At 37.5% G+C, this 288,358-nt stretch overlaps 11 protein-coding genes, 1 long non-coding RNA gene and 1 pseudogene across 15 annotated transcripts; 6 read left to right on the top strand and 7 right to left on the bottom strand.

The window, feature by feature from the left end:
• Positions 1 to 13,407: 13,407 nt before the first annotated feature.
• On the bottom strand, positions 13,408 to 14,380 carry LOC114351813 (uncharacterized; annotated as a pseudogene).
• A 2,816-nt stretch (positions 14,381 to 17,196) lies between these two features.
• On the top strand, positions 17,197 to 98,371 carry LOC114351805 (atrial natriuretic peptide-converting enzyme). Its single transcript, XM_028303136.1, has 11 exons — positions 17,197 to 17,342; positions 84,259 to 84,391; positions 84,726 to 84,810; positions 87,520 to 87,578; positions 88,109 to 88,277; positions 89,214 to 89,389; positions 89,840 to 89,968; positions 90,289 to 90,450; positions 91,048 to 91,167; positions 92,164 to 92,277; positions 98,220 to 98,371. The coding sequence occupies exons 1-11, from the start codon at positions 17,280 to 17,282 to the stop codon at positions 98,369 to 98,371; spliced, it is 1,362 nt and encodes a 453-aa protein (XP_028158937.1). The 5' UTR covers positions 17,197 to 17,279.
• Positions 98,372 to 106,814: 8,443 nt separating this feature from the next.
• LOC114351821 (anoctamin-1) lies at positions 106,815 to 137,113 on the bottom strand. The gene is made up of 19 exons (XM_028303157.1): positions 136,599 to 137,113; positions 132,645 to 132,742; positions 129,719 to 129,817; positions 127,363 to 127,579; positions 126,010 to 126,075; positions 124,476 to 124,544; positions 122,607 to 122,767; positions 121,794 to 121,962; positions 121,308 to 121,428; positions 119,719 to 119,830; positions 118,785 to 118,945; positions 118,199 to 118,335; positions 115,457 to 115,720; positions 112,224 to 112,427; positions 111,010 to 111,158; positions 109,515 to 109,600; positions 108,797 to 109,002; positions 108,274 to 108,437; positions 106,815 to 106,944 (listed from the first exon to the last, which is right to left on the bottom strand). Exons 1-19 carry the CDS (start codon positions 136,827 to 136,829, stop codon positions 106,830 to 106,832), a joined length of 2,829 nt encoding a protein of 942 aa, XP_028158958.1. The 5' UTR covers positions 136,830 to 137,113; the 3' UTR covers positions 106,815 to 106,829.
• Positions 137,114 to 137,284: 171 nt separating this feature from the next.
• Positions 137,285 to 150,393, top strand: Stt3A (catalytic subunit 3A of the oligosaccharyltransferase complex). Of its 2 annotated transcripts, XM_028303154.1 has the most exons (14): positions 137,318 to 137,516; positions 137,699 to 137,866; positions 138,245 to 138,405; positions 138,769 to 138,966; positions 139,791 to 139,982; positions 140,628 to 140,781; positions 141,260 to 141,337; positions 141,861 to 142,021; positions 142,797 to 142,961; positions 143,620 to 143,685; positions 144,345 to 144,467; positions 145,576 to 145,795; positions 147,216 to 147,404; positions 149,047 to 150,393. In XM_028303154.1, exons 1-14 carry the CDS (start codon positions 137,414 to 137,416, stop codon positions 149,190 to 149,192), a joined length of 2,124 nt encoding a protein of 707 aa, XP_028158955.1. In that variant the 5' UTR covers positions 137,318 to 137,413; the 3' UTR covers positions 149,193 to 150,393. The 2 variants fall into 2 exon arrangements, with proteins under 2 accessions (XP_028158954.1, XP_028158955.1); XM_028303153.1 differs by lacking the exon at positions 144,345 to 144,467 and having other exon boundaries at positions 137,285 to 137,516; positions 143,620 to 143,808; positions 149,047 to 149,192.
• A 284-nt stretch (positions 150,394 to 150,677) lies between these two features.
• LOC114351820 (uncharacterized) lies at positions 150,678 to 161,119 on the bottom strand. The gene is made up of 7 exons (XM_028303156.1): positions 160,967 to 161,119; positions 160,700 to 160,878; positions 160,388 to 160,565; positions 158,944 to 159,101; positions 158,016 to 158,190; positions 151,863 to 151,987; positions 150,678 to 151,442 (listed from the first exon to the last, which is right to left on the bottom strand). The coding sequence occupies exons 1-7, from the start codon at positions 161,013 to 161,015 to the stop codon at positions 151,314 to 151,316; spliced, it is 993 nt and encodes a 330-aa protein (XP_028158957.1). The 5' UTR covers positions 161,016 to 161,119; the 3' UTR covers positions 150,678 to 151,313.
• Positions 161,120 to 163,690: 2,571 nt separating this feature from the next.
• On the bottom strand, positions 163,691 to 170,562 carry Exd2 (Exonuclease 3'-5' domain-containing 2). The gene is made up of 10 exons (XM_028303117.1): positions 170,284 to 170,562; positions 169,913 to 170,069; positions 169,525 to 169,725; positions 168,341 to 168,579; positions 167,292 to 167,450; positions 166,304 to 166,506; positions 165,615 to 165,780; positions 165,050 to 165,211; positions 164,436 to 164,600; positions 163,691 to 164,138 (listed from the first exon to the last, which is right to left on the bottom strand). Exons 1-10 carry the CDS (start codon positions 170,466 to 170,468, stop codon positions 164,060 to 164,062), a joined length of 1,716 nt encoding a protein of 571 aa, XP_028158918.1. The 5' UTR covers positions 170,469 to 170,562; the 3' UTR covers positions 163,691 to 164,059.
• Positions 170,563 to 171,012: 450 nt separating this feature from the next.
• Positions 171,013 to 173,839, top strand: LOC114351793 (probable ATP-dependent RNA helicase DDX23). The gene has a single exon (XM_028303116.1). It carries the CDS (start codon positions 171,153 to 171,155, stop codon positions 173,631 to 173,633), a length of 2,481 nt encoding a protein of 826 aa, XP_028158917.1. The 5' UTR covers positions 171,013 to 171,152; the 3' UTR covers positions 173,634 to 173,839.
• On the bottom strand, positions 173,702 to 177,609 carry LOC114351795 (MICOS complex subunit MIC27). 2 transcript variants are annotated; one of them, XM_028303120.1, is made up of 8 exons: positions 177,501 to 177,609; positions 177,248 to 177,408; positions 176,813 to 176,979; positions 176,345 to 176,454; positions 175,200 to 175,335; positions 174,708 to 174,877; positions 173,933 to 173,974; positions 173,790 to 173,813 (listed from the first exon to the last, which is right to left on the bottom strand). In XM_028303120.1, exons 2-6 carry the CDS (start codon positions 177,406 to 177,408, stop codon positions 174,708 to 174,710), a joined length of 744 nt encoding a protein of 247 aa, XP_028158921.1. In that variant the 5' UTR covers positions 177,501 to 177,609; the 3' UTR covers positions 173,790 to 173,813; positions 173,933 to 173,974. The 2 variants fall into 2 exon arrangements, with proteins under 2 accessions (XP_028158919.1, XP_028158921.1); XM_028303118.1 differs by having other exon boundaries at positions 173,702 to 173,974.
• A 1,017-nt stretch (positions 177,610 to 178,626) lies between these two features.
• On the top strand, positions 178,627 to 188,401 carry LOC114351823 (uncharacterized). Its single transcript, XM_028303159.1, has 3 exons — positions 178,627 to 178,980; positions 183,417 to 183,590; positions 188,005 to 188,401. Exons 1-3 carry the CDS (start codon positions 178,914 to 178,916, stop codon positions 188,091 to 188,093), a joined length of 330 nt encoding a protein of 109 aa, XP_028158960.1. The 5' UTR covers positions 178,627 to 178,913; the 3' UTR covers positions 188,094 to 188,401.
• Positions 188,402 to 195,329: 6,928 nt separating this feature from the next.
• Positions 195,330 to 260,323, top strand: LOC114351799 (wiskott-Aldrich syndrome protein). Its single transcript, XM_028303125.1, has 15 exons — positions 195,330 to 195,657; positions 226,187 to 226,414; positions 226,636 to 226,735; positions 232,317 to 232,469; positions 232,522 to 232,650; positions 232,695 to 232,737; positions 232,780 to 232,891; positions 232,954 to 233,122; positions 235,467 to 235,589; positions 237,002 to 237,181; positions 251,883 to 251,972; positions 253,048 to 253,152; positions 256,844 to 256,959; positions 257,829 to 257,918; positions 258,771 to 260,323. Exons 1-15 carry the CDS (start codon positions 195,571 to 195,573, stop codon positions 258,930 to 258,932), a joined length of 1,887 nt encoding a protein of 628 aa, XP_028158926.1. The 5' UTR covers positions 195,330 to 195,570; the 3' UTR covers positions 258,933 to 260,323.
• A 7,462-nt stretch (positions 260,324 to 267,785) lies between these two features.
• Positions 267,786 to 281,604, bottom strand: LOC114351796 (zinc finger protein 729). The gene is made up of 10 exons (XM_028303121.1): positions 281,449 to 281,604; positions 281,171 to 281,329; positions 277,099 to 277,231; positions 275,905 to 277,006; positions 275,235 to 275,436; positions 274,617 to 274,849; positions 273,654 to 273,785; positions 272,799 to 273,081; positions 271,261 to 271,473; positions 267,786 to 270,709 (listed from the first exon to the last, which is right to left on the bottom strand). The coding sequence occupies exons 2-10, from the start codon at positions 281,288 to 281,290 to the stop codon at positions 268,175 to 268,177; spliced, it is 4,953 nt and encodes a 1,650-aa protein (XP_028158922.1). The 5' UTR covers positions 281,291 to 281,329; positions 281,449 to 281,604; the 3' UTR covers positions 267,786 to 268,174.
• A 106-nt stretch (positions 281,605 to 281,710) lies between these two features.
• On the top strand, positions 281,711 to 286,050 carry LOC114351797 (protein arginine N-methyltransferase 9). 2 transcript variants are annotated; one of them, XM_028303122.1, is made up of 2 exons: positions 281,711 to 282,414; positions 282,504 to 286,050. In XM_028303122.1, the coding sequence occupies exon 2, from the start codon at positions 283,637 to 283,639 to the stop codon at positions 285,845 to 285,847; it is 2,211 nt and encodes a 736-aa protein (XP_028158923.1). In that variant the 5' UTR covers positions 281,711 to 282,414; positions 282,504 to 283,636; the 3' UTR covers positions 285,848 to 286,050. The 2 variants fall into 2 exon arrangements, with proteins under 2 accessions (XP_028158923.1, XP_028158924.1); XM_028303123.1 differs by having other exon boundaries at positions 282,504 to 283,106.
• A 304-nt stretch (positions 286,051 to 286,354) lies between these two features.
• On the bottom strand, positions 286,355 to 287,655 carry LOC114351798 (uncharacterized). The gene is made up of 2 exons (XR_003655807.1): positions 287,568 to 287,655; positions 286,355 to 286,840 (listed from the first exon to the last, which is right to left on the bottom strand). It is a non-coding gene; the product is annotated as an uncharacterized LOC114351798 (long non-coding RNA).
• Positions 287,656 to 288,358: the final 703 nt, after the last annotated feature.

Raw genomic sequence — 288,358 nt, 5'->3', positions numbered from 1 at the left:
AAAAGCTTAACTTGAGATTGTCGACCAAGCTTTCCTAGGAGCTTTCGCCGCCATCTTGGAAAACGCTTAAAATTTGTTTTTCGGCAATAACTCGGCTATCCGATGAGATTCGAAAATTTTTGTAGGACACTTTTTGTAGCTTTCTTTGTGCTCTACAATAACGCCCGAACCATTTTTAGCGTATCATGCATCGTTATCGAGATATCGATCGATAAAGTCAAAAATTTTGGACACAATTTTTGTTTTTTTCTTTTTTTTTCTTTGGGTCTTAATAAATATGAAAAATTCCGAAATAATTAAATAATTAATTAAAAAGTAAAAAGTAAAATTTAATTACTTTTAATTACTTTTTAATTACTTTTTTTTAAGTAACGGCAAAGCATTTGTATTAGTTGGTTCTTGTTTTGATCCCTTGTGAGAAACTTCTCCTGGCTAACTTTTGGAGTAGTTGTCTCATCGAATGTGAACTCCGGCGATTGGTTTTTTCTCGAACGTCGTACTCTTTCCGAAGTTTTCGTTCCAGCGAGTGTCATATCAGTCGGATAACCGTCGAATATGATTGCAACCTTTCCTTCGAAGTTATGTTGTACGTATCTGACGTTAATTATTTAATTATTCCGAAATAATTTGTGTCCAAAATTTTTGACTTTATCGATCGATATCTCGATAACGATGCATGATACGCTAAAAATGGTTCGGGCGTTATTGTAGAGCACAAAGAAAGCTATTTTAATTACTTTTTTTTAAGTAACGGCAAAGCATTTGTATTAGTTGGTTCTTGTTTTGATCCCTTGTGAGAAACTTCTCCTGGCTAACTTTTGGAGTAGTTGTCTCATCGAATGTGAACTCCGGCGATTGGTTTTTTCTCGAACGTCGTACTCTTTCCGAAGTTTTCGTTCCAGCGAGTGTCATATCAGTCGGATAACCGTCGAATATGATTGCAACCTTTCCTTCGAAGTTATGTTGTACGTATCTGACGTTAATTATTTAATTATTCCGAAATAATTTGTGTCCAAAATTTTTGACTTTATCGATCGATATCTCGATAACGATGCATGATACGCTAAAAATGGTTCGGGCGTTATTGTAGAGCACAAAGAAAGCTACAAAAAGTGTTCTACAAAAATTTTCGAGTCTCATCGGATAGCCGAGTTATTGCCGAAAAACAAATTTTACCCCTTTTTTCAACATGGCGGCGAAAGCTCCTAGGAAAGCTTGGTCGACAATCTCAAGTTAAGCTTTTCTAGGTATCCCCTACAACATATTAAAAAATTAGAAGCGCAAATTCATTTTCTTTTTTGAATGTACGTAATGACTGGACTATAGCACATCGCGGCATCGGGAGAACACCATGATCAGTTTCGGAAGTAGGGAACGTCTAGATTGGAACAAGACAGTGGCGCAGCATAGATAGCCTAAGTTTAAGAAGTCATCAAACGTTACAGTTACAGTTAGGGCTAACTGGAAATACAAACATTTTCTTGGGAAAGGAGTAGTCAAGTTTTTATCGTAAATAAAAAATACTTCATAAGTTATGACTAATAGGCAATATTCATCCGTTTCTCTTATAAACTTTTTTTTAAAATTGCACGTTTCCAAATAACAATAGGTATATTGACGTGTTAAAAGAGTCAACAGCAAAAGGCTGGATTTCATGAATATTTATTTTAAATTTTGATTACGAAATTAACTAAATTACTTACTAGCGAAAAAACTTAGAGAGTAAAACTTCGTGAAAGTAAATGAAAGAAAATTCAGAGACGTTACGATATGGAGCCAAAGGAATGCAAACAAAAACTTCTGCGGAGTCTTGAACTTTTGAGTCTTAAAGAAATTGAAGTCAAAAAGAAATTCAGCATTGAGATGCCCTTGATATTGAAAGACCAATTTTCGCAAGCAATCCATTATACAAGATGTTCGGAAGAGGGATAGCCTAACACGTTGGGTGTACTCGTATAACTACACTCGCGAGCAAAAGTATGGAATCACTTACATGAAGTTATTTCCACGCGATCTTGTGTACTAACTAATTTGTTAGTAACAAAAAAAGTGACACCATTTTAAAGATTAAACTTTTAACTTTAAATTGATACCAAATTCATTTCAATTGTGATTGAAATGAATTTGGTATCAATTTAAAGTATTTTTAAAGATATTTAAAAAGATATCCTGTCTGATGTGAAGAAGTAAGGAAAAAGACATGTTTTGATTGTTTGATACGTCGCGAGTTGCGGCCTATTTACCCCCTATAAAAGAGTTTTGCTTTCACACGTTGATCTATACACATCTCCGCTTCTTTTGACACTAAACTTTACCTGGGATTCTACACCTACAGAAGCAGCACAAATCGTTGCACTATTGCAAGAAGGGCTCAGCCAGCGGTTGTCGCCCGTCAGCGCCACATATGCCAGTCCTGGGTTTTGAAAATTTTAAGACGCTTTCGGGAGACTGGTGGCTTTATCCCGAGACCAAGATCTGAACAGCGCCGGTGCACATCGCAGAGGGATTACCGTTTTTTCATGTCAACCTCTCTATGAATTCGTCATTTGGCTGGTATCGACGTCCAGCAAGAGCTCAGAAATGTTCTCGGGATAGCTGTTAGCGAGTGGACAGTTCGTCTAAGCTATAAGCAATCGAATTTGACTCCAAAAAGGCCTGCTACAGGTTCAAGACGGCAGGTCACCGACAAGCACGCTTTCAATTTGCTCGTACCCATCTCGATGGGAAGGCGAGCAAGCCACCCCCATAAGCCACTGTTTCAGCGAACCAGCACTGTACAAATCGCTCCTCAGGCCGCCTATAGACCCGACCTCTTCGACTGCTGCACCGCAAACACAGTCTGTATTCATCGGAGAACAGAACTCGCCTCCATTACTCGCCTTCCCATCGAGATATGTACGAGCAAATTGAAAGCGTGCTTGTCGGCGACCTGCCGTCAGTTTCGAGCCTGTGGCAGGCCTTTTTGAAGTCAAATTCGATTGCTTATATCATAGACGAACTGTCCACTCGCTAACAGCTATCCCAAGAACATTTCTGAGCTCTTGCTGGACGTCGATACCAGTCAAATGACGATTTCGTAGAGAAGTTGACATGAAAAAACGGTCATCCCTCTGCGATGTGCACCGGCGCTGTTGAGATCTCGGTCTCGGGATAAAGCCACCAGTCTCCCGAAAGCGTCTTAAAACTTTCGAAACCCAGGACTGGTTTATGTGGCGCTGACGTGCGACAACCGCTGGCTGAGCCCTTCTTGCAATAGTGCAACGCTTTGCGCTGCTTCTGTAGGTGTAGAATCCCAGGTAAAGTGTCAAAAGAAGCGGGGATTTGTATAGATTAACGTGTGAAAGCAAAAATCCGAAAACACGTGCTTTTACATGGGGTAAATTGACCGCAACTCGCGACGTATCAAACAGTCAATACATGTCTTTTTCCTTACTTCTTCACATTAGACGGGATATCTTTTTAAATACCGGTGTGATTGAAATGAATTTGGTTGATACCAAATTTAAAGTTAATTAATTAATTTAAAGTTAAAAGTTTAATCTTTAAAATGGTGTCACTTATTTTGTTACTAACAAAATAGTACACAAGATCGCATGGAAACAACTTCATGTAAGTGATTCCATAGTTTTGCTCGCGAGTGTATTATAAGAATTCAACCAATCAGCACTTACGTGCAAGCTAACCAGTTGTGGATTTAAAATTGGGATCTAGTGTTCATAGTATTTTATTATGATAAGAAATTATCTGAAATGTAAAAAAAAATTACTACTGGTAGTACGGTACGAACCACGGGTAAAAAATATCTCCCGCAAATCATTAGCAACGCGCCGCTTGATGAAGCTCATGTTTGTACAAAATGACTAATTGTCCGGCACTCTATCGGCGCACAGTGAGGGAATATTTATTATGATGTGTTCCCCAACGCATGGATTAGCCAACTTGGTTCAATTTTATGACCAGCACGATCCCCAGATTTCACGCCACCTTGACTTGTATGGAGACAAGGAATTGGTGTAATTGAAAGTCAGAACCAGCTTGCCCAAGGAATTAATATAGATATTGCAAAAATGAAAGAATTGATTGCAGTAGAATTTCAACGCAGTAGAAATGTACTACTGGTAGTAAGACTGGTAGGCAATAAAATCCCCCGGAACCCTTGAGTCACGTGCCGCTTGATGAAGACCAGCTCATTATTTTACAAAATGATCCTATTATCCGGCACACTATTGGCGCACAGTGAGGGAGTGATTATCATGTGTTCCCCAACGCATGGATTAACCAACTTGGTTCAATTTTATGGTCAGCACGATCCACAGATTTAACACCACTTTTTGGTATGAGGTACCAATCAAAAGTCGGAACCAACTTGTCCAAAAAATTAATGTGGCATTTGCAAAAATGAAAAAGATATGCTATTGAACACTGCAAGCAGTGTTGTGACAGTAAATCTATGTGTCAGATCAAGATCTGACACATAGATTTACTGTCATGCTACAACCATCGCAACACCACAACTAATGTCGATGAAGGGAGGCATAGTAATATAAACAAAATTATAAGAAACTATCTAAAAACTCAGAGAAAAGTTACTACTGGAAGTGAGATTGGTAGTACCTACTTCGGGTAATAAACAATCTCCCGGAACTCTAAGCGATGCGCCGTTTGTTGATAACCAGCTCATGATTTTACAAATTGATTATAATTATCGGGCACATTATCGGTACACAGTGAGGCAATATTTATTTTATAATGATGTGTGGATTGGCGAGCTTGGTGCAATCTTATGATCAGCACCCCCAGATATTTTGACGCCACTTTACTTTATTAATAATTCAACTAAAAATTAATTGGTTTATAAAAGTGATTGACCTATTACACAATTAGATGAAGAGGCGAAAGAGAGTTGGATAGATAAAGGGAACAATATATTGATTCCCTTTGCTGAATTTAACAGTGTAAAGCATTGTCTTTATACCGCGCGGAATGAAAATGCTGGAGTTACTAAAATGACTTTTAAAACATTCCAGGAAGTACAAGTTCCATTGCAACACCGGAATTTAGTTTTGGCAGAATATTATTATGAAACGTATACCAGCTCATTTCGGTAAATTAAAATCACAGTTTCCAAAATGGAAACCACTAAAATACCACTGTGATTTTGAACTTGCAGTTACTTTATAAATTCCTTAATTAAAGTTTTTCCCGATACTAAAATAAAGGGATGTTATTATCACTGGAAACAAGCCATGTTACCATGGAATGATGGGTAAAAAGATATTTGGAATTAAAAAAGTAAACCTCAAGCCAGGGTTGTTTGTATCACTATGTGGCGTCATTGCCGTTATTACCAAGTGAAGGACTTTTGCAAGGGTGGGAATATATGAAATCCCGGTTGCGGCACTAAGAATCTTAAAATAAACAAAATTTTAAAATTAGCTAATAATAATAATAATACATGCTACGTTTTCCGCTGAAAAATGATATTGTAAAAATTCTCATTGTCTTTAGACAAAGGCACCGAACCAATAACGTATCGGAATCTTGGCTCAGCAAAATTAAATAAATAAAAAATGCACCAACATGCGTCTCCTGAACGTTTTGGTAAAATTATCAAAAGAATAATCAAGTTAGACACAGAACAAAAGTAGCAATTGTGTATAAGTTCCAAAAAGCCCACAGGTAGTAACTTGAATAAAATCAAGATTATTTACCCGATTATTCATATAAAAAACGATGAAGAAATTTCATCGTTAAAGTTAAGAGCGTGGCATCAGAGCCATTTTTCAGAGAAAAATCCAAACGATGAAAGGAGAAGAGATATTTAAATAATTGTTTAAGAAAATGTTTTCATTCTTTGAGTGATTAAAAACTTTTGGTTCCCATTAATAAATCCATTGTCAATACAGATTTTTATTACACATAACTTTTTCTTTTTTTTCTTTCTTAGATTTCCAATACATATCTAATGTAAAAACGCTATTTTATTGTTCCTAGCACAATATAATCCTTCGGCTCATTTGTGGTTGCTATTAATAAAGAGGATTTCATGTAAACCGCAGACTCCATGGTGACAACACTCGACTATTATGAAAACAAATATTATGATGCAGTCTTCAACAAAACAAAATGAAAAAACGCCGTAGGCAAATTAGCAACCTTGTGTCGTAAAGCGCAAGATAATATATTATTCGTATTATTGTGAAAATGTGAAACGTTACTGTTCATTTATAGTAACCTGTGAGGAGAAAAACATAAAACATGGCGTTATAGGAATAATTTATTTTACCATGTTGGTCTGTGAGATAAAAATATACTTACATTATTTGATAATTGGAATGGCCCGATTAGGGAAGTTAATTAATATGTATACTAAATTAGGACACTGAAGAATGAAAAGTTGTAAATAGTACCTACCTAGTTAGTTTTGTTTTCTTGTGTGATGTTTAACTATGAATGACGTGTGACTTCTGTTTGTCTCTTCCACCATTGGTATGATTACAGGGTTTAAAAGGCACACAAATTGTGTCTTAGTTTCTTCTGTTGTGAAAAAAAGTGCTCTGTCTGTACCTGCTATAAATATAAAGTTACTTGACAGACATCTCGTCCCAACTAATATAGATTGTTTGTGAACAGCAAGAACAGGGAGTGTGCTCCCGTAAGAATTTGAACCGTTTTGGGACCACAACGTAATAATTCAGGAGTAATTGGGAGGAGTTCGAACTTCGAAGTCTAGGTCGAAGTTTGATCAGAACGTTACTAGAACCAAGTCAAAATCAAAAATAGCTTTTCACAGACGGAACTCATTGATGCTGTTTAGTAAAATGAGATAAGCAGTTCAAAAATAACCCGATAAACTTGTGGACTTCACAATTTCGCACCTGTACCAGGAATTTGTGACGTAGGATCAGATCCAAGAAGCATCTGGCTTCGGCGTTTCAGAATACTAAAATTGGTGAATCTAAAAAGCATAGTCGTAAGTTTCTTTATCATCTACAATAAACTCGAGGTCACACAACACAACCCTGGTTGTACCATACCATTAAAGCCGCCAAGTCAAGAGCGTATGACTTAAGATATGACTCAATCATACAGACAAAGTCGCACCGTCTGACCATTGGGTTGATTCAAGCCTGCAATGTTTAAACAAACTTGACACTACTACACTATGATTCACACAAGTTTTATCTAATCTAAGGGACGATCTCATATGGGAGTGATGAAAACATCCGAGTAGAGAGTCCAACTTTGCCCAATGAGAGTAGGCGGTTTATTGGCTATAAATATCTGATACCAGTTCTTCATCACGTAGGCTCATCGATTCAATGCCATGCAACAAAGAAATATCGGTACGTCACTTTATAGTTGGTGCGCTCTTTGTTTATAGTCGTGGAACTAATAATTAGAGAGCGGATTATAAGCATTTGCATATTCGCAAGCATTTGCATAGCCCATACATATTTTGCGATCACTGCATATTTCATCTAAAATCAAGTGATGATATTTTCGCCATATTAAACCTAGCTTGTGCCAGTGACTTCGCTTGTCTAGATTTCGCTTGCTTGGATTTAGATCTGTTACTAAAAGATTATAACAAATCCAAAACATTAATTACCAAAACCATTCAGTGTTTTAAATAAATAATTAAAATGTGAAACCACTTTATGATTACTATTTATAATCCATAACCTGTGACCTACTTTACTTGTTGACGCAAATTCATCAAAATCAAAATATTTACATTAGATTGAATGCACACTTGAAGTTAATTAGCAATTACCTTTGTAAGTTGCTTAGTAACCAATTAAAAGCTCACCCTATGTAGCAATGAAAATTATAAGCTGTTTAATTACTAACTCACAATCTAAAACGAAATACTGAATTACCTATACTATCTACAATAGAGTAGAACTAAACGCCAAGGCGTAAAATTACCTAAGACCGGATAGTTAATTTTCTTCTCGCGCACAATGACAGAAGAACGAAATGTACCCTTGCATTTTATGTAGGTAGGACCTATGTTTATTTCGTCCAGGAATCGAACCCGGGACGCGGATAAAACCGGTACAGGTATGAACTACTAAACAGGTAATTGAACTTGTGTGGATCAATGGCCCTACAGGTCCTAATGTCAGACTTATCCTGTTTTGGTAGAAACGGTGCATGGCACCAAGCTATTGTTTTAACCCTTTATAGTGTACAACTTCTTGAAAATTTTCATTGCTGCCTATTAAATGCTTAATCTCATGGCCAGAAATGTTGCTTGATAGAGATAGCTTTAATCTAATACTAGCTGGACCAGTGAACTTTTTACCGCCTGACAGTCAAATATTAAAAATAAGCAAGTGAGCTCTCACTTGCGATCAAGGCGGAATTCCAAACTTTGTTCACATAAGGAATAATTTCGTTCGTTTCAGCCAAATGACACTGCTAAAACAAGGCATCTCCCAAAGAATAATTTACTCCATAATTTTTCCTTCCGTGATTTTTTGACAACTGATGTATTTGATTTGGTCGCGTCTGGGTGTGCTGGGATTCCAGTCTTTACTACTTAAAACTATTGGTCACTTAGAGGCAGAAAAATACACTTGCGAGCAAAAGTATGGAATCACTTACATGAAGTTGTTTCCACGCGATCTTGTGTACTAACCAATTTGTTAGTAACAAAAAAAGTAGCACCATTTTAAAGATTAAACTTTTAACTTTAAATTGATACCAAATTCATTTAAATCACACCAGTATTTAAAAAGATATCCCGGCTGATGTGAAAAAGTAAGTAAAAGGCATGTATCAACTGTTTGATACGTCGCGAGTTGCGGCCTATTTACCCCCCATAAAAGCAAGTGTTTTCGGATTTTTGCTTTCACACGTTGATCCATACACATCTCCGCTTTATCTGAGATTCTACACCTTCAGAAGCAGCATAAATCGTTGCACTATTGCAAGAAGGGCTCAGCCAGCGGGCTGTCGCACGTCAGCTCCACATAAGCCAGTCCTGGGTTTCGAAAGTTTTAAGACGCTTTCGGGATACCGGTGGCTTTATCCCGAGATCAAGTTCTGAACATTGCCGGTGCACATCGCAGAGGGAAAACCGTTTTTTCATGTCAACTTCTCTACGAAATCGTCATTTGACTGGTATCGACGTCCAGCAAGAGCTCAGAAATGTTCGTAGGATAGCTGTTAGCAAGTGGACAGTTCGTCTAAGATATAAACAATAGAATTTGACTCCAAAAAGGCCTGCCACAGGCTTGAAACTGACGGCAGGTCACCGATAAGCACGCTTTCAATTTGCTCCTACACATCTCGATGGGAAGTCGAGCAAGCCACCCCCATAAGCCAATGTTTTAGCGAACCAGCACTGCACAAATCGCTCCACAGGCCATCTATAGACCCGACCTCTTCGACTGCTGCACTGCAAAAACAGTCTGCATTCATCGGAGAACAAAACTCGCCTCCATTACTCGCTTTCCGAGTGCGAGCAAATTGAAAGCGTGCTTATCGGTGACCTGCCGTCAGTTTCCAGCCTGTGGCAGGCCTATTTGGAGTCAAATTTTATTGCTCATATCTTAGACGAACTGTCCACTCGCTAACAGCTATCCTACGAACATTTCTGAGCTCTTGCTGGACGTCGATACCAGTCAAATGACGATTTCATAGAGAGGTTGACATGAAAAAACGGTCATCCCTCTGCGATGTGCACCGGCGCTGTTCAGAACTTGGTCTCGGGATAAAGCCACCAGTCTCCCAAAAGCATCTTAAAACTTTCGAAACCCAGGACTGGCTTATGTGGAGCTGACGTGCGACAGCCCGCTGGCTGAGCCCTTCTTGCAACAGTGCAACGATTTGTGCTGCATCTGCAGGTGTAGAATCCCAGGTAAAGTGTCAAAAGAAGCCGAGATGTGTATTGATCAACGTGTGAACGCAAAAATCCGAACACGTGCTTTTATAGGGGGTAAATAGGCCGCAACTCGCGACGTATCAAACAGTTGGTACATGTCTTTTTTCTTACTCCTTCACATCAGCCGGGATATCTTTTTAAATACCGGTGTGATTTAAATGAATTTGGTATCAATTTAAAGTTAAAAGTTGAATCTTTAAAATGGTGCTACTTTTTTTGTTACTAACAAATTCGTTAGTACACAAGATCGCGTGGAAACAACTTCATGTAAGTGATTCCATACTTTTGCTCGCGAGTGTAGCTTCTGGAAATATTTTTAATAAAGCCCTCAAAGTTTTCAGTACAACTGTCAAAGCTTTTGCGTTCGCAATCGCGTAGTTATTGGATTTACATGTTATTTTATTTGACTAACAGAAACCCGTCGTTCAAAGAGTTCGTAGAATTAATATGTCCTGTGGTCGTTTGATCCGATTGGGTCGACACAGATTTCATACGCACCAAAAAATCTACTTTTAATTCTATCACAACCTGACAGCAAAGCGCATACCGATAGTTTTTGATCGAACTGAACATTCCATTATAATAGTGAACCAATTTTTTCATGACAACTATCCTAAAATTAGCAATAGAAAAAAGTACCCAATGAAAAAGTTTTGAACCTTAATCCATTTGCGCAATGTTTAAAATACTATGGCAGTAATTCAACAACCAACAGATCAAGGCAAGGGTTAAATCAACATTTAGTTCCGCGAAAGTGAATAATAATATAATCGGCGGACAGTCTAGTTTATATATTTTTTAATGTCTTTTTTTATAATTTATAAATTGTATTAGAAAAATTACAGTGTAAAAAAATTTAAAAACTAAAGGATGATGGGCATATTGGGCGTTAAACCAACAGAAACAAAAAGTATACTAAATTAAAGCTTAATACTAGTACTTTCATAGTATAACAACAACCCTGAAATACGCGGGGATACGGAGATAGAGGTCGTTGAATATGCAAAGTTTCCATAGTATTTCACATCACATTAGGGTAATAAAAATAGTATTAGGTCAGGAACAGAGAAAAAATAAGTAATGTCACATAACACTGGGGAACAGTCATTTTGCGGCATGGTAGTTTAGAGTCAATTCTGTATGCGACTAGTGTGCTGAATACTAGAAAAATATTAGATTTGTCAAATTGACTCTAGATCTTGAGATAAATACTATTAACTGTTTATATGAAAAAAACCAAAATAAAAATACCAATCTGTATAAAAAAAATATTTACACTAAGATCCTATTTAAGAACGATATAAAAATTAAAAATACAGTGTGAGTCACGTTAAAGTGTACATATGAAAATAGATGAAACTAGACCTATTTTTATCGACAAAAAAGAGGTCAAAAAATTTTTGAGATTTTTTTTAAATTTTTTATCGAATTTTTTTTCTTCCAATTACTTATTGTAAAGAAAACGTAATAACTTTTAAACTAAGCGGTATATCCTGATAAAATAAAAACAGTAATAATGCCAAATAACAGGCAATACTAAAAAAATACATAAAATACACAAAAAATGCCAACAAATAATAAAAAATGATACTTTTTGAAGAAAATCTGCTTAAAAATTCGTGTTTTTTTGGTTATTTGATAAATTTCTCCAAAAAATGCCCCTATAACTGGTGGTTTTTATTATTTTGTATTATTCTCTATCGTATTACCTTCGTAAAACCAAAAATCGCATGTCTCTATTCCTATCACAACATTTGCTATGATCGTTTGAACAAAGGCCTGCCACAACATTATTATCCGCTACAGGTAGAGACAATTTTAATTTTAACTAAAATGCTTATTTTACTTCGAAATCTTTTAATTAAAATATTCTAAGAAAATTAATTTTGTTAAATGATTAGGTATATTTTTTGATATAAAATCTACAAATTATTATTGAATACTTACAAAATTATGAGATCTTTCTAAAACAAAATTAAAACACTACACCTGCCGCAGATTTCTTTGTAAACAATGTTTTTTTGTTTTTCCTTCAGGTGCTAAAATCACCAGGCTATTGTGTGCGCATACTCTGGAGTATTCCACATACAACTGGTCGTCGGAGAAGCATAGATTTCCTTTAAGTCTACTCCCGCTACCATATGGAACTCCTCAAAAACTCGTGAGGGCGCCAACACTTGCTTTTGAATCGAAAATTAGTATGAGCAGCTGCGCACGTGGTTGCCCGTTGCAGGCTCTATGCAACCACACTGTTTTAAACCGTGGTCCCTAAGCATGAGATGGGAAACTGCACTCTCTTGAATTCTCTTGAATTTGATGGTGTTAGGGGAATCCTAGGAATGAATACAGACTTTCCAATGGAATCTCCTCATCAATATTGCGAAATTGCGAGTTGAAATGCAATGTTACGTTTTCACTTGTTATTTTATTGTAATCTGACCTTGATTTTTCAAACACGTGTCAAAATAAAAAAAATAATTTAAATCAAAAGTACTAAGGAATATTTCATTGATATCAACTCAGAAACAAGCACAGATCACAGAAACTAAAGGGAAATGTGACAAGGGACAAATTGGAACATATTGCTTGTGAAAGCAATGATGACAGTAGCGACGTCATTATGTAAACAGTTTATATTGCTTGCATAGTACTATAGTCTTTTTCACGTAAGATGATCCGTATGACCAGTGGCGGATTTACCAATAGGCCAAGTAGGCCAGTGCCTAGGGCGGCAGATTTAGAGGGGCGGCAAATTTAGCAAATTTTTTTTATAGGAAAAAAAATTTTAATTATACGTATACACAATCCATATATAAATAAACGATTAATAAACGCACTGTAATATATACTTAGGTTCTTATGTGATCATGAATTTTAAAATATTCCAATAGCGTTTCAATAAAAATAAAATAAAAAACTCGTAACACAGGATCTTCGGAGCCTAGCACGAGCACCATCTCTCCAAAACTTCGTGTTATTGTTTTATAGGGTAGCCCAGATGAAAATTCACTTTTGAAAATTCAAGGAAACGAAAACATTTTTGTAGAACTTTAGCTATTGCAATTTAAAGGAAATTAAGTGCAATTTATTTTAAAATTTACTATCTTTTATAAATTTTATCGTACATGTGATTCCCTTGACGTTTACAACACTCGGTCAACATACATCAAAATTTTGGAAAACTTTCGTAAGCGCTCCTGCGCACGACGCCGCTACCGCGCCGATGCCGCGCCGTCGCCGCGCGCGAAATTATGCTTTGACGGCGCGGCGGCGGTTTTACTCGGTGCGTATGAACAGTGTAGCGGCGCGGTGAAGGCGCGGCGGCGGCGCGGTGGCGGCGTCGTGTGCAGGAGCCCTNAACGACGGGTTTTAAAGAACTTAGACCCAGTCGTTTGGACAATTTCCACGAACCTGTCATTGTATTTGTCCACATTTTCGCAGTCTCCTAGGCATTCGAAACGATTTTGCAACTCGAGCTGAAAGCTTTCGGGGTTTTGGAGTTGGATGGGCGCTGGGCGGAGCGTAGACTTCATCAGTCGACATCTCTCGAGCTTGGGTCTGATATTCAATGTGCCTCTTACCATTCGGTGATCGCTTCCTGTTTTGACCGAATTGATCACAGAGACATCATTGAATATATGCTTCTTCGTCGACAAGATGAAGTCTATCTCATTTTTTGTAGCGCCATTGGGATGCAGCCATGTCCACTTTCGCTGTTTTGGCTTTCTGAAGAAGGAGTTCATCATAAAGAGGCCCTCCCTCTCCATAAAGCCAGCCAGCAGTTGGCCACGTGCGTTCCTCTCTCCGTACCCAAATTGCCCCACTTTCGGCTCATTATCGCTTCGTTTACCTAGCTTCGCGTTGAAGTCCCCCATCACAACGGTAAAATGGGACCGGGAGCCATGTATGGCTCTGGAAATATCCTCATACATGGTCTCCACTTCGTCGTCGGGGTGTTCCGTGGTCGGTGCGTATACCTGTATGACCTTCAGCGAATACCGTTTGGTGATTCTGAGTATCAGGTACACTACCCTCGCCGAAACACTCTCGATCTGGACCACGTTGTTGACAAGGGACTTGTGGACGATAAACCCGACACCACCCTGGGACTGCTGGTCGCCCTCCCGGAAATAGAGCAGGTTTCCGGATTTAAGAATTATGGTGTCCTCCCCCTCTCTTCGGACTTCACATAATCCCACGATATCCCACCGTAACCTGCTCAACTCTTCCTCGAGTTCCATTAGCTTCACGTCTGTACGCAGTGTGCGAGCGTTATAGGTTGCCAGGGCCAGAGGTCGTCGGTGTTGGTAGCCTGGCATCCCCCGGGGATTCTTCGCACCCCTTGCCCCACCGTTACCGTGACCGCTACCGTGGTCCGGGATAGTGGGGCCGCCGGGGACTAGGGGCCGTTTTTTTGTTTGTGCTACCATTTGGAGGGTTTTGCCCTAATCGCCACGCTTGGCAGGCGGGTTGGCGATCGCAGTTTTTTACTTGGTTTCGCACGCAGACGCTGCTGCCCGTCCGGTGCTACAGGAGTTTGTCGCCTCTTACGACACGCCTCCTGTTGGCGGTGGGGAAAAGTATTCTTTTACGGCCGTCCCCACACGGCACCACTTTCAAGGTCTAGTAGCTGATTACTAAATTGTTGTAACCACAACTACACTAATACATGAGTAGAAAATAAAACTTGTGGGATATAATCAAATTAATATAAGTTTAGGGAGGGTCGTTTAATTTTTTTCATTGATTTCTTGCGTCTCGTTTATCTCAAGAACCAGAGTCAATCCAAAGAAAGTAAATGCACACCATTTATGTCTAATACATGTGTTTACAAAATCCATTAACAAAATAGATGCCGCAGATTTTTTTATTTTTTTTGTTCCGCAGTGTAATCAAAGCTAAACATAACAGGTCTTTTTAATAGGTATTGAAAACTGCTCAATTTAAAGATTGGGATGATAATTTAACAGAAAAATAAAAATAAATTAATTAATGTCTTTTTTTCCATTAAAAGAACTTTATTTTTGATGGTTTTGAATTCGATGATGATCATTCGGTTCGATGACATCTACTACTACTAATTTACTATTATTAAGCAGAGCTACATACAATACTACACGCGGCCGCTTTCATTGTGGTTTGCATACCAAATAAAGAGCGCGGCGTGTCTCGGACATGCCGATACGCCACGATAATATGTAGTCTAAATTCTATACAAATCAAGCAAGTCCATAAATGTAGAAAAGTGTTTTAACAAAATAAATCTTATGACTACTTCAAATGGGGCTCGAATACACGACCTTTCTTATTTCAGTTGCGAAACTTCTCTACCACTACACAAAAATCTACCCTGGAAATAACTATTACTCTGTTAAAATCAAGTCTGTCGGCGTCTCGGCGATTTACTCTGTGACCTAAGAACCGGGTAACGTAATTATTATTATGCGACTATAGCTCAGTGATGAGAGCAGGCGACAAGCGTTTGTGGGTTTGAGTCCCATCTAAGGCAGTGGATTCTTTGTCTTTCGAAATATATTTTGTGCCAATAAAGAATCAAGGGAGAGGCCTTTGTCCAGCTGTGGACATCATCATTCGGCTGAAACGAACGAAAATGTTTTTTTTCTTCATGAGAAATCATATTCTAATTTTTTTTGGCTTACATAAAAGATTTGCGCATGTATGTACTTACGATAACCAACCTAAGTAGTCAATTTAAAATTCATTTAAAAACGCGAAGGTGGACTCTTAGAATGTTAAAATATCTTAATACATTGCGATAGAATTGAATAAAAATTGGCCTAGTGCGTGTCGTGTCACGCGCAGTGTAGGGTTCCGTAGTTGTCCGTCGTTAACACAATATATTTCAGAAGCAAGCAATTACTTCATCTAAAGTCACTTTTAATATTTTCTTCTAAATAATTTTCATAAGACATTTTATAATACATGAGTTAAATGACTATTAAACTTAAACTAACTGATGTATCTTAATCGTTATAGTTTTCCTTGAAAGTTCATGAAAAGCAGTATCATTACGAATTTTTCCAGATTTTTCAAGCCAACAGTTTAGTTTTTAGAGGGGGGAACGCCCTACTCGAACAAAAATTGGCACTTTAAACTTTAATAACTTGCAAACAGATCCCTAAATGGAAAAATAGTCTTAAAACCCTTGAGCCATTTTAAAAGATTTATCCAACGATACCCCCACACGATGGAGTAGAAGATAAAAAAAAAATTCATCCCCACTTTACAAGGTGGGAGGAAATTTTCTCTAGTTTTAGTTTCTCTAATTCTCTATTTGCTAGTAACAATAACAATGTTAAGTAAGTACACAAGGTTATAATTGAGGTAAGTGTCAATGGTATGAAATGTGGTTGAAATTCGTAAAGAGCACATCGAAATCTAATTTAAATATGTATGGTCCCTACCAATTTTCATTATCCCCGGAAAACATTCGAGGTAAAACTACTAAATAACTGGTCTACTTGGATATTCCTACATACTCGCAAATAGCATTGAGTATGTAGATAAAATTAGGTCATTCACCACAATTTATGATACAAATTGCATCATCATGCCGAAAACAATAGTTATTCAACTAATATTGTATTTGAAATTTTGTATTTGTTAACCATTATAATAATTTATGAACTAAAATATTTTAAAAGCTGGCAATGTACAGAAATGCTTTATTTAATATTTAATAATGACCTTGAATTTTTTGCATGTACTACCCAAAATGAAAAAATGTGTACTTTTGGGTTTTTAAGAAGGAATTATGCACTGTAGGCATTTTGAGACGGAATTGGGTGTGACGAGTAAATAGCGATATCATACTATTGAATCATTTTTCAACTGCTGTGGTTGTAATCTTTGTTTATTTAATAATAAGGCTCGTTTTATCAAATCAGAAATTCGGATTTACGCCGTTGTAATCACCAAGCGCCAAAGTGATAAGCGCAGGAGAGGTCATGGAACTTTGCAGGGCTGAGGCTCCGTGAGAGCAAAATGTATTACATTACTCTTTTTAAAACATATTTGCATAAAACATTTATGTATAGAAACAATTGCAAAGCTGTCTGAAGCAACGTCAGTGAGTAAGTATGTTGGCCATATTAATTTGGTGTACGTTTTTTGGTTTGTTAGTGAGTCGAATTTCGTGTTTATAGGTGAACAAAGCGCATTCCTCGCGTAGGCCGCGATGCAAGTCGGAGCCGCGAGCCGCTGCGTGCGGTTTGACGTTTGGACGAAAACTTGTGGAGGACCGGAGGCGCTCGCTCGCAGGCATCATTCGCGGTCCGACTGGGGCGTCGCGCGGTCGCAGCTACTGCTCCTGCCGGCCTCCAATTGAAACTTTTCAACATTCGAGTTTCACCGTCGAGCCACGATGAGGCCCAGAGGGGTCCCCGTGGCGGTGCTTCTGCTCATCTCCGCCTCCCTGGTAGTCCAGGTAAGTCCTTCCAGAGATTTCGCCGAAAGCCGGCCGACTCGCTCACCGCGCCGACTGAAACATTCTTTTGCAAAACTTTTTGCAGTTCTTAGCGACGAGTTTCGGTTGTTTTTTTAAATCCCAATAAGCTGACAAAGTTTTAACGCTAAAATATTTTTGGAGAGCAATATATTGAGTTCATTGTTACTGACGGTGGCAGTTTGTGCAACAACTGAAAATATTTTAATTTTACGACTTTCGGGCACCGTTTTGTGTCAAATAATTAATTTTTTAACCTTATTTTCATATAATAGGATTGCAATTCTGACTGTGCTAGCTTTGCTTAAATTTCGAAACGGTTTTCAATGGTGCCGGTGATTTTTAAAGTTGTCTGATAGTTTTGCGATGCGATGAATGTTATTTGAAGTTGCCAAAGAAATGTGCTTGCTGTCCGGCAAAGTGATTAAGTCTAGCAATAGCTTAGATGGTGTTAACTTCATTAACATTAATAAATTCGAATCGAAGAGGATTTCTGAAATAGACAGTTTAAGATACCTACTTAAGTTTGTGAAATTTTTGAGAGTGCAGAGACATTAACTTCAGCTAGTTCAGTCCAGTTATAACTTGAATTTATTAAAATTAAAAAGTAATATCGGCTATTATTATTTTGCTCTTACTTTCAATAGATCTAGTTCTCAGTGCCTTTTATTTATTTTAGACGACGCCCGAGATATCTGAGCGTTGTGAAGAATCTGTAACAATTTAAAAAATAGGCTGAATATAAATATTCAATGATAGTAAGTTTAAGTTAGAAAGAGCTGCCAAAAAACGTAGCATAAAAATGACGTAATGTAGTATTAGGGTGAATTTCAACAAGTGTATATTTTTGCCTAATTTTGGTGGAAATTGTTATTTGTGTATTTTTATTCTTTAATTATAGATCAAATTTATTGGAAACTTATACTGTTTCTAAAATGATTAAGACATTAAATTTTGTCCAGTAGTTTTTTAGATTTTCCTTACACCAAAATTAAGAGAACACCAAAATTTATATTAAAGCACCAAAATTAGAAAATATGCTGTCAGTCGGTCATATCTTAGTGCCAAGCTCAAGAAATGGTTTTAAATTTACCAGCACCGACTCCAAAAATATTAATCATGGTATATTGTCCTAATAAATAAATAACGACGTACTTATTTTCTACTTAAGTGATTGTTGGCGTCGGTTTTAATTTTTTTGTTAAAATTATTTTTTTTCATGCTTTTTAGTTGATTAGTCCTTGTTATTGTCACTGAAGAGGGACAGTACCTATGTTTAATGTGATTAAGACTATAATTTTCCATTTTGTAATGGAAAATTATAGTCTTAATCACAATCCAAGTGTAAATAATCTTCCTAGCAAAATACAGGCTCCCTACTTTAAATATCGGCAACTAAAAAGTATCAATGTATCATGTGTCAATGTATGTATCAACAAATGAGTATTGAGTATCATCTAACTCCTAACTTATGTTGTTTGACCTTTCATCATCAGCTCATCTTAAATACCTGAAATAATACAACTGTATGTACATACCTACCTAAAATATTTAAAGAATTATCCTCCAACTCCTAAGCGTTAAGGAGTTTTACCTTCCATCATCACCTCATCAACATTAGATGATGACTACTTGAATAACTTTAGAAAACGTATTGCATTCCTACAAAATTTGAGGTTTACTCTCGATTTCCCTAGGATCCCATCATCAGATCCTGACTTGGTGACAATGGGACCACCACATAAGTGTACCCTATAGAACAAAAAAAGAATTTTGAAAATCGGTTCACAATTGACGGAGTTAAGTCGGTTAAAAATGCTTTGGTGCACCACCAAAAACACCAAAATTGACTCACCAAAATTAGATTCTCGTTGAAAAAGCTAAATTATATGAAATCTGTTTTAAATATAACAATAACATTTTAACACATGGTATGAAAACAGTTCCTTTACATTATACGAGGAATTCAACTAAAAAGAATAGCTTAGAAATCTTATACAAAAAGACACCAAAATTGCAGAATTGTTGTCCGTTTAAAAAAAAACAACACATTTACGTTTTTGGCGGGAAGACGCAGAGGTCTTGCACCCGTCTGCCGTCACTGCTCGCGGGGGCGGTACTAAACCTAACGAATGATGGGAGTGTTTAAATCCTGTTTGATCTTTAAAGAAACTGACGAGCTATTTCATTATTGACACCAAAATCATAAATTTTTCGCGGACAAAACTTAAGGACGTGACTTAATCACAGTTATTTGGGAAACTTGCTTAATTTGGTAATCTTAGATAATAGATAGATTGTATAATCCAAAAATATACTTTTTCCCTAAGTTCTGTTTTGATCTTCAGCTAAAAAAATACATATTGTAAGAAATTAAGGATGTGGACACTGCACCAAAATTAGAAACGCTTAGTTCAATTATTTTTTGTCGAATTTGTAAAAGAAAATACTCATTAATAATGTCGTCCTCAAAAGGGAACCTCTGTATATTTTCGTGTAAAAAAAAATCAAAGTTCTATGTCATAAAAAACATATGATTTTCAGCTACGCCGCTCAAAAAATGTGTTTGGGAAATTGACCCATTACAGTATGTTTTCCTGTATTTACACCTAGCTTCAAGGTCGCAAAATTGTATGGTGCCATACAATAACTAACAGCATCTTTAAAAAAATAACTTTGTCAGTGACCATATAATTTAAATACAAGAAATGATTGTATTTAGGCTCTCTTTTATTCACTCTTTTATTCAACCCGTATTTTTTATTCTGAAAATCTCAATTAATGGGGCTAACATTTAAGAAAACTAATTTATTCGTACTTATATTTTTTACTTATGTGGTTTAAAAATAAATGTGTGCTATTTGAAGCTCAAAAAATTATAATTTCGCCCTAGTTTTCTGAGAAAACTCAGACAACATTTTAATAAACTTGAAACAATAATGATTTAAGATGTCCGAAATATTTAACCATTTTGTTGGATTACTGTATGTACGAGTAGTAACTAACAAAACACATGAGATTCTAACTTTTGTAAGTGAGAAATACGACCAAGAATACTTCATTTTCTTCGAAGTATCAACTTCATTAACTTCAGTTATAATATGCACAATATTGGAACTCTACAAAATAACTTTGCTTGTTAGGTGACATGATGAATAGAAATCAGTTACAAACCTGCGGAACTATGAAATACAGTGTTACAAGGGAAATAACCGTATTACTAGGAAATGTAATCTCTAAAATGTCAAAATGCCTATTACAGGCAAGATGTCGCGATCTAGTGATCCTAAAATAAACCTTTATCGAGATAACGGCATTTGCGCTTAGTAGTATAGTCTGAGTACGCAGTCAGAAATCTTAGCGGAACGATAGCTGCAAACAATTAGGTACAAAATCTAAGAGCCTATTCATACCGTAAACAGAGCAGGACCAAAACTGGTGTCTGCGAATCCTTTTTTGCATAATACGAGTATGAAAGTACACATCTAACCCTTATTTATCGAACGCTACATTGAAGCTTCATAATTTGAAGACGTAATAAATTAATAGTTTTTTTTTATTATAAAACACACAAATATCTCGCTCCTACGCCTAATTTGCCTCGGAGTCCACTCTATAAATTCAAAAGCAGGAAAATATCTTACAAATATGTACTTTAATCTGACCGCTCACGCTGTGTTACGTTGTACTAAGTAAGAGTACTAAGCTCCGCTAAAGCACGATACAGACATTCGCGATGACCGAGAAATATCTGTTTAGACGTCTGATTCCTATTATGGTCGTAAGATAAAATAATAAATAAAATACTAATAATAAAATCCGTACTCTTAAGTAAGATCTTCCTCGAAAATCGTTCAACGTTGAGTCCGATTCTATAAATACTGAGCAAGGATAAAAACATTGTTATTACATATTGATATTGTGCTGTGTACTATCCTTAAATAAATAAATAAATATTTTTAGGCGTAGGTTTCGAATGCAGGATGTTATTCAACTAATACCCGTTTTCACCATCAATCCCTAATTTTTAAGTGGCGCCCCTATGGTAACATATAACAGGAATTTTATTACCATAGGGGTCGCTTAAAAATTAGGGATTGATGGTGAAAACGGGCATAAGTCTTCTAGATTTAAGACCTATCCTACTCACATCCGCAGATGAAGCTTAAAATAAACTAATTCGTACAACTTAGAAAGACGAGCAAACAAAAAACCAAGAATCAGTTCAATCGAGTTAGTTTAATACAAAAAAATGCGGTTTACTTGATGGCGAGCATCTACAATGACATAATAAATATCAGTTAGTGCCCAAAAATAAGTCAGGGGCTAGCTTTTCATTTTAAACATTAATAAGAATTACTTACCTACAATTAATAATGCTAGAGATTTTTACAAAGCTCTATATTTCGTTAAAATGAAATTATAAGTTATCATCAAAGGATTTATTGAGCTCTTTTTGTATTTTATGTTATGTCATAGCACTCGAAAATTTGCGATACAAGCATTTGGTAATTTAATTATAAAAATAATACAAGAAATTTTAACAGAACTCTATATTTCGTCACAATGAAATTAACAGTAATCATCAAAGGATTTATTTAGCTATTTTTAAAGTATTTTACGTTTTATCACAACACTCGAAAATTTGCGATACAAGCAGTTGATGATTAAATTATTAATAGCCATGTTATGTAAGAAGAGCTCCGTAATAAGTTTTCCATGCAAAGTTAAAAATTATTTTATAACTGGATATAATTCCTGCCAGAGAGCGTAGGTGCTCTACGCAATTATTTTACCTGACAATAATTAGATGTGCAAAGTAAGTTACCTGGTGCATTTAAACACATTCCAATCCAATTAATGTTTAGCATATTTATAATGTTTATGACTAGTATGTAGACGATAGTTAGAACAAATTATATAGTAACCTCTTGGTAAATCGGCTCGACAGGGATGCCTATCTATGAAAATTGTAACTTTTATTATGTTTTTTCTTTGTTTCTTTGTAGAACGCAACTGTTTGATTACTAATTTAATAGACTGACCGCATCAAGCATTGCAAACAAACCTCAGTGGTTTATGCCAATGCATTTAATTGTAATATGTTTAAGAACTTCCTTTGTAAAATGATAATAAATGAAAAAAAAAAAGTTATATATAGTTAAATAGACAAATAATAAGGCTATAAAAACGGTATAGTTGACCATTTACCACGACCATTTATTACGATATAACGAATCTAATAATATGCAAAATCTTAGAGCGATAATGTTTCTATGATCACATCTTGACCTACGGTAAGGCGTAGACATAACAGAATAACTTGGCGAGTTGTTCACCGTTAGCCTCTCAACTCAATCACTTCTCAGAATTCACATAATTCCGTAATCGTGAAAATTTGAGCTATTTTATCCGTTTTTCTTTTGCTTTTTACCATTTTCAATTTCGTGCACATAATAACTTTCATAAAATCTCTCTTGCATATTATTGCAGACCCGTCTATTTACAAAAAAATAATAAATAAAAGTAAAAACAACAATCCTTTTTAATGCAGTTTGTTTTATAAATAAAATATCCAATACATTTTCTAATTCCACACTATCGACCACTGCTGGAAGTTCTTTGAAACTGTTAAGCTTTAAGTCAATAGTTATGAGACCAATAAAGCTGTGGATTAATTAGGTACACTCCCAAGTATTTTTAGCTTACCAACCGTTTAATAAACTCAATTCCAACATTCTCGGTAACGTTAAGATTAGTTCTCACTAAAGCGTTTGCAGTGCATCTTCATAAGTTTAATCTAGTTGTAGGTAATTAGAATTTAGCTCTCTATAACTGATGTACCGCTGTGTGAACCAACTTCCTAATAGTCCTATCAAACTGAAAGCCGAGTTCCTTTCCAGAGGTGAGCGCAATCAGCGTTACACACTTACATATATCGTACACTTAGTGGCGTATGCGCGAACTCAATTTTCCATCTTGACAACAGCAAACTTCTTAAAAGCTTTCATCGTTTACGGCGTAAATAAAATACAGGTTCATTTCTTTAATCACACACGGATTTAATCGTATCGTCAGAGGTAATATTTTGTTTGAAACGTTTTAACGCAACTTTATAAGTTGGGATAGCGGTACAAAATGCAATACAAATGAAATACTAAATCAACATCTGAGTTTTTATGTTTATGTATGTATCCTAGGATTAGTGATTAGACTTGGCACTAGTATTTTACCAAGAAAATATTGGTCCAATTTCTGAAAGAGCATACGAATATTTTACCAAATATTCTAGGTCCGATTTCTAGGTAGAGCATAGGTTTAGGTTTGACAGTTTGATAATTGCATTGTTATAAACCTACCTGACAATTCGTGAAAATATCTTTGCTTTCAGGGAAAGGACAATGACCATAAGTGGTCCAAATGTCCACCACCAATGAGACCTACATTGGCTTATAGTCCATTAAATAGAGATTGACTTTCAGTATGGGACGAAAAAAAAATAAGCTGTCAGTAAAAAGTTATGACCGTTTAAAAATTGTAGTAGTTTACGCGCTAATCTCAAGAACTTACTGGTCCGATTTGAAAAAATATTTTTGTTATGGATAGCCCATTTATAAAGGATGATTTTAGGAGAAATAACATCACCTACAGCCAATAGGGGCGGAGCAGTAAAGACAAATGTTGTAAAAATGTGAAATAATATTTAAACTATTTTCACGCGTACAAAGTTGAAGGCACATTATTATTTAATAAAAGTCATCTATAACCCAGCGCCACATGCGACATGACATAAGGTTGGTTGTCTGGAAGAGATCGCTTCATAGCGATAAGACCGCCTAATTGTACCTTGTGTGTTTCTTTTCTTCTGTTATGTTATTTGTTTGGTGTGCAATAAAGTGTATTTATTATTATTATTATGCGTAGATAAGTCCAAAATGTGCAATGGAAAGAATGATATTTTTCGGACGAAAAGGTAAAAAACAGACTTTTCATTCAGTCATAACTTTTTACTGACAGCATATTTTTGATTGCGGTTTGGTTATAATGAATCAGTATTTAGTAGACTATTTTACTACATAGGTCTCGTTAGTGGTGGACATTTGGACCACACTCCATACATTTTTGGTCATTGTCCTTTGAGCCTTTTATCCAATCGAGGTGGTAAGGTCTCTGCGAAAACATTATACAATGTGACACCGGGGTTAAAATTGAGCCTATTTTTGACTAGTCCAAAGTTTATATGAGTCAGATGAACATTCTCAACCATAATTAATAGTGACACCAATTACATTTTCTAGAATGTAGGCTGTAGGTTGGTATGTTTTATAACCGCTTGAAGTTGGTGCGTATTTAAAACGAACCCGAAGATCGAATTAGATGCAAAAACATTAGACAATTAGGTGTTAATATTTGTTACATTCACTTGCCAAAATAGTATTATGAAATACCTACTTTATCAGTACTACAATATTAATGGTGTTACCTTAGTTAAATAACTGCATTTCTTTTGTGTCATACTCGTAAATAAAGTAGGAAAAATCTCTCGTCTTCAGAGCAAGGAATTTAAAATGATGCTCCGACTTAGTTCCGTCGGTACTTGTTAGTATCTAACCACGGCGATATAGGGTATTTTTAAGTGTTACTTAAAAATACCCTATAATACTTACTAATAGTATAAGTTTAAGTAGTATAAGTAGCGTAATAGTATAAAGTTTATTTGATGTTCAGCAGTTGTATGTGCAATATTGCGCAATTGTTTGTTATCCCAAATAAAATGAAATATATTACAGTCCATTTGTATCTTTTATTACTTTTTCTTAGGTTATCATTATAATTTATGTAGGTAACACTAATAAGGGTCAAGGAAAACTACACTGATTTCTATACTTTAGAAAATATAAACTTAAAAATGTGAACCAGTATCAAAACTTTAACAACCAAAGGTAGTGTAGTAAATGCATTTAACATTATAATGATTTACTACCTCTGATTTACATAATATTTTTCCATGTTCTACTTCAGTATGTATTTTATAGAGTCACGTCAAATAAATTATATTGAAGCAGGATGGCAAAATAAAAACTACTTAGAGTAAAAATCATAATTATGTTTTTAAACTCGTTTCATATTTAAACTTTTTACCTGCTTTGCATTAATTTGGAAAAGACAACCAGGAAATACGAAGGTATTGAAATTCGGGTGTAATGTCTTGTTTTTCAGAAACCGAAAAATTACCGATCTATGAACACTGATAAATAAAATTGTCGTATGCTTCATTTTGCCTGTCTGCTTCACGCCTCGCCACGCCGTAATCAACTCCCTCTCTGTAAGCATGCACGCGCACTAAGTTCATTTCGATACTGTTTTCCTCTAAAGGAGATACATCCTGAAGCAATAATAAGAAAAAATCAATGTCTACCTCGTTACGCGCTCAGAAATTGCAAACACATATTTTTTAAAGATTATTGCATTGGTGAGATCAAAGCATGCATTGCAAGAACGATTTAAGGTGAAATAATCCACTTAAGCTTGTAAAAAAAATTACACGCTTTATGACGTCGCGTCGTGCAGTCTCCATGAAATAAACCTTTGTTCGGAAACGCTATTAGCTACTTTTATTGACATAATTCCCAAAATTAGTAAAATATCGAGTCGAATTTCTTGTAGCAATTTTAGCGCGTTAAAATCTGAATACAATACAAAAATGTTCATTGTCTAGCGCATTCTGACATAAAGGCGTTTTGACGATGGAAGTGTGTTCAGAATTTTCAGATTGAGGGCTGAATTTATAAACATATTTTTATTACGAGAACTGGTTCCCAGAACGTGGTGCCTCTCATGAAATTATTGCATCGGTTGAACTTTATTTCAAGATCGTAGTAGCCTAGTACCTAATTGATTTTTGATTACGCCGTGTTAGCCGGCCCGCGGTTTACGCTCGCATCCAATTTAGTCTCATAACATTTCGGCTATCCTGTTTTACACTAAAACTAATTTTTAAGGTCAAGGCATCCCTAAACTTAGGGATTATTAGGGAATAATCATCAGGCTTTTAAGAATTAGGAAAGGAACTTAATCTCAGGAAAACTTTTGTATTGTTTTTTTTTTTGGAAATGCAAGCATTTAGTTCTAATATTATTAAACATGTAATATATGGTTCACAGCTGAAAAAATCGAATTTTACAAAGTATGTTAAAATTTAGAAAACACCGTGTTCTGTTCACTCACCTGATTTAGTTACTGACTTACTGACGTTTAGTTCAGTTTAGAACACATCGAATCGCCACCAGGTTCGTAAATATCCGGCTTGATTGAGTGGGCTTTGATATTGTTGGCTGAAATCCTCATACATTGCACACCAACTTTAGTTCGGTTGCGTCGTTATGTTCCGCTTAATTGGTCAAACGAAGAGGCACCTGGCTCTAATCTACAGCCAAATTGCCAATAGGCTTCATGTAAACATAGCGTTGTCAACTAAAATCATTTTGACAATAGAGGTGCCTTAAAACATGTCTCTGAACACATTGACGTCATAGTTTTAGTCATATTGGTAGGGATTTTAATTTGAACGTCAAGCACATCACGAAACGTTTACTTTGACCATATTATTACAAAATGTAATTTGAGTATACGGTAAGGATTTAATTAAAAATGAGTTTGCTCTTAACTGCAATCTGAGCTTAAGGGATAATTATTTTACAACCGCCTTTCCAGGAAGTAAGTTAATACGCTACTTTGAATTTGTTTTCAGCGTATTCACATGGAGAAAAAGTTAGAAAACGTTGAAAGTCTATCCTAATACTTAATTACCTATTTCCAATATTGTTGTGTATGCCATAAATAAAAATATTGCCCTAGACAAAGACGTGGGTGTTACAATTGGAATAGCACCGAAATGTTAAAAAAATAACTACTCTTCATCATTTAATTTTGTCGTTACTAAAAATATCCATGAGGCCTGTCATAATGAGACTAAAATATACTATTTGCCATTTCTGACAAATGTTTATACACAATGTCATGGCTGATTGCACAACTCGTTTCTGCTGATTTATGTAGTAGAAGTAGAACAGTACAGCTCAAATTCATCCAATAATGATATTAATTACTACAGATATTTTTGTAAGGGCTGGGTAAACTTTGAAATTGATAATAACTTTTCTCTATTTCATAGACTATGCAGTGCATAGTATGCACCCTAGGTACTCAAGCGAAGAGTCGTATACCTATAAAACGAAGGTAAGGAATCTTTACACAGGTACCGGTAGATGTTTCTTAGTTCCTTTCGAAAAGATGAAATAGGCTCGTACTCTATAAATTTTCATAGCTTTATCAAAGTCAGAACTTAAAGAACACTTAACACCAAAATGCGCATTATCTACATAAATACGCGGTATCATATTTGGGACGCCCTGTATTAAGGGCAGCAGGTAACAGTCGCTAGCACTAGACCAGTCGTGAAGCCTTTTAGCAAACTACGTCTGTGGTTGCGAGAAAACGGCGTTATATTCTTAGAACGATTAATCCCAACTTCTTCTTTCTGTTATTCTTGACTTTTAGCTTTCAAAACTTCAGTACAGTAGCTGTAAACTTACTTTGAATGGACGGGCTCTATAATGCAATAGCATTGAAGAACATATAAAAGGAATAGAAGCCAAAATATTATTTACTTCCCATCTATTTACAAAAAGTATGTAGGTATGCCAATTTGAAACAGCTGATTGAAATCGCGACATTAAAAAGTTTTATATTGTCTATTTAGTAGTTATTTCATTATAATACTTCACGTATGCCTACTGCTATAAATTAAAATGATTATGTTGCGAAAAATAAAAGTGAGTAACAATTAGCAATTTGATATTTTAGTGAAAATAAAATACTTATGTCGTCAACAAAATAGCTTTGTAAGATTATTAAATTAATTGTCAACGTTTTAATAACCTGTTATCTACTTCACAACAAATCTTCAAGTGTCAATGACCCAATTTGGACTATCGCGTTTTTTATTATTTAGAATAATTGGCTTTTTAGATATTTATGTACCTATCATTTTAGCGAGATGAGGCAATTTATTTACTAACAAACCATTTTGGTATCAAAGTCGATTTTTTGAAAAAATGAGACTTTAGTTTCTTCTGCTGCCAGCATCCTCGCCTCTTTGCCTCAAGGACACTCACCTTGCGTTAGTTTAAAAAAATATGTTTAATGTAAACCAGCTGATAGTGAGATATGTTCTGAATTAGTAATAAATAATAATAAATAAACAACAAAGACTGGATTCGAAACAAAGCTTCCCATGAATGAATTAATGTTACATTAACAATAAAATAGATCAGCTATAGGTAATGTTTAACCCATATTTTTAGTGGTACCTTTTTGCCCTTAGACATTGAGTTCGATAACCAGATAAAATTCGAAGTGGTCTGGGTTTACTTTAAAGTTGTTTCAGGTTGTTTGGGATTATGATTGGCAAACAAATCAACGTAAGGACTCTTAGGCCAGATAATTGCATACCTCGATGACTTAAAACTGTTTATTTTTAATCAACATCGATTGTGCCACTGAATTATCTCGATGTTATCAAAAATAGTAATATTTGAAAATTATTTCCGAGCTGTTAGCTTTGTTCTATTATAAGTTTTGAAGCTTTACAAAACACGTACCAATTTATTTCGCAAAATATTTACAAGTAGGTAAGTACTTACTTCTTTAAGAAATAAGATAGAACTATTGTCTTCGATAGTGTGGGCGCCAACAATCCTAGTGTCAGTGTTAACGGGCCTTTATTCTGTTATTACACACCGTGCTTAGCAAATACATAGTTACGCACTTGATGAGCCACGGCACAAATAAACTAACGCATCCTGTCAGGTCTAGTTGCGAAATTAAACTGCAACCGCAACTTATTGACTGCACTTATGTTTTATTTTTATATCTTTTGCCCGCGGTTTTACCCGCATGGAATTCGGTTTGTCACAAAAATATTATAAATTATGGCTATTTTATGTTAATCTAATGTATAAAGATCAATTCTGTAAAGTTTCATCAATATCCATTCAGTGGTTTTTGCGTGAAAAAGTCACAAAAATAGAGGATAAAATGGCTTTTGGAGATAAAGAGATTCAAAGTAGAAAGAAATGTTTAAGTCAACACCTTATTAAAATTGGAACGCGTAAAAGCATCTTTTAAAGCCTATTTGCAGAATTTACTTCTAAAAGTATTTTTGGTGTCAAGAACCTTAGTTTCCCAGAAAGGCTTGTTAATTTACCTATGTAGATATTTGCCACCTCTATCCAATATTAAAGTTTTAATTTTACAGTTGAAGGATTTTGATTGGAGTAAATTTAATATTGGAAGCTAGGCGTATGCTACGTCGTTCATCCATTTTGAACTCTTGCGAATTTATTAAAGGGTGTAATTTCGAAGAATATGAAATCCAATTTCTATTCGATTCTGCACTGGCTTATAGAAATTAATATACGATTAATTGAATTTTATGCAACTTAGAATTCGAATGCTTTAAAAATACGTCCCCTGGCATGAAACACGTTCGTTAGCAACAAGTTTTAGCGGAGTCCGCAATCCTTGTCCCACCTTTATCAGAGAGTTATCTTTAACTTCCTGCCGGCTAGATGGGTCACGCTACTATAGCTTCTATCGTCTCTACACATAGCGTTAAATGGCTTATCAGCTCTTCGTAATTTAGTGACCTCAACAGGTGGGTCTTCAAATAAATTTTGTCAAAACACAAAAATCATGTCCATTGCGCATGTACGAGGGCTGCACTAAAAGTATCGGGAATGGAATATTTCCACTGTTCCAGTCATATTAAAATCTATTTAATTGCAAAGTCCAGGGTTTTAAAAATCGTATACCATTTATTTATTTAAAAAAAGATTCTCGGTCGTATCACAAGGTCTTGTCAAACTTGTTTAGTCGTTGAGAAAATGGAATTGACTCGAGAAAATTCAAGAGCGATGATTTATTATGACTTTTGAAGTGGTTTAACACAAAAACAGTGTGTTGACCGGATGATTTCTGCATTTGGTAATGAAGCCCCATCCAAAACCACAATTTATCGCTGGTTTCCTGAATTTCAACGTGGACGTGTCAAGCTCAGTGATGATCCCCGTCAAGGTCGTCCAAAAACTGCAGTCACCTAAGAAAACGTTGATGCTGTGCGTAAGCTGATTGAAGAAGATCGACATGTGATATACCGCGAAATTCAGGCAACTTTAGACATTGGCATGAGTCAAATACAAATAATCTTGCATGAACAATTAGGTGTAAAAAAGTTGTTTTCCCGATGGATACCGCATTCGCTCTGTGAAGAGCAAAAAGCGGCTCGCGTTACTTGGTGCGTCAGAACTCTCGGGAGATTACATGCAGGATCCTCAAATGCTGTATACAACATCGTATCAGGTGACGAATCATGGATATACGCGTACGAACCCGAAACAAAAAACCAGTCACGAGTTTGGGTGTTCGAAAATGAATTAAAGCCAACAAAAATTGTTCGTTCACGGAGTGTTGCAAAAAAAATGGTGGCCACGTTTGTCTCCAAAACCGGCCATGTTGCGACTATTCCTCTTGGGGGACAAAGAACGGTTAATGCAGATTAGTATGCTAGCATTTGTTTGCCACAGGTCGTTTCTGAACTCCGTAAAGAGAACTGCAACCGCCGCATCATCCTCCATCACGACAATGCGAGTTCTCACACCGCGCACTGAACAAAGGAGTTTTTAGAGCAAGAAAACATAGAATTATTAGTCCATCCGCCGTACAGCCTCGACCTAAGCCCTAATGATTTCTATACTTTCCCTTAAATAAAGAATAAATTGCGTGGTCAGAGATTTTCATCACCTGAAGAAGCTGTGGAAGCCTACAAAACGGCCATTTTGGAGACCCAAACTTCCGAATGCAATGGTTGCTTCAATGATTGGTTTCGTGTATGGAAAAATGTGTCAAATTTCGCGGAGAATACTTTAAAAAGCAATAAATACATTTTTAAATAGTAATGTTGTTTCACTTCCTTGATTCCCGAAATTTTCAGTGCCGCCCTCGTATAGCTTTTTTGCACCTGTATTATTTTGAGATGCTATTAGAATTTCACTTACATCTATATATATAAAAGAAAGTCGTGTTAGTTACTCCACTTATAACTCAAAATTAAAAAAAAAGTCCGCTTATTTATTGCCATTAAGGCGGAACAAAGTTCGCCGGGTCAGCTAGTTTACAATAAAGAATGAGATGGTGAATAACTCAACTTTATATGACTCATGTTTCTGTGAATTTATATTCTTCTCAAAATCAATTTATGACATTTAATTTAATATCTTCTAGCGTTATGTACATAAAAAAGGTTTTTAACAATGTAAATAGTTTAGGAAAGTCTCTCGATGTAAGTCGTAAAAAATAATGTGAGTAGGTAAACTTGCACTTTTGCTTGTATTAATCCTGGCATCCCCTAGGAATTTGCAGAATGCGAAATCAGAATGGACGAACCATATCGGCAAATCTGTGATATGCTTCCATCGATTCACGCGTTCCATAACTTCAGTACGAACGGACTACAAATTCAGTTCATTCAGTTTGCTGAATGAACTGAATTGCGACCTTATGTATCAGAGTAGGATTGTAATACGTTGCATTCACAAAAACATTTCTAAGATTTCTTCCTCTTTTGTAATATTATATTAATCTGATATCGATTCCATACAGCTTGGAGACTAGACCGATTAAATCAACTTATTCCGAACAATAAAACCAGTGCGGTGTTATGTTAACGAGCAAATTATTTTAACAAATAATTAATAACCAAAATGATACCACATCTACAACATTTCAGTACTCGCCAAGCACTTCATATTACTGAATTCGACACATCCTATGCTATTGTTTAACCAATAAATATGAGCACAATGCAAATTATGTTAATACTCGAGATCAGAGTTCACATTTTGTAAGGATTCCATGTTTCGTATTCCAAATAATACTGTAGTTAAATTACTGATGATTTATCCATATTATAACTAATAATACTTCCTATAGTAGCTTCTATGATCAGCAATACATCAGTACTGTTTATATTTGGGGCAAGCACACTAATATTTACTTATAGAAGTAGGCTATTTCCTATTTCCAAGAACACTGCGGGCAAAAGGTTACTTATGCATTTTTCAATAGGTATGTTTACGTAATTCATCCATCGCCGTTATCGTGGCTATAAAGTTGTGAATTATTGATGAGGAAATATTAATTATAATAATAATAGTGTCTTTCCTTGTCAATTTTAATTCAGACCGTTTCCAGTAGGGTACATTCACCTCAGCAGATGACAGTTGTTTCCATTACAAATACACATTATTATTTGGATGTAAATTATTTAGAGCGCCTCTAAGTTGTCTCGCAATCTTCAAGGATCTACGGCGCATGACTTGTTGAGTAGGTATTACAACTAGATTGCCGTGATGAAGGGGTTATCCTGGAGTTATCAACCCGCATATAGTCAATCTCCTCATTTCAGCAGTCCAGCTGAGATAATTGACCGAAAAATACTAACAATTTGTAATTTTTTTGGTGCGTTGATAACCGTGTTGATACACGGTTTATCATGAGTGACCCAACCCGTGACGCCTTGCACAACACTTACAGTAGATAACGATGCCAATTCGCTTGTATGTATAGATTTAACTGAAATACGGGATCTAAAATTAGGCCCAAAGACGAACGACACTAAGGTCATAATTAACTGAATGATCACGTACTCGTAAGTAGCGAACTGTGAGATTGTAAAACACGTGACTGGAGGTTATGGAACAAAAGAAGCTGTATGGAAAATGATATGCAATAACGTAAAGTTACGAAATAAAATTATCTTTTCTGAATGTTTCGATGTTTGTTATGTATTTGTATGAGACAATTTCTTAATCTTACTGTTTGCGTCTCTGTGGATTATTTTATTCGTTTGAAACTGCTTAAGATACGGCAGATCTAAAGAAAAATAAAATCTGACCAGTGGAGTTGCGAGGAAGGTCGCTTTACGTAAACTTCGTTTGTAGCTATGTTCGTTTAATAAAATCTCACCTTTTGATTTTCTTACACATATCAATATCAAAATGCTTGTATAGTTAGTACATATGTTACGGCTAATGTGATAAATTGAAAATTATTAATAATAACCGGTTATTATGAATAATTACCGACAGTCGTGGTAAAAGTGATAAATTAATCACATTTAACAGTGATTATTTAATAATTCAGCCTTAGTAGGTAACAAATTTCATAAAAGAGAACAACATCTTGTGTACGTGCTCGTGTACAACAAAATTTTTGAACGTTTTGATATCATACATTAATATAATTTGGCATAATGAGTTTGGAATGTTTCTTGCATAATATTACTTTTCCATGATGCCTATAACATAATGTTTTGATTTAAAGTGAAAAATAGGTTAAGGTGCGGCGGGGGTGGCCCTTGGGCCACCCTTAAGCCGCCTATTTAGTTTTATACAGACATAAATGTCCTCATATTAATCACATTTACCAAATCATGCGGTAATTATTCATAATAACCGGCGATTATTCATAATTTTCACATTTATCACTTTGACCGTAAAGGGTTAGCAAGCACATACACACAGTAAAGGGGTTAATGAAGTAGATAATGTTGGTATCAATGAGCTGTCTTAATCAGTGGTAATGAGTAGGTAATAATAGTACCTAGGTACTAAGTACAGTTCTTAAAAGTCAATGTTTAAAACGTGTTTCAAAATAACAGGCTAAAGCCCTTGCCTTATTAGCTTACCTCCACTTTGTTTCCACCGGCAGGAGGAGTGGCGACAGCGGAAATAAAATAAATAACTGTCCCATTAAATAATTTAATTAATAATCTATATAAATAAAAATGAATTGAGGTTCGTTAGTCTGATTAAAACTCGAGAACGGCTGGGCCGATTGAGCTGATTTTGGTTTTAAAATGTTTGTCGTAGTCCAGGGTAGGTCTAAACGGTGAGTAAATACGCGCTCGATGTTGTTTTTTTGTGACAGACAAAATTCTACGCGGGCGAAGCCGCGGGCGGAAAGCTAGTTATTTAATAAAATTCCCGTTGTACACTGGTGGGGACAAGCCTAGTAGGGTTGTCCTTAACCAGTTTGGGTGGTCGTTTCAGCAGTGCTGCCAATGTTTACCTGACATCTTGTTGGCACGTTAAACAGACAGTTTACTAAGAATCTCATTAAGTGCCGAATTACGCAGCGTTACAAAGCCTCACTTTGCCCGGTGCAATGGCGAACTAGGGATAGTGTATTTTCTAAACGATTGGTTTTTGAACTGACCCGGAACGTGAACTAATCAAACGAATCTGAATACATTGACCATTAAGCTGAGAGTCATCTTTGAATTTCGAGATTTTAATGTTTATATTTTATTTCACTTATCTATAAATGCAAAAAAAAAACTATTTGTAAAATACTGATAAAAAAGTTGCGAGTTATTTTTCTCTTAGAAGGGCCTAACTTACAACGGCAATTATAAACTTCTAGAGAGCTTAGCATAAAGCTTAACAAAACTATGTGATTTCATAAGTTGCCTCGAGCTTATCACCACATGTGAGTGCTATCTCTATAGAAAGCATCCAGCAGCCTGTGATAACACACTGATAACATCCGCCTTTGTTTTCAATGTTGCTTAATCTGAATGCAGACGATGCAATGTGATAATACGAAACTGTGACATATTATTAAAGTTCGCGTTAGCATTACATTGGGAAAAGAAAGCTCCCGTTTTCTTGAGCTATGAGGGAGACATTTTGTTCTGTAAGTCAGTTTCTTCCTTTTTTATAGAATGTAAACCTTTGTGGGGGTTGCTTATGTGAAGATGAGTTAATGAATGAAAGATTTCTAACGTGGGTTAACAAAATGTTTTATCTTTATAATGAGGCATGCAATCAAAACAAAATGTATCCAGAATTATCAAAAGATATTTAACAAAAACATACAATTTTGTAAGTTCGCTTTCCTATTGTTGTAACATCTATGTCATGGACTGAAATATTTTGTAAATAATTACTCACTATGGGCGATTTAAATATTTATATGGGCATTTGTAATAATGGCCGTACCAGTACACCTTTATTATCAATATTAAATGGTATTGAAGTCACGATATTTATAACTACAAGTGGTACTCTTAATTTAAATATGAACTACATAAAATACTTAAGATGATTCATATCTTAATAGTTTCAAATGCATTGAAGGGAGCTATAGTTATTGTAGACAAATAAACATTAGCATTGGATTGTAAAATCAATAACTCAACCAAAGGGATACCTTTGGTCCATGATCTACTATACTAATATTATAAAGCTGAAGAGTTTGTTTGTTTGTTTAGTTGAATGCGCTAATATCCGGAACTACTGGTCCGATTTAAAAAAAAAACTTTCAGTCTTAGATAGCCCATTTGTCGAGGAAGGTTATTATACAACATCATCACGCTACGATCAATAGGAGCAGAGCAACAATGAAAAATGTTGCGAAAACGGGTTTTCACGCGTACGAAGTCGCGGGCACAGCTAGTTAAGTTAATAATTTGCTACTCGCCAAAATTCTCTGAGTGTTCTAAAAATAGTTTGACTTTTGTTTCAACGACTTTTCATGAGACAGGTAATTCCTCCTTTTCTACCGATTTCGAGTTCCATGATAGTCGAATACTTTGGAAACTAAAACTTCAAGTTCTAATAAAAGTTTCAACTTGGGCTAGATTGAGATCCCGTTGCGCAGATAAATTACTTCCTTGATAAAATAGGTACTCAACTTAACGATTATGTAGTTTACTTAAAACTGGGTGCGATTTAATTGCGTATAGCCATCATTTACATTAATTATACAAAGCACGTACTTGAACCCCGTTGCAAATAAAATAAAAGTATAAGAAAGTATAACAACCAAAAAATTGAGAGAGACACGATACACTTTACGTTTATAGGCAAAAATATTCAAGCCAATTTAGTTTTCACGCCCTACTCGAACAAAAATTGGCACTTTAAACTTTAATAATTTGCTAACGGGTTCCTAAATCGAAAAATAGTCTAATTCCCGTTTTCACCATCAATCCCTAATTCTTAAGTGACACCTAATGGTAACACGTAACAGGAATTTTGTTTTCAAAGGGTCACTTAATAATAAGGGATTGATGGTAAAACGGGCATTAGAAACCCCTAAGCCATTTTAAAGGTCTATCCAACGATACCCGATGGGGTTGAAGATCATAAAAAAATCATCCCCACTTTACATGTAGGGGAGCAACCCTAAAAAAAGTGCTTAAAAGCCTACTTGCAAATTTGGATGAGTTGTATTATATTCCCGAAATGTTCACAAGGTTATTGACCCCCTCTTCAACGTTGTAATTTGCCAGTAAAATACATCGATACAGTTGTGCAGAATAGAGCCCCTTGTAATGGATCTGTACCCGGCCGCGTGGAGTAATCAACAGGTTGACAACAAGTTTGAAGCGCCACTGGGTTTAAATTTATATTCACTGGGGCACGTCATTGAATTCAATTACGTTTACTTCCAATGTATTTTTAGGGCCGATTATCCTTGCAGTACCTACTTAATTCTGATTTGAGCTTGATTGTGGAGCATTGACGGTGACTATTAGGTTGTTTGAATAATTAGAGTAACATTAGAAATCAATCAACATAGGTGTGAGGAGCTTTAACTTAAGTGGATGCCATTTATGTTTTAAAACACGTAATCAAGAGGTTCTTGATATCTGCATCTTATTGTCTAATGTAATTCATTTTTACCCACCAAACACACTCAGTAATTACGTCTTTAGAAACCATTCTGATCTAACTAATTAACTCGTACTAAGAAACTCGTTTAAAAAGTTCACTTCTGGCTCCGATTTGAGTTAATTCCATCAAAAAACAAAGAAATAGTGAACGAGACAATGTGAAATGGATTTAAAGTGCACCATACTTTGTCTGTGATATGCTGTGTCGTCTCGCTCTCTAGTTTGTCATGACTCATTACTTAAGCAATAATAAATATGCGCTAGACGCCTTGTTAATTGTCTTGTTTCGATGTAAATAATAGTTAGTAGCGAGTTGATCAGGAGACCAAGCAAAGGCTGATTTTTTTCGGATGGACTATGGTGATAGTCGTGAGCAGCTATCTCAGCTTCACCAGGCAATGTAGGTGAGCACAGATAGCTCTCAACCTCAAAAGCAAAGGCTGTATGCCTTTCTTCAGTCACGCACGAGGTTTGTAACAGCCGAGGTTACATGCCACTGGGGTAGAGACACGAAACAATATTTTTCTTTTTATTTAGAACTAGAACTAGTTTTCGCCAGCCTTATACAGTGTGAGTCACGTTAAAGTGTACATATGAAAATAGATGAAACTAGACCTATTTTTATCGACAAAAAAGAGGTCAAAAAATTTTTGAGATTTTTTTTTTTATTTTTTATAGAATTTTTTTTCTTCCAATTACTTATTGTAAAGAAAACGTAATAACTTTTAAACTAAGCGGTATATCCTGATAAAATAAAAACAGTAATAATGCTAAATAACAGGCAATACTAAAAAAATACATAAAATACATAAAAAAGGCCAACAAATAATAAAAAATTAAACTTTTTGAAAAAAATCTGCTTTTAAATTCGTGTTTTTTTGGTTATTTGATAAATTTCTCCAAAAAATGCCCCTATAACCGGTGGTTTTTATTGCTTTGTATTATTCTCTATCGTATTACCTTCGTAAAACCAAAAATCGCANCAGGCCTTTGTTCAAACGATCATAGCAAATGTTGTAATAGGGATTTACGAATACGATTTACGAAGGTAATACGACAAAGAATAATACAAAGTAATAAAAACCACCGGTTATAGGGGCATTTTTTGGAGAAATTTATCAAATAACCAAAAAAACACGAATTTAAAAGCAGATTTTTTTCAAAAAGTTTAATTTTTTATTATTTGTTGGCCTTTTTTATGTATTTTATGTATTTTTTTAGTATTGCCTGTTATTTAGCATTGTTACTGTTTTTATTTTATCAGGATATACCGCTTAGTTTAAAAGTTATTACGTTTTCTTTACAATAAGTAATTGGAAGAAAAAAAATTCTATAAAAAATTTAAAAAAAAACTCAAAAAATTTTTGACCTCTTTTTTGTCGATAAAAATAGGTCTAGTTTCATCTATTTTCATATGTACACTTTAACGTGACTCACACTGTATAAACTGAGATAAAAACGGTGTTAATTAGTTCAGAAGTTAAAGCGTGAAAAGTCAACAAACAGTCAAAGGTACTTTCGCATTTATTTCAGTTATTCATAACCGAAATAATCTAAAATACGAATCTTCATTAACTCATTTATTCAATAAGTCAATGAACGTCGTTCACATATTTTTTTCTAATATGGGAATCAAACCCGCAACCACTTGCCTTTATAATGTGGGTCGTCAATATACAGCCATCAACGCTAATGAGATTTTATTCACGAGTTTCACGACCATGTAACTACTACTGTTTGAATGTAACCAAGACCATACCATACGCGGTGTTCATCACAATCTAATAATCATTAATATTACAAGTCAGGGTGTCTATAATAATTCTAGATCTTACCATTTTAGTCATCATCCGGTAGACTCCTGTCTGAACCCGACTCCATTAGGTAGCAGGCACCTAATAAATCAACAGTTTTATGTGCGCATGATTTCATAGTCACAGTGGCTCATTGTATTTAAATTTTTATGATTAAATTTAACTGCGGTGACGTCATGTACGTCCAATGTAAGTTTGGGAGGCTACTCGTCCCATAATTGCCTCAATGGGTTACGCCATTTCATCAATTGACACTTACCTAATAATTTGTCTTATTTAGGGTACTTCGCACTCACTTATGAAATGCTTGGGAACTGTAATGCTAGAAAGATATGTTTAATACCTACGGTGCATTGATGAAAAGATAAATTATTTATGCTTAGAGCCACTGGTGGCTCTTGAGGTGGTCTACGTAAATGCAATTACTGTTTTTCTACTTCCAGTATTAAAAAAAAATATATTTGGTAACATTATTTTAAAAACTGGATACACCAAAAAGGACAAAAAGGAATAAAAAATATTCTCTAAAAATTCTTAATATTATTTCGTCTTATTATTCGAGACAAAGGTGAATAAACCTTGGAAGACAGATAATTTTCAATACTTCTTCAACTTACGTAAGATGTCGGTCGCTACCTATACCTACACAAATATATTTATTTTTTTGTTTTCGATAGTTTTAGTCTTTCAATTACCTCATGTGGAACATCAAGTCAGGCCCAGCCTTATAAAGAAAATGAATCAAGTAATGCTTGCATGACATTACAAGTATTCAGCTTCTGATGTCTCTGGCTAGTCAGATGATCGTCCAACATCCTATTGACATGACACTTACGTAAGGAGGTAATATTTATTTTTACGACCATCCGATCGCAGGTGAAGTCAGAGGCCTTGCCGGCGACTGTCGAAATGTGCAGACGCACGTCAAACACCTAATCAACTAAACTAACTACAGACGACAGCAGACTGTACATTTTGTTTGCAAGCTCAGCCCTATTACAAAGACAATAAGACCAGTGTTTCACTTGATGTGCCGTGTTCTGTGCAAATTAATGGGGGGAAGCGTTTTTTATAAGCATTATCGGCACGGTCTTTAGTAAATAGAATAATTATTGTCACACAATTAGCATTTAAATGTGGAAATAGAAATTTTCTATTCCTGTATTATTTCCTGAGGGATATGATGACCTCTATTTTTTGAGTGCGTGAAGATCGTCAAGTCCTCCTAGCGAAATTCTACATCAAAAAATACAATACACATTTATATCATAAGTAGGTAGTAGAGTTTATTAAAAATTAGAACGCTAGTAAGAATTTCGTCATTGTACTTATTGTGTCATGCTAAACTATGTTTATGTTCTATTAGTAGCTAATTTGTTTACTGCATTGCTGTTCTGAGAAGTAACCGCAAGGCAAAGAGTATTTTAACATTAACACACGTTGCTGTTTCTTTTACTTTTAAAATATTGTTAAGTATATTAAAATTGTTGTTATATAGTAAAAATATTAAGAACTATTATTGGAACAATGAATTACATAATTTGTTTTATTCTGTGCTAACAAACTGCGGCCAAGGCCTTTCTTTATTTAGAATTTTAATATAGTATTAATAAGTATTAGAGCCACTAGGTTTCAGTGACGCATTGATAATTATAATTACCGTCAGGCACTGCCTTTTTGAGATTTCTAATTAAGAATATTGGACATGAATATTCATCTAGTAAACTTACTCGTAAAATGGTTATCATTAGATTGCTTTTAGGTTCATGCAGCTCGGTTATTCAAATCGTTATAAAATATTAACAGAGTTCTGTTATAAAACATTAATTAATATGATATGAATAAACACTTCTTATAATACTTTTTATCGAATTTCCTTGATTTTTTTAACGCAGAATCATTGGAAAAGGAAATTGATGCTTTAGATTTTTAAGTGTAATGCATGAGCATTTAATCATTACAATTTCTAGTCGATTACGCGTCCTGCTCTATGTATTTATTTTTCTAGAATTCTAGATCATATGTATAATCAGTTATGTAGTTTGGTAGACTCGCATACTATCGTTGATCTGTACAAGTTGGTACATGCATAAAATATATATCGATTTGAATCAACCTCTACAGAATTACGTATCGGCAAAAACAGTTAACAAAACAAGCACTTTCAATTATTAATCGCAAACAGTCGGTGCCCACTTTGAACTCAAGGATCCGTAGGTAATTTAGGAGATGTCTGAATGTCGAATTCATATAGATGATTTATCATATTAATGTAATACAATGTGGGTAAACGTTTTGCTACATTGCGTCAAGCACTCATCGCAAACAGACAATTTGTCATGAATAAACGTGAATTATTGTTCATAAAGATTCTAGAAGTTTTATATTCATCAATCTCCGATAACATGGGGATTAAAACAAAACACTTCTTAGATCTTAGAAACCTTTTTCCAGTAGTGGACGTCATTCGGCTGAAACGAACGAACGAACTTCTTAGACATAATAATGAAGAAAACTGAGCCAAAGTAAGATACTACATAGAAACGTAAAAGCATACATAAAATACCTGACATCTTTTTTAATAAGGAAAAAAAATTAGACGCAGTGTTAATCTCTGTAGCGGAACCAAAGCGATCAATAATCACATATTTACGTTAAGCGATTACATTCTTATACGAGTGCTGTGTCAACTCAGCTAATTTGATTAAGTATGACGGTAACTTTGGTTTACCTTCTCTCGATATTTGGGCAAGATCAGCTCTTTCATATCAATTAGTGCTTTGTTATGATTTCAATAGTGATTCTTATATCTTACGATATATCTGAAATGTCGTTTGAAGAATGACTAAGGATGGAAGGTAAAAGCCATTTTTACCTAAGACGTACATATTTTTTATCGGAACTGTGTGCTATGTTAACCAAGTTGCTTTCTCTCGAACACGACTACCCCATCAGTTATCGGCTTGCCACACATTTCAATATTTGTCGACCCAGAATCCTTACAATATCTTGCATACTGGGGAACACTGTGTCATGCGCTGCGCACAGATAAGACTATCAGTGAATAAATCGTGTAGATTTTGACACTTTGACATTATAATAATTAATTTATCTTTAACATAGTTACCTAATTATGGGCCTGTGAGGTCATGTGCTCGGCGGAACTGAGGACGAGTTTATAGTACGCTCGTTTCAAGCGGGGGCCCTGCTTCTTATGCACTTTTTGCATTGAACATGAAATAATAGTTTGTATTTTAAATATTATACTTCTGTTTATTTTTATCTGTAGCTTTAATTTTGATTATATGAAATAATCACACTGCTGTACAAAAGTCTATGTAACATTTCTTAAATTGTATGCTTTGTATTGCTTTGGAAACACTAATCATATTGTTATTTTATATTGAAGAATAAATAAATCACTGTTTAGGAGAATCACTTCTGTTTTCCTTAAACATATTATTGCATAGTAAAAAAAACAGAAGTTGTCTATCCCAAAATAAATACATAAATTCTTTAAAAAATATTTTGTTTGAAAACAGTAACGTTTGAAAAGATCAGTCGAACAAATAAATAAATTCTATTTTTAGTAGTATACTATATTTTTTATTCCTCGCAAAAGTTTGTATGAAACGGCTCGTCAGTTAGCCTTTGCCAATGTTTTATTTTTTATTGCAAATACGGAGTCGTATAACACGTGAGTGTTGTTCACTTGACTGAAATAATTTTTGAATCCTCAAAAAGGAATAATGTTGGTGTTTCAGATCTCTCTGACGTTATAAAATACAGAACCGACCTTTTAATTATAGTTGGTACATTATCACAACTTTTGAAAAACATTTTTTTATCGAGATTGCATTGCTTTACTATTCTGTAAAGCTCTTATCTAAAACAATCTTTATGGAATTTCAGCGTTACTATTGATTGAGATTAAAATGCATAGGCATTCTCAAAATATTGACTTTGGCCAGCATTAATAAATAAGCAAAACATGTTTGTAGATGTATGCTAAATAATTAGAAATTAATTGTTTTACATACAAAATTAAGTAGGCAGTAAAACTTTCTTCAAAACACCGACCGACAACTTCAAATACTGCTATCGTCATGTCCGTTCGACTTTGTATGCACGCGCCGATCCCGGCCTCTATTTTGATAAAATGACCGCAAACAACGCGTGTGCATAAAGCAACTTGCACATTCAGCCGTCCACCCCACTTGAGAACCAGTTTTGCCTACAACACTAACTTCAGTCACTTTGCAAATGTATCGATGTATCGAAAAGTTTCTTCGGAGCCCTCACAAAGTTTGTGGAATTCGAGCGGCGATGCATAACATAAACATTATATTATGCACAGACAACACGTCGACCTCTGAGTCATTCTTGCATCGCTTTTGGTATGACTGGCTTGGAGATCATCTTGGATCATTATTAAGATGATTTCATAACGTGCACCGTTAAGTTTGGTAAAGCTGCAAATTACATTTACATTTCCGATTAACGGGATGCTCGCTACCACATTTTGACGTAACTCAAGGTACTTTAAGATATTGATTAAGGTACTACCTACTCGATTCGATATTATTTTTTTCCAAAATATTGACAATGGTCGAGATTTTACGATGATTTTCATAATCACACAAGTAAGCTTTGCTCATTTAGTTTTTCTATGCCTTACTAAGGACGATTAACAAAGAGTCACAAAACTCTACATCTGTCTTCCCTCATTAGCCTATAAGGTTCTCCAAATTATAAAACTGCCTAAACCAGTAGTTAAAATCTTACGACCAGGAAGGTTATTTTTAAACATTTTAAAAAGCTATTTGAACATTGACAGGGGCAGAGTACAAAGACGAATAAAAATATGTTAGAATTTTATTTACAGTTATTTAGTCGCATTTCGACCTATAAGAACACAGACCTACATACGGCATGCAAATAAAAGTATGTCGGACGGAGCTCAGAGAGCCGTGATTTCGTCAGCAGGCGCCGGCGCAGTCTGGATCGCGACTGCTAAAATATGGCGCGTGTCGTGCAAACTTTTTGCTGATAGAGTTATTAAGTTTCAATGTGTGTCTGCCGCAAAATGTACACTTCGCAAAATGCGCACTTTTCAATGCAAATGTATAATATTAGTATGGAAAAGTGCGAGTAGCGCTTATTTTGCGAAGTACACATTCTGCGGTCAACCCAATTTAATGACAAACTTGTCTAAGTTAACCCCCTATATTATAGTCTTCGTCAAACTAGCTCCGGTGCGTGGCCGCGTGGCTTCGTCTGCTTATATTTTACTCTATATGGGTTTGAATTCTTTCACATGAAACCCAAATTGTTTTTCTTAATTAAATACAGCCTTAGTTCCTCCTTATAACATAACAACAAGTTCGTCAAAATCAGTCCAAAATTGTCAGATGTAAGCGAAACAAACAGTAAAATAAACAAGTACAGTTGTATTGATTTGCAGTTGCTTTAATAAACTCGTAAAACGGTTTCTTTTAGTAAAAAAAAAAAAAATTTGACGTAACAAACAGATTCATCATTTTTATTTTTATTTTTGTTCAGACTTGAAACAGACGATCGGATAATAAATGCAATTTCTAACAGTTTATTCAATTATTGGGAAAAGATTTTAACGTTCGGAATTTCATTCGTTCAGCGTCAGAATATTTGTTTATCTGAGAGATTAAGTAACTGCAATATTTTAGATAGTGTTATTGGTTCTTTCTCCGACAGATTTTGTGTGTCTATACGCTTTTTTCCAAATTATTATAATTTCTAATTACTTTTGGGATTATTAAATCTTAAATAATACACTTAAAATCAACTGATGACGGTTGAAGACAGCTGATGGCTAATATGAGTTTAATTTGTTTCTTACTCTACTTAAGTTATTTTTTAAGCTATTGAAATTATCAAGTAATTTTACGCTGCGACAGTAAGTTGCAAATAACGAACTAAAATCAAATATTAGTTAGATCTGCTTAATGAACAGCGTCTCCGTTCCGTAGCTAGAAAACTTTATTCCATTGCTCTCAATATTTTGTAGTATATTTCAGTTAATTTGTTGTGAAGCGAAGTGTCAACTCGTTGCCAGTTCAGCGCGATCGCGGGATCTAAGTCAAGAGGTTACCGAGAACAGTTCGTCTGATTTATTGTAACGGCGATGTCATAACATGTCGTCTGGCAATAGGAGCTTGACCGACTCCCGCTCAATTTAACGCGTGAGTAATGGGTGACGCATGCCACGAGATGCAGCGAGAATGGGGACATTGATAAGAAAAAGAAAAATATATTCGACATAGGTATTTATTTTTTTGTACGATGCATTTCATTGTTTTCAAGCTTGTAAGCTTAAATTAATGTATTTAATGTGATGCATTTCTTAAAAAATCTAAAGAACAAAAACAAATATATTTTCAGTTTTTAATTAACTAGCCGAAAATAATTCTCAGGCATATGCGTGAGATGAAGCTATTTATTTTTATTTTATTTTTTATTTTTATCCACAACAAGGAAGCTCTCTATTCAAGAATATGAACCAATATAATGAAAGTAACATTTGCTAACTTTTGAAGGTCACGTAGATACTTAGAAAAGACATTACAAAAAAAACTTTTGGAGTAGCTGCGAATATGAATCTAAAAACCCTCTCTTAAAATATGATAACTCGTGCTAAATAATGATAAATCATTCATCGTATTTGCTTTAGCTGTACTTACGAGTATGATTTGGAAATTCTCTTATAACTTGGACTGCTGGTGGCGCGACGTCAATAGGCGTCAATTTTATTCAATACATTTTTATTGAGCTAATTCGGAGAGGATTCAAATAAATTTAATTCGCATCAATTATAGTAGATCAGCGTGTGATTGAATAATAGGCGACATAGTAGTAACAGACATTATTTTCTGTTAAGAGTTATTAGAAAGTCACTAACAAAATGTTGCCTCAAGGGATTTGAACTAGCGCTGAAATTCGGCGAATCAAAGCTGCTGCGTTATAATAATATTGAAACAAAACTATGTACCTATCAAGGTATTTTTGCTGCAGCCTATAACTTCAGTCATAATAAAATGTTATTTACGTAATGTCATGTATCAGAGCTGATTTTATTCGTCATTTTAATAACCTCGTGACTCATGAAAGTTTTTAATAATAGGTATTAAATATTTAAATTTTATAATTAAAAACTTGTTTCTGATGTTTGTCACTTGTAAGTCTGGTTTTAAGAAAAAGTGTCACAATATGGTAAAAATGGTCGCTTTCAGCAATATTATTTTTAAATCTACACTGAGGCTTTTCGACCATAATGCACATAATACCTGGGATCATATACGCAATCTTTATGATCAATAATATTTTTGGATTACAAATAAATTGCGTTTATACAATTAAAAGAGAGTTCAATATTTTTTTTATTATCATGAAATCATCTTCAATTGGTATTTTATGATACTTGACTCATGAGACTGCCAATTTATGTTAGAGCAATAACAGTGTCTCTTAAAACAATTTGGAAAACAATGACTAACGTCTTGACTGACTGATTACCACCTTGAAGGCTCACAATTGGTATGAATAAGTGGATTGAGAGGCAATTGATTGGCCTTATTTATATTTTGAGACATCACGCAGCCATTCAACGAGTGGGAAATATTTCTTGCATTTGATCTATACTTTTTATTAAAATAATATAAAGCTGAAGAGTTTCGTTTAGTTAAACGCGCTAATCTACTACAACTACTGTCTCGATTTGAAAAAACAAATTACAGTCCGTTTACCTGAACTTGACTTAGCTCCATTGAGAAAGGTTATGATAATAACTGACATTTTAAGAACGACCAATAGGAGCGATGCGTCATTTAAAAAAGACGAAAAACGTTAAAATTTATTCAAACGTTTTTCGCGTGTAAGAACGAAGTCATAGGCACAGGTAGCATAATGTAATAATTGCATTAGGTTCACGTTACTCTTTCACCTGTGTTTGGGGGTTGAAAACAAACGTTTTTTTAACATGCTGAGCTAGTCGTTTGTAGTTTGGTTGCCTTTCAATTTACCTAGAAATCCTGTCAAACACCTTCGCCCATTGTTAGGCGTGCGAGTCATTATGACGCCCTCTTTAAAAGCTATGTTAATTACCCGAAACGTTCATTAATATTCGCCTCGTAATGTACTGTTTTAGTACGGCTGTTATAACTTGAACTGAAAATGCAATATTCAATCCCTTTAGTTTTACTTAAATAACAGGAAATTATTTAATCGTGGAAAAGTCCATAAATATAATTTTGTCGTAATGAAATGATGTATGAAATGAGTATACTTGCATAAATTGTTTTGCACCCAATACCCAAGTGTAATACCCAAGCTTGACTTGATTTAATTTTTTATTAACGCAAATGTAATTGAATGATTTTTAGATAATTAAATCAATTATAAGTTGTAATTCTCAAATCATACATACGAACTCTACATACGAAGAAATATTAATCAGAAATGATGTTTTAAACAGAATGCAAAAATGAATGCAACGTGCATTCATAACGTATTGCAAAAAAACCTTAAATCCCAAAAAAGAATGTGTAAACATCAACATTCTTACACTAAAAAACGAATCACGAAAATCCTTTCACGACTCATTTCGATTTCAACTCACAAAGCACTCTTTTGTTAAACTCCTTCTTTAAATCGGCCCATCCTCATAGTGTAAACATTGCCAGTCGCCGGCAACTTTTAAAGTGGACTCATTGCGATACTTTAATCTAGGGGCTCACCGAAAAAATATGGCTTTGAATTTGGTATGCGCCGCGGTCTCGAAGCGTCATAGTTGGACAAAATCTTGGATCGTTGGATCTTGCTTAATTGAGCGAAGAATGGTCGGGCCCGCTCCTTGGTATTCGGGGGACGGCTCAAGTCGCCCGTTCTGGTCATCAATCTCAATATGAAGAGATGACGTGCGAGGAAAACCGGCGCTGCGGACATGCTTCCCCTCTTAACGTTGACCGTGGTCTGTTAACGGCAATGAGACACATTGATCGATCCTGATACGATGCCGATACAGATGGTGTGTGTTACCTGTTAACTAATAGTGTTTTCAGAGCTTTTGAGGCAATCGGTAACGGTTTAGCGAGACATCGATGGGATCGTTCGCGGTGGACGCGAGAGGTGACGTGCACGGGTGTTAATTATTTTTTGATGCGATTTGGTTCGTGTGCAGGTGTTGAAAATATTTAGGCTCCTCCAACCACAGGTGTTAAAAATATTTAGGGTGCCCTAAACTTTTAACAAGGTTTTTTTTTTTTTTTTAATAATAAATCTTTATTTCATTACCAGCGGAATTGCTTATAATTAATAATGATCGATGCCTCCTTTTAAGCTTAAAGAAGCCTGTGCCAGGAGACATCGCTCTTCCTTGGAATATTGTGTGTGCGTAAATACAATTCAATAGGTACTTATACAAAAATAAAAGTAAGCACTAATACTAATACTAATACTACATAATTTAATATCAACTAGGTAAGGGGGACTAACAAAGTANTGTGTGTGTGTGTGTGAGTGTATATGTGAGTGAGGGAGTGTATGTGTGAATGTGTACATGTGTGTTTTATTTTTATTTATATTTTATTAGTTTAGTTTAAGATTGTCTCAATGTCGTCGTTACGCCTGTCGTCTACGTTTTTGGCACTAGAATCTAAATTTATTTTTCTAATCTATTGCATAATTTCTAGGCAGGTGCCTAGAAATAAGTTTGTAAACTTTATTTTTCAAGAAGATATTTAAAAGGACATCATCCATTTTGGTCCAAAATCAAAAGTGCCGGCCAAAAAATAAAAGTGCTGTATTCTGATAGAATACGTCCGCCTTAGCATTTATTACTATGGCACCAAAACTGTAGCACCACTGTGCATCGTAGTATTTGAGTTCTAAAAATATATGAAACGACTGACTTTGATCTCAAATGTCTCAAAAAATGTAGGTGAATCGTCGATGAATTTTAGATCTCAAATACTCGACGCATAGTGGTGCTACAGCTTTGGTGCCATAGTAACAAATGCTAAGGCGGACGTATTCTGTCAGAATACAGCACTTTTTTTTTATTGGCCGACACTTTTGATTTTGAAGAAAAAATGTATGAATAGTCCATGACTTTTGGATCTCAAATACTCGACGCACAGTGGAGCTACGGCTTTGGTGCCATAGTAAAAAATGCTAAGGCAGACGTATTCTGTCAGAATACAGCACTTTTTATTGTTGGCCGGCACTTTTGATTTTGGACCAAAAATATATGAAACGTGGATGATGTCCTTTATGTAATACAAATACTCGTATTAAGCTATAGGTTTGAATCTCTTCTTGACATACTTTTTGAGGCGCTCTGTTTTCGCTGCGGCTACGCAACTTCCTCAGTCGCAGACCAAACAAAAACCACAACCTCGTACTGAAAATTCTAAAAGTTTGATGCCCGCCTAGATGTCTCAAGTTTGTAATGTGGTGTGGTGACTAACACAAAATATTAAAGATAATATCATTTATAGTAAGGACAAATTAGATCTAATAAATCAGAAACAAAATCGAATGTTTCGAAGGGCGCGGGCTGAAGTGTCGCGCTCCGATAGAGCATTTTGAACGTTCATTATCACGGTTTTACACCCCACACAATACAAAATGCCTACATAGTAACTGATTTGGATGGATTTATATCGAATGCTGCCATGCCAGTGGGAACAACAAAGCGGCTTGTGGTCAGCCGGTCCGGCGGCGATAATTGTCATTTCAATGCATATTATAAAGCGATTAACCCCATAATAATTTTAATGTCTCTCATTTCTGATTGATTCCGGTGAGAGTGGCATTAAAGACATGCGTTTTTAATATCCCGTTTCTACCAATCAAAGATATTTTATGATAAAGATATTATTAGATTTGAATTTTAAATTTTAAATCCAGCGCAGCACGAAGACTCCGCGCGATACCATAAAGCTTAGTGATAGTTGTGTGAAATGCGTTATAATGTTATTGTATGGCTAAAACGCCGCGTCTGATCCCAGGACAGCTCTGGTGAATAACAATGGACAATCTCGGGTCAGTTTTATTTGGGAGACACGATCAGGCCATTACTGTATGAATAAATGTATGTCAAAACCCCCAAATATAATAACATGCTGGTTGTAGGCCTATTTCTAAACATTTATATCATTTTAGTTCATAATTTTGACAACTTGTGACACACGCAAAGTGCAATCGCTAATAGACACTGTATCGTTGATGAACTCAATTCTTGTTATCTCATATATTATTATCTCATCACACTACAAGCTTATCTCGGCGGATTGCTGTATGATAAAGTACAAATTACATAAATAGAAGATAAGCCGTAAGATTCCTCATGCATAAGATCAAGCTGACTTTGTGCTGAATGAGAACCCAGCGATATAATTAATAAACAGTATTGTATTTGTCGTATTAGTACCTACCTATTTCAAATTTTATTGAGATTTTAGTGACTTGTTTACTTTTTCAGTTCATTCATATCAAAAATAAAACAAACCTAGTTTAATATTCGTGCAACGGCTCTCCAATGTAAAAAAATCCAATCGTTCGAATAGCTGTATATTTTCAAGCGTTTTGTTGGATAACTCTTATTGTGATGCAGGCAAAATATCTCCTAGTTTGAGAATAAAATACAAGTCAATATCATATCGTACTTTTCATGATTTGATTGCAGAGTAAATCGATATTTGAGAGTAGGCGTTCATCTGACCGTCTGTCAGCAGCAAACTCGGAGTTAATTACTGATATTTCAAAAAATAATTCTACGGGTATTTTTGTTTGTTAATATCATTATGCAGCGGGAAATTCCAAAAGAAAATTTAATTCTTGCAATGATTCGCAGTTGCACTCGGCATTAGGGGATGCGGACGATGTGTTTCGTATTCATTTGTAACTAACTTCAAAATTTAGATTAAATCTAATACTTGTTACTGACTGTACTGTTTATTATAATGGGTGCATTAATTCTAGTTTCAAAAAATATTTAATATACTATTTCGCTTATTCGTCGAACCGAAAACTTCTGGGCAACTGCTTCTTCATGTATTCTGGTTTAATTTTTAATGAAAGATCTTAAGCTAATAAATGCTAGAAATATCCGTTGTTACTTTCAATTTTAGCTGCGATGAAAACAGACTACTTTTTTTGTTTTATAAAAACGTCTAATTAGAATACTAACTACGAATGTGACGTGGGTGGAAATAATTATAGAACATAGTGGATACTTGTTATGTTAGGTACTGAGAATAATACGATACTCATCTGTGCGCTATGAAGTTGTCTGGCACGTATTTAATACCAATTAGCCATTGCCCACGGCTCCGCTCGCGTAGGTTTATAAGAAAGAGATAATGTTACCTCTCACAAACAATATTTAAAACCCTGTATAATTACTTAAAGCATTATGTTACATTTTACACTAGTTAAAAAATACCTTTATTACATAAATTATTATTTTTTTATTGGTACTTGCAACATGTTATTATTTAGCAAAATATACTATTTACTCTCTACCTCAAAACTGTACTGTGTAATGGGATATTTATTTTGGTGCAAAATTCGCAACTGAACAGTTAAATAGGCTTTAAATCGTATATCGAAGGCGTTATTTCAATTTAAATTGAGCTGACATATTTTTAAAGGGGCGGTAAATTGTGTGCACATTGTTTGAATAAATCTGTTATTGATTCACGCGTACTTTAAAATGAATTTTATAGAATATTCTCTGTGAAACATCAATAAAAAAATGTTGGATTTTTTTGAAATACACGCGGCGAAGTGACAGACAGTATCAAGCAGAAAACCAACAATTCGAACAGGTATTCGAATCTGCTCAATTTGAAATGTGACATTTGATTGAATATCGTTAAAAATTGAGTTTCGTTTGATAGGTGCAAATGCATTTCCGTTGGGTTTGATGGCGAACTACTAAATATTTCGTTCGTGTTTTATGGTGTTCCAAATGTTACTAAATAGTAAGAAAATCGTTTTGGAAGACTGTGCTCTGTTTGCCCGCTCGTCCCATGTGCCGAAGCATGTTTTTGCGGAAACCCAGCAACTTTATGCCGGCGTGGATTAACGAGCTTAAATCGTACATCCTATTTTTCCAGACAGCCTGTGACGCTGCATGTAGGACGGCGATCAATATTCTGAAACTGATCATTTGGGCAATATAGCGATTAATGAAGGAGAGATAGAATTAAAATGCAAAAGAAAAAATACAAAAAAATTACAATACATTTTAGAAATTGCTGAAAATAGCCACTGAATAATGTTTCACCTGTTGTTGCATTGTAGTAAGTTTCATTCATGATCATTTTACGTTTATGCTACATTTCTTGGCACATAACAATATTAATTCACTCAGTTATAACGTATAACGATCTTTTACAACCAGACTATTCCAACTTAACCTTCACTATGCAATTCACCTTTTATACCCTCAATAAAGTCCAAAACAGTATCACAAAGCGGCCGATTACAAAACAATGCGACAGTCATTATCCCGATTCTTCCTTCGTAAAAAATATAACTTTGTGTCTCGAACACTCAAAAAGGTATTACGGGGCTTGACAATGAGCCCGACTGTAGGTACTTACTTTCTGCTGTCCGCTGGAGTGGCAGACATCCCCATCTTGCTTACATACATTTCATGAGCTATTAAACCCAACCCCTGCTTGAGTAGATGGCGGGGACTATGAAGAGATGATAAATACCCCGTGGTTTAATGTAAGCGATATATTTAATGCGTTATTTTAAGTTCTAGATTATGAAATATGCATTTTATTACTTTCATTACATTTAAAAATTAAACGCCAAAACACTAATTTTAATTTCAGCCGGTCGCGGTCGGTTGTTTTGACGATAAATGTTGATTTAAAATGTAAAAATTTTACGCCAATAAAAATGGTACTTAAAAATATTCATAGAAAGATTATGCAGAATCTGAAAAATATTTTTAAATCCAAAGTCTTATTTAATTTTATCGTTTGAATCACAGAACACTGATCTCTTGGCACAGCCATACCAACCCCAAAATATAACGTGTTTAACCACAGATCGTCAGGATTTAACTGTGAACTTGTGAAATTAGTCGTCTGCCGCCGCCACGGCCATGTCGAGATTTCAGATAAATCATGCTGTCAACAGCTTAAATCTACTCGTGTTGGTGCACTTTTAGAATCTCATAATGATGCATTTGTTAATAATACGTGTATCGACTACTTTGCTAGGAACACTATTAAAAAAAAACCCACAATTTAATCGCATTGTTATTGCCGATTAGTTCCAGAGAGACAAAACCGCAACTGTTTGCTTTGTGTGCCGTTTTCAATACTTTTAATCCTGAAACCATATTTGTTTAGCGGATTTATTGTCAAGAGGAGCCACAAAATAAATAACACATTACAATACACATTATAATACGGGTATTGTGGTAACATAACAAGGATTCTATTTATTTCAATTTTTTCGTAACTACGAGACACATTTTTTGTTCAAAGTTACTTCCAATTTCACTAGACGCCGAAGTAAATGACAGGCTGAGATTCTTTTTATCTTTGGAGTACAAATACCTGTAGTATTCACAAATCAAAATTAACTGCATTTGAGCTATCATAATTATTATTTTTTTATCGTGTAGAAACTTTCAGTCACCGCTCAATTTGTCCTATAAAATGTTGTAAAATAAACAAAATTGACTTAATCACAATCCTACTCGTAAACTTAACAAAAAAATTCTAATTGACCATTCAGATAAAGGTAAAAAAAATCTTTGGTAGTGCTAGTTTCCAAACTGCATTTTTACATTCACAATCTATACTACCGTTGTCAACAAAACACTCAGTATTCCGGTTTATCTGTCAGCGAGCATTGTATTCTGGAGCGGTGTCAAATGATAAGTCCCGAAGGTGCCGGCATTAAGGATTCACTTACAGGGATTTGCCCTGCGCCGAGGGACCTCGCGCACCGGCCTCGGTCGAGACATTATCATTCCGAGATATTAATGTAAAACAGGATAAAACAATACCTATTCTTATCATGCTGGTTCATAACAATAAGTTGATTGATATAAACATTTAATAACTTACAAAACAACAAAACTGGTTTTAAACAAATTAAAACAAATTAAAATTATAGTTTTCCGCAGACTGATAGTAAGTACCTAGACTTGAACCATGCACACTACTACAAAGTACTCCAAACTATACTCAGTAACTCTTAAGGGGACTAAGAAGGTACAAAAGAATTAACTAGTAGTACGACCCTCAAATAGCAATCCATTTGGATGTCGTGAAGAAGGTACTCAAGTTATCCAACGCTTCAGTGAGTACAGCAGACCTTACCGAGGCTCAGAAGGATTGGCTATCCACCAAAGGATACAGAATTCCAACGGTAGGCCTTGCTGAATTACTCAGGAATGAGGAACCTACAAGGAATAAAAGGAAAATACATGCCATGTCGTCCTCAGAGGACAGTGACTCTAACGACGAAGAAGTGGCCCCCAAGAGGTCTTGCAAGAGGACAAAATTTTTAGGCGAAAACTGCATATCTTTACACATACTTATCATTGTATTCTATTTCTAGTTCGTTTCAGCCAAAAGACGTCCACTGCTGGACAAAGGCCTCCCACAAGGTTTTCCACAAAAACCAGTCCTGCGCCGCCCGCATCTAGGGTACTGTGTGTATTCTATTATTCTAAGTGTAATATATTGTAAAATTGTTGGAACAACAGTTGAGTGATTGGTTATGAACAAAATTCTCGAAAAAAAAATTCGCAGTCCAAAATATTTTTGTCATCATTTAAAAGTATTCTGGAAAACGTCATATGTGTTTGCAGGGATTTTATTCCGGCCGATATACAAAAAGCTTGCACGGAATTTGTCCAATAATACACGGCGCGTACAATAGCAACGGTTTTTATGTAGGTTGGATTGTCGAAGGCTTCATGACGACATCACGCAATAATCTGGGGGCACGGCAGTGCCCCCACCAAGTCGAGCACGGCCGTACCATCCTTTTCTCGAAGCAATTCAGGCCATTTTCGACCGCCTGTAACTTCGTTCTGGATAAAACTAGAAGGCTGAATTTTCATTAGCTATGCAGGCATTGTAAAGACACGGTATATTTCAAATTTCATTCAATTTGAACCAGTAGTTTAAGAATTATAACGGGTCAAAGTTACTTAATTTTGTCACTCACTGACTCACTGACTCACTGACTCACTGACTCACCGATCATCAAAACTCTAAGGCACTTCTAGCAGACCTAGAAGCTTCAAATTTGGAATATAAGTAGTGTTTGGTGTATGAATCAAGGAAAAACTAAAATATTTGGGGGCACGGTAGTGCAACCGCCAAGTCGAGTAAATTTTTTCAATTTCGGTCCAGTTTTCTAGATACATAACTGCTGTCTACAAAATACAAAAAGAAATGAGATCCCATCAAAAACAATACTTGTCAAAAAAACCAAGTCTCGCAACTCAGTTGTTCTACGGTAAAAAGTTGTGAGATCCATGTAATACCAAGTCCAGGCCAGGAAATCTTTAACGTTTTACATAAATTTACTTCCAAAAATTGAAATGGAAACAATAAACACATTCAATTGCATTTTTACAGGAAAACAATAACATCATTAATCTAACGTAAAAATTTACAAATCTTAATACGAGTAAGTAAGTTTATGAAAAAATAAAATTTACTTTTCAAATCTAAAAATAAAATTTGAGTTAACGCTCTGGGCGACTCACCGCACCTATTAACGATTCAGAAAATTTGGTTTGCGAAATGCGTTTCATTTCTCGTCACTGTCATGATATTTGAATTCCAACCATTAATCAATTAAAGTAAGTACTCCTTTTTGCATTACTTAGACGCAGGACGTTACAGAAAGAAAAGTAGTAAGAAACCATTCAATCGTCGATAACATTTTATACAGATTCCACGAATAGTTATTTTTATCCTCTTCCTTTTAGGGCAAATTAAGGTTTTAATTTATTTTATTGTTTTATAATTTAAAGTAAATTCAATACAGGATACCTAGAATTCAATAAGATTGGCCCATCGAGATTAATTTACTACGTACCACATTGATAACTTGAATAAATATTTACGGTTTTGTTTTATTGAAACGTTTCATGGACCTGACCATTATATTCACATCGAACTTTAAATTTCGGATGCGATATTCCTGGAACACAAATACTATGTAATTCACGCAAATATTGTCAATGACAACTATCAAGCGAACTTATTGCGAAGCTACGCTTGTCGTTTGTTTTTACATGGCTACAGAAGAATTTACCTTCACAAATACTACCGAATCCATTTGAATTTTAAATTGCCATCGAAAACATTTTAAAATCTCTGTTAGATTGCGAAAGTTACGGGAAAGTGAAAATATTTAAGACAGCACGGCCGTTGTTATACCGCGCCTTGTTGTGCAGCGAGCTCGCAGGGAGGCTGGCGATTGTCTCGGAGGCGGCTAGAGGGAACGGCGTGACAAAGCACCCTCACACTGACGCGCCCCGCGTGCATGAGATTTAACTTTAAAAACTATACTCATACAGTTTCTTATCCCACTTTATAAGATTAACGTGCCATTTTCCATTTTTAATTGCAAAAAGTAGCTTTGATACTAGTACCTACCTACGACTTAGTAGGAAATGCACCTACGATTCAAGACATAAATAAACTATTATTGACATTGTAAGGGTATCTAATAAGCATGTCATGCTGAAATTGATTATGGGTCAAGCAAAAACATTATGAATGTTAAAAACAACGACTTCTTAGTTACTTAGGTGCATTTGAATTTGACCTCAAAATAGCCCTTTTTTAGAACAGTATTTAAGTTATGGACTGAGGAGATCTACCCTGTTATCTTCGGTCCTATTCAGCCTTCTAGACTTTTGTTGGTTTGGTAGACACCTGACAGAGTTAGAAATTATGTTTTCTAACTTTATGACAAATATTGCGGCACTATTGTTAGAACTTCCTTGCGAGCAAAAAAAAAACGTTTAGATCCTCTCCAAGAATATAGAACAAGTGAAAATAAATTGCTGTATTATAATAGGTATCACATCAGGCAAGGTAGGTATTGATTAATTCCTGTACATAGAAATGCACTGTTCCCAGATAAACCTAAACATTAGTTTATGTTGAAATTAGCTGTTCCGAGGTATTTATAAAGTATCATTACTTCCGAAGAATTCATTTAATTAATAATAAAACCATTTTCTGTTGAAACTTACTTCGCTTTACTGCCATCACTTCAATTAACTAATTATTATTTAGTTGCATAATAAATAAGCGTTTGCTTCAGTCAGTTGTATCTCCGAGATGGAGTTACGATTTGTTATTTCCAACGACTTGTATAAATTTTTACCTAAAATCTTTCAACAATTAAAATTCTAAATCACGTAGGAGAGAGCAACGCGTAAACCGATAGCGCCGCGCTCTCTGAAATTCAAAATGCCCAAATTAAAAATAAAACCTTCAAGATTGCACTGAAATCTTCTTTACTAAGAATTTTAATTTATATCGTAATTTTCTAACTTAATAATGAATCTGCATTGCGCTTTGCAACTCTAACATATTAATAAATAACGTTATAACACGTTTTCATATTGCTTCTTAGAAATTAATATGTTCGTTAAAATATGACAGTCACACCAAATAATATACGATTGGCACTATTTGTACTGCGTAAACAGCAAGTAGTAACTAGCTTTGTAATACATTATTTTAGTGGAAACGTGAATGAGATAGTCCCTCAAAGTAAGATTTATCATTTGCTTAGTGAAATAACTAAGCAATATATTTTTACTTAGGCCAGTAACTCTGATTACTGTTGCATCAGACATAACATAATATTCATTCAAGATAATTAAAAATAAATATACAAACCATTTAATCTATACCTTTATGTTTATGGCAGAGTATCAATTCTGTTATAAAATGAAATAGTGTAGGTATACAAACTAATTATTATCGAGGCGATAGATTAGTTTCAAATAGTCAAGCAAAACATAGACTTTAACCCTATTTCTTTGCGGATTTATGTCATCCGAATTTCTTCGAGCTAAGTAGAGTCTACCTCTAACAGGTAGTATCGTTAACTGCAACGAACCCCGTAAGTTAAATTGACAGCATACCTCGCGAACTCTCAGATATTTACAAAATGCAGAAAATATGCACGCAACAGGCACTATGGATGCTTGTAGAATCTAATCGTATATTTATTTTATACATGCAAAAACAAATGACCTTGCAGAGTGCTAGACACTCGAGTGCCGATAAAATTAAATGCAAGATAAGTAAGATGCACATTATTTTTGTACAATAATGTGCATAAGTTTTGAACACATTGTAGGGCCTGTGTTGGTGGTTGTTAGTTTTTCGGGGCAAGATTAGGATTTAACTTTAAAAAACTTACGGCTGCACATGTCCTAACCCCTGCAACTCATAAATTGATCTACAGCATGACCGCCAATAAAACCCGTCATGTCTATGGACGTGTCGTATGACCTTTCCATGGAAACGTATTATTGTTTACTAATAAAATGATGGAATATCAGAATACTTTATTATTTATTGATTGGCGACGAGGACATGGAAATAAATAAACTAAAACGCATTAGAGGAGCCCTGAAGGGCCATCTCACGCGTACATAGAACGTTATAAGTTTAATTACTGAAATTTCTGACGAAGAAATTACACTACGTATTGAAAATTTGAATGACAACCTACACAAATTCAAGGAATGCCAGACTAAAATTGAACAAGAAACTGGAGATGAGGAGGAACTACAGAATGAAATCGACTACAGGTTCGATAACCTAGGTGTGTTTTGTATGGAGTTTGACAGATTTCTGACATTTATTAAAGTTAATATAATATGGTTCAACCCTGCCTTAGTATAGTAAAATGACGGCCCTTCATTTTGCTCCGTTAAATTACATTGCAAATTATTCTATTGTCAATTTTCACGAATGCGTTCCTAAACCAATCTCAATCAATACTAGCTACCTGAATTAAACATTATTTTCATCTTACATTGCCCAAAACCAAACCAAAGGAACATTAATACCTATATGCCTAACTAACCTAAGTATAGACCATCAATTATTTAAACTCGATTTGAACCACAAGCTTGACCAGAGGCTAGATCTAAATAGAAAATTTAACTTGAGGACGAAAATAAACTGACTACACCAGGTAAGTCCTTACTTGAAAGTTTTGTTCGTTTTTGTTTTGGCCGGATGATAAGTCTTACTGACTTTAAGCGAAATGATCCAACTATGATCGGTCAACAGCATTTTCAGCAGGAGACAGCCTGAAGAAAAATTCTGTACATATTTTGCTGGTTTTGCTGTTGAATCTATTTAGTGTGTCTTTTATAATCTAAATAGAAAATTTAACTTGAGGACGAAAATAAACGGACTGCACCAGGTAAGTCCTTACTTGAAAGTTTTGTTCGTTTTTGTTTTGGCCGGATGATAAGTCTTACTGACTTTAAGCGAAATGATCCAACTATGATCGGTCAACAGCATTTTCAGCAGGAGACAGCCTGAAGAAAAATTCTGTACATAATATTTTGCTGGTTTTGCTGTTGAATTTATTTAGTGCGTCTTTTATAATCCTTGCCTTGTAAATAATATTTTCCTTCTCCTTCTTTTCTACTTTTGTGTGGGTGCGTGCTATGTAAATAAAATAAACTCTTGTAAAATACAAGAGTTTATTATAATAGTGCATTATTTCGGCGCGACACGCCATACAAGGCGGCTCCGTCCGGGCCGCCTCCATAAGACAAATATTACAAGGGAACTTCAATAAATATTATAAACACAAATATTCTGTTGATTTAAAGCCATAACTTTAACGGAAGACCTGTTCCGATTAATCGCCTTAAGGTTAACAAACTAACTTAGCTTTCTCTGAAACCGTGCTCGTCTTCATAGCTTGCCAAAAGACAAAGATAAACGCTAGCTTACCTCTCGGTGTATTTCGTGCCCAATGTTTGCGTTTACGGCAAAGCGAGTTAGAACTTTCAATAACTTAGAACTTGAGCTAGGATTTGAACTGGGTATAAGAAGTTGTGACTTTTTCATTGAATAATATTACCTAATTCTCTAAGAAAACTTGACTTTGTGAACTAGACAATCAAAACGGAATGGGTCAACATCATCTTGTTGAATACATTTAAGGCCTATTTTAGCGAGTTACTTAATCTTGTAAAATCTATCCTCAGACATTGAATAAGTTATTATTCAGACAAATAGAACTACATTTGCAACATACATTGTAACTAACTTTAACGGATTTCGATCTTACGTTACCTTGAATGGAATATTTCATTTTGAAATCGCGTTTAAATAAACGATAACTTTATGTTTCTGGAATGTCTGCGATGGAAACTCCCGATACGGCTTCAAAAATGCTTTCATCAGTTGCAAGTCACAATCATTTCCTATTTTTTATCTCTTTCCTGCGTTCTATCTCGGCAATATGCTGCAGGTCCTGAGGGATAGGACATGGTCTTTTTTGACGAACGTGTGCGAATCCGCCCGCAAAGGTATACAGGGTGGTGTTGATAAGAACATGTAAGTTCTGGTAACTTTTTTACAGGAAAGTCATCATAGATGACATTATTAAAACAAAAATAAGTGATTTAACCATTATTTATTTTACTTGGCGACAACTAAACAACAACCAAAAAAACGAATAAATACGAAGACAATTTTTACATCATTGGTAGTGTTTCATAAAAGGCGACATGTTAAAAAAACATATGGCCATGATAATCTATTAGATAGATAAAAAAGACTTTAATGTACACCACACAAGACAAAAAAGAAAAATAAAGAAATACCTATACAAATGTTACGGCGATAATGCAATTTCTTCCAGAAAACCTACAGGACAGTTATTAGAATTTTTGACCAAAATTGCAGCGGCAACCATATTATACTTACAATTTTAAGATATTCATCTCGTGCACGTTATCAATACAACCTGTATAACAACTGATCTGGTGCTTCGTATCTGCACTGTATGCAATCCGTCTACCATTGACCGCCTTTTGATTGTGGCTCTCGAAAGCCAGGTCGCAGGTTTAATGTTTGTATACGAGTAGCCATCAAAGGTCATACTGGTTGTGATTAAAAGAGCGAGGTGTTCGTGAAACATCTAAGTGGAAAATTATTCTTAATAGACTAGGTGATCTAGATAACAATGCTAAATATAAAAATATGCAAAGGTACGACAAATTCTTCAAATGCCAAGCTTACATTACTACGAAGAGGAAGCCCTCACATCTTCCTCTCAATATTGGGCCAAAGTGTAAACATTCTCACATTACCTCACCGCCATTCATTGGAATCGGCTTCGAAACACGAGAGTGATAGCCTTAGACTACCCTCATTCATATCGCCTGGTGACGCGTTTTATCGACAGTACTAACAACTTAGTTCAGAGTTCAATAACGGGAATTCCCCTAATAACTAAGTAGTTTCCCAAGTAACATTTTACTCCATTTAAGAGTTCAATAGTCGTTCACATGTACTCCACAAGCTGTGTATGTCAGCTGTATACGAGCTGTATAGCTTGCTATAATGCTTTTATAGAACCAGTTTGGGCACAAATTAGACAGCTTTAAGTTCACTATGGCTGTACATTAGCAGTATAATAGCATTATAATAGCAGTTTAAGTAGTAACATCGTACTTAAGGCTGACTTACGGCACTATATGGGACGCAGTGTGAACCATACAACGTACGTGAGGACAATAAAGAGTAACAAGTGGCTAAATGCACAGCTTTCAAAGTTATAAAGTCCGACAAAAGTACTCCAATGCTACATAAAGTTCACGTGTGTCCTAAATTATTTCCACATTTTAATATTAGTTTGGTATTTGTAAAATGACCACGTGTGTTCTATTAAAATGCTAGCTCTATAACATCGTACAAGTAGGCCGTTAAACAGCGGTTGCCGTATCTCTACCCTCCTAAAATGCTCTTAGTCAGACGGCTGACTAAAGGATAGTTGTTAGAGTATTATAACACCAACAATCGTATAAAAGTATAACTCTACACTAGTCTACACTCCTATAAGTCCCTTAGACAGGTATAGGTGTAATTAATTGCAATAATACAGCTTATACATCACGAGTGAACTGTACTAATGCTTTAAGTACACATTGGAACTAAATGTGAACTCTTAAATGGAGTAAAATGTTACTTGGGTTGTCATTTAATACGATTGGTTTCTCTACAATGGAAAATTTAATTATTTAGCTTAAGGTAGAGTCTTCAATCCGCGTTAAATGGGCATTTTGTAAAGCCTAATCCTATTTTACTGGTGGACAGAAACGGAGTCGGTGGCAGTACTGGCAGCCTACGTTTTGGTAATTTGTTTTGGAGTTTTTTTATTTTTTTTAAGTGCCATACCATATTTTTTATGTTAAGTGCTGTTTTACCCAACGAAACGTACCTATACATATGTAAAAAAGGGTCTTGACAAACAGACGGACGGATAACAGAGTAATCCTATAAGGGTTAAATAATTAGTTTTTTCCTTTCGAGGTACGGAACCCTAAAAATATATGCGCATTGACTTTGGAATAAAATTGGCCTATTGACAGTCTCCGTATGGAAAACATTTTGTCAAAATGACAATTTTATTCTTGAGATAAAAGATATTCGAAGCTTATAAAATCAGCCCTAAGAATAATAAGTAATTCAAAGTCATTATTTCGCGCATATATGTATACAAATAACGACATTTGATTGAGTTTCAAATCGTATACTCGATATATGAAAATGCCTCGAAAAAATGGATCGATGAAATATGCGGCTATGAGAGCTTTGAAAACGAATACAGTGATGTAAGTACCCGTCTAACATTCCTTCACTAATTTGGAAAGGATGTTTTCTACTAACTACTACAGTAAAATACATTGTACAAATGCGTTAAAATCAAAATAATAGAAGTATACGCATGTACGCATTTCGTATTGTACATTATATTATCAATGGAAATTGATATGTTATAGGTAAAACCAGATTTAGTTATAACGCGTTTTCTCTAGAATTATGTATTTGTAAGAAAGAGATATAATACACTCAACGTCAAATAAACGCACTTCCCAAACACTGCCTTGCTCTCGGAGTAACCCACTAACTAGCTCCGATAGTAAGTGCAAACCGATAGCACTTCAACAAAAAAAAATAGATCCTTTATTCCCATACAACATTAAGAAGGAAGCTGTGTAGGTTTTTTGTCGACTCAACAAGAAGAAGAAGTGGAAGTTTTCAATAAGTAGGACAAATATGGATTTATATCAACAAAAACAATGGAAGAAGTATTACGAGGGGGCACCAGTATGTATTACAAAAACTGTATAAAACCACTGGACACGTGGCGTGGGAGTGCTCAGGCCGAAGAAAAAATAAGTGGAATAATAAGTGGTTGCTGGAAATGTATAATCTATTGACTATCTTTGGAAAATTAGATGTATTTTGGTAACCTTATTACATCTTCTGATACCAAAAATTAATTTGCTCACTGATTGACAGAGACTAAAAACGCATTTAATATTTCTAAATGCAACTCTTTTTACATAATTTCCTTGAAAGAAATGCGGTCTAGGAAAGGCCACTAATATAGGGCCTCGTAATAAACTAACAGTAAATGAGTAAGTTATGAGTTGCTTGCTTTGCAAAACTTGGTTGGTTAGTTTGCACACTGTTCAAACGTTAATCGCTGCTTTGATATTAAAAGAGACTTAATATGCTTTTTCTGTCAACATTTTATTCATTTGGATTTTTTACCATAAAATTTACCATATCTTAATATATTTGCAAGCGTTCATTTGTTTGCTACAAATGAGTTTGTGTAACAAGTTAAAGTCGCTTACATTTGTTGTTTTGTATCTAACAGACGAACAGACAACACATATTTTGAAGGCCCAGTAAAAAAAATCCGTGAATAAAAGTAACAAGAGCTGCGATATCATGGAATATTTTGATCGCAATGTAGATACAAATAAAGATTTTTAAATGAAATAGAGGACTTGTTCACAATGGGCAGGGGCATTCCCTCCCAGCAGTCTCACAACACGACAACAGCGCGGGGACCACGCGGTCTGCAGAGAGTTAAGTTTCATTTCACTGAATGTTTGCGCTATAAATACAAAAATGTGGACTAGGTTGTGGAATAACAATTTAAAGGGAGAATTTGAGTGATAAATAGTAATTAAATTCTGTGGCGTACCAGCCAGGTTTTTGTAGCCTTGTTAGAAATTAAACAAGCCTCAGAGCAGTTATTTTCAGTAGTACAGAAATTTCTTCCCTAAAAAAAATTGCATACCATGCCCAGAAACTCTAAATTGATAGAGTCAAACTCCCTAAGCACTGGACCACGGAAACATTAAGTTTCTGAAAACTGGAATCATTTGTGCTGTTATTACACGGCAATAAATCAACGGCAATTCGTTTGAATAAGCAATATGCGACTCTAAAGTTGTAGAGTAAAACTGTTTTTACCATGAATTTACTATTAACGCAACATGTTTTTTTCCTAGCAATGGTTTTTCGTCAACGCATGACCTTGTCACCCCGACATTGTACAGACAGTGACACACCAAGATAAACACTATGGAGTCTTATGCGGTGGTAATTAGTGTTATTTTGCAACACAAATGTATATTCCTATGTGCTGTCGTCTGTAGGTACATTACTATTTTTTCATAAGGTAGAAATAGTAATTAAGACGGTGGTTAAGCGCATAGTTCATTCTACAAGCAGTATTATTTTAGGCAGTGACCGTAACCAAATCAAAGTCTCACTGTAGTGGAATGTATAGTAGTAATCATAATTGACAGCGGACCTCCGAGCGGAGCATCAAAGATCAAAGCGGGAATCTGAAACGGTAAAATTAGTTTTCGAGAACACATTCTCATTCGCATGCAACACATTTGGAATTGAAACACCTGTAAAAATAATTTGTTTATTTGTAGATGCACTCATTTGATTTGTTGATTTAAATCAATATGTCAAATACAGATTCCCGCGTAAAATCCTTACTGAAACACTCTACTGCGTTTATTGTGTCGATTAATTAAACCTGTAATTAACTCAAATTTAACATTAAGCTCACATGAAATGGGTGAAAATACACCTTTTTAGCTTCGCTACAAGCACCGTTCAGTTCGGCGCGTAATATGAATGCGGCCTAAAATTGAACCCATCGGTCTTTGTAAACTTTGTAACCATAATATGATCAATAGTTACAAGCATCGCCTCAATGTTGCCGTGTAAATCCTGTTGAAGTAAACATCAATGCGCCAGTCAGTTCTCCTCAAATAATTGATGATGAATTCCCGAATTGTTGTGTATTTAAATGTGAATCCATTTGGCTCAAACTAACAGACCAATATTTTGTCACTTATGGACGTCAAAACTAAGTAAAAAAAGTTTCATAGCTCCAATTACGACATAATGCTCCAATAATCTATAGATAGAAATCTATGGTGAAAAGTTACAAAAATGTGAAGCAATAATTTTTTTAAATATTATTTCCATTTTACTTAAATCAGTTTTAAAGTGAACTCGCGAGACTGCTAATCTGAAGCTGAATAAATCAGTCCCATTGACATTGTAAATCTCACAGATTACGTCATTGGAGCCGGTCTGAGCTGTGACGGCTACATCTAACAAGTTTGGTAAACAATGAAGCAGAGAAAACGCGCGAAAATGTCACAGAGTTTTGAATTTAAAATCCTTATTACAAAAAAGGTAATAATTTTATTTCAAGCTCTACATAGTTTGGTTTGTCTGTAATATATATTTACATTTTGATTTTCATGGATAGTATTTCTGTTTTTACTTAGGTAATTGGTCAAAATTTGAGTTTGAAATACGTCAGAAACATATTTTCAACAACTGGATGGACAAATCAAGTTAAATTATGTTATACTCCTCAATCAATTATACCTGTATGAAGTATGCAAAGGTATTTCGATTACACGTAACAAAACATTAAATTGCATTATTCGTAATTTGCAAGTGTTCGACATAATTCACCATGAAGGGTATTTGGAATTGACAGTGAACTAATTGGAAAATTAATTTAAGGAATTTTGTTGAGTTTAATTACATTAAACTAATTATTTCGTTGCGGAGCTATATGCCTCGTGTCACTTAACTTGGTTGGTCTATACGTTAAATTATTAATTATAATTAGATTCTTGATGACTGCCTCAACAAAAGTCTAGAGCTAGCGTTGACGAGCGTACGAGTATACCTACCTACGAATGGCTTTTGCAATACGGATGCTTGAAATGTAATTAACTGATTCCTGGAATTCCTAAAGTTATCAGTCGTATCTGTTAGATACCCTAAAATAATTACTATTTGAAATAATGTAAGTAGACGCAGAAATTCAGTGTTTTGCTTGTTTAAAGTTTATAGACCCATACTATAAAATATAAAAAACTACACAATCCAGCAAAATTAAATAATGCAGAAAATTTGGTTTCAATTTGATGAATGAATTCTGAACTCTACGCCAAAGACATACCTACCAAAAATGGAGTTCGTATTTTGAGGTGCGTGTATAATAAATAGGCCGTGAATCGTGAAAGATGAATTAAAATCTATGAACGCAACTCATTATCGACAAGTCAAGAGATACACACCAACCTGGGCAAACAGTCTTAGCTAACACATATTTTGTATGATTTGTTTGAAGATTAATTTATTTGTAATCAAACTTGCTACCTACTTACAATTTTCCTCAATAATCTCAGACCTGGCTGATGGCTGAACTGAATGGAATGTGTGGGAGCTCGTTGAAGGCCTAAGTTTCGTGTGGTTCGTGATTTTTGTACGTTGATAATGAAGACTATGATAAAAACTTGGTTAATATTATATACAAAAAAAATTGACAATTCGAGCTATGGATAAAGAAGGTGCACAAGATATGTCAAAATTACCCTCTTTAAGGCATTCTGTCAAACATTTTACACCTGCAGTCTGTGGTGTGACTTCACGCAAAAGACCTATAACGCTCTCAGGGTTCAGTACAACAATGCCTTCAGGATGCTGATGGGGCTACCAAGGTTCTGCAGTGCTTCGACTATGTTCGCGGAAGCGCGTGTAGATGACTTCTACGCTATCATCCGTAAACGAACAGCGTCGATGCTTGCGAGGATACGGGAAAGCGCCAACAGCATCCTGTCGGTTATCAAAGATAGGCCATCGTGTCCCATCTTTAAGCACTGGATTAATATTCACTTGCATGGATCCAGAAACCGGTTTTTTTTTTACTGATTTATGTTACTACTAACCTAGTTTTTAAGTATAAGATTGTTACTAACGCAATGTATGGATCATAATGGTCTGATAATAAACGTATTATTATTATTCTCTTTATTAACTTTGGTTCTTAATTTTAAATATTTTTTTACAATGTAAATTATCAAAAAAAAATACATTATAAAAAAATACTGAAAAATAGTTATTCCGCTGGTAGCGGCAGCAGTATTATTATTATTATTATATTATTATTATAAAACATTACGAGAGAAAATTCGAGTGTCAAGCGAAAAATAACAAAAGAAAAACGATCTCCGTCGATGAAAAAAAAGTAAGTACTCGCGTGGCCAAGGAGGCGGCCGTGTGAGGTAATAACAGAATGAATAAATTGATGAACAATAAAAGCTATTCTGCTACTTTTGCCCTCCATACGTTTTCTGTCACACATTCTGCGACCACAACGGTATTATCTGAACTTGTTTTAAGACAACGAGAAATGTATTCATTTTCATATTATAAATTATATATCTATGAAAAATGTTTCATGCCAAAGTTTAAGTTACAAATTATTATCTTGTAAAACCTCATTGTAATTTGATGCTATCTAAAGAAGCAACGCAGATTATTTAGTATCTAGCACACTGCTTCTAATATGCTCGCAGAATTAAGAAACTTTGCCTAAGTTTTAATTAACACTGTAGTACTAAGCAATAAAATGAAAATTTTAGCTTAGGCTAGGCGACTGGAAATATTTTGAATCTTTCATGTCACGAATTCAAGATTGTATAAAGTAATATTTTTCTAACAATTATGGTAAAATGACTTGGCTCACGAGGTGACCGCCATGTGGGATGTTGACTCGACGATCATAGTCACGATAGTTGTCTCGGCAAACGGGCTAATAGCGAAAAGCTTCAACCAACACCTAAAGAATCTCTCGCTAGATGGTTGGATCAAGGGTCAGATACAAAAGGCGGTGATCCTCAGTACGGTACGCATTGTATAACAAAATAATAATTCAGTCTAGATTCGCTGGACCACTATTAAATGCTCAACTCTGATAATAATATAATTACATAACTACTAGATTATACTCTAAACTCTACATATACAAATACTAAAACCACTAATGATAGCTATCAGGTTAGTTTTCACCTATTACTGAAAATCAACTTATTAATAAATTGGACATCAATTAGTAAACAAGCCGTGATTTTCATGTTTTGAATACACGTTTACGACATGCATCGGCACCCAGTTCTATAATTATGTGCCTGTTAAGTAAAATTAAACAAAGGTAAGGAAAGTTGTTTGAAGACAATGTATGTTAAATTCACCTTGCTCTAATGGTGCGTCCAGACTGGGCGAATTTGCTCGCGCGGCAAACTCAACATCCTGCTCACTCAAGAGCAAATTCGCCCAGTCTGGACGCACCATAAGCTTAATGAGGCACTAACTCAAAGACACCGAATAACCAAAGTTCAATTGATAAAGACAGGTTCATTTAATAAGAGATCGAAACACATAGATGTTAGATTTAATTTTATTACATGAGAACTATGTAAAGGGTAAAATAAATTATAGAATATTGTCCAACGGATATTCAGATTGCTGATATCTTGACGAAACCTGCTAAATTACAATCTAATTCGCTGATTTAGCGTCCACCCCTTTTTCAATCTTAGGAAAACAGGCACTTAAGCGTTATTATAGTACTAATCGTCCAACTACAGTTCAATCGTCCGTAATGATAATGATCCAATCTAGTGAAAGCTCTATGATTGAGATATAACATCTGTATTGTTATACTATTACGGGAAAATCATTACAGGATTGATATCTGCAGAACTATGATCATAGTAAGTGTTCAATTGTTGATACAAGAATTACTTGTAATTTCCCGTATAGACTAAAAGCCAGAAAGCGCCAGACCTACGTCATTTTATAAAAACTGAAAGTTTGTCAGCGTATGCTCCCAATATAGGACAGAATGTTGGTGCATCATGAAGTTTGGGTCATCGTAGCTTTGGCAGCTACCTTAAAAAGAAGTTGGAACTGTCAAAACTGTCTGGCTGATGAGGAAACTACTTCTAATTATTGCCCAAATATTATTACAATAAAAATCAGCTTTTATGGTATAACGTAACCTGTGGTTTTTGCTGTTTAATCAATAGACTGTAATTCTATTTACGTTATAACTTAAAAACTGATTATTGTATAATATTTGAGCAATGATTGGAAGTACACACACCGGCAGATTTAGAGGAACGGAAAAAAAAGCATCAATATCATCATTATTTTAGGAAAAAAATGCCTAATTATGACATTATTTTTTAATTTAATTCTAAATATGAAAAAAATAATTGCCAACAGTATATTTTTTTAATTATTTTGTTTAAATTACCCCATCAACAGTTTCGTTGAGTGTTTTGAATTGAATGAAGCTTTTGCTAATTTGGATTTCTTTTACGTGAAAGATGTTTTTTTCTGAGAATTTTGTTGTGTAAGCATTCAGTTACTTATAAGGGTTTATTATGCCCAGCTTAGCACCGTCAGAAATCATTAAGGCAGATGAAATGAGAAGTAACGGCCATGCATACAAATCGGCTGCCGTAAGACGTCGTTGATCAGTATCGACCACCCATGGCAGTAACCAACGGTACAGATTGATCATTTCTGTCGTTAGGAGGAGGGTTCAAGTCAGAAAAAGGCGTACTTCGCGACGGGATGACCGTTTTTTACAACTTCGAGTTTTCAGAAAGTCGCGGTTACCTGCTGTTCAAGCCAGAAATAACCTTAAAGACACTCGAGGAGTAAGAGTGACTGAGCCCACAGTTCACAGGAGATTTACTGAAGTTGGTATAGGGTCGTGCATACCCGAGAAAGCTCCAACTTGTGACACAGCACCGAAAAAACATATTGAACTTTTCACGTGAATATCGTGATTGGGTCTTGAACGACTGGAGGCATGATCTCTTCACTTATGAGTGCAGAGTTCTCTTAAACCAGATCGATGGAAGATAGCGAATATGGAGACACAAAGAGAACGTAACATTTAGTCTTAATTTTGAAAATATCGTGGTTTATGGAGGTAGCTTAATTCTGGTGTGGGGAAGGATTTTTTTGGGAGCTCGCACGGAGTTAGTGGTGGGTGATGGAGGAAATACGACTTCTGAATGGTACACTAGGAACATTTTAGAAGAACATGATGTGCCATTTACTCCATTTATTGTGGACTCCTTTAGTTTAATTCACGATAATGTTCGTTTTCACAGTGCTCGCTCAGTACAGGCACATCTAAACCATTTGGATATACCCATGATGCAGTGGCTGGCAAGATCCCTAGACAAGAATCCTATAGAGCATGTCTTGGACTTTCTTAAAAGATGTGTTAAACTCAGAATACCACCGGTGGTGTTGAGAAACGCGTTACTAGAGGAATGGCAGACATTGCCCCAAAATACCCTTCATATCATTAACTGCAGCACGCTCAGATGAATGGAAACCATCATCAGAGCAAGAGGGGGAAATACCCATCATTAATTCATTCATTTGGATAGTGATAAGCTACCCTAATTTTTAATCTGGCCACAATTTCTAATTTTTGTTCAAAACTGAAAAATTGAAATTTCGTTTCGATGATATTTATTAAATAAAAACGACTAAATATTTAAAAAATATATGTTATTTTATTTTATTTTAATTATCTCTTTATTTTTGTATAATAAATATTTCATAGATCAGTAGTAATTTTCCTTATTTTCATACTTTTTTTTGCGTTCCGCTAAATCTGCCGGTGTGTGTACATAGTTCACTAGCTCTCTAATACTTAAGGTACTACTCGTAGCTGTCAGAAAACAATGTGATAACCGCCTTAATCTATGTTTAACAGCTACAATTTAGAGTTGATTCTCATGGTGTCACTTCCATTGGCACTCGTGTGTTATGACGTAGAGCTATTAGCACTTTGGCTGATCGCTTGAAACGTGCTAACAGCTTGATAGGTTCGGAAGTTTGTCTTAAACATACCAACTTGGGATTTCAAGGCTGTTTCAAGGAAGTGAGAAAAAAAATCATAATACCTTTTGTCGTGTGATATCGGACTATAATTTGTGTCATTGATGACATGAAAGTCCCTTGTAATGTGTTGAAGTAAGAGTTCTCGCCAGTTTAATTTAGTTGTTAAACCATCCATGATGTTGCTTTATTCGTATTTATTAATCAAAATTTTTTAGTATCATATTTTCATAAGATGTTGCGGCGTTCAACCTCTTTAGACTAATCTATGTCGCGTTCTCGTTTAATTATAATAGGACTTAGTTTGTTTTTCACTCTTCAATTTTTTTTCACAATTTTACTGAGCTGTCATAACTTTAATATAATCGCTAAAACCGTAAAAGTGTTATTATTTCATTCACCATTTCTTCCAAAAAATAAATATCAAGTACTTACTAAATATGAAAGCAACAGAAGAGCCCATTACACATTTACGCCCGAAAGGACAATGACCAAAAATGTATGGAGTGTGGTCCAAATGTCCATCACTAACGAGACCTACCTAATAAAATAGTCTACTAAATACTGATTCATTATAACCAAACCGCAATAAAAAATATGCTGTCAGTAAAAAGTTATGACTGAATGAAAAGTCATGTTTTTTACCATTTCATCCGAAAAATGTTCTTGATATCATTCTATCCATCGCACATTTTGGATTAATCTATGCATGTTATGTCATGTCGCTTAGTGTGCCGTGTTAGATTCTCGCTAAAAGAAAAAAAATAAGCTCAGAAGAAAGACATCAATATTGGAATTATGGTCGGGTGGTCGCTGCTCCGCCCCTATTGGTTGTAGGGTGATGTTATATAACCTAAAACCATCCTTGATAAATGGGCTATCCATAACAGAAATATTTTTTCAAATCGGACTAGTAGTTCCTGAGATGAGCGCGTAAACTACTACAATTTTTCATACGGTCATAACTTTTTACTGACAGCTTATTTTTTTTTCGTCCCATACTGAAAGTTAATCTCTATTAAATGGAATATAAGCCAATATAGGTCTTATTAGTGGTGGACATTTGGACCACTTTTGGTCATTGTCCTTTACTAAAATATCCGAAAACAGAACCAAATTACAAGTTATAATTATCATGCAAATATTTGAAAATCATTTTATAAGTTTGCACTGTTTACACAAAAATACTTGGATCTTGGAGCCTCGAAACGGCTTACTAATTGAGAAGACAATTAGGGGCGCCTTCATTAGTATAGGTATTAATGATGTAACACCATCCTCGGCCTTTCGTTAGCGTCCGTTTTGGATTCAGAAATTAAGAGCCGATTTTAATTCTACTAAGTAGATACTTTTGTGGTGCGATCAATTTGACAGGCTCGCGAAAGCGCTAATAAACCAACTTCGACGGGACTCCAAAGTTTTAAGATAATTTCTTTAAATTTTAGCTCTACTTTAAACGTTGTAGGCGACACCTGCCACAGCGCTTTTACTTTAGTTAATTTAAAATATGAAGTTTTCTTCAGGATATTTCACTCGCACATACATTATAGGATTTCTGACAAGTGCTTACATTTTAAACTTGCGGTGGATAGCTTATAGGTTACCATTATGCCGGCAATACACGGACAGCTCAAGCAGTTAGTCAGTGATCAACATACACGAACCGCTCGAGCAGTTGCAACTGTCTCGGGCGGTCGACAGCCCGAATCAGTTGCAACTGCTCGAGCGGTTCGTGTATGTGCGTCCATAGAACTCTGCAGTTCACTGTGCAGTCGCAGCTTGAAGCTGTCGACCCTGACTGCTTCAAGCGGTCCGTGTATTGCTGGCCTTACTCTCGTACTGTTGTTCTGAATGCCGCCTGTTATATTCGCATACTACATGTGAAGTCAGACAAGTCTGAAAATTACTTTTTTCAGTATCAAACAACATTAAGCATAATCTTGCTTAAAAGTATTCTAAGAACGCGAGTCTTACGAATACTGTGTAATAAAATACATTAAAATAAATCAAACGTATTATCGACTGACTGCTGTTATAAACTATAGCATATTATGTTATATCAATAAAACGTGTAAAGTTAAGTACCTACATCAAAATCATTTCCGTAGTTTTCAACCGACTTCAAAAAAAGGAGGAGGTTCTCAATTCGACCCGTATGTTTTTTTTTCTATGTTTGTTACGCGATAACTCCGCCACTTGTGAACCGATTTGAACAAATCTTTTTTCAACGTATAGGTAATACCTCAAGGGTGGTCCCATTTAAAATTAATAATAAAAAAAACAACCCCCAAGGGTGGAAAATTGGGGATGAACTTTTTTATACGCAATATCTCCGCCGATTATGAACCAATTTGAACGATTATTTTTTTGTTGAATAGGTATTATCAAAAGGGTGGTTTCATGCGAATTAGAAGAAAATATTTCACCCCCATGGGTGGAAAATTGGGGATGAACTTTTTTATAATATACATTAAGAATATGGTCTCAATGTACTGCTTACCTACAGTGGTAACATCAAGGTAATAATTCATCATCATCATCAACAGCCCTTTACCGTCCACTGCTGGACTATGAGCCTAAGGTAATAATTAGTTAACTAAAAAGCAAGAAATAAGTAAAATTTAATTAAAAAAAATGAAACCGACTCCAAAAGTATCAATCATGGTATACCTACATAAATATTAATAATTCGTCCTAATAAATAGTAGGTAATTAGTAATTATTTTTCTACTTTTTAGTGTAGGTTTTTTGGAGTCGGTTTCATTTTTTTTATAAAATTTTTGTGAGAGAGTGTTACAAACAAAAATATTTTATTAAGAAGCGACATAATCGATATGCATTTCAACCAGTCTAAAAAATATCGTAATGCAAAAGCTCTACTTATTTCATTCACCAAAAGTAAGGCAGTTAAAAATAGCCTGGCTTAGCCTGGTTTCGGCGGGGAGGGAAAGTGAGACAGGTATTCAACAACACCAAGTTTATGTTTTGAGCAATAAACACATTATGCTCTGGAAAACAAAAATAAAATTGAAAATTTATGTTTTTTCAGTTGTCTCAGTTTAGACCTAGGTGCATCATACTGTTGTGTTTGCCAACAAGTCCATGTACGGACTTCAAAACATCTGACCGACTCTAAACCTTTTGCCATCGGTATAAGGATGAACAATTAAGCTTCATGTACGTTATTAATTTATCCTTTGAGGAAATGCGTAGGCAAAGCAGTGGCTGTAGATTCTTATGATGTTCGCACTTTTTATTTTTTCTTATGCAACAAAGAGTGGAATTTCTATTAGAAAAAAAAATCCTTCACGATCATTTTTATTTAAGCTCTTTACAAATGATATCTGTATATTTTTTTGCAATTTAACGACTGTACTATGGCATGCTACTATCTCTTAAATTAATATTCTGCAACATCAAATACTGTCATATTGGATCCATTACAGTGAGTGGTTAAAAATGAAAATTAATGACTTTAATTACAGTGTTCAATTGCAGAATTGATCGAATTTTTCGAGATCATTGGTTTATTGAAGTTGCCTGTCGTTCTTCATTGCATCGCTTGTCTTCATGAAGATAATTGCAGGTCATTGGCTGATATTAAAACAGGACGTTGGCGCAAAAATTGATTAATACTACATTCGAGTGCGCGAGCGCAATCGAAATCAAGCCGATGGCTCCTCGATTGTGGGAACTAAAATATCACTATAATGCAATTGATATTGCCCTCAGATATTACTATTTTATAAAGCTAAAAATAACACGACATTAATCATACATGTCCAATACATTACATAAAATTGAATCGAACCCGCGTTCGAAGCGCGTACTATTTTTAGCGTAAAGCACAATATTAAAATTACACTCACAGCTTTTATTAATCAAAAAAGATTTCATTTTGCAGCTGAAATTCTCATCTTTTGTATACTGGCCCAAAAAAAATAAAAAGTTCACAAAATAATGATGTTGTTATTTTGGTCATGCATTTATACACTTCTGCAAATCCTGAAAAAAGAAAAATCTTAACACACTCGTATTGTGTGCTAATAACTTTGTGTGATAAATATTTTTATCTGTTATTCTATGCAATTAGATCAATATCTACAAAATAGTAAATCTAGTAAAAAGATCGCGGGAAGAACCTGGATGCGGGCAGCGCAGGACCGTTCATTGTGGAAAACCTTGGGGGAGGCCTTTGTCCAGCAGTGGACGTCATTTGGCTGAGACGACGACTACAAAATAGGACTTTAGAAGTCTAAAGTCTTATTATGTAAATGTTACATCCCTAACTTTCTCAGTTCCCAACTCTATTCTATTCTATTCAAAACTCTGGCGCCAATCTGTACAAACAAAGTGAAAAATGCCTAGTTTCGGCTAATCTACACTTCGTAAGGATTGTTCTTGACCCGATTTTTTAACCACATTGGCAGAGTGTTAACCGTCTGTCGTCGCCTTCCCGAGTATGTAGATTGGTTTATAAAGCGGAGCAGATAGTTTACGTTATAAGTCGTTAGTATGTGTTAATGCTACTTAAAAAATTTGGCGCCCGACCTAGTTTATGTCTGCACTTTATTGAAGCTCGGTAAACTGGATTGTACCAGTGCGAACCAGTTATTTGGGTTAGACATAAGTATTTTTTTATACAGTTGACCCGGCAAACGTTCTTTTGCACCTAGGAGTAGGTATAAAAATACTTTACGCCCTATTTTCAAATCCAATGAATATTATGTAACATAAATACTTACAACAGAGTTTCATAAGAATCGGTTAAATCATTTCTGAGGAATTTTGTTACAAACACTATTACACGAGAACTTTATTGTGCAGGTTCGAATTTTGCTAGTGGAATAAATATTAGTGTGATGAGTTAGGGCAGGGATGGTGAACCAATGGCACGCGCCACAATATTTAGGGCACGCCCGCCAATCACAAAATTCACTATAAAATAAAATAGTATGTAATAAAATATAAGAAGAAGAAGCTATTCTATCCTCGCCAATCGCAACTAGATGTGCTAGCTGCATATTGTTTTTATGATTTGCAATATTTTTTGGACCAGTTATTAATACTGTTTGAACCTAAAATAACAAATTAGATATATTCTGTGCTTTAAATATTAGCTGTGAGACTCTGTAATTGGCTAGAGTTATGTAATGTACTACTCTGTAACATTTAAATTGTGGACAAAACTATTGAGTTTCCAAATAAACAGGGTGTTTGGCGGAAAGTTAGACAAACTTCGTGGGTGTATAGGTAAGGCCAAACACCCTGTATAAATTAAAAAAGCCCTCATCAGTTAGTATCACTGTAGAGTTAGGTCCTGTCACATGCCGGTGGCGCCACTTGTACTACGAGAATACCCCTTATTGATAGCATTAGGTGTTATTTGGCACATCAATGACTACATCAAACTTTTTTTCGGAAAAGTGGCACGTTGATACATAAAGGTTCGCCATCCCTGAGCTAGATAGAGCATTAATACCGGAGTCATTGACGTTTGGTAGTTTATTCACATATATCGATTAAGTAATAAGTATGTTTATCTGTTATCTAGTCACTATGGTACGTACAAACCCTGCATAGTTTGATAGATACGAGTAAATTGATGTGATAGAACAATAGCTAAAACAATCGGTTGATTATATTTTTCTAGTAGAATAATAATAAAATTTCTACCTTAATTGGTGCTCGTAAGGTGTTGGATAATAAAAACATCGAATATCTTATCTTTTACAGAATCATTAGTATTTACGAGTAGTGGTACAATGGACAGCACATCTAACTAAACACCGTGGCATCTTTTATTAATTGTAGAAGGTAATTTGCAGTAAAAATGTATCTGGTATAGGAACCTACTTGTCTGGTTTACAACTCTATATCTGCGTATACAATTAATAAAAAATTAGTTGCAAAAAATGTTGTTACTTATATTGATTGAGATAATAACGTCGACTGTACGATATCAAATTCTGACCTACAAAATGAAACAGATAAGAAATCAGTCAATAATTTATCTGACTTAGTTAATTTAGGCTAACTGGTTTAAATACATACATGATTTTTATTACATAGGTTTAATAAATATAAGAATCTGACTTTTTGTATTCCTACTCATAGATAATTTCAGTTTCATTTAGGTCATACAAATTCCGTGTGCGGTCCCATGTATATGCGAGTACGCTCGACTCAAAACGTCTTATTCGAAAGAAAAGCAAAATGCAGATTCTCTCAATAAGAATTTCAGTTATACTACTTAATTTCAAGTCCCAAACCGCTGAGGGCTTCAGTCCACAGCATCTGTATGTAGCAGGATGTTTAAACTTCACTGTTATTGTTTCACTCAATATCCAGTCTATAGATTAGGCCAGTGTTTTTGCGGGCAGAATAGCCACGAAAATAAATAGAAACGCCTAGGTAGGTACACGTTACGAACAACGAGTTGGTGATCCCACAAACATTTTTAGTTCCCGCAACGTGTTTACAGGCGAAATGCGCGAAATGTTTATTAGCGGTCAAGTTACTAATAGGAATAGCGAATCTATACTCGAATGCAAATTGGATAAGTTCATCAATTTAGGCGAAAATCAAAATGATTCCTGCATTTTACGTGTAACTTAATCCGATTACCGACTGACAGAACCAACAATGCGGTTCAAAATGGCTATGAATGTAACTAAAATTGTATTTTGATGTTATACAGGGTGATCAATAGCCTCAATTTTTATGGAGAATATATGAATTATTCTCGTTTTCAATCCAGAGTCACGAAGAGTGTTAGAAAAGTTGTCAAAAATTTTAGTTTGTTGAGCTACTAAGACTCGATATTAAAACCGCATGGTCCATTCCCAACCAAAACAACATGTTTATTGATTTATTATAATCAATAAATCAGTCGTGTCACCCATCAAACTATGTATGTAAAATAAATTCAGTGAGTAAGATTAAAACAGGTAAATTGTGTTCTCTCCAACCAGTGATAGTTTTTCCTCCTCTTTCTAGATCAGCATTAATGTTCCCAATTTACAGTTTCCACCTGCATTCTGGCCACAGGGACGCAATAAAGTCTAAAATTACTGGCAATGTTTATAAGTCGCTCCCGCGTCGAAACCCGATTGTTGCCGGGGACATAGGTCAGCGAAAACAAACAGCTCACGTGATAAGAAATAGAGCAACATGTAATTACCGAAATTATAATCAAAAACATGAGACAAATTAGGTCTTCTTTCGGATGACCTCTTAATTGAGTTACATTTATTTGTCCCTATCAGATGTGTTTGGTAAAAATATTGACCAGTGTGAAATCATACTTGGAATAACATTATTCATTAATATTTCCAGTATTTTAGGTACTTTAGTAACTGACCTTTACTCTTATCTTTATTGATAGTCTATGCCAAACATACATCTCATTGACTAAAATTAAATGTTTAATCTGTTCTCCGTGGACTTCGCACCGGTAACATTTTCTACAAACAACTATGATGCTGAATCTCCATTTAAACTTCTAAAAATAATAATATTTGTGTAGCCGACAACAGGTTCCTGTGGGTTCCTCAAGGGCGCCAGGGAAGGCGAGTGAACCTTGACTTATATTTAGTTAATGGGTTATAATAATATTAGGTGTTACATTGGAAAGGTGCATACTGCATACCCTTTCCAATGTAAACTATAGAAATCTCGTAAGCTAGAAGAGAAAATAATAGTTTGATTGAAGAAGTGTAAACAGATTTCAGAGATAGAAAACAACATATTGGGTATATTAAAAATAAAAGTTCCATTGATGTAAAATTTTTCGGATTCAAATGTAGCGTTTCAGGAATCTTGATAAGTTTTAACTCCCAACCACAAAATCTGTTTTGTGTCCCAACTGAAGCAGAGTCTATCAAACCTTTTTGTGTGTAGATATATTATTAATAGACGATACATTATTAAATAAGTTCAATAAAGTAGCCAAATGGGCTTCAAATCTGCACTACTCACTACTCGGGCAAAATCTTCATAAGCCATCATCGACATCCGAAATGGCTCGTAGCTGTTGGCTTAACGTGCCTGCCATGTGGGAATTGTAAAAGCCTGTACTGCTTGTTAAGCCTCTATCGAATGCAAATACTGTTTATTCACTTCAATATTATTGAAGCTACTTCTAACTATTCCATCCACTGGAATTTCCTTTCAAATAACTAGTTCAGATGTCACCTTCAGCTATACATTTTTATCTCGGAAAGGTGTTATTTCTACAACACAATTATTTCTTTAGACTTCTACTCTGTTGCATTTTTATCACTGGTTTCTGTTATGATGAGAACTGCGCTAACAAGACGGGTGCATCCACTCAGCCATTTTAAAGTTTCTGAACTTAGATGTACGGTTAGATGGTTTTGAAATGTGGTTTAATATTGAATTTTTGGCACTTGACTTTGGTGTTCATAGAGTGAACTTATTATTGGATTTAAAACGCAATTTGTTCTGTAAAAATGTTAATTCTTTTAGTAATCGTCTTGAAACATGCGTGGTTTTATCTTACGTAAGGTTCTGAAACTAGGGATCACGTCTAGATAGTCACACGTTTCATAGATGGCGCTTTTTCCAATTATTTCTTACAGGTTAAAACTAGAATACTTTAACAGAATAAAACATTTGCATTCAATGTACTTTCCACACTTTTTCTTTACTGATATCATCTTGTAATGAAAACAGGCACCTGCAATGGATGCACTGTCGTAAACCCTGAATACATATTATGTTATGTTAAAAACTGGTTTTCTTTTAAACTTGTTTTGTCTGGTTAAATTCAGCCGCTGATTCATTGTGCGATCGAATTACAATACTTATTACTAAAGAGAATCATTGACACCAATAAGGCATATCACTTAAGTAATTTAAGGCCTGTATGTATTGGTTAAATTATCCGACTGTCATGTTGATTAAGATTTTATTCTGCAAAAAAAAAGTTATGTACGTGTATTTCCAGCCGCCCGCGACTTCGTACGTGTGGATCCCATTTTACCCCCTTTAGGTTGGAGTTTCGTAAAATCCTTTCTTAGCGGACACCTACGTCATAAAATCTACCTGCATGGCAAATTTTGAGCTGTGCGTTGATAGAAGATATAAAAAAGGACTACTCTTCCTAATTTTAATGCGTTACAAAAGTGTCTGAATCTGAAGTCTCGAAAAATGTATTAAGCCAATGTCCCATTAACTTGATTTTCCGAAACAAAAAGAGTGATAATTCGAACAGTGTGTCGCCTTGTGTTAGCGAGAGAATAGGGCTATTAGCTTGCGAGTCGCGTCGTCCGCACCCGTCCGAGGATCATGTCGGACTAACTGGAATTGCAAAGAAATCCCTCGTCGTGTCGACAGCCCCACCCTCCCTAATTGCGGCTTGAGTGTCGATTTATTTGCGAATCATGACCTTTTGAGCGCTAATGACAACTTTACGAGTTGCTCTAGTGTCTTTGTACATTTTGTGTTAATGTGTTGTCTGTAAGTTCAGTGTTTGGAATCAGATCATATCAGTCCGTTAGCCATAGATTTGTCTCTTGAATACATTGAAGTGCTTAAAAACTTGAATAAGTATTTAAATGAAACACATCGAATCAAATACTGATAATTTTTATCAAGCAATACTTTTTTTAAGAGGATTCTGTGGAGATGGTATCCGCGAAAATACCTTTAGAATGATCAAGCTTTGACTATTTTCATTTTTGTTTATGTGCGAGAGTACATGAACAAATATACCCAATACTGGTTAAACTGTACAGTTGAATACTGTATAAACTGTAAACTGTCCAGTTTATCCGCTCTTATTTGTATTGGCTTGTGACCCAAATGTTAGATTATGTCAATCGTAAAACGTTTCCAGTAACAATTCCTATTTACTTAGTAGACACAAACGATACTTCTCTGAAACTGCTACGGTTAATAGTTAGAACTAATAAGTGTAAATGATACCCGAATAATATTATTAAATATTTCGACGTATTCATTACCTTAAATTAAAGTGTTAAATTGTCTACATACTAAGAACTCGGAGATCATTCAATGAGTATAGGAAACAGTATAGCCAGTAACCATGATATTATTATGATAAATAGGTACATTAATTAAAGTGTTTCTAGTAAGCGGTGTCAGCTTTTGACAATGTACTCACTACGCCAAAAATGGAGGTTCATTCCTTTATTGATTTCAATTACCTTGCTGTTTAAAGGTTTTGAAAACTTGAATTCGGCTGTTTATTTGATTTTTTGTCTATTTCACAGCACAAGTTACACTTTTTTACACTTTCTCAGATAAAATTAAGACTTTACCTATGTGAATACGATGTGAGAGTAACAACATATTATTTTGTGGAAGTTAATATAATAACAATATAATAGAGTTTTCTATAGGTAACTCATTCGATAGCAAAGTAGGTAAAGTGCAAAAACACAGTTCAAAGGAAATAAAAAATCAATTTTAATTAGACATACATTAATTTTGGGAAGAGCATCATTTAATGGTTCACGAACTGTAACGAGCTGTTGATTACGGGGCAGAATTGGAGCACTGGGCTTATTTCATTTGGGGAATTCCTTGTCACCGCGCGACCTTGTTCTGTTGCCAAACTGAAGTCACGGGGGCGGGGCAAAGAAGCCTTTGGCCAATCGCTAAGCACCTATTAAATGGAATACCTACTCCTACCCACGCGTTACTCCCAAAACTGAGGTCCAAACGAAGTTTAGGTATTCAAATCACGTTGCCCACTGGCCCCTTCCAATGTAAATGTTTGTGTGTAGGTAAAATAATGACTACTTAATACGAGAGTCAGCATAAAACAATGATTTCATTTTCTTTGGAATTTTATTTTTAGAAACCCTGATGCATTTATATATTTTCTATTAATGACGCATTCTAACATCATAACAATTAATTTACACGAACAATGTTTATTTACCATGATATAAGTTCTTTTATACAGGGTGAAACAATTAAAAAAGTGCTTTATTTCCTCACCACAACAATCATTACAATATTTTTAGTACAATTTAGACTTATAGTAGAATTCGATTATTGTGGGAGACTGATGCCTAAACTAAGCTAAAAGAAGCTTGTATTTCAGGTCATCAGGCCCCCTCCCAAAAACCAACTTCCCAAAAAATACATCTATAAGGGAGAGTCCGCTAATTTGGACCAGTTTTTTTCAATCCCATTTTACACATAGTTTTCTTTTGTTTTTGCTAATGTCCATGGTATATAATAAAAGATACATTATTCAACTTACTATTTCATAAATATTAATTAACATGATTGTTGTATATTTAGCACAAATCAACAAAGTACGAGTTCAGAGCTTCGGTCCAATTTAGCCAACCGGTTCGATAATTTGTACCACAGGGTTACTAAATTAGATTTCAATAAATTTCAAGCCTATAAAAAAACTATGGCAAAATATTATACGATACATTCTTAACAAATTAGGAAACGAAAAGGAACAGTAGTTAATAACATAGACAATCGATATTGTTTTACACGTTATCACGATTTTGAGTACAAGTTTTGTAATTCCAATTATCGTAACGCACACTTGTACCTAATCTACTTTGCCAGTCTTTTGCTTTCATTTATTGTTAGTCAAACATAACTACGCTATTATAACTTCAAAATATGATTTACTAAAAAAAATTTCAAAATCCTTTGGTAAAGTTCCATACAACTTGATGTGGTACAATTTAGCCGACTAGGTGATAGTGCTTTTAAAAAATCGGTAAAAAATATAGCTTATAAATACCGAAAAATGTTTCAAATAATTGTAATCCACACTAATTTACGCTTCTAAATAATATATTAGAAACACCCTGTGATTAAATTTAACAAAATTACAAACTAAACATGTATTGTCAAAAGTTACTTGAAAACAATGAAAAAATACGTTTCAAAATAAAACACACGTATTTGTTGTCACGGCAAAAACCACATGGCCGATATTAATTGATTTTAGTTGTGTATCGCTGAGTGTTGCAATTACAGACATTCAATAAATACTTTACGAAATATGGGGGTGGTACAATTTACCCGGCGGTACAATATACCGAACTCTCCCCTATATATAAAAGAAAGTCGTGTTAGTTACTTCGCTTATAACTCAAGAACGGCTGAACCGATTTAGCTGAAAATTGTCAGGGAGGTAGTTTAGAGCCAGGAGAAGGACATAGGATACTTTTTATCCCGTTCGAAATAAAAAAAAAGTCTGCTTATTTATTGCCATTAAGGCGGAACAAAGTTCGCCGGGTCAGCTAGTATTATATAAATATAGAAAAAAGAAAACAAAGTATACATAGAGATAGATACAGGTTATTGCAGCAATCAGTTTTACAGTGTCAAAAGCAAAAACAGTTACACTTAACTCGCTTGTTTAAATATGTCTAAAGTGGTACATTTAAAAGCATTTCGGTTTCATTATAATTGAGAGTATTTAGCCATTTAGAAGTTATCACTTTATAATAAGATAGTAAAATTGAATTTTCGCATAAATCCAGTTAATTCTGTAACCTATTATTGATACCTTTTGATAGAGCTCGTGAAGCACTTTCAGGATCAGTTACCAGGTTTTCGATATTTTGTATAGTTAAGATATAACCGAATTAGATCACTTATCGTTTCCATTTTGTATTAATTTCTCAGGCAGTCATAAACAGCAAGCGCTAGATAAATTGACTGTATCATCGGATATTTGTAGTGGTGTGAAGAATCCACCTTGTATTCTGCCAATAATTTTTAAAACACCTGTGTTTTAAAGCTTACAAAATGAGTCCTTAAAATGCATAGTATTTTAAAAGGACAGCCATATTTTGGTAACACATGTTGGAGAAGCAAATGCTAGAGATAAAAAGATAACATTAACGCATTCCATTAATCTATTCCAGGCTTCACCATCTGAGGATCTGTACTGGGAGGGCGAAGAGGATGCTTCCAACGAGTTCCTCGAGGTCAAGGACGAAGACATCGGCATCAGCGGTCACCTGAAGAGGCTGAAACGAGATTTCTTCGACTTTCTATGTAAGTGTGGCTGATGCCGAGAAGAAATGAAATTGAATTGCCCAGAATTAAACATTTCAGACGCCCAATCATTTTTGGCAAATGCTGAAAAGTAGGTACTACTTAAAAAGTTACGCATATTGTCGTTTTTGAAGATGATTACTTGAATTATAGCTAAGATTAGTTTTTAAAAAGCACTATTTAGCTAGCCTTCTGGGCCCGTGACAGCGACGTGAATTTATCATTTTATTTCCAAGGCATTTTATTTGTAAGGTAAAATATTACTATGTATTTTTATATTAAAATTTAGAAATAGTTCTGTTTGTTAATAAATTTTTCGTTTTTAACGTTTCAGCTCCTTTCACCACTTCGACTACGTCGACGACAACACCACCGCCTCAAGAGGAGATCGCTACCGAGGATCCGGACGCTGATCAGACGTAAGTTACTTTTTTATCCAACGATATTATACCTATTTCCGCTTCTGTGGTCTAGTGGTAAGACCACCTGATTCAGACGCAGAGGTCCCGGGTTCGATTCCCAGTGGGGGCAGATTTTTCTGTTCGGTTTGGTTGGTGGTAGGGCTTGTTCTAAGTCCGCCTTGCTAGCTACCACCATCTTACCTAAGTCTCTCGCCATAACAAGAATGTTAACAGCATTGTTGTGTTCCGGCATTTAGAGGTAAGATAGCCAGTTCCTCCGTGGTTGAGGATTCCGGGTGAAGCTCGCTTCCACCTTCGGCCTGACCATCAGCTGAGATACAGGCCAAGAGCTTCCTCGTTGTGGATAAAAAAAAATTTGCTAATGCTACCACACTACACTATTATGGTAATAATGACCCTAAAATTGTTCGGTATAGGACAGATTCTGGGATTGGACAGATTCGTGGATTCGGCAGATACTGGATTGGACGGATTCGTGGATTCGGCAGATTCTGTGATTCGACGGATTAGCTATACGACAGAAAATGAACAGTCGTGCTCAAAAAGATTAAAAGTATAAAGTGAAATCCATCTTACTAATTATATTAAAATGTGAAATATTTGTGATGTTGTGAGTTAGAATGTTTATTTCTCAATCACGTTTCAAATACTAAATGGATTTGGCACACTGACAGAGTTAATCCTGCATGAACATAAAAGTTAAAATATAGTAAACTCCTTGAATAGGTTCTACTCCATGATTTATCAGGCCACTTCAAATCATTGTCATTTACCCTATGACATATTATTCAACTTGAAACAATTGCACTGGCAGTTGTTTTCCTGTTTTGTTGTTTTAGGCATTTTTTAAAACGAATAAAAATATTTAAAGAAATAATGGAGTTTGCCGGCTCCAGTACCGGTGTAGGGGATTTAAAATTTATTAACAGTGAAAGGGGAAAAACAAATGTGGTACTATAAACTGGCGATGTGTAAATAAGTCAGAATGCAGCAGTTCCATCACATTGGATAAATGAAACCGCATTGTTAGAGAGTCCCGTCATATGTGCTTGCCCGATTTTAACAAAAACGCAGTCGATAGTTTAATGGACAAATGCAAGGCCTTAGTATACAAAAACCTCGACTCAATCCCCAAAATATTTGAAGATATCATGGACACTGCCGACTGTGAATTGATTGATGAAGAGAAACCAACATTTGAACAGAAAAAGGATATATTATACATATAAAGCAAGAAATAATTACCTGAAAATGAATACTAAAAACTGCAAACATTTAAAATCTCTGAAGCTACCGCACAGTCTTGTGGGTGGTTTCTTTTTATTTGATCCTGGAATCGAAGACAAAATTTTGTTTTTTGGGTCGAGATTGGCGCAAGAGTATTTTAAAAAAATTAAACTTTCTACGGCGATGGCACGTTTAAAGTATGTCCCAGTCCTTTCTATCAACTCTAAGTATTCATTTAAATATTTCTGACGTTGAAAATACTGTAAATTTTGTTCCGGTACTTTTCATACTTCTGCCTAATAAAACGCAGGCAACTTATGAACGATTATTCACTATTCTAAGGGACCAATTTTCCGTAACAATTGAAAATTATAAATGCGACTACGAAATAGCAACCATTTAAGCAGTAAAATTGGTTTATCCTGGTGTAAAGGTAACCGGCTACTATTTTCATTACTGGAAAGCCATACTTAAAAAGTGCCAAAATGTTGGATTTGATAAAACTGCAAATGGAGAGTTTATCATGCGCCTTTATATGCAACTGCCGTTGCTGCCTCCGATTTTGGTTCCTGAAGCAATATTAAGTATACAAGAAATGGTCAATGACTCAGAGGAATACAAATCATTTAATCATTATTTCACAAGTCAATGGATGGGAATATATACCGAGAATGTGTGTACTTGTTATAATGAAAATTTTCGTACAAATAACCCAGTCAAAAAAAAAAAAGATTTCCCGTTAAGCCACTACTATATAGTATATTCATACAATTGTTAAAAAAAGAATCTCGTTTTCAAGACACGAAGTTGAAAAAAGAACAGATTCATTGCAAGGGGAAGCAACGTAATGCAAAACTGATGCAAAAGAATTGCCAAATAAATAAAATTGTTACCGCAGCACTGAAGAATGAAATAAGGGTATTTGATTGCTTAAAACGGTTGTGCAAAATATTTTTTTTATTTAAAACAAATTAAATGTATATTGTTCTTTAACTAAAAGTGGGTTTTATTTTACTTTTATTTATACCTGTACTTCTGTCGTATAGCTAATCCGTCGAATCACAGAATCTGCCGAATCCACGAATCCGTCCAATCCAGTATCTACCGAATCCACGAATCTGTCCAATCCCAGAATCTGTCCTATACCGAACAAAGGGCCACGAATTGTAGCCTATATTATAAAGTCAGACATGGCAGGTGACAGTAGGCAATATGTAGTTAATTTTCAAATCTATAAAATGAAGTCTTGTGTAATGGGGTACTTAATAATAATCCACTTCACACTACTACCTACTATATTAAGTACCTAATTACAGCGACCGCAGTATAATTCATAAAAAAAAACATATTTACACTTAATTTGGTATTTCTCTTCATCTTTCTTGTAAGCTAACTTAACTTTAGACTTAGCCCTGAGTGTGTTGAATACAAACTTTAAAACATAATGAATTTATTTAATATTTTATTATATAATTTCAGGGAAGATGTTGATCACGGTTCGGGTTCCCACGATCCAGTCGAGGCGGATCTCAAAGAAAGTAAGTTCGTTTTATTTAGACTACGAGTAAGTCTATTTCACATTGAATACCTGGACCTGGGTGATATTATCCAAGGGTGATCAAAGGACACCAAAGTATCGTCTGGAGTCCACTTCCATTGGTGCTTATGATCCATAATGGAATTACGTCTACAGTACATTTCGTCCATAGTATCATCACGTCTACAGTATCAAAATGCATAGTTTCATTACGTCTAGTTTTTCGTGTAGTTCGAGTAAAAACTTTTACACACTGGCCATTTCAGTTTTCGATGACTTAATATGACATTATTTTAGTTTACAAATTTTGCGCATATCGCAGCTCAATTAAGCTTGAGGGCATCATACTCTGCGTTAATATTCCCAACTCGGCAGCAGGTAACAAAGTGTCCATGAGAAAACCATGAGTTTTCAAGATTAACGCCGCAAAAACCCAATGCCTGACTCTAGGAATTATTTCTGGTTATAGCGAAAGCAGGCTCACTGGTTTCCATAAAAACTTTACTAAGTATAAATTGTAAATGTTCACAGAAACGTTACGCGTGACGTTTGTCGTGATCCAGCCGTACCAGTCGGAGTACTCCAACAGGGATTCAGAACAGTTCCAGAGCTTTTCCAAGGCCATAGCCGACGCCGCCAACCTGCTCTACGAGAAACAGAAACTCCCCGGGACACAGAAAGCTAGTCTGGTCCGCATACAGTAAGTACACCTTCTTTCTGAAATTCAAGGGCTTGCCCCTACCATTTTCACGTAATCATTTTTGGTTAAGACTTTTTAGTGTAGTTAAAACTTTATAAAAACAATCAGTCTGTAAAAAATATTGCTTGCTTTTGATCATGACATCCAAAGGTGGAGAAGTGACCTTCTGTAATTTACTACGACGAGATAGAAGAACATTCCAGATATCTTTAGAACCGTTAAGTGCGCGCCGCACGTGTTACATATCATTGTGCATTTCAACTTAGAATCTGATAGAGTTCACCAAGAAACTTCTTATAAAATTTTCGCGCTCTTAACATAGGTGGTATTTCTATGGCAAATAACTTAAGAAATACTGTGAATATTGAGATAGGAGTGTGAAAGGCAAAGCGGAATAACCTATGCCAAATTGGACTTTAAATCTATTGGCATTAAAAAGTGAAAACCGCCAAAACTTGAGATATATGTATATGGTATTGGTTCTTAACCGTCGATATGCAACTTGCTTTGCTTCCCCCAATTTTGATCCCTGAAGGTGTGTTATCTATACAACATTTTGCCAATGAATCGGAAGAATTTACGAAATTTAACGATTTTACAAAATAATGGTTGACATTGATAACGCAGGAAATATTCAGCTGCTATAACCAAAGTTTCAGAAACTACCAAAGTTGCTTAAAACTATTGTGCAAAGCATAGATGCAATAAAATTAATATTTTAACTTTTTTTTATTAAGACTATTTAGCTAAATAAACTTTATTTTTAATAATCTTTCTTTTGAATTATGTAATCAATTGTATTTCTGTCTTAAAACAATCTGTCTTAAAGAGAATCTGTCGTAAACCTGTCCTAAACTGAATAAGCCCTTCTAATCACTCATGACTCGATACTCATGCTAGAACATTTTCTCTAACATGTTACTCTCCTTATTACAGGTCACGTATATCTGACGACTTCTCCTGCAAGGTGACAATGGACATCATCACCTCAGGCTATGACGACACCGATCGGATTGCGCAAATTTTACGAGACCACATCAGGAACCATTCTCGCCTTGGCTCTGTAGTTGTCGACAACCGAGAAGAATTGAAGACCAACGTCATTGATCCAGGTTTGTTTCTGAGACAACCTTTTTTACATGAGACTACAGAAATTCTACGCCACCATTTAATTTACTCGTAGTTAAAAGTCATTATGATTGAATTTTAAGCTGCTATCGCAAACCTCGTAAAGAATAACTTTTTAACTTTAATAGCGTCAAACTATGTATTTGGAATGAGTGGACGTATGCATGTGGGTGGCGGTTGTAAGCAAATGCGAATTATTTTCTAAATATACAATTTCTGTGGTGATGTTAATTTGTAAATGATCTGTAACTGAGAAGTAAGACAGCGCTCATGATGAAATAAGATTTAAAAATTAAAGCTCTTGTTGCCATTAGGAATTCGTATACGATGTCAAGTAAAACGTGATTGTCGTAATTAAAACGTCGAATCTTTGTTGACTGTATGTACGCCACCTACCACACCACTTACCTACTGACTTCTATCGGCTGGTTTAGGGTACACCGAACCACAGTGCAGCCCGGATGAAATTCAGTGTGGCGACGACACGTGCGTTCCAGGCTCCCGCCGCTGTGACGGCATTAACGATTGCTCAGATGGATCCGATGAAAGAGGATGTCCTAGTGGTTTGTTTTATTTTATTTATTTTTCTTTTCTTTTCTTCTTTTAATTTAGTTTTAATTTTATCCTTTTCTTTTACTTTTTACGTTGTTCTTAAATTAAAATAGGTTCATGTTCATTTAATGAGATAAAACATCGTACATTGTAAAACCGCCCATGTTAACTTAAAATTCCAATTCTTATGTTGCCTACTACTTTTCAATTGGCATTCTATATTTTATTGTTTGTAAATTGCACTTTCTAAAAAATTCTAAATTGTGAAAAAAAAAAACATAATGCTCCCAATTGGCAATCTACAATTTTGTTGTTCAATTTCCCTCGCAAGACATCTGGTCCGAGCAGGATATGGACCAAAGCCAAATAGCCCCAGACTGCGAGCGTTACTCGTGTGCTAGCTCTTCTAAGACCATTTGCGTTGAGAAGAGATGCGACAGTTTCATGGACTGTCCCGAGGGCGATGACGAAGATAACTGCAAAGCTGTGACTGGTATGCAAACAAATTGGCCATAAATTACCAAACGGTGTGGGGCTTACACATTTCTTGTGAATCACAATACCAAATTGAATATTCCAAATTATTGTCGGTTCACCAAAACCTGAAATACTTTCATTCAAAACCAAAATAAACTTGGAAACTAAAGGCTTTTAAAATCATCACGAATTATTTTTATTGCTTTGCCAATTTCACAGAGAGAGAGTCATTTATTAACTATTATGTTATTTAAGCGCCAAGTTCGTTCAGAATAAGCTTCTACATTAACAAAAATGCGCGTGTTCACAAATATCAATCATTATTAGATCTCCGCACTCAGTAAAGTTCCGCTTACATAGCCTTTGTATGTGCCTGTATTTTTGAGTAAGGTCGATAGCATATCAAGCTCAACTAAAAACTAAAGTAATTGTAACAGCTACTGCAACTAAAATACATAGTTTGATGTGATGTCGACTGAAATAAAATCAAATTAGCTAGCCAATATGAAAGTATGCTTTTGCATAGGCCTATAGGTTTATTGATTCTTCTTTTTATTATTTACATTTTATTTTATAATTTACCATTTATTTTTGTTTTATTATTTCCCTGTAGATCGTGAAAGCGAGAATGAAATACCAAGAGGTGATACTGATGGGTCAGTTGACGTTTTCGATAGCGAAACTACTACTCCTGCGTCCACTCGTGAAACAACGACTCCTCGCGAGTCTTTCAGTAAGGCGATTTTACTTTTTGTTTTTTTTTTCTTTTGTGTGTAAAGAAGAAGCTGCATGACGAACGGAATACTGGTAAGACGAAACCCAAAACGTCGTCATGTTATAAAATATATCATGTTATAAGTCCCAAACTGCATATTATATGGACACATTATGTTTAGAAAATAATTATCATGTTATAAGTACAAAACTATAGTATATGGAAACATTACGTTTAGCTCAAATATGTCTCTACAGCAGGTAAGTTGTTTCTTTTTTCAAAAACTTTGTAATAAGCTCGTCCAGGTGATTCACAAAATATCTTCGATAATAAAATAGATATTGGTCCTAAAAAACAAAATGGCAGCAGCTGACGCCAGAATCAGGACGGTTATAATCATGTTCATATTCAATATTTTGACCCAGTGTTGGCTTTCTATCCCAGCGACTAGATATCAATTTAATTTGGCGAGGGAATGATGGCATGTAGGTAGGAGTACAATTATGCTGGAACTAATGCCCATAGTAGTAAATTGCTTACCTGGTGATTTTATTAAGTATCCAAGTGCATACTTAGCATGTCGTAAAACAGGCCTTAGCACTGCCAGATAAGAGAGGTGGAGGACGCCCATCGGCCACCTGGCGGTCCACAGTGGCCAAAGATTTATAGCGTGCCTAGACAAGTATTTCGACAACCCAGGACAGACTGTCCTGGCGCTTCAGAACAAGGAGAATCGACCCCGGATAATGGGAAAAAGGGCTAGGGAAGGCTCAGTGGAGGCACAATGCCCAAGAAGACGAAACAAAGCATGCAGGCAGGGGCATACATCTTCCAGAGAACGGACTCCTCCTCCCCCAGTCCTCTCCTGGGTATGCCCTTTGCCCATGTAAGCATCGAATAACAAAAAATACATTTACTTAAATATACAACCTTAGCTCAAATCATGTTGATGGATCAAGGAGTCCAGTATCATCTTAAACCTTAAATCATTCTCACAAGGTACACTTTCCACAGCGTGTCCCCCAGGAGAGTTCTCCTGTGACGAGACCAGATGCGTGAGCTTCGAGAAGCGTTGCGATCGCCGAGCTGATTGCTACGATGGCGCCGACGAGCAGGGATGCGATACTGGTAAGTCTAGTGTTTTTTAAGATAAATAGACCTAGGATGCGTAGCACGATATACTTTTATGTTGTAACTGTTTATCGTTTTATACATTTGTCGTTCAAAATCGTCGATAAGATTTTATAATCGCGCGCATTCTAGTTGGCTTGGCCAGATAGCTTAGCAAGGCTATCAGTTCCACCAAGATTGTGACAGGCCAAGCTAAGCAAGACAGGACATTCCATCGTGGATATTTTATACGACGTAGCCAAGTAAAGCTGTCACTTCTACCAAGGTTGTGCGAGGAGGCCAATAGTGAGAAACTCGAAATTAAACTGCGAAACTCTGTGCCTATTACATTCAAATGTCACATTCGCATACTGCAAAATACTTACAAATACTTATGTACAAAACTTTTACCAAACAAACAAGATTTTACGTACACATTGTAACATTATTAGCATTGCATCTTAGCACATCTGCGGTAGTGCAAGCTACCTTTCTTATTCTGGAGAAATGTATGGAATCAAAAAATGTAAAATGGATTTAATTAAGACGTTGACGTAAGAATTTTATTAAGACGTTGGTGTTGGTTCGTCCGTGGTTTGAGTGGACGGACGTTATTTTATCCTTCGTTGACACTCGTACCATCAAATAGTTCCATGATGGAACTACTGATAATAATTTAGTCTGAGTTTGAGTCTGAGTCAGAATCAGACAGAAACAGAATCTGAGTTTGTTCCGGCGTTTCTTCTCAGCACTTGCCATATGTTTGTCTCGAAGCGCTGGTAGGGCCCAAAAGATAAGGAGACATGTAAAGTGCCCCATAAGGGCTACCTTTTCTTTTTTTATTATTTTCTATCGACGTTCATAAGTGCCACTTGTGGTCTAAACTGAATAAATATTTTTGATTTTGATTTTTACATCATTAGTTCTATTAATATTAAATTTAAATTGCGCCTGGAGACGCATGACGCGGAGGGCTGACCCCAAATAAAATGGGAATTTGCCAGGCAAAGAAGAATTAGTTCCATTTAAAATGGAGCTCTAAATAATGGAATTAGTGTCTAATTTAACTTGACACTAGTATAGGCCTTTTTGGACTCAAATTTTATTGCTCATATCTTAGACGAACTGTCCACTCGCTAACANAGTACTAAAAATATCATAATATTTTTAGTTTGTGGCTTTGTGTTATATTGGTTTATGGAATATTACTAATATAAAAATGCAACTTATCTTTCACTAATAATTAATTTAATTAATTAATTATTTGTCGGCCGTTTGGTGTAGTAGTTCTAAAAGGGACTACTATGCCGAGAGGTCCCGGGTTCGATTCCCAGCCGGGCAGAAATTGAAATGATGAATTTTAATTTCTGTGATGGGTCTGGGTGTTACTAGTATAATATGTATGTATTTAAAACGTATATAATGTAGTATATCCGTTAAGCGAGCACCCATAACACAAGCATATTAATTGCTTACTATGGGGCTAGATAGCGTTATGTGTGAAATTGTTCAAAAATATTTATTATATTTATTATTATTATTAATTTAATACTCTTTACACTACTAATTTTTTGTATTATTTAATTTTACATCACTTAATACTTCCTTTTAATCTAGAATTTGTGGCCCGATGGCCTTTGTAAAGAACAAAAGGTAGACAAATAATTGAATTTAAAAACACATGCTAATATAATCATAATTATACCCTGAAAGTTTCACTTCAAACCGGTAACTCTAACACATACGAATTTCAACTCAAAATCTTGGGCTGATAGGACTATAACTATAAGTCCTATAAGAAGGACGGTCGGGTCGTAGTTAAAGAGGATCCAAAAAATCCGTGGGCGCTACGAGGCTATAATACCTTTAAGCTGTAACAAAATCAAACTTCTATGTCAACGCAATCAAAAGAAACAGCAATTTAAGCTGCATATTTTGAAACTCGCAAGTACTCGCAAGGGAATCAAAACCTAAAGGTTACTTCCAGTCGACCTAGAATCTTGAAATTTGGCATGAAGCAACGTTTTATAGCACACATAAAGGAAAAATTCCGAAAACCTTAAATTTTTAGTTACATTACAAAATATATATTTTTTAATAAATATAAACTTATGAATTTCATTTTGCAATAAAAATACCATAGTTATGACTAGATTGTCGTAATGAACGAACTTTGTAATCCTTGCAGGTTTGTACTGAACCCTCGGTGCGCGAGTCCGACTCGCACTTGGCCGGTTTTTTTTTATGTGACAGGAGGCAAACGAGCAGACAAGACACACAGAGTAAGCAAGTTAGGGCGAGTAGAGTTAGAAGCTTGGCTCTACATTCTCATGTAGAGCCAACTGTGAAAAACTTATCAGATCTCTCTGATAAGTTTTTCACAGTATGAACCATAATAGTCTCATCTTGACATGTAAGTAAAGGACTGTCGGAATTGTTTCTGTATCACCACCTTCGGCCTGATCACCACTTACCATCAGGTGAGATACAGGCCAAGAGCTTCCTCGTTGTGGATAAAAAAACGTACTGTATAAGAAACGTAGTGTCTGAGTTAGATCTTGTCGGAGTAGCATAGTGTCGGAGTTGCGTATTGTCGAAGAAACTGTCGGAGTTGAATTTTTGAGTCCATAAACACAACGAGAATTATCACACAAGAGTATCGTTAGGTACTATGACTATGAAGTCATTATTATCTCATAGCAAATATACACATGACTGCGGTTAAGAACGAGTCATAATTAATCCGATCCCATACTAATTAAGGCCCATTGTAAATAAACAGTTAATAATAGTAATATGAACTGATTGACAAACGTTCATAGAAATCACGGTGACTAATGCGCTGACACAGTTACTGATAAACCCTCTTAGTTTGTTTAGGCTCTGCACACACTACATTGTGTGTAGCATCTGTAGCTACAGATTCTACTTTTGCTAATAAACTTGTTATAAAATTCTTTATATTCGACGACGATGTTTACCCTTTGGAATACTTTTTAGAACAATTATGAAAAAAAATGTTACAAACAAGAAAATAATGTTTTAGATAATCCCTCCAAATAGAAAAACCCAGACAAGATAACTTAACCAACATAACTTCATAAAATACCAACTTATTTGAAACCACTAACGCATTTTTTGGAAAATTTTAACTGATACGTTTATACAGTGAGTGTACGTGAACCTTTACTAATATGCATCTGACGACCAAACATGTAATAAAAACTATTCCAGCTGACACTTTATTATAAGAACTATTCGTAATGCTTTTAGAGTAACGTCTGTGATAGATACGAGTACATTTAAGTCAATGGTAGAGCAATTAGATTTCCACTCCTATGACTCAAACAACCGTTTTAACTATTATTTATGGGTTTCACAGCGAAGTTCATTTTAGATACGAAATAATTAATATCGCCTTTATAATAAAATTGTATCAAATATAATGACAAGGCTTTAGAGAGGCCTATGTATGAGACTAATCGAAAGAAATAAAACTGACAGAACCATAATATAATTAAGAAAACACGACAGAAGAAACCAAATAACCTGAATCAAACTGAAATATACTAGAGAGCTAAAACTTTACTTCAATTACAGAAGTAACGTACAGAATACTAGGTAAAATGGTGAATAGGTACGTAAGGTGTATTGAAAAGAAATACCTAGGTATACAAGAGATAGGTAGGACATTAAAAAAAACTAATAAATGCGCCGGCAGTGGGGGCAGGGTCCAATCCAAACTACGGTGGTCAGGGCTGCAGACTGAGGAACCTCCGGACAATGAAGGTTTAAGACTAGCGCTTTTTGTATCTGACACTTGAACCACACGACTAAGAAAGAGAATAAGTAAAGGAAAAAGACCTTTGATCGAAGAAATATCAAAAATTTTACGATACATGACAAAATTGTAGCATTTTTTCCTATCTGACAACTGACAAATGACGTCTCGCCAAGCTATTGTGTTTTACTTTTTTATAAATGGCTTCGTGCGGTTTACGAATGGCCAGTGTCAAGTAAATGAATAAAATTATAAATAAAATAACGATAAAGGTTGTTATGAACCTATTTTTCTATTTTTGTTTGAATAAATTGGATATCAATGATTTAATAAACGTAGTATAAACCCACTACTCGAGTGCGGTTGTTATTGGAATCATCATCTTGTCTGAAAATTCTTGATGAGTATAATGAAAAGAGGTGGAAATCTGAAAAGTATAGCATGTGTAAAGTCTGTTCGCCGAGAGTTGATAAATATTATGAAATGTCTTGCAATAGCGACTGTCGCTTAATTATCGAATTCTGTATGGCGGGCGTCGTTTGTCACAACGCGCACTGAGTACCATGCAATGGTACGAGCCCCGCAGCTGTCGTCAAGCGCCCCGGCCGGCGGGCGGCGGCGGCCACAGCGTGACCACTTTTAGTAGATTTCTACTTTTTTGGTAGATTTGAGGCAAAGAGAACGATGATTTAGTAGTGCGAAATCGTTTAGTAGATTTTGATAGACAATTGGTATTTTTAGAACATTCTTATAAATGGTAGTCCAAAATTAAATTGTAACCGAGCCGAGAATCCAGGCCAAAAAAAAGGCCAGGCCAAATAATCTACCAACTTTTTCATTATATCGACAAAAATAATTAGCGGGCCGCAATTCATAATGAGTTTAGAACCTCTGATATTTAATTTTTTTATCAACTCTCGGCGAACAGACTTTAGTGAGAAATGAAATTTAGTATGTGTGTAAGTAGGTACATACCTATTCGTGAACAACTCTTGAACTGAAACACTTACTGCAATTGCATCGTAACGATAATAAACAAACACTGAGCTTTAAAGTATTATTAATGGACTTCCCTGTGGCCTGATTTAACTGTTCCTTTAATTAATGCCAATTGACTGGAGAGTTTAATTGTTCTCTCTTTACTATGAACGAACAATAAGTATACATTATGGATCATTGAGTGAAATGTAGGCACTTACTTAAATTAACTCCATATTCTAAAATTGTCGTTTATTCAAATATCAGCATACTGCCATGGAATTTTATAAAGCTCTAACACACGAACAGCAGTTTGCTATCGACATATTATATTAATGTAACTGCAGCCGATGCTAGAAGGTGGCTAGCAGCTATCGACGTGCAGTCGACGGGTTAGCGGCTGCTGCCGACGGCTAGCCTACGCCGCCATTTTAACAGTCGATACAATAGTCCAGGAGCGAGGACGTGCACAAAATGAGCTGAATCGAAGAAATGTATTGATCCTGAATTGCTTATTAGCTAAAACTTTTTGCAAATTTTTTCGTATTAGTGTGTGTTAGTAAATCCCTTAGGTTAAAGCTATAGGTACCTAGCTTGTTTGAAAAGGGTTTCATGTCAAAGGTGTTTTGGTCTGTGTAAGGTGGTCCATAGCTCGGAGGCTCATAGTCTTTGTGACTCTTGTTTATACGGTTCGATTCCTGCTAAGTGGACGGAGCATAAATCTTGATTCGAGTACATTTCAGTTCGGGTCGACTAGGGCTTCCAAGTTGAGAATATTGTTTAGCATAAATGAAAATGAGCTAATTATGAAGAAATAACCTACCTGTTTAAACACAATAATAATCTTAGGAGACCTTGTATCATAAAAATAAACAGTCTCTGCTGCATTAAAATGTAAGACTGAATAGTTTAAATATACATTTATAGTTTAGTAACTTAAACTATGGACTAGTACTAGGAAAATGTTTGAAGATTTCACCCAATTTATATGATCACAGGCATGGGTGAATAGCGGTCATAAAAATGTCAATAGCGACTAAACTTGAAAATATTAACAGATTTTATAGTTTGAGCAAACCACACTCAAATGCACCAGCAATGCAAAATATGGGTTTTATAAAGATGCTCATAATTTGATATTCATAGGCCTCACTCCTAATAGTTACATCTAAATTCTAATACAAAAAAAATGTCCTGACAGGCTCCCAAGTCATGGTCCGCCTACACGATCCAAAGCCAACGCAGCGTTCCCGGCTTGGAATGTTGAGTGCGTATGTAGGCGGACGTATGATGTTCAAGTGTTGTAACCACATTAGTTTATCGCTCAACTGCTCTCTAGCAACTGATCTCTAAGCACGAAAAACTATAGTAACATTACCCAGACCTCAAAGTAAAGACTGAATTTGTAAAAACTTAAAAACTACGAGACACAAATCATGTGATTAGTGCAGAAGCTACTGTTATAAGAGTACTCTGAACATTTATTTATTGACAATAAACTTTTTTATATCTACTGTAACATATTCTATAGTAATGTATTATACCTACTTACTATAATTTATCGCTCTATCGCTCTTTAGCAACTGAAATCCAAGCAAGCATGTTATTAATTCCCATAAATAAACGATAAATATAGAAATTAATACACAATACACATAATTTGGTGTAGTAATTAGTTCAGAACGGACTACTATGCCGAGAGGGCCCGCGTTCGATTCCCGGCAAGGGCAGAAATAGAAATGATGAAATTAAATTTCTGTGACGGGTCTGGGTGTTTTCTATGTGTAATATGTATGTTGTATGTATTTACAAAAAAATATATTTAAGTATGTACCCATTACAGTACCCATATACATACAAGCTTTTCTTAGTTTGGGACTAGCGGCGCAGTGTAAAATGTCCAACGATATTTATTATTTTATTATTATTATTAATTATTTCCTTTTATGACAAGAAACAATCCCTTGTCATAACAACTACAACCTTACGATTGCTATACGATTACGAGAGTTGTTCGTGCTTAGGGTACTGATCTCACTACTGTGTACACATTTGAGCATAATTTACTACTATTTGGTGCTTATTAAAGTGTTATCGTATATGTACAAAAGCTCACTGTAAAGTTGAAATTGGTTTACGTTGCGTAATAAAACGCTTGCCTTCCCACTACTAGTAGGTAGCTCTGTAAGTTGTACAATTTCAAAAGAAAATGTTTTGACGAATGACGTAAGAAAAATAGAAATAATTTATAAGTGTAAATAGAAAAAATACCTCAATGTTTCCTTTAGTGGTACCAAATAATAGCAGTAAAGTAGAGCATTCTGTGAAGCATCTCGGTTAAAAAGTCTTCAAATGTGTAATTTTATTCTACGGTTCCAAACTATCTACAAAAGTTAATATCTACAATATTCAATATAATAGGGATGATGACTGGGTACTGTAATCGAAATTCTATTTAGTCCGTCAGACAGATACTTAGAAAATATTAGACTCATTTTTTTTTCATTATCGAATAATTACACTATTATATTGAGTTGAAATGTCGCGTGACGTCACTTTTGAGTAAAAATTCTACTCAATCGTGACGTATCGCACCATTTCAACTCAATGTAGCACTGTTATTATTTAATTATGAACGAAAAAAAAAATATGAGTCCAATATTTTCTAATTTATCTGCCTGACGAACTAATCATTGAAATTTTGTCATCTAGCCTATTCTACCGAAGATTTAAAAGGCGGGAATGGTCCTCATATACGAGTACAATGTACAGTCGCGGAATGAAAAGGTTCGTCACCTTAGTGTCGGTTTTCGCTTGCACTAATAGGTACTGTGAGAGTCAAACCTGCCAACATAACAGTGCAAGAAACAGTGCTGCTAACATTTAAATAAATATGACGTTTGCTAACGAATAAGGTTTTGCTTGTTTATTTTCTATCCCATCAGTGCAATGCAATGATGACATTGACCAATTGACAATAGTTTTTTTTATTTAATAGAAATAATAATGGCAGGTTGAACCAACAAGAAGGTTTTAGTTTATCAATCATAATAATCTTCTTGACAAGATAAATCGTCAAACAACTTTGATCTGAATAATTTTGAACTTTACTGACGAACAGTTAAGGATTATTTTTTCTAACTCGAGATTATTCTGTAACATAGTTTCAAAAGGTAATATGTGCTCGCGATTCGTTGAAGGAATCAATTTGAAAACTGACGAACCTTTTCATTCCGTGACTGTACTTACTCGTGTTTGTGTTTGCAATCTGAGAAATACACAATACTACATATGCCTGCATCCGCTATTCGCTGGCCTTTATTATGATGAGTTTTGCACTCCGGATGTTATGTTTTTTGTCTCAGCATGGCAACAGATGAGATACAATACTTGTTTTAATCTCACAAATGTTAACCCTTCTCAGAATACGCTCCTCCTTTTTGAATAAGATCGGCGACGTGCAGATTCTCTGTTAGTCTTTGTTCCCTCAGGTCAATTTGTACCATGATGCCGTATTAATATAGTCGAAGAAATCTGCGTGCGTAGAGGTTAATCTTTTCAACTAATCATAGCATTTTCGGTCGATAAAATATCATCATCATCATCATCATTTCAGCCACAGGACGTCCACTGCTGAACATAGGCCTCCCCCAATGCTTTCCATGTTGATCGATTGGTAGCGGCCTGCGTCCAGCGCTTCCCTGCTACCTTTACGATGTCGTCGGTCCACCTTGTAGGTGGACGTCCCAAAATATAGAAGAAAGATAAAATATAGAAGAAGATATTGATACGAGTAGGTATCATTTAGAAAAAAGAGCTTTCCAGCTTATATGGGTATTGAGAGGCTTCAGAAAAAAAACATCTGCATTCTTTTCTCAGATAGGTGAAATGATAAAAAATGGTCTACATCTAAAATGATCAATATTTTTATTCTGAGTCTGAGATAGTAGGTATAATAAATATTTCGGCTAATAGATTCACAGACTGAAATTGTATTGCGTAATACAATTGCTATTAATACACTCCCATCTCACAATACATTTTTCAATTAGTCTGATATGGCTGTTTAAATTACTCAAAACAATCTAAACTAATTTGTATTCATAAAAGAATGACTGATTGAACTAACAATATGAAATACAAACAAACAAACAAAGTTTTCCTCTTTATAATATTAGTGTAGATACATACTCGTACCATACCATACTGATTATATCAAAATGGACCACAAAGTCCTCTTATTATTCCTCATTATTGTGAACAACATTTCAACCACCCGTTTTTTATGTTTTGGGTTCTGATCAAAGATACCCAAAACCAATGATTCGATTTGTCAGTTTCATACTCGTAAGATCGTTTTTTATAACCACACATTAATTAATTAATTATTATTAATGAAAACGAAAAAGTTCGCTATTTTTCAATTAGGTTTGAAGGGTGATATCTTTGGACCATTGAATCTGAATCTTCGTTCTATTGCTCTGCCGGTTGTAATTAAGAATTACATCATCAAATGCTCAGTCTCCCGAATAAACATTTCTTCGAATTACTAATAAGAACTCTTGTTACTTCTTGTTACTAACGAACTTTACTATAGTAACACGAGGCATTCAAATTGTTTCTTCAAAGATCCTTTAAAACCTTTGGCGTCGTACAATGTAAATAAAAATTAAATATTTGAACAAATTAGATGTTAGTAATTTTCCATTATATTGTTCTAATGATGTTACATTGTGTTATAAATATGAAGTAACTGCACTCATCTAAAAAAAGTCCATGGTCTCTGGGCTGCCAAATCTACGTTATTTTTTAGAGTAACTGTGACTAGGTAGTCGCGCTACTAGTGCGCAATATTCCAAACGCCATAACTTCATTAAAATTTTAAATACAATATCTACAAATCCATTCACAAAATACAAAAATATGACACCATTATAATTGCCATACAACCACCATGGTCCATTTTCAATCCACACCATAACACGCTGTGTGGCCACACCATTACTCCTCTGTCTCTATTATCACATCGCATTGATTGGAACAATTGCTATGACATGGGACGCATTCTTCCGAATTACATTTAATTGGCTGTGGTGGGTCCGTGATTCAACATTTTGATCACCAGGCCAAGATATGGTGTAATATTTATTTTATAAACGATGTAGTTAGCTTTTTTAAGACGTATTAGCACATTAGATACCGACTGCCTGAGACTCTTAAGAATGACAGAGGCATTCATACTAGACTTTAGAACTTTAATCCTGAGTTTACTACGTTGAAATTTCAGTAGTATAAAATTTTTACCCCTACTTGACAATAGTAGGGACGGTGCAAAGTTAAAACAACTCATTTTAGCTATAGGGCCAAAATGTTAAATGCGATTATTAATATGACCTATAGGGCAATAATGTGTTTTAAAATTGAAAGTTCAAAATTCAAGAAAAAATCAATAGAAATAGCTATTCATCCTTGGAAACAAACATCAATTTAGTTTTTATTGGAATTCAACTGTACTCGTATTACGTTCGAGTACTTTATACTTGTAAAAGATCTTCATCTTCTATTTGTTCTTTCGATCTAAATTATTTGTAGTTCTCGTAGTATTCATCTTTCGATCTAAAAATCGATATTTCACCGCCTTGGAATAGGCTCTTACTTAGTACCAATTAGTTTTACAGTAAAATGTTTTAGTAATTATCTGTTTTATTGTCCGCCACTCCCGCGGGAGGAACGCACTCTTTCATATTGCACTTTTGCCCTACCTGCACCTTAGCTTCAATGTTCTTGCCTTTGGCTATATTGTCTACCTCTAGGTGTAACAATCACTTTGCGTTCAAGAGCATAGTATATTATGATATTTAGGAATTTATAATAATTATCTATACAGGGTGACTTTGTAATCAGTATCATTTTTTTTTTAAAAAGCTTTAAAGAACTATTTAACAATACAACTTTATCTTAATTATTTTTAATTGTGGCTGATAATGATATGGGCATCTTATTTTTAACGGTTAATAGGTACTTATTTTCGCGCACCATTATGTCTAAAGTTTTGCAGTTATATTAACTGTACGTATTTTTCTATGAACGAAGCAAATTATCCATGTGTCAATTTTCAAAAAGCGCGAATTCGATTCGATTAAGCTACTGATTCTGAGTCGCTCCTAAAAATTTGGACACCGATTGCAAAATCATCCTGTATTCTGCTGGTATTTTTAATACAGCTTTTATCAAATAAAACACAAATTTTAATACAAACCCAACGTTTATTACGGCTATTTCAAATTCGTATAGACGTCACATTACTATTTGCAGTCAAAATATCCGTTAATATAATACGTAGGTATACAAAATGAACAAATATTTTTGAGTTAATACTTGAATTGTCTAAGCCTTAATATCTTAGCACTAGTGATATAAATTACATAGTGGCTTAACATTTATCAAAGGCATTAGGATTTAGTTCCTATAGTACGCCTGTCCTACTAAGGTACTCAGAGAGATAGGCTTACGCTGAATCCAATACTATTGTCAAAGCGAATACTGTGAGTCAGTGTATGTGTTGGCTTAGCTATCCATTTATTTAAAAAAACGTTATTAAAGGAAATGTATAGAGACAGTCTTAATACCCTATACTTTACTTTACTTCTCCTTTAGGTAACCCAGATAATTCTAAAATGAATACTAAGTTAAGTTAAAATTGTTTACGTCATTATAATTCCATATGAGTTATTTTCGTAATAAGAAATCCAAATCCCTGATGCATCATAAACGGTAACCGATCAAGGGATGTGTGTGCACAAATATTTTATCGATAAAACTGTGCCCGAACTTTGAAAACGTTTACCAGAAAGTTGTCCAGTCAATGTGCTGCTTGCAGTATAGGGATTAAGCTTAATTGAGAAGTTATTAATCGAAGTGAATACAATCAAAACTTCAGCAAATTGAATTCAATGCTGAGTGAATATCACGAAAGATAAAATATTTTAGTCACGTGTATAGGTAATAATAACACGACATGACCCACTAATACCGAACATCCGATATCATGACCTTTAGTATCAGTAGAATTTACTGAAAATTATGAAATAGACGAAACTTGTAATAGATAATATTAGCTTTGGAAACAAACACGATGTTATAGGCCAATGTTAACGAATTGTGTTAACAATTTTATCTTGTTGCCTACTTAGAACGGGAAGATAAATTGTAAGGAACTTGGAATCAACATAAGTAATTGAAAATAATTTAAAGACTTTAATATCACCTTTCACATAAAACGCTTATGTTTATTATTACTTATTAATGCCAATGTTTGAATGATTGTATCAAAAGATTTGAGTAAATAGTATCATATTTATTCATATTAAATGATCACGAAATAATCAGCATTTACATGGCAAGGGATCTCATATTCTAATTTAAGTAAAACTAATCAATAGGTAATATAAAAGTGACTATCGATATCGATAAAGTGACAGTCCTCGCTTACTGATGTCGCGTGCCGCCCTCAATCGATAGTTAGGTTGTATTCATTATAATTGCATGTCCCTGTGTTGCTCAAAATTATTTCTAGCTGGTTTATTACGCGATGCACCAGCTATCGGCATGTGGATCTTCACGGCGTAACTGTGCTCTAGTTACACGAATTCCCAATGTATTTAAAAATCAATTTTGAATGTGAAATGTCATGATTTGTTCTGGAATTTACTTAGTTTCGTCTCTTTGTGCCATACTAAGCACCTTATTAATTAGTTCATTGGCGATTAGAATCGATCAAGTAGTATGATCATACTAAGCATTTAATTTGTGTGCAATTTTATTTTATTTGACGTACTTTATGTAAGGTGAAGGTAAGAGGCGACTTAGGGACTGCATATCAAACAGAGAACGGGCAGCAACGCTCTCTGAAAAACATCAATCTTTTAAACTGCGATCTCCAACCCGCCTGCCAAGCGTGGAGATTATGGCAAAACCCTCCACTATAGTGGAGGAGACTCATAGTCTAGCAGTGGACTGTAAAGGGCTGTTGATGATGATGATGATGATGATAATGATGATGTAAGGTGATATTTTATAATGACATGACTGATCGCCAGATGGTGTTGAAAGGTCCAAGTTTATTTGAATCGAAACCTATTTGAATTTCAATACATGCATAGTACATACCTAGTAGATCTTTACTGCAACTCGCAAGAAGTTTAAGTACCTATTTTAGTCAACCTAAAACAGTAACTCGCGGCGTGTTTGTACAGATAAAGCAAACGATAACATTCGCGAGGTTCGTGTGGTGACTCGTTGATATTATGTAAGATACTCGTCTTTTTCATTCATTAAAACTTCTCGTATTTATCTGAAATTTTATCGCACTTCATTTATTTTGCTTTTTAGTTGATTACTACAATTGATTAAGTAGGTAACTATGTATATTTCTTTACTTTTTTATTAATAACTATTTAAATACATAATTTAGTGTCTAAATAATTCATCCTTACTCAGTTGAATGAAAGTAACTCTTCTACGTGATTTATGCATGTTTCCTTTAGGGTTAAGTACCTACGTATTTATGTACACTTCATCTAAAGCATAATTCTAAACATTTACCTTATTAACCCATTATAGACTAGCGGTCCCATATGGTACCACTTTTTTGTGTGTTTTAATTTGGCTCAATACATTAGCACGTGAAAAGATGCAGTGCTCTGATTGATGCAAATCGTAGCCAATAAATATGGTCTATGCTAATAGGAATAAAAATTGACAGTTATTCTTTTTAGTTGTGTGTTATTGATGATTGAAGTTGTAAATATGAAAATTTGCCGGAGCAAAATAAAAAAATTAAATANCTCTTAACTTTGAAATTTTATAGTACAGGTCTAGCACATAACTGAGTCTGAGCTTGGGGTACGTAAGAGGCACGGGAGGGTGAATTTGTGACGTCAAATGTCAGCGAGACTTCAGCGGGCTGAGTGTGAGTTTACATCAAACGCGCGCTTTTAGTTTTTCCCGCTAGGGGCGCTGTACAATCCGTCATACATTTAATGTCATTTTTTGACGTTTGATGTAAACTCACACTAAGCCCTCAGAAGAACATAGAGGATTCCGTGGAGGGTAGTTGAACGGGAAGCATGGTCGATCTGTTTTAATGGTTTCAATTTATTATTTAATGGACTTTAGTGTACAAATTTGGTGTTATTTTGTGTTCTAAAGTGCAGTGAAGTGATAAATTATAAAAAACATTGAAATACTTCGAATTTGAGCGCGCATCGAGTGTCGAGTGGGTTGTCGTATGAACAACCCGCTTTGGACCCGGTGGCGTCTTGAAACCTGCTTTCGGGCATACTTAACTCCACGGAATCCATGAAAAATCAATAGAACTGAAACACCCACGTTCTATTGATAACTATGTCAATTTTCACTCGACATTGTCAGAAATAAACCTCCCAGAGAGGTTTGGTTGCCATTAAATAAATAAAATAAAAAAAAAGAACATAGAGAGAACATAACTCATACAACTCATTTATTTTTGCAAACAGTCTTTTAAAAAGCACTTTTACACGTCCCAGTATTAACCCTACCGCTGCTTCGGGACAATAAATGGGCCAGTGCTGAGAAGATTCTCGATAGAAAGTAAAAACAGAGTAAATACAAATGAGTAGGTCATCTTCATAGAAACGCACCGAGCGTGGTTTGTATGTGAGCCCGCCAATACGTATGCGGCGCGAACGCACACACTGTAAAAATTTAGCGGGGATTAGCGGGGTGTTGGTGTTGCGTTTCTATGAAGATGACCTACTCATTTTTATTTACTCTAGTAAAAAGGTACCTCAAACACGACGACAAAAGCGAGCCTCGCGCCGATGATGTGCCAGTACCAGTTGGATCGCGCGTAGTCTTCGCCGTCGTTGTACCAGTAGCCGGGGTAGCTGCAAGTACAATAATCTAAACATTCTAGCACCTTATGCGATTGTAATAAGAACGATTTTTCAACAAAAGAAATATTCTGGTAGGTTAATGATACACATTGTAAAGTAACCTAAATTATATGGTTTGAAAAGTCTATTAGAAAACTGTTGTACATACATAAAATTAAATTGTAATGTCAATGAAAGTCATAGAGTGGCCTCAAAGTTTTGAAATACAATGGGTGTGTTTGGCAGAAAATACCACTTGTAAGCGCTTATAAGCAAAATGGCGATCGCTATGCGATAAGCGCTGTCACTGCTAAAAAATGAAAGAAACACGTCACTATTGAAGTTAGCAAACGTGTCCACGCCGAAAACTGCCGTAGCGATCGTTATTTTGCTTATAATCACTTATGAGCACTTTTTATCGCCAAACGCACCCATTATTTAGCTTGGGACTAGATAACACTGTAAAAAGTCTTATCGTTGGATAATGTTGTGCGTTCCACGAAGTACAGTCGACAGCACATTAGGTTAAATTGTTTGCAAAATAAGACATATAGCAAATATTTAAGATCATATGACGTAGCACGCTAAACGTATAAACGTATAACTCGAGGCGGTCAGTATTCCTTGTATGAAACTAGTTCCTTGTATGAAACTTCATACTTCAACGCACAACTCACCGCACCGTAACGTAAACGCCTCGCAGTAAACAGCGCGCGAGAGGCGATGACAGCTCACGAAAGGTGATACGGTGTTGATCCCTTTCCGAGTTGATAAGTCTGCTTCTTTGATAACCTTTACTGTTTACAATCGTCTACCCAAGTTCATACAGTGTAATTAGAAGCGTAAAGCAGGTACATCTAGCCGTGTAGCATGTAATGTATCAGAACTGTATCAAGTGAGTACATAGGCACGAGCCCGCTGCGAGCTGCTCGCGCGTGGTTCGCAGGGAGATCGCAGCGACCCGCCGAGTGGCGGTATCACTGCGAGCACAAAGGCGGCTCGCAGTAGGATCCAGGAGCTCGCAGCTAAAGCCTGGTCCGTGAGCACGTAGAATCGCGTCCAATGACCCCAAGCTACCCATCCTTATCGCTCGCGCGTAAATATATTGCTGTCGCGACTGTGCGACGCGCGCCCGCAGTGAGTGTGCGAGCGCGACAGCAACATAATTACGTGCGAGCGACAAGGATGGGCAGCTTGGGGTCATTGGACGGGATTCTACGTGCTCACGGACCAGGCTTTAGATACCGAGACCGTGGACGAGCCGTACTCACTTGAAGGTTGGTTACGTCACATGCTACGTTACGTGCTACATGGCAGGTGAGTACACTGCCCAATACTCACGAGCACATCGTCTCATTGTACGTGGAGGACTGCGGCCGATACTCGTGGAAGACGGTCACGTCAAACTCGGCAAGTGTGTGGTTGACGTAATTCTCGTACGTGCCATTCGAGAAGTAATAGACCAGGCGTGGGATGAAGTCCGAGGTGAACGCTATTATGAAGCCCTGCAATAAAAGGTAGTCCCGTTAGCCCACCGTATTATAACACCAGTCATTAAAAAACAGATATATTCTACTAGTCCGGTCGCCGAGCACGTAGAATTTCGTCCAATGACCCCGACAGCAATATAATTACGCGCAAGTGATAAGGATAGGTAGCTCGGGGTCATTGGACGAAATTCTACATGCTCGGCGACCGGACTATAAGCTGATGCCCGTTTTCACCATCAATCCCTAATTTTTAATCAACCCCTATGGTAACGCACTACAGGAATTTTGTTTTCATAGGGGTCACTTAAAAATTAGGGACTGATGGTGAAAACGGGCATGAATCTTTTTAACCCCGTTTCACAACGTATACTCACGTTAGTGATCACGCTCAGCTTGCCGATAGAGTCGAGTATCCTGTACCACACGCCGATGTCGGTGACTCTTTGCGGCACGGGGCGGCGGTAGCAAGTGAGAAACTTCTTTGCATCGAGGCGCATTTCGAGAATATTGTTGATGAGAGCGAAGAGAGGTGCGAGCGGGAACGCAGCCACGAATATCGTTACGAAGCCGTATTGGAGAACTGGAAAAAATAATCTAAACTTTACAAGGAGCCTTTAAAAATAATATTTCGTTCGTCCGTTCGTTTCAGCCGAAAGACGTCCACTGCTGGACAAAGGCCTCCCCCAAGGAGATCCACAAAGACCGGTCCTGCGCCGCTCGCATCCAGCCGGAAGACGTAGCGTAGGCAGGCCTCCCACTAGGTGGACCGACGATCTGGTGAAGGTCGCGGGAGGCGCTTGGATGCGAGCGGCGCAGGACCGGTCTTTGTGGAAAAATGTTATTTAATTTATTTAAAAATAGTCGTTTTCCGCTGTCTGTCCCTACTTTTGCTTAGATCTTTAAAACTACGCAACGGTTTTAGATGCGATTTTTTCTAATAGATAGCAAGAGGAAGGTTCATATGTATACTTAGCACCCGTAAAGCCGAGGCGGGTTGCTATTGAAGACTAAAACATACTGAGAATCACTTATCAAGATGTGCGACGGAATACGACGATTTTTCTGAGTTAACGTACAGTTAAAGAAACTTACCCATTTCCAAATATTCGGGAAACAGTCCCATGTTCCCGAAGTCTACCAGCTTAAAGTCTTTCACCCACTGCATAGGACTTTTGATTCTGTAACAAATAAATAGGTGTAAAAGCTCTAATAAACGTTTTTAAGCAGACTAGGGCAGGGATTTTTGACCGCATTCACACCTGATGTTAAGTGAAATGCAGTCTAGGGTGACATAGCTGGCCAGAAAATGCCTATTCACTATCACCTTGAAGAGACCTAAATAGTGTGTCGGTATACGCTTGTTTACAGAAAATAAATGACATTTTCATTTCGAAAAGATATGAAACGTTCAGTGTGCTTACCATGAGTTCACATTAGGTGTGCTCGCTAGCGACTGCGTAAAAAAATTACATTAGATGTATGACAATAACAGATTTTACAGCGCCCCTTATGGCTACTTTCAAGAACTAAAATCTTCATAGTATTAGAGACCGGTAGATCTATTCTCATAAATAAAACACTGAATACTCAACTTTCACACTATATTGCCTTATTTTAAATACAATTCATCACATAGCATCAAAAGCGCGCGGAGTCGTCTCCCGCTATTATAACGTTTGATTCTAGCGTGACATTGACATTACGTCAATGTCACTATGACAGCAGCTCATTGGCTATAACGATGCCGCTATTTTAACGTTTTAGATTTTTCACAATTAACAATAGATTTCTGTGACGCACTCGCTAGAGAGCACGCCTAACGTAAACTCATGGTTAGCACTCAGAGCACTAGTTAGTGTAACCAGGCCTGTTCATCTCCGCGAGTTTACATCGAAAACAAAACAAGCACGATGGCACCCTACAGGATTACTATTCGACAAGGCCGTTCGCTCGTATGTGAGAGCGAGCATTGACTCACGCACGCGTATTCTTGTGTATGATGGAAAAAAATAAAGAAACTGGTGTACTAAATACTGTGCAGTATTCTAACTGCCTAAATAATAATAAAAACACAGAATGTACTTTTTTAAGTTGCCTGAAGACACTGAGAGGTAAATAAGTAGTTAATATTATTCATGATAATTCATGCTAAATCATGTATTTCCTCCGGCATTTTCTGCAGTTTGGCACCTCACGTCACACATCATTTTACCGAAGTCAGCCCTATAGCTTCGGCGCAGTACCGATCACTGATGTTTGTCAACAAAATGGTGCTTGACTCTTGAGACAAGCTAAATTACACCATATTTTAATGACATTGAGCATACATTTTTTTAAATACCTTCGCGAAGTAAACCTTCTGTCATCATTTCAGCCACAGGACGTCCACTGCTGAACATAGGCCTCCCCCAATGACTTCCACATCGCACGGTTGGTAGCGGCCTGCATCCAGCGCCTTCCCGCTACCTTTATCAGGTCGTCGGTCCACCTTGTGGGTGGACGTCCCACGCTGCGTTTTCCGGTACGTGGCCTCCATTCCAGAACCTTCTGTACGTAGTACTTATTATTATTCTGTGGTGTAACTTACGTGTTTTTCCTCCCGATAGCGCGGATGATGTTCCACCACTTGAGCAGGTAGGGCATGAGCATCTCCACGCAGGTGTTGATGAACTGCTTGCCCACCATGATGATGGCCAACTGAATGGACAGCTCGACGAAGCAGCCGCCCGGCGCGCACTGGAAATTACAAGTGTAACGCGGCAACGCTATTTTATAACGTTTATAACGTTATCGCGCGCGAACAACGCAACGTTACTGTTATGACGCCATCTCGTCTAATAGCGAATCACGCGGAAGTATGGTGCCGCGCCCTTTCCTCGGCCAATCGGCGCGAGGCAGTCCCCCCGCGCGTCTCGCGACTCACGCGAAAGTTTCTAGAAGTTTCCTTCTTCCCGGTGCGCGACGCCAACGTGAACGGTCGATTTTGAGCTAGCCTATGTGGAAATATGTAAATTCCCATGATTGTTTGCCACGAAAAGTTTGTTTAGTCGTTAAGCTTAAGTTTCAATAAATGAATATTGTGAAACACTACTAAACAAGTTACATTTTTATAGCCGACTTACTTTTAGAAAGAAGAAAGAAAGAAAGAAAATACATTTATTTGGCACACTAGAACAACAAATTACAGAATATTAAACTTTTGCCAGAAATACCGACAGACATATTTCGCATTTATAATATTAGTACGGATGAAGTGACAGAAACAGCTAAAGCAAAAATTCTGAAACTGCGGAGAAGACTCAAGTGAATCTGCTGCACTATCCAGGTTAGATATCATAGATTTTGTTTTGATTTCTTTAAATAATCATTTTTTTTTATCAATGGCCGCGTTTGGCAGAAAATAGCGCTAGCTAGCGCTAGTAAGTAAAATGGCGTCCTTTTAGCGATAAGTAAGTACTGTCACTGTCAAAAAATTATGGGTAGACGTCACTTTTGAAGTTTAGTAAACGTGTCCTAGCCGAATACATGCTATAGTTTCGATCGCCATTTTGCTAACAATTTCTAACAAGCGCTATTTTCCCCCAAACGCAGCAAATAAATACATTTCCGATGTCAGTTTAAACATACTATCAATGTTACAGTCAAAACTCATAATCGTTCAAAACCACTTTTGACTGCAAAAGTCATTCAAAAGTGATTTTGACTGATACCTTTGGTCAAAGTCACTTTTGACTGGATACAGTATTATACAAGTGTGGTTTTGTAAAACAAATCGCCATTACAGGGGTGGTAGTATCTCACCTCTTCTTGTCTCTGGCCGAATACCCTCACATAGTCCCCGGGCCGGCCCACATACTTCCCCTTGAAGAAAGCGATGTAGAAAATCGACGCGTAGTAGTTGACGAACTGCAGCAGGTAAATCTTGAGCGTGAGTGAGTCGTCGAATTCTGTCTGTGTGCGTAGGAGTTCCTTTTCTGTTAACCACTCGGCTAGGTAGGTATACATCTGGAAATAAATTTTGTTAGCGATGAAGAAAATATTGGAAAAAAGCAATATAGAGAGAAATAAACATTTATTGCTATAGACATTACACAAAGACAAAAAAGGTAAATAAAAAAAAACAAACGTAACACATAAAACATAACAATGAAAGAGAAAGTGAACTAAGCAGCCACCCTGTCACAACAGCGATTTCCATCGCAATGGGACCCCACCTTGGACGAATAAACCACTGGACGCGTAACGAGTGACGTTTTCGTCTTTACCCCGCTAGCACTTACCATGGCTAAATTAGCCATGGTAAATGTTGTCAGGTTGTCACTTTGTCAGTATGACGCCAGCTCTCGAAGAGTAAAAATATCACGAAAAATGGGTAAATGCGCCGTACTTTATTGCAAAAATTATTCCTGTCACACAAGAAATGTTTCTTATCACGCGTAAGTACATTTTAAATCTATTATAGTAGCTATTTTTTCGTAAAATAAATAAAATTTGATATGTAAACAAAATATGATTACGTCATTTTAAAAAGTACTCATTGTACATGTAAATGCTTAAAACATGTAGCATATTTAATTTGGTTGGATTATAGGTTTCATTCATTCATTCACATCTCATTTTTTATGACGTAAAGGGCTTGAAAAATGTCGATAAGTTTATCGATATACCAAACAAACTGAAACTGAAATTATTCAAATTAATTTTAGATTTTGATAGATTTTTTTGTTTTGATAATTTTAGTCACATGAAACAAAAGATTATGAGATAGACATAGATGGAACATACAAAACAAGCACACCAGTAAATGTAAAAAAACTGTTTTGCCGATGCTCTTTCTCGTCTTCCTCTAGAATTGACCAAAAAGCAACTACGAGGTGAAGACGAGGAAGGTAGGTATTTGCATTACGCACAAGATAGCTTTCCGATCAGTTTTAACGATATTAAAACGGAAACGGCAAAGGACGTGCTTTTAAGTAAAATATACGGATTTGTAATGTATGGTTGGCCGAATAGATACGCGTATAATGAAATTGAAAAGATTTATTTTAATAAAAAAGATTATTTATATATTGATCAGGGATGTTTAGTATGGGGTTATCGTATTGTGGTCCCAAAGTCATTACGAAATTGCATCATGAAAGAGATCCACGACGGCCACCCGGGTATAGTTAAAATGAAACAAATCGCACGTAATTATGTTTGGTGGGAAAATATAGATCGAGACTTAGAGGAGGTTGCGCGCGAGTGTTTACCGTGCCGGGAGCTGCGGCCCGCGCCCCCCGCCGCGCCGCTCCACTCGTGGCCCTGGCCAGCGGAGCCATGGGCACGATTGCACGTCGATTTTCTCGGCCCGTTCAATAATAATTATTATCTCATAATAATTGATGCACATTCAAAATGGATCGAAGTAGAAAAAGTCAACACGACCTCAGCCAACGCAGTTTGTGATAGTTTGAGACGTCATTTTTCTCGTTTCGGTTTACCTAAACGCATAGTAAGCGACAACGGACCGCCATTTTCATCTGCCGCTTTCGCTGAATATTTAAATTGTAACGGTATTAAACATACTTTAGTGCCACCATATCATCCCTCGAGCAATGGAGCTGCTGAAAACGCCGTGCGCACTATTAAAAGAGTACTCAAAAAGGCAGAATTAGAAAGAGAAGACACGAATAGGGCGTTGAGTAGATTTTTGTTTATGTACAGAAATACCGAACAGAGTACGACGGGACGCGAACCTGCAGTCGCCCTGATGGGCCGGCGGCTGCGCGGCCGCCTGGACCTGCTGCGCCCCGACGCCGCCGAGCGGGTGCGCGCGCGCCAGCTCGTCGAGGAGGCCCGGGACGAGGCCCCGTTACGCGTTGCCAAACAAAACGAGCCAATTTTGATACGTAATTATTCCAAGTCGGGCAATAAGTGGGAGGAGGGCGTGGTACATGAGCGCATTGGACCTGTATCCTACAATGTGACTACAAAGAACGGTCATACACATAAGCGTCACATCGATCAGATACTCGCTAGGAAGTCACGTCATTCACTGAGCCGAGTGATGGATAATTCGCATAACAAGTCAAATTCGGCTTGTTCTAAAGACACGTCGGTCGGTGACGGTGACCACGAACATGACGAGTCATTTGATAGTGCGGAGGAAGGATCGAGCACGGGCGCGGCCTCTCCGGCGCCGACCTCGCCATCGACGTTGCTGTCTCCGACGGCACAGCCTACTGATAAAATGCGCAGGGAAGCTGCTATACGTTGTTGCAAAAAACTTAAAAATGTTAACTAATTTGATTAATGTCGAGATAGGTATATAATTATTTTGATGTTACATTAAATACATATTTATATATGTTATAACATTATATACACATACGCTCATTTAACTTGTTATAGACTATATTTATTTGTTGTAACAGAAACGGAATGGTGGTGTTATATTTAGGAAGGAAAAGTGTTATGTATGTATAGTTATGCACCTATGTAGTTAGGCTCGCAGCTACGCCGCTGGGCGCTAATAAATCAGTTTACGTTCAACCGCTGTCTTATTGCTACGTACCTATCACATTCATTTACATAACTATCGATAAAAATTTACGATCTTTTCCCAGCACTAAATGTCATTATTTGACAATTGTCAAACCTCTCCCCCCGCAAAAAGTGGTTGATCGTGTTTCCTTAGAAATCTTGTAGGTTTCGTGTCCAGTGGTTTATTCGTCCAAGGACCCCACTCAACATTTGCTGTGGCCTGTGAGGCGTATTTTTGACGTTAGTTAAAGTCAAAGTAAGATGATGCATGGTCTTTGACCTTAGCCTGTTCCAGAAGGAACGAATGGAACCAAAAAAGTAAGATGATGCAACCCAGCCTAAGGCTGCTTTCACTATCTTATTTCAACTATAACAAACGCCAAAAATCTGTCAAACTCCATACGAAAACACCGGTTATGGTTATAGTTACAGTTAAAGTAAGGTACAACTCAGCCTTAGTAACCATTTTGTTACCTTAGTTGTCTAAATAAATAATTTAAAGCACTCACGTAATTAAACACGCAGATGAGCACCAGGTTGATACAGGCAGCAGTGGCAGTGGTGAACATGATCGGGTTGTACGATATCAGCCGGTTGTCTTGCCTCAGCAGCGTGGCGCCGATGATCGACATGCGGTATAGCACCACACCAAGCACCGCCGCCAGAGCCATCAGGATCAGAAGAGCCACGATACTGAACGACATGAGCGTGGCGGGGAGACGCATGCGCCAGAACGGAACCATGGGCTCCCGCTCGCCCGTTATGACGTTGAGCTGTTGAGGAAAATTTTGCTTAATTCCCAAGACAGTAAGGACTGGTTTTCCTTGCCTACAATAATGTTTCCTATCTCCTATAGCGTCTAGTCATATGCAGTATAACACCACACCAAGCACTGCTGCCAGTGCCATCAGGATCAGAAGAGCCACGATACTGAACGACATGAGCGTGGCGGGGAGACGCATGCGCCAGAACGGAACCATGGGCTCCCGCTCGCCCGTTATGACGTTGAGCTGTTGAGGAAAATTTTGCTTAATTCCCAAGACAGTAAGGACTGGTTTTCCTTGCCTACAATAATGTTTCCTATCTCCTATAGCGTCTAGTCATATGCAGTATAACACCACACCAAGCACTGCTGCCAGTGCCATCAGGATCAGAAGAGCCACGATACTGAACGACATGAGCGTGGCGGGGAGACGCATGCGCCAGAACGGAACCATGGGCTCCCGCTCGCCCGTTATGACGTTGAGCTGTTGAGGAAAATTTTGCTTAATTCCCAAGACAGTAAGGACTGGTTTTCCTTGCCTACAATAATGTTTCCTATCTCCTATAGCGTCTAGTCATATGCAGTATAACACCACACCAAGCACTGCTGCCAGTGCTATCAGGATCAGAAGAGCCACGATACTGAACGACATGAGCGTGGCGGGGAGACGCATGCGCCAGAACGGAACCATGGGCTCCCGACGTTGAGCTGTTGAGGAAAATTTAGCTTAATTCCCAAGACAGTAAGGACTGGTTTTCCCTGCCTACAATGTTTCCTATCGCGCCCAGAAGCGACATGCGGTATAGCACCACACCAAGCACTGCTGCCAGTGCCATCAGGATCAGAAGAGCCACGATACTGAACGACATGAGCGTGGCGGGGAGACGCATGCGCCAGAACGGAACCATGGGCTCCCGCTCGCCCGTTATGACGTTGAGCTGTTGAGGAAAATTTTGCTTAATTCCCAAGACAGTAAGGACTGGTTTTTCCTGCCTACAATAATGTTTCCTATCTCCTATAGCGTCTAGTCATAACATGCGGTATAGCACCACACCAAGCACTGCTGCCAGCGCCATCAGGATCAGAAGAGCCACGATACTGAACGACATGAGCGTGGCGGGGAGACGCATGCGCCAGAACGGAACCATGGGCTCCCGCTCGCCCGTTATGACGTTGAGCTGTTGAGGAAAATTTTGCTTAATTCCCAAGACAGTAAGGACTGGTTTTTCCTGCCTACAATAATGTTTCCTATCTCCTATAGCGTCTAGTCATAACATGCGGTATAGCACCACACCCAGCACTGCCGCCAGCGCCATCAGGATCAGAAGAGCCACGATACTGAACGACATGAGCGTGGCGGGGAGACGCATGCGCCAGAACGGAACCATGGGCTCCCGCTCGCCCGTTATGACGTTGAGCTGTTGAGGAAAATTTTGCTTAATTCCCAAGACAGTAAGGACTGGTTTTTCCTGCCTACAATAATGTTTCCTATCTCCTATAGCGTCTAGTCATAACATGCGGTATAGCACCACACCCAGCACTGCCGCCAGCGCCATCAGGATCAGAAGAGCCACGATACTGAACGACATGAGCGTGGCGGGGAGACGCATGCGCCAGAACGGAACCATGGGCTCCCGCTCGCCCGTTATGACGTTGAGCTGTTGAGGAAATTTAACATAATTCCCAAGACAGTAAGGACTGGTTTTCCCTGCCTACAATGTTTCCTATCGCGCCCAGGAGCGACATGCGGTATAGCACCACACCAATCACTGCTGCCAGCGCCATGAGAATCAGAAGAGCCACGATACTGAACGACATCAGTGTGGCGGGAAGACGCATGCGCCAGAACGGAACCATGGGCTCCCCCCATTATGACGTTCAGCTCTCGAATAATAAATCGCTGTACTTTTAACCTAGTCTCTTTTTGTTAAACACAGCATAATTCTTAACGCCCGCTGCGTTAAACGGGTAAACGGCGCAGGCGCCTGTGCGACTTAATAATGTTAATGTTTTATGAAAAATCATAGAGAAGCGGCAGCAATCATCATGGTGGAGAGAACAAGCTGTCGATATTTCTCGAATCTACGTCATTTTTTGGCTACGCCTTAGTACTAAGAATCACATTTCTTTCTGTCATCTATATTTTCGAATTAAACCATTATTCTGGGCACGAACTTCTGAAAAACTTCTCGTGGACCATTACTCAAAACGCCACTTTTAAGCAAACGTTTCGCTACTTATTTAGTAATCAATCTATCTATGTATATATAACAGCCTTTAGGGGGTTCGTCTTCGAACATAGGCTTGCTCTTCAACCCTCCACCGACTTCTGTCCCTGGCCACTCGCATCCAGCTTGCTGCCGGATGTCATCTGTCCACCGTTTAGGCGGTCTTCCCCTGCCGCGGGTGTTGTCGCGGGGTCTCCACTCCTGGGTCTTTCTGGCACGGCGATTATGATATTTAGTAATAGATGTAAATGTTTGCGTACCTCAGTCCGCTTGACGTGCGCGAGCCTTGCCAGGTACTGCGGCCGCGGATGCTCCTCGTACACGTCGAAGCCGGTCAGGTCCCAGCGGTGCGTCATCTCCGCCGAGTACCGCTTCCACAGCTCCAGGAAACACGCCCCTAAAGCAATAGCGTTACAGCATGTTACCCTTTGCACCCGGGATCACACAATCGTGAGTTTGGAATTTAAACATTCTGCACCACACCCGAAACCGTTTTTCCGAACGTAATCTTCGCTGTTACACGTTTAACCACTACGGGAAAGATCTTTCGGCCTGCTTCCCTGATGAAATGTGATGATCTGGCCGAAAATGGAAGCGAGCTTCATAAGGAATCCTTAATCAAGGCACTGATTTTATTTTTAATAACAACTGTGTATACAACTTCCGTGACAAGAGTTACTCTATTGAACATTATCTAATTGCTTATTTATCGTCTCAAAATTATTATCGACAAAATAATACACGAATGCAGATATCTTTAAGCCCAAAAATTTGCAATGATAGTTATAGATCGGACGCAACTACTACAGCTATTGTCATGAACTCGAAAAAAGTATATTAACTTACCCCAAAAACTCATGAACACGGCAAAGAACACAGTAGTCGGGTTGTCGAACAGATACGTGATGCGGGAGTACAGGCACGTGTCTTTGAGGTCCCAAAAGTCGCAGTGGTAGTCGCACAGCGGACACATCTTGATTGTCGAGTTGTAGTTGCATACGTCTTCGCTGCAAGAAAAGTAAAAAATAGCATGTAATTACTTGCTCAATTGCTTTTTAGCATCTATGTCAAGTAGCGTAAGGTACAGTCACGGAATGAAAAGGTTCGTCAGTTTTCAAATTGATTCCTTCAACGAATCACGAGCACATATTACCTTTTGAAACTATGTTACAGAATAATCTCGAGTTAGAGAAAATAATCTTTAACTGTTCGTCAGTAAAGTTCAAAATTATTCAGATCAAAGTTGTTTGCCGATTTATCTTGTCAAGATTATTATGATTGATAAACTAAAACCTTCTTGTTGGTTCAACCTGCCATTATTATTTCTATTAAATAAAAAAAAATACATTTTGTAACATTGCATGGGATAGAAAATTAAACAAGCAAAACCTTATTCGTTAGCAAACGTCATATTTATTTAAATGTTAGCAGCACTGTTTCTTGCACTGTTATGTTGGCAGGTTTGACTCTTACAGTACCTAGTGCAAGCGAAAACCGACACTAAGGTGACGAACCTTTTCATTCCGCGACTGTACATAATGATTTGGCACACGTTAGAAGTTACAGGGTGGATTATCAGGAATACATCACGCCCTATATGAATACAGAGTAAAAATTTTCACTACGCAGTTGGTTTTCTTAATAAAATAAAATAAAACAGCACATAGAATTTACTTTAAATGACTATAAGATAGTTTTTACTGACATTTCTATAATTATTTTATCAATAGATAGTGTTTTTTTATTCGATAGAATTTTTTACAAAGCTGTAGTAACTTACCTAGGTTTATTTGAGTATACAGTAGATGCAGAATATATCACACATATAAGTCCCACTATCGATGCTGGTATAAGCATGTGGGTGTAAAAGCCGAGCCATGCGAAATATAAACCTGTAAATAATCATAATAAAATATTAAACATTATATTACACACTTTAAAGTTTAAAGAAGAACGGTCATCTGTGACCCAGGCCCGACAGAAACGAGACATACCTCAGTTTTTTTGTCATGTCTTAATTAGTTAAATTATATATTTTTTAGATTCGAAATCTATGTATAACACCAAATTATTACCCTTTGTTTTTGTTCAGGCGTCATACAAAAACTAATACAAAATGCCTATTTATCACCAAAATTGGTAAATGTATGTACCTAAATAACTGCTACGGAATGTATCTAGGTGACCTGGAGATACAGCCGGATTATATAGGGTGGAAACGAGAAGTTACAAAATCTAAAAATTCAGTGTTACCAGCTTCCATAATCTGTAACCTATTATTGGTACCATTTGAAAGAGCTCGTGAAGCACTTTCAGAATCAGTAACTAGTTTTTCGATATCTTGTATAGTTTAGAAATAATCGAGTGAGATCACTTATCGTTCCATATGTATAACCACCCTGTATAATCCGGTTGTATCTCCAGGTCACCTAGATACATTCCATAGCAGCTGTAATAGACGTTTAGGTACATACATTTACCAATTTTGGTGATAAATAGGCATTTTGCATTAGTTTTTGTATAACGCCTGAACAAAAACAAAGGGTAATATTTTGGTGTTATACATAGATTTCGAATATAAAAAATATATAATTTAACTAATTAAGACATGACAAAAAAACTGAGGTATGTCTCGTTTCTGTCGGGTCTGGGTTTTTTTTGTATGGGGCGTGACCGTTCTTCTTTTACCCTACAACTCGGCTTCGACTTCGAAACAGTGTTAAAGCCCGGCCATAATAAACAGCCTCGCATTTTGAACTTTACCGACTTGTCTTAAGGTGGAATGAATTTCATCTTGCTGTACTCATATACCTGTAAGGCAGGGTTTCCCAAACTATGGGTCGCGACCCAGTGGTGGGTCGCGGGCGAACATTGAGAGGGCCCTGCCTGTAGAACGACACACCACCCTACCCATCCAACCGCTGGGCAGCGGGCGAAATTTCCTATAGGTGGGTCCCGAGTTTGGGAACTTGTATTAGACAAGTCGTAGCCCAGATAACTTTGGGAACCACTGCTGTAAGATATAACATACCATTACCGTCACAATGTTTTCTTTCGCTAACGAGTGTAACCAGATAAGACGTACAAGGTCGAAGAAATCGCAAAGGATTACACTAATCGTGCAATAAAAAGATAAAGTGAAGCTGTACTATGGTATTTTAGGATTTTGATCACTTAGGGTAATAATTTTCATTTGATAAAAAAAAACTCATTTATTTAACCAAGTAGGCTTTTAAATAGCACTTTTACACGTCCCAGTATTAACCCTACCACTGCTTCGGGTCAATAAATGGGCCAGTGATTTCCAGCCTTAACGTAAGTCGGTAAGGTTCAAAATATGTTAGCTAGGTGTCATTCTTAAATGCTTACCTATTTTAACTCCAAAATAATCCTTAATATAGTCGAGCGGCTGGTATTTTATACATTTGGATACGCTAGCCCATTCCGTGTATAGCAGATGCCGCATTGAGCCAGGAGTTTTGAGATCACCCTGAAATAATCAATAATAAATTATGTATGTATTTATAATGTAGGTACACATTTAAATTGCAAAATAGTTCTATTACTACTTCATAAAATCTCAAAAAACAACTAAAAGGAAAAGATCTATTTACAAAATAGTCTTGAAGGAGATTGTATATTCCGTATAATAAATCAAATACCAGTCCCTTATCGTTGTAAGCGAGTTCAAGTGAAAAAGATGGGAAACGGTATTTCTCTTCCCTCTCTCTCTTTCTTACACCCAAAGATACAAATATAGGGATTTTATCTACATTATCATCTACATTCGTATACAAATTTATTAAATACTAAGGCCTAGTTTCCATTAACTGGTCATTCGAGCCGGATACTCACGTCGTGTAGAGGATACGCAGCGCTGTACACGTTATTGCTGATAAGCCTCGTGATGCCGAATGCGAAGTCGTCGCCGGGCTCCTTGGAAAACTTCTTGCGGTCCAGGATGAACTGGACTATGCGAGAACGGATCGACGGAGTCCAGAAACATGGGGAACTTGTATCGAATCTGCAATGAAAACAGTATTTAAGACATTTTGAATATAGACATATTTTTATAGATACATTGGGTACAAAGTTAGGTCATGAACATAGGATAATTTGAATGAAAAAGGAAAACTGTTTCTCAGTATTAATGCACAATTTATTTTATGGCACCTCTTTATAGATGGGCACATCTATGGTAAACAAAACTAGTACGATTGCGTAGATTAGCAAAAAAAATATCAGGTTCGTATTAGGGAGGATTTAACGTTTTAAATTAGATGATAACTTTTATTGGACTGTGTCATACTTTCAGACGATAAAATTATCACAAAATGCGCGAGTGATAGATTATCCCACATATTAAAACCCATATTGAGGGCGTGACTTCCCATTGTTTTATGTATTATTATGTTTATTTAACTTACTCAATACTCAATACTCAATACTTTTATTGCATAACCACATTAGCATTCACATTATATATTACACTTAAGGTGTATACCTCAGTGCGCGTGGACAGGGTCACACACGAACCAATCACAGAGCTCTATTCAATGCTGTGCTGCTTAAGCAGTCAACCTTTGTGAATACGGGAGTAAGATCAGAGCTATTTTAAAAATGTCTGCCTTTTACTCGTAATAATTTAACAAAATAACTTTTACTTACAAGTACTCCTTGTCCTTAGAATAAATGGCAGTGAGGCGGTGTCTCTTCTCAGGGAACTTTACTGGGTCCACCCTAATTGTGTTCATGAAGCTATCCCAACAGCCCTCCACTTTGTCCAGCAGACTGTTAGTCTTTTCGTGCACGTCTTTGAGGGCGGAGAACTGTAAATATCAACCTTGTTCTATTAGAACATGGTCTTATTTTAAATAGAAGGGTTTTTCTGAATTGAGTAAGTAATTTTGAAGTTACGAGCAATATAGTGTGCATTTTAGAACATACTGTGCCTAAATGCATGATTAAATGACTGGTTACTTTGAAATTAACTTGATAGTGTTTTCACAGACATTGAGAGCATTATTACAGCAACAATACATGGAGAATTCTAAAAATGTAATGAACCCATAGATAATAATTTTATAGATAACATTGCATCAATTTATGGGATCTATAATGTGAAGATTAGCTTTTAGCTGCTACATACATAATGGTGTTATAATTGCTCACTATTAGAAGCTTTTTAGTTTTACAAAATGGCTGTATTATCAAAATATAACTACCAAACAAGTTAGTACTCGGTAAACATAAAATACATTAGTCAATTAATAGGGTGTTACTATCGCAAACACTGATTGTTATTTGCTATCGTAGCTCGTTAGTTAAGTATAATCACATGTTAGTACGCAGCGCGACCTTCGTTAATGGGATTTAATATTTATTTAAGCTATCCGTTATGTGCAGCGATGCCCGCGATTGTTAAGCGTGACCTATTTAATTATAATTAATTTATTAATTTGTATTATGTAGTGCATGGAATCGCACTTTAATGCTATTAGCTAGGAATCTAATCTTTCTTCTTTTGTAATTTGTAATCTAAAGGGTTTTTAAGGAACTAATTGCATTTGACAAATTATGGAAAAAGTGACGATCAATATGTTTGCACAACAGCTCGCAACAGATGAAAGCACATCAGATTACAAGTTTTTGTTTCAAAATAGCACCTATGTTCTATACAATAAGATACCATAGCTCGTTTTCTGCTGTGTGTAACTTGATGTGCTGTCATCTGTACAATAGCTGGCGATGTCCATTGTAGAAACGTTTACAATACGCGCATGACAGCGGACTCGCTCTCAATAAACAAAGAAAGAAAAAGTAAATGTACATTCAATACAAACCACCACCATTATTAACAATTACATATTTAAACATGTATTTATGTATAGTAAAAATAAGTGATAATCCACGATTTCTTTCATAAGACAGATAGGTAGTTACTTATTTACATAAAGTCACATCCATTCATAGCGTTTAGAGAACAACTAGGCAACGACCGCACATTAGCTTACAATGAGCCGAATCCACATGGGTCGCATAAGCGCGGATGTTAGTTTCAAGGGCGGATTCAAGAAGGGTTTCTTAGCCTGAGTCAGGATGGTGTACAGTCAGCAATAGAAATATCTAAGAGACATCGAAATTTCCAGAACAAGATTTTAAAATACGATTTTAAACATAGTTTAATGATGATGATGTCTCAGTATCTTTCAAGGAGACTAATAACTTTAGACATAATTTTTCTCTCTAATTCACCAGAATTGCACTCAATGCATGATGTAAAAAACAAATGTTTGAAAGGGAGAAGTAAGAATGTACAACCAAGTGCTTTTGAAGCTTTTGTCTACTTTTGAAAGTTTTAAGGTCTAAAGATTATGAGTAACTGAGCCTAACAGAGTATTAGTATTTCTTTTCTTTTATTATTAAAAAAAAAGTATAAAATATCGATAGAGAAAGGATACACCATTCGCCTATCCTCCTAAATCCGCCCCCGGTTAGTAAGCTCATGCTTCGCGCGTCATATCCACGACAGCATACCTTAGACATATACAGTGCAGCATTCAGTATCTTATTCGTCTTCCCACCTTTTCGTATCTTACTGCATTCCTACGAACGTACATATAACACAATGTTAGATCTCATTCACATGGATCGATATTTGTCATACGCCGCATTGATTTTTGGAGCACAATTTATTCCAAAACGAATAATACTTTTTATGCGGGTGACTAAAAGCAACCTGTGTATCAGACCCTTTAACTTATGAAAAACTAGTGTGAAATTTTGTGTATTTGATTAATTTTTGTTGAGTTGGATAATGTTTTTTTTTTTAATTTAAATAATACAGTCAGCATCAAACATATTATCACTTGATTGTGCACAACACTTTTAACTGTTAACATACTATTTGATTATTGAGATTTATTACTTTAACTTCTGTGTACCAATACATGGTCTTTGATGACGACTGTACAAAAGTATAATTTAAATAATTTCTGCTTGATTTATGGCACATTACATGCTACATTGCAAGGCTGGAGTATGATAGCATTTTTTCATTTTCTACTTTTGACACACCAACATTCAACAGCTAGATTTCAAAATGTTAGTTACAACACTTAGGTATCTAGAGAAAAATACAGAACGAGCGACATTCTTACAAAGATAACCTTATATAACAGCACAGTTTTAATCTTTTAATTAACAACTATGGTTCAAAAACAAACTTATTTATTAATTTATATTATCAGCGAAAAAAAGATTTTGTTTTTCATTCCTGCTACTATCATCAATTTTGTTTAACAGTTCAAATAATACAATTATTAGTTAAGGATAAGTAATAGTATAAAATAAATAATTAATAGTTATGATAATATGTACTCGGGGATTGGTTTAATTAAATAAATTATAGTCTAGTATTCGCTAGGGGACAGATGTCACGACAAGTGTCACTTAACAAGTCGTACGATACCATCAGAAAAGACACGATGACATTCGTCCCCGAGTGAGCCATAATTTTATAACCTCAAAGCATTAAGCTAAGGGAGGGGGGCTACTCTACTATTTAAAAGCCAAGACACATCGACTATAGTCTGGTCTGTGAGCACGTAGAATTTTGTCCAATGACCCCGAGCTACCCATCCTTATCGCTCGCGCGTGCGCCCGTCGCACAGTCGCGACAGCAATATAGTTACGCGCGATTGATAAGGATGGGTAGCTTAGGGTCATTGGACAAAATTCTACGTGCTCACAGACCGGGCTTTAGATACCAAAATCCTACACATTTTAAGGGTGCGTTTCCATACTTTCCATTAAACAAGCGGAGCGGAGTTTTCACACATCCAAAGCATTTGACGCAATCGGCGTTTCAAATGTGAGAAAACATCATCACTGAACTGAACTCCGCATCAATTTAAATGTACCCTATTCGCAAACGAGTGAAAGTGATCACGCTATACAAATTGATGGTATTGTAGCGCCTTATCTCTTTCGCTCCTCCGCTAAACTATGTCTACTCCGCGATACTGAACACCAAAGGTTAGAAATGTTTGCTATAATGAAAAAAACATACCTTCATTGGCATCCTTAATTTTAATATTTCACTATAATCTTTCAGAACTTGTACTGGCGCATGTATCTGTAATAAAAAATGGGTTTTTAACACGACATCGTACACAACTATAGTCCGATTTTTAATTCGACGGAATTCTGACAGCTGTCATTTTTTGACAATTCAGATGTAATAAGCCTTTTTTGCTTAGAATTAATAATAAATAATATTAAATTAAATTTCATCAAGTACAACTTACAAGAATGAACTATTGTTTGTATTGTGAATTCAATGTACACTAATTATTATGTACATTTTAGAGATTAAAAAAAAAACGTGTTTTTAACACAGTAAAACAACATATTAACATAAACGAAAATATGTATTGATCATCAATCATCATTGTCGTCATCATAATCAACTTGGATTATAAAATTGGCATCTTGTTAAATTGAGTATTTTATGAAGCTAAGATTTTATTAACAAAAGGATTTTCATAAAAAAGGTTTGTAACCCATGGATTATTGGGCAGGGATTCCAGTAATAGAAAAATAATTTCCCAATTTTTTTTGTAACTTCCATAATATGATAATAAAAATTCAAATAACCATTTTGAAATGATCAGTACATTTTTAAGCCTTAGTTTTACAAGTGAAACCTTAAATTCAAGAAAGGATTATTTTTTAATTTGTGAAAATGCTCTCCATTCTTAGTGGAAATGTTTCAATGTTGACAACACTTCTGAAATGTCAAAATTCCGTCGAATTAAAAATCAGAGTTTAAAAACAATTAATACATATCTACGGCCCAGTTTTCACCAAAACGGAGATAAGAGGAGACGAGAGAAAATTGTGTTTTGAGTAATCAATAAGATTTCGTTATTTCCGCAACTTCTCTCCGCTTTGATGGAAACGGGGCTTTACACATTTGGATGTAATTTCGTTTGGCTTCTCCAATAAAGAATAAATAAACTTGAATTACTTTTTTGTCACTTAACCTCTCGTATGCACTGATCAGTACGGCTAGCACGAAAAACTTTCGAGTTCGAATCGTTTGCGTATTCGAATCGCCAACAAAAGATTTAGTACGATAACTACAACAGCGCCCTTGTGAATGTGTCGTAAAGTGAACTTAGTATGAGAAATGTTGCACGAAACTTATTTAGAGAATCAAAATTGTCACGTTATCGTTTAATTCGAAGGTTGAGTATCGAATTTTGTCGAATACGCAAACGATTCGAAGACGAAAGTTGTTCATGCTAGAGGTACAGGACGAGACACAATGACTTTCGCATTGTTGTCTGGGTTATCGGCATACGACCGGTCAACAATGTCAGTTAACGTCTACGTGTTAAGAATCAAATTCGTGTCTCACCTTAACAAAGTTCAGTCCGTGCAGGTTATCCGGCGCTGCCCTCTCCAACGCTAACCCCTCGAGTTCCAGGTTCTCCTCAAATATCCTCCTCTGTTCCACCGCCTCGGGTTTCCTCGCGTCCTCTTTGCCGGCCTCCCAGACCAACACGTAGTCTACCGTCTTCACCCCATCGGTGAAGGTCAGAGAGGGATTGTGGAGGACTCCGCCCATCACTATCCTGTCGTGAGATGACATTATGTTTGTATATCTCTTCATATTCACAAGGTGGACAGACGACCTCATAAAGCTACCAACTGGTCAATCTGGAAGTCATTGGGGGAGGTCTATGTTCAGCAGTGAACTGGTGGTGGATGAATTATGATCTGTTCAAGTGCTGAGAAGTTTTATGGTCATTTCTGAGTACGGCCAGCAGATATTAACGATTTCTAATTATAACGTAGATTTAATATTTTTTAATTAATGAGTAACGCGTTTGACCTCAATCACACTTGGTAAGTTATGAGATCTATGATGAAGTATACTCGTTCAGTAAATAAAATACCTATTCACTCGTGTCATAACAATAACAAGAGCAAATAGAACGCTTGCATTCCTATTATTCTAATAAAGAGGATATTTACTCTATTAAACTAGTGATATAGTACTTAAATAGAATATTTAAAAGGAAAAGTATAATGGGCGTTTGAATTTCGAAATAAATTAATAACACTTATGCCTGAATTAACTCGAAAAATCTAACCAACTTTACAAAAATTCAGTTTGCGACATTTGCCTGTAAGAAATTTTTTCATGTTTTCTACAAACGCTCGTTCTTTTTAGTCACAACAAATCAAGAATATTTATTAATTTTGACCAGTATTGAGGCACTTATGAATCCCCGCCCGCGCCATTTAAATTATGATATTACATTGATCGATTTATTAACAACGGAAAGAATGTAGATGGATTTATTATTAGATCATGCCAAATGCAAAGCGAGGTTAGTATGTTAGACACCCTGAATAAGTTAACTATACAGTTTGACCCTTCATTGCCCTCCCAATGTACTTACAGAAGAATAATGCTGCGACATACAATGACTGTAAAGCAACGACACGATGGGATGACAGAAAACTACCGGCTGATTCATCAAGACGAACTAACTCAAAAAATATTATCAATATACATACTTACACTGCATAAAATAGTGAAATCTATACTAATATTATAAATGCGAAAGTAACTCTGTCTGTCTGTCTGTCTGTCTCGCTTTCACGCCTAAACCACTTAGCCGATTTTGATGAAATTTGGCATTGAGTCCCGGGGAAGGACATAGGATAGTTTTTATCCCGGTTTTTGAAACAGGGACGCGCGCGATAAAGTTTTTCTGTGACAGACAAAATTCCACGCGGGCGAAGCCGCGGGCGGAAAGCTAGTCAATTAATATTATCATAATATTTATCGAACGATTTTTCATTTAGGTACAAGTAAATACGGCTAAATTAATAGCAACGATATCTGATTAAATAAGATTTTATCAACATTCCACTCGATAATAAAAATTATTTTAGGACGCGCGCCAATTTGTCCAAACTATTCAGATTTTAGTTAACATCTAGACTTTTTTGCCAATGTTCCTCACGGCAACCGAGTAAACCGATAATTGCGCTAATTAGTGTTTATTTAGGTACGGCTGAGTCATTCGGGATGCTTGCTTCTTCATGAAAGTGATACTAAAGCTAGAAAATATTCCTAAATGATGATTTGATTGTTGGGTTAACATAGATGTTTATCGGTGATACCAACTTTCCAAAAACAAAATTGCCTAATGATCGTGTCACCGAAATCATTGAGTGAGTGATAATGAGACACGTATTTATTATGAAAAATATAATGTGCGTTTTAAAAGTATGTTAATATTATAAGTAAGTAACTAATAAATGAGAATAATTTAAAAAAAACATTCAGTAGGACAAAATTTGGCAAAAAGTTACGTATGTTTTTTAAACTTTTGAAATATTAATATTAAATTAGAGGAAATGAGTAAGTACAATAATTTATCAGAGGAATAATATTAAATGCCTAATTAAATCAAATTTTTCCTTCCTGTACCGAAACCACCGATACCAAATACATGATTACCTTATTTATGAAATATTATGTTTCTGGCTTGAATTTACATACATTTAATTTTGTAATTTTACTTTCCTGTCTACAGACAGGATTTAGAACAGACTACTGTATAATGCTGTATAATACTGGACGCGAGCGGCGCAGGACCGGTCTTTGTGGAAAACCTTGGGGGAGGCCTTTGTCCAGCAGTGGACGTCTTTCGGCTGAAACGAACTGTATAATGATTGTTCAGTTGTCTACTCACGAGCAATGGTTGTCCGAGGGTTTGCCATTGCCGACGTCGGGAGGTCCGCCGCAGATACACTCCTCTGCTGGCCTGGTGGACGCTTCGCTACCGTTGTCCCTGAAACGTGCTTCTGAAGGTGAGACTCCACCATACATTCATGGAGATGATCAATTTTAACGTGTTTTTATTTAAGCAATTTTACGAAATACAATTGTAAGAAAGAATATTCTTTGTGCGAATGACTAGTGACGTAATTCGCGCCACGGTGTGCGGTGGAATCTCGCCTTTTGAGGATGTGTCAAAACAAAAGTGTCAACCTAACTAAGCATACATAATTTTTCACGAATTAGTCCTCATGGGGTGGTAGGGCAAGCTATATTGCGACGTGTAGAAGTGCCCTGAAAGGGGCCTACATACTAATCAAGAATTTGAATGTGCTACGCCCGGTGATAGCCGAACTCACGAGAGGCCCAAAGGATCGATATATCACCCAGAGTTTTTCTATAATGGGCTATATTTACTACTGTTATAGTCATAGTTTACCCATAGTTTTATAAGGCGAATGTTGAGAATATCGAGGGTTTTCATTAGACTTCGAATGTCAGAAGTTTGTGATGAGTCCTTTACTCAAAACCTAACTGATTAGCATTACTTAAACGCACAGGTATTATATTCTTATTTGCGCAACATTTTAGGAACCACAAGTTGCATAATCAATAAGAGAATAACTTAGTCATCTGTATATTTTTAGACGATTCTAGATTCATGTAGTTAATCATCTAAGACCAAGGAAAAATTTTGGTCGACGAATTAAAAACGGGGCTTAACTGAGTCCTTTGGCAAACCCACTTTCAGATTAGCATCTCAGAAAAGTATCTATTTGGCTATTTCTGTTTCTAAAAACCAATAACTGATCAAATGGACTTCATATCGCGCATAGTCTTCACTGTATCGGTCGAATATTCGGCCATGAACCGCATCACACTCTCAATTTAAAATGTATCTGCCACTGGATTGGCTGTATGATGTCATACAAATCACTGCCAATAATGGAAATAAATACAGGAACAGTCATATGATCCGCAGAACATTATTATCATTTATGCGTTGTTTATGCGGTCGTTTACATACTGGGAGGATTGTGTTACACTTCTATTTACAATACCCATTTACATGGCCTCCTATGCATGCCATTGCAACAAACCATTGTATGCGTACATCTTGAAGAAGGGTTCACCTCAGTGAAAACCTAATTTTGGATAGAAAGCTTTAGTTAGACATGTTAGATTTGGCTTGCTGTTGTAAGTGCTTTTAATAAGTAACTTTACCCAAACAAGTTAGATTCCTCTTTTTGAAAAGAACCAAAACCATATAAAGATATTAATACAAAGCTTAAAAACTACCAAGTATAACACAAAAATACAACACAATTACACAAACAACAACACAAATCTATAACGACACATAATTAAAAAAAAACGCACAACACAATCACACAAATGAGAGTAGTTCTACGACGACACAATATTTGATTAAAAATCGCAATAAGTTTCTGCACATTAAGCATTAAGTTCTAATATTGTAAGAATAAATGTGCGCTTAAACGCACACTCAATAGGTACATATTATTTGCTCTAAGATCAGGTAAATGTCGAGTATGTGAGTAAATGCATCATGTACATAATGTGCCATTTAGTTATTTACTTAGTAACTCACGACACCAAGGATCTTTCCATTAATACACCATAAGTAGCACATATTAAAAGCTTTGAAAAAATAATTGGAATTGTCCTTATCTCCAGGATAGTTTTCCACTAAAGCTATCTGTTCTATTCTATTGTTATGTAATGACAATTTATCTGTTATTTATAATAATGACGTAATACCTATTTACAGTTATAGTAACGGTTCTATTAATGAATAATTTAAAACATTTACAATTAGATTAATGCGACTGCAAACTAAGTAGACCCCTATTGAAAGTAGGTATAAATCAATTCTCAAGCATAGATAGTTGATCCCCATGATTGGTGCATTAGTCCAATAAAGGTCTATGAGCTTGAGTCGGGTTTTAAGTGTCTTTTCTTACTTTTCCTAAGATTCGTAACCTATATTGTGCAGATAGATTATCACACATAAGAAAATGCAGTGCGGTGATAAAGCGGGAAAAATAGGCGCCAACTTTTCTCCCTCCGCACCTCGTAACTATCCCGAAAACATATCGTTTACTTTCCTCCCTGTGCGAAAGTTCTGTGACAATCGTGTTCCTTTATTAGATTTGCTATCAAAACAACTATTGCCTCATGTTTTTCGACCTTATATTGTGGACTTCGACTATATCAATTGACTATGAATCAGGACTTGCCTACAGAAATCACGTAGCCTTGTTAGGTACTTCAGGTTTTTTTTTAAAGTTAACTAGATAGGAAACCTATACCAATTAAATGAGGATTTACATATTTGCGCTAGTTAGTTGGTGTCAGTAGCGAGTGATAGGATCTTGATCTTACTCGACAGTGGTGCCAACCTGGTGATATCAAATGCAATAGTTCTCCTACCGCTTCAGCGCTTGCCAGTTGGCACCAAGTTCTTAACCACAAGCAAATGACAGGACCTTACGCGCCAACTGGTGAGCGCAAATACGTAAACCCTCATTGTAAAAGAAGTATACTGGTATCAGCACTTTCTCACAGGGAAGCAGTGGCGTAACTATAGGGTGGCATGGCTGGCAAAATGCCACCCTAATCCCCCCCCCCCTTCTCGCGATAGTTCAGGGCGATGGTCCCGAGCCCCCCCCCCTGGAAAATAACCCTAGATACGCCAAGGGCCCCATGCACAGAATTTGCCACGGGCCTCGAATGGTATAGTCACGCCACTGCAAGGAAGCTTCTAGAATCTAGATTCCTACAGCAAGCAGTGCAGCAACACCAACCAATGTACTCACCGGTCGGTGTTCATGTCCTGGGACATGTTGTCGTGGTACATGCTCAGGACGGACATGGCCTGAAGGTCCGCGATTTTCTCCTCCCGCGCCTTCTCTGTCTGATCCAAACAAAGAGAGTCATCATCATGGGGTCGGGATATTAAATTAACAAATTGATAACGCATTTTATAATTTAACCTTCAAATAAAAGGAAATAAAACATTTTGTTACCACGAAATTTTAAGTGCAAGAGATGAATTGAAATGATTTACACATTTTATTTTAACTGAGATGTCAGTTTGTGTAGTTAGGCCTTGGAGAATGACTAGAGTGAGGGCGTGTAGAGTTAGAAGCTTAGCTCTACGTCAGATCTACTTAATTAGTAACTTTTTGACAATGCGACAAACAAATTAATTAGATGAACATAGGAGGAGTTCGAAGTTAAGGATCGACTTCCCTCTAGTGCAAATCGGATGACTGGATCGGATTATTCAGAATTTGTTAACTGAATCATCAACGGTTTGAGAAAACATTGTCATCTAACAAATCAAATAAAGCATTAGGTAAATACGAAATTTATTTTGTAAAAGTTAAATTTCAGTGAATCAGTGAAGTTTTAAGTTAGAAAACACCAAGGAAGCGAGCCTACTGGCGGCTAACAAAGAACATTTTATTCAGTCATTATGGTAAATAACTTGTCGGGTTTTCCTGTAATGAGTAACACATACTTCTAATAGCTAATTTTATCATTATGTCTATAGTCGCCTATTTAAGACTCGAAGTCTGGGAGGGAACACCTAATTGCCGATTAATATTTCGGCAAATAATGATTAAGGGTATATTTTTAAATTTGAAATAACACTGTTTGTTGCGCGTTATAGCGGCGGAAGATGATAATTTGGGCCAAGGGAAACGTAGTGTGTGATTAGCTGTACTTGACCTATCTATACCCATCGTGTTACAGAATTGGTAGAGTCATTTTTCAATAGAGGGACGACACAGTTTAATAAAAACAATCGGTGCCAAACCAATCTCTTATTTGCGATCTGAATCTTAATAAGAGAGACTTCAACATTTTATGCGAAATTATATATAGCACCTACCTATCCAAAAACACAAGTCAGCCTTACATAATCAAGATTATTACGTTTATCTCTTTAATTACCATAACAACACATTTTATGATTGTCGTAGGTACCTAATCAAACCAAGTTTACATTCGCTCGCAAATCGCAATTCAATTAGAATTTACAAAAAACTGTAATTTCGTACTTAACACAGATAACCTTACGATAGAACTGATAAAACCCACATCTGTAGAGCACTCTTTACTCCCCTTGCGCCTCCTTTTGGACTTGCTAACTCGCCGCAATGCCACATCGTACAAAAGGTACAGTACTACATCGATTAAACACCTCACTATCATCACACTGCGATAGGAATAAGAATGAACAGAAACACCAAAATGAACGACCAAAGAACACTGACCTCGACTTCACTAATTCACTTTTTGTGACGTGCAATAACCAACAACCTGTAACACCATTCACAAGTACCTAACTACAATCTTATTTCTTATACCTACTATAAAGGCCAAAATGTCGTCAAGATAAACTTTATCAATGACGGAAAGACCACCAAAATAGACGTGTTCATTTTATGAGCCACCGCGTCTAAAGGTAAAATTTTAGTGTAAATTTTAATTTGCCCAAATGAGTTGACGATGCCGTCGGCACATCGGTAATGAGTCACATTCAAACATGACACTTTTTAGCGATTACTGAATACCCAGATGTGCAAAGACGATCGTGGGTAATAAACAAGACAGAACGGACAGTGTGATAACGCGATAACTGTTCGTTAAGAGAAGCATATTTAATTAAGATAGGATCTTTTACACTTAAATTAATTTATAGCACATTACGATTTACTAGGACGCCAAGATTTCCTGGATTCAATTAACATTGCAGTTATGGGAAGAATTGCGATACGTTCCATCTTCTAACGAACATACAATGCAGCTGAAGCGAGGCAGTAAATAACAGCTAAAGCAGTAATGCTCCTAGTTAAGAGTACGCGAATGCAAGACTAAGGGGTACTTTACAATTTAGGCAAAATAACTAAAATGCTACCATTACTGTCTGTTAGCTAGTCGGTAGTTAGAATTACTCGTCAGGGTCCATGGTAGTTACCTTTAATTAGGCAGACACCATAGGGGATTGCGTGACAACAACACACATATCTATCAATCAATTAATTAATTACAAAACAGGCGATTATCGAATAACTTATACACCTGTGTGAGCATATTCACACGCCACTATGCTGTGCGATCACCAAGCAGGCGTAAATAGCAACAAAGTACTGAAAAATTAATTATGTTCGAATAGTGTCGGGTACAAGATGCATATTTCATCGATGCGCGCAATTTCTAGACTTTACCAAAGAAACACGCCGAACTTTAGTTACAGTGTTATTTGACTTTTTAACCGAGTTTAAAAAGGAGGAGATTCAATTCGGTTGGTATTTTTTAGCTCTGTGATGGTCGTCTTGTCTGCATTTATAAGCACGAAAAGCTTCGCGCGAAAGTTAAACTATTAAAAATACTCCGCGCAAAAATTTTGTGTGCAATCTTGTGTGTGTTCGCGGAAAGTGTACTTTTATTCAAGAAGTGTATAATTTGGGGGCTGCAAAATATCACAAAATTATCTGCGCTTTTAAGTCGAGCGTGTGTATATCGCCTTTAAAACATTACAGGATTTTTACGTATCGTGTTGACGCCGTTTTACGTTCGTTAGATGAAACCAAGCTGATAAATCTCAATCTGAATTAAAATTCAAGTATGGATTTAGATTCAAACTATGTATGTATTTAAATTATTTAGATCCAATTCTATTCATGAGAAGATTTACACTGTAAAATTGTCATGAAGACATAGTTAATAATAAACCCAATAAGGTAAAAAAACATTTAACTATTATTTACATTGGAGTTTATGTGGTTTAATAAATAATGATTCAGCATCATCAGTGCACTAAGTTGCAGCAATTTCATCCATCAATTTACACAAAAAGTAAGATAAGGTCAGCACTGCCACATTAAATTAGAAAAATAATATAGTTTTTTTTTTAAATTCATTTTTTAGCACTTATCCAAAAAGTATAAAAAAAAATAAACTTGACTTGAGGTTTTTAAATAAAATTGTTCATTTATTACTTTCCTAAATAAATAAATAATTATGAACACTGTAACTGACCATTACTAGAAAACACTGATGCTTTAAAATTCATTAGAATATCTAGAAAGTTTTTATAATAATAATACTATAGTAAATAATCCCAAACCCAAAACCCTAGAATAAATGGGAAATCTAAAACAAGAAGCAGGATGTATGTGATAGATCCTCAATAACACCAAGCAGTTTATTCACTCAATCCAATGAGCATTCCCACAAGCATTAATGGCACCCTATGGTTCCCTCCCATACAAAACACTATGCTGTACACCACAGGACATAATATGTTAGTGTAAAAGGATACAGTAAATAAGGAACAGAACAGTGTGTGGTCTGTTAAATATAGGATCTATGTGATATAGTGATTGCTAAGTATGTATGAAGTAATGCTATAAGAATTAAATAAGATCTATAAAAAGAAAAAAGTGGGGACTACCCTTAAAGTAATTCATTATATTATTTGAAAGCGAGCCAATTTGTGCAAAGTAATAAATAATTAATTATGATATGAAGCTTTATTTTATACTTCCAGAGATAAGACAAAAAGTATAATAAACTCGGTTACAATTCTTATAAGAATTAGGTATATTATAATTTAATCCATCGACTGATAAAGGCACATGTCAATGGCCATATTAATAATAAAATAAAACTTTGCTACATAAGTCCGAATTAATACACATTTTGTAATGTTTTTAAAAGAGAAAGTTTGAGGTGATAAAAAGTTTATATTTATTTACCTCGTGAAATTCGTCATCTCCACTTTGGAAGAGTTGCTGGAAGGCGAGGTCATTGCGCTGGGCTTCAGTCAGGAAAGACTCCGTCTCGCCTGCGTCAGATCTCTTGTGATGTAATTTTACACCGCCCGCGTAAATAGGGGTAGTTATCTTCGGGGTAAACACATTCTCCTCCACATTTACCAACAGAGGCTTGGGAACGTCCTCTTCAAGCGATGGATCTCCGTCGGACATCACATACAACAACCAGATGTAATTTCCGTAACACTAAAATGCACTGTAGTCTTCAAAATCCTTCTTCTGAGTCACAACCTCGCACCAGATTCATCCGGTAACTTTGACAGTCCCACGCGCAAATATTTAAAATTATATCATGTTACAGGGAAGTTAACGTGGAATACTATGAAATGAATGTGATTATTGTTATCAAAATACCCTCGATAAAAATAAATTCTAACGTGATGAATGCGCGAATGAAGAGATGAAGGGAGAGAGACCAAAGGGGAGTGAAGTGAAGGGGCTGGGGGGAAGCAAATGTCAATGAAACGTCAAAAGTTGTGTTCCTGTTTTGTTCACTATTCTCTCTTGTTACGAGACATAATTGCCCATTTGAATTTTTTCTACTATTTACACGTTTTTCTACTATTTACCACAAAAATATTGTTCATACTGGCAACAATTTTTGCCACGCCGCTTATGAGCTGTCAATTTGCGTCGGTGGCTGAAAAACGGATAGGTTGCCGGCGTTTATTTCTCCAATTTCGTTTTATTTATTACTTTCTATGTAATTTTCAGCAGGACTGTGAATTAAATTCAAAATGACCGTGGAAGTGCAGAGCAAGGCGAAGCTGCCGCAGCTTACGTCTGACAAACAGCTAACATTTATAAAATTGGCTGTTTTGTCGATGGCAGCGATTTTGTGTAAGAAATTCACGTTGTTTTCACTTTGAGCTACCGCTAGAGTAGATAAACAAATCAATTACGTGGCCCTAAAAGTGGGTGGTTAGGTTTATTGATATTACTTTTAAGACCAAAATAATCTAGATTTTGTTGTGTATTGTCAATGTTTTTAGTGTAACGTGTAAAATGTGTTTTATTATTAGCGTTTGCGACCCGGTTGTTTTCCGTGCTGCGATTCGAGAGCGTGATTCACGAGTTCGATCCGTACTTCAACTACCGGACAACCCGGTACCTGACTGAAGAAGGTTTCTACAATTTCCACAACTGGTTTGATGACCGGGCATGGTACCCTCTAGGCCGTATCATTGGTGGTTAGTATGAATTTGTGACGAATATACATTTAGTTATTAAAAACCTTAATGCGTAAGTGCCTAAAAATTGCTGTACACAGTACTTAAGATGAACCTTTTGGCATTCTCCTACAGTTACCTAATATTTCATAACATATTTATTGTTTTGAAGAAAGATATCTGGAAGTTTAAAGCTATTTAACCACTACAGTCTACAAATGACTATTTGAAAAAATATTTTATTATTTATATTGGTACTTTTGTAAATTGAAACAGGTAGAGCTTTGAGCAGACTAGTTTATTTATTCAGTTAGAAAAAAAAGGCCAAGTAATAAATTAATCAATGATAAATCCAGTCCACTAATAGTCCCCAGCACTTATTCATGCATATTTCAACAGGCACGATATACCCGGGCCTGATGGTGACATCGGCAACGCTATACAATGTCATGCAGTTCCTCAATATCACCATAGACATCCGGAATGTGTGTGTCTTCCTTGCACCTTTCTTCTCCTCACTCACAACCATCGTCACTTACTTGCTGACGAAGGAGCTCAAGGTTTTGTCATGTTTTATCACTTTTTTTAGTATTAGTAATTTGTAACACGCAGCGTGGGATGTCCACCTTAAGGTAGGGAAGCGCTGGACGTAGGCCACTACCAATCGATCAACATGGAAAGCATTGGGGGAGGCCAATGTTCAGCAGTGGACGTCCTATGGCTGAAATGATGATAATGAATTTGTAACAGAATACTTTTTGAGGCGTTCTTTAAGTCCAGTGAGTCATCTCTTATTCTTTCACTGCATATATTTTCACTAGGTCTCTTCAGTCTAGAAAAGTGGAGACTACCAGTCCAGTCTCAGTTGGTAACTTTTACAAAAAATAAACTTCAAATGAATGTAACAACCGTATTACCATTAGGATGAAGGCGCAGGCCTGGTCGCCGCTGCGATGATCGCCATCGTGCCGGGCTACATCAGCCGCTCAGTGGCCGGCAGCTACGATAACGAGGGCATAGCCATCTTCTGCATGCTGCTCACGTACTACTTCTGGGTGAAAGCCGTCAATACTGGTACCATACTGTGGGCCACGATGACAGCGCTCGCTTATTTCTACATGGTGAGTGTTACTTTTCTTATTATAACTCAATATGTTGTAATTTACAATTTATGTTGATGTTATTTACAAGCAGTGCTGGTGTAGCATGGGTTGGCACCCGGGGCGGTACTTTTTTTTGGTACCGATTCGAAGATGAAAGATGTACGAATGACGAATGCAGATGCGCCAGCGAGTACAAATGGCAATGCCAGATTTTGTATGGATAACAATCATAGATCAAAATCACGAAAGCTTCACGCCAACTAGTTCATGGAACTACTTTGGTTTTTGCTCTTTCGAACAGACTTTTTCTTGCTATTGTCTTAGTTGTACTCTTGTGCTAGCAGAAACGTTAAAATAAATGGTCATGAAATTATTCACTTAATTAATATCGAGAGTTGATAAATAACAAGTTTATTGAATCGTCGCACTTCAAACGACCCTACTTCAAATATTGCCTCAATGATAGTAAATAACTGCCGCCTTCAGACACGATTAACGAATAAAGTCGCGTAAAATAATATTCAGGTAACTAATAATTTATTTTATTACTTGGAAATAAATAAATAAATGTCAGTGTGTAGTAATAGAACAGAAATTAGTATCTTCCCCATATTAGTGTTATTATAATTACTCCACAAAAAAAACTCCACACTTGTTTATAAACTGTTTTTCTTTTTATTTAAATCCCAATCATATTTTTTTGCTGCAAAAACATAACATCTATCTATGTCAGCCTTTGGGTTCCTGGCCACACGCATCCAGTTCACTCCAGCCTGCTGCCGGATATCGTCTGTCCATCGTTTAGGCAAAAACATAACATACAACTTGACATTTCTACCCAGGTGTCGTCATGGGGAGGCTACGTGTTCCTCATCAACCTGATTCCTCTTCACGTGCTGGCTTTGATGCTGCTCGGTCGATTCTCATCCCGAGTGTATGTAGCATACAGCACGCTGTACTGTGTGGGCACTATACTGTCCATGCAGATCTCCTTTGTCGGCTTCCAGCCGGTACAGAGTTCGGAGCATATGCTGGTAAGTGTCATCTCATCATCAAGTATTTAGATCTTCATAAAAAACATGACCATCTTTAATGTACTCTAGAGGCAAATGGAGAATTTGGCATACACTGTTTCTATGAATATACGTGTGCGTCAAGCCACTGTTTTGTTTATGCAATACCCCTTATATTGCTTATACGGCTTGATGTCCGCGTATTAGATTTTTTGACTAAAATTGATAGCTGCATATTTTTCTGTTTTGTTATTTCAGTAGCATAGCAGGCGTACAGCTATCATAGAATATTACGAAAGCTTCACGCCGATTAGTTTTTAGAACTTGTTCGGTTTTTGCTCTTTCGAACACATTCAAACAACATTTTACTTTTATGAAAACTTGCTGTTTCATGCACATGAAACGCGCCGTATAAGCGATGTTTTTCGCACTCAATTCTACATAGGGTTACAAGCCATTACCGCGACTGAAACGTGCAGCTGGCACTAATTAAGTGCGCGTCGACAGCGCCTGTAGAAACGTTTTGTTTTTGCCTAACACCTCTTTCTTTTCCTAGACGCTGGGCACATTCAGTCAGTGCCAGATTACTAAAATATTTGTTTATTTCCAAGGTGCTGGGCACATTTAGTCTATGCCAGATTACTAACATTTCTCTTTCTTTCCTAGGCGCTAGGAACATTCGGTCTCTGCCAGCTATACGCGTTCGCCCAATACCTTCGCGCGCGCCTGTCTCCCGCCAACTTCGAGCTACTCTTCAAGGCGCTTCTGACCACGCTACTGGCAACGCTCGGCACCGCCGCCGCCGTGCTCACCATCACCGGTGTGTATAGCGAGGACCTTACGTCGAAGTGATAGGTGTCATTTTCCAACGAACTCCAATCCAAATTCCAATGTCCTCTTGACTTTCTTGTAAAGCCCGGTCTCCGAGCACGTAGCATTTTGTCCAATGACCCCAAGCCCAAGCTACCCATCTTTATCGCTCGCGGACGCCTTTCGCACAGTCGCGACAGCAATATAATTACGCGCGAGCGATAAGGATTGGTAGGTTGGGGTCATTGGACAAAATTCTACGTGCTCGGCGACCAGACTATAACTGTTTTTATTTAAAGTTTCAACCACACCATATATCATAAGGAATTGATAGGTCGCGTGGACTGTCATGGATCGTGCGACCTGTCATTGACCTTAGATCGCGCCGGCGATGGCGATGTGCACGCGTTGGTGTGGTTGAAGCTTAAAACTGATCTTTAAGGCTGGTCAATAGTACATTTCATCCATTACTTAAAATTATTTTACAGGAAAAATCTCACCATGGACTGGACGTTTCTACTCTCTGCTGGACCCGTCATACGCTAAGAACCACATTCCTATTATTGGTAAGTTAACCATAATGTGCTTTTGCTATATTTCATCGACAAAGATTAGTCATAGGACCCACTTATGCCGTTTTCTGAGCTTGGACATAAACTTAAGATTACTAACAGTACAGCGTCGATTTCTTGTAACACCTACAACTGTTTAGTACTGCTTTATTGAAGCGCGGTTTCTATTCCGCATCTACGCGGCCTCAAATTAAAAAAAAAACTTAATCTATGCTATGTTTTCCCATCTTATTGTGAAGTCGCATTTGACGCGGTGCTATGCTTAATACTTAATATTATAAATGCGAAACTGTCTGTCTGTCCTGCTTTCACGCCTAAACCACTGAACCAATTTTGATGAAATTTGGCATAGAGATAGTTTGAGTCCCGGGAAAGGACATAGGATAGTTTTTATCCTGGTTTTTGAAACAAGTACGCGCGCGATAAAGTTTTTCTGTGACCCAAAATTCCACGCGGGCGAAGCCGGGGGCGGAAAGCTAGTACCTTTATATTCTCATGTCGAAAACTTTGTTTCCAGCATCCGTCTCTGAGCATCAGCCGACGTCGTGGTCGTCGTTCTACTTCGACCTGCAGGTGCTGGTGTTCCTGTTTCCCGCCGGACTGTACTTCTGCTTCAGCAAGCTAACTGATGCCAACATCTTCATCATCCTGTATGGAGTGCTTAGCATCTACTTTGCTGTGAGTATTATCTAGAGTTCTAGACATTGACTTACAGGGTTAATTACATTTCCATTTGGTTTGTTGGTAAAAACTAAGCAAATCAAATCGTGGCCTTAACACACATTTATTTATTATTGAGGCATACCAACAAAATTACATACTACAAAGTAATAACATGAAAATATTACTTATAGAAGTTTAGTATGTATGCATGCTAATAATAGGTACACACAGTTTTGGCCAATATACTTAGTTTACACATGGGTGCCTATTGTAAATTTTTGTGATAAAGTATCGTTCAATCAAAGGGCCACATCCAGGTGCTTCCCGCGACCTTAACCGTCGATCCTCCAAGTGGAAAGGCCTACTTTGTAAAGTATGCATAGTCCAAGAATGTAGCGAGTTTATGTGCCTATGGTCTCTAGCCATACCTGACTGAGAACCAACGAAGGGCGGAGTAAGAAGAACGTTCTCGAATAGAATCCACGTCTTAAAAATGTAGCGTGTCAAAAAGCTAGCATCGCTGCTAGCTTTTTGGGATAAATAACACTTCCTCAAAATATTTTATAGTCGCAAAACATTTACAGTACGTTTTTTAGTCCCGTTCCCCAACTAAATATTTTACATGATGACAAACAAAGCTGGAGCGCGTAGAGACACGTCGAGTGATATCATTCCGATGTTTCCGCGCCGTGATCCTATACACTTTGATCGCTGACATCCACAAAAACCAAACTACAAACATTAAACTATCACCAAAATATTCAGACCCTTCTCCGCTTGTCCCACACAGGGTGTGATGGTCCGTCTTATGCTGGTACTAGCTCCAGTGATGTGCATCGTGTCAGGGGTCGCCGCATCGAGCCTGCTCAGTTTACACGTTAAGGACATTGAGCCTAAAGTGGAGAAACATGAGAAAAAAAAGAAGCACGAAAATAACTTGGTCTTCAGGTCTGAGGTAATTTTTCCACTTTTAAATATGATTTACTTTTTATTTTTTTTATCCACAACGAGGAAGCTCTTGGCCTGTATCTCACCTGATGGTAAGTGATGATCAGGCCGAAGGTGGAAGCGAGCTTCACCCGGAATCCTCGACCACGGAGGAACTAGCTATCTTACCTCTAACTGCCGGAACACAACATTTGTTGTTATGACTTTTCATGACTTGATATTAAAATGTGAGTGACACATAGATTTTACATAATTGAGATTTACTAGAATAATGTGAAAACTTGTGCTTTGATTCCAAGCATTCGCAAATGGTAACAAATAACCAATTCGATTGTAAAGCTTATCAAGTACTAGCTTTCCGCCCGCGGCTTCGCCCGCGTGGAATTTTGTCTGTCACAGAAAAACTTTATCGCGCGCGTCCCTGTTTCAAAAACCGGGATAAAAACTATCCTATGTTCTTTCCCGGGACTCAAACTATCTCTATGCCAAATTTCATCAAAATCGGTTGCGAGGTTTAAGCGGGAAAGCGTAACAGACAGACAGACAGACAGAGAGTTACTTTCGCATTTATAATATTAGTTGGGATAATGGTGCCAAAATGCTATCTTGAGCCGTTTGAGTAACTAAACAAGGTTCAAAATACAGCGTCAACTTTTCATCTCCAGGTTGGCGCAGTATTCGTATGCGTACTCGGCTGTCTGCTGACGTCATACGTGTTCCACTGCACGTGGGTGACGTCAGAGGCGTACTCGTCGCCGTCTATTGTGTTATCGGCGCGCGCGCACGACGGAGCTCGGATTATATTCGACGACTTCCGCGAGGCTTACACTTGGCTCAAGATGAACACGCCCGAGGTGAGATACTGTCTTGATTTCACACTACAGATGTAGTTTGACACGGGAATATTCCCACATCTCGTAGCCAGGATCTACATGCCTGTGAGTGACGTCGACGGCGTATAATTGGCTCAAGACGCTTGAGGTAAGACTGGACTTCTCACTGGGTGAGATGCCGGTGCTGGGCTGTCTGCTGACGTCATACGTGGTTCACTGCACGTGGGTGACGTCAGGCGTACTCGTCGCCTTCCATAGTGTTATAGGCGCGCGCGCACGACGGAGCAAGGATTATCTTCGACGACTTCCGCGAGGCTTATACTTGGCTCAAGATGAACACGCCTGAGGTAAGAACAGCGTTTGGATTTCACACTACAGATATAGCTGGATAACGGGACTATTCCCACGTCTCGTAGCCAGGATCTACATGCCCGTGAGTGACGTCGACGGAGTATACTTGGCTCAAGACGCCTGAGGTAAGACTGTTTAGACTTCACACTATAGACAAATGCCGGCGAGGCAGCCTGCTGACGTCATACGTGTTCCACTGCACGTGGGTGACGTCAGAGGCGTACTCCTCGCCTTCCATAGTGCTGTCGGCGCGCGCGCACGACGGAGCAAGGATTATATTCGACGACTTCCGCGAGGCTTACACTTGGCTCAAGATGAACACGCCCGAGGTGAGATACTGTTTTGATTTCACACGATGTAGTTTGACACGGGAATATTCCCACGTCTCGTAGCCAGGATCTACATGCCCATGAATGACGTCGACGGCGTATAATTGGCTCAAGACGCTTGAGGTAAGACTGGACTTCTCACTGGGTGAGATGCCGGTGCTGGGCTGTCTGCTGACGTCATACGTGGTTCACTGCACGTGGGTGACGTCAGAGGCGTACTCGTCGCCTTCCATAGTGTTATCGGCGCGCGCGCACGACGGAGCAAGGATTATCTTCGACGACTTCCGCGAGGCTTATACTTGGCTCAAGATGAACACGCCTGAGGTAAGAACAGCGTTTGGATTTCACACTACAGATATAGCTGGATAACGGGACTATTCCCACGTCTCGTAGCCAGGATCTACATGCCCGTGAGTGACGTCGACGGAGTATACTTGGCTCAAGACGCCTGAGGTAAGACTGGACTTCTCACTAGACAGAGATGCCGGTGCTGGGCTGTCTGCTGACGTCATACGTGTTCCACTGCACGTGGATGACGTCAGAGGCGTACTCGTCGCCTTCCATAGTGTTATCGGCGCGCGCGCACGACGGAGCAAGGATTATCTTTGATGACTTCCGCGAGGCTTATACTTGGCTCAAAATGAACACGCCCGAGGTGAGAAGACGTCTCAGCCAAATTCAGCTGTGGACGTCATTAATTCAAAGTTCAGAGAAGACAAAAGTTGTTCGAATTTCACCCTAGAGATGCCACTCGATTACTTATTATCTAGGATGCGCTCAACGATATAATATTCAATAGATTTTATCGATTCTATTTAGGTCCTTATCTGTAATGTGCTGTATTATAACAAGACACATTTTTATTGTTTAAAATCGATATAAATACCACGATTATGATCTTAACGCGCATTCTAGCTTGGCTTGTCTACTATCAATAGAATTATCGATATTGCTGACACAACTATAGATTTTTAATGCCTGGTTTGGTGATTAGGCAGTTGAGCTCTCTCTGAGTTTTATTCATAGGTGAGGCACACCACACACAGTGTAAAATCGCTTGTATATACTCCCAACTTACACACATCTCATATACCTCCCATTATTTCAGAACTCAAAAGTGATGTCATGGTGGGACTACGGGTACCAAATAACAGCGATGGCGAACCGAACAGTGATAGTGGACAACAACACGTGGAACAATACACATATCTCCCGCGTGGGGCAGGCCATGGCGTCGACCGAAGAAAAGGCTTACGAGATCATGCAGGAACTGGACGTGGATTACGTGCTGGTTATATTCGGAGGCTTGGTCGGGTACTCGTCGGATGGTGAGTAGACTGCTACTAATAATATTTGAAACTTTCGGTTTATTTTGGTTATTGTTTATAGTTTATTTATTTTTATATAGTTTATGCCAGGGATGTTATGGATATAAAAAAACGTCTGAAACCGTAACCGATTCAAAAGTTTCGGATAATTTCTGATGTAGGCAGTTTAAAAATTGTTTTTTGTATAGCATTAATATAAAGGCATAACAGCCTGATTTACCTTTATAGTGCCATTTAGTATCAATTTTTATTTTTTTATTACTTTTTATTGAATGAACCGTGTTGGACAACTATTGCAAATTGCATTCTAAAGTACAGATATCCGTAACCGTAACCGAAACTTTCGGATATGCGAAATAAAAAAATATCCGTAACCGAAACCGGTATAATAATATTCCTATATCCGTAACCGTATCCTTAACCGAAACTACATATCCATAACATCCCTAGTTTATGCCTCTAGTGTACATTGTTGATGACCGCAGATGTCATCTTTTACGCTAAAACTTGTGCTTGCGCCCGCCGTTAGTTAGCTAGTATAAGCTGACGTTATGCGTTTAGAAACCCGTCTCACCTGTTCGTCACATAACGCTGTTCATATTATTCTTCGATACAGACACGTGTGGGCACCCGCTCGAGATTTAGCCACATTTAGCGTAGACCCTAAGCAGAAATTGTTGATAAATCTCGGGTAGGGTTTAAGGATCGGTCACACTAGATGCGATCTGCGGTCAGGGTCAAAGTGACACTCAGACCGCTTCTAATGTGACAAATGCTTTAGCATGGGCTTACCCGGCTTCGGGACTAGGGGGGCAAGTCATATTCAGCTTCTGACCTAGGAGCGCAAGCCAGATTTTTTAGGTCAGTTTGACTTAGTGTTAGACTTAGGGTTTGAAATTATCAAGATAATTACGCTTCATGATAATTATCGGATAATTATCAGATAATCATCAACAATATAAGATACATTTGTCATATTGTTTTATAAGAAATGTTACTTTATGTTTTTGGTTGCTGATTGTTGTCAAGCTATTCATCGCTAGTCGCTTAAAGCTTGGAAAATAGATAAATATTTTGACGCTAGATAACTAGTGATCATTTTGGAGCTTAATAGATAGGTTTTATAAATGTCTATGTTGATTAACGCCTACCACTAGACGCAAGTGCGGAAATACACGTTCGAAAACTTCGAATTCAGTTCATTTTCACGAGCGCATTTTTTTGTTATTATCAACCGATAATTATCCATCTGTTATTATCACGATAATTATATTATAGTATTGATAATTATCATGATAATTATCCTTTCGAACCCTGGTTAGACTTACTTCAAAGAGACTTCCAGGGGGACCAAGCGACGTCCGCCAGGTTCCCAAGATGCTTTGAGACACTGCGTCAATTCCACCTCACTTCTTCGCAGACATCAACAAATTCCTATGGATGGTGCGCATCGGCGGCAGCACGGAACGTGGCGCGCACATCCGCGAAGCCGACTACTATACGGGAGCCGGCGAATTCCGCGTCGACGCCGACGGCTCGCCCACGCTGCTCAACTGCCTAATGTACAAGATGAGCTACTACAAGTTCGGGCTCGTCTACACCGAGGGCGGTCAGTATCACTCGAGCAGTAATACAGTGTGCTCACCATGAGTTCCGCGCAGACGCCGACGGCTCGCCCACGCTGCTCAACTGCCTAATGTACAAGATGAGCTACTACAAGTTCGGGCTCGTCTACACCGAGGGCGGTCAGTATCACGCAGCAATTAAATTGATGGAAGGAACTCTATTAATTCGCGACGGAATTTGGAAGAGCAAAACGGCAAAAATACGTATTCACAAACATTACTATGAGTATCACAGTGCGCGTGGACGCTCAGGGTCACACACGAACCAATCACAGAGCTCTATTCAACGCTGTGTGTTCGATTTGCTGCTTCATTGAGAAAACATCGTTTGTGACGAGCGAAAGACGTGTCACGAACTTATTGGGTATTTTAGGTGTCACGAACTATTTTCACGCCGCGCTGGCTGTACAGTTACAGTGTATAGGCGACATAGAAAATATATTTACAGTAAAAATACTTGGACAAAAAAATACAAGCCACATAACTAAGGGACTTTCTATACACAATCTTAATCATAACATCCTACTAATATTATGAAAGGGTGAAGCCGCGGGCAAAAGCTAGTAACACATACTTTCTAATTTACTCTAAAGCCTGGTCCGTGAGCACGTAGAATCCCGTCTCGCACACTCACTGCGGGCGCGCGTCGCACAGTCACGACAGCAATATAATGAGGATCATTTCGATTTTTAGCTGTGAATGTAGATTTATAGGGCTAAGAAATCCTTAATACACAGTGCAAAAATTTTTGTTCTACGACAAAAATTGACGAAGTTATGGCCAAATTACTAAAAAAGTTCACTGACCGCCCGGCGCGGGGACGATGACGTCATTATATCCGATCCGAACGCTGCCGGCGTACTGCGTGGATAGAAAATATTTTTTTCTAGCCAAATTATCAGTTTTAGAGAAAAACTTGTAATGACATTTATTCATCAGAATAAAGTAAGCTATCGATAGGTAATTTTTAAAAATGGAAATTGTGAAAAATAACGCAAAAAATCCATACGCTCATACGATTCAATGGCACGCAGAGACGCGATTGGGGTCTCCGCGGTGGTATATTTGGCGATTTATTCAAATAAAGTGTACTCAATACAAACAATCATTAAGTTACACTCACCCCAACCGCGTCTCCGCATTGCATCGAATCCTATGAAAATGTGGTTTTTGGACATAGCAATACTTATTTTTCACAATTTTTATTTTTAAAAATTACTGGTCGATAGGTTACTTTATTTTGAAGAATTAATGTTATGAAAAGTTTTTTTCTAAAACTGATAGTTTAGCCGGAAAAAAATATTTTCCATCCCATTAGTACGCCGGCTGCGCTCGATTCGGATATAATGACGTCACGCGGCCTTGCGTACGTTGACTTTTAGCGGCAAAAACGGCCTATGTTTATTACTTAATATCTTCGTAAGTAATGGTCCGATTTGGATAATTCAAAAAGATATATCTTTCTTATGTCTTAAAGATTAACGTAGATACTAGTTTTATTGAATTTTCTACAACAGTACTGATCCTCATTACGCGCGAGCGATAAGGATGAGTAGCTTGGGGTCATTGGACGGGATTCTACGTGCTCACGGACCAGGCTTTATCTAATTTCATCTTTTCTCGCAGGCCGCCCGCCAGGCTTCGACCGCGTGCGCAGCGCCGAAATCGGCAACAAGGACTTCAACCTCGACGTATTAGAGGAAGCCTACACCACCGAGCACTGGCTGGTGCGCATCTACAAGGTCAAGCCGCTGCCCAACCGCGGCGTGTGAGCCGACGCGCGCGCTTTCCTGCACCGCGCTATACGGGCCACGCTCGACGACCTGCACGCGTTCCGGAATGACGTCGTCGAGCAGTACCTGACGATTATTGCCGATCTGATAAGTCTGAGCGGTTGATTGCGATTACTAACACAATGTAGACCCGAAAAAAATAGGCTGGGTTGCACCACCTTACTTCAACTTTAACAAACGTCAAAAATAAGTCCAGCTCCATACAGAAAACACCAGTTATCGTATGGTTACGGTTAAAGTTTAAAGTTAGGTGGTGCAACTCGGCCTTAATGTAGTAACATTCGTGACAGTTACGACTTTGCGATTGCTTTGCTGTGCGAAGTAACTAAGGAAAAAGAACAGTTTCAGAATTAAAGCTGTCACTAATGTTAGGTACTTTATCTAGGAGCAGACTAACATGAACAGCACGACATAGTTTTTTTTTTTTTTTTTTGTTGAAGTGCTATCGGTTTGCACTTACTATCGGAGCTATTGGGTTACTCCGAGAGCAAGGCAGTGTTTATCTTTCCGGGCTATTTAGTGTTAATTATTATTTATTGAATTCTTTGAGCACGACATAGTTTAGACAAGTTATACGTGCACTTCTCGTTAATAGAATTCTACCGTAAAGTTCATGCTAGTAGCTCTGGCACTGTTAATAATAGAAGACACAAATACGCAACAATCGCTAGGATAAGTTATGTTAACAAATGACGCTCGGTGCACGGAAGCCTTCGCGTTCAGTTACCGTTCCGATTGCCTTTAATACATACAAAGCATCATGCAAACACGTCTCTTATTAGCTCAATAACGAATGAAAAGTTGTGCACCCAATGTTAATTGCAATGTAATACGCCGAGTGTAGCACTAAACAAAAATGCAAATGGGTTTTGTACATATTTGAGGAAATCAGAACGTAATATAATATTGTTCCATCAATTTCCTAACGGATTTTGGACACTTGATTTTACAGTGATAAACTAAGGACAAAAGTTGAGTGTTAAAGTTGATATGTGATTGAAGTCACAAAGTATGACATAAGTTGTGTGTGTTGAATACAAAATATTATGTGCAATCTTCAAAGAATAACCAATTTACTTTTATCAAATGCCTGATTACCGAACTGTCATACTTATAAGTGGTGCATTTAGTGAAAAATAGACTGAAACATGTCAGTTAGTTTCACCATATTGTATAATTTTTCTAAATTATATTGTAGTAGTGGACACTATTATTAGAGAGCATTAAGCCTGCACTAGAAGGCGCAGTTTATTTGTCATACATTCATTATGAATGAACTAGATATAATCGCACAAATAATTCACAACCTTTCACGAAACCGTTCTTGTAGTTTAATAGCATGACATTAACAGATGTTTATTTGTAAATGTTATTACATTTCAGTGTTATCTTATTTTTGAACTAGCAAAATTGGTTAAATATGCGAATTAAACGAACATGAACATAATTTATTAGTGTGTTTAGTAAGATTTAATACATTGTGTAAAATAAATATTTCAGTTTTGCTAGTTCAAAAGTAGTAATCAATGAGGCAAGACCTAAAGTTGATAATTGTAAACAATAAAAAGTTGTATAAATTCTTTTCTATTTTTATTTTAAATAAAGTTTAATATGTAATACACGCAATGTCTTTTTCTAACCACACCATTTCAGTAGTTTGTAACCAAACAAATTACACTTCACTTAACTTCATCACAAGACTGTTTTCACTTTATACACTGCACATACACGTAAGGGAGAAGCCACACGGTGCGGTGCGGTCGCGGCGCGGCGCCGGAGCGGTGTCGCTGCGGCGTCCTGCATATAAAAATCAATGATATGCCTGACGGTGCGTTCCGGCGCCGCACCGCATGCACACCGCACTTCGATTGAGCGAGACGGTGCCGTATTGCGGCGGCGCATAATATCACATGACGTGTACAGCGATGCGGTAAAAAGTTTGCAGTGCGGCGCCGCACCGCAGCGTGTGTCTTCTCACTAAAAGTTGCACTGCAACATTAAATTCCACTGAGTAATATCAATTTCCATCTGCTTTATCAACATATCCATGTGTTTTTTGTATGTTGATTAACTCTCAAAAAACATAGGCTATTTCGTATATCAGTTGTCGCTAGCATAGTCGCTCTGGTCGGAACAGTCTTCGGGGTGGAAGGTGTCGTCGTTATGGTAGTGTTTGTTGTGAGGGCGCGGGCGCCGACGCTGCGGCCGCTCCGAAGGCCTGGGGCCGATCTGGTAACAGAAAAAGAGCTTATGAATACTTTCTCAAGCTTATTTGGTAAAACTGGTGAAATTTATACCTATGAAACAACAACAAGTATCCAGCTGCAGACAAGGGCGTGTGTTGACGAGCTGGTTTCTGTCCGTATAGAAATCGGCTCGTCAACAAACACCCTAAGAGCAAAATGAGTTTAAGATTTTTTGAAGTGAAGCTAGCTTCTATCTGCCACTGGATCGTCACTTCCTGCTATGTGAGATGCAAGCCAAAAACTTCCCCATGGTGGGTAAAAAAAAAGAATTACTGTAGATTAGCTCGGATTGTATTTTTACTTCCACTTTCCAATCTGTAACTAAGCTTGGCTTAACTCTTGATCAGTTAAGAACTAAAATTTTTGATTTGTTTAGTTAGCACTTGTTTCAGCAATAACCCACCTGTTGAGTCAATTTGTATGGTCCGATGCCAGTGATGAAGGCTTCCTTGAATGCTTTCCGAAGCGGCTTCTTTTTGAATATCGTGCACTGTTCCCTCAGAGCCTCAACCGCGCCCTCAGGAAGGTCTGTTGAAAATTTTTAATAAGATTATACAATTTGTGTTTCTAAAAATAAACAGGGTTAATTACAAAAATCCAATGACTTTATTGACAATGTTTTATTTACTTTTCAATTTTAAAACAATAATCCACAGGCATTGAGTTATAATGTACTACGTACTAGAGAAGACATGTCAACTAGACTGTTTCTGGCACGTAAATAGGTCCACGGACCGAAATTCAATTGAGGAGGTTAGGAACAGAACCAAAGTGTTCCGAGCGCATGGGACTTTTGTTGGAATTGGTTCATCTTAAAACACCTCCACAGTCGATAGCTGTTTATTTTCAGGATCATTATGCATAGATTCATAATTCGTCAACTGTCACAATTTTAAAAACGGCTTTTAAAGCTTTTTAAACGTATTTATTAAACATTTCCAAGGACTAAACGACACAAGCGTCCTATTGAGCGTTTGAAAAATTTTGTGACATCCAGCGAGAAAAAAACGTATTAACCATAATATGGTCATACAATATTTTATTACTGCTAGTGGAATTAATGCCTAGGATTATCTCAATCCTACGATATATCACATGACGAGGTTTCTCTTCCATTTTTCTGACAACATCAATGTTTTCCGCCACTATTAGTCATTTTGGACGACTTTCGCAAAGTTCACTGGTGAGCCAATGACATACAATATCATACTTCTTAAACTAGCGTTTTACAATGGTAAAAGACAGATCTTTATCACCAAAAGTGAAATTTAGCTGACCGCTTCAGTTTTGTATTGATTAACCACGTCGAAAGTCATAATAAATCTTCTCGCGAAAATTTCCGCAAGTCAATTCCATGTTTTTGTAGTCAAGATAATTTTCAATTCAATGTTAATAATACAAAACACGCTCAAATGATAAAAAGTTTTAAATAAGGTTGTAGTCAAAAATGTCAAACTTTTCATTAAAAGTATCAGATGTCGTCTAACAACACGTTATGTTGTCGAGGCTCACAACTTAAATAGTGCCCTAGTACGTGTACTCAACCACTGAGATAGTTAACAATAGAGACAATAAAATAACTGAAAGTTTCTGACTTTCAGTTATTTTATTGGTTCTGGAGTGAAGGCGTGGGTCATCCCTAGCTTTGTTCCTACCGTGACGAGTGGGAATTTTTCTAAAATCTCAAGATGGACNTTTGCCTAAAATTTTATTTTGTATCTAATGGAAAAAAAAAATTTTTTCTTACTGATGTTATAGATTAGAGCAAAGTGAAATCATTGCTTAAATAATTGGAAAAAGGCGTAAGCGGCAGTTTCGCCCTTATACGTAGGAGCCATCGAAATATGATGTTGACGATGATGGCCGCGTCTTCGTTTATTATTGGGTAAATACGATCTGGCAATAGATCGCCTAAAAGCCAATTGATCTAAGTACGTTGTGTTTTTGGTTTACACGGTAAGTACATAATATTAGCGCCATGCATTTGAGCTAGTGATTTTATGAGCAGTAGAAAAAAATGGGTGATATTTTTCTCCAAGTAGGATTTTCAGCAACTTCGTTACGAGCACGTTTTTGAGCCGGACCAAGGCTTGAAAGAGTTTCTTCATCGCTACTGACCCACTCCGGCTCTTCATCTGAAGGTTGGTGGCGTAATAGCTCGATAGTACCTGGTATATCTCAAAGTACCGAGGAAGTCAAATCATCTTATGCACCTTCTTCTTCATCACTAACAACAGCAGGATCAGGTGGTACGATGATCAATTTGAGCTCCGTATCGTCATCTTCAATTATCAACCAGGTCTTGAAAAAAATTTTTTTCTTAGTATACATTCACCCACTGTACACAAGCGTGTACACCAACATTCTTGAACAATTTTTGGTATGTTATATGTATATATTTATTATTTTTTTAGCTTATAATAATAATTTACAATGTAAACTTACCTTGAAACGTAGAATTGAATCAAATTATAGCTAAAATATATTATATTAGTATTATTTCACAACCGGCGCCAGTCACTTTGAGAAAAGGTCGGAAAAAAATGTTAATTAGACATTTATTTTTGCACCACCCTCCAACTTTTTTATATTTATTACCTTGTATCGACATCTAGATTAGGTTTTATCAAGTAATTTGACTTAACATTAGAAGTTGCGTTCAGAAATAAAGTTTATAGAAGTGTACACACGTGTGTACAGAGGGCGTTAATGGGTTAAGGACAGGAAAAAATCAAATGATACCGCGAGCTAACTACGAACAGCGCCATCTATTGACAACCGTGCGAACTACGTAGTGTCGTTGCTCGGTGATAGGTGTTGCTGATTGCAGCTCATTGTTACAATACTTTTTATTAAAATCGGATTTTATTCCGGAGGTTTTACAATTTCTTACTACTTTCGCAAATCATTACAAATGAAGAAAGGAATTTACGGTGTGGTACCTACCCTCAATGTACAATTAGATTTCGAGCGATACCACTTTTGGGCATTCTCCTTTTAAGTAGTTACTTTCCCCATTGTAATGTTATGAATTTCATTTTGCAATAAAAATACCATAGTTATGACTCGATTGTCGTAATGAACGAACTTTGTAAACCTTGCAGGTTTGTACGGAACCCTCGGTGCGCGAGTCCGACTCGCACTTGGCCGGTTTTTTCTAGTTGCCTAAAAAAATTTTTTTAGTCCGTAATGTTTAATATCAAAAAATATTGGACACATATATTTTTATTTGTCAATCTAACAAATAATTACATAGTTATGGTGCGTTGAAGTTGTGCACGACGTCACAACGTGCGGCCTTAGATTAATAAAACCTAACTAAGCGTAACTAAGCGTGCGGCATTTTTAAGCAAGCGTTGACGTCACGGGCCTCTTCTTATGAACTTTGGGGCGCTTTATCTCTTTAAATTTTCATTAGTTTGAAAAAGTGAAAAATACGTGTAGAGTATTTTTTGATAAGTTAACGGACGGACTAATTAAAACTCTTGCTTTTTGACCCAGGCAACATCCCCATTTCAGTCGTTTCAGCTAACATGGTCTCTCTGAATGATGACCTTAGATATAATATAGCATGATGACACTAATTGTACCGCTTACAATCTTACAAAATAAATATGTCTTTCTCAATAGGTACAGATTTTTTACATTTTTATTTTTTCTTATTCAATAATTCATGTGGCTAATTTCCCCAATCCAAAGCTATCGGGGAAAAAAGCACTTGTCATAAAAACCGTTTCGTTAATGGAGGAGTTACATTACATTACGTACATAGTTATAATGCAATGCAATAACCAAACGCAAAACTCCCTTGGAGTTGCTGTTTAAATAATTGAATTACCCCAAAAATATATTATTTTTTCGTTGTTAGGTACCAAACAATGAAAAAGTGGCATGGCTCCATATTGTGGGTACTTACTTACTTACATACGTCATACTTAAACATAGTGGAATTTTGTAATGCCATTTAGCGGGAAAGCACTCATTCTTTATATTGTAGATATCAAATACTCAAAGAAAGCATTCAAAGATTTCCGAATTTTTGGCAAATAATAAAATTAAAATTGATTTATCAAGTTTGTTAGAGAAATTAAATTCATCCTTATACCTACTTAGAACGATAGATGCAATAAAAATACAATTGTAATTTTTAACAAATTTTATTTGATTCGATTCCCGGGTGTGGCAGGCAAGCAAATTTAAAAAAAACTTTGAATGCAGTTCTATTTCTCATAAAAAAAATATGAAAAAATAAAGGAATATTTTCTTTGAATATTCTATCTACAGTATTAAAAGTACTTTCCCTCCAGGTGGCATTACGAAATTCCACCCTGTATAAAGTATTTTGTAAATGTGTTATTAAAAAAAAATTAGGTACATGTAAAAAATACAAAAAGGTATAAAACATTTATTCTAAAGTTGGCTCGGTTCTTTATTCTTGACTCTCGGTAATACACTATTATTATGTATCTTTCAAAAATTTGAGATGAAAATCAATAAAATAAATCAGAAAAAACCCTTCTTTATTTCAAATTCAAGCAATAATAAAAACGACCACCCTTTTTAATTAATTATTTACTTCGGAAACTTCTTTTCTCCTTTCTAATTTAATAAATTTTAAGTCTTGCAACACTGTAATTCTGCTTAAATGTCACTTCAGCCCATCTCTACTATAAGTCATTTAATTTTAAACTTTATCGCCAACGATGTAAAGGTAAAATTTATTTAAGAATAAATGTGCTACAAAAACGAATTTGTATGCGACCCGCAGCGTGCTAATTCTATCTCTTTCTGACAGTCATTCAAGTTGAGAAGCAAAGTCGTCGACATTTCTGCTGTAAAGTTTCAAAGTTTTCTGAATGTCTTAAAAAGTTACTTTACAGTTATTCATAAGTGTTTTACCGTAGTAATTATACAATTTATTATGGCTCAAGTAGTTTGAAGTTGAAAATATGCGTGGTTTCGTTATGATGACGTCCTGATCGGCATAAATAACTGTTTATTGTTTTGTGTAGGTAGCCTAGCCACCTACACAGTGTATGGTATTGCGGATTGTCCCAATGTGAAAGTGTTTCGCATAAAATTTAGATACCATTGTTCGTATCATTCCGGGTTACTTGGGAAAAAGTGCATTTGTGTGGCTTGCGTAACTTGGCGGAGTTAGCTATGTGTTTTTCTCAAGTTTCGTAAGAGTTTATGGGAAGACTTCGTATTGGTAAGTACAGTTGGTGCATATTTTGCCGTCGGTGCTGAATTTGAGGTCATAATAAATGAACCATCGGCTAATTACGAGTTATAAACAACTGTTGCTTGTTAGTATTTAGAAATATTCTAATGAATTATGCTTGGTTTTAGAAAAACATGTGTTATCTCTATTTATATGGAGGTCATAAGTTATGTATCAATATCATCTGTAATATGATCTAATTATAGATAACAACATTTTCATTACGTGTAGTCCTGTATAATATGCGTTATTATTTATTTACATAATAATCTCTGAATAATATAATACAGTTGAATCTCAATACTATATTAGCTGCCCACACATGTAAAATACTTAAGCTGGGTTGTACCATCTTATTTTAACTTTGACAAACGTCACAATCTGTCAAACTCCATACAAAAAGCACTGGTTATCATCGTTATAGTTACGGTCAAAGTTAGGTGGTGCAACTCAGCCTTAGTAGTATCTTATTTGGTTACCAAACTGAACTCTGATGAAAATTACATCTGGCATTTTAATCACTGACACTGGCTTGTTTCAAATTTTATTGATTTTTGGCTGAACTAAAACATCTATTTTCATTGTTGTAACTACTTAAATTGGACTCTAAGTCAAAAGAAAAACCAATGCCCAAAAATATAGAGATCAAAAACCCGGATCCCCACCCGGTTTCTAATCCTAACCGTACAAGTAAACGAAACTTAATTAAGACTTATTCAGAAGCAACGAAAACCAAAAAACAACACACTCAACAAGATAAACAGAATGATTTGGGAGACCCTACTGACTTAATGGACATAATGTTTGAAAAACTTCAACATTCAATGATGACAATGATGGAAAAAATCATGGACAAAATGATGGACCGCATGGTCCAGCTATTCAGCAGCCTAGTTAAAAAATGACCCGAAACCTCCAAGTAGTAACTTGGAACGCCAACGGCTTGACGGAACGACGTCAAGAATTAGAAACGTTTCTCAGAACAGAGATGATTGATATAGCACTAATATCTGAAACAAGATTCACATCGAAGACACACATAAACTTTAATAATTATACAGTGTACACAACCAATCACCCAACTGGGAACAGCCATGGAGGAACAGCCGTAATTGTTAAAAGCAACATTAAACACTTCCCTATAGAGGAATACCGAACGGAAAAAATACAAGCAACATCTATTAAACTTGCAGACAACAAACTAGAAACGGTGNCTTCAATGTCCACAGGTATAATTTGAAAGCAAAAGTTATTTATCAACTTCAGTCAGTATAAGGCTAAGTTCAGAAAAATGTTAAAAAATATTGCACAAATGTGGTTTTCAAGACTCACCCATTTCTTTAAAAGTAATAGTCTTCGGTCTAATGTCATATACTCTGTAGTCCAGCATAAGAACTATGTGGATCTGCTCATCTTCTGGCTCCATATCACTGTGAGCGGTGAATGACACCTCTATGTGAGAACCGTCAATCACTTTGAATAGTGTCGCCTCGACGTTCAGAAGTTTCTAGAAGTGAAAAGATGGGAAGTTCATTTATTAACTATGTTACAAAATAAACCTATCAAAACGGACAAGAATTTTATCACTTTCTTCAAGATTCTCATACACATATTGATAAGATGGATGGGATTACTCTACAATACACTGCTTTTTGCAGCTAAGTTCAGTGCAAATTATGGTACCACAAAAGAAATGTTAAGAAAACTAGTGCAAAATTCAATTATCTTGGCCAAATCACAAAAACATTATATGCCTAGACAACTATTTACTATGTAGGTCAGCGTTGCCAGACGTCCCGATTTTGGCGGGACGTCCCGATTTTTAAATCAAATTTAAATGTCCCGCGCGGGACAGGCTCTGTCCCGCTTTTCGGAGAGAGACACTCACTTCATCAGACTATTGTTTGTAACTCCATATTATTCTAAAGAATATTTTTTTTATTTCGATTTTTGTTTTTTTTTTCTTTTTTTATTCTAAAGACGAATTTAACGATAGAGTAAATCTGATTTAAAATATTTTTTTTTGTTAAAATACATTTTCTATGGCTACTTTTGCTATCTATTGTCAAGTAAACGTAATTTTAAGTCAAATAAAAGGATAAATATTTGAAAACCTTTGATTATATACGTTTTTTTACTATGTCCCGCTTCTGACGGAAGAATCCCGCTATTTTCACTCAAAAAGTACCAAAGTCCCGACTTGGCGAAAAAAAAAAACTGGCAACGCTGATGTAGGTATTAAGCTTAAAATGAAACAAACCTTCAGTGCTTCATACTGCTCCAGCCTGTCGTAGTATGCTACTAATGCCTTCCTGATAGCACTGAGGCAGTCCGGCATCATCACATTGTCGAATCCTTCCATCACAGCACTCAGGTTGAACCCAAGTGGCAGTGAAGATTTTGAAATTTCATTAACACCTGAGAGTAAAATAATTTTATTAGAATTTTAACATTGATATAGCACTAATATCTGAAACAAGATTCACACCGAAGACACACATAAACTTTAATAATTATACAGTGTACACAACCAATCACCCAACTGGGAACAGCCATGGAGGAACAGCCGTAATTGTTAAAAGCAACATTAAACATTTCCCTATAGAGGAATACCGAACGGAAAAAATACAAGCAACATCTATTAAACTTGCAGACAACAAACTAGAAACGGTATTCTCCGCTGTGTATTGTCCTCCAAAACATACAATATCTGCCAACGACTTTAAGGAATACTTTTCTACACTTGGTAACAGATTCATATGTGCTGGCGACTGGAATTCTAAACATTTGAATTGGGGATCTAGGTTGACCAGTACTAGAGGAAGACAACTTTGTAAAGCCACAGAAGAGATGAAGTTGGAATGTTTTTCTGGCGGTGAACCTACCTATTGGCCTACCGACAGACAAAGAATCCCAGACCTATTGGACTTTTTTATAGTTAAAAACATAGATAGTAACTACTTAAACATAGAACCAAGAATGGATCTCACATCTGACCACACACCCGTCATACTGAATGTTGCTACAACAGTTAACCTGGTGGCTCCGCCCCTAAGAATATACAACTTGAACACTACAGACTGGACAAGCTACAGAAATATAATCACGACAGAGACAGAACTAAAGACCAAAATTAACACAATAGAAGAACTAGAAAGACAGCTGGAGCAATTTAATATAACTGTCCACAATGCTGCCAATTCTGCAACTCCAAAAGGGACAGGTAAAGGACAACCTCTAAAACATAACTCGTATCCAAAGGATATTAAAGAGAAAATACAAGAACGTCGTCGTTTGAGAAAAGTCTGGCATACTACAGGATATCCAAGTGATAAAGCCGCATTCAATCGTTTCTCAAATGAACTCAAGGCCCTTATCAGCACCCTAGAAAATGATAATATTCAGCGCTACCTCTCAAATCTAACTCCAACGAGAGACACAAACTACAAAAAAAAAAAAAAAAAAAAAAAAAAAAAAAAAAAAAAGAATTTTAACATAAATCAATCATCTCTAGATAGATAAGAGTTAGTTAGTTTTTACGTTGATCACATTAAAATAATAAAATCGGCCTGTAACAAAAATGGAATAAACATCACAAATTGGCAGTTGACTGCAAGGCAATCACCACAATATTGTAGCATAATAATGTTCCTCCTTTCTAATAATTAAATTTAACTATTTATTACGTTACATTAGCCCCTTACCTGACTGCATATCAATCTTTAATCCATGTTTGATAATGAACTGTGAATCGTGCTGCATATGGTACACAATACAGCAGTGGTCGTTTGCAACATATGATTGTACCTCCGTTCCAGACAACATTGATATAAGCTCCAGGTTCCTTTTCAGGTTCTCCACTGAGTTATGCAGGACAATTTTCTAGATATACAAGAAGTTACGATCAGAAGTTTGTTTTTACAACAACTTGTACAAACTATAAACAATATGCATTGCATTCGATATAGGTATGTTATGTACTAAATTATTTTAATATTTATGTATTAATTACTTACTTGCGGTCTAATAAACGGGTCAGGTTTATTCTTAGGTGGTGAAATTTTGTTTTTACAACTGTTCCTCAAACGGTTTCTTTGGAGTTGAAAGAGCTCATCCTGCTTTTCTTTTAGCTTCTGTTCCAGTTGCTGTATTTCCTCCTGAACTTCGTCACAGTCTTCAGGGATTTTTGCAGAAGCTTAAAGCAAAATAAACGAATTCTTACTGAAATGAACTAGGTATGTTATGAAGAAATAGTTGGCATGAAAACAACATTGCATTCTTACCTCCCCTGCGAAATATATTGGTAATCTTCAATTGCTTTGTATTCGTCATGATAATAAAAAGGGATTTATTTTCTTTAATCACGATAAACAATGATAGTTTTTATTATTTTATTCATTCGTAATTTCGCAAAATTGCATCCGTTGATAAACAACTCCAATTTTGAAATTGACATTTTACTTTTTCTTAAGCCTATGTGACTCTATGGTTAAAGATAGATCCAAAGGATTTTAAGCCATAAATACTGGATGAGCTTCGAGCAATAAAATTGTGGAGACGACTAGGAGTACTTTATCTTTCCGTGTTATGTAGCCGGTTCATCAGTAATGTAGTTTTTACTGAGGAAGTTTTATGTCTGTTACATACAACCTCACTAACCGTTGCATAAAGTATCGTTGGTATAGTATTGCTCGTAACTTTAGACTCCATTTTTAATCTTATTATAATTTATTAACTGACTGAAATGTAATTTTGCATGCATCCTAGACTGCATCCCATTTAACATCAGGTGCGATTGTGGTCAAATACCTGCCTTGTTATGCATAAAAAAAAAATGTAATGGCGAAACATGTGCACTACTGAATTCTGTAACATCTTTATACAGGGTGTCCCGTAATGTAACGTCAAGCCGGAACTGGGTGTTGAGGCAAGTTGTGCTGGTTATCAGAAAAATATTTAAAAAAATCTATGTGGCATATTTTAAAAATAATAGGCATTTAAAAAAAATCAAAAAATTCTACTGCAGGTGACGGTCCTTTTACTTGTGTTGCCACAAATCTTCACTTTTACCAAATTTTTTTTTTTGTTATGTAACCCTGAATAATGCTTCTCTAAATTGTTATCAAAATTACAAAACCAGCTGCTCCAACTTGGATGAAAAAAATACATTATTCCCAAAAAAAATATCAAAATAAAAATTTTGCCTAGTTTAAACTGACTGTACTGAAAAAAAATTGTACTACGCGAGTGTGGCAAGTGACGTCATAATTTGGCGCATTTAGTAAGGATTCCAAAATGGTATAACACTTTGTAAAATCTTGCTGTAATTGTCGACAATTTTTGTTTATTGGAAATAATCCCGTTTTTAACTTTATCTACCTTGGTTAAAAATATTATTCTAATGTGCCCAAAATTCAAGTTTCTGGCTTAAGTGAGGTGGAGAAGCCATTTTAAAAGGTATGAGCGGGACGGAGAGGGCCATCTTACCAAGCAGGGATGTTATGGATATCCGTAACCGTAACCGAAACTATCGGATATCCGAAATAAAAAAATGTCCATAACCGTAACCGAAACTGATTCAAAAGTTACGGATAGTTTCGGATAAAGGCCAAACTGCAAAACTCTATGAAATCTGCAGTATACACGCCGCAGCTGCAATGCCGCGCTGCCGATTTCATAGTTTTGCAGTTTGCGGTTGCAGTTTGCGGTCTGCGGCCCGTCTTGGAATTGTACCTTAAATCTTAATATTTGTTACCAACTTGTCTGGCATTCGCTGGCACCATCTAATATGCCAGCCTGTTTTACCTTTATCATACATAGGTGTCGTCTTAGTTGGTACATAAAGTAGCTATGTGGGTCACGCTCACGCAGCATCTTGCTATTTGTATTATACCTACATTTTTGAAATTCTAATAATTCCGTAACCGAAATTATCCGAGACTTTCGGATAATCTGAAATGATTTCATATCCGTGACCGTAACCGAAACCGGTATAATATGATTCTAATATCCGTAACCGTATCCATAACCGAAACTTCATATCCTTATTATCCCTGTTACCTGTAAAGTACAAGTGCAGGCAGAGCAGGTAGTAAAGGCGCGCGCGCACGGGTGACTTTTGTCACAGTATGTCAACTACTAATTATTATTACTGCCATGGTGACAAAAGTTTCTGTGACTGACTGTACGGTAGTCAGTCACAGAAACTTGAATTTTGGGCACATTAGAATAATAATTTTTAACCAAGGTAGATAAAGTTAAAAACGGGACTATTTCCAAAAAACCAAAAATTGTCGACAATTACAGCAAAAATTTACCAAGTGTTATACCATTTTGGAATCCTTACTAAATGCGCCAAATTATGACGTCACTTGCCACACTCGCGTAGTACATTTTTTTTTTTCAGTACAGTCAGTTTAAACTAGGCAAAATTTTTATTTTGAAAAATTTTTTGGGAATAATGTATTTTTTTCATCCAAGCTGGAGCAGCTAGTTTTGTAATTAAATAATAAATAATAATAATAAATAAATAAACTTTATTGCGCTAAAATTGTTACATAATTTGAGTTTAACAGCGGCTCCTGCACTAGGCTCGCGGCCTGTATCGCAGCAGCCAGTGAGTGATTTTGATAACAATTTAGAGAACCATTATTCAGGGTTACATAACAAAAAAAAAATTTGGAAAAAGTGAAGATTTGTGGCAACACGAGCAAAAGGACCGTCACCTGGAGTAGAATTTTTGGATTTTTTTTAAATGCCTATTATTTTTAAAATATGCCACATAGATTTTTTTTTTATTTTTCTGATAACCAGCACAACTTGCCTCAACACCCAGTTCCGGCTTGACGTTACATTACGGGACACCCTGTATACCTACCATGTTTTTACGCAAATAAAATTCTGATTCTGATTCCTTAGTTTTAATCATAAATTAATCTCATGACAACAAACCTACAAAACTCCGCCACAAGAATATCATTAGGGAGAAATAAATTATAGATCACACATTGAGATGTAAACTAATATTTTATTTAGTCAAAGAATATTACAGTACAGTCAACACAGGCCACTAGTTCTATTTTAGATATGTACAATAATTATTAACAAGACATGAGATTTACATTTACACTTTGCCTAAGGGAGTTTTACCCTTTAAAAATTAAAATACGTATCGTTCTCGACAGTAAAAAAATAGTTTTCATTGATACAGTCTTGATCACAAAATGCAGTTAAACAGTCATGTTGAAAAATAAAATATTAGGTACTTTTCATATTTTTTGCTGATCATAATGTAAAAGATTTTCATTTCATTCGAATTGTTCATAAAGACATAACTATTTATTTAAAAAATACACAAATAATATTAATAAATCAAATCACGTCAGCCAGCCCGTGATTCCGATCAATTTCATATCTTCTTTAGGTAGCCGCCCTTCGCTAAGCCTTATACGCAATCTGAAAATTACCAAAATATTATTTTATAAAGAAATTCGGTTTTAGGATCTGAGCTTTAGAGTGTATTTCATTTTAAAAAATCCTATTACAATACTCGTCTATTATAGTGGCAAAAAACGAAAGTGCATAGCCGTCAATAAAGACATTTTAAATTAAAAAAAAAATTGGCGGTTGATTTATTTGTTCATATTTAATTTTGTTTGTCTATGGTTCCAACGTAGTTTTCATTGCTTTTTTTTAGCCACGACAGGGTTAAGAATTTACTCAATCAAAGCGCTCTAAAATGTTATTGTATACCTTTCCTCGTTGTGCCTGACGGACCACAGCTCGGGCATGTGCTGCGGCCGCATGGTCTGCAGGAAGTGCTCGCGCCACATCTGCTCCAGCTGCAAGAGCCCTCCGTGCGCCACGAAATATTCCACCACCTTCTGCCCGTGGCTCTCGTAATCAGAGTTTTCGAACCTATAAATTTTTCGAATTTTATTACATTTAAAACTGAGAACAAGAGACTGATGCCCGTTTTCACCATCAATCCCCAATTTTTAAGTGACCCGTCTGGTAACATATAACAGGAATTTTCTTTTTATAGGGGTCACTTAAAAAATTGGTATTGATGGTAAAAACAGGATGACATTTTTAATCACCACTATAAATCAACGAATCTAAAAAAACAATAATACACTAACCGTAAAAAATACATCAGTGGACCTAGTATGCGCACCATGATAAACTTTTATCGCGCTATTTTATCGATTTTACGCGATAAGATCTTACATTTTGTGGTCTAAAATCATCGATAAGATTTTATCACGGCGTGCATCCTAGCCTGCTGATTCAATACAACAATTTTTCGTTAGAGTTACATTACAAAATCTTACGTTTGAAACCTAGCCTACATTGTTTATACGTACATAACTTGGATCTCGGAAGCCTCCGCAAGCAGTTCCTCCGTGATCTTTTCATGCTCCTTGTAGTGCTCTAGCAACACCGCCTCTAATTTCTTGCGTCTATCTTCCGGTAACACGTGTTTCTTGGACTGGACTAGTAACGCGCGGGCGGCTGATCTAATTTTTCTATAACAAAAAACATTACGTCACGTCTTTGGACATTGGTATTTTGCCTAGTTTAAAAAAATATTGTCGTGGTAGTAGTCTATGGTTCACAAGCGACGCTGACGGGCGCGCCCTGCGTATATCGCTGTGAGTTGCAATATGAGACCTATGGCTGTACAAATAAGGTCGAATTTCACTTGCAGATGAGGTCCTGTGCGTACTTGACCGTTTTCTTGACGCCGAGGTGCCCTGCATTTATCTGCTAACCGCTCGTGCACGGCCTGATCACTGACATTGCACTATGAGACCTGTCGCTTTACAAATAAGGTCGAGTCTCGCAGGTGACAACTTCCTTAGTTGCTGACTTTGCCGTGCTGCATTCAACTATAAGACCTATGACTTTACAAATAAGGTCGAGTCTCACTTGCAGGTAACATCCTCTGCGTACTTAGCGGACCGCTTGACGTCAAGCGGCGCGCTACACTTGTCTGCTAACCGCTCACGCACGGCCTGGTCGCTGATGTTGCTTCGCTGGTGGCAGGGCACGCATAGCGGGACCACATCGTGGGAGGAGTGCTCTTTCATCACCTCTGGAATAAATAGATAGTATTTATTGCACACTGCATGAAAAGTCTCTTGGGGATGTGACACCACGAACCTATTGAGGTATTAATGTTTTGGCGCGTGGCAATAGTCAGAACTGCCACTCAAGGTTCAGCCAAACCAACGCGATCAGCCGGCGTGCAGCGATGGCGATCAGACTTAAATGCATTGATCGCCATCGCTGCACGCCGGCTGATCGCGTGTGATCGCGTTGATTTGGCCGAACCTTTACACGATTTCAGTCTACTGTGCGTTTTTCATCATCATTTCAGCTACAGGACATCCACTGCTGAACAAAGGCCTCCCCCAATGATTTCCATACTGCCCGATTGGTTTTCGTGTTTTTGTTCCATAAAAAATCACTTACAATTTTCAGACTAGGCAACTTCCCCACCCTGCCCCACCCAATCGGTTTCGCCCATGAACGGGCCGTGAGTGAAGTGAAAACACTACGCCGGAGGCTATTCCTAAGAAGTCTATTTACATCAGATTAGTTCACTTTACACTCACCAGGGAAATACTTCCTATACTCTCTAGGCACGACGTTCTTCCGAATGTAGATGTTACCAGCGCCGCACACGACGCATTTATTCTCTTTAGTGAGCTTGTAGTATGCGCCCACGCTGCCATTGGCCCTTCCAGATGGTTCGAAGCGAAGGCGGACGGTTAATGGATCGTCTTTAACCACGTCTGCTATCTGTTTCTCGACGTACCTTTGGGTGGAAAGAGCGGAGAATATTTTTAACAGTGTCACGTGCGAGGAAAAATGCTTTCGCTGTAATTTTTTTTAATGATTAAGTATTTCGTTCGATCGTTCGTTTCAGCCGAAAGACGTCCACTGCTGGACAAAGGCCTCCCCCAAGGATTTCCACAAAGACCGGTCCTGCGCCGCTTGCATCCAGGTACCAGATTAAGTATTTAAGGACTAAGAAACACGAAAATGTAGTGGAAAAGAAATAAACGAAATATCCACTCGGCAAAATGTTAACACTACAACCCGGCCGAGTTAACTGCGCACCTCGCCGGAATGCGACTCGTCCGTCTCCGTACCAGAGCGTCGATGTGACGTCACGGCTGCCAGGTACGCAGTTAACGGGTTATAAATGCTGGATCTTATGTAGTTGAAATAAGTGGTATTTCACAACAAAAATCTGATGTGCTTTCAACTACATTGTTTGACTTAATTGACTTATGCTCATTTTCATTATCAATCCCTAATTTTTAAGTGACCCCTATGGTAACAAATAACAGGAATTTTGTTTACATAGGGGTCACTTAAAAATTAGGGATTGATGGTGAAAACGGGCATTAAGGTCCTATATCCCCTAGATGGGACAGAGGGCGTCCACAACTGTCCTCCATCGCGTTCGGCCTTGAGCTTCGCGTTTGATCTTGCTCCAAGTCTTGCCGATTTTCTTCGTCAGTGTGCCGCCAAGTTTGCTTGGGGCGACCACTACATTATTTAACAGTTCTCAAAATGTTTGCAAAATATCCTTACCACATAGCTTTTCTGTCGTCACAAGTGCACAGAAGGTCGCCATCGGGCGCCTGCAAAAAGCAATTATGGTAGAGCGGCCGGGAGCGCACCGCGTGCGGGTACCGCTTGCTCGAAACCAACTCTTTATCTTTCTTCTTCAACTGCTTTACTTTGTTAGTGCTGTGAACAGAAAACAAGTTAAATAAATAAATAATAACCCTTAAACTGCGGAATATAAAAACTGTCAATCTGAGGCAACATAATATGTCTGGCTACGCAGTCGACGGTATAAATAAATCTTTGGACAATTTCACACAGCGCCAGCTAGCCCCAAAGTAAGCAACTTAATGCTTGTGTTATGGGTGCTAGCTTAACGGATATACTACTTATATACTTTTTTTTTAATACATAAATATCATACATAGTCACACCCAGACCCGTCACAGAAATTAAAATTAATCATTTCAATTTCTGCCCGGCCGGGAATCGAACCCGGGACCTCTCGGCATAGTAGTCCGTTCTGAACCACTACACCAAACGGCCGACAATTTCAACTAAAATAGAAAGACACGGGTCTTAACGCGACATTTATGACTGTACTCACGACGACGCCGCGAGCCGCCAGTCTACTTGTGACCACGGCTGCAGCATAATAGCCGAAACGTCAAGTACATAATGTAACTCAGCCATAAATTAATGTCGCGTTAAGACCCGTGTCTTTCTATTTTAAAAAACAATCATAATAATAAACACTAGAGATACATAAAGGAAAGATATTTCTCCCTTTATCACGAGATTAGGTGCATGCATAATAAGGCTAAATACATACAGGGCTTATAAAGTGTGTCTGCTAGTTAAGAACATGCATACGCGACTTGGCATGAAGTTAATAGCGGCGGTAACATGTGTTTCGTATTTTTTGACCCATCCATCCCTTTCATTCATAAAGAGATGCAAGCATGAGTGATAGAAACAAATAATATACCCGAAAATAAAGAGACGCTGTGAATTACGCATGGACATAGCCCGTACGCCAATTTATAAACAAGTTTTTTGAATCGAAAACTTACTCATTTTTCCCTTGTCTGTCCATCTTATTCGTCTTAAAACGTATATCGCAGTACTGCCAGCAGAACTTGTCGAGGTTGTCCCAAATCTCTCCGTTCCTCTTCATTGACAACCAACGGTTGTTTTTATTCAGATCGTTGACGAGGCGGACGAACATCTTGATGGCGACGTGCGCGTCGGCCGACGCGTATCGGACCTGCCTCGTGGAGAGATCCTCGGCCTCCCAGTCACTGCATCTAATCTGTAACCAACAGCTAGGTTAAGAAAAAGTAACTAAAAACTTTGTTTTTGTTTATGGACCTTAGCTCAGAAAAATAAGGTTTAAAAGTTATGAGACAAAGTCTATTTGAGGGTAAAATAATTACATATTTATATGTACAATCTATATTTAGAAAAGCGAAAGGTCACTGATTGACATCACGAAATCTCATTAACTACAAGTGCTAGGAGTCTCAAATTTTGCATGGGGGTTTTCTTTTAGAACGTAGGTAGGCTCACTAAGACGGGATTTTGCAAAATTCAACCCCTAAGGGGGTAAATCGGGATCCACGCGTACGAAGTCACGGGCGGGCATATTTGAAAAAAATATCTTTCCCTTTTTTAAAACTCATAAGTGTACAAAAACTTGTAGGAAATGAAAGTAATGAGTAATAATGAAACAAAGATATGTGTAAGTAGATTAGGTCTGTTACTTAGAATAGATGATAACAGTAGTTGATGTTAACAAACTGATATTTCATTCATTCACTGCATCATGCATGCATGTAGTGCAGACAACAGCAAATCAGACTAAAACACATCTTTGTTGCAAAGTTGTCTTTATCACAACTACTTAAGATTAAGTTAAGATGCCACAGTGTTTTTCTTAATGTGTAGTTGTTTGTACTATGGGCCACATTTCCAGCCACCCATTTTTGGTCAGGTCGTCTCATTCTATCACAAAGAATCGCCATTTGATGAGAGCAAGAGAAAAGACAGAAATGGGATAGCTGGAACCTTTGGCCCACCGTATATCAGATGTTAAATTGTAATTTAGAGGTAAACAATATTTAGGACGCTATTTGGATCAAATATGTAATTGCTCAATAATGAATAATAAATAAATAAATATAAAAACTGCGTATTTTTATTGTTTTGCATTTAAACCCTAAACATTATTTTTAGTTTATAGCATCTTGAAACGTACCCTCCAACTTTTGTCCAAGACAACGCCCAGTAAGGACTGGGATAAGGCCCCGAGCCCACCGACCTTGTGCCCAACCAGGTGGGCTATGTGCCTTAAGTCCAGAGTGCCTTCTGTGGCAACGCCATAGTCATGGTGGAGGTACCGTGCATCGTCACTAGGGGCCAAGCCCACTTTGTAAATACTCTTGTCTTCTAAAAGTTCCTGAAATGTGAATCGATTGTTTAATTATAATTTTTTTTTTGCTTTTCTTAAAAATTTTATAAATCTTTTTAGGAATTCAGATTGTTGTAATTTTAAAAAAGAAAATTTAATTTTTTAAGTAACTTAAAAAAATACATAATTTCATAGCTATACAATATTTATTTTAATAGAGTAAATAGTAACATACCTTTAATGAATCAGGTACATATTTTAGTTGATTTAGACGAATTAAACCACAGTATCCATCAAATGAAGACAGTTGCAGCAGTGCCACAGGATTTCTCTTGCCATGCTCTGTCACCCACTCACAATCAAAACCTATGGCATGATGAGACTGGCATCTCCTAAAAATCAAATAAACATTCATAAAAATAAATTAAGAGGAAACTAATTTTATGTTTTACTTTAAGTATCGAGATTAAGATAAATATTGAATTATGTATGATTAATTTAATATTTACCTTTATAAGTATTCTGTACACATGTAGTATAGTCTAACCCTGAATAAATTATGAACTTATTTGAAGAAAAATGCAAAAGAAATAATGATAGACATACCTCTTTAATTCAAGTATTACTTCATTGCACAATGTTTCATTAGTCACAACTTTGATAGTCAAGTACTTGAAGGCATTAGATGCATCGCGGAGCTTGTTTTTGTAATAAAACCAGTAAGTTAGACCAGCACATCCCAATAAAACCGCTGCCGAGGTTAGATTAACATTTAAGTTTGAAAACTCCATAACTTATTGAAAAAAAAATTATAATTATTACAATAAGAAATCATTTGAAATATTTCTACGTGCGTGCTCTGTGCGTTTTACTGCAAAGTGCAAAATGCACAGATTAGAGAGTATGGCAAAATGGTGCGAAATCAAAGAAAATATTAAAATAATTTATCACGCTGGGATCCACTCAAAATAATCCCACGTGTCAATTTTATTTGACCGACTCATCGTAAATGTCATTGACTGTCATTCTAATCGCAGTTAAGAAGGCCATATTTGTGGCCATGACCATAATATGGAAAATGAAATTTTTTGAGTCTCAGAAACATTTTTAAACACATTCTTTCATATTTTCAGTTTTAGACTACCTAATCTATTCATGTTCACTATTCATTCATCAATAGATACAAATAGCAGCAGCGTCTGGATCTTTATAGATTTTTTATGGTTTCTTCTCAGAAAATTAAATCAATGGTTTCTCCACCATTTGAATCGTACTTTCGCCCGTTCAAATATTTTTAGCTTTTGACGTCTATCAAAGTCGTCAAACACGAGCGAACTGTCAAAAATATTTTGCCCCTGGATGTCGGACGCAAGTTTACATTATTTTCTGTATTTCATTCATAATTTTCGTTAAAATTTCACTCTTTCAAGCTCTTTGTTATGGTTTACGAATAAAGTAAAACCAAAGTACCCGCCATGGCTAGAGACAGAAGTCCTGAAAGGCGAAGATCTCGTTCTAGAGAAAGACGTGAAAGAGATCGTCACGAAGACCGCGATTCTCACCGGGATAAAACAAAGCGCAGAGAAAGATCGCGGAGTCCGCGGAAAGAGCGAGACAGGTCGCGCAGTCCTGGCAGAAAAGAAAGAGACAGATCGCGGAGCCCGAGGAAAGAACGCGAACGTTCTCGGAGTCCGAGGAAGGAGCGTGGTCGTTCCAGAAGTCCGAAGAAACGCGACGGTAAGGAGAAGGATAGGCGTTACGATGATAAAGAAAAGAGCAAGAAAAAAGAGGATGAAAAGCCAGAAGAGGAAGAAGATACTAAAAAGATGGAGCCCAAACCTGTTAAACGTGAGCCACTGTCTTTAGAGGAACTTCTCGCCAAGAAAAAGGCTGAAGAGGAAGCTCGAAGCAAACCAGTGTTTTTAACCAAAGAGCAAAGGGCAGCGTTGGCATTAGAAAGGCGTCGTGAACAGGTTGAAGCTATGAGAGCCAATGTGGAGAAACCCTCAATAACTACTATTGATCTGACTGGTAGTTCTAGTTCCAACTCTAAGAAGGATGAAGAAAAGAAGCATAAGGAGGACAGAGACAGAAGAGAAGAGGAAGGGAGAAGGGAGCAAAGAGAGAGGCGAGAGGAACGTAAATATGATGATAGGAAGTCTGCAGGAGACCGTCGCGATGATAAAAAAGATAAAAATGAAGAAGTATCAAAAACTAAAGACAAGGAAAGAGAAGAAGAAGCTATCAAAGCTCGTTACTTGGGAATCATCAAAAAGAAACGTAGAGTGAGACGTCTCAATGACAGAAAATTTGTATTTGATTGGGATGCTTCAGAAGACACATCAAATGATTACAATCAGCTGTACAAAGAAAGGCATCAAGTACAATTCTTTGGAAGAGGTCACATCGCTGGCATAGACATTAAGGCACAGAAAAAAGACCACTGTAAGTTTTATGGTAATCTTCTGGAGAAACGTAGAACAGAACTTGAGAAAGAACAAGAGAAAATAAGGTTGAAGAAAGTCAAAAAGAAGGAAGACAAACAAAAATGGGATGACCGTCACTGGTCTGAGAAAGACCAGGATGAAATGACTGAAAGAGATTGGCGAATCTTTAGAGAAGATTATAATATCACTATCAAAGGTGGAAAAATTCCCAACCCTATTCGTAATTGGAAGGAGGCAGGTTTCCACCAAGACATTATGGACATCATCAACAAAGTTGGATACAAAAGCCCCACACCAATTCAGAGACAAGCCATACCTATTGGTTTACAAAATCGAGACATCATTGGTGTCGCCGAAACAGGATCTGGTAAAACACTGGCTTTCCTCATACCTCTTCTGACTTGGATCCAGTCATTGCCCAAGAGTGAGCGCATGGAAGACGCCGATCAAGGACCGTATGCTATTATATTGGCGCCAACTCGTGAGTTGGCCCAACAAATTGAGGAAGAGACTAACAAATTCGGTATTCCACTTGGAATCACATCAGTCGTAGTCGTCGGTGGTTTATCTCGTGAAGAGCAAGGTTTCAAACTGAGATTGGGTTGTGAAATCGTTATTGCAACGCCTGGTCGTCTCATTGATGTTTTAGAAAACCGTTATCTAGTACTTAATCGCTGCACATACGTGGTACTCGACGAAGCAGATCGTATGATTGACATGGGTTTTGAACCTGATGTGCAGAAAATTCTAGAATACATGCCCGTATCGAACATCAAACCGGACACTGACGCAGCCGAGGATGCGTCGGTTCTGCTGGCCAATTACAATACTAAAAAGAAGTACAGACAAACTGTGATGTTTACAGCAACTATGCCTCCGGCTGTGGAGCGTTTAGCCCGAAGCTACCTTCGAAGACCGGCAATCGTGTACATAGGATCGGTCGGTAAACCAGTCGATAGAACCGAACAAGTGGTCCACATGATTGGCGAGAACGAGAAGCGTAGGAAGCTGACCGAGATTTTGCAACGCGGAGTGGAGCCTCCGATTATTATTTTTGTCAATCAAAAGAAAGGGGCTGACGTGCTCGCGAAAGGTCTCGAGAAGCTGGGTTTCAATGCGTGTACATTGCACGGTGGTAAAGGGCAAGAACAGCGTGACTTCGCGCTTGCGAGTCTCAAGAACGGGTCTAAAGATATACTTGTCGCGACAGACGTCGCCGGTCGTGGTATCGACATCAAGGACGTCAGTATTGTCATCAACTACGACATGGCAAAGACTATTGAGGACTACACGCATCGTATCGGTCGTACTGGTCGTGCTGGCAAGACTGGTAAAGCCATATCGTTCGTCACGAAAGAGGATTCGGCTCTGTTCTACGATTTGAAACAGGTCCTATTAGCTAGCTCTGTGTCGACATGTCCTCCTGAGTTGATGAATCACCCAGAGGCCCAGCATAAGCCAGGCACAGTAGTCACCAAGAAGAGGCGAGAGGAAATGATTTTTGCATAATGCAGTTCTGTTAATTAAATTGGAATTAAATGAATTGTACTTTTTAAGGTGAAATAAAATACGATATGTAAAAATATACATTTATTTTCAATTTACACTGTATTCTAGTAGACAATAAGTTAAGTTTTCACTAACAGGTTTACATTGCTGTTTGTATGTTGCTTGATAGTTAAGATGTGGCTGTAAAATAAAGAAATACTTGGTGACATTTTCATAGGTAAAAAACCATAGGGGTAAAAATATTCTTTGAGCTAGCTGGGAGCCTATCTACCGCTAGGTAACTAGGTAGGTATACGTACTGGGAACAGCTTGACTTTCTACGTCTTCTCGAAATAAATAATCTGTAAAATAATAAACAAAAATATTAGTTACCTAGGTACTCATTTGTATAAAGCTGGATTTCTTTCAAAGACGAGGGGAAGAGATGCGTTGTAAGAAATCAACAGATATTAGGCGACGTTTGCATTCACGTCTGTGCGCAAGCGCACATAAGAGATGTGAGACGGCGCTAAACAGTTATTTTGCATACAATATTCTTAGTGCACCCAGAGTCACTTTAGCTACGTCACATATAATAGGTATACTATACAGCCCTTCGGGTTTGGCTACAATTAACGTGTTATGTTTTTTCAAGAAGACATTTTTTTTAAATAACGTGCATTATTCAGTTACATGTAATAGGATTGAAGCTTTTAGAGTAAAAAAAAATCTGCAACCAGAACAAGCATAAAAAAGCATTGCTTATCAGTAGCACACTCTAAAAATGTCTATTCATCCACCACAAGATGTGTAATATTGAAAAAATAAATTAATCAATGTCTTAAGTATGTTACTAACGATTCTCAAGTTTCCATGTTACTCTATTTGAAGCGTCATTACAAAAGAAAATTAAAGAAAGCCCACGCAAAATCCATGCTGTAAAATCACACACCAACCAAAAACGTAGCAGGCACAGCACAACAGAAAGAAACGAAAAACATGCTGTTAAAACAAAATCGTCAAGAGAATGCCAGAAGTTGAATCCAAAGCCTACATGCAAGAAAACCACCACCACTCCACCACTAGAATCTATACCTAATCCTTTTTCTCCTCTGACTTGGAGTCGGGTTCCTTAGACGGTGGCGGCATGACTGCCTGCTTCACTGATGCAGCCATTGACACGGTCAGGTCGACAAACTCCGAGAAGTCTTTGGGGAAAGACAGCTCAGGGAATTTGACCTCGAGTTGAGGATCACCCGGTTTTACTGATGAAATAAGAATTTATTGTACAATTTGGAGTGTCTACAAGACCGATGTTTATCTGAGACAGTTGAATAAAGTGGTTGCGTATAATCTCTTGCTAACCCGCTCACTAGTCGTATGTAGAAATGTGAATAGAAAATCTGATTCTGTAGAAGTTAGTCATCAAACCATCTTCAAACAAAATATTTTTTCTTTAAAAATAGATAAGAGTTAAATATTATCATCGACATTACAAACTGAACACATAGGTATCTTATCAATCCTACATTACTTTCTAAAAATATGAGATAAAAAAGTAAGTGATGACTATAATTATGTATTTACCTCCATATAAGAAGTTGTATGCGATATTGATGTACTGTTTCGCGAGTGCACCATTGCTCTTCATCAGCTCTTTAGTTTGTTCTGGGAAGCACACTAGACCCATACCGGTGGTACCCAGGCCAGTGTAGAACAGTCGCTGTAATTGTAAAAAAACATTAATTAAATAAAAGCCAAAGCTCACGATGGGTTGCAGCGCCCCACCGCAAAGATTTCGCCGTAAGCGGCACCGCTCGCGTGTCCGCCACAGATATTTTTATGTAAGACAGACGTCTCTAAACGGGCTTTGGCTCTAAAGGTCGGAACGCACGAACTTCCTTTTAGCGCCGCCCTTATTGATAATAAATATCCTTGGATATTATCCATATATTGAGATATCCTTATTGAGAAACATATAATACAAAATATATGAAAGAATACTTTGACGCTTTTTATGTGCGGCCCAGGCTTATCTTTAATCCTGCCAAGTAACTATGAGATAACAGTTTGTAAAATGTAAAAGTAAATGGACAGATCATTACAGGGATACATTTTTCATTGGTTTTGGGCCTTAACACAAAGGCTATAAAGTGGCAATTATATTACCACTAGCTTTCCGCCCGCGGCTTCGCCCGCGTGGAATTTTGTCTGTCACAGAAAAACTTTATCGCGCGCGTCCCTGTTTCAAAAACCGGGATAAAAACTATCCTATGTTCTTTCCCAGGACTCAAACTATCTCTATGCCAAATTTCATCAAAATCGGTTGCGAGGTTTAAGCGGGAAAGCGTAACAGACAGACAGACAGACAGAGTTACTTTCGCATTTATAATATTATATATATCCCAACTAATATTATAAATGCGAAAGTAACTCTGTCTGTCTGTCTGTCTGTCTGTCTGTCTGTCTGTCTGTCTGTCTGTCTGTTACGCTTTCCCGCTTAAACCTCGCAACCGATTTTGATGAAATTTGGCATAGAGATAGTTTGAGTCCCGGGAAAGAACATAGGATAGTTTTTATCCCGGTTTTTGAAACAGGGACGCGCGCGATAAAGTTTTTCTGTGACAGACAAAATTCCACGCGGGCGAAGCCGCGGGCGGAAAGCTAGTATATATATATATATATAGTTGGGATAGTCTGCTTGTTGGTTAATTAAGTAAAAATATACATACCCTGATGATTCCACCCCTTAGTCCAAATATGAAGCCAGTGAGACCTCCCATTGCAACCGCCCCATACCGCACCTCCTTGTTTTCTTCCTCACGCAAGTATTGCACAATCCCTGAAATAGTTTGAAATAATTGGCGATAAAATATTTTCAGAACTATGAGATAATAATAATATGTTTTGTTATGTAAAAGATAATCTCAGCAATTTAGAATCCAATTTGAATCTTTCTCAAGCTATAAAACTCAAATTGCTTTCAGGATAATCTGCCTGAGATGGCTTTAAGAGCTACTTATATTCTTCTGGTTGATATTGAGTAAGTTAAAGAAATTGGGCTAAACCAAATTTAACATTATAAAAACACAGGTCATCGTGGAAACCCTTTATCCAGCAGTAGACACTATTTGGCTGAAAAGAACGAACAAACTTTTAAAAAATTATAATTTTAGTTAATAGAGTATGTCTGTACTTACAATCTGATCTATCTCTAGCCTCATGGTAGTGCTCCTGCACTGTGTTTTTAACTGCGTCTGTTTGTTCCCAAACATTTTGAACCTGCTCTCGCACCGCCTTCACTGGAGTCAGCAGTGCAGTTTTGATGTAACCAGGTTTCTGTTCTTTTGATTTGGACTCTATGAACCTATAGACATAAAGATCATAGTTGTAAGGATGTTTTGTAATCTGCAATATTATTGAAACAGAATTAACCAGATACTTACTTAGATTTTATTAATCTAAGACCAGATAGATCAAAATTTCTTAAAAAAACAACACTTCTAACTTTCTAATATATGCAGAAAGTAATAATAGATATGGTATATACAATACAGGTCTTCAGTAACCGGTTATAAGCAATACTTTTTTCTAAAACAGCAAGATCACAAAGAAAAAGGTTAAGTTTTACTCACTCCCCATAATCAGCGTGTGGCGCTTCGTATATGGGCAGGTCAGGCGGCCTCATGGGAGGAGGCTTCGCAGGACCACTCGGCTCATTCGACACGGGAGTTGCCGCCTTCACAGTAGGCACCAAAGCCAATAACCCGGACCCTAAAACTACCTTTCGCAGCATCTAAACAAAACAATATTACAATGTACACACACTTTCACTTGCAAGATTGCAGTTGTTAGATTGTACACATATTATTAATAAACTCTATATACCTCAAATGAGATGTTCCACTGCTATAATTACATAAATATTAATTTTCGTAAAATTTTCGCTGATCAGCTGCTTGATTTGACAGCTGAATTTGACGTTATGTAAGCAGTTGCCAAAATTAATTAAAAATGCTACTATTATGGTAGATTTTTCAGAATGATTTTAATTCTATAGCCTGACCAGGAACATAAAAACCCTCGCCATATTGCGGAAAACTAATGGTACTAATTTCTTTTAATGGCAACAGTAACTAAAAACTTCATTGACATGTCACCTTGCATGTCAGTCTATTGTTGTCAAAGTGTAAACAAACTTTATTTTAAATGTGCGCAATTGATTTTGTGAATGAAATTGCTAAAATCTTATTATAGTCGTGAGAAAAGTGGTTCACAATGTGTTAAAGTATTTGTCGAAGAGAAATGCCAAGGGTTCGGACAATATTTTCATTGAAAATGTTTCCAATAAAGGTTGTCAAATTGACTGACATGTTTATCGTATAGTACAGTCTACTATGAAAATTAGCTGTGGTTTGTTTCAACTACCTATTTTAAAGTTTTTTGTCACTTTCTAAAAGTTGAATTTTATGGAATTGGGAAAGAAGTACCGAGTTTGAAGCGTTCATGAGCAGACATTGCAGTTGAATATTCAAGTTCTAAATTTGATTATTGATGAATAATAAAATAAATCCTACTAGTTCGATTGATGGTTTCATTTAATTTATTTAAACCAGGTTACCTATAATAATATTTTTTCGTTAATTTATGAAAATATAAAATTATCCCGTAATCCTGAATCCTGAAACATAAAGTTAGCCTATTAATTTAACACAGGTACGACTGTACTCAGTGTTGCACTATCAAATGCAATTGAAGCGCCTCTATGCCAGGGTTTTTATGTTCCTGGTCAGGCTATAATAAATTATAAAATTTATTCTCTAATAAATAACCATAGAGCATTCTAATAAATGGACAATGGTGATACCTTATAGAAATAATTTACGATAAGTCCATAAACTTACTAGAAAATGAATTTCAAATTATTTATTAGGGACGTACGAAAGTGCTGGTTTCGGACAAAGAGACAGTTGATAAGTGTTTTCGGACTGCAATTATTTTGCTCAGCTGTCAAATCATATCTGTCATTTTCGCGGACGTTGATGGTCATGTCACCACCACCACCATTCTATTTAATCTTTTGTGTATTGCTGTGATTTCTGTGCTCTTTAAAATTCATAATTCGTTATTTAATTCAACACCGCTAAACCTCTATAAAAGTCACAACAACTATCGCGAGATATCTAATTGTCTTCTTTGTGGTCTGTTGTGTTCCGTCGACTAAACAGTTATGTGATTGTGAGTACGGTTTTAGTTTTGAAATCAATAAATTCGTATGTTTTTGAAGCAGTGATTATAATCATGTCCACAATGCGAGTGGGTCGTGTTTCAAAGCACCGGAGGAGCCACCGCGTGAAGAGCCGAGCAGGTACAAGAAGGAAAGCATGTTGGTGCTTCGCTTCTTAGACCGCGGGGTTTGATTTCCGCTTCAGTTTTCGACTATAGCTTGTTTGGAAGAGCATTCTTCATCTCCGAAATCTCTAACTCTTCTTTTACTTTCATAGTTTCTTTGACTGTTTCATCAATAATGCCTGGATTTTAACATGCTTGATCAACTGCAATTTTTCCATTTAATCTCTAGATAAATGAGACAAAATATGTCATCTTATCCTAAGTTCTTCTAATTTATTGACCTGACCAAATAAAATTCAGACATTATTGAATTAATGTTAAAGCATTGCTGAGACATTAAATTTTCCAGGTCAAAACTAACTAGATCATCTGGTATCGCTCGTTACGGACTCGCGGAGGAATACTAACATTGTCTTGCATTATCCAGGACTGTAAGGTGCATGCGCATAGCGTGACCGCCGCTTGGGTCACACGCGGTGTCCGCTACCCCGCTGAAGATAATCTTGGGATGATATGGTATATAACCATTTCTCCTATATTTAATTCAATAATTAAATTATTTTGCTATTTTTGATTGACTTACACCTGTCAGAAAAAACCTCACAAGACAATAACTGCAATAGCTTTCTAGAATGAATGAATGAAAAACACTTCTTTAAGTTTTCTTAAGTAGGTATTATTTTTATCACACTACTGACATGTGTAGGTTAATTTTTATAAAAATAATTGTAGAAAACTCTGGTAGTCTTTGTTTTGCCTTTTATGTTATGATTTGAAAAATATTTATAAAAATATCACTTCATAAAGTATTTTAATAGAAACATTTATTTTTAAACTTGAATCATCATTTTTGTATCTGCTTTATTCAGCATGTATTGATTGGTTAGCTTTTATTGCATGTTTGTATTTTTCTAGTTTAGGATGAAAAACTATCTGAGTCTGAAAACAACAGTTTTTATCCAATCTTACTTTTTGGTTGTAAACTTATTATAGTTTACATAAAAAATGCTTTTACATTTAGTTTTCTCTTTCTAGTTATTAGACTATGAGGTATAGGTTTTTCTTAAAATATTTTTAAGGTCTTTCCTTGTAGTAGTTTACAGACCTACCTACTATGTTTACAGAGTTTTTAGATAAATAGTATGCTTAAATCCCTTCAACTCTACTGTATTATCTTGTCTCAGTGAATAAATACTCTTGGAATTATGAGACAAATTTAAATAAATAAGAATATTTCAAAGAGCCGAATATGACGCCATAGTTTTTGACCAAGTGCTTAAATTACTATGTGCTTTTGTGCACTGAATAGCTATGAGCCAGTCTCATCAAAGTAATGTGCTACATCAGCTAAATATTTAGTAGTCCCATTAGTACTTCTTCAGAGTGCAATTTCGCGTCATCCACATTTGCTCAGTGAATGGCGATATACAATGATATCAATTCAGTAAGCTTAGAATAAGAAATGCTCTAATAAGCAAGTGAAGAATAGTGAAATAACCATGAATCCGATGTTTCTTTTGCATTGAGCAGTGCTCTTAATTCAACCAATAAATTGGCCAAGAGACCAATGCAAATTGCTCGTCGCACATCTATGAGCTATGAGGGAGAGATTCCAAGGAAGTCCTGAGTAAAATTAATTTCAAAAAGTTGAGCCCACGTAATTTCAGTCTATGTATATCCCATTTTTGCTAGAAAGGATAGATAAAAGTGGCGACCATGTCAAGATATACGTACGTGTGTGCATAATTGCATGTGCGTTGAATAGAAGGCTTGTGAACACTGTACCTCTTTGCATTGTGATCTGTAATTGTAATGAAGAGGCCAGAAGACACTTCAATGCCTTAGAACTTGCCTCATTAGCATCATAATTGGTTGCCAGAGGCAATTACGACACGTATCCTAAGTATAGACTCGGGTGATGATGCATTTTATTTGTATCTGCTTAAGAACGACCTTTCAAATGAATGGTGTGATACTGAATGCTAATTCAGTACGAGTCATTGCGCCCCAGTTGGGCGCCAACAAATACCAAAAGTACTTACTCTTTTTTGTCGAAACGGGACTCGTAATTTCGTACTGTTTGTCGATATATTCTCTATATTGTCTCTGGAATTGAGCGTTTATTATACTAGTTTCTGCCCATAGTTGGCTTAAAAATCGAACTACGATTAAATACGCGTCTGCAGCCATAACCATGACGTGGCTTCCTATCCTTTTTTTCCGATGGGAAATGCTTTACGCATAACCACTAGTCGATGGGGACATCTAGTGGGTTATAATGTGTGACTCCCCGCCCAGAAGGGCAGGGCTTACCCACTAAAACCCAACGGTGTCCTCCGGGGCCAATGAAACGGGGCCGCGAGTTATTGTCCTAAAATTGGACATTCATCCGCAGCTCTTGGTTTCCTATCCAAGCTCACACAGACCGATAACGATAAAAAAAAGTCGAACGACAAAAACTCACAAAGAGAGTAACTTTGAACATCGCAACATTATCTCTAAGTCTAATGACGCAAAACCACTTATCAGAGAGTACATACTTAACTGTGCAAAGTGTCTGCTCATGGGTCGTAGTTCCTGAGATAAGTAAAGGTATGCGATGTTGCTAATGTTGGACAATGCAGTCTATTACATAGAAAAAAGAAATTTCATTGTAATGGGCCATTGTTGTAAAACCTTTTTACGAAATAAAATGAATCGGAAAATCTTAAGGTGAATGGACTTGCTCATGGTAACAAAACATTCCATTCAAAGAGTGCACAACTGCAGATGCGATCAATGGTGGATCTAATGCAGAGAACACCTTTTCTACACGTGGCTTAAAAAATGAATGAGTGAAAAGAAGTTCTATAAACCTGGAAACAGAGAAATCAACTGTTATGGATGACAAAAGATACATTATACTAAAAAGGCTTTCAGAGAATGAGGCAAGTGTGACCATGTGGGTTAATCTACGCTGCCATGAAAGGTCCCCCGCAGTGCGTCTTGCCGTTCTAAGCGCCAAAAGCAACGCCAAATGTAATGCACTACGGAACTATAATTATTTAATATTCTCCATCGAATGTGACACGTTTATCTTATCTATTTAATTATATTACTTAACCTCATAGATAACATTTGATTATACATTTATTGCACTAAATCCCCTTGGTATCAGTTTATAGGTGAATGTAGTGTATGGTCAACATAACCCATTGTTTAAAAAGTACTCCTACGTCGAAAGTTAAGTCGCTTTTTTAAAAAGGAACTAATGTATTAATAAAGACGGGTGATGTCCCGTACTTCGGTACTTGGCACGTTATTAATTTGAACTAAGATGAAATCTTCTGAAAAGATATCTGGCGGCGTGTTAATTTTCAAGTCATCAACATTCACTCGTGTTCGTCACAGAGCATTTAATCAACACATGTTGCTGTGTATTTGATTCCTAGTTCATACGATGGTTTAAAAACCAAAACCTCATCACAGTTTATGCCCGACATCGCAGTTTCTAATTAGAATTATTTTTTGCCTGAATGACTGTTAGACAATCCGCTCTGCGGTTTCGCTAAAAGCTTCACAAGTACCTATGTTCTAATATAATAACCAAGATAGTTTATGTAAGTATCAGTATATTGGCATTTAGCAAACTTTATGACCTAATACTTGGATTAGAGTCCGAGATAGGGCTTATCGTGCGTAAACAGTAGATTATTTGCCATTTACAAACTTTCCACTCTTCTATCACAAGCTCTACTGACCCAGAATGCAGGCGTGTGCCTACTTTACTATTATACTACGCAGTACAGCAGCACGTCAAGCTATACACTGCGGCATCTTATTCAACTGTAAAAGATGCTAATTTGCAACAAAACTGTCCAGTCTGATGTGCCGTGGACTGCACCATTAGTACTACATTCAACAGTTGCATGGTATCAAAGCTTATTTTATTTCTACTTTGATAGTTATGTGGGTGTAATAATTTTCTATTGTGTGGTTTGTTAGTACAAATACACAAAGTGATTTTTATGTTTACCCTTGAATCAAGAGTATCCACTTCAACCAAACTACGAACACGCACGTTACATAGCAAAGCAAGGCCTTAGTAAACATTGAATATACCTAATCTTTGACCAATTTTTCATAAATGTTACATGACGTTTCTTCTCTGTTGACCATACCTCTAGCTGACAGTAGTATTAGATTATGCAGTAGTGTCAATCAAACTATATTTTTATTACCTAAGCATAGGATAGTAGCATTACGCTTGTAAAAAGAAGGCTTATCTAGCTGTTAAACCCTATTTATAACTAGTTTGTATTTAGGTATTTCACGTTTTTACCCTAACTGTTGTAGATTGGTGCCCACCAAATACCAATCCAACAACTTATCCACCCGGATAAGCTTTTTGTTACTTAAAACTGTAGGTACCGTAAGCAATCCGCAATAAAAGCCATTCTTCCGCCATTTCAGCGCTGAGAATGATGGCCATAATGCAAGACAGAAATAGCGAAGAAGTACCCAAGGAATTTCTGGAGACAGGCCGCACGGGGCGTCGGAATGCGATGCCGGACATATTGCATCCTCAGGGAGCGGAGGTCACCACCTCCGATCTGCCCTCAAGGCTGCAGCAGCTAGTTACGACTGGTGAGTCAAATTTTTCCCTAAATCCTTCTTTATTCTTCCGTTTTTAAAGTCCAATAGTCTTATTTCGTTCGTTCCCCTCGTGCTTAAAAATATGAATAATTTACGAGTGGATTTATCAGAATAGTCCAGCAGCGGCGGATTTCGACAAACTTCAGATCTTGAATCGGCCTATCAGACACTTTGCGATCTCCACCATAGAGTAAGCATAGTACTCGTCTACAGAGAATTGAGTACTTTTACATTTCCCATGTCATGCTAGTTTTAACAGATTTTGTCAATTTGATCTCATCTCGCACTTCTAGGTTTTCAAGTTGTCCTTACCTTTCAAGCGCTAAGCTCCACATGCTATTTGTGGAAAGGGCATACGTACCTACAACCCCACTTGAAGTGAGAGGGACACATTCCTGAATAAAGTTTTAATTAAACCTCTCTTGCCCTTTCCAAAATGACAGAGTGACTTGGGTTTTTCATAAGGAGGTACTTATTAGGCACCATGCTGCTTGTTTAATTCAGGTACCTAATCAGTGGCGGCGTAGCATGGGTTGGTACCCGGGGCGATAACATGGCGATGACATCGATTTGTTGATGTTTTATTATGTATTATGTATAAGATTGGCAATCAACATCTTAAGATGATTTTACTCCCTTTATGTTTCTTAGGTAACTGATACGACCATGAGGGCCAATAGCAATTCATATTCTATTGTCTCGATATCAACAACCTTATGAAGCAATTTCCTTATTTTGCTCAATACAATCTCACGTTCGCTTTGACCTCAGTCTCGCATTACGCCGTTAGCCGGTGTCGGTCGCGATCGAAAGTCAGATAACCGCCTGAAAAATACTATGCGATTATAGGTTTTCATATCCTATCCTCTCAAGGCCATCGGCATTCAAAAATCGCTCTAATTGACGCAATACGATCATTATCAGTAGTCGTTTGGCTTAAATCTATAAACATTGACGTAGTTTAGTGAAATCCAACCCATAATCATAGCGTATCGATTAGATTGCTAAGATTATCGTTGCCTGACCCTATCTATACGGTCGAATTCAGCGATTGATGGACATTAATTGTGAAGCATAAAGCAATTTGTGAATAGCCGTTTTATTACCTGTATTGTGTGATAGTGTACAGTATGGTTCGTGTGTTTACACGTTGCTATCTGATGCTTGCCAATTTATCGATCTAATGATTGTAAATTGTGAAATGACGTCTAGATAACGTTAGGTTCAATCGCCTTGACGTCAGAGGGACACGTGCTCGTGTTGTTGTGTGGCGTATGACTGTGTATGTGTACCGACGATGTGGTAAGTAGGTGTGAATTGGTGAAGAGGGATCGACGACCTCAATTTATGTGACAATAATGTTATACCTAAATGCGAAAGTAACTCTATGTTTGATTGCTACAATTTTCTGGCTGTGCTGAACCAATATTGATATGAAAAAGGTGGAACCCAGAATAATGACAAAGTCTTTAGTCATTCAAACATAGATCGAGTGAATTATGGGATGAAAGTTTTTCAGGGGAAACCATCTTTTTCACATGCCAGCGATTTAAAACTAATTTTAAGTAATGTCTTTGTAATAAAAAAGTGTATTGGTTGGGACTACTTATTGGGATACACGTGTCATGCACGCGATAACGAATTTCTTTGACAGAAGCAAGCGTCTCATTTAGCATATGTGTGGCAAGTAATCTTTGGGCTAGATTCCAACAGTTTTCACTATCTCTAAAACTGAAAAACAACTTTTGCACGTCATTCGTCAATGTCGTCCGTCATCAGTCTCATTTACTCCTTTTGAAAAGACAGGATTCAGCTGTCGAGAACAACTTTTGAAAGCAACCACTTAGGCCCGCCATACACGGACAGCTTTAAGCAGTTGGTATCGACTATGGAAACAGTTGTGAGTGACTGCTGTGTGTATGTGCGTTTACTTAAAAGTCGCAGTCTATACTAACTGCTTCAAGCTGTCCATGTAAGTCGGGCCTTACGGCGGTTTTTGGCTTAGCGGTTTTAACCCCAAAAAGAAACGTTTACGTGGTAATTCACAAATTACTATAGCATATAGACACAATTCCGTGAGTTCCGGCGATTTGCCACAGATATTACTACCTTAGGTACTTACTCGTAGTAAACTATTTAATGTGTTAGGTCCCCATGGAATAATAATGTCCGTGGCGTAAGTGACTTTATTTCAAGGTTTTTTTTAACCTTTTATTTTCAACTCTACATGGCTTGTATCGAAGAGATCGATTTATAATAATCGAGTTCCTTTCATTAAGCATGATTTGGTGGTTGACTAGTGCTAGTTTACAGTCGGCGTCAAATAGTTTGTGACGCCCAAAGTGTCGAAAAAGTGTGGACAACACAACCTTACTCCAAATGTAACAAAGACTTTTGCAAACTTTTTGGCTACTTTGGGATTGGGTTGCCCATTTATTTGACGTTGACTGTACATGGAAATGGTTGTCACCTCCCTCAGTGTCAGATTCCATCGTGTTGACTCTCGGTGATTGTGATCGGGTCATGATTACTCTGTTTGCTATCCTTTTCCTTGTCCTAGCCAAGGACATGGGGATAAGAATCAGAAATAATAATTACACAGCTCATTAACTGATTGACAGCTGTAGTAGAAGTTTATTGCTAATTACTTTTCCGGTATAGGACAGCGTTAACACTGTCATAACGAAGTTACGATTAGGTGGGTCGTTTCCTTCCTTTGTTGATGTCTTCATTACTTTGTGTGCTTTGAAGGCTTCAGTTTTTTTAGTACCTACACCTCCTACCAGGACAAAGAAGACTTGACTTATTTGCTAATAATCATAAACGCATTAATGTCTTAATAATGGGCGCAAGGCAATAGTTGCTCCTCGCTAAAGAACGGGACTATTCCCACCGCTGCAACTCCTGTATAGCCAGGATCTACAGCTTGACCGCCAATAAAAACCCAAAGAGTGAAGGTCAAGTTTGATCCTTGACATTTCTCTCTCATCAATGAGTAACATTATTGCCCTCTGATATACGTAGTGTAAGCAGTTTTTACTTTATCAAATGCCTATAATAGTTTCTCATATCACAAATAAAACTGTAAAGAATTTTAATATGTAAGAGTAAAGAAAGAATTTAATACACCGCTCTTATCGAAGAAGGCGTTTGACCAAAATATCTCCAAATAAAAAATACAAATCGATTGCCACAGACTAAGCGGCCCGAATTCTGCGCAGATAACGTGGAGGCTGGTCTATTAATAGTCACAAGATTCAAGAGCAACATCATAATTTGTAAATTATCTGCTAGTCGGCAGCTCTACCTACGCATAAATAAATATTGATGTGTGTCTCAGTTGAAAAATTTCACGTAAATATTTCTGTCACGTTCGAAACAAGTAGATTGTTTGAACAGCACGAAAAGGACTATTATTTGTTGTGGAGACAATTAACTCCGAGACTAATTGGCGATTTTAACATTTTAAAAGCCGCTTCCATAGTTTCACTTCGACCGTAAGCGTCCATGAATACCAAAGAGATTGCTTACGTTGTTCCGAAATGAAAATCCCTTTGTTGATAAATCAAAGATGGATTCTCTAAGAGTATTTTTCTTAGCCGCTGGCACGTATGTGGTAGGGGTATCTTTGTTTGTCTGCGGATCCTTAATCTGGGAAATGTGTTTATCTAGACTTCGATCTGATTTGATCTGTTTATTTGCTCTGCGAACGATCTTTGACAGGGGACACAACATGTTACGTAAATCAGTGATTTTCACTCTATTTATCATTGGTTTCGTAACGTCTGAACATCAGGCAACACAATTCGATTCGAATGAATAAATAATTTGAAAGCATCAATGCCAAATCCTTGACCTGTCTTGAAAATGCAGGGAGACACTAAAACACTTCCTTTGTTTATGCAAAATAATTAACTATTCAATACAATTAGGGTCTCGAATATCATTCTGACATCTCCTGGAAGATAGCCGCTTGTACTCCTCTCTATTATTTGTTGTGAGTTTGCTACATCCAAGGTCGAAGTTGTTCTGCATTATTTACTACAATCGAAGGCTACAGCAGCGCCGGTCGCTACTCTTTGTATGGTTGTTGTGGCAACGACTCGATAAAAGATAACAATTGGTCGCCCAAGACGACACGACTACCGTAGGTAGGTACTAATAAGCGACGTTGACCGCTGCCGCTGGCTGGACTTTTGTATAAAACTAATCTATAAGAAACTTCGCTGGACGAATCCAATATTTTCTCTACGATATCTAAGTAAATAATCTGCATTACTCGACACTTTTGGTCAAGATTATCGAGATAGAGATAGAAAATAGATATTCGAGTTTATTAAATCCTGGCTGACCCTATTTTCAGTCAGCAGTTGCCAAAAATAACGTTATTTATTTGTTATTTCAGACCTCGACCCGCAGCCGGGCACCTCGAAAACTGATCTCGACGTGAAAAAAGTAGACGAACCGCCGGCGAAAAAGGACAGCTGCAGTTGAGCTGTCTCTCTCACTCACAGTCCCCGGACTAACACTGGACTTGCCCAAAGCTTAAGTAATCTCAATCAGGTAAATAGTATTACTAAGCACTGAGTAATGTAGCCCCACCTTAATTTAGGTATGGTGTACAAAATAGCTTTCTATGTCATGGTGAGAAGGTAGATTTTGCAGTGAATGAAACTAGAATATTAGGTAACCTCATAGGGGCTCGAAGTCGAATTTAAATTAATGATGTATGTTATAGCATTTTGTAAGAATTGTAAGTCATAGACGTGTAAGTTTTTGGAAGTTTTTATTGAATGTTGGATGTATGGAATCTGAAAAGTAAATGTTATCTAAGGTTGTAGACACCAGTGTCAGTCATTTTTGTTTTAGTTGCCATCAGAATATCATTCTTCTTCTTCAAAGACAGAGGCTACCAATTCATATCACTGTTGACAGTCATTAAGTATTGATTTTGGAAAATGTTCAAATAATGTTAGACTTTTAATGATTGGCGTCTACGACTTTATTGTATGTGACTGTCTTACTTAAGTCTGTATTGTATCAATCGGGATACCGCTATTAGTTTTTCTTCATTTTATATTTAAGGACTGTCAAATAAATGATGTACACACTTAAATATTCTAACGCTTTCATGAATTGGATTCAACAAGCTATAACTTTACTTCATTCGGCCCTAGTTTTTTTTATAACATTTTTTGACATACAGTCAGCGTCAAATAGTCCGTGACACCGAAAGTAGCTAAAAATTCGCAACACGCCTTTATTGCAATTGGAATAAAATTGTGTTATCAACTTTTTGGCCATTTTTGATGTCACGAAGACACGAACTATACTCAACATCAAATAAACCGCACCTTCCGCGACGCGAACTTTAAAGATTTTCTTCTGACACAATCATGGTGCCCCAACAATATTGGTGTTATTTGAAAGCCCAATAAATATCCTTAAAGAAAAACACATTTAATTTCTTAATAAATGATTAACATATACCATAAATGTGTTTTGAAAAAAGACCTCACTTTGGGCTCTCCTCTGGGATCAATTCGACCAATTTTTATGATTATAAAACCAAATAATGATCTCACGTGTCCTCTTTATCAGATTGATAGCGATTAAGTTAGGCTTAACAGTTTTATAGCCATAAAAGTTGGCTCAAGCGTAACTACCTGTTTTTTGAAGAAGTGACTCTGGATCCTTCTAAGGACACATTTTCGGGGTAAAATCCTTTCCTTTAATGAAATGAAGCTTAGAACTAGGCTTTCAAATGGTGCTAATATTGGTGGGAAGTGGGGATGCATACGTTTGAAAGTGCTTGTCGCGGGAGGTGCGATTTATTTGATGTCGAGTGTATTTGACGCTGATTGTACATGAGAGAGGCTAAAGATGTGAAGAGTTAAAAGTAATATCTACTTTGAAATGACATTGGTATGAACTCAAGTTTATTAAGTGTACAACAACAGACTCATAAAATATCGGTTAAATGCAAAAAAAAATTAAATAAAAAAACTAAAAACAAGAATCTCTTTTGACTCTGCTCTATGGCCTCTATATTTATTAACTAACATTATTTAATACTTAGCCCCGTATTATGAAATGACACTAACATAAAAATCTACACTGTTATTGGTTCAGTTATCATGAAAACAGTCACAAGTACGAATCTAATTGAATTTGGATTGAAAAGTACGGATCTAATTGAATTTGGATTGAATTTTGCGGATCGTTTCATAATACGGGCCTCAATATTTACTAGCTGAACTTTTGTGATTTTGTCGCAGCTCGTTTTTTCATACTTTTGTCCAAAATAAAAGTTATGTACACATTCTAGTTATAATTGTGTTCCTATTTATTAGACACAAACGTACGCTTAGTTATTTTAACGTAATTTATTCAATAATACGTAAGTTAATTATAATTAATTTGTTTGCGAGTACAATTTTGTTTTGATTGTTATGGCGAGAGTACATTTTGGTGCTTACATAATTTAAGTTTTATTTATTATTGTTATGTGTATTATGAATATACAAAAAATGGATTTCGAAATAACGCGTGATAATTAGGTTTTGTCAATAAAAATGCATGTTTAAAAGCACTTTTTCTGTGATAGTTCTCATTGATTTGATCTATCACTCGTTTAATTGAATCTGAATTTAATTATTGTTTAGTCAAATAATTGAGCTGTCAAATGGATGCAAAATAACACACCACATACCAATATTATATTATTAGACAATCGATTTTTCTATAATTCTCGTGAAAATACAAGATTTTTGGTTCGTGGATGTCCTTGAAAGAAATGACGCTATACAAAAGAGATGCTATTATGCTGCTATCACCAGCTGTCATAATATAGAGATCGATGTATAAAATGTTCATAATGGGCGCCATCAAATTAGATTAGACAGGTCATTTGGATTGAATGTGGAAACCTTTATTTAATTTTCGATTTAGATCCAATACAAATAAGGTTGTTGTTTTGCAATCTAACTAAACTAATAACTGTATCTTATTAGCATCAAAATCCGATTGGAAAAGCTTTTTCATGCTGTTCAAGCGTCTAATTTGAAGAAGCCTTAATTTTCTTTAATTCTGTTTTTGATAAGGCTAAGCTAACAATAGAAACTGCAAACACTTATGCCCAATGTAAACGCTTTGTAAATTAAGTTAAACTTTTATCTATCCTTCTCATTCTGTAAGAGAATGAACGTGATAGATGAAGTTATCAAACAGGTTTATAATTTGAGGCTGTTTAGTGGCTTTATGATTATTTATTAATTAAATTATAGATATTAGTTAGTCAATGGATACGTAATTTTATCGGCACATATCTTTTTCTCTTTCACTTAGTACAAATAGATATTTTTTGTCTTTTTCGTTGTATGTTTAATTCATAAGTCTTGTGTTGTCAGCTGATTGTCAGTCAATTTATACTATTTAATTAACTGTCAAACTTTCAGTAACTCTAATATGATTTCTGATCTATTGAGAAAGCTATTATAAAGTATTGTTTTACTAAAAATACTAGTAAAAACTAATGTTTCAAAGTATAAATTGGCATGTGGCTAACAGTCAATCAGTGTAGAAAGACTTACAAATATGTTATAATTTATCTCAGATGGCAGAACAATATATTTATTATTTAGCATGCATAGATTAAGAAGAAACCAGCTAAAATGGTAGCTAATGTTCGTGTGTACAAAATGTAAACGTTCCTTCGATACTGACTGTACTTACTATGTGGATAACGTTCAGAGTAAATACAAAGGAGTAGGTCATCTTCATTGAAACGCAATTAGGCGCAACACCCCGCTAATCCACGCTAAATTTTGTCAGTGTGTGCGCGCCGTATACGTATTGGCACGCTCACATACAAACCGCGCTCGGTGCGTTTCTATGAAGATGACCTACTCATTTGTATTTACTCTGATAACGGGCATGGTGTTACGATTTGTGATAAATACAGACGAGTATACTAGTGAAGTTTGTATAAGTCACGTGACCGAGTCGGTAATCGAAATATTTTCCGAAAAATAGCATGTTTACGTGCAAAATAAATGCCATCAGTTTGTAAGCTAAGAATTAGATACATACCTACTCCAAATTTTTTAAATGAGTCGCTTTCATTCTTAAGGTGCGTTATGAAGTCACTACAAGACACTAAAGAAGGGTGCATATGACGCGCCTGTGTCGGTTATATTTAAATTTTAATCTTCATTTGTCACTGTAGCAAATCGTAACACCATGTATGCGCTGGCCTGTAATGTTAATGCACAAACTAACGAAAAATCAACGCATCTACGTGTTGCCTTATTATCTTCCTAATCATCGAATGATTCAACGTTCTTCGGGGCCTATTCGGTGTTCTGTGTTAGAGTGTGTACCTGTCTTTAGTATACGCTGGGCTGCTAGGTATCATATAAATTAGGAAAATGTACTATAATGACTGACCGAAAATATTTATTTGATGGTCCCTTTACCTTGTATTGAAAGCGTTTGATAACGAAATACATTCATGTTATTCTAGTAACCCAGCTTTGTAATTGTACTAAACATTTAAGTGACAACTACCTAATTGGAGATACCGAAAACATAGGTCTTTGTGAAAAATACTTGTGAGAAGACATGATTCATGTACTTATCCACATCTCACTCGCTCACTATAAAGTAAGAGCGAGATGAGAATACAGGCGTTGGAGTTTCTAATCTCATTCTGTCAAACAAGATATATACTTGTCACTTCTTGTATAAAAATGTTATTTATACGGTCAATTGTGTATAGTAAACGTAGAATTTGTGTACACCAATCATAGCCTAAGCCAGGTGAAACTGTTACATACAAATGATGACATCATTGGTAACTTTAGGTTGAAGGAATCATACCAAAAGGGTGCGGTAAATTGCATTTTTACCATTATTTTACTATGGAAAAGCCACGAGTTAACATCTATATTTTATGAAGCAATTTTCTATAGTGATTCCCTTTTAGTACGACTCCTCTATGGTATAACCTAACTGCAAGGCATTATCATAAAACTACGCTTATTAATCCTTCAAGGCCCGCGAATCTAGACACAATAGATAATCAATTGTTATGACATTAATTAATGCCGTCTGGGACTCAAGCGGTTAAAGCAATTTCTACAAAAAATAACCGCCGTGTTTATTTTTGAGTAGGTATATTGACGAAGCTTTTGACTGGGTGAGCTGACTTATTATGTAACGCACTAGATTATTGGTTCCCAAAGTGGGGGGCGCAAAGACCTTTAAAGGGGGCGCAGGCCATCTGTGTACTTAAGTATAAAAACCTGCGACCGCTGAGAGAATGCATTCCAGACTGCTCGATACGACCAATAAATAATCTTGACTGGAGGAGGTGGGGCGCGGAATTTTTTGTATGGTCGAAAGGGGGCGCGTCTCAAATAAGTTTGGGAACCAATGCACTAGATAGACTAGATCCAGTTGTGTTATGGGATAGAATGTAATGACATTGCCCTGAAAATGAATTCTGAAAAATGGCGTTGGTGAAGAATTTTGGCGTAATTTAAATGGCTCACAAATTGTAATGCCTTGCTGAATGGATCATGGACCTGATGTAAACTTGTGTAATATTATTTTGTAAGACTTGTGGACGATGATGCTTACTTATACATGTCATTGTACATTATACATATCTCGTGTATATAACATAGTCCCAGGCCTTAATCTGCGATATACACTTTGAACTCGATCTTATTCTTGTCAATTACCCTCTAAGGAGTTCCTGTAGAAATTACTAGATCTATCCGTAGTTCTGAACCATTTTGAATGTGTAGAAATTCATAATTATTCACAATAGTGTGAGATAACAAACCGCGCTGAAGCAAGACTTTCCTAGACGTAGAGAGGCCAATGAGGGTTTTCGCGAATGAAAGATCCGCTAGGTGGCGGGACGTGGATGTGGGGTCTGACTGCTGCGTGATTGGTGGATTTTGACATATCTGTCAATGTCATGTCAAAAATAACCAATCATGCAGCATTTGGACCTCGCGTCTACGTATTGCCATCTGGCGGATTTTCATTCGCGAAAACCCTCATTAGAATCAGGCAATCTCCTGTACCTATTTGACAGTAAACAACTAACATGATATAGTAAACTTATTGCAAGTTGAGACCAATCTGCAGCATTTACAAGATTGCTGAATTCTATTGATGCCGATTGTAAACAGCTTAGCTTAGGCGATATCATAAAAGCATTAACATGAGGAACTAAAATTAACGAATAATTCTAACGTCTGAGTCCGCTGTTTTGCAATATGTGCCTCAACCAGACAGCGATGTCATATAACTCTAATATAAACCCATTTCAAGAATGTAAAAACTATGTATTTCTTACTATAACTTTCTAGAACTATTAAGGATAAGGCAAGGTTCTATAAACATCTCTGATTTTTCGTGAATACCTACCCGTTATAAATAAACTTGTTTATTTTTAACACAAATGTAGAGAAAACATATTTTTGTTAACAAGTAGGATCAAAAGTAGCTAAATGCTGCTTGAGCAGATAATAAGTGCAATCCAATGTCTCCTAATCTGTTTATGTGTAGGGTTCAACTTGGCTTGTACTTAATATTTGCTAGGACAGTTTATACCGGAGAATGAGTTAAAAATACGCATGGACTGTTTTAAACACACACATTATTGACTGGTGCATCAAAGAATACATAGTATCAACATGTAAGTTAGCCTGAGGATAGTTTTAACGAATTTGTATCGTTTTGTATCTAGTTTGTGGTCAAACAAACAGAGAATAAAACTTAAAAAATACTTTTGACGTTTTATTATGATAAATCCCTCGAACCTTCCTCGTCAATCGGTATTAATGGCGAATTATGGAACGTATCAACGGGCAGTTTTGTAGTTGGGCAGTGGGGAATATAACCAGTTGAGCAGTGGGGAAAAAAGGGTAACCACGTTCCCCCAAAGTTTATTGTGGTTTAACGAGTCCTAAAGGCACGGTTTCCACCAAAGTGTAGAAGGGAGGGAAGAGTTTGAGTAACCTATCTGATTTCATCATTTCCACATCACCAAGATAAGTAGGCTCTCTCATCTGTGTATCACCCGCTCAGCTTCGGTTCTGTTAATCAAACACATCTCTCGGCTTTGATGGAAACGGCCTGATGGTAAAATTAGCCTTTTTGAGAGGGCAATGCTCCGAGGTTCACAAAGGAATACTTAGGCCCCGTTTCCATCAAGGCGGAACCAGCGGACGGCCTCTCAGGTTATATGGTCATGATATTGTAAAGTTTTAATGGCCATGACCATATGAGTTATTATTTTTGCAATTGCGTGAATTTGCGTGCTTGTTGGTATTAATATTTTCGATGTAGCATTTTTATACAAAAGCAAATGTTAAAACAATATTAATAAATTACAAAAAAAAAAAACAATTTATATACCATGCCAAGGCACAAGGTGCAACGAGTATATATTTTTAATACCAACTACAATGTCCTGCCTGCAGAAGAAAGTTCGGAAAGCATCCGAAAAGCCACATATTTCCATCATATTTCATGTGATGACGCAAAAACGATTCATATCTTTGTTAATCAACATACATCGGCCAAGTAGACAACTTGGCAAAAGACTAAATATGCATTGGTCCACTACCACAGTCAACTATGAAAAAACAAATGGCTGACATTTTGGCAACTGCCAAAGTGCCAACTTCAGCAAACTTCAGTTTGATGATTGATGTTTCACATACGGATGTGGAGAAAGTATTTTTTAAGTTTCCTCAGTTATTTAGTCGTAAATCGTGTAATGAACATTTCCTTGTTTTGAGAAATGCTATTTTCGTCGTCCAGAGAATGTGTTCAGTGCCAAAAGTTAAACATTTTAGTGGAAAAATGTTGGACAACCGCGGTGGCTGACACCTCGGATGTTGCATGTTTAAAGTGATTTTACGTGTGTTTTATAATTTAAACGGAAAGGATGCCGAGGGGAGAGAACAGGCCCAGTGTGTTGCTATCTCGGGACGAGAACGATCAGGTGTTCAGCCTCATTGGGCCCAAATGCCAGGTATGTACTTGAGGTACCCAATGTCCTCTCGTGATTCACCAATCTCTTAGATTACGTATAACACTGTGTATCAGCGGATTATCAGTCGATATCACAGCGATAATGTCCAACAGGTTCATTTTAGCCTTGTGTGTTTTAATACATTGTGATATTATAAAATGATTTATTGGTTGCTAAAACAAGAATTTATGATTTATCAAGCTACATTTATCAGATATTGCTAATCCTGTGTATTTGGCTTTCGAGCGTAATCTTTAGAGCAATAAACTTGGTAAGAAACCTCCAGTAGGCTGTTATTTTCTCTCACATAACCTTATGGAGGGTGAAAGTGACAATAAATCTGGATCTTGCGGTTAGGCTGCATGCACACTGTACCATTTGACTATTCCTTGAGTGTCTGTTCATAAATTATATACCTAACTATTTTAATAAATTATAATAGGTTTGTTTATAATAAAACCTAACCTTTAAGTCGGTCTTGGCCATATAATAATTTGCTTAAAACATCCTCATATAAGAAGGCCATTTAAGTTAAAATAATATGATCAATTTATCAAATATATTTTTTTTAGTTTAGGTTTATTGTTTCTTGTAAATAATATTTCATGCCAAATTAATGTCACGTATCCATTGTTTGCTGTTATTGCAAGTGTGCACCAAGCTTTCCTTGAGTTGCAAGTTTGTATTGCAATGCGAGTGAGTTTCATCAGTTGCACCTGTTTTGAAAGTTAATGATCTTGAGAACAAAATACATATTTATTTCAAAGTTAGTTTAATGTTAAAAAAGATTTTCTTGATTTAAAGTACCAATTTATTTAGGTTGGTAATTGAAAGAAATTAAAAATAAATTAGATATTATTTTATAATCAGCTTTGAAAAGTAATGTTTTGAATCAATTACATGCAATTTTTGAGTATAACTAATTTATATTACGTACCTGCCTATATTTAATAAATAAATAAATTTAATAAATATCCTTGGACATTTTACACTGCGCTTCTAGTCCCAAACTAAGCAAAGCTTGTACTATGGGTACTAGAGAACGGATATAAACATACTTAAATACTTTTTTTTTTTGTAAATACATACTTATTATACATAGAAAACACCCAGTCCAATACAAACAAATATGTTCATGCACACAAATGTTTGTACTGTGCGGGAATCGAACCCGCAACCTCCGGAATAGTAGTCCGTTTCGAACCACTACACCAAACGGCCGACATAATTATTTATTTCATAATAATCATTCAACAACTTGATTATGAAGGAATAGCTTTTTATGTTTTCTATGACAACATAACATACCTACTACTGCTTAATTTTTGTAAGAGCTTGCTAATAGGGTTTCTGATTTCTCGACTTATTTTTTTTCTCGAGTTTCGAGAATTCTCGAGGCCAAAGTCTCGAGTTTTCTCGGGTCTCGAGTCTTTTAATGAAAACTGCTGAAATCGGTTGAAATTTAATTAAAACACGGGGTTTTTTTAATCTAATATACCTACTTTTATGCACAACAATCAATATTAGAATTTAGTACCACTTATTTTGGTAAGGAAACAAACAAAAAATAAAATCTTCTTTCATATTTAATATTTACTAATAATCATAGCAAAAGTCATTAAGTCACGTTTACTTTAAGAATAAATAACAATAAAAATCTGGAGCTACAAATGAATCACTTGTTTTCTAAAGAACACAAGTCCAAATAGCAAAATTACGATAAATAGTTTTTTTTATGAACAAAAAAAAAACTTTAATAATTTTTTTAATTTGTCACAGATAACGACTTGAATAAACTTTACGAGGAGGCACAAGTACCTAACCTAACGTCTGTTAGGTAAGGTAACTGTCTAGTTAACACATTTTTCAGTCTTTAAATCAGTCAGAGTAAAACATACAAATATCATACTCGTTGGTGAACATTATTACTTAGTTTCGATTGAGATCATTACTTGCAAATCAAATCAATTTAAAAAAGGAAAGACTAGGCCAGTCCAAAAGCAACGTTGACCTATTAAATAATTAAAAACTTACTTTTGTCTAAGAAAATAGGCTTTCAAGAATATTAAAGCTTCAAAATCGAAACTCGAGAATTCTCGAGCTCCGGTAATTTATTTCTCGTCTCGAATGAAGCCAAATTTCTCGAGTTTTCTCGAGTTCGAGAAAGCTCGAGCAGAAACCCTACTTGCTAAAAGCACTTTTATAAGTGTCTATGATGTTTAAAAAGCTTATAAGCCACCAATTTATATCTAACTAGCTGACCCGGCGAACTTTGTTCCGCCCTAATGGCAATAAATAAGCAGACTTTTTTATTTCGAACGGGATAAAAAGTATCCTATGTCCTTCTCCTGGCTATAAACTACCTCCCTGACAATTTTCAGCTAAATCGGTTCAGCCGTTCTTGAGTTATAAGCGAAGTAACTAACACGACTTTCTTTTATATATATAGATATCTAAAATCAATGTTCTAAATCATTTTTTTCTACCTATTTACACAAACCCCCTTACGTGCAGAGCAGGACCGTGCATTGTGGAAAACCTTGGAGGAGGCCTTTGTCCAGCAGTGGTCGTCATTTGGCTGAAACGAACGAACAAACACAAACCCCCTTACTAATAAAACTTACATGCTCGTTGAACAGTGTTTTAAAGTGACATTTATTATGGAAATGACATTTTAAAACAGTGTTCAACAACTGTCTAACTTTTTATTAGTAAGGGGGAAAGTGTTTGAAGTTAACCTGTGAAATTGTTTCTAAGAAAGAATCTCGAGTATACACAACTAATTATCAAGATTTTACTAATAAATATTAAATAAGCCTTCGAAATATTTTAACCTTGGAGATCACTCATTTTAACATACAGGGTGTAAACCATTCTAGATACACCCAACCAAGAAATAGAAAATATTATTCGTGGGAATTTACACCTGATATTTAGGTTACTATTAATATATACATATATATTAATAGAATTATGACTGATGAAGGGGAGGTACTTGCGCCGATAGAAATTGCATCAAAATTTAACACATATTTCATTGATATAAACAAAATACACGGAAAGCCAGAAAATACATGTAGCAAAGCTGATTTTCATAACTCACTTTTTCTCACACCAGTAAATAGTAAATATATGGAAAGAATAATTATGTCACNTAGCTGGAAATTGTGGCGGGAGCTCTTTGACGCGCTGTTTTCGGCGAAGAATTGCGCGCGCAGATTTTGACAGCGCGAAATACCTACTTTAGAAGAAATACCAAGCCTTAAGTATAGATACTACAGGTTTATTGTTACCTGCGAGCCGCCGTGCTCGGTGTCGATGTACCGCGGCACAGGGAAGCGGCTCTGCAGGATCTCCTGTGCGTCGTCGACGGGCGCGCGCAATAATTGCGCGAAGCTTTCGTACTCCGCCATGTCTTGGTAGCGAAGCGCGCGCCATTGCGCTATGGTCTGCGAAAATAAACATTGTATTAGTCAAAGAAAAAACCGAAAGTGCATATTGATCTATTTGCTTCCTTGTCACATGATGTATCTGACGTTCCAAACATAATGAGTTATTTGTCCTTACTCAAACGAATCACTTGATAGTTACTAGTTACACATTTGACCTATTTGCTAGTTTGTCACATGATATATCTGACGTTTCAAAACTTGATGAATGATACAGCTATAAGTCCTCAGTCTGGGAGAATATATTGCATATCTTCCAAGCCACCACTCACGGAATTAGCGTGTAGAAAACGTCGGAGTTATTTTACCCTTAGAAGCGCTTGACCACAGATGTAATCTAGATCTGAAGACTGCGGCGACCGAGTTCCAGCAATTTCAGATTTTTTACGCAGTTTCAAGATACGGCAAAAGAAGAGTAATTCCTGTAGTCTTTGAGAACTTGTGACAATGTTTGCAGGTTAGCCAGGGGGCAAGACAAATCGCAGAATTTAACAGTTGTAATTTCGAAAGGCCTTCACTCCAGTGGTTTTTTGTATGGCGTTATTTCGCTCCGTGAAGAGATTTTATTTTCGGAGCGATCAAAAAGTGCTTGTCTAGGACTCGAGGTTTCCTCACCTCTCCGTGGTAGATGAGGATCTGGAAGAAGGTGTCCATGAGCAGGATGCGGTCGGGCTGGATGGAGGACGTGTCGAGCAGCACGGGCTCGGGCGGCCCGCCGAAGCTGTACGAGTACAGGATCGGCTGGATCATGATCAGCGACTGCGTCAGGTCTTCGCGCATCAGCATGTGTCTGTGGAACGAATTAGCATTACATTGATTGACAATAACACGGACTTCACGCCAGTCACAAAACGCCGCCACCGGCATATTTACTTACATTTTCGTGTGGCGGCGTTTTGTAGCGGCATTGACGCCGGTGGCTGTGGCGTAAAGCCAGTGTACGACAACCGTAAGCATTAATTTAGCACGAGGGGTTAACGGGACTATTAGTAATTTGGATTTAGAAATTGTCATCATCATCATCATTTCCGCCATAGGACGTCTACTGCTGAACATAGGCCTCCCCCAGTGCTTTTCATGTTGATCGATTGGTAGCGACCTGCATCCAGCGCTTCCCTGCAACTTTTATGAATTTATGATTTCGTCGGTCCACCTTGTGGGTGGACGTCCCATGCTGCGTTTTCCGGTACGCAGCCTCCATTCCAGAACCTTGCTGCCCCATCCGCCGTCAGTTCTGCTTACTATGTGCCCTCTTCTTTAAGAAAGGTGACAAATAATTGTCAAAAGATATCAAATAAATAGAAAGTTGCCAGCAGTAGCTACCGTATACATCTCGTTAGTTTTCAGATAGTCTACCTATAGTATGTGATTTTGCGTTTAGGATTTCAAAGAGTTCACCTCTAGAACACGATCTCATGTGTCACGTGACTCAGCTCACCTGTAGAAGGTGGTCTCGTCGGGCGAGTTGTTGAAGACCTGCAGGAACTGCGGGTAGAGGCTGAAGTTCCGACAGCCGGAAGCAAGAGTCAGGCCCCTCTTCCCCACTGGGCACTTTGGGCACGTGCCCAGGGCCCCGCGAACGAGGGGGCCCCCATCTGCTAATAAGACCATTTTCCAGATGATAAGGGCCCCCTTAATCCTTAGATCCTTAAATGCCCAGGGCCCCTAGTAGGTTTTAACCTGGCAAGAGTTCACCTCTAGAACATCTCACGTGTCACGTGACCCAACTCACCTGTAGAAGGTGGTCTCGTCGGGCGAGTTGTTGAAGACCTGCAGGAACTGCGGGTAGAGGCTGAAGTCCCGACAGCCGGAAGCAAGAGTTCACCTCTAAAGCCTGGTCCGTGAGCACGTAGAATTTTGTCCAATGATCCCAAGCTACCCATCCTTATCGCTCGCGCGTAATTATGTTGCTATCGCGCTCGCACACTCACTGCGGGCGCCCGTCGCACAGTCGCGACAGCAATATAATTACGCGCGTGCGATAAGGATGGGTAGCTTGGGGTCATTGGACAAAATTCTACGTGCTCACGGACCAGGCTTTAGAACATCTCACGTGTCACGTGACCCAGCTCACCTGTAGAAGGTGGTCTCGTCGGGCGAGTTGTTGAAGACCTGCAGGAACTGCGAGCGCCGGAGGTGGTACATGAACTGCGGGTAGAGGCTGAAGTTTTCGGACAGACGGAAGCTGTTCGGGTCGTCTTTGCCGTATTCGCCGAACTTCTGGCACTGTGGGAGAAAATTTGAGTTAGAGGGGGGATGAAATTGATCAGGATTATGCATTTACAGTGTCATTTGCAAACGGAATATTCGACAATTCAATATTCTTTTGTCGATTAGGTTATAATGGTGACAACGATATCAAATTTTAATGGCGCAAGTACACTACGTGAATTGTTCAAGTCGAAGCGCTGGTGGGGGAAGGAGAAAGTAACCGATATGGTGTTCACACTATTACGTCTTGGCCAATTTCCCGCATAGTGTACTTGCGCCATTATGAATTTCATGAGCTGCTATTTTAGCAATGGCCAGAAACAGTATAGTTCAGATTATTATACTGGGACATGTAAAAGCGCTCTTGTCAGTCTAGTTTCAAAAGTTAATGACTATTATTTAGTCTCCACTATATGAACACGACGATCTCTTGTTTACCAGAGGCAAATGAATGAACCGACTGCCCGACTGCGCAAAAGGAGGGTTTGTAATGATGGGCTTGCTTACCCCGCTTCTGGCCTAGGGGTGGGGCAAGTCAGATTTTTTAGTTCAGATAGTTTGACTAATGCCCGTTTTCACCATCAATCCCAAATTTTTTAGTGTCCCCTTTGAAAACAAAAATCCTGTTATGTGATACCATAGGGGTCACATAAAAATTAGGGATTGATGGTGAAAAGTCATTCCTTCAAAGCGACTTCCAGGGGGATTCTTCCCCCTATTGTTGTTATTATTATGACATACCAGGCGGATTAACATGCGGTCTAGCCAGCGCAGCACGTCAGGCCCGTCCTCGAGTTCGGCGCGGTACACCACCAGACGCGCCATCACCACAGCCGCCGCCTCCTGGTCGAAGCCGGCCGCGATGTGGTGCAAATTCACTGCTGCGTCGCCCCAGCTAGTGGAAGAAAAAGATCGCTATTAGAATACTTAGTTCGATTTTACATTAGGGCGTCAGAAGCTCGGCAATAGCGGATGTCTGCCTTCACATTATGGAAACGCCGCTGCTGCGCTGTCACATCTATGTATAAAAGCGAAAGGTCACTGATTGACTGACTCACTCATCACGAAATCTCAGAAACTACAAGTGCTAGGAGTCTCAAATTATGCATGGGGGTTCCTTTTAGAACATAGGTGCTCACTATGACGAGATTTTGCAAAATTCAACTCCTAAGCGGATAAGACGGGATCCACGCGTACGTAGACGCGGGCGCTAGTATAGTATAAAATTTCAGCAGCTCGAGTGACGCGCGTTTGTCGCGCGACTGTTGTTCTGATAAAGTCGCCTAAATGCGAACGCGCTCTTAGGGAGACAAAAATGCATCATGCAGTATAGATTGCTCTTTGCTGATGACTTAACAACCGAGGGTTCAGATGCATAATATCCACTATAGTGGGTACAACCCCAATAGACTTGTGGTTGAGAGACGTCTAACTGAGAGAACTTAAACCGCGTCACCGGGCCAAGCGGCTGTGTCTAGGTCCGCAGCGACGAAATTTGCCTTGCAACGAGTCGTGTCTCAGATTGAGGCAGCGTCTCCGTTTGAGCAGCTGCGGTTCGAGGCGGCCGATTGACCCGAGGCTGCCTCTAGTGGAGATCCGGCTTAGGCATTACACTGAATTTTGGAGCTTTTCAGATAGCTCTTTGAGGGTTAGATCTGTATCATGACATACACCGCATATTTGCCATGCAGATGCGCCAGTGAGTACTAATCTGCGCGACTTGTGTCACCTCCTGATGCTTGGCACCCGCCGCGTGGGGCAGAGCCACGTCTGAAAGGGCTAAATATTGTTATTACTAACTTCCTAGCCACGGTTGTGACGCGCACACGGCGCTGTCCACTCGAGTGCTGGTACTGCGTGATGAGCTGCACGCAGCCGCGCCCGCCCTGCGGCACCGCTGCGTGTTGGTTCGCCACCTGACACAAAAATATTGTTCCAATGAGGGCTATCGTTTTTATACTTAACAGTTGGCACCCCTGGCGATTGACAGGACCTTACTCTACAGTGGCGCCATCTTGATGAGTGCAAATGCGATAGTCCTCCTGCCACTTTAGCGCTCACCAGCTGGTGCCACTGTCTTCGCTACTAGCAAGTGCCAGGACCTTACTCTACAGTGGCGCAAACTGGTGAGCGCTAAAACGATAGCCCTCATTACCACACCACTGACTTCAATAGATGGCGCCACTGCTGCACTGGCGACTAAAAGCACACGCGCACAGGAAACTTATCACCGTGAGAGTGTCTCTCTTTTTCTCTTACTACTGAATGTAAGCTTCCTCCAAGCGAAGCACCATCTCTCACTTTTTTTTCATCCATTTTCTTGAGATCGTCATTCTATCGCGCAGGCGGGCATCCTACATGAGGTTTATCATCAGTTTGACAGCTGTTTCAGTTTGTTACATTGTTAAACTATGTCCACTGTGGAAAAAACTTTGTTATGCATGTCTAGCTATTATAGGGAGATGAACTCTACGTCCAAAAAATATAGTGCAGTTGGCACAAATTATGTGATTGAACTGATGAAAAAAAAATTTGTATATTTCTGTCTTATTCTTTTCTTGTCTAGTATAGTGTACTGTACAGTAATAAAGTATATTCTATCTAAATGCCGTAACAGTACCTCAAAGAATATGGCCATGGTGGAGCTAGGCGTGAAGGTGCACATCTTCCACGTGCTGGTGTTGCCCATGCCCACCTCCTGTTCCGCAACGCTCGGCCCCTTCGAGTTCAGCGACACGCAAGACCCGATCGCGCCCGATACTGGAGCAAATGACACAATAGATTGATTTAGGCCTGATTTTTCAACCGTCCAGTTAATTCCTACCTACATTACCTGGGTAAACATAATAAACATCAAACATAAAATTGTCATTTTGACATATTTCTTATACAGAAACTCAACAAAGCCAATTTTATTCTTCAGTTAGAAGTTATTAAGTAAGAGGACCTGCTCANCACAGTTGCCTTTATTATTTACATAATGGAAGATTTAAAATCATTAAAACGCACTAGAGCATCTCAGAAATCAAAGTTAACTATTTTCAAATCTTATCTCGAACCACTTCTTGCTTGCAAAGACTTAAATGCCTTACAAATTCACGAAACAAACATTCGCTTAGCGAAAATCCAAGCATTATACGATGAGTTCGATAGCATTCAAACTCAAATAGAAAATGCACTCGAAATTCCAGGTGACGAGTTTGCCGAACGCGAGACCTTCGAACGAGCTTACTTTGGTGCCATCGCAGCGGCTCAGGAGCTGTTGAGCAGACACACGGCGGCCGGGCCTGCTTCTTAAATAGCTTAAGAAATCGCTTGAGATCTCAGGCATTGCAGTGTCAAAGTAAGAGGCAAACTTACTCTAACTCCATTCCAAAGAAAGGTAAAATCACTTTTTACTTTAAGCCTACGACTAGAAATCACACAACTCCAATAGTCCAACCAAAAAATAGCGTAGAAAATAATGGGACATCGCATAACCTTATTAACCAAACTCATAAAATAAATAATCCTCCCAGTGACCAGCTTTTTCGTTCATAAAAGAAATAATGTATTTACAATATTGCACCAAAACATACATGGGTTACGATCAAAGAGAGAATTAATAGAAATTACGTTATCAGACATTAGCTACAATATAAAGCCTGATGTACTATGCTTTACAGAAACATTCATTAAATCTGGAGAGGAAAAAAATATTAATATTAATGACTTCGAATTAGCGGCGAAGTTTTCACGATCTAACAAAAGGGGGGGTTCGTGTATAATGGTAAAGAAGGGTATTGATTTCAAAACAATTAAATTTATCGAAAACCTCGCTATGATTTTCCATTTTGAATGCTGTGCTGTAAACCTAACAACAAATAATTTAATTATAATTTGCATTTATAGAATTCCTTCAAAATTAAAAAGACATATTACATACTTTGCTGAAAAAATTGACTTAATGTTGTATAAATGTTTAAAAAAATATCCGAATAAAAAAATTATTATTGCCGGTGACATGAATATAAATATGATAGAGGAAAAATGTCAAAATGCAAAACAACTAAAAGATATTCTGAATAAATACAACCTATACTCACACATTAATGAACCGACTAGAGGCAATGCATGTCTTGATCTTGTGATCAGTAACATTGACTCCGCCTCGGGATCAACTTTACCACTATGGCTGTCCGACCACGACACAGCTCAAATCTTGAACTTCTCAGTAGCAGAAAAGAAACAATCTTCTAAAATCGTGTTTATTACTAGGAGAGACTACTCGAATGAGAACATTGAACTGTTTAAGCAACACCTAAAATGTCTTTCATTCGAAAATATGTTTATACACACAGACGTCAACGTTGCATTTAATGCATTTGATGACATGTTCTGCCTGCTTTATAAACTTTGCTTTCCAATCACTAGAGTCAAGAAATATTTAACTAATAAACCTAAATGGATAACGAAGGGACTAAAGACAAGCTGTGCGACAAAAAGAATTCTGCGATACGCTTACTATACTAACAAAACTGAAACTGACCGAAAAAAATACATATGTTTTAGCACTTTACTTAAAAAGTGTGTAAATCAATCAAAAAGATTAACTAATAAAACTTTTATAGTAAACAGCAAAAACAAGTGTCGAGCGGCATGGACTATAATTAAAGACGAAACAAACAACACACTGAACAAAAAATATATTAATAGAATTATGACTGATGAAGGGGAGGTACTTGCGCCGATAGAAATTGCATCAAAATTTAACACATATTTCATTGATATAAACAAAATACACGGAAAGCCAGAAAATACATATAGCAAAGCTGATTTTCATAACTCACTTTTTCTCACACCAGTAAATAGTAAATATATGGAAAGAATAATTATGTCACTAAATAATACACCATCAGAAGGATACGATTCCATTTGTACAAAAGTTTTGAAATCGTGCAAAGAGGAATTAAGTCCTCTGCTAACGCATTTAGTTAATCTGTCAATGGAGCATGGAATCTTCCCAGAAAAACTAAAAATGGCAATTGTAAAACCAATTAAAAAAAAGGGTGATAACATTAACATTGACAATTTCAGACCCGTGACATTAATTTCAATATTTTCCAAAGTTTTTGAAAAGGTTGTTCATGAACAAATTACGTCCTTTTTCAAGAAATTTAATGTGATCAATGAAAACCAGTTTGGTTTCCAAAAAAATAAATCAACAATACAGGCAGTCTTTGGCTTGGTTGATGATATTTTAAAAAATGTTAATGACAAAAAATATACATCGGTAATTTTCCTTGACATGTCAAAAGCATTTGATCGAGTCTCACATAAACAATTACTTGACAAATTGGAGGTCAATGGAATAAGAGGACCTGCTCANGTACCTAAACTACGTCCCTTCCAAATTTCAAGTGCCTACGTTTAGCCGTTTAGGCTGTGCGTTGATCTGTCAGTCAGTCAGTCAGTTTCTCCTTTTATATATTTAGATTTAGATGAGTAATTTATTTAATGATTTTTTTTTTTGATTGCAGGTAATTACAATAAAATTGTACACCCACAACAATGTCAATGACTTAATGGTGAGTTAATAAGTTTTATAATCTCACGAATGTCTCATTCCACTACTAATTGACATAAAATTGCAATAAAAAAGAGGTTGGCAGGTCACATAATAAAACATTATAGCACTTATTGGATAAGGGTAATTTCAATTTTAATTTACTGTTTATAGTGTTTCTTGGTACGAGTAGTTAACAAAAACAAACAAAGGGCTTGTGAAATGTTTGCTTTTTAAAATGTCAAAAATTAAGTGAAAAACACGGCTTCAATAGATAATACTTATTATTAAGCCATTAAATGTAATTACTTATTTGTTGTTCTTAATAAAAAAAAAGACAATTTAAATCATTTCTGTTGGCTAAGCATGATCTTAAACATCGATATTTCATACATTGAAAGTAACAAGTAGTTTGTTTGTGAGCTAACGAAACAAACGAACTACAATCTTATGATTTGCCAATAGTGGTTAGCAGCGGATAGCAGAAATCGTTCAACTATCTTGACTAGGCGCATACCACCGATTTTTAGTTGGCCGATAGTTGTGCCCGATTTTAAATTGTATGAAGAATCGGCCAAATCAAATCGGTGTAATGTGCGCACTTATATACCCATACTGATTAACTGCCCGACTAAACTATCGGCCGACGAAAAATCGATGGTCTGCGCCTGGGCTTAATTATAAACATTCTTCAACTCGAACTAGCAGGTAAGAGTAAAGTGATTGCGTAGATTACAGCAATTTTAACGTAAAATGCACATTTGATAATATCATTGCATGTGCCGCTAACGAACTGACTTGTAAGCTCCCTTTAATTGGACTATTGGGCATTCTAGGAAGCAATTTAAGGGTAAAGGGATCAAGTAAGCTTGTCACCATTTCTATTTTATGATAAGTATTACGTACATACAACCTACCACAATTTCGAAAAGGTTTACTAGCTTTTTCTTACGTGCACACAACTATCCTCTAGGATTTAGAAAGACAATAAAATTAGCGCAATCCTATTTCAATTTATCAAATTAACCAAATCTAATTTCGTTTCTCGTTACAATTACGTAGGATGATAAAGTTATAGAGATAGGTAATGAGAAATGTTAGATAGTTACAGTATTTCATATTATTTTACTTGATACTTCTGTGTGCTTACCATGAGTTCACATTAGGTGTGCTCGCTAGCGAATACGTCAAAAAAAATAACTAAATCTATGAAGATTTTATTCCTTGAAAGTAGCCGCTAGGGGCGCTGCACAATATGTAATACATTTAATGTAATATTTTTACGCTGTCGCTAGCGAGCACACCTAACGTAAACTCATGGTAAGCACACTGATGTCGTTATCACCTAACCACGACTAGCTAGAGCACGTAACCTATGTCTGCGTATACACGACAGCACATGACACAAAATGTATATATTTTTGATGTACAATAGCGTCTAATCCAACTTCATAAGACGCTACAGTGTTTAGTTTGATGTACTGTCGTCTTACAAACCTTTAACACCTTTTCCTCACATAACATTATGTTCACAGTGTTCAAAGATTGACAAATGTAGGTCAGTTTTTATTAAGTGTTTCACATGGTTTCACACAATACTCGTGTGTCATGTCTTACGCATTTCTTCTGACATTTAAAGTCTTTTTTTTTAAGTTTGTTTATTTTGTACCCGGAAGTTCAATGTTACACAGAGTTCATTTCGTGAGTTATCTCTCTTTCTACCTTTCACAACTGAAATATTTATCGTCCTATTTAAATTAAAACCAACTGTTATAATATGATTGTGTTCAAAGTTTTTTGGAGATACTGTATATGTTTATAGTTTCATTAATCTCAGACAAGATTACTTAATTCAAGAGATCATTTCGATAACAGCCATTCAAATAACTATTCGAGTTCGAAGGCGAATAACTAACCTCGATTATTCAATTATCAACCAATCGGAGGTCCAACACTCTATTCCGAGCTGACCGAATGCAATTAAGGCCTATTGTTTTATAACAGGTTCGTTCGGATTTGATTACATTTCCGTAGTTTAGACAATCCTTTAACAAATTGAAGATATGCCAAAATATTTTCTTCCTATTGTTTCTACGAACAAAAGCTCCTAAATATTGTACAAAATTAGTAATTTCATTCAAATTCAAATATTTATTTGCACAATTTTGGGTAAACATAGTGGTCTTAAAACTAGTATAAGTAGAGCGCCAAAATAATTAGTCAGCGTACAAATATTTAAATAATTTCTACAAGAATAAATTACAAATATTATGTCATAATTACTACATTGATAAATATTCGGTTAGATTAACTTACTTTTTAATTACAAAAGCTCCTATATTATAGAAAAATAATATTATAATTCGCCTAACTAATACAAATAACACAATTCCAAATTGTTTTTAGCTATACTCGTTACTCACTATTGTACTTTGTGCGATAAAAACGCGTTGATGTCTTTTCTAGCGAGTATCAAATGCAGTGCCCTGAGCACGAATGACTCTCGTGATCGTATAAAGTCATAATCCATATCCAACCGCAGCAGTCGCGTTTTGTTTTACATACAAAATAAACGATTAATTATTGTACCATAACGAGAACGATATTAATAAATATCTTTGGACAATTTCACACAGCGCTATCTAGCCTCAAAGTAAGCAATCAATGCTTGTGTTATGGGTGCTAGCTTAGCTTAACTACATCTATACTTTTTAAATACATACATAACATACTAACACCCAGACCCGTTACAGAAATTAAAATTCTTCATTTCGATTTCTGCCCGGCCGGGAATCGAACCCGGGACCTCTCGGCATAGTAGTCCATTTTAGAACCACTACACCAAACAGCCGACTATATGTTCATGAATATATGTTCATGCTTAGGGCACTATTGAATCAAATTAGTTGAAGCCTGACTAGAGGTATCTATGTCGACAAGGTGGCAAGCTCGTGTTTTGTATCCGGATCGCAACAGTACCAGCTTCGGATCTCATATATTTCTGCACAGATTTCGAGCACAAAAACTCCCCCAAGGTCCAGTGACGAAATTGTCAGGTTTGACGTAAAAATAATAGAACACGTAGCGACCGTAACGGTCGAGGTTCGAGACGTGTCGGGCACACAATCAAAGTAGAGGTCGGTAAGCTAGCTTCAGTGTGCCTACCATAAAGTTTACGTTAGGTGTGCTCGCTAGCGACTGCGTAAAAAAATGACATTTAAATGTATGACATATTGTGCAGCGCCCCTAGCGGCTACTTTCAAGAAATAAAATCTTCATAGAATTTTTTGACGTATTCGCTAGCGAGCTCACCTAACGTAAACTCATGGTAGGCACACAGAGCGGTTTTTGGTTTGAAGAAGTAAAGAAGTCAGGCTTTTATTGTCCAGTAACAGGACATTTCTCACTTCTCGTTTCACTACTGAGATTCCTGTAAACTTCAGCTTAGTCACCAATAAAATTAAAAATCTTACAGGCTAAGTTAGTTCCAGTGATAAACTCTCATCTAATCAAAGGAGAATAGCTCATCTACCAATCAAATTAGTTAATTAAGCAGGAGAACCAAAGTAACCGATATAGCTCGCAGAATTACTAAAATCAAGTGGCAGTGGGCGGGGCACATAGCTCGTAGAGACGATGGCCGTTGGGGCAGAAAGGTTCTCGAGTGGCGACCACGGGCTGGAAGACGTAGCGTGGACAGATCTTCTACTAGGTGGACCGACGATCTAGTAAAGGTCGCAGGAAGAGCCTGAATGCGGGCAGCGTAGGACCGTTCATTGTGGAAAGCCGTGGGGGAGGCCTTTGTCCAGCAGTGGACGTCATTTGGCTGAAACGAACGAACGAACGAAATAAGCATGTAGGTACCTACTAAAAATATGTATCCTTTTGAATGTAAACTCTAGACTTAGCTCCTAGATAGTCAGTAGAACATTCTGAACCTACTCTAACTATCTATTTCCATTGTGATAGAGCGAGACGTGTCAGCTGACGTTACAAAACAACTACAAAATTCTCGACACCGACCCTCGCCGTTGCATTGTGGAAATGTGGACCTTAGTTAAATGGAATTTAATGAGTTTCCACTTCTAAGTTGCACCATCATCCCTGTGTCCGAGCAAAGTTACAACAAGCCTTCAACTGTTTACAAAATGTCCAAAATGCGCTTATTTAGCTGCATGTCCTGACACCTATAGAACCAAATAGGTATAAATAAATAAATAAATAAATAAATCTTTGGACACTTTTCACACAACGCCAGCTAGCCCCAAAGTAAGCAACTTAATGCTTGTGTTATGGGTGCTAGCTTAACGGATATATTACTTATATACTTTTTTTTTTTTTAAATACATACATATTATACATAGTAACACCCAGACCCGTCACAGAAATTAAAATTCATCATTTCAATTTCTGCCCGGCCGGGAATCGAACCCGGGACCTCTCGGCATAGTAGTCCGTTCTGAACCACTACACCAAACGGCCGACGAAATGGTTCTGAACCACTACACCAAACGGCCGACGAAATGGTTCTGAACCACTACACCAAACGGTCGACGGTATGTCCCAACTGCATGGAAAACAGCCATAGTCATTGGGACCAAAATGATCTCAACAATAGGATGAGCTGAACTTAATTAAAGGATAGTTGACCAGGGATAGTGGCCAAGAGTTATAAGACCTTTTCCACTATGAATATAGTCGACTTTTATGACGGCATCCTTCTGATTACGTTGCTCTGTAATACAGTTTCTTACCCCAAAACTCTCAACATCGTTCGTTAACTGCCCCTGCTTTGTGTTTTTTCACCCATTGAGATATAAAATAGTTTTATGTGTACTTACGAGTACATCTTTATTAACGAAATTTTTGTTATTAATAACTTTTCGTACCTAAACACTTAAACGAAAATTGTTATTGCATTCACCATTAATAGAGATAAATGCCATTGATGGGCCATTTAAAACAATTTGAAAACTGGCCAATTTCCTATCATTCTCTATTACGTATTCGCACATGGTATTACAATGGCGTGGTATACAATACACTTGTCATGGACGCTTAGCTATGCCCATTCACGTGCATGAAAGTGGCACGTGCCTTTCCGTCATTAAATCATTAATTGTGAACTTTAAAAAGTGGTGAGTGTGAAATAACAATCAAGAAAATTGTTTGCCCTTCGGTGGGCCGACATAATGGGAGGTAGGTGCGTACCCGTCAACGAAAAATAATAGTCAGCTGTAATTATGAAGGCGAGATTCCGTCGGTATGTTTAGCAGAAGTACTATCATTAAACTGTCAGTTTTAGTGATTGTAACGGAGAATTATGTTAGAGGAAGAATAACGGAAAATACAGAGAGTTCTCTGTTTCTTTTTGTCAAGATTGTTTTAAGTTTAGTTAGTGTTAAGTTTTTTAACAAGGTTGTTAATGTGTGTTACCTCATTCCAAACGTAAATAATAACGTAGGACGAACGAATTAACAATCACAGCGTGGGGTTGTGAATAATTGTGATGGAGATTTGCGCAAGGCATAGAGGTCATGTCGGCTCGTGACAGTGAATCTGAATTAAGTTAGGTCGGCGCCGGCGCGTCTCGCGCGTACTTTGCGTAGGGACTTGTAGAGTGTGTTAGTTTGTTATTTGAATCGTTCTTCTGCTGTTTTTTTAGTGAAAAAGCTTAGATTTTGGTAGTATTTTATTGGTTGCCACGATGCTTTTGTAGATTTCTCGTGCAAACTGCAAAGTCCACTATCCAGTAGCTACAGAGCATCCTTGGGGTGACCTATTGGTTAGTTGATTTGGTTTTTTACCTGCAATTAGGAAGCTCTTGGTATGCATCTAAATGCTAATAGAAAGTAATAAACAGGTCAGATGATCACATGGTAAATAAAAAGATCATTAACCGAACCATGAGCTTAGCATTTAAAGCCCAGGCCATATTATCTTACGATTATTTCCAATTCAAACAAACTCGGCCCATTAGCCCAAGTTTTGGTACCCAAAATATTTGCAAATATCTTCAATTGCGTGAATGAAACATGTTCGTACGTAAACAGGTGCGCTTGGCGCGAATGTTTACGCACGGGCCGAGCACTTTTGAACCAATGTAATTAAAAGTGTTGCGTCATCGCCTTTCTCCGGTTGGCATGCTGTCAATCAGTCAGTGTTGTCGTTATCGAACCTTCGATGGGATCTAAAGTCATCTTTACTGGCTTGTAATACAGACGATTTTGAAAAGCTAGATACTTAGGGGTGGCAAAACTAAGTCAACTACTTACTGCTGAAAATGTGCCAAATTATATTGATTTCAAGACTCAAAACTCGTATTAAAAGTTTTAATTTAAAACGCTAATAGTGATAGCCAAGTAAAGATTTATTGTGATTTCGTTTTAGTATTTTATGCTGGATGTGATTAAAACTGAAAACATAAAAAAGTAGTTAATTGGAATCGAGCGATTAGTATTTTTTGTAAAATATTATCCACACTTTTTCTTTTTCTTCTTTTGTTTTTTTTTTACTTGATTTAGAGTTATTTTATTCGGCTTTTTACTTAATTATTTCTTGTTAATATAAATTTAAAACAGTTGTTTAGGTGTTACCTCGTTAAATCGCTCAACAATTATTAGGTTGTGATTTGTGATACACGCGACCTTGTCAAGCGCATACGCCTCGCTTGTCTCTACCGCCGATTGTCGCAACTTTTGTCATTCATTTGAGCAACTCTAGCCCACATAGCTATTAATCTCAAACTAAGTGGTCCAGCTTTAGATCCTTCATTAGACTGACCAATTGATTGATTGTGCAACGTGTTACAAAATTACGAGCATGTTTAATGCAGGAAGGTAGCTTTGCAGTTTAAATATGGTCCACTTTTGTGAGTGGAACAAAGGCCAACAAACTTTATCTGCATCATATTACTGCATTATTATACCGTCAAGGCTGAGGCGGGCAAGCGACAATTGATTTTTTATTTTGTCTGGGTTCGAGAATGTATGTAGTTACTTATCAACTTGGACTTATTTTAATTTGTTATTTTACTAAATACGGCGTCATAAACGAATGACTGAAGCCAGATCTATGAACCTATTCAATAAAAAATAAAGCCTATAAAAATAGTACCCACACGCTGCGATTTAGCCCTATTGCAGGCACCACGCGGTTCAGTGTGCTTACCATGAGTTTACGTTCGGAGTGCTCGCTAGCGAGTACGTCAAAAAAATCTATGAAGATTTTGTTTCCTGAAAGTAGCCGCTAGGGGGCACTGTACAATATGTCATACATTAAATGTCAATTTTTTACGTAGTCGCTAGCGAGCACACCTAACGTAAACTCATGGTAAGCACACTGATCGCAATAGGTTTTTAGATTTAAAATGCCTTAAGAAACATTATCAATTGATGTAAGGAAATCTTTCAAGATAGTCAAATGGTTAACACGTAACATTTTGTCATCGTCGCTCAATTAGATAAAATATCTAGCCTTTGGTTCTCCTTCCCCAGCTCACCGTATGCCAATGTACAGTCACGGAATGAAAAGGTTCGTCAGTTTTCAAATTGATTCCTTCAACGAATCGCGAGCACATATTACCTTTTGAAACTATGTTACAGAATAATCTCGAGTTAGAGAAAATAATCTTTAACTGTTCGTAAGTAAAGTTCAAAATTATTCTGATCGAAGTTGTTTGACGATTTATCTTGTCAAGAAGATTATCTTGATTGATAAACTAAAACCTTCTTGTTGGTTCAACCTGCCATTATTATGTCTATTAAATAAAAAAAAACTATTGTCAATTGGTCAATGTCATCACTGCATTGCACTGATGGGATAGAAAAATAAACAAGCAAAACCTTATTCGTTAGCAAACGTCATATTTATTTAAATGTTAGCAGTACTGTTTCTTGCACTGTTATGTTGGCAGGTTTGACTCTTACAGTACCCAGTGCAAGCGAAAACCGACACTAAGGTGACGAACCTTTTCATTCCGCGACTGTACCTACCTACATACAAGTACCTATCGTATCGCAACGGCACTACAAACAAAAGAATTTGTGGCCACAACTTTAGGTAAAGACACTTTCTTTCTAGTCTATTTATTTACCTAACCGGTTGTCAGTCAATGAACTTTGTCACGCGATTTTTCGATAACTGGTGTCGTTCAAGCTTCGTGCAATATAAAATTATGTAATTTTGTTTCTAACCCTGTAATTCTTAAAAATAAACAGCACTATTGCTCCGTTTGAGCTAATGATTGCCTTTGATTGCTCTTTCTGTCAAATACTGATTTAGCTGTAATGAAAAGAGACAAAAGAGTATTTTCAACCGACTTCAAAAAAAAGGAGGAGGTTCTCAATTCGACCCGTATGTTTTTTTTTTGTTTAAAGCAGTTATGAAACTGTTCTAGTTATTATTTTATAGTTGATTGAATTTTGAGTAAACTAACTTCTAGTTTCGACTTTGCCCGCGTGGTGGTTCGACATAATATAGGTAAAATACATATAAGCCAATCCATTAGAAATAGGTAGTACTATTTTAGCCACATTGAATTAAACTGCTAGGCGTAAACTTCTACTAAGAAGCGTCATAATTGTCATGAAGCACGATTAGCTAACGATGTTCTTATGGTCGTCGGACTTTTTAATAGAACAAACAGTTTTAGTGGTTGCAAAAATGACCTTCCTTCCATACACATAAAGTAATAAACAAACTTACAAATTATGTTTATAAACACGTTAAGGTAGCTTTAAATGATTTTATTCTCCTTTATAGCCCTCTATAACCCTAACTACCTGTAACAGCAGTTATCAAGAAAGCACATCTTATCTGCAATAGAGATTGTTCCATAGACGTTTGAATCGAAGCATGATATTACCAATTGACTAGATAAGAACGCTATTATTCGCGAAGATTCGTATCGAATAAACTATAGTAACAACTGAGTGGGCAATCCTGGTGTCAAACTTCATGTTATGTGCTTTTGACATTACTTAGGCTGGTTTTAGAGTCACGCTGACGCACGCTGACCGTCAGCGTTGACAGCCGAAATGTATGAAGCGTCGGCGCTGGGCGATCAGCTTCACTCAATAACGTTTCCTTCAATTACATGCATATTGATCTGTGTACCAACCATGAGTTTACGTTAGGTGTGCTCGCTAGCGTAATTTTGTTTCTTGCTAGGGGCGCTGTGTGCTTACCATGAGTTTACGTTAGGTGTGTTCGATAGCGACTGCGTAAGAAAATGACATTAAATGTATGACATATTGCGCAGCGCCCCTAGCGGCTACTTTCAAGAAATAAAATCTTCATAGATTTTTTGACGTACTCGCTAGCGAGCACTCTTAACGTAAACTCATGGTAGGCACACTGCACAATATGTCATACAATTAATGTCATTTTTTACGCAGTCGCTAGCGAGCACATCTAACGTAAACTCATGGTAAGCACACGTGAAATCATTTCGAATTATAAATAGGTACAAGGAGGTTTAAACCACTAGTTTCGTATATGGAGCAAATATAAAATATGTAGAGCTTGATCCTGAACTAAAATACTTTTTCAGTTTTAAATAGAAATTCGGGTACCAAAAACCAATTTCGGCAACCGCTAGTCCACTTTTGAAATTGACTTACCTCGTCTAACAGTTACATTTGTGACTTGATTATCACTCAATATGATGTAAGCGGTGTCAAGATAACTGATGCAGTGTAAAAAAACATTTGTGTAGTATTTGGACATTAATCTTTTTGACAGTTCTGTATCGTTATCTCTGCCAGTTGCGATATAACGACATGTACCTTGACTAGGTACTGCATCCAACGTGTGTGTAACGACGTACCTACTTAGTTTACAGTAATTATTCATAATTAACGTCAAATTAATTAAAATCCATTGTGATTTATTAATTTAAATATAATCGTTTGCGATTTTTCGTGACAATGGCTAGATTAATTATTATAAAAAAATATCGTTATTTACTTTATCCTAAGCGTGTTAATTAAATTTTCAGAAAAACACTGGTTGTTAGCGAAAAATTTACACAATTAAAGCCTTATTTAACACACCTAATTAGATGTCATTTTATACGTAGTTTGTTTAATTACACGATAATTATTATATTATTAATCAAAAAGATTAATAATTTCCCTAATTTTCAAATGCATTTCCCTCAATTTAAAATTAATACTAGTCAGTCTAGAGTAGATTAGTATAACTCTTGTAAATCTTTTTAAAATTCCATATCTAATAAATTAAATATCTAATTTAATAAACCTAATTTAGGCAGAAACTAACTTAACTTTTTTGGCAGAATAATTTAAGCCTGGAAATATTTATCAAGTGTTGGAATCGAGAACGACTCGCACGCAATCGAATTTCCGTCGAACACCTTAAACGTACACCGCTGAAAGGACCCATGTTGCCTTACAGTGTCGCAACTAATGCTAATCGATCTATTTTAGCATTTTAGATCTATTAAACTCCCCCTCAAGTCATAATCGTGAACTAATTAATACTGACTGTATTTTTTTACGGTACTTAAATTGGACATAACGAATTGGACATAAAAATTTTATCAAATCTAAGCGCTTGAATTTGTATTAATCATGGTGATTATACGAATTAACTGTTTACTTATTGAATACGTATTCGTAAAGCACATAATTTGAAAAAATAAAATCGTTATACTCATATAACGTGAAAATATTATAATAATTAAAACTTTTAGTGCCAACACACTTCGCGGTTAATTTGCAAAAGGTATGTTTCTGTTTCACGTCTTTTAAGATCTCTTTACCCTTTCTTAAAGTCTAATTTAGGAAATAATTATATTTTTGCTCATTTCTTAAGCACCACTTCAGACGATGTATGCGTTAATTTATCAACTTTTAACTCGTTTAACTAACCTTTCTCCTACATTTGGATGCAAATTGCAATTCTCTACGGGCCGTGACCAGGTGAACACTTTAACTTGCTTCCTCGTCACTTAGGTAATTATGATTACCTGGTACCTATTGTAAAACCGTCCCTAGCGGCTAATACATTCTAGTCTATCAGAATTCAAAATATTACGGCAGTTTCTTAGGACCTACTAACCCATAACTAAATGTTACTAAGTACATTGTTTTGTAACTTACGTAAAAGCCACAGTCGGTTGGTTCAGATTACCTAGTATTTTTTTCTAAAGTCAATTTATCAATATGACACTTCAAAATCATAAATCGTATGGGGAACATCTACCTTTCAAGTACCTATTGGGATTTAGATTTTTTCAGATTTAAGACCTTTTCTTCGATATTCAACAAACGACATTCTGTTAACGTGCGACTATTATTATATTTTTTATAATTTTATCAAAGTGAGGCCACGCATCTAGAGCATTGACTAGTGCGGTCATTTTATAGTCCATTAGACTGCTAGGTGGGCAGGTACATTTTGTGAAATGATCAACTGCAAACCAGACCCAGTGTATCAGATGGCTGCAATGGCGGCACAATATGTCTTTATCCGTTATGCACGAGTTTCACGGCTGACTGGCTGATTTTACACGCCGCTGCCGATACGATCGCTCTCGTTGTGGACAAGCCACACTCGTGCTACGAAAGTTATTAACAACTAGCTATTGCCCGCGGCTTTGCGCGTGTGTTTCGATATGCCACATGTCTTCATCGAGCTACATTGTATGTTTTTAATATAAGGTTTTTAATTTTCATATCGCCAACATGGGAAAATATCGATTCTTTTGAACACCAATTTCACCATAATCAAGTTTTATTTTCTCTGAAAAAAATACCCAATTGATATCATTCTCCTAGATCAAATCTTTATCTACAAATATCAAAATTAGTGCAATGGATTTAGCCGTGAAAATGTAGCAGACAGACAGTTACTCTCGCTTTTTAACTAACATATAACTGAAGTTAATAAAACTTACTTTTAAAAATTGAGAATATTTAATCATAGTCGTTAGGCATAGCGACCAACAACTCAAATACTTACCGTCATCGAACGTTGATATGTTGCCTACTTTCTAGGTTGATTAATAGCTATCTCAGGCCACATAGATACAATCAAGTAGTTGACAAATGTAATTAATGTAAGCTATTTGTTAATGTGTCAAAATAATGAAGACACCTGTTTATTTTGTTACGTAACTGCGATCTGTGGCCGCTTGGCGGTCAAATTCATTCCGCTTTGCGGTCAAAGGAATAAAAAATGTCCGCGGCCAATACGCAAGTGGATATTTACTGGCCTGCAATTTTGGAATGTAAAAAAACTAGTTCGAAATAGTTCGAATTTGCTTTTAGGCTCGCATCCTGGATTAATATTATTAATCTTTTCGTAATAATATTATGTTTCTTATTTTTCCTAATAGCCCTTCAAGTACCCGCGAATCGAGACACAATAGAAATCAGTTGTTACCACGGCCTGATGCGGCCGCTTAAGGTTTGATGGGATAAACCGCCAAGTAACGAATAGTAGGTATCAGTTTCGCGATCGTTGTTAACATCAGTAAAAGAAACACCTCTAGCACAACTGAATGCATTTTCCCAACAGAGTGATCCAGTTACAGAGGGATAATAGACTTGTCAAATGTAGATACAGCATTTTTCCTCGCGCCTTACCGGCGTAACAGAGCAGTCTGATGGTAATGATGCGTTCACACCGAGAGATAGGTACGCAAGTAATCAGAAAACATAATGGTTATTTCAAAGCCATTTCATTTGATATCTATTCGCTTTTACTTCTATTCACTTCACAAAAGTGAGTTAGGCAATGTTGTTGCTAGATAGCTTTAAGTAAGTAAAAATAATTTACATGTGGAGGTCTATTTTTATTCCGAAATAGAACCAATTTCAACAATCCCCAGAGTTGCAGTCGCGTAGTCGTCAGAGCATATAGCTGAGATCTTTGGCAAGAATTTCTTTTCTAAACGGTGCTTGTCTCATTGAAAACTTCAAGCTAGTTGCAATTTCGTCGATTGCTCCAGTACGAACGTGCCTCTGCGCTACCGCCTACCACTCACTGCATCAGGTCTATACAATATCCGTGGAGCGTGGCATTTCATACTCGAGACAATGACAAGGATCTTGTGAAATCCAGAGCAATTAAGAAAACTTAGGTAACCAAGAACATTATCCCAAAAATTTGGCCGAATTCCTCGCAGTTCTTAAATACCAACTGCATAATTATAAAAGTTCTTTAACCCAGTAATTTGTGCAACTTTTACGTTGTTCTAAATTAGTTTCGTGTTATAGATTATTAAATTATTAAATAAAAATAAATAAAATAAAAATTCATTTATTTCCAAAAATACTTGTATACAGAGTTATTACCGAGTCTTCCCGGTAAGTAGTCAGAGACACTTGTACCTATTGGGTATCTCGCTACTTCCCATTAGGATATCTCTAATTAATTCTAGGAGTATTAGTTCACTAAGTAAGCATTTACTTTGGTACGTAAGAAAATTTACAGCAGTAAATTGTAATAAGTTATGGTAGACTTTCATTGACATAGAAAGATTTACGCTTAATGATAGTATATTAAAAAAGAAAAGAATAGGATAATGCTCGTTATGTGTGGTTGTGTGTAGGAGTGTGAGTGTGAGTGTGTAAGTGTGAGTGTGTAAATGTGAGTGTGAAGGTAATAATTATTATTAATCAACTTCAATAAGTAGTATCATAATAGCATCCCTTCTATGACTAAAACCTTAGAAAAGGAAAAGCCAATACTGAAAATCAGTATCAACACAACTTAAGTTACCTACTTATTTTAAATATTTTCCACAACTACAATCACGAAATTTTATTTTATCCCTACAATTTGCCACGATTTTTTTTCGACGTATGCGCATGTTTCCTATTTATTAAATAAACAAACATTATTAAGTTCAATAATGTTCATGTTTTATATTTAAAATCGAAATAGAACAGGTGAACGTTAGACACACTACACAGACCTACAGATNTAATGTTTCCGACAAAGGTTGTCAAATTGACTGACATGTTTATCGTATAGTACAGTCCACTATGAAAATTAGCTGTAGGTAGTTTGTTTCAACAACCTATTTTAAAGTTTTTTGTCACTTTCTCAGTTTTGAATTTTATGGTATTGGGAAAGAAGTACCGAGTTTGAAGCGTTCATGAGCAGACATTGCAGTTGAATATTCAAGTTCTGAATTTGATTATTGATGAATAATAAAATAAATCCTACTAGCTCGATTGATGATTTCATTTAATTTATTTAAACCAGGTTACCTTTAATAATATTTTTTCGTTTATTTATGAAAATATCAAATTAGCCCGTAATCTTGAATCCTGATACATAAATTTAGCCTATTAATTTAACACAGGTACGACTGTACTCAGTGTTGCACTATCAAATGCAATTGACGCGCCTTTATGCCAGGGTTTTTATGTTCCTGGTCAGGCTATAACTGCCAATGGAGCCCAAATTTTCAAATTATTTACCTACATTTAGCTCTCAAATCCTATGTTCTGGTCAGCGTGCAAAATAATATTTTTTTATTACAAACTAGATGGCGCTACCTGATATTTCAGCGCTAACTGAGGAGTGAACCTACTGCCCTCTATTTACTGTGGCACCGTCTTTGTTCTAACAATTGGATTTTTATCTCGTTACAGTTAAGCAAGTTTAGATAGAAAAAATTGTGTTAGATTGAGTATAACGTGCGTGTGCGTAGCAATTGTATTGAATTAATTGCGTAAGCGAACGTTGGCAAAAATTCGATCTCAGAAACAGCGAAATTAGATCTCATTCCGAGCTTGATATGTTACTGAATAGATTTTTCCTAGAAGTAAGATAAACAAACTTATTAATACTTCTTCATAACGTTCAGTAAATAGTGATCACTTTTTCTGTTAATCCGAAGTAAAGAAAATACTTTTTTTGAATTTTGTTAGTGGTCATGCAATTAAAAATAGACTCACTGTTAAGCGTATTGTCATTTTTATGGTGGACTTAATTTTTAAATATGAAAATCACCGAAATTCCAACTTGTCCGACCTATACACAGATCTCCTGCACAATAATATCATTATAATATCCATAACAAGTACCTAATTATAGAATAGAACAGCTAGGTACCTAGTAAAAAGACGGCTATCACCGCATACTTCGCTTATGTAGAATCTGCGNATTCTGTAGACTGCCTCGTGACTTAACAGTAAATTCAGGAGATGATGATGAAAGGTTATGAAGTGCTGAGGCAGCCCTACGTTTTCCGACTGAATGAAGTTTCATCTTGGCTGCTAAGCACAATAACTATTCTTCACTTTTGGATGATACTTCGTCTTTTAATCTACTACGCTTAGTTCTGTCACCTAAATCGATGAAAGCCTTTTTCGGGCGTCCTCTACCTACAGACCCTGAAGGTGAAGGCTGTTCAATAATGATCTTCAGATGTTATTATGCATTTACACAACTAATTCTCATATTTTTTTTCAAATTGAGAGATATCTTTGCCGATTTTAATCAATTTCTAGAAGCTGACAAACAAAAGCTATTTTTTGAATTTCGTAACTCATTTCGCTCTTGTGTTATCAAATCTGATACTCTTACGACCTCATAGACATAGTTTAATAATATATCTTTAGATTGCTTAGTTGCAGGTTTAATTGGAGGAAGTTTTTTGAGGTTTTTAAATAAATCTGAATTTCTAACTGTACTTTCGTTTCCTGCAAAAATGAAAAGTTTGTTCAGGCAGGGGTAGTTTGGGGTAATTTTTTTTATTGAATACCATAATACAGACTTCCAGCTATCTACCAGTACCAAAATTTCCATGTTCTAATATGTTCCTTGTAAGATACAGGCTTTAAAATAAAATAAAATACCTAAAATTTTAAGCTAAGTTTTGAATATTTTTTCCAAATTACTATAACAATGAACAGTTACTAAGTGTTATAGAAAATGAAGTATATACCTTCATTAATGTGCACCATATTTCATAATACGCAATAATGCACTGTATAAGTCAAACCAAACAGATAACTGTGCGCGAAAACAGGAAGTAAATAGAACAAATCAGTACAAATTAGCGAGAGCACTGCATTTACAAGCTGGTATCTCAGTAATGACTTACCTTTAAACGTTCATATTCAACAAGAATATGAGGTAAGTACCCCCAATCACATCGCGATGATTTGTTTTAACTACCCTCACAATGTCAAATTTAAATATTATCCACCTAATATCTCATTATTGATCACCGTGAGGCGGTGCAAACTTGATCAGCGCTGGAATCTAGGTACACGGTTAGTGTGTAGAAACGACAAAAATTCTTGCGTATGCCCGGCGACTTTTCTTAGCGTGTACTAGCGGCCTTAGACACGTGCTGGTAAATGAAAAACGTGAACGAGTTGCTACTGAGAAATTGATACACGTGTAAGATACAAATGCACGTGTATCAATAATAAATACAGTTAAAAACGATCACCCTTATTCATAAAAACTGAAAATTTTATGATTTCCTGTTTTCCCCTTACCCTTTTCAACGAAATTGATATTTGGCAGAATGTAATGTATAACGAAGCGACCATCAACTGAAATGAGATATCCGTTTGAATGTTTCATGAAATAAACTATTATTATTTAACTGTAACTAATTCATTAATTTGTGCACGGCTATACTGTCTGGAATAAATACTCTACATTATTTTTACCCAAATTACAAATCTGATAAATCATCATAAGCAGAAACGAAAGTAGGTAGGTACTTACTACATTTTGACGGTACATAAGCAATTAGTATTTGTGCCTAAGTTGCTATTTTTGAACTTTAATAAAATACTTATTTTAGCAGCGAAAGCTTTCTTATAAATGAGAAAGTTTGTGAGGATGAATGTTAGGTTCTTTTTCACGCAATAACTATACCTAGAGCAGATTTTCTGTTATTGTTTACTAGCTTTCCGCCCGCGGCTTCGCCCGCGTGGAATTTTGTCTGTCACAGAAAAACTTTATCGCGCGCGTACCAGTTTTAAAAACCGGGATATAAACTATCCTATGTCCTTTACCGGGACCCAAACTATCTCTATGCCAAATTTCATCAAAATCGGTTCAGTGGTTTAGGCGTGAAAGCAAGACAGACAGACAGACATACAGAGTTGCTTCCGCATATACCTAACATAATATTGAATTAATTGGTCACACAACGATGTAAGTCGGTCTTTCTGACAAACTGAATTTCACCGAGTGAATCCGCGAGCAATAGCTACTTTGAGAATTGGAATAAGAGGACCTGCTCACGATTGGCTAAAGTCATACTTGGAAAACAGATTGCAATGCGTCGAAATAGAACAGGTGAACGTTAGACACACTACACAGACTTACAGATCCTGCTTCACATATAACAGAAATGGAGTACCCCAAGGAAGTATTCTTGGTCCATTATTGTTTCTCTTGTACATAAACGACATTATTAATATTTCAAAATATAAATTCACATTATTTGCTGACGACATTTCACTTATTGTTTCCAGTGAAAAAGACTGTACACTCGAAAAACACAAAACCGACATAGTTAATACCATGACATCTATAATAAATTGGCTAAATAAAAATAATTTACAAATCAATCTTAATAAAACAAATATAATTAATTTCAATAATTTTATAAATCAATCTATTAATTTTAATATAATGGGCGAAAATATAACGTGCGCTAACAGTGTGAAGTTCTTGGGTATCATCATGGATACAAAATTCACATGGAAAGACCAAATAGATAGTGTCTTCGAAAGAGTAAATAAGTTTGTGTTTGCTCTATACCGCCTGACAAAAATAGCAAGTAAAAAGACGGCTATCACCGCATACTTCGCTTATGTAGAATCTGCGATTAGGTATGGGATCATAACCTGGGGTAACGGTACCAATATAAATAAAGTATTTGTTGCACAAAAAAGATGCATACGAGCCATTTGTAACATAGCACCGGACGTTTCTTGTAGACCTTTCTTTAAGTCGTTGAACATTTTGCCGCTTCCATGTATCTATATATTAGAAATGGGAAAATTTGTAAAACAAAATACACACTTGTTTCAACAGTCAAAAGACAAAACGAGCCGAAGTTTGAGAAACCCCAACAAGCTTACTTTAGAAATTTTACCAAAAACGACCAGGTTTAATAATAATGGTTATGTGATGGCCATTAAAATATTTAACAAGATTCCTGAGAGAATAAAGTTACTCCCTTTTAATAGATTTCGAATGGAGTTGAGGAAGTGGCTAATAGAGGAATGTTTTTACTCCATAGGAGATTTTCTTAAAAATAAGACATTGTAATAAAATAAATTATAATTTTAATTAATTAATTATATATATATATAATAAACAAAATTTAAAATTTGCATGCTGTAATTAAGTATGGCTAAATAGGCATAAGTACAATAACTTAAAAATGTAATAACACCCACTTTGTGAAACCCTATTTAATGCAAATAAATTATATTTGATATTTGATACTTACTGATAAAAGTCATTCTAACATTTAACTGTTCTTAGAAATAGCAACTTTTATATAAATTAAAAATCAGTGAATCATCATTCCTAAAAATGATTCATTACATTAAGTTGTACACTACATAATGTCTTAACATATTGAATAATGTATGAAATATTAAATAAGATTTTAAGGAAATAATTTCAATTTTAACAATTTCCTGTTTTGTGTAGTGAACTAATGGGTAATTAGAACATACAGATGACTTAATTGATGTAAGTAATTAATCTTGGGACAAGAATATTATGGTGCCACCACCCACAGGTACTTCATATGAAGCTATTAGTTAAATAAACATAACATTTTTATTCATATGTTTTTTTAAAACTAATAATTAGTACTTTATCGGCGTGACTGTCTTGACTTTGAATCTATGAAACGTGCCTCGCGGTGAACTCAGCTGGTAGCGTCGCCCACCGGCCGCTTGTTGCCTATACCTCGGTCATGCACTGTAACCTGCACTAATGCCACTATACCAAAGTTGAATCCAATACATTAAAGATGAGACTTGGACGTAATAATAATATAAAATTGATATCCAATTATAGCGAATGCGCGCGCGCATTCAAAAAGCTTAACGCCAAAGTTTTGGGAACAGCTTGTTTCAAAAACTGTTTATTGAACCTGCAACCCGGTCGAGCTACCTCGTGGAAATGCGACTCTTTCTCCCACTTACCCGTAGACCTCTCCGCGATCGCCCCGTCCGTATCAGAGCGTCGATGTGACGTCATGGCAAGACTAGAGCCAAGTGGGATCAAACCAAATCATCCTTTTTTATTCCTGACACCCAGTAATCTGGCAAATCCTTTCTTATTCCAGAGCTTAGCAACAGCTGTGGTGCAACTTTTCACAACAGAAGGCCCAGCACATTCAGAATGGAAGAAAAAAGACACTGGGGTGCTGTGTCTAGTCAAGGACAACGCGAAGCGCTCCTACTTCTTTCGAATCTACTGCCTGTACCGGAAGACCATGATCTGGGAACATGAGGTGTACATGCAGATAGAATATAAAAGCCCGCGGCCTTACTTGCATACTTTCGAAGCTGAGGTAAGAAGTTTGGACAGTTTAAACTTACATAATTATCACACCAGACCACTATTTACTACCGGTTATGTATCTCGCAGCACGATACCTGAATCATTCTTTGAGGCGCCTTCTTTGCCCCAAAGTGCCGCTCAAACGCCCTTCAACTTAATTTAATCATCGACATTAAAATGAAAGTAGCTAACCTGTTTTGCAAAAACCTAATTAGTTTATTTCATTCGCAGGAATACATGACGGCTTTCAATTTCGCAAACGAAGATGAAGCCAGAGTCCTCAGAAATATACTTATCGAAAAGATCGAGCTCCGAAAACAGAGAAGAGAAGGTATTTATACTATCCCTAAATATAAGTAGTCTAGATTTAAAGTATATTTTAAAATGTAAAGTTTCTTTAGGTCGAGTCCTGTAACATAGTCCGAATCTGGGTGACGCTTTCTCGGGTCCCCATGGGCCATGGTATGTCAACTTTTGTCTATACAACTGTTCGTTTTTATGCCCTCTATGTGCTCTTTTACACAATGGTTGACTCTGCCTTGTGGATAAACATGATCTGCCTCACAAATCTCACAATGCAGATGCAATAATGACGTATTGTCATATTTCATTAAAGGTTTATCCTCTTATATGTAGTGTATTATTCTGGGGTAATACATCGTTCGTTCGTTCGTTTCAGCCGAAAGACGTCCACTGCTGGACAAAGGCCTCCCTCAAGGATTTCCACAAAGACCGGTCCTGTGGTAATACATATACACAGCCTTAAAGTTAACTGATACCACGAGCTCCTAAATATACATTTTATATAATGTAATATACTCTCTATCATGTAACTTTATGCCACCCTATTAAAATCCTATTGAAAGTTTTAATGGGTGTGTGATATTTGCCACTTAATTACCTCTATAAAAGGAAAGAGAGAGTGCATTAGATAAACATACCTATTTTACACCTATTCTGATTCTTTAGTTTCGATTAAAAATGCTTTTTATTTTTATACATATGTAATTGTATTACAATCTACAAGTAGAAACAATGTAATTAACATTATATTTGTTTTGTTTTGAGGAAGTTAAGTGTAGGAAGAATTTTTCGGTTGGCTTGATAGCTTTCAGTAATATTTTACCTCATTACCCTACAACATCGAAAGATTGTTTCGTAACACATTTAACGCCGGGCGTTATTATGTGACAGATATGGTAACCTGGCCAATTTGCCGGTGTGGTGTGACGCAATTCAGTAGAAGAATAGCTGGTGGCGACACTCGAGGACCATTACATTTGCGGCTATGAGCGCCACTGCCGTTTCGGATTGACTTACTGTGCCTTACGTTAATACATGCTCATTCTACATTGTCCTTCCCAAAAAGGGATTCGCAGTCGCTACTAAGTGAAATTTTGCGTTGTCAAACCCCGAATCTTAGCGTCACTTATCTATCATTATCAAGCCCGTCTCTCAGCGCATATTTCCTTTCCTCGAATGTCCTTTCTCCAACGTTCCTTCCCTAAAACCAAAAAAGGCAGTACTAGGTGTTATTCAAAGTCGTTCGACTTTCTGGGTCAATGTTATTATCACGGTTTCACTTGCATATGCAATATGATATCATGATATGTGACTTGACCTAGACATGAGTTAATGCGACTGGTGACAAAATATAGATTTTGATAGCGACTAATGAATGAGTAATTGAATAAAGTGTTTTAAAGATTGACCCTCCAAGCCAGACCCACACCCACGCACCTCGATCGAGGTCGATGTAATTGAGAGCCCAGCTAATTTCAATATTTTCGGCCGTGACTCATCACCTCCGGAACTTTATCTAACCTGCAGATATCGAGATACACCGCAGGCATTTTGAATGGAACCGAAACATTTCTCGCCCGCGGGTTTGTTTACTAACAGTGCGCGCGCGCACAAACAAACGCTAATCATCGCTCAGCGTATGCGCCGAGTGACGTCACGGTTACATCTATTCGGATAATGAATTGTAATGTTTATAATATTATGACCGGTGATAGGAAGAGGTTACTGAAAGTTCTAGAGAATGGTCTATTGGCTTGTGTGACAGCCCATGTGGTGACTGGTGTATTTTCTCTATATTCTTCTTTATTCCACTTGTCTAACTTTTTGTACATGTTTGAAAATTTTGTGGAGGTTTATTGGATTCTCTATTTAAACGTGAATGTTTCTTCATCTTATTTGTTTATTATCATCTACTTACTCATCATCATTATAGAGGTAGATTTATAATTGTGAATAACATGATGATTTATGTGATGACTAATAATGCTAAAAATTCGTCTAGTGATGTTTCCCCGTAATTCTTTTGTCATCATCATCATCATCAACAGCCCTTTACAGTCCACTGCTGGACTATGAGCCTCCTCCACTATAGTAGAGGGTTTTGCCATAATCCCCACGCTTGGCAGGCGGGTTGGAGACTTAGGGACTACACATCAAACAGAGAACGGGCAGCAGCGCTCTCTGACAAACATAAATCTTTTAAACTGCGATCTCCAATTCTTTTGTATCAACCACAATTTAAAATTTTCTGGACAATTTTATAGACGAATTTCTTAAAATTCTGGTTCAGATAATATTATAGGTTTAACCCAATGCACCAGGAAATACGACCTGTTTTTCCTCAAAAAAACTGTTTCCCTATTCGCAGTCCCTTACATGTATTCATTCGGCACACCAAAAGACGTTCAGAGATTACGCCTACGTCCACGCTAAATAACTTTCTTTGTGGGAATGCAACTGCCGAGCTAAATTTAAACTGGCACAATGTTGTGAAGTTGTTGGATTACTATCTGGTACTTTCATCAGAGACGCAACTGATTTAATCATCGTTATTCTTCCGGAATAGTTGGGTAGATTCATGTTGAACATACAAAAGAGACATGTTCGTAATACAGAAAGGTGTTACGAATTCGATTCATACTTGAGCATAAATTGACTTTGGATTAGTTGGATTTCAACTTGTTCAACATATAGACTAACCACAGCAGGGCAGAATCTATGATTAAGATTGTATTAAATATTGTGCGCTGTTTTGTATAAATCGTATAATATGTAGAGATTATGATTAGTGTAACCATTGACAATGACTTATGGTAAATATTCTTCTTCACGGCTTGTATCCCATATTTTTTTTGTTTCAAATAATCCAAACGAGTAGATTCCTGCCTCCTTTTCCGGTATCAATACTATAATACTTACTAAAATAAAACTAGCGAACGTTGTAACGGAGATACCCGATTATATCCTCATTCCTCGAGTTAGTGTCAGATATTTCCGCTCTCTAATTATTATGAACTATTTAGGTTTTATTATTACTGCACATAAAGTTGCAAAAGTTCTGGGTTCTGTGCGGACGAGCCGCGACTCATCGCAGTAGAACTAATGTAATAGTTAACTAATATATCCGTCTACCCCTTTCATTTTAAAGAACTGTTTTCAACTTGGCCTTAATTGGTTGGGTTTTTGTGGCGGTCAAGCTGTAGATCCTGGCTACACAGGAGTTGCAGTGGTGGGGGTGGGAACGAGAGGCGGGAATAGTCCCGTAACTGTTTTCTGCCAATCTCGAAGAGCTCGCTTGCTAGTGATAAGATCTCTGCTGTGCTTTTCCTACTTGTGTAATTTTCTGCACATAATTACTTACTTTTTGTAGTTTAAATAAAAAGCGTATCTATGTGCTAATAGAAGCCGTTCTTAAAGCAAATTAACCGCTTTTGGAAATAAATAAATAAAAATTAATACCACCTAGACACGCCTCAACACTAAATTATTCTTTCACTTCAAATAACTATAAATACAAATGATCGATTCGGCGCACCATGAAATTCCCAACGGCCAACTAGTCCGGCAAGGTTGCTAACGCGTGATGTCCTTGACATTGCGAATTGCCGTCTACCGGCGCCCACAGATTAAGTAGTTAGCACCCGAACAAGTTGCTAAGCCTTTCCTTGATTTGGGATTAAAGTCCGGTTTTTGTTACACTCGCGCTTTGTTCTGACCCTGTCTGGATATCAACCTCGTAATTCCTGTAGGAGACAGACTGAACGCGGTGACAAATGAATGCGGCGATATTTTATTATGACTATCGCAGAGCGATTAGACAGAAAACATGTGTTTTTGTTGCTGCTATCAATCTACCGAGGTCGAGTGCTATCACAAACGAAGACAAAACAAGTCTGCTAAAGCCAAATGAAACCTCTCTCAAACGGATGTTCTATTATACCGTGCAAAGAGTAACGCTGCACTCTTAGGCTGGGTTGTACCACCATCTTACTTTAATTTTAATAAACATCAGAAGTCTGTCAAACTCTATACAAAAACACCGGTTATGGTTATAGTCACGGTTAATATAAAGTGGTGCAACTAACCCTTATTATTTTTCTTGTCATGTAATGGGATATAATAGTAGATTCCTAACAGATTTTTGGACTTTCACTTTAATAGCATTGTTCCGATCCCCTCACGACTTCCTTTCATCAGAGAGGCATTAAAAACTTAAAATCAAGTGAAAAGACGATCATTAATCAATGCAATAACAATGCCTTATAGCTGGCTGATATTTTTGTCGAAATACAAAAACATTTGTTTTCATTATTATGTTGTTTAACAATATTATTTGAGTTTCTGGTTCAGATGAAATATTTCTGGCACTAATGGGGAAATCGATATCAATCTAAGTCAACGGTTCAATTAACCTTATGGAGTTCGACCGCCTTTTGTAGGTCAATAACTAATATCAGCCGTGGCGAAACGAAACAATAACCTATCAGGTCGGACACGATCGCTGAATTATTTACTATTTAATCAAATATAACAGCTACATTCTTATTTCTTTTGTTCCACAAATTACGAAACCTTAGAAAAATATTTAATTGCATTATGTAATTCATTACGTCAAATATGCTCTATTGAAATGTGCATCGTTGAGTAAATTAGATTTCAGAACCAAAGTTTCATCCTTACATTTTAGTTCAATCGCAATTTATGTACTTGAGTTTTTCATAATTTTGTATAGGCTGGACGTTACGTACCAAACGCACGAAAGTTACGATAAAAACGCACTTTTTGTTAAAAATTACACTTCTTATTGAATTGGTTGAATAACATGTAACAATATTAATAAGTTAGACACATTTTTATTATGAATGCAAAAATGCCTAAGTACATAGTTTTTTCATAACTTGCTTTCTAGGCTTATATTGTGTCGTGTTATATTTTAATAAGTTTATTTGTACGATAGTTAGTTTTCATATACCGCCCTACTACTATGTCATAGTTCCTATACAAAATGGCATTATTAACACAATCTGTATCTAATAGGGTGATTTCGGACTATGACAGTCCACTGCAACGCCATTAAGCACTATTGTCTTGTCTTTTTCATCTAGCCAGAGTTCGTCAATCTATCGAGCAGCTAATCGTATAGCCATGGCATTAGATTAAACAGACGATGGACGTGACAAGATAAGACGGTAAAGCGGAGAGACCTATGTCCAGTAGTGCAGTTCTACACATAGACATAGCTCGCTTTAACCTTCGAACTCCAGTTTCTTCCCCTTAGGGCTTAGTGGATAAATTTTGTAAAATCCTGATAACGAATGCAATGCGCAATCCGTTAAGTGGTTTGAGCTGTGTGTTCATAGATCAGTCAGTCCTTTTATCTATTTTCCAATGAAAGAAATAAAGATAGAAAAAATATTTATTTGGTACAAGTCTTCGATCAACAATACCAACTAAAAGAGATTAATTACAATAAAAGTTCTCAAGTGCGCTGCTTATTTCCCGAGACGTACTGTTTGCGATGACCCGATACCTAGGTATTGTTCATCGAAGGTGCAAGACGCAAGTACACCATTACAATAATAATACTAAAACTATGCGTCTGTCCGCAGAGCGTCGCCAGCGGTCGATGCTGGCAGCGCGCGCCAACAGCAGTTCATCCAACACCGCCGTCAACAGCGCGCCGCGGCACAATGGCGTCGCGCACACGCCGCCGCCCGCGCCCGTGCCTGCTCCCGCGCCGATGCCCAAAGCAAATCTAGGAGGTGAGTGACAACATGTTGTATAGAAACACTTCCAGATGTCATTACTAGGCAGACATCGTGCTTGGTAACCTTTTGTCGAACACCGCCGTCAATAGCGCGCCGCGACACAATGGCGTCGCGCACACGCCGCCGCCCGTGCCCGCGCCCGCGCCCGCGCCGATGCCCAAAGCAAATCTAGGAGGTGAATGACAACAGTACTATGCATAAAGACTTCTGTGTAATTAGACAGGCTGTGCAGAGCTGAAGCTACCCAAGGCCAATCTGGGAGGTAAGGAAAAACATTCATCATCATCAGACTATTCATTTAGAGTCGCGCCAACAGCAGTTCGTCGAACACCGCCGTCAACAGCGCGCCGCGGCACAATGGCGTCGCGCACACGCCGCCGCCCGTGCCCGCGCCCGCGCCCGCGCCGATGCCCAAAGCAAATCTAGGAGGTGAGTGACAACAGTACTATGCACAAATACTTCCAGATGTCACTACTAGACAGGCAATGTAGTCGCTAAGTGGTCGTCGAACAGTCTCGCGCCAGTAGCGACTAGCGGTTCGACTATCAACACTGTCAACAGGGCGCCGCGGCACAATGGCGTCGTGCACACCCCGCCGCCCGTGCCCGCGCCCGCTCCCGCGCCGATGCCCAAAGCAAATCTAGGAGGTGAGTGACAACAGTACTATGCACAAAGACTTCCAGATGTCACTACTAGACAGGTAACATGGTCGCTAAGTGGTCGTCGAACACTGCTGTCAACAGCGCGCCGCGGCACAATGGCGTCGCGCACACGCCGCCGCCCGCGCCCGCGCCCGCGCCCGCTCCCATGCCCAAAGCAAATCTAGGAGGTGAGTGACAACATGTTGTATACAAACACTTCCAGATATCACTACTAGACAGGTAACATGGTCGCTAAGTGGTCGTCGAACACTGCTGTCAACAGCGCGCCGCGGCACAATGGCGTCGCGCACAAAGCAAATCTAGGAGGTGAGTGACAACAGTACTATGCACAAAGACTTCTGTGTAATTAGACAGGCTGTGCAGAGCTGAAGCTACCCAAGGCCAATCTGGTAGGTAAGGAACAACATTCATCATCACCAGACTATTCATTTAGAGTCGCGCCAACAGCAGTTCGTCGAACACCGCCGTCAACAGCGCGCTGCGGCATAATGGCGTCGCGCACACGCCGCCGCCCGCGCCCGCGCCTATGCCCAAAGCCAACCTGGGAGGTAAGATAAGCTTATTTACTGCTACGCTGAACAGTACTGCCAAGCAGGTCGTGCTGCACTAAGACACACAATGGCGTCGCCCGCGCCTGCGCCACTGCCCAAGGCTAATCTTGGAGGTGAGTGATACGCTGAACAGTACTGCCAAGCCGATCGTGCTGCAATAAGACATTTCATTGCTGCACAATACCGTCAAGAACGCGCCGCGGCCCAATAGCGTCGCCCGCGCCGCTGCCCAAGGCTAATCTAGGAGGTGAGTGACAACATGTTGTATAGAAACACTTCCAGATGTCACTACTAGACAGGTAACATGGTCGCTAAGTGGTCGTCGAACACTGCTGTCAACAGCGCGCCGCGGCACAATGGCGTCGCGCACACGCCGCCGCCCGCGCCCGCGCCCGCTCCCATGCCCAAAGCAAATCTAGGAGGTGAGTGACAACATGTTGTATAGAAACACTTCCAGATATCACTACTAGACAGGTAACATGGTCGCTAAGTGGTCGTCGAACACTGCTGTCAACAGCGCGCCGCGGCACAATGGCGTCGCGCACACGCCGCCGCCCGCTCCCGCGCCGATGCCCAAAGCAAATCTAGGAGGTGAGTGACAACAGTACTATGCACAAAGACTTCCAGATGTCACTACTAGACAGGCAATGTAGTCGCTAAGTGGTCGTCGAACAGTCTCGCGCCAGTAGCGGTTCGACTATCAACACTGTCAACAGGGCGCCGCGGCACAATGGCGTCGCGCACACGCCGCCGCCCGCTCCCGCGCCAATGCCCAAAGCCAACCTGGGAGGTAAGTTATACCCTTAAAAGTACTGCTAGACAAATCGTGCTGCATTAAGAAATTGCTCAGTAAGTTATCAATGCACAACCGTCGGAGATTGCGCCGTCAATAGCTGGCATTGCCCGCGCCCGTGCCGTTGCCCAAGGCCAACCTGGGAGGTGAGTGATACGCTGATCAGTACTGCCAAGCAGATCGTGCTGCACTAAGGCATTTCATCGCTGCACAACACTGTCAACAGTGCGCCGCGGCACAATAGCGTCGCCCGCACCGCTGCCCAAGGGCAACCTGGGAGGTGAGGGACAATACTTCTACGTACCGCTAGCAGGTCGAGCTGCTCTTTTTGAAATAGGCTAGTTTCCTAAAAAAAATTTTTTAGTCCGTCATGTTTAATATCAAAAAATATTGGACACATATATTTTTATTTGTCAATCTAACAAATAATTACATAGTTGTGGTGCGTTGAAGTTCCGCACGACGTCACAACGTGCGGAACTTTTATGCACGCATTGACGTCACGGGCTCTTCTTATGAACTTTGGCGCGCTTTATCTCTTTAAATTTTCATTAGTTTGAAAAAGTGAAAAATACTGTAGAGTATTTTTTGATAAATTAACTGACGGACTAATTAAAACTCTTGCTTTTTGACCCAGGAAACATCCCTATTGAGTAGTAAGTTATCGGTACACAAACCTCGAAGAGTGCGTCGGCAAGGCCAGTGCAGTGGGAGATGAGTTATACTTTTAACTGTACTGCTAGACAGCTGTGATAGGTGTTTACTGAGATATTTCTCTTTAAGTTGTTGTCTTACCTTACTACACAACTTTTTAAACAGCTGACACTATGCGCATGCGCCCCTGCCTAAAGAGCTGGGGCAGCTGATCCATGATATAAACAAACTATTTTGTATCGAGATTCTAGATCCACCATGCATTATTAGAGAAGGTCCAAGCTACTACAAAATATTACATGATCTGTAACTAAACGATGCGTTGTTTCAGGAGGCGATTACTCTATGAAGGCCTCCGGAAAAAAGAAGCCGACGAGGAAACTGACCAAAGCTGACATCGGCATGCCGAAAGACTTCAAGCATATATCGCACGTCGGCTGGGACGCTAATAAAGGTAATATACCAATGAAGCCGTACATCACACCGATATGTCTTTGAAAAATTGCCAAACATCTTTAATGGGGGCTATCGTATTTGTCTTCACGAGTTAGCGCCACTGTAGAGTAAGGTCAGCGTTGCCAGACGTCCCGATTTTGGCGGGACGTCCCGATTTTTAAATCAAATTTAAATGACCCGCGCGGGACAGGCTCGGTCCCGCTTTTCAGAGAGAGGCACTCACTTCACCAGACTATTGTTTGAAACGCCATATTATTCTAAAGAATAAAACTCACATTTAATTTTTTTTCTTTTTTTATTCTAAAGACGAATTTAACGATAGACTAAATCTGATTTAAAATATTATTTTTTTACTAAAATACATTTTCTATGGCTACTTTTGCTATCTATTGTCACGTAAACGTAATTTTAAGTCAAATAAAAAGATAAATATTTGAAAACCTTTGGTTAAATACGTTTTTTTACTATGTCCCGCTTCTGACGGAAGAATCCCGCTATTTTCACTCAAAAAGTACCAAAGTCCCGACTTGGCGAAAAAAAAAACTGGCAACGCTGAGTAAGGTCCTGTCATTCCCTAGCTAAGATAATGGTGCCAACTAGTGAGCGCTGAAGCAAAATTGCCAAACATCCATAATGGGGGCTATCGTATTTGTCTTCACGAGTTGGCGCCACTGTAGAGTAAGGTCCTGTCACTCTAGCTAAGACAGCGGTACCAAATGAGCGCTGAAGCGGTAATATGACTCATTTGCACTCACCATGATGGTACCACTGGTAGAATAAATTTCTGTCACTCATCAGTGTTGCCATCTGACGGCTTAGTGTGAGTTTATATTAAAAGTCGCCACTAGCGTGCGCGTTAAAAAAATATATGAAGATTTTGGTTCTTGAAAGTTTCCGCTAGGGGCGCTGTACAATCCGTCATACATTTAATGTCACTTTTTTACGCAGTCGACATCGAATGTGTTTGACGTAAACTCACAATACGCCCCCCGTTAACTATAAAAACGATAGCTCTCACTGTCTTTTCTAAAGGTTCGGCCAAACCAACGCGATCACACGCGATCAGCCGGCGAGCAGCGATGGCGACCAGACTTAAGTGAATTGATCGCCATCGCTGCATGCCGTCTAATCGCGTATGATCGCGTTGGTTTGGCCGAACCTTAAGAGTAGGCGCACACCGTTGATTTTTAGTTGGCCGATAGTTGTGCCTGATTTTAATTTGTATGAAGAATCGGCCAAATCGAATCGGCGTAGTGTGCGCACTCCCATATGCCCATACTGATCAACTGCCCGACTAAACTATCGGCCGACGAAAAATCAACGGTGTGCGCCTACTCTAAATCAATCATGCTTTCCGTTCAACTACCCTTCTGAATCCTGTAGTGTACTCAATCTATGTCATCTCCCCAGGTTTCGACGTGGATAACTTACCAGAAGAAGAGATGCGCTCATTCTTCTCAAAGGCGGGTGTTTCCGAGACACAGCTACAGGACCACGCCACGCGCCAGTTCATCTACAACTTTATTAACACGCACGGCGGGCTTGACGCCGTCAAGGAAGAGCTGCATGAGAACCACAAGCCCAGCAAAGGTTTGTTTGTTTCAATCAAATGGTATTGCTTGTTCATAGACAGCGTATACACCGTGTTACTTTGCATTCTTGCCATATTCACAGAGATAAAAGTAGGGACCAATACCTATTATTTAAGATAAACAAGAGACTCCCATAAAGAAAATACACTGAGTTTTTAGTAAATTTGGTTTTGCAGTACAAATTGGAATAAACCAATTTTGTCTCGCACTTTCTACAGGTGCAAGTGGAATAAACTTAGTGGGCGTGGCCTAGTTCTTATTAATCTGTGATGTTTTATGGCTCTGGGTACCAGCCTTTTTATCCAGTCATAATAATTATTTTAAAATACTCTTCAGTTGATTTTAGATTTTCCTTTCTACTCTCAGTTTCTACTTTACGGGCTTAGGACCGTCAAAAATACGTAATAATTATTAGGCTTTTAATTAATTTATAACATTGTTCCCTATTTTTACAAATTAATAAATGAAGTATGAAATGAAATCACCTTATTCACAATTAATTATTTATTTATGAGTTCCTACTTACAAAGTTTACGTACTGCGAAGCAAGTGTTCAAAGTGTCCTCCGTTCTGATGAAGGCACAGTCTAGCACGGCGAAGCGTAGGTATTTCGCTTTAGTTTTCGCAACACATAAACGTTTTGTCTCACAGTTTCGCTGAAGCAATCCTTTCACGTAACACGTTTACACTTTTTATCTCTTCTGCGCATACCAGCTCGTTTCAAGTCACTCCAAAAATAATAGTCCATTGGTGTTAGGCCCGAGGATCGTGGTGGCCAAGCTACTGGACCCCTTTTAAAATAGGTAGTTGAAACAAACCACAGCTAATTTTCATAGTGGACTGTACTATACGATAAACATGTCAGTCAATTTGACAACCTTTGTCGGAAACATTATTCAATGAAAATATTGTCCGAACCCTTAGTATTTCTCTTCGACAAATACTTTAACACATTGTGAACCACTTTTCTTTCACGACTATAAAAATATTTTAGCAATTTAATTCATAAAACCAATTGCGCACATTTAAAATAAAGTTTGTTTACACTTTGACAGCAATAGACTGACATGCAAGGTGACATGTCAATGAAGTTTTCAGTTACTGTTGCCATTAAAAGAAATTAGTACCATTAGTTTTCCGCAACATGGCGAGGGTTTTTATGTTCCTGGTCAGGCTATATTTGATTTATTATTTGATTTGAGAATATTTGAAGGAAAAGGTGATTACCAAACACAAATATGGCGTGATTTACCATAAGCAATTTCCAAAGTAAATACAGTGCGGGTGTAAAATACATAACATGGGAAAATTATCCCCAGTCCCTCGTCATTGCGGGCAATTGATGGACACGATAAGCAGTCGCTCCCAGCTGTTATAAGATGGCAATCGATCAGCATCCCGAACACAGAAGCGTAGCTACTAAAGGGCTAGACGGGACAGTGCCCCGGGGCCCTCGAATCCTTACCAGAAAATCTCAACTGTACTGAACTTTTGAAAATATCTCCCATTTTCAAAATAAATACATAGAGAGAAATTCGAAAGTTATACATAGGGAATTCACCTAAATTATTTCTGTGGGTTGGCAGTGTTGTCAATTTGACGGATGTGTACGTTTTATTCATCGATGCGCGTTATATTGTGAAGAGAAGAGAACAGCTTAAAATTAATGCTGTATCAGGAGTAAGCTAATGTCAATAAACTTGATAAAACGTAACCAGTTTAGATAGTAGTGGGACCCCATCTTTTTATTTGCCCCAGGGCCCTTGGTTACCTAGCTACGCCACTGCCCGAATGACGCTCTTGATAACTCGTACCCACATAAATATAGCAAATTATAACGACGACGACGATAAACAACGTTATTATGATATTGCTCCAATGACCATAAAGCGCAATCTTAATGAAAACACAATCGAATGTAGGTAACTAATATTTTATTTATAGGACAATATTTAAGTCGCTCCCAGCTGTTATGAGATGGCAATCGATCAGCATCCCGAACGACGCTTGATAACTCCAACCCACATAAATATAACAAATTATAACAGACGACGATAAACTAGAATGATATTGGTCTGATGACCCTATGAAAACTAGATGGCGCTGTCTTGACTTGGATCGCGGTAGCAAAGATTTATTTTTTAAGTAGCTTTCTTTAATTATGAGTATACCAGCTGAGGAATTCAAAAAATCTAGGTTCTGTATTTTGTCGAATACCTTTTCTTTACTCCGCATACGTTTTGATAGATGATTTATATCTGAACTCGTTCGTCGTTCGTTCGTTTCAGCCAAATGACGTCCACTGCTGGATAAAGGCCTCCCCCAAGGTTTTCCACAATCTGAACTCAGAGTTATTTAAATCATACTTCTTCAGAATTTTCGGATATGATTAATGATTATCCTAAGTTATAATTAATCCTTACAATCCTTACTACTTATAGCAGGTGGCTCGATTCATTTCTCGTCCTGGATTAACAGATAAACTCAATTTAAATCTGAGCTCGAGAATTAACGGCCTGTGCTACCGGCCCGATATTATTTATGACGTCAAATTATTGCTTTGGTACAGTCAGCAGTGAAATTATAGAGATGTTCGCGTTTTTACCGATACGGAATTAAACAATTCTGTGTTTTATTGTTCAATCAGTAAGTAGGACATGAAACTTTTGCGTTAGGTACTTACATACATTGAGGTTTTTGACTGGGTGGCCAACTATCAGTAGGATAACTACTAGATGATGATGATTTGATAGATATAGGACATAATCTTTACTTGAGATTGAATTGAGTTTTAAGCGTTATTTTGTAATAGTGTTTAAAAATCAGTCTCTCGATGCCTAACATTACAGCTAAAGCCCGGTCCGTGAGCACGTAGAATTTTCACGGACCAGACTATATCTATGCTAAAATCAATCGAGTTAATACACCTAAACAAATCACTTGACTTAATTTTCGAGTTGACACAAATATTCGTCTACGTCATAGTAAGTTATGATGATTTTACTGCACTTACTGTACCAAAGGCTGTATCCACACCCTCGCGATAGAAGGGTGTTGGGTTTATAGATTTCGTAAATAACGCCATAAATACGGATCGTAAAGATCGGACGTACGCTTCGTTAAACAAAGCATTGTATTAAGTTACACTCGTCGATATTGCACGTTTTAGGAATTTCAGGACAAAATGTTTGTGTTTAGGATTTTATAACCTACGTTCTACCGTTTTGTAAGTTGTAATACCAAAGAATACATTCCTATTATGTTCGGTAAAATATTAGTACCTATCTACTCATTGTAACCAGGGACATTTATTTTTTGCGAAAATGTTTGTCTAGCTAGGCTTCTCTGAAGAATAGATAGGTACTATATTTTGAATTGAATTAGCATAACATTACTTACTACATCGATTAAAGCCTTTTATTCGACTGATAAGATAACAGATATTTATTTTCTTGAATTCGGATTCTGAATCTCTGAGTATTAAGTAAAAAATATTGGCGATTTGATTTTAGTTTAACCAAATAATCTACAAAATAAATTAGTCTTCGATTCTGACGCCACTTTAACCCATCAGCCAGCTTATTGCCATATTCGCCTAAAACGACTCATAAAATTAACCACCGGGGTGTAGTGACCTCAGTCCTCACAATAACAATAAAAGAAGTAACATTGATCACGCGTATTCACTGGATAAAATATTGTATAAGTATATCATCCATATAGATACCTAGACATGACTGGATTCATTAAATACTCCGCTATTAATTGCCACATAAGCCGTTACACATACATAATATCTGCCCTGGATCTCAGGATTATGTAGAAGAAAAGCTGCCTTTTGACACAATAGCTCTGTTTACGGCTACTATTATTTGACGATAACCAGTGGACGAGCTTTAAATGTAGATCGGAGATTTATGGTGAAATTTTCATTTGGTTAATTTTCCTGACCTTTTACTATACATAGCATGACTTGAATCTACAATACTGTGCCCTGAGCACGAGCAAAATATCGTTCGATTGTTGATTTTGTATAAAACAGCGCCCCTACAATTAGGTACTATGCTCTACCAACCTACTGTATTAAAATGGTTAAAAACTGTATAAATACAGACTGAAAATTCTTCAAGTGGCATACTTAAATACATAATAATAATTATGTTGTCAAACAGAAATACTCTCTATTTAGCAACAATAAGATTTATTGAATCATACCCACTGTACAATATTGTATTCTGTGCCTAAAATATATCCAGCATTAGGTAAAAATGGCCCTTAACATGGTGACAGCAAAGTTTAAATTAGATTAAGCGTTTATCCGTATCAATGGTAACTTTCTAGTTAACTTACGCTCGTCACACGCCGGCTAATTCGAATCAAGGATGAGCTGACCTTCGGGAGAGATAACTCAGGGCTGTCGATATTTCTGATGGATTTAATGCTAATAAAGGTTTTTAAGTGTGATTGAAAATGCAGGTACATTTTTCATGGAAAAGCTTTGCGTGTTTGAACTACAAATAAAGAGAGGTGTATTTCACTTTATCTAAGTAGGTAATCATCATCTTTTATACAAGCTTATTATGACAAATACAAAGATGGCACAAATTATCCTTAAAAATAAAAATCTTTCCTTTTTGCTACTTTTAAAATCACCTTTACCAGTTCCAACATAAGATTTTAAATACAAACCCTGCCACATCTTTGGGATAATAAAATGAGAATATAGGTACAGTTTTATGTCTATCACAGAAGCAATAGCTAGAATAAAGAACGAGAAAAGGATTTACGATATCAGATTCCGATGGCATATAAAAACGGTAAATATTTATTATATTTTTTCTCAACGTACTGAATGTAGCTTTAATATTTCGATTTGAATTACCAAACCCACTTTTTAAGTCATTTATCTGGAATATGTCATCTTCTCTACCACTTATCAAGCAAATAATTGGATTTTCGTTTTGATTTGATTTGTATTTTTTTACGTAAAGCGAGGCTTAGACTTAAGCACAAAACTCAAAAAAACTAAACAAAAAAGTTTCCCGCGTAATCTCTACCTAATCTGTGTGACATATCTCTCCATTTAATCTGTGGCTGAGATTAACCTATTAAACGCCAACCCATATCATAAGCAGTGTCTTCTACGCCAAGCTATGCTGCTTTGGCGCCGGGACAGTAAGATTATTGTAGTTTTGCTATTTTGAAAATAAACAAAGTTCCCTATAAAATATAAATGTATGTTAAGGGTTTTAGGCAATCATAAAAATACACACAAAACAAAGCGGTTGATTATGTATTTTTATAAATAAATGTTGTGACTTGATTATATTGACTTCTATAGAGAGTCGTGGCATGGAGAGCACAGAAACTTTTTTATTCGTATAAGTGGTACAAAGTAGGTAATATGACAAAAGTATGTACGTTCGTCTAAAGAAGACCGAGGCGCTGGAAAGGCATCATAAATGGTACAAAGTTGGTAATATGACAAAGTATGTGCGTTTCTCTAAAAAAGACCATAGCGCTGAAAAGGTTAATATAGCCATCTGTGGTGTGAGTGACAGCCCTACCAGAGGTCGCCTGTGGTTTAATTAGACGCAAAATGGCAGGCCTTTGTTGAGAGATCTACGGAAAGCCGACACACCGTTTGGATTAACGCGCTCTAGTTATACCTCTGAGTAGGTATTAAAAGGCGTTTCAATTTTAATAACCTTGAATAGTAGCTTTTTAACGCGACTTTCACTGCTTCTCACCTTGACCTTTGTTTGTCACCTGTCATCCGCTTTGCAACGGACGGAAGTTTAACCTTAACTTCGAACTCCTCCTATGTTCTTCTGATTAATTTCATTGCGGGTCCAATGACAGTTTAACTTTCCCCCGGGACAAACTTGACCTTCACTGGTTGGGTTTTTATTGGCGGTCAAGCTATAGATCCTGGCTACACAGGAGTTGCAGCGGTGGGAACGAAGTGGGAATAGTCCCGTTTCACTGCTTCTCAGTCTGTCACTAAAGTCTTATCTTGCTTCCCACAAACAACTTTTTAGTTGATGTACTTACAAGCCTCGTTTTGTAACATGCTTTATGTGGGTGATAAAAGTCTACAAGATTAATAAAAAAACGCTTTAGTCGAACCAATTCACCTGGAAGATGAAGCTGGGTGAAATGGTTCTGAGGTGATATGAGGACACTAAAAGTTTCATTTTATTCACCCAGGTGAAAAAAGTGGAATAATCCATCACACACATCACATCTTTATTTTTATTTCTCACTGTCAATGTCTTATAACTAATTTTCTTGATAAATTTCATGTCCCTCATAAAAATAAATAGGTAGTAAATAAATTAACTTCGACATTCTACGCCGTCTAAACAAGTACGTAGTTAGTACCTGGTCCCAAACTAAGCAAAACTTGTCCTATGGGTGCTCAGCGAATATTAATAGAACCTATGACCCCGGAATAGAGAGTCACTCTAGAGCAGGGTTTCCCAAACTATGGGTCGCGACCCAGTGGTGCGTCGCGAGCGAACATTAAGTGGGCCCTGCCTGTAGAACGACACACCACCCTACAAATCCGAGTCCTTTATTTAGGCATATTGGTAACGGTTAAATTTCCTATAGGTGGGTCCCGAGTTTGGGAACATGTATTAGATGAGTCGTAGCCCAGACAACTTTGGGAACCACTGGTCTAGAGGATAGCCTCTACCGGGTGAGTTAGAGGAGGTACCTATCTTAAAGCCGATTTAGAGAGGGCATCAAAATTTATGAGGACTTTAGGCTTAAGCACGATAATATCACGAGTGCCTTATTTGAAGGCATCACGTTGAATTATAATGAGCCAACAAAGCATTAGCCATAATAATAGCTGCTATTTATAACTGAGAAAGCTGAATAAGCTTAGTCAGTTTCAAGTGCCAAAACCTGAGGCTAGACAAAGTGAAATGGCTTTACAAAGCAATTTTAAAGCTGTTCCTGTAAAAGTGGTCTTAACTTACTTCTTAAACCTACAAAGTGGACCAAACGACCTCGTAAAGGTAGCAGGAAGGCGCTGGATCCAGTCCGCTCCCAACCGGTCAATATGCAAATGTTTGTGGGAGGCCTATGCTCAGCAGTGGACGTCCTATGGCTGAAATTATGATAATGATACTCCGTCGAACATTCTAGAACATTTAGCTACATAATTCTGTGTACAAATACAGTGGCCGAAATCAACAGACAGGCATTTTTAATATTGTTTCTTATGATAAAATACCTCATTACTTTCATATGCGTAAATGACATTACAAACAAACACTCCAGTATCATTTATTTCCAAATCACATAATTTCCTGTATGATTTCAATTTTAGATGGCAGAACACCTGAAGCATTATATTAATATTCTCAAGAATTCTGTTAGCTACACACGTTGTTGAATTTCCTCGACATTCCTGAATGCCAGGAAAATGTTTGTTCATGCTTCGATGGGCTTTGACCTTGATTTACCCTCCATCTTTCTTATCAACCTGCAATGTCATATATCGGAACCACCTCCGTGTTGATTAGCCGCACCCTGACGCGTCTTGATGTTGACACGCGTATAAAATGTGGGTAAATAAATATAGCCTGTAGTGATAGTGACGTCAGCCTTGATATATTCAATAGATAGATTGAACACAGTTTATTGTACACGAGGCAAGGGAAGAAGGGATTTCAAGGAATCCACAGGAGAGACGGTATAGTATTAGTTTTCTCAATATCCTTGAGATATATCTATTGAAAATTAAAAAAATATTGCCACAGTAGAATAAATAACACGAAGAAAAGGAAGGTTTGCTTATTTTCTATAATAGGTAAATAGAACTAGACAAGAAATATAGAGTCTAATCAAAATAGTTCTAAGGAATTAGGCGATAGTTCTAAGAATATCTGCTGTGCCGGACCCAAAATATAGTTAAGTAAATACACCGACCTTTATAATAATAAGCCTAATATTTATACTAATAAGACCTTTATAATTTATGTAGAAGTCAAACTTGTGGTCAAACCATGGATTTTTTCTAGTCATTTTTGCCATTTTTGGTTCAAACCATACTTATAATTTTAATTTAACTACAAACTTTATAATTTTAATTTTATGTAAGTACGAATCAAACAAATGTTTGTTTTTTCTTTCATACTTTCTTTCTTTCTTACATTTCTTTTCCATTCATTCAGGAATGTTTGGCATTCAATATATGTATTGTAGAAAACTTTACGTCCTCCCCTTAAATTCAAAGGAGAACCAATTACTACGTCGTAATATTGTTCGGACGACTTTGGGCCGAGTTTACACGTGCCATCCGATCTTCGGAGATCTTTCTTACATTCGACTTCCTTAATGAGTCATAATTTCCATTCTTGGAACCACCCGAATTTCTGTTTGAAAACGAACAGGAGAAAAAAAATACTTCCTTCAGGAAGTCAGGAAGGGTAAAAAGGGTGAAAAGTAAGGGATGCTTGGATCTTGCTTGAAGCAAAAATCGGCTTTGCTTTGGAGTGTGATGTGAGACCATGTCATATGACGGTTCGTAAACTCTGACACAAGTTTGTGACTTCTATCCAATTGATTGATAATCCTAAGATATTAAAAAGCATTTATCTTATTTAGCTTACCACAAGGGGTTTACAGGACTACTAATCACAAATTAGTCATAGTACCCTTTGCCATCTAAAATTCATTTAACAGTCAGGTTTAAACAGCTACGTCCCTTCACTGGTTAGGTTTTTATTGGCGGTCAAGTTGTAGATCCTGGCTACACAGGAGTTGTAGCGCTGGGATGATATGTGGGAATCGTCCCGTTTTACTATCATACATGCACATAAATCAAGAATAATTGACTAGTAGTTTCAACTCACCTATTTAAACCCTCCGTCCCTCCCATTCCCATACTGTATAAGCGACTATAAGTTATTTATACAATACCTACTACTGCCTCTTTGTCGAAGATTCAATACGGTTGCGGACATTCGAGAGCTCTCCTGACTTTATATCGAGATATAAAATTCTATTGAGTTCTTGTATTTTCAGCCTTTTGTGTGCAAAAACGAAACTAAGCGCTTTTGTACGAAAATTTAGTTTTATAGACGTTTTTTAATCAGTTTTTATTTTTATACAGTCTTTTTCCTGTGATGTAGACTTCGTCACGCCTGCGGATCTGGTTTCTCTTAAACTGGATGGAATGGTGTAATGCCACCTAGAGGGAAAGTACTTATAATACTGTAGATAGATAATTTTACTCAAAGAAAACATTCCTTTATTTTTTTAAATAACGAAAACTAAATTTTCTGAAAATTCACCACCATACCATACAGTTTCATGGTTTTCTTTCATTTGATTCATCAAGTTTGTTAGAGAGATTTCATCCTTATACATAACCCTAACGATCAAATAAAAATACAGGGTTTATTATTAAGTTTCTAGTTGGTTCGATTCCCGTTTGTGGTAAGCTTTCTGGAAATCTGAATGCAGTTCTATATCTTTTAAAAAATAAAGGAAATCCGCATCACAGGAAAAAAGCACGAATGGTAAAGGAAAATAAAAGATTCACAATGGTCTATAATCGTTCGGCTTATGTTGTCAGATTAATGTCAATTATTCGAAACGATTCTACCAAATACCCACTCGTAGTTAATTACTTACTTACAGACTGTATCGCATTTGTACCTAGACTTAAGTCTATCTGTATTCGTGTCTAGACAATGTATTATGGTAGCCCCTCATCTCACTACTAATTACTTTTTTAAAGAATCAAAACGATAACTAATTTTATCAAGTTTAGCTATACAAGTTGTAGTTGCGATTAACTAACAAGTTTAATATCTACACCACCATGGTCTAATTTAATAGTTAATTTCGAAGTTAAGTTAATGAAATTAAGTTTGGCCACAAATTACCTCCCGTAGTTCACACCATACTCCAGCGAAGGCCGCCGTGTGGTTTTCAGGCGACCCGTAAACTAATAGGATAAGCCCAACTTAACTTAATAACTTTATTAATTTAAAACATTTCATACTTAGGTAGAATTATAAAACAAATAAATCGATCAACGCTGTATTTGAAAATATACTAGCTAAGTAAAGACGTCTAATTATTTGAACGTACCTACAAGAAATCAGCAGCAATGTTGCACACCTATTACAACTAGCTACATACAAAAGATCAGTGTTTTGTTTGTCGTGCATTGTTAACAAAAACATATCCTTCTTTCTGGCGCAGATGAAACAAAAACACTTTAAATAAGACATTCACACGACGTAGTACGAGGTAGCACCCGTCCGAATAGCACCTGCAAGAATCTTTTCGTGTAGGTGCTATTAAAACGGGTGTTCTAGGTGGACCACCTCCACACAACTCTCTTTTTTTTTCATAATAAATGTAACCTCAAATTGAAATTTAAACCATCAGAATTCACAGACTAGCAGCCCCTTTTCTTCCAGACGTCGCCATGTACGGGTTTCTCATCGAGAACATGGAAAAAATTTTGAAAGTCCACAGAATCCACTCTCAGGAATCTCAAATTTCATTTCAATTGAAGAATTCTAATTGACCATTGACAACATTTTATATTTAATGCTTCAACCACACCAACGCGTGCAGTAGGCCTAAGATGCGCACCGTGATAATTTTTATCGACGTCAATTTGTATGGGCAAAATCGATAAAATGGCGTGATGGCCGCCTATCACGGCGCGCATCTTAGGCCTACAGATTCGCCATCGTCGGCGAGTTCAAGGCCAATGACAGGTCGCGTGAACTGTCATAGGTCGCGCGACCATTAGCCTATGATCACGCCGGCGATGGCGATCTGCACGCGTTGGTGTGGTTGAAGCCTAAATGAAACCCAAAATTCAAAAAAACAATTCTACAGACTAACCTCCCCTTTTCTTCCAGGCCTCGCCATGTACGGCCTTCTCCTCGAAAACATGGCGGAGTACATCCGCCAGACATACGGGGAGGAACGTTGGGAGGACATCCGACGGCAGGCAGGGGTTGAACAACCATCCTTCTCGGTACACCAGGTGTACCCGGAGAACCTGATCACGCGGCTGGCGAAGAAGGCTCAAGAGGTAAGCTTGAATCTTTCAATTAGTTCGTTTCAGCCAAATGACGACCTCATAAAGATAGCGGCTTCCCGCTACCTTTATGAGGTCGCCTTCGCGCTGGATGCAGGCCGCCACCAATTGGCGTGGAAATCATTGGGGGAGGCCTATATTCAGCAGTGGACGTCCTATGGCTGAAATGATGATGATGAGCTAAATGACGTCCACTGCTGGACAAAGGCCTCCCCTAAGGACTACCACGCGACCGGTCCTACGCTGTCCGCAGCCAGGCACCTCCCGCGACCCTCACCAGATCGTCGGTCCACCTAGTTTCTATTAGTGTTTGTAGTTAACTCTCCGGATTTGAAAATCAGCTTTTTATATATTTCAGTCCAAATATTTACTTACTTAACTCTCCTTATCCTTATACATATGAGGTCTTATTCCCAGGAGTGTTAAATAAACATAAACATAAAATAACTTTCGAAAATGTTTCCGATAAAACTAGTTTATTTTTGACCCAGTAAAAACCATATAATAAGTTATGTTAGGTCCAAACGTTGATTGGACTAAGGAAATGCCCTAAAGTTTTCTTTGTATGACATTCCATACTGCAACGCACACTTATCCGCACCGTGACGTATCGAGACCGTAACGTTAACGCCTCGCCTCGCAATTGACAGCGCGCGAAAGGCGATACTGTGTTGATCCCTTTCCAAGTTGATAAGTCTGCTATGAGTTTTAATAACAAAAGGCTGGGATATTAGATAAAGTCAAAGTCAAAGTCAAAGTCAAAGTCAAAGTCAAAGTCAAAGTCAAAGTCAAAATTTCTTTATTTGTTTGGACTAATAAATATAGTTCTTACAAATCGTCATTTTGCTCTTAACAGACCTGAATAACTTTCAAAGGCACGTTAAGCCGTGCTAGCCCAATTGAGTTGTCTTTCATGTCTTAGCGGCTCATTGGAACCATTAGTTTCACCAAAACAATAATCTTTTGCGTCTTCTTGTTCAGTGGTTATCGTAGAGTTTGAAAACAAATACAAATCGTTATATTACAAGTATACAAGCTAAAAAATAACACGAAACCTGCTACTTAGGTACAACAACCACTAAAATATCTAGGTTTCAAATAACAAAAAAATTAAATTAACTAAACAATCACAGCCAATTATTAGATCCTACTTAGTATGCAATTTAATAATCGCAGCTAATTATTATAGATTTAAATGCCTACTCGTATTATATTTCTGAATAAATAAAAGGCAGTTAGAAAAACATAAAGCTAATTAATGTTACTGAATATTAAAATTAATTGCTGGCATAAATAAATAACTTACTTGACTTAAGGTCCTATAATGTCCCCTAGATGGGGCAGAGGGTGTCCACAACAGTCGTATGTGGCATAAATAAAAATCTATACTAATATTATAAATGCGAAAGTAACTCTGTCTGTCTGTCTGTCTCTCTTTCACGCCTAAACCACTGAACCGATTTTGATGGAATTGAAATTTGGCATAGAGATAGCTTGAGTCCCGGGAAAGGACATAGGATAGTTTTTATCCCGGTTTTTGAAACAGGGACGCGCGCGATAAAGTTTTTCTGTGACAGAGAAAATTCCACGTGGGCGAAGCCGCGGGCGGAAAGTTAGTTTAATATAAAATAACTGTTATTTGGCTTCTATTTGGGTCAGATTCAAAATAAAATTATCCAGGATCACACAAATCTCAGATCCCGTGGGAGGTGTCAGTATTTCACACAAAATACCCTTTGATGTGTTACAAACTAAGTAGGTACAAAGCTTTGCTTTGTGCATGTTAATCTCACTGGCATTTCAATTAATTAATGTTATGATATTATAATGTGAAATGTAATGAATTAATATATTTCATTAATAGTCAGCACATGCCTAAGTAATATTATAATGTAAATGAAATGGATATTATTACACTTAAATAACGATATACCCTAACAAAGGACACATGTTTTTTGCTTATAATAATAGGTAAATACACTTTTTTAACTAAATATAGGTAACCCGACTACAGGAAAGAAGACATCTTAATTTAATTTACCAAATTTGTTTTTGTGTTTGTCCGTCCGTAGTCACGACAGTTTTTTTTTTTAAGTTTTATCACTCCTTACATTTTTTATTACTACCAATCCACTCTAAAAATATCGATGGTGGAAATATCAANTGTTCAGTATCAGTAATATAGTTACCTCTGTAAATATGGCAAGAATGCAAAGTAACACCCTGTATAGTCCGGTCGCCGAGCACGTAGAATTTCGTCCAATGACCCCAATCTACCCATCCTTATCGCTCGCGCGTAATTATATTGCTGTCGCGCTCGCACACTCACTGCGGCCGCCCGTCGCCCAGTCGCGACAGTACTCGGCGACCGGACTTTAACAATGTTCTACTGTAACACGATGGTGTTGCGCATACTCCGCCATTCCTATCTAAAACATGGGAGGGAGGTAAGTGGCAATCGTCATTTCAACCATGTGCCGCTTCTCTTTTCTGATTCGATCACGTGGGGAAAGTCCGAGAAGAACTTAAGTAAAATTGAATATAACTAACCGGTCAAGAACTAGTCAGACTCGCACACGAATTGCAAGAGCTAAGTAACTCCCAGCTGAGCAGTAGACGCGCTCGTTCTTCTCCAAACCGGGTGTTTCCGAGACTCAGCTACAGGACCACGCCACGCGCCAGTTCATCTACAACTTTATCAACGTGCACGGCGGGCTTGACGCCGTCAAGGAGGAGCTACATGAGAACCACAAGCCCAGCAAAGGTGAATATAGAGAAGTATCAATGAGCTAATCAGGTGAATATGTAAGAAAGTACCATCAGCCACAGGCTACGGAACATTCTAGAACTGAACCTCTAAAAGTCTATCGTCTGAGAAGGCACGGGTCAGTTCATCTACGACTTCGCCAACACGCACACGCGTGAAGGAGGAGCGGCATGAGAACGTCTACTGCTGGACAAAAGCTTGTCCCAAAGATTTCCTTAGCTACCGGTTCTGCGCTGTCCGCTTCTAAAGCCTGGTCCGTGAGCACGTAGAATCCCGTCCAATGACCCCAAGCTACCCATACTCACTGCAGGCGCGCGTCGCACAGTCGCGACAGCAATATAATTACGCGCGAGCGACAAGGATGGGCAGCTTGGGGTCATTGGACAAAATTCTACGTGCTCACGGACCAGGCTTTACTGCTGGACAAAAGCTTGTCCCAAGAATTTCTAGTTACCAGTCCTGCGCTGACCGCTTCTAGATACTTCCCTCGTCCTTCACAAGTGGACAAAAACCCTCAAGGTTTTTTACAGCCACCGGTCCTATGTTGCGCCAATCCAGATGCATTCTGTAAAAGTCACGGCTTGCTCATATTGCGATTGTGGTCGCCATTCGAAAACTTCCGCCCCAATGGCACTCAATTCTACGTGCTATATCCCACTTTAGTTTCGCAATTCGGTGGGCTATATCAGTTACTGTGGTTCTTCTGCGGATCTCCTCATTCTTGAATCAGAAGAAGATACAATCACGCATGGAAACACTGAAGGGAACTCCAGTTACTTATGTTGATCTGCTATTTACTTTGAAGTCTTTGCGTGTGGTAATAAGGTTGAATATCGTTCTGTGCAGCGACGCCGATGCCGCCGCCGCCGCCGACGCCGGCGCCGCCCGCGCCGCCTGTGCCTTCCCGCTCGCCCGCGCCGCACCCGCCCGCACCCCGTAAGTATATCCTTACCCACTACGTCATATTGCTTTGTAGGGAACATCCCAGCAAAGGACAGTGCCAATCTATCCCTGCAATAACTTCAATAATCAGTTGTAATACACCAATAAATTGATTTTATGCAGGGATAGAGACCTAAAACTTCTTGCTTCATTTTGGAAATAATGAATTTCTGTCAACTTACCAAACAATTAAAACAGCGCTAGATCGTTTATAAAGAATGTCTAAATCGCACTAAAGTAACGTGTACGGATGCAGTATGGTTAAGTTCAACATAGCGAGTGTTATTTAATGCCACAATCGTGAAATCTTATGCGTAGTACGTATACATCGATGATATTTTGTATGTAAATAATTCAAAACAAAACTCTTTTTTTCTCTTAACTCCAGGGATAGATTTCAGTGCGCTTCGGTTTGCACATTAGTATAGGCCTGAGGAACAAAATGCACTATGGGTTGATTCCGGGCAACACTTGGTCCAGACCCTGGCACTGTCCTTTTCCAATATTTCCTATTAGATTAACAGGTCTTTTTGCAAACTTGTTTTTTCCCAGACCCAATTATAGATCGTTTCATCTATAAAGACGCGCCCCACCACTTTTTGGTTGAGGGAAGCGCGGATTGCGGGGAGTTTGATCCGAGCGTCATTATTGTACTGTGCGTGTGCATTTATGGATGCTGTCATGTCTATGGAAGAAGTCTCCATAGAAACACATTATTTAATTATAAAAAATGATGGATTAGTGGAATGCTATATTATTTAATAATTGGCGACGTTGGACATGGAAATAAATAAATTAAAACGAACTATGCAGCCCTGAAGGGCAGCCTTACACGATTACACGAACACAGAATATTGTAAGTTCGTTCAGTGTCAGTCACTGACGAAGAGATTACTTATACGAAAGTCCTCGCACTCCGCGCTTCTCTAAACCAAAAAGTGGTGGAGCGTGTCTTCGTGGATGAAATAAATAAATAATTCTGCAATATAATATTTGCTTCATGAAAATATTTCTGCAATTGTACTGAACACGTCTGTTGTATTTGCAACTTATGTTGTTCTTTCGCCAGCGTCCCGCGCGCCGCCGCCGCCGCCGGCGCGAGGCGTGCCGCCGCCACCGCCTACCAGCGCGCCGCCTCCGCCGCGGACCGCGCCGCCGCCGCGCCCGCTGCAACGTGAGTCTATTTACTTATGCAACATTTCAGCAGACGTCCACTACTGAACAGACCTGTGGCCTAATTCACGTTTTTTGACAGTCAAGATCTCGCTGACGTTCAGAAGTCGTCCCCATTAAAAAACAGTTGTAAATCTGTATTCACAAGGGCAATTTTTATAGAACGATTAGCTTTCCGCCCGCGGCTTCGCCCGCGTGGAATTTTATCTGTCACAGAAAAACTTTATCGCGTGTTGTTCAAAAACCGGGATAAAAACTATCCTATGTCCTTTCCTGGGACTCAAACTATCTCTATGCCAAATTTCATCAAAATTGGTTCAGTGGTTTAGGCGTGAAAGCAAGACAAACCGACAGAGTTACTTTCGCATTTATAATATTAGTATAGATAGTATACATTACTCGATAGGATCGCAACTCAGCGATTTGTTGTCATTGACGTTTTGTTACGTCATCTCATTGAAAAACATTTTTAATCCGTTTTCATAAGAGTCATTTCGATAGAACGATTACTCGATAGGATCGCATTCAGCGATTTGTTGTCGTTGAAGTTTTGTTACGTGAATGAGGCTACTATTCTAATGATTACCAGATTGGCCAGATGATAGCGGTCTTCAACCCGCGTCTACCTTTATGAGGTCGTCTGTCTTTGTGGGTTGTGCCGGTATGCACAATACTAAATCTCTTCATATCTTATCTTGATCACGTTCACAGTGTCAGCACATTTATCACGTATAGTGCTGATGCTGTGACGTCATTTACCTTTAATCTATATCGTATAAATAGTCACGCAGTTCGTGTTAATAAAGAGATTAATATCAGAGACTAACTACAACCCGTGTATCATTCATACGCTCCCCCACCATGGCACAAATTGGTGACCCCGACGAAGAAGATGATCCCGACGAAGTTGCCACAAATTGGTGACCCCGACGACGAACCCGACGAAGATGACACAAATTAGCCGACGAACGACGACGAAGATAAACACGAGAAGTAACCTCCATCACCACCATCTTCGGCATCAGCCTCCGCCATCCTCACTATCTCTGCCATGACATCAAATTGGCTACCCCGATTGAGCAGAGCAAATCCGTGACATCATCAACATTAATCATAGTCAACATATGTCAACTCCGTGCAACACAACACCACAAGAAGTCGCTGCCAGACCCCTGTCACGTCCGTATTCCCGATTTCTGAAAGGACCAACCTCGTCTGTGCAGCTGGAATCAGTCTTGGAACTTCAAAAGAATCAAATCGCTAATAAAAATTAGAGAATGCAAAATAATGAAGTCTCAGCAGTTCAACAGTCAACTACAACATCAGCAAAATTCAAGACCAAACAATAGAAAATGTGCTAACTCAACTAAAGCATGTGCAATTGAAATAATAATTGTGCCATGACCGTGAAAATTTGCGACGCAGCAGTTACAGGCCAAGGTCGCCTTAGTCAAGTAAGAAGATTTTGTTATTATGATATGTATCAACGTATGCAGAAAAATGTGAAAAACCATGTGATTGGAAACAAACGAAACAAGGAAACTAAAAATCGCACAGCCAGCACGGCTTCTGTGCTATCTACCCGTCTAACCGCCTTATTTTTACCGACTGAAAAAGTGGTATGAGGTTTTTTAATCGTTACAGGAGCAATGTAAAAGTGATAAGCAACAATGCTAAATGAGCAATATGTTATATGCCACGAATGGTTCAAAGATAAACACTTACGATGAGAAAAAGCTGACTCTTAACTTGGGAATTCAATCATTTAGAAAAATGTGAGTCCCTCCAGAGCGAATATTTCTTAGGTTATCCGATAACGAGCCAAGGAATCGCCCAACAGAGCAGAAATCAAAGCAATCGATGAAGTGAAACACAGTTAAGGAATTAAGAAAATTACGCAGCCGCGTATCGAAGTTGAATACTTTGAATATTTCAAGAATGATAATTCGCCTATCCTTTGGTCTTCAGAAGCCGATAACGCTTATGAAATGTGCAAGGACACAAGGCATGAACGCTGTGACTACAGCGCACCCATCGCGTAAAGCCGAGCTTGCGCGAGGGCAACCCACGACTGTGAAAACGCCAGATAAGGAAGAAGCCAGTGGTTATATTTTGTTATATTCTCATCTTTATAAACATTTACATAACGTAGATAGTTATTGTAATTTGTATTATGTAATTAGCACATTATTTTTATTTCTTGTATGTAAGTATGTAGTGATTGAACATTGAACCTGTATTAACGTAGATAATTTATGTATGTTATTGTAATTAGCGCATTATTTTATTTTTTCTTATTTAAAGGGGGGGAGTACTGTGCCGGTATGCACAATACTAAATCTCTTCATATCTTATCTTGATCACGTTCACAGTGTCAGCACATTTATCACGTATAGTGCTGATGCTGTGACGTCATTTACCTTTAATCTATATCGTATAAATAGTCACGCAGTTCGTGTTAATAAAGAGATTAATATCAGAGACTAACTACAACCCGTGTATCATTCATACGCTCCCCCACCATGGCACATGGGTGTATAATTACGTATTTTGCACATAAAACTCATCCTTGGACATCTCACACATTTTGATAACAATGCCCAGCCAACAAAAACACTTTTTGTTGCAGCTTGTTGCTGTGTATTTTACATATTTAACATTTCTCATGTTGCCATTGTGTTGTAACCACATAATATATCGCATAAAAATATTACCCGTTAAGTAGCCACAAAGTTTTTAGAAGCTATTAATGTGTTACTCCTTATAACTCACAAAAATGCTATTACTTATGTTTTTTATTTAGATCACTTTTAAGCTTCCACACCACCGGCACTAATGACAGATCGCGCGACCTGTCATTGGCCACGCGTTGGTGTGGACCTAGAGCTCCCACTTGTCAAACACATACATGTAATCTAAAGGTAGCATTCGGATCAAGACGACCGCGACGCGAGACCGCGACTCGAGACCGCGACCGGCGACCGCGACCCACTGCTTTATATGAATTAATAGGAAGTGCTGACGGATGCAAGCGACCGAGTCGCGTGACGTGTGGGCGTGGCCTGCCGGCTACTTGCGTCGCGCGACTCGGTCGCTCACAAGGCAGTGCCGTGGCGCGACAGATGCAAAATGGCCGTGTTTTCTTCGCACGAAGACGAAATTTTAATAGAATTAGTAAGCGGCGACCGGTCGCAGGTCGCAGGGCGACAGCTACTTACGAATCTTCGCGACACGAGTCGTGCGACCCATACGAAACTCAGTATGTTTGCAGTTAAAGTAAAATAGTACCTATCTGTAAACAATAAAAATAAGTACCTTTTCTAATAAAAAATATGTATCATTTGAACTTACTTGTTTTATTTAATGCTTTTCCAATTTTTTCCCAAATATTGTCTCTCACAGTATTATCTTTATAAGCTTGAAGTCTCGTATCGAATACAGGTGCGTTTTTACTTACTAATTCTATTAAAATTTCGTCTTCGTGCGAAGAAAACACGGCCATTTTGCATCTGTCGCGCCGCGGCACTGCCTTGTGAGCGACCGAGTCGCGCGACGCAAGTAGCCGGCAGGCCACGCCCACACGTCGCGCGACTCGGTCGCTTGCATCCGTCAGCACTTCCTATTAATTCATATAAAGCAGTGGGTCGCGGTCGCCGGTCGCGGTCCGCCACCGCCCGCGCCGCCCGGGGCCCCGCCGCCGCCCGCCATGCCGGCCGGGGCCCCGCCGCCGCCTCCTCCTGCACCCGGGGCCTTGGATCCAAGGGCGGCGCTTATGGAGAGCATACGCAGTGGAAACAAGAGCTTGAAGGTGAGCAGAATCTTTTTGGTGTCATTTTGTAGGTCTATGCCGTTGCTCGCTCCTCCCACAATGCCTGGAGGCGGGGCTCTCTCCTACCGCGCCTACTATAAACCCCCAAGCGGCACTTATGGAGAGCATACGCAGTGGGAACAAGAGCTTGAAGGTTAGTGATGTCTTTTTGTTGTCGTTCTTTAGCCTACGCCGCCCCTGCCATGCCTGGGGGCGGGGCCCCGCCGCCCCCGCCTGCGCCCGCGGCAATGGATCCAAGGGCTGCGCTCATGGAGAGCATACGTAGTGGGAATAAGAGTTTGAAGGTGGATGGTCTTTTTATTGTCATATTGTAGGTCTATGCCGTCGCTCGCCCCTCCCACAATGCCTGGAGGCGGGGCTCTCTCCTACCGCGCCTACTATAGACGGCACTTATGGAGTATACGCAGTGGAAACAAGAGCTTAAAGGTGAGTGACGCCTTCTTGTTGATATCCTATAGACCATGCCGCCCCCGCCCCCGCCCGCGGCTATGGATCCAAGGGCTGCCCTCATGGAGAGTATACCCAATAGGAACAAGAGTTTGAAGGTGAGTGGAGACTTCTTGTTGTCATTCTGTAGCATACGCCGCCCCCTGCCATGCCGCCCGGGGCCCCGCCGCCCCCGCCCGCTCCCGCGGCTATGGATCCGAGAGCGGCGCTCGTGGAGAGTATACGCAGTGAAAACAAGAGCTTGAAGGTTGATGGTGCCTTTCTTGTTGTCATTTGGTAGGTCTATGCCGACTCCATTGTTAAGCATAAGCTGTCCGTACAAGATTATTTTCAATCAAAGTAAATTATAATCTTGAGCTCTTACTATTACTGCTCTAATGCACAATGTGTGTTTGTTGCAGCCGGTGGAGGTGAGCGCGAAGCCGCCGGTGGTGGAAGACAGCAGGAGCAATCTACTCAGCGAGATCCGGCAGGGCGTCGAGTTGCGCGCCGTAAGTGCAGTGTTTATATTGTTCTTTATATTATTTCTTCTTCTTAGCACATTTATAGCTCTCTCACTCAGTGACTTCTGTGGACTGTTTCAAGTTATTAGTGATTGGGTGAAAAAAGCAGGAAATTCTACTCCTTAGAGCAATCGTTAGCTGTGGACAGCTATTGGCTTGTTGTTACACATTGAACAGATACGCACGCAAAACTCGGTGGAGTCTGTGCGTGAATCGCGAACACTAAAAAAAAGTACTCTATACCGCGCTCGATGATAGGTGGGTGACTATCCCACCATATTTGATGTAATTTACCACAAATGACGACAACTTCTTTGCTTTTCAGTGGGATGTAGACACTCTTCTTCTGTATGGTTAAAGTTGGCCACTTGTCTCATAACCACCCCTCTAACAATTCGTCCTGGATTCATATGGCTCTACCCATCATCAGCATCATCATTTTAGTCATAGGACGTCCACTGCTGAACATGGGCCTCCCTCTAATGTTTTCCATGTTGCCCGGTTGGTAGCGGCCTGCGTCCAGCGCCTTCCTGCTACTTTTACAATGTCGTTGGTCCACCTTGTGGGTGGATTTTCCGTTACGCGGTCTCCACTCTAGAACCTTGCTGCTCCATCGGCCGTCAGTTCTGCGTACTTTGTGCCCTGCCCATTGCCACTTGAGCTTGCTAATCCGTCGGGCAATGTCAGCGACTTTAGTTCGTTTACGGATCTCGTCATTTCTGATTCGATCTCGTAAAGAAACACCGAACATAGATAGCCTTTCCATTTGCAACTTAGAGCTTCTGTATAAGGCCTACCCTACAGACGAGGCATAAGCTAACTATACTTTTGTCTGCGTAGGTGTCCCGCTCCACCAGCAACACGGCCAGCGACAGCTCGCGCGCGTGCGGCGACGGGCTGGCGGGCGCGCTGGCCCGCGCTCTGCAGGAGCGCAACCGCGCCATCCATTCCGACTCCGACTCCGACAGCGACGAGACCAGCGACGGCGAGTGGGACGACTGACCGGGACACAAGGCAGGCGAGCACTAGCAAACTGCTGAGAATGATGTTTTAATATCGTAAATTAACCCGCAAGCTCTTTGTAAACAGTTGCTGCCTACGGGGACAGCAGGCGAGCTCTAGCGTTCTGCTGAGAATCAGATGTCTGAATAACGTAAATAGTGAACCCGCAATTTTTGTAAACAGTTACTACCTAAGGGGACAGCAGGCGATCACTAGTGTTCTGCTGAGAATGATGTTTTAATATCGTAAATAGTGAACCCGCAAGATCTTTGTAAACAGTTACAGCTACCTACGGGGACAGCAGGCGAGCTCTAGCGTTCTGCTGAGAATCAGATGTCTGAATAACGTAAATTAACCCGCAAGCTCTTTGTAAACAGTTGCTGCCTACGGGGACAGCAGGCGACCACTAGCGTTCTGCTGAGAATCAGATGTCTGAATAACATAAATAGTGAACCCGCAAGATCTTTGTAAACAGTTGCTACCTACGGGGACAGCAGGCGATCACTAGTGTTCTGCTGAGAATAGGATTTATTAAACACACCATAAATTAATAGTGAACCCACATGAGTATTACAGATATTAGCAACAAGTTGCTAGGGCGACTGCTACACCCACCAATGACAGCGCCACGTTCAGTTACAGGTGGCGCTAGTTTCCATACATCTTTCACAATCCCGTTGCAATTGTATGTAAAGATTTGTGGACAGCAGATGAGCAATAGAAGCTGGTTCTGCTGAAAATGAGGTTTATGGACACCGTAAATGGTTGTCACGTTCAAGGTATCTACACAACCCGCTACTCAAGATGTGAAAAAAGTCAAGGTATCTACTGTTCTACTATGACCACAGTCACAACTTGTTTAAACTAGAAGGCAATACAGTTCTGCTGTATTTCAGTGTTTGGGATGTACTATTATTTATTCGTGTATTTAAAAGAAAGCAAAATCAAAATATTAATTATGCAACGCCACAAATTATAACTGTGCAAAATGCTCCCAATATTTACGACGAACTACTTATTTTTGTTATTATCTTTATGAAAAGTGATATTATGGTCATAGACGTGAAGTAATTAATTATTTTATTATTTCTGATATTTTATTAAGCTTGTTATGTTATTCTAGAAAGTATGTTATCTTGTCATTGTCTTCCATTTTACACTTAAGCAATTAGTCTATGGCCATAATATTGACCTACTTACGATGGTTTTAAAATGCTGGACATATTTTGTTTACAATGAGCCTAATGTTGCGTAAAAAATATTCTAGATTTTTTTTTGCAAAAAAAATTGCATACTAAAATATAAATAGCTCAAATTCTGAAAAGTTAACATTGCTCAACACAAGCTCATAAATATAAATGAACGTCAGTAGTCCCACTGCACCCAAGATAATTACGGCCGAATACTGAAACACTACTCAAATCTGTCACTCAGCTGACGGGCTCCTAAATTTAAGTATCCTTCAATTTTAAATGGTATTCTCAAACGCTACTCAACGGATTTGAAGCCGTGATCAGCTAAGCAGCTCTCAAATGTTTACATAATGGCAACATTTACCAAAAAAAGTATGTTTTCATTTACACAAATGATAACTTTACGTCTTTTATCCATTACACGCAGCATCGTTTGGTTATGTATTGTCTTTTATGGAAATAATATACTCAATCAACTTAACATAGAACAGTTAATTTTTAGTTTCTATATATATAAATCTCGTTTTATCATATAAAAATAATAATGCTTGCATTTTTATTTAATTAAAAAAATAATTTTAAATATGATACTTTTTATTGTTGAAATCTATTAAGTGGCGATCGTGGACCGAAACGTAACCACAATTGACATTTATCATTGTTGACTGACAGAGCATCAAATTGACAAATCAACAACTCTTGGAAATGCTGCTATGCGATGTCCCCTTAATCCTCAGAAATAGGCATGTTTATGTAAAGCGATTTCATAGCAGCTATTTTGGTTGTTACTTCGTGCACTATACGATGCACAGTTGGCTGTTAGATGTGGAAGATATCACCTAGTACACGTTCATAACTTCCCGTTGCGTAGAACAGTAGGGTTATAATAAGTATTTGGTCCACTGGTTGTATGGCATTTGGTGAGGGGTTTCAAAGAGCTTCCAAATTATGAATCCAGAAACAACACCGTTTCTTTAGAGACGCGGAACCTCGCTCGGAATTGCATGTCATTATAATAATATTTTTCAATAGCGTTCAGCCTTATTGCGTTCCTGCGATTAGATCTAGGTATTTCCTCGAGGCTCGAAAGAAATGATAACGATGACACACATTATTTACCACTATTTAGGTCGTTTTAGGTATAACAATAGGATTTAAGATACCGCGCAAGCACTCTCAAATTTAACAGCTGCTTAAGACGATTTGACAGTTGTTTGAGTAATGCTTAGCGTTGAATGGCGTTTCAGTATGCGAAAATTCATTTAAGTGGCGTTTGAGTGCAACTTAATTTGAGAGGTGCTTAAAAATTGAGAACTGCTCAGATATTGTTTTGAGTATGCGAAATGTAAGTTTAGGAGCTGCTTAACTATTTGAGAAGCCGTCAAATATTTAAATGGCGTTTCAGTATTCGGCCGTTAGAATACTAAAGTTTTGATGTGATCAAAACACTAGTTTGTTACTTAGCACAAGTTTCCATCGAGAGTAATGAAGGGCCTTCATATTTGCGCTCACCAGGTGGCACCTTAGCAGCGTCGCCAACGTTGTGAGTGCAAATACGACAGTTCTCATATATGATGTGGATAAGCGCTCACCACGGGGCGCCACTGTCATAGATATTAGCAAGTGACAGGACCTTACTCGCCTTAAATATGAAAGTCCTCAATAAACAAACGTACCACAGATCAGTTATTCAAGGCAGTTTTTCCACAGCTGCTCAATAATTGATAACTATTTTATAGTGCCAGTTACTTTAGTGCACAGTTAAAAGAGAGACTATAGAAAACTTACACCTAGTTAACTACTTAATACATGCGCCAGTAATCGGGTTTATCGCCCGTATTCACAAACATTACTATGAGGTCTCACTGTGCGCGTGGACGCACAGGTGACAAACCAATTATAGAGCTCTATTCAACGCTGTGCGTTCGATTGCGACGGCTGCTTCACTTATGCAAGCATTGTTTGTGAATACGGGCGTATAACTCATTTATAGCAATTTACAACTCCAATAAAATATCATTGGTCTTCAAATAACTGTCACAATATTTTTGTGACCGATAAATAAGTTGATGATTTATGATTTCGCTAAAGTGAAAAGATGTATAGTTTTTATCTTTTTAATTATAGCTTAACTTATTTAAGTATGTGTATATTTAAGTTGATTATATTTTAACACGTGATCAAATTACACAGGATTGATATGTGAATTATGAATAAGTTATGTAACATTTAATTAGTTGAAATAACAGATAGTTTTATGGACTATGGTCACGCCACGCGTTTCTACCCTGTGGCAAAGACTTACGTTTTTTTTATTTAAAATAGTAACTGTTTGATACAGTTGTTCATGTCATGAACGCACACCAATGTTTTTTTTTAATAAAAACGTGAACGTACCAAAAGTGTCATACAAGAGTTTAAAATGTAAATAGAAACTGGGGCTCTATTCCGCAAAAACATTTCGCTATATGTATTAGATTATACCCGTTCGCTCACCTTTTAAAGGTGGCATGAGTGAGAGTCGTTTAGGGCAAATTATTAAAGTCCGTTTGCGGAATAGTCCCCCAGTTTACAGCGGAGTGTTTCTGATATTACAAATGACAACGCATCTTTTTAAGGCCTAATAATTTCTGTCTGGCCAGTTATGTATATTGCATACAATTTCTATTATTTTTAACTGTCCACGCTGTCATTTGTACTACGAATAGTGTGTAAAAATGAGTGATTGGTGTGCCAATGTGTTAGTACTAGTGTTCAGTGCCTCGTGTAAAATGTGTAGGGATGTACTAGTCAAGGTGCTGTGTCGCAGTTACAGCACTAAAGAACCATATCAGATGAATAAACCAAGTGAAGGCTTAGCACTCATCGAATCGCGATTCGAATTTAAGAGTAATCTATAGTAATAGCTGCCGCTCGTTCACTCGGTATTTTGTGGGAGCGAGAGGTGTCTACATCGGATATAAATCAGGCGATAGTACAGAAAATCATTTCAACAGTATCTTTGCTTAGTCTATATTGTAAGATCGGGACATTTTAATTAATATCGAGCCTTCAGTGTTCACATCAGAAGAGTAGGGTACTATTTTCGACGTCGGTGTCTTATTTTCGTACGCAGTGAAACTAATAAAAGACTGTTGTTTCACTTTTTAAAAGGTACGATTTTTTGTGTGTGTGTGATGAGCCGCACATAGTGAATCTACTTGGTATTATTTCGTTACAATTCAGTATTTTGGTTTATAGTATTTTTGGTTAGTTTACCGTACACTCCAAATGGAATCTGACCAAATTAGTATTTCCCCTTAGAACATTATATTTCACTATGTTGGTCAAATTTTATAGTAGGTACGGAGTCGATGAGTATTTTTTGAGAGAAAGTGTAATTTACAACGCATAATAATTTCCTTTTAATTCTTAGGTACTTTATATGCTTCTAAGCAAAAAAAAATGTTTTACGTTTAGGTTTTGTGCATAATGTAACCACGAAAATTATTTTAACAATAATTATTAAAATAACAAATATTATTATTTATATTTTATGTGACAATGTTAATGGGACATTCGTTAAGCTATATGGTATGACGTGTATATCTTAATATTTTTCTGTATATGTGTATATAATATAAATTAGGTAAAATGACTGAGAAGAACCCATGGTGATTCTAAAGCGTTTAAATTTAATCATATTTAGTTAGGTTTCATATAGATCCATGTAAGGTTTACGATTGTGATTTCTACATAGCATTAGGCCTTGTATTCACTGTGGAAAAAGTATTGTTGACACGTTCAAGTGAACTCGGGCCAAGAGAAACGTCATGTGTCTGGCTTATTCCATTATTCCCGTTGACAATCCCCGTCAACGGGAATTAGTGAACTTTTTGTTCGTTACGTTACGTTAAAAATAAAATCCTAATAAACGGATTTTGTCAACGGGGAATAGTGGAATAAGCCACGTGTCTGGGACTTGTCCCCTAGTGGATATACAGCTTTAGCTTCTTCACTCGTCAGCGCAATTTTTTTGCGATAGACTTAACGTGGCAATAAATAACTAAGTGATGCTGATGATGTTGAGTTGTCTATTTTATTATTTTGCTCGTAACTTCTGTAGTGCTGAGGGAGCCTGCTTTTTAATCATGCGATTGGACTACACTAACTTCTGCTTAGGCGTTTTCATCATTACACTTAAGACTGTCCTATTTACGCATTTATCGTTTCGCAATATCCCATTATGTAGGTAAATGTTTTCGGAAACTCATGTTGAGCGGACTTTGAAACCAATTCGATCGCCGGTAGCAGCCACAAATTTAGCGTGGACTGAGTCGCGCATTTGTAAGGTACTTTTCGGATCTCTCCCCTACTCTTATATTCTGTTCATGGGGTAAGCCCGAAAAAAAGATACATATAGGCACTACAATAAGACGCTGTTATAACTCATAGTCGTTCGCTCAACAGAGCTACCCGCATTGTGGTCATACTCTCAGCATTAACCAGCACTTGTAATTAATAAGCACACAACTGTGTATATTGTAAAAAGGCGCAAAGCTATTTTTATAATATTGAATTTGTTTTCTATTTGAATGTTATCGAAGTGAGGTGTACGAGCGCGATTTGACTAACAACACATGTTAATACCACCTGTAACATTATGTTGACAAATAAAAATGATCATTTCTAAAATTAGTTAAGTGTTTTATTTTACCTCAGTATTCTTAGGTGCTAATGACTGAATAAAATCATACAGATTAGTATAATCTATTTATTTTAACATTTTCAGGATAAAAAGATTAAAATTCTTTGAAGTCGAAGACATACATAATTTGTAAGAAAAAATAAAACAAATATAACATTCTGAAAACAAAAGATAACTTGTGATAGGCTCAGAGACAGAAAATGTTAGGTCACTCAACACATTCACATAATGCCTGTGGTTCATAAAGGTATTTAGTGAATTCATAAGACCCTTGAAGCATATTTTATACTGATATTGACCTTGTTTTCTGTCTATCAGCTTAGGACACTCAATAAAATAACTGCGTCACGTAATGTAATGCGACTACCTACTCATACATGAAACATTTACAAAAGAACCATTAAACCTACTTTATCTTAGTCACGCTAAATCTAACTAATATTCAGTTATAATTCAAACTTAAACATCCATTTTTGGCAATCACAATCAACGCGACTCTTCGGAATGATACACCAGTCACAAATACTACTATTTCTTTAAAAATACTTTTAAACTGAGATTGTTCAGTCTTTAAAACTGTTTAATTCCTTCCAAATCATATAATAATTCCCGCTTGTCTGTATCTTTTTATTTTCATTCGCAATGAAAAATATACTGTCTGACATAGTTTTAAAGACTGAAGTCTTATAAGTTATTAGCACAAAGATATGAATATTGTAAAGCTAGCATCAATTCAAATTAATTTATAATCCAGTTCTTAAACTGAGTCAGTATCAAAACAGCTCTCAAATGACCAAAAATAATTTCTATAGATCGCGCAGCGAAAGTTGAGGCGAACACATATTCACACTAATGTATTTATATTTTTATTTAAATACAGAACACAAAACACATGTAAGTTCAATATTATATCGAATACATTAGCTACCTCGCTCTTGCTAAATGTGTGCAAGCGAGACAGAAAGACCTTGTAGTCAGATTACGCAAAAGACGTCAACGTGGCGAGTGCATCACACTAATACATTATGTTTGTGAGTCTGTGTATAGGCTACATTTTACCGCGGGGTACATCTAGCTAGACATAAATCTTTGCATGCATTGATCGCCTCAGCTCTTGCTGCGTGACCTATTCTTATTGTTGTTCTGTATAAGATGCCAGTTTACTGATTAAATTTAAAACTAGATTACATTTCGTCGCCCTAGCCTCGTCCGAACGAATACAGCTTGCTAATATTGCAAAACATACACTTGTATCCAGTACGCGATAGTGAAACATTTCAGAAAGTACATAACTTATAGTCGACAGCACATTAGACTATACAATTTTAACTGCAAAATATCACTTAGCAAACTACTTAAGATGCCAGTGTTTGTCTTGATGTGCCGTGGCCTACCTACACGCGACAAATACAATGCAATAAAAAATCTATCGCATTCATACAAGACATGACATTAAAAATCCTATTTTTTTCCAAGTTAAAGTTACATTAGATAAATATTTCTAATATTTGAGTAATTGCAGTTTAATAACTTATTAACTATTACCAAAATTTATTGTAAAAATATGTATGTGTCTACATAATGAAACTAGAAATGCTAAACTATGTATATTTCTATATTTGTCTATAGTTGCAATGATATTTAATTTTCTTCTCTGTATGAATACAGGCACCTTAAAGTGGTATTAAAATACTAAACACTATTGGAAAACTGTGATGTTACGTTAGAACTACCGTGCTTATGGTGAACCCACACTTAACACAGGCATATTTTACAGCTGGAAGAGATAACGTGAATATTATTTTGTACGCCACAAATTACTAGTGATCTATAAAATCATTGTCTATCATTATAGTGGAGTGACGATATAATAACATTATAATCTAAGAACACCTCGCAAAATAACCCCGTACCGCGGTAAAACTAGACCGCGAGTGTACATACCGAATCCTAAATACATACTATGGCGTAAAATATATTTACAATAAATATGGCAGCCCAATAGCTGGTGAGGTTCAGTAGATCTAGAAAAAAGATATCGACAAAATCAATAATAACAGTTATAATCTAGAGTCAAAAACAGCTAAATACAATACCCATTGCCACTCACTTGATTACAATATTAATCAAAGCACATACAACTGACACAACACCTATTTAAAATACAGTATAGAATCTACGAATGGTAGCATTAACATTATAGTGGATTCAACATTCCAAATGTATAATTTTTAAAGTGCGACGTTTAAAGACACATTTTTTTAGATTCCTACACTTAACACCATACATCCTAATCTAATAATTTTCTAAAAAATAAAGCCTTCTCATTTTAAATACTTGTGTCATATAATTTAGTGTCAATCATCAATCTGTATTATATAAATCTTTACATGATTTATCATATAAAAAAGGGTATTGACGATTAAGCTGTCATAGTATCTAATCTTATCAATTCAAAATCATTCATTCATAATCATACTTAACCATGATTGGTTTGCATCATCCTTTTTGAAGGTAGTTGCTAATTAAATGTGGCCTATAAAACCTATAGTGTTAAAATCAGTTTTACTAATTGCGTTAGTGCAACGACACGTTACATAATAATGCTTTCCATCCAGTACATCTGTTCCAGAGGCGGCGTAAGGCGTAGGCGACGTGGGCCACCGCCTACGGCCTCGCGGTACAAGGGGCCTCGCGCATCAAAAATTTTGAAAAAATGTATACAAGGTGGAGATGACAATATCACAATACGAACATTGACTATTAAATATAAATTCTTGATAGCTAAACAATGTAGTTAAAAATAAAAATATATTTTTTTCCAAACAAATTCAGCCATAATCAGACACAAAATTAAGCAACAACACGGTTTTAAGTGACGAACATTATTCTTTAAATAATCACTGAATCAAGAAATCAGAAACTGTCAATGTATAGACCTTTGACCCTTTTTTTATTATTTCATAAAATCCGTCTTCAGGTCGCCACAGAACAAGGCCTCGCGAAATCTGTCTTGCCCACATCAAATTTAGGTCTTGCCCCGCCTCTGATCTGTTCTGTACTAATCCATGCTGCCTAAATATTTCAGCTCGAATATTTCCATCGATTATCGTGTACAAGTCCGATTTAATTTCCGAATAATCGATTAACCTATCAAGTATAGATCGTTTCATCCACGAAGATGCGCCCCACCACTTTTCGGTCGAGGGTCCCCGCGTGCGGGGAGTTCGATCCGAGCAATCCGAGCGGCATTATTGTAATGCGCGTGTGCACTCATGGATATTTATCCATTTATACCAGAGAATCGAGACATCATAGACTTCAATTGTTACCGCGGTCTCATGTGACCACTTTTCCTCGAGTTAATCAATCGTAATTACAGGAATACTGACGACGTCCATGTCCAACGAATCGTCGTCGATCAGGGAAACAATATCCTTCTCATTGACGATCTGCTTGCGGTCTTCGGTGCTTTGGCTTTGCTGATACAACGATAACACGTCGGATATGATCGGCGAGGATACCATCTGGTGAAGTTCCCGCTCCTCTTGAGTGAATTCTTTCTCTTCCTGGCTGGCTTCGTCCTGCGAGAATGTCATGTCGGCAGCCTGACTGTCCTCGTCTTGAGACATCGACGCTTTCAGTTCCTTCGCCTCTAAAGCAACTGGCGGTTCAGTCGGTTCTTCCTCATCCTCGTCTTCGGAACCCCCGTAGAACTTCTCGTCGTCCTTCAAGTCTTTAGGGACGTATGAGTTGATGAGCGCGTCGAGGTTCTTGTCGCAGACAAACACTTTAGAGGGATCGGCGTCTTCCTGGTCGCAGCGGTGTCTCGAGAACAGTCTTGAGGACGAAAAGTACTTGCCGCAAAGCTGGCATTGGTTGAGTAAATGCGCGCGGTAGTGATTGTGTAGATTGGGGAAGTCTCCTCCGCAAACGACGCATCTCTCCGGCTTCACAATGGCACGATAGTGAATTTTCTTCGTGGATTTGTGCACGTTTTTCATGTGCTTCATAAACGGCCCGTACTTGACGAACTTCTCGCCGCACTTCCGACATTTAATCGGCCGCTTATTGTACTTTCTGCTGCGGTGCGAGAACGCGTGGATGTTAAACGCGTCTATGGTCTTGAACTTGAGCGGGCAGAAACGACAGGAGATCGAGCCGGAGCCGCGGTGGATGATGTCGTGCTTACGTTTCGAGGATTTTCTCGTGATCGGCTTGAAGCAGAACTCGCACTCTTCATACGCCGGAAGCGAGCTATTCTCGCTCGGGCCTGCCTCCTCGTCGTCGCTTTCGATCGAGCATAAATGGTTGTCATAATCGGCGCGCGAGTAGAAGTATTCGTTGCATTTCTTGCACTTGTTCTCCTCGTGGTATTCCAGATGTCTGTGTAGATTGAAAAACACTTTGTTGCATATCGGGCACGTCTCCTCTATAGAGTCTTTAGGCATGATGATCCACTCCTTATCGTCGTTATGGACATCCCGCATGTGGTAAATCATCTCGCGGAAGGCGACGAAAGTCTCGTCGCAGTGCTCGCACTTGGTAGGGTTGTCGACGTTAAGCTGGGAGAAGTGGTGGTTCTTGTGCTTGCGGTACAAAGTCAGCGTGTTGAACTTCCGCTTGCAGTAGATGCAGCCGTAGTAGCCGATGGTTCGGTGGTAGACCTTATGCCCGGTCAGCGAGTCCTCATTCTCGAATACGCGGAAGCAGAAATCGCAGACGAACTCCTTTTTCCCGCTCGACGCTTCTTTATTCACTTTGATCCCGTGTCGCGTCCGCAAGTGACAGTCCAGTTTGACCTGCAAGTGGAAGGCTTTGTAGCAGACGTGGCACTTGATCCTCCTTAGATGGGGCTCGGTGTCCCCGAGGAGCTTCTTCTTGTCGCAGCTGAAGGCCAGATGGCCTTCCAGGAAGCGGATGGTGCTGAAGTAGTCGAAGCAGTAGTTGCAACGCAGGGTATTGTGGTAGTCGATGTGCCGCTCGAAGTTTCCTTTGCTGGCGAGCACCTTCAGGCAAACTGAGCACTGGAACTCTTTCAAAGGCCCGCTAAGAGTGGGCTCGGTGCGCTCGGCGATCCACGTTTCATTGATCTGGTGCGCATCCCTCAAATGGTGGTGCAAATGGTAGCCCTTGTAGAACTTTTCGTCGCAGTGCATGCACTTCAGCGGTTCGTCTAGGTACTTCTGGGTTAGGTGACCCTTGATGTGGAGGTTGTGGGTTTTCATCGAGATGGTGTTTTTCCCACAGAATTTGCATTTGAAGAACTGCGGCTTTCTCATATGGGCCTCCTCGTGCTTTTGGAAGCGGCGTTCGTCGAGAAACACTTTGGCGCACAGCTTGCAGGAAAAGTAGACCGGCGCCGGCGCATCAGGATCGGTCTTGATCATTTTGCTCTCAGGATGGGTGCGTCTCAGATGCCGTATCAAATGGATCAAGTCTGGATAGAAGCGAGCGCAGATCGGGCACTTGACTTTATCCTTTCTTAACTTATCGATTCTATCCTTATGTGACTGGTGGTCGAAGTTGTGTCCTTTAACGTGTCTTCGAAAGTATTCCTCGTCGATGTATCCCTTCCCACAGATAGTGCACTTGAAGGGTCCGTTGTCGTCCTCGTAATGTGATCTTATATGGATTTCTAAACGGCGCTTATTCGTGAAGACTAGTTGGCAGAACTGGCACTCGTGGCGTGCTCCGTATAAGGAAGACTTGGAGTTGTGCCATCGCACGTGGTGCTTGAGCGAGTTTTCGGAGTCGCAGACCTTTCCGCAGAGGTGGCAGGTGTTGGTTCCGTCGAAGCGCGTCTTGTCGGCGTTGTTGGGCGTGACGTCACCGACGATGGTGTTCTGGCCGCTCTCGCCGCGCTTGAAGTGGATGGCCATGTGCGAGAGGTACACCTTGAAAGAAAAGAAAAATAACTTTATTTTATAAAAAACAATTGGGGTGATGAAATCGACATTCTATGTAGTCCGTCGAGACAGTTAATAAAAAATATTGGACACATATTTTCTATTTTGTTTTCTTTGCTTGCCTTTGCGCTGATACACTCGTCCTTCGAAACGTAGCCTCTCACTATAGGCCTCATAAAAAAACTCAAAGTTGCACAGCGTGCTATGGAAAGGACTATGCTCGACTTTACGAGTTCAAATCAGAAATGAGGAGATCCGTAAACGAACTCGTCGCTGACATAGCCCGACGGATTAGCAAGCTGAAGTGCAATGGGCAGGGCTCATAGTACGCAGAACTGACGGCCGATGGGGCAGTAAGGTTCTGGAGTGGAGGCTACGTACCGGAAAACGGAGTGTGGGACATCCACTTACAAGGTGGACCGACGACCTGATAAAGATAGCAGGAAGGCGCGATGTGGAAGTCATTGGGGGAGGCTTATGTTCAGCAGTGGACGTGTCCTGTGACTAAAATGATGATGATGATACTCTTTATAAATTACCTTCCGATGCTGGAAGACTCGCTTGCAAATCGAGCACTGATAGTCGGCAGTATTGAAGCGCGTCTGCTTATGGTAGTTCATGTGCATCTGGGCCGCTCTTAAATGCTTGCTCTTGCGGTTGCAGATGGGGCACGTGAGGTGCACCGGGTCCAAGTTCGGGTCCCGGTAGTGCCCGCGCATGTGTAACTTGTAGTGGCATTGGAAACGGAAGGTCTGGAACGAAAAATGCAAGATTAGTGGGCTAATAAGAGATTAAACATTAGTTACATTCCTGGATTGGCCACATCTCTTTAGTTAATAAGTCAATTAACACTGTTTGTTTTCCGAATAAAGTAAAGTAAAGTAAAGTATAAGAAAGGCAAAACTTGCCTTTATGCCCGTTTTCACCATCAATCCCTAATTTTTAGGTGACCCCTAACGTAACACTGAATAGGAATTTTGTTTTCATACGGGTCACTTAAGAATTAGGGATTGATGGTGAAAACGGGCATTAGGCACATTTGCCGCAAACTAGAGTAGAGAAAGAAGCCTTAGATCTATCCCACGACTTTTGCGATAATTATGAATGCAACACCCGAGTAAACTGAGGCCCCTAGAAATATATTGTTAAGAAGACAGACTAAGGGCGGTTTAGTTAAAATACCACACAGGGCGATAGAGCGTGGAGCCTGATTATGTGTTCTGTCTAAGCCACTGACCTCCTTGCACACGGCGCACTCAATATTCTTCTCCAGGTCTTTCCCGCGGTACGTATGCCAATTCACATGCCGCTTGAGAGCCAACAGGGTGGGCATACGCTTAGTATAGTACACAGCGAGCAGGTAAACCCGGCTTCGCTAACCCTAGACGGAGCCCTAGACACTGACCTCCTTGCACACGGCGCATTCGATGTTCTTCTCCAGGTCTTTCCCACGATATGTATGCCAATTCACATGCCGCTTGAGAGCCAACAGCGTGGGCATGCGTTTAGTACACAGCGGGCAGGTAAACCCGGCGGCGCTGACCCTAGACGGAGCCTTAGCAACTAACCTCTTTGCACACAGCGCACTCAATATTCTTCTCCAGGTCTTTCCCACGATATGTATGCCAATTCACATGCCGCTTGAGAGCTAACAGCGTGGGCATTCGCTTAGTACACAGTGGGCAGGTAAACCCGGCGGCTCTAACACTAGACGGAGCCTTAGCAACTAACCTCTTTGCAAACGGCGCATTCGATGTTCTTCTCCAGGTCTTTCCCACGATATATATGCCAATTCACATGCCGCTTGAGAGCCAACAGGGTCGGCATGCGCTTAGTACACAGCGGGCAGGTAAACCCGGCGGCGCTGACGCTAGACAGAGCCGTTTCAGACCCTAGCAACTAACCTCTTTGCACACGGCGCACTCAATATTCTTTTCCAGGTCTTTCCCACGATATGTATGCCAATTCACATGTCGCTTGAGAGCTAACAGCGTGGACATGCGTATAGCGCACAGCGGGCAGGTAAACCCGGCGGCGCTGACACTAGACAGAGCCGCTTCAGACCCTAGCAACTAACCTCCTTACACACGGCGCATTCAATATTCTTCTCCAGGTCTTTCCCACGATATGTATGCCAATTAACATGCCGTTTGAGAGCCAACAGCGTGGGCATTCGTTTAGTACACAGCGGGCAGGTAAACCCGGCGGCGCTGACACTGGGCGGAACTGCTCCGGGGTCGTTGTGATCCTGGAGCGCGTCCAGGGGTTCCGCCTTAGTCACAACGACCTCGCAAAAATCCGCCAACTCCGAACCGCCTTCGAGGGCACGCGGCGCTTTCGGCGCTCGCGGCTGTTTTAATCTGCGGGCAAAGTTACAATGTTAAGTCTCCAATAAATACACTACTAGCTTCGAAGTTTAGACGAAAAATCTCAGAAGGGAGAGAATTGATAAGAGAAGGGACGTAACAGTTTGTAGGGAGCCAAGTGCAAAAAGAAAATACCTCGACGCAGTACATCAGCGCTTTCCCAAGATTCGGTTTGTACGCCGTGAGGTAATAAATGGCAGTTAACACAAACATACTGCTGGCATACGACATCATCATAGTGTTAACCATTTGGAGATATGCTAGCTTGAAAATGTTCCTACGCTTCTGGAATAAGAGCAATCACCCAGCAAGTGAAAGATCATTAAGAACAAATCCCGTTGAGGCAATCTATATTTTGAAATAAAACTTGTGTAAATTGTGTAATTAGCTTAGTTGACTTACCTATGAACCAACTAATTGACTTACCTATGAACTAACTAATTGACTTACCTATGAACTAACTAATTGACTTACCTATGAACTAATTGACTTACCTTTGAACTAACTAATTGACTTACCTATGAACTAACTAATTGACTTACCTATGAACTAACTAATTGACTTACCTATGAACAAATTTGATGTGTCCGGCCAGCGCGCTGCAGCTCTTGAACTTGTCCTGGCACTCGGCGCACGTGTAAACGTTGCGCGGCTTGATGTTCACCGAGATGTGCTTCTGGTTGTGCTCGTTGATGGCGCTGAAACATTAATTTAGTTTTTAAAATCTAAATGCGCATAAAAACATCTAACTGGATGATGCTGTCATATCCCTATGATCGCGCCGGCTTTGGCGATCTGCACACGTTGGTTTGGTTGAAGCATTACGCCCGTATTCACTAATATTAATGCGCGTGTAACACGGGCTTTAGTCCGACTCCACACGTTGTTCCCAACGGTCCTCGACCAAGTTGTGGATCTAGAAAATAGCTTAATCTCAACAAATACTGTTTTCTAGATATGCAAAGTGTCGTTGGGAACAACGTTTGGAGCCGACCTCAGTGTGCTTACCATGAGTTTATGTTAGGTGTGCTCGCTAGTAACTGCGTAAAAAAATTACATTAAATGTATGACATTTATTTTGGGGGTGCTGCAAAATAAATAGCGGCTATTTTCAAGAAATAAAATCTTCATAGATTTTTTTGACGAGAAATTAGAACTAAGAAGTTATGTTCGATGATTTAATTTTTTTTATTATGTTACGTCACGAAATGCTACATAATGGCTGAACGCATGTCGAATCTCGTAAATGAAATAAGAAGGGGCTATTTTAGGGCTGAGCCCATAAACAAAAGAAAAAGAGGCTTAAAATACCAACCTGACTTTCATTTCCAAGTCACAGATGAGGCACCTCACAGAGCAGTCTTTGAGCGTGATCTTGGCTCGTTTGGTCCCCGAGCTTAGGTTATGTTTGGTGCGTTTATATTGAAGTAGCAGCCGCTTGTATGAGAAGTATTTCTCGCATATATCACACGTTAAATGCCCTAATGGTCTATAAAACAAGAGAAAAACATAGAGGCATAAAGACCAACCTGACTTTCATTTCCAAGTCACAGATGAGGCACCTCACAGAGCAGTCTTTGAGCGTGATCTTGGCTCGCTTGGTCCCCGAGCTTAGGTTATGTTTGGTGCGCTTGTGTTGCAATAGCAGCCGCTTGTATGAGAAATGTTTCTCGCATATATCACACGTGTTGTCGTCGCCTTCCTCGTCGCTCGATTCTGATTCGGAAGGTGCTCGCGTCTCGCTGAGAAGATTCGGATTGTCCTGGAGAGAATATGGCTGAGTTATGAGTTAGTATATTAAATTGATAACATTTATTTCTTTACTAGTTTTTGCTTGCGACTTTGCCTGGAATATCGGTCTGTCATAGAAAGAATATCGCGCGCTTGGCCCGCTTTTTTTAACCTCGGGATAAAAACTATTGTAAGCTTTTACTTTAATTCATAAATGGTGACAAACAGACAGACGCTTACAGAGTAGATGCCCTCGCTCTAGAATGCGCTTTTACAAATTGACCCAAAACTACCTGTTCGGGCATCTTATTGGGCGGCCCGATTTTCACTGCTTCAGATGCTGCACTTTAGCAATAAATTCTAACCTAACCCGAAGCATTGCTGGGGTTTTTTGTCTCCAAAAGCTATAAAATTACCTGCTCGGGCATCTTATCAGGCGGCTCGACCTTCACCTGCAGCTCCATATTCGCGTGGCAGCGCTCGTGGTGCGTGACCAGCGCCTTCTTGTACGTGAACCGTTTGTCGCAGATACCACACTTTAAAGGTCCGTTGGAAACGTATTTTGAGCTGGTGTAGTCCGCCGACGTAATCGATGCAGAATCGTCTAAGGTGCTAGCCCTGGAAATGTAAGTTTGAAATATAATTTTATTGATTAGAAGTACGGCCTTGCGTGCTGTAAAGTACGGCCAACAAGAAGCGATACCAAATGTAAACAAACCCAATGTCATTGTCATTTGGAATAGTAGGGGTGGGTTGCACCACCTATCTTTAACGGTAACTATGATGATAACCGGTGCTTTTTGTATGGAATTTGACAGATTTTTGACGTTTGTCAAAGTAAAAGTAAGATGGTGCAACCCAGCCTAAGGGTTTGACTTTGACATATTTTGGCGGGAGAACAAGACATTACGACAAATACACAAGATGGCAAGAGACAGAATAGATGTCAATTCGAAAGTCGAATCGACCTTTTGTATCGCTTCTCGTTGGCCGTACTTTAGTAGGTACTGTAAAAAGATTTGCGTTTTTTTTTCAGTATGTTATGTCACATGTTAATTTACTTATCACATAGATCATAAAATTTACCTGGACTCGTCGTCGGCGGCGGCCTCGGGCTCATCAATGTGGGACATATGCGCGGCCAGGTGCGTGATGAGCTGCTCCTGCGACGCCAGCCGCTTGCTGCACACGCGGCAGTCGAACGCCTCGGCCCGCGGCTCCTCTTTACCAGACAACCCGCGCTCGAAATGAAGGTTCTTCACGTGAACGAAGAACGCGCTGCGCTTCCCCGACAACCGCTTACACACCGGACACGAGAACGCGTCCAACTCCCGCCGCTTGTTGCAGCTGTTGTGGTGCGCCGTATACACGTAGTAGTCGTCGAACTGCTTCCGACAGAATATGCACGGCACCGACACTTTTTTCTCTTTCACCGGCGACGGATCCGGTTTCGGCGCCGCCGCGTGCACCACTCGCAAGTGCTTGTTCAGATTATCGATCGATTTGAACTTGGACGTGCATATCTCGCACTCGATCTTTTTCGGGTGAACCGGTGCGTCGATCGGCTCGAGAGACACGAGCAACTCCTTCTGCGGGGACACCTCGGCGATGACGCCGCACAGGTCGTGGTGCCGCTTCAGCATTATCTTCAGCTTGAACGTCTTCCCGCATTTGTCGCACGACAGCTTGTCGTCGTCGTCGGTCGCGTCCTCCGAAGGGGCGGGTTTCGGGATGTTGACCACCTCGTTCTGGCCGAGGCTGTCCTTTTTGTGCGTCCGGCTGTGGAGGGCTAAACTTTTGGCGCTCGCGAATGACTTTTCGCACTTTTTGCACTTGAAGGAGTTTTTGAGGAGCGGCTCGTCGGAGTCGGTGCCGGCGGAGAACTGGGAGGTCGACATGTGGTCCTCGTAGTCGGAGTCGTCCTCGTAGGAGTTTTGGACGCGGCGTTTCTTTTGGGAATCGCGGAGTTCGGAGACGCGTTTTGTGGCGGGCGCGTAGTCGTGGGAACGACTACTGACGGAGGTGTTGTCGGCGCTTTCGCGGCTGCGCTTGCGCGAGCGACTGGCCGGCGTGACGGCGTTCTCGTTGGAGGAAGACGGCTTGGTCTGGTTCGAGATGTCAGTTTGGGACGAGAACGCGGAATCGCTGCTTTGTCTGTTTTGTGGCGGTGGGGGCGTGATACTGAAACCTGAAAGGTGCAGTAGAATAAATATTATAATTCTTGGTTTAACAAATGACTTCGTCGTGAATGCGCTTTAAGTTCACGTGTGTTATACTCACCCGGCGGCGGCACATAGTTCCTGCGCAGCTCCTGGTCAGAGCGCTCGCACTGCTGCTTGAAGATGTATGCGCTGCTGAGCTTCTGTACGCACTCGGAACAAATCTTGTCGGGAAGCCCGTCGCCATCGTAGATCTAATGATAGAGGATACACATTAAGGCTTTAAAGCCTGGTTCAGACAATGAAAATCACCCGGTTGCTGGGTAGTTCTCATACCATAGCCACCCAAAAACCATGCGGTTATTGCGCATAAGATATCCAGGCCTAATAGCTCAGGATATCAAACTAAGAACCAATGAGGCCATGTACATGCCACGTTCAGTGCACTGGATGGGAATTTGTGGAAGTATAATTTGTTCACTTTGATGGGGGATGATGAAAAAATACTCTAGATATGCCAATGGTTTTCTCAATAATCAATAAATAAATGGTGAAAGTTAAGTATGCATTTGATTGTGGAGTAGCACACAAGCCAAACATGAAATGTAGTGGTACAGGTAGCAAATAGTATCTAATGCGAGGACATCAGTGTTGATCTAGTAAATCGATACATTTTATAAATAATGTTAACTTTATGAAAAAATAAACTGTGTTTTTTATAACTAATATTAACTGTTTTACTCATATTTTTTTCTAGCTCACATTTTTTTTACTTCGAAATCAAATCTAACTTCACATTACTGATTATGTAAATATTTTCTGTTCTTGTATCAACCTAATCACTTATTTACTGCTTCGGGACAGAAATATGGGCCAATATGCTGAAGCAGCGCAAGAAACTTCCTCTTTTGAACATCTTGTAACCTCAAATGATATTGTGCTGTGTACTAATCTATATATACAGTGTGAGTCACGTTAAAGTGTACATATGAAAATAGATGAAACTAGACCTATTTTTATCGACAAAAAAGAGGTCAAAATTTTTTTGAGATTTTTTTTTAATTTTTTATAGAATTTTTTTTCTTCCAATTACTTATTGTAAAGAAAACATAATAACTTTTAAACTAAGCGGTATATCTTGATAAAATAAAAACAGTAATAATGCTAAATAACAGGCAATACTAAAAAATACATAAAATACACAAAAAAGGCCAACAAATAATAAAAAAAATATACTTTTTGAAAAAAATCCGCTTAAAAATTCGTGTTTTTTGGTTATTTGATAAATTTCTCCAAAAAATGCCCCTAGAACCAGTAGTTTTTATTACTTTGTATTATTTTCTATCGTATTACCTTCGTAAAACGAAAAATCGCATGTCTCTATCCCTATCACAACGTTTGCAATGATCGTTTGAACTAAGCCTCTCCGGGCGCTCCATTCAACGCTTCGTTAACAACAAAACTGAAAATGGCTCTAGATTTGTGATTTTGATAAAAACAAGTTAGATTTCAAATAAAAACAAAAGATTTCGAAGTAAAATAAGCATTTTAGTTAAAATTAAAATTGTCTCTACCTGTAGCGGAGAATAATGTTGTGGCAGGCCTTTGTTAAAACGATCATAGCAAATGTTATGATAGGGATAGAGACATGCGATTTTTGGTTTTACAAAGATAATACGATAGAAAATAATACAAAGCAATAAAAACCACCGGTTATACGGGCATTTTTTGGAGAAATTTATAAAATAACCAAAAAAACACGAATTTTGAAGCAGATTTTTTTCAAAAAGTATCATTTTTTATTATTTTTTGGCATTTTTTGTGTATTTTATGTATTTTTTTAGTATCGCCTGTTATTTAGCATTATTACTGTTTTTATTTTATCAGGATATACCGCTTAGTTTAAAAGTTATTACGTTTTCTTTACAATAAGTAATTTGAAGAAAAAAAATTCTATAAAAGGGTCATTCCATCGTTTCGGGTGTTACGTTCGTACACACATATTCAACAATTTCATGTATTTTGAAATAGTATTTTAATATTGTTAGTGCCTTAACCTCGTAAGCCCGGATGTGCATCAGTAGGAACTAAAACTTTGTAGTCAGTAACGCCGAGACATTTTCGGAGGTGATTTCGAAGTATCGCCGGATGTGCCTTCAGAGGAACTAAAACTTTAGCGATAAATTTAAGTTTAAAAATTCGCGCCTATCGAAAAAAAAGAGTGATAGTCTATGGCTTAAAGTATTCAAAATCAGGTATCCAAACTTATTAATATAAAAAAAACAAAACGTCACTGTCAAATTATGATTTTCCTTTGACAAGGTGGTTCGTCCGAGAAGACGTGATGTGCGATTAATTTTTTTTCTTCGCGTTAACGTAGTTTAATTGCAAAACTGATCAGTATAATTTAAGTTAAAATACTGCTAAACAAGCAAAAAAATTATTTTTCTCAATTTGAAGTAGTTTTGTAAGATTTTTTTTCGTTTGAAAATAATAGTTCTTTGCAAGGAACATTCGGTCTTGATGGTGAAAGTTTTATTTTTGTATATTTTTTCTATTGAGATGAAATTGAGTATTGGACTTTAAAAATTATGACATGATTGAGAAAATTTACCATGAGAACGTTCTGATTTTTAGTTTAGTAAATATTATAATTAACATGAATTTTCACTCTACTTCTTATACATTCTGACCTATCATTAGTGTATGTTATAAAACCGATAGTACTTTTAAAAGTACTAATCATGAAACATTAAATAAAATAAAAACCGTTGTACCTTTTCAGTTACATTTATTAATATCATTATTGTATCTTTATGTTGTATTAATTTATTAAGAAGGTTACATTTATGTTTTACTTTAAAGTATAAAATACAATTTATTTACTTTTCCTTTTTAAGTCTGTAATACCGAATGTTCTTTTAAGAGAACACATTTTTTTATTATTTTTCACCTAAAATAAGCTCTATGCACTATTATATAGGGCCCCTGAAAATAAGAATGCAAAAGAAAATCTCTAACATAGAAAATTTTTTACTCGAAGTGCTCGGCGTTTACTACTTCAAATTATTCGTTCTTCTGAAAGCACATTCGGCGATACTTAGAAGTCGACAAAATTTACTCTTCGGTCTTACGAGGNATAACTTAAAAATTACTTGTTTCTTTCAGATTTTTTTTGTTGCACATTATAATTTGGAATGTTTACTTTCAAAATTCATCAGATTTAATGCGAAAAGAACATATTTAGTTTTTCACCTTCGGTAACATTTGTCATGGAATGACCCAAAAAATTTAAAAAAAATCTCAAAAAATTTTTGACCCCTTTTTTCTCGATAAAAATAGGTCTAGTTTCATCTATTTTCATATGTACACTTTAACGTGACTCACACTGTATAAAAGAAAGTCGTGTTAGTTACTCCACTTATAACTCAATAACGGCTAAACCGATTTAGCTGAAAATTGTCAGGGAGGTAGTTTAGAGCCAGGAGAAGGACATAGGATACTTTTTATCCCGCTCGAAATAAAAAAAAGTCTGCTTATTTATTGCCATTAAGGCGGAACAAAGTTCGCTGGGTCAGCTAGTTCTAAATAAAATAAAATTGTCATACATACACTGATGTGAACTAGGCAGTTTCAATTCCATAGATTTTTCTCATATAAATAATCTACCTATATACATTAAATAGCACAAATTGGTAATAGTTTGTGGCACTTTATTGAATATATATACATTTGTTTGCCCATAAATGATTGCCAACTGCTTATGATGACAAGTTTGTTTTTATTTGTTGTGTAAAATTTATGAGAATCACTTTTTTGCAAACAACAATTTTGTGGACATTACAATAAATAAGTTCTCTTAAATATATTGAGAAGCTAGGTACTGTTAAACTAGGTTTGAAAGAAAATCTATCAGTAGCCTTCTTGAACAGTAAGTTTAACAAATTATATTAAAAAGAACAGCTACATATAAATGCACTGGAAGATTTTTGTTAAGAATGTTGTTTATGTTTGGCTATAAACATATTTAAAAGTACCACAGCCTATTCTTGTGTACAATAGACTTTGCATCGTCGCTACCAAGCGTTCAAATTACCTTTTAGAATGACATTACTGTGCAAGTGTCGTTTTCCTACGAATCAGCTGAAATATGGAAGATAGGATGGAAATGGCCTCATAAACATTGTACTTACTTTCACCCGGGCGCATTCCATGACCATCTCTGCCAGTTGGATGGCATTGTCCACGGTGAAGATGGAGTAAAAGTCGCCAAGCTTCAGACAAAGTCTGCATTTCCCCAGCTTGAGGGCCATATTGATTTCTTAAAAACTTTACGGAACTTATCATCACATCTGCAAAAAAAAGGTCCTATTTATACAAATTATGTACCTCAAAGGAAAGAGAATCGTGTGATGTTATCGAAAAATACTAAAAGGGGATATTTTGAGTAGAAAATAACTTAAAAACTTACCTTTCTTACCGGCGTACTCCATTCATTACCACGAAAAATGTCTACTGGCGTTTTGTTTCAACAAAGCTTGATTGATAGTATAATTAGTAATATTTAATTTGTTTTCGTAAATCTCAGTGACAGTTTTATTTGAGAAATACAACAATCGTTTTATCTAATGAGCAAAATATTTTACCAAAACTTTTATAGATTTCATTGTAGAACTAAACGGTTAATCAACTAAAATAAATCAAAGTGCCAAGTTACTTTACTCTATGGTGCCCTGCCAAGCACAGATAAAAGAAAAAGTAAAAAAACACAAAACAGCTGTAATCACCGTAAATAAACCATTAATTTGTTTGTTTAATTCCTGAAAATGTATACAGTTACAGGTTCTAATTTATTCGGACAATGGCTTGAAGAAGACCGTATAATCCCAGAATTCCGACTACTCAAAGGTAACAACATAAGTGAATCCAACTCAAACGCTAAATTATGCGAAATAAATTGGTCTTATAACATCTATAGAAATGGTAGTGCGTTTTATTTGACCGGTGACTGGAACGGCCAACAAAATCAATTAGTACGAAGGGTGGAATTGCCCGAAGATTGCAATACTACGGATGCTGAATCAAATCTGGCACTGGTTGGCAACGACTACAGTCTCATACTGGTGGATAAACGGGCTAACACTTTGTGGTTTATTGATTTAGAAGATAACAGCATCAAGAAAGTGAATTTAAATGTAGAGGCTCCATTGGAAAACAGTTCGAAGAGGGCACGTCGGGAAAGTCAAATACTTCAGGTAGTGACGACGAATATTTCTGTTTTGATTCTTACCACTGATGGAAGAGTGTACAGCGGCGTTATGCCGAGCCTCCTGGATACAAGTCACTGTATGGGAAAAGTTGTGGATGTCCAGTGTGGCTATGAACACTATATGCTGCTTACAGATGCAGGCAGAGTTTACACTTGGGGAAATGGAAGGTAATTGTGAATGAACAATGTCTTATCTGTTCATATTCTGGTTTACTAATCATCTTAATATGTGACTAATTTTTCTTAATTTTTTTTAGGAGACTGCAACTGGGCCATGGTGATTTAGACAACCTTGATGTACCCACTGAAGTTGAAGCTTTAGCGGGCATTGAGATAACAAAAATTAGAGCTGGTGGATGGCATTGCTTTGCATTGAGTGAGTTTGGAGACTTATACACCTGGGGCTGGAATGACACTGGCCAGTTGGGGGTCAAACATGCTAATTCTAAAGGAGTTATGAACAAAGAAGGCTTAAAAAGCTATCCTCTCCCAACATTAGTTGATGTACTGGATGAGAATGATGAAGAAATCCACTTGGATATCAAAGACGTGGGCTGTGGGTCCAGACACTCAGTAGTGATGCTAGAGGACAACTCTCTCTGGACTTCTGGGCACAACAATTATGGACAACTGGGATTTTCGCCAGATGATCATCAGAAATTGCACCATCTCACAAAGGCATTCCAATGTGAAAATGACACAGAGATTCAATGTGGCCCTTGGTCAACTGTGTTAGTCAATACAAGTCGTGCCATGTGGCAATGAAGTAGATTTTCACGCTATGTAAAACCTACCTACCTAAATATTTAGTTTTAAGTACAATGTAGCTATTAGACATATAAATAAATGTTTTTATTGGTTTAAGGTGGTTCTATTCCCAAGCCGAACTTAATTTCCTCCTGTATTCTGTAGAAGTCGCTTCTACAAATTAGAGAGTATTGTATTGACCAAGACGGCAAGAAATTGCGTGCGGGTGATAAAACGTAGTGGAAGAAGGACCTAAGTTAATCCAAGGAATTTGCAATGTGATCATGGTCAATGGCCAAGTTATTTCAAAAAACGGTTATTGACTGTTTGGATAGTCTTCAAAGCCATACAGCTTATAAAAAAAAGTTAATGACATTGACAGTTCCAGTTTGTCAATGTCATTGTCAGATGTTTACTTTTGGTTGATGGTGGTCAAACTCGAAAGTATTGATTTTCTTCTGTGTTGCACTTGCAGTTTTATTTGGATACTGTAAACTGCGTGACAAAATAATATACTGAACGGCGATCGCATCATTGTTTTCTCCTGCCGAATGGATCAGCTCAATTGATTACCCCTGGAAGACTGTTCAGTAAGTACTTCTCGGCTTTTGCCGTATTTATTGGCGGCTAGTTGAACAACATCATGGCAACGGACGCGCAAGCAGCAAGAGAGCTCCTAAAGCAAGCTAGGAAGCTCTCTTCGACTGGAGGTTACAGCAAAGCATTCGATCAGTACATACTGGCTTTCGAAAAAGATCCGCGGGTGAAAGAGAGTTGCACTGCAGAGTTCCGCGTAGTGCTAATCCGGCTTAATGAGATCCTCATGAGCGCCGGCAAAATTGAGGATATATTCGCCAACTTTGCCAAGGCGGTTGATGCATTTCCCAGCAACTGCTTCCTACTGAATGATATCGGCAAATACCTTTACAAATTCGGCTTCTACACTGAATCATGGTCCCACTTCCAAAAGGCACTGAAACTCAATCCTACATTTGTCAATGCTGAAAAAAATGTTAACTCCCTGAAAAATGTGCTCTTTGAAAGATGGCACTACAGAATGTTGAATGACAGGATCCGCAATGATGCCTATTTTAGTGCAATAGAGGAGACTTCTATTCCATACAAAGACAGTGTCCTTGATATTGGCACAGGCACTGGGATATTAGCAATGTTTGCAAGTGAGTTTTCTCCTACTGCTGTCACTGGTATTGAAGCTTCAGAACTAATGGCTTGGATTGCTGAGTGTGTCACGCAAGGCAATGGCATGCCTGACATTGTTATAGTTAACAGGATGTCTACTACAATGAACTATAGGGATATTGGTGGCAAGAGATCTCTAGTGGTTACAGAGATGTTTGACGCTGGTCTCTTTGGTGAGCATGTTCTACGCACTCTAAATCACGCCTGGGAGTACTTCACCATCCCAACCACTCGATTTATCCCTAACAAAGCAGAATTCTTTGTTGTTGCTGCTCGATCAGACTCACTCCACAAAAAATATCAGCTTGGAGTAGCTGCTAAACAATTACTGAAAATCACTGATATGAATGTCCATATTATATCAGATGATGAGCCATATGACTGTGAAGACATTCCTTTCATTGAAGATGTTAAATATATTTCTGAACCGCAATCTCTGATTCAAGTAGACTTCAATGATTATCGTGATGTCCAAGAAAAACTTAACCATACTGAACCATATGAAGTAAAATTTACTGCAAACGAAGATAATGAGATCAATTTAATTATAGGGTGGTTTAATTTGTACCTCACAGAAAGCATAACCCTAACGACAGATCCAAGAGCTGAGACCAGGGCTACTGCCTGGCAGCAGGCTATTTTTTACGATAATGTCCCAAAAATTGTGAAGAAAGACCAAGTGATTGATGCTGAATTTTTATTGAATGGTAGTAAACTTACGATGCTGCCTTGGAGCGAATCGTATATCACAAGGATTTCCCCAGAAGCAATCCGGTTCTTGAATGATGAGCACTTTATGAAAACTATTGGTTCATGCATTGGTATGTCATGCATTTATTTGGGGCAGATGGCTGATCTGTCTCATATAAATATTGTTGATCTATGCCCATTCCCTATGTTTGGGATGCTCATGCTTAAAAGGGGTGCTCAATCTTTAACTTGTTATGCTAAAACTGAAAATGACCATGCATTCATCAGGACAGTTTTAGAAATCAATAAAATCGACTTATCCAGGATAAATGTATTGGAAGGAGAAGAATGGAATCATGAAATATTTCGTGATGAAAAATTTCATGCACTATTCTGCAATGTGATTGATTTAAGCGGGGATATTGATTTGAGACTTAGTGAAATTGCACTGCAGTTGAAGACTAATAATCTTATGCCAGGAGGTTTGGTCATGCCAGCTAACATAAAACTGATGGGCCAGATAGTAAATAGTCCATGGTTGGATGTAAACAACAGAGTGTATGATTCAAATACAAAAACATACAAATTGGCTGAGCACATCAACAGATATGAAGTGACTCAAAACTTTTGCATTGATTTCTCCAATTTGCCAAACACCCCTTTGACAGAAGCATGTTACATTGGTCCACTGTATAGTGGCTTAAGAACCGATTTAGTAAATTTTCCTGTTACCCACTCAGGAGATGCAACTGCAATCTTGTGTTGGTATGAAATTGAGCTTACTGAAGACATCGGGGTCGTCTCTACGAACCGAACTGGCAGCTTCATAGATGGCACATTATTTTTGATCAACCCACCAGTGAAATTAGAAGCAGGAAAAGAAGCATGCCTTGTTCGTACCAATGATGAGGATGCATCATTCAAAATGGCGTTTCAAATTGAGGTTCCTGCAGATGAAAATTAAAAACATCAATCTACATTTAAGAATGTATTAGATCTCATTTATAGACGCTGAATTTAAATACTTATCTTTATATTGATTATCATTTTCTGCCTAAAATATTTTTGTTGACAATATTAATTAATTTCAATTTTAAATTCAAGTTTTACTTTTCAAATGATTTATTTCAGAAACCATTTTCCATAGTGTTAGATTCCAATTTCAACCCATTTTGTTCTAAGACCTAAGACATAATTTAGAAACAGTATTTTGTGAATCCTTACTACTGTGTATTAATAGCTTTAAGTATTGTGTAATCTCATTGTACTAAAATTCTCATAATTAAGTATGTGTTTGTAAAAAATGTTGATCATTCAAGTTCAGTTTGCATGTCATAATATGTGCAAACGTAGCGCATTTTAGCGAAAGCCCTATTGATATTGATTAAACAAACCATGATCATGACAAGTACGTAGCCTAAACTCTTATAGTCCTAAGCCAAAATATTAAATGTATAAAATTAATATTATGCAAATGTATGTGCCATTTTTTAGGACTTGGAATATTTCTTGTATATTTGATGTTAGTAAGGCCACCAAATCTAATCGCAATCGCAAACTATCGCAAATAAATGAATAGTGCGTAGTATACCCAGATGAAGGTCCTTGAAATAATCTGAAACGAAAAAAAATGTGAGAGCGACGCAGTGCGATGCGATCGATTAGGCGACCCAGATGACTTTGTATCTTATTATTACTAGGTATTGTAGGTATAATATTAAGAATGAATGTTCTAGTGTTCATCTCTAAGTATCACATGAACTAAGATTAGTAAAAGCATTTTTTCAGGCATAGTGTTTACTTATTATTAAGTTTCTCAAAATGTTAACATGTTCTATGTTGATTAAAGAATTCTTTTCTGGTTTATGTTTACCTACCTGTAGCTCAATGTCGCTCAAAATCTATAAGTAGGTACCTATTTGTTGCTTGTAGCGCGCTATTACAAAGGCTGAAGCTACTCAAATCGCGGGGTTACCTACGCCATATCGAATGACAAATGATCGAAAATCAAAATATCGAATACGTTTCATCGAACGATCAAAATATCGAACGATCAAAATATCGAATGCTCAAAATATCGAACGTTCAGAATATCGAATGATCAAAATATCGAACGATCAAAATATCGAACGATCAAAATATCGAAAGTCGATATAGACGTTTTTATTTAATTCATCTACCTTGCTCGGCTCCGGTGCATGGTTGTGTTTGGTCGTACAGTTTTGTTTTGCCAGTTAATGTGTGCCTTAAGTATTTTTGTGCCTGAAAAGTTTATAAATTTGGAGAATAATGTCCGTGGGGACCTATTATAAGCCTAGCCTATCCCAAAAAGGAAAAACAGTCCTCATTTTGGAGGGCTTTGTAATGACAATGAACAAAAATGTTGATGAAACATTATATTGGTATTGTACACAAAAATATAAATTTAATTGTAGCAGTACGGCAATAACAACGCTTCAGCAAGGAGCCGAGGAAGGTAGATGAAAAATAAAAACGTCTATATCGACTTTCGATATTTTGATCGTTCGATATTTTGATCGTTCGATATTCTGAACGTTCGATATTCTGAACGTTCGATATTTTGAGCATTCGATATTTTGATCGTTCGATATTTTGATCGTTCGATGAAACGTATTCGATATTTTGATTTTCGATCATTTGTCATTCGATATGGCGTAGGTAACCCCAAATCGCGTAGTGTAGCTTGAGCTTTATTATTCGTAGGTATGTAAGATCAACTTTTAAAACCTGTAGTAGTCTAGTTTAAATTATCCTGCTTTCGCCTCCGAGATTTATTTTACCATGTAGTAACCCTGTACGACAACCCAATCCGCACACAATATTCAGCGTAGTAGTATTAAAAAACAAAAAAGCGGGCAACCCCACCCCTACCACGCTGTGGGCTCGGTGTCCGANAGTTTCGGTTGGGAGCTCAATTTTTGAGATTGTTGACAAGTATGTCTACCTCGGACAAACGATTCAGCTGGGTAGGTCCAATTTCGAGAAAGAGGTCAATCGTCATATCCAACTCGGCTGGGCAGCGTTTGGGAAACGACGCAACATCTTTTCATCCAAAATACCTCAGTACCTGAAGACTAAGGTCTACAACCAATGTGTGTTACCAGTGATGACTTATGGTTCGGAAACGTGGCCTCTCACTATAGGCCTTATACAGAAGCTCAAATTGCACAGCGTGCTATGGAGAGGGCTATGCTCGGTGTTTCTTTACGAGATCGCAGATTCGCTGACATACTAGCCCGACGGATACAAGCTGAAGTGGCAGTGGGCAGGGCACATAGTACGCAGAACTGACGGTCGATGGGGCAGGAACCTTGCTGACATGCAATAAATAATTTGAATTTGGAGTGGAGGCCGCGTACCGGAAAACGCAGCGTGGGACGTCCACCCACAGGGTGGACCGATAACATCATAAAGTTCAGCAGTGGACGTCCTATGGCTGAGATGATGATGATGA

Source organism: Ostrinia furnacalis, unplaced genomic scaffold (assembly GCF_004193835.3).
Source record: "Ostrinia furnacalis isolate ACB-3 unplaced genomic scaffold, ASM419383v2 OfSCF1198, whole genome shotgun sequence".
Taxonomy (NCBI): domain Eukaryota; kingdom Metazoa; phylum Arthropoda; class Insecta; order Lepidoptera; family Crambidae; genus Ostrinia; species Ostrinia furnacalis.
The sequence above is the reverse complement of the archived record's forward strand: the minus strand, read 5'-3'. Positions and strand labels throughout refer to the sequence as shown.

Coding starts and splice junctions, on each gene's coding strand:
- LOC114351795 (XM_028303118.1), bottom strand. CDS start 177,408: ATGCTGCGAAAGGTAGTTTTAGGGTCCGGGTTATTGGCTTTGGTGCCT. Junction 175,336..176,344: donor TAAGGGGTGGAATCATCAGG/GTATGTATATTT, acceptor TTACAATTACAG/CGACTGTTCTACACTGGCCT. Junction 174,878..175,199: donor ATACAACTTCTTATATGGAG/GTAAATACATAA, acceptor TTATTTCATCAG/TAAAACCGGGTGATCCTCAA.
- LOC114351820 (XM_028303156.1), bottom strand. CDS start 161,015: ATGACGAATACAAAGCAATTGAAGATTACCAATATATTTCGCAGGGGA. Junction 160,879..160,966: donor CAATATATTTCGCAGGGGAG/GTAAGAATGCAA, acceptor TTTTGCTTTAAG/CTTCTGCAAAAATCCCTGAA. Junction 151,443..151,862: donor CATACAAATTGACTCAACAG/GTGGGTTATTGC, acceptor TTCTGTTACCAG/ATCGGCCCCAGGCCTTCGGA.
- LOC114351821 (XM_028303157.1), bottom strand. CDS start 136,829: ATGTCCGACGGAGATCCATCGCTTGAAGAGGACGTTCCCAAGCCTCTG. Junction 129,818..132,644: donor CAGGACATGAACACCGACCG/GTGAGTACATTG, acceptor AGCACGTTTCAG/GGACAACGGTAGCGAAGCGT. Junction 109,601..111,009: donor GCTATCGGGAGGAAAAACAC/GTAAGTTACACC, acceptor TATTTGTTACAG/AATCAAAAGTCCTATGCAGT.
- LOC114351799 (XM_028303125.1), top strand. CDS start 195,571: ATGCCGAGGGGAGAGAACAGGCCCAGTGTGTTGCTATCTCGGGACGAG. Junction 226,736..232,316: donor CCGAAAACAGAGAAGAGAAG/GTATTTATACTA, acceptor GTCTGTCCGCAG/AGCGTCGCCAGCGGTCGATG. Junction 257,919..258,770: donor AGGGCGTCGAGTTGCGCGCC/GTAAGTGCAGTG, acceptor TTGTCTGCGTAG/GTGTCCCGCTCCACCAGCAA.
- LOC114351793 (XM_028303116.1), top strand. CDS start 171,153: ATGGCTAGAGACAGAAGTCCTGAAAGGCGAAGATCTCGTTCTAGAGAA.
- Exd2 (XM_028303117.1), bottom strand. CDS start 170,468: ATGGAGTTTTCAAACTTAAATGTTAATCTAACCTCGGCAGCGGTTTTA. Junction 167,451..168,340: donor GACAGACAAGGGAAAAATGA/GTAAGTTTTCGA, acceptor TTCTGTTCACAG/CACTAACAAAGTAAAGCAGT. Junction 165,781..166,303: donor GTATAGGAAGTATTTCCCTG/GTGAGTGTAAAG, acceptor TATTTATTCCAG/AGGTGATGAAAGAGCACTCC.
- LOC114351797 (XM_028303122.1), top strand. CDS start 283,637: ATGGCAACGGACGCGCAAGCAGCAAGAGAGCTCCTAAAGCAAGCTAGG.
- LOC114351823 (XM_028303159.1), top strand. CDS start 178,914: ATGTCCACAATGCGAGTGGGTCGTGTTTCAAAGCACCGGAGGAGCCAC. Junction 178,981..183,416: donor CCGCGTGAAGAGCCGAGCAG/GTACAAGAAGGA, acceptor CCGCCATTTCAG/CGCTGAGAATGATGGCCATA. Junction 183,591..188,004: donor GCAGCAGCTAGTTACGACTG/GTGAGTCAAATT, acceptor TTGTTATTTCAG/ACCTCGACCCGCAGCCGGGC.
- LOC114351796 (XM_028303121.1), bottom strand. CDS start 281,290: ATGGCCCTCAAGCTGGGGAAATGCAGACTTTGTCTGAAGCTTGGCGAC. Junction 277,007..277,098: donor GAACTATGTGCCGCCGCCGG/GTGAGTATAACA, acceptor TGCACCTTTCAG/GTTTCAGTATCACGCCCCCA. Junction 271,474..272,798: donor AATGCGCCGTGTGTAAGGAG/GTTAGTTGCTAG, acceptor TTTTCGTTCCAG/ACCTTCCGTTTCCAATGCCA.
- LOC114351805 (XM_028303136.1), top strand. CDS start 17,280: ATGAGGCCCAGAGGGGTCCCCGTGGCGGTGCTTCTGCTCATCTCCGCC. Junction 88,278..89,213: donor GCTAGTCTGGTCCGCATACA/GTAAGTACACCT, acceptor TCCTTATTACAG/GTCACGTATATCTGACGACT. Junction 92,278..98,219: donor CGAGCAGGGATGCGATACTG/GTAAGTCTAGTG, acceptor ATGTCCTGACAG/GCTCCCAAGTCATGGTCCGC.
- Stt3A (XM_028303154.1), top strand. CDS start 137,414: ATGACCGTGGAAGTGCAGAGCAAGGCGAAGCTGCCGCAGCTTACGTCT. Junction 137,867..138,244: donor TCTAGGCCGTATCATTGGTG/GTTAGTATGAAT, acceptor ATATTTCAACAG/GCACGATATACCCGGGCCTG. Junction 138,967..139,790: donor CGCTCGCTTATTTCTACATG/GTGAGTGTTACT, acceptor ATTTCTACCCAG/GTGTCGTCATGGGGAGGCTA.